Genomic DNA, 276,583 nt, shown 5'->3' with positions numbered 1-276,583 from the left:
TCCCTTCACCCACTTAGCTGGAAGTTTTCTCTTGGAGAGAATTGCATAATTGGCTTTGGATAAAGAAAGTAAATTCTGTTTTTAGCCAAATGCATTTCCTGTGTAGAGAACAGCTGCAGTGGGTGATAGCATTCTGGTAGTGCCTTGCTCAGATCCTTTGGTTTTAATTGGAGATCATGGAACTGAGTTCCTTCTCCTGGAACTGCTCAGGTCAGGGAACTGATCTGCTGGAAGAGCAGAAGGGAATCTGTCAAAGCCTTGGGGAGGAGTGTTGGAAAGCAAAACATAATCAGCAGATGGATTTCATACAAGAGATAAAGAAAGAAGTGATAATCATGCTGCATTCCCTGCATCTGTACAGGTGTTTTGGGAGGGAAAGCGTTTAACCAGGTTAAATCACGTTTATAAATTCAGATGAGTTTTTTTCCTGCTCTTCCATGGGAATAATTTCAGTTATTTCAGTTCTGCTTTCAGTTCTGCTGAGTGAGGTATTAAAGTGCCCACTGATGTCACTTGAGTTTGTCACCTCCAGTCAGGAGTGAAGGCAGTTCACTGTTTGCATGGGAGGAGTTTTATGCTCCTGAAGGATTTGCAAGATGTTCATGTTGGTTTTAAGCAGATTCTGTTTAAAAAAAGCTTTTTTCTGGTCACCCAGGTGTGTATTTTTGTCCATTTCAGTGTGAGGGGTGAGAATTATTTAGAGGAACTATTCAGATTTGGAAGATATTATGTAAACAGCCTTTTGGTGTATTGTAAATTGTCTTTTTGGTTTTTAATGCCTGAATTTCTTAAAATATAAACTTGATAAAAACTTACATAAACTATCATCCTTAGGTTCTTCAAAATTGATAATTTCTAATTAGGCAGTTCCATAAAAATGTGATTCAATCCCCAAACTTCCAGCAGGTTCATTGGTTTGCAAATCAATATTCAAAGCTCAGGTACAGAAAGGAATGATTTCAGTGTGCTGCCAGCCATCAGCTGAGCTGTGGCAGTGATTCTGCTGCTCCTGGCCACTCACCCAGGCTGAGGGAAATGTTCCTGCTCCAGCCTCATGGGGATGATCTCACACTTGCATTTTTCCCCTGCATTTTCCATGAACTAAGGAAATGCACATGGTCTGATGCCACGAGACTGCTCAGCTGTGGTAATTGCAGTCACTTGTTGGTGTGTTTTAGCCCTGGGTTTAAGCATAACCTGTTCTAACCAGCCTAATTTGACCCAGTGCTCAGCTAAAGTGTTACAGCCCCAACCTCTGGTGTTGTGCAAGGAAAAGTCTGCAGCTGCTGTATCAAAATAATTCCTCCTTGCTCAAAGTTTGCTTAATCTGCTCCAATTTGAAGAAATCCTTTGCTTTTGCTGGGATTTTCTGCTTGGTTTTGAAGTCCTGGTTTAAGAGAGTTGTTAAATGAGAGAGGTCTGTTTGTGCTGCATCCAACACTGGTGATTTGCAGAGCAGAGCTGCAGAAACCTGGGAGCAAACTCCTGTTTGTTCCACCTGTGAAATGCTGATTTTCCTCCTGTTTTGTTGGATTAGGCAGCAGCTGACTGCTCTGAGCTGTCTCATGGTAGGAGCCTCTCCTGGAAACGTCCTGGCTGCTCTTGGTTTCCATAATCTGCACCATTGCCCTCCCTGAGCTCAGTTTAAAGTAAATAAATCAGTGGAGATGGGGAATTCAAGCATTTGGGAAAGAGCTTTTGGATCACCTGTGTCTCATACCAGCTGTGTGTGTCTGCCATCCCATAATGCTCCCAAATTCATGCAGGTATCACCCAGCTCTGGCACTAAAATGGGTCAATTTTGGTGCTTTCCTGGCTCAATCCCAGGAGGTTTCATCCAGGTTTGGACACACATGGCACAGGACAAAGCAGAGCAGCCAAGCTCTGGGTGCTCTTAAATTCCCCAATTTCCTAGTCCCCACTGGGAGATTCTAAAAAAAGCTTTTAAAATACTTTAATATTTCTTCCTTGCCATGAGCTGGGTGTTGCTGGCTGGAGGGAGGGACTGGCATGAGCAAGGTGCTGTGGAATGATGTGTTCCTGTTGGAGGGAACATGTCTGCACACACAGCAGCCGTTCCTCTGGGTTGCTTCCAAACTTTTCCACAACTTTTCCCCTGGAAGCTGGTAAATGGGCAGAACTTTTTTATTTTCAAGGAAAAAAAATGATCATAAAATGCCTTCAGTTTTACCTTCCAGTTTAAGACAAATGTGTCCCATGGAGAGGAGCTGTGCTCAGTGATGCAGATCCTTCTGCTGGGTTTCAGAGCCTTGGGAGAGGGTGCAGCTCCCTGTAGGAACTTGCAGTTCCCAGCTGGCAAACCTTGGCACACTTGGAAACTCTTTGTTTCATCTGCCCAGCTCTGTGGTACTTCCAGGTGGGAATTCCAGCTGCCTTTTTGCTGACCAGTTCAGGCCCCGGAGAGAATTCCAGGCACACACAAGGGCTTGTTCTCTGTCTTGTGCCTCTGGGCAGAAGTTTTTTGGATTTCTTTTCCATGGACTTTGGTGTCTGTTGCTTCCACAGCTTCCAAGTGATTTAGAGAACCATTTGGATATAGAATTTCCACAGTATATGGTTAATGTGTAAATAAACTGGTTTGCTTCAAGGCCTAAAGAAAACCAGAATAATGTTTTAAATTCACAGTTTTACACTTGGAAAATCATATTTCAAACAAGCCTGTTGTTAAATTGCATGTAATAAAGGCTTTTTTATCTAAGCTTGAAAGTTGTTGTTTCATGTAGCATTAAGATGTTAAAATTAGCACCTTGGTTTATTCCAGAAAGTGTCACCTTCCTAACAGCTGCAAAGAAAGATATTTTATGTTTAATTCTTTTTATTATTTACTCTCTCTCTCTTTTTTTTTTTTTTGTAACAACATTTTTGCAGCTAGAAAATTCCTAATCCCTTTATTTTTTAAGCTGAAATAAGAATGAAGCACCTTAATGGCTCAGTCCTTTGAAATGCTCCATTCTCTGAACATTTGTACCAGCAGGATTGGGATTAGGACAGGAATGGGACCTTTCAGGAACTCCTGGATTTTGGTTTATGGCACTGGTCACTTAGGAAGCAGCACACAAATGCTCAGGATTCAACTCTGCTTTTCTGGCAATAACAGAAAAGCCATAAAAGAACTAAAACAACAAAGGAAAATATTTATCTAAAAGTCATGTCATGTTTGCATTCTAGAAACTGTTCTTGCCAATTTTACAGGCCTCCTAAATGAATAATTCTGAGGGCAAGCATGGCCTTAACGTGAGCATAATATTAAATAACAGCCCAAATCAAATTAATGCACTCTGGGCACTCTGAGCTTTTCTGCCCAGCTCTTCCCAGTGGAGTTTCCTTTGGGAAGAGCAGCAGGGAGCCTGGAAAAACGTGGGTGTAAGGCTGGAGGGTGGGCACAGGAATCCTGAGGGATGGGGTTTCAGGCTGGAAAACAATCCTGGAGTGCAGGGGACAATTGTGTGTGATGGCTTTCCTGGCACACTCCCAGGAACCCGATCCATGCCAGGGTGAGCCGGGGTGAAAGGCGATCACATCCCTGGGGCAGAGCTCCTGTGGCCTGCCTGGCTTGGAGCTGCTGATTCTGGGTGTTTTAGGGGTTTTGGTGTCTGGGAAATGAGGGATTCCATCCCAACCTTAGCCCTCCTCCAGGCAGAATTTTAGGAGAGTTGAGATCCCTGGCCTGAGAGATGAGTGTTAATAGTAAATTAAAAATCCTCCTGTAATCCAAGCAAAGGCTTGGAGCAGAGTGTGGGAGCCTTGTCCTGGTGTCTGGAGCTGAGCTGGAATTTTGGTGAGGTCAAATATGGAGTCTGTGACCCCATATTAAAATGTTTTCCTATTATATTAAAAATATCTCTCCAGAAAGATCTCACACTGACTTTAAATGGGAAGAACACTGCACACAGGCATGGATCAGCTTTATTCCACTCTCCAGAGAAGAAACCAAGCAGATTTCATAAACAATTAAAAAACAAGTTTATAACCCCAGACAGAAGCTGTCCCAAAGGCTGGATTTTCATTACAGTAAGTGCTGGATTTAAGATGAGAAAGTTCCTATTCCAAGAAGCTTTCCTGGGGTCACAGACCTCACCTGGGTCAAAGCCACCCTGGATCAGGCTCTGAATAATCAAAATATTTGATCCCATTTCTTGGATAAGTCATGAAGGACATTTCATGTGAGCTCTAAGTATTCAGAACATTTGAGCCCATTTCTTGGGTAACTCATAATGGACATTTTCAGACAGGCTTTCAGTATTCAGAATATTTGAGCTCATTTCTTGGGTAAATCATGAGGAACATTTTCAGGCAGGCTCTCTCAATATTCAGAATATTTGAGCCCATTTCTTGGGTAAATCATGAGGAACATTTTCAGGCTCAAGGCTGTGTTGCCCTCCTGGCTGGAAGCCAAACTTCCCACAAGATGCTGTGGCCCAATTCCCTCGGGGGCCGTTAGAAATGATTTCCAGGATTTTAATCAAAACATGGATTTAGTGGGGAACAGATGACTTATGGAGCAGGGGTGGTCCCTGCAGAGCTCAGGTTATAACTGAGCTTCTGTTAAATCTCTCCTTGCCTTAATCTTGCCCAAAGTAAAGCCAGTCCATCCTGCAGGTCTCACGTGTGGTCCTGGGGCACAAACTATTTTAGGAGTGAGATGGTACCTTCAACACCTTGTTAATTCTGTTTATTGGAAAAATTTGGGTGGGAGAGGGCAGCTTGGGTCTTATTTCCCCAGTTTTTTCCGCTTTAGAATTGCATGGGGCATATCTGGGTTTTTTAGGAATCATAATTAAGGTTGGATCTTTTTGACAAGGTTATTCCTTAGCCTGAGGTTTGGGATGGTTCTGTGGCTGTTCTTTTTAACAGCCTTTGGAGATGAGTGATGGAAAATTGAACTGACAGTGGAGTGTAAAATACTCAGAGCTTCAGTTTGTAGGAGATCTGGATTTTGAGGCATGGCAGTAACAAATAATATTCTTTATCAGAGATCATGGAGTTTTTCCCCTGCTCAGGGAAAATATAGTTGCTATACTTTTATGTATTATATAATATTTATGATACTAATTAAGGATTCTGTCAGTATAAAAAGGTTTATGTAAAGCTTTAGCTCTTTATACAATTCTGCTTTTAGTAAAGAGCAATGTTAGTGTACTTTACCTCCTGCAATAAGTGAAAATTTAGGATCAGGCTGGCAGGTTGCATAAGGCACTGAACCTGGAAATCAGGAAGTCTCTGCTGAATTTCAGACTCTCCTTCCTGGACACATTGTTCTTTCTAACTCAGGCATGCTGTATTTAAAAAAGAAAAAAATAAAGTCTCTATTTAAGTAGTAAGCTCCTTGGAATAGGAACTTTCTCATCTTAAATCCAGCACTTACTGTAATGAAAATCCAGCCTCTGGGACAGCTTCTGTCTGGGGTTATAAACTTGTTTTTCACTGTTTATATGAAATCTGTTTGGTTTCTTCTCTGGAGAGTGGAATAAAGCTGATCCATGCCTGTGTGCAGTGTTCCTCCCATCTAAAGTCAGTGTGAGATCTTTCTGGAGAGAGATTTTTAATATAATAGGAAAATACTTTAATGTGAGACAACAGGAACTCTGAAACTCACTAAATCTGTAATACTGCTACACATTTGCACAAGGGATGATCTCACAATAGATAACATGACAAAAAGATACAATTCCAATGAAAAAGGTTTTTTTTTTCAGTTTATTAAATTTTTCTTATATCTTTTATATCACCATTAAGAAATACACAACCTTTTTGTTCTTCCATGTCTTGCAGTAAATACTGACAAATTCACTGTCAGTGCCTAAAGAGAAACATGTCTATAAATTGTAGATTGTAAATTAGTGCTGACTGCTCCAAAAACCCTTGATAAAACAGGAGTGATGTGTTTGTCCAGGAAGATTCTTGTGGCCAGAACCTTTCTTCCAGATATTGCTGTGACAGTTTTGAAGTTGCTTCTCCTGTGTCATTGAAGTGGAAGTGACAGAGCTGATGGTGCCTCCTCCTGAGCTGCCTGTTGGAAATGGCTGAAGGAGGCTGAGGAATGCTGGGAGCTCTTCCCAGGGGTTTACAAAACATTTATGGAGTCATAATGGTTGGAAAAGACCTCTAAGATCCCCAACTCCAATAATTTGTCTGTAACTGCCCCCATGCCCTGGAATTACTCATTATTCCACCTGGGATCCAAACTATCAGAGGCAGTTGGGTTGGGGACAAGGGCATGGGGTGGACTCGCTGATCTTTAAGGTCTCTCCCAACCTGGTCATTGTGGGAATTCTGTGAATTTTAACATTTCCAACTGCCTGCTCTGAACCCCTGATGTTTTCCAGACTTGGGGTGGGATGATCCCATATCAGCCAGCCCTCAGGAGCAACCAGGGAGCTGCAGAGGCTTTTCCATGGAATCTGAGCTGGAATCAGTGAGCACTGAGTGCTCCTTGGGGGCTGGCTGGAATTGAGCTGGAGCAAGGGAGGCTGATACTGGAGCCTTGCAGAGCTCAGCTGGAATTTGGGCTGGACTCAAGGGAGGCTGATACTGGAGCCTTGCAGAGCTCAGCTGGAATTTGGGCTGGACTCAGGGGAGGTGATGCTGGAGCCTTGCAGAGCTCAGCTGGAATTTAGGCTGGACTCAGGGGAGGTGATGCTGGAGCCTTGCAGAGCTCAGCTGGAATTTGGGCTGGACTCAAGGGAGGTGATGCTGGAGCCTTGCAGAGCTCAGCTGGAATTTGGGCTGGACTCAAGGGAGGTGATGCTGGAGCCTTGCAGAGCTCAGCTGGAATTTGGGCTGGACTCAGGGGAGGTGATGCTGGAGCCTTGCAGAGCTCAGCTGGAATTTGGGCTGGACTCAAGGGAGGTGATGCTGGAGCCTTGCAGAGCTCAGCTGGAATTTGGGCTGGACTCAGGGGAGGTGATGCTGGAGCCTTGCAGAGCTCAGCTGGAATTTTTGCTGCAGCAGGAAGTGAGGTCAGGCCCAGCTCTGGGGACAGGAATTGTTTGCTGCAAGGGCAGTCCTGGAGATTTTCTGTTTTTCTTAGAAGCTTTTGGAGGAGTGTCCCTGGAAAATGTTGCCTTCTTTTGAATATGAGAACAAGACCATGTTACATGAGATTGTTGAATTAGTTCAGAGCACATCTCAGGGCCTGTTCTTACAATATGTATTTGGTTTATTTATTTTAAAATATGTTAAATATGTTCTATTGTGAATAATTACTGTGTTTCTGCTTTTTAGATAATCTTTGAAAACAAAATAATAAGTGAATAATCTCTGAAAACAAAAGCTATTTAACTTAACTAACTCAAGCTATTTAACCTAGAAATGTGCTTCTCACTATCACTTCTTCCAGCTTCAGGTTTGTTGCTGAGATGATTAATGCAAATTATTTTATTTTTTTGTGGCTCTGTGGGCTGAATTCATTCCTCAGCTCAGCCCAGGTTTGGGAGTGACCTTTAGCTGATGTGTAATAGAAACCACTGCAAAAAAAGTGAATCAGGCCAGAAGTGGCCTTGCAGAATGTAACCTTTCTAAAATGTAATCTGTTGAATTCCATACTGAGTCAAAAATTTTCAGGACAGGGTGACAAAGCTGTAGAGACACCTCTACAAGTTCTGCTATTGATTCATATTTAATGAGTCACTAAACTTCAGTTTATTCCTATAAATTACAAAATTTGCCTGTTCTTTAATGCTTCCAGATGGGATTTTTTTTGCTTATTTTTAGTCTAGAATGTAAGATTTAGTGTATTAGCTCATCTTTAATGGCAGTGCAGCCTGTGAATTCCCAGGACTGTACTTTTTTCCTTTTTCCTTTTTTTTTTCCCTGACCACTTGAATAGTTCCTGGGGATGATGAATCCCTCACTGCCAAGAGCAGACCACAGCAAAAGCAGTTTGAGCTGCTCTTCCTGAGATTTGCTGGAATAAAGTGGCTTTGGGGACCCAGCAGCTCTTTGATGCAGATCTCCCTGTGGGTGGGTCCATGAACAACCCCCCCAGCTGCATTTGCCTCTCCAACCTGACTTGGTTTGGGGTAAATCCAAGGGATCAGAGGAGGCCAGGAACCACTGACAGACTTTTGGGGATGATGTGAAACTTGGGAATTTTGGTGGAGGAGAGGCTGGAGCTGCCCTGGCCCCAGAACCCCCTGATTCCAGAGCTGTTCCCAGCATGGCAGGAGGAACAGGGGAATTCTGCCCTGCTCAGGTGAGACCCCACCTGCACAGCTCCTCCAGCACAGGAAGGAGCTGGAGCTGCTGCAGAGAGTCCTGAGGAGGGCACAGAGGAGCCAGGCTGGGAGAGCTGGGGGTGCTCACCTGGAGAGGAGAAGGCTCCAAAGTGACCCCAGAGCCCCTTTCAGGGCCTAAGGGAGCTCCAGGAGAGCTGGAGAGGGACTTGGGACAAGGAATGGAGGGACAGGACACAGGGAATGGCTTCCCACTGCCAGAGGGCAGGGATGAATGGGATATTGGGAGGGAATTCCTGACTCTGAGTGTGGGCAGGCCCTGGCACAGGGTGCCCAGAGCAGCTGTGGCTGCCCCTGGATCCCTGGCAGTGCCCAAGGCCAGGCTGGACAGGGCTTGGAGCAGCCTGGGACAGTGGAAGGTGTCCCTGCCCATGGCAGGGGTGGCGCTGGATGGGGTTTTAAGGTCCCTCTTAACCCAAACCATGCTGGATTCTGGGATGCCTCAGTGTGTATAGAGGTGGGTTTGGGACCTTCCAATCTCCTCTCTGCCCCTGTGCTGGTTGTCTCCACCTTTCCCTGGGAGCAGCCTTGCCCTGCAGGGAGGGCAGGACTGGATTCCCTGCTCCAGGCCAGCCCTGGGAGGGTGTTGGGAAATGGCTTTTCAAGATAGAGCTCTGTCTTTGTTTTGTTGTGCAGGAAATTGTGCTGAGCATGTAATAACTTTTCAGGAATTCTCTTCTTATTTACCCAAATACCACCTACTTCCTTGAGTGGAATGGAGACTTTGGGGAGGTGAATCCTTGGATTTATTTCCCTGGAAAAGTTTTACCTGTTGAAGTGGGGAGGGGTTGAGTCCCACATTTATTGACTGTGTTCCCTTGGAGGGCAGGGTGGTTTTGCTGCTCTTATCAGTGTTTTCAGGGAATTGAGCAGTGCTCAAAACCCAAAATAACTTCTTTTTTTCCAATTTGTCAGGATATCCCTCTTTGTCCTCAATGTTCTGCTCTTTGCAGCCACCCCAGCCCAGCTGCACAGAGAAATATCAACGTTCTGAGCAGGTGAAACTGCCCCAAAACCTCTTCAGATGGGTTTGTTCCTGTCAATACTTCTGTTTTCTCTGCCCATATGGCCATTGCTACAAAGACACAAAATTGGCTGGTTTGGAGTTTATCATTAACAGTTTAAAACCAATTATTACCTGATACTCCAAATATTAAATTCTTCCTCAGAGAAATGAAGTTCCAGCACTAAGCAAGCAGAAAGTGTTTGGAGGTGTCCATGTAAATTAAATCCTCCCTGTGTCATTAGGCAGGAGATGAAGGCTTCTAAAAACCACAGGGATGTTGGGGCTCTGCTCTCTAATTTGTCCTAAAGAGAGAATTAAATTCAGCCAAGGCAGGGAAAGAGCACAGAAACTCTGAACCTTTATTTGAAGTTGCAGAGAATGAACACAGAAACTCTGAACCTTAATTTAAAGTTGCAAAGGATGAACACAGAAACTCTGAACCTTTATTTAAAGCTGCAAAGGATGAACACAGAAACTCTGAACCTTTATTTGAAGTTGCAGAGGATGAACACAGAAACTCTGAACCTTTATTTAAAGTTGCAGGTGCCTCTGGGTCCTGTTTCAGAACATGTTTTTCTGCAGCTGTTTGTTTGGGGTAGTTGAATTTGAGTGCAGAAGGAGTTGCCCTTTGCTAAAGGCTTTTCCCCTTTATTTCAACCACTAATTTCTGTTTTCTTTGAGATTCAAGAAATTTTTATGCATGTATAAAATAAAGAATTTTCATTTTACCTGTGTACAGTGAATTCCTGTTATGGCTCTTAAGGCTTAAATCCAACCTCAAAAAATGGGAGAGGTGTAGAGGAAGAAACCTTTGCCTGAATTTTACTGTTTTTTAAGTGAAATAGTTAAAATTTGCATCCTTGGCAGAGGCAATTCCAAACCTGACAAAAAGGAGATTATTTTATTCAGGAAATAAATCCCATGCTCAGGCATTTCAGTGTATTTATTAAGTGTATTTAGGCCAAAGCTGATGCAAATTTGATCTTTGAGGTCCTGTCCAGCCCTTGCACCTTGCAGTGATGTTTGGCTCCCTAAAGCTGTTACTGGAGCAGCCCTGGAGAGGAATTTCCTTGTGGAAGGAGCTGGGTGTTGGGAAGTCTTGAGGAGTTTGTTGTGCTGCATTTTGTGGCTGTGTGATTGCAACTCTGATTTGGAGCTGCTTTTGCAAAGGAGGAGTGGGGGTTTTATCAGTGAATTCCACCAGCTCCTTTGCCTTGTCTTGATAACACAGGAAAAACCTTTGTTATCTCAGCTTTCTTACAGATTTTTCTGTACAAAATCAGTTAAAACCAGAAGAAATTATGTTAATTATGTTATATTTCTCCTGCTATTGCTAATCTGCTGGAAATACAGTCCCACAGGTACAGAATTAATCAGCTTTTGTCTTTTTTCTTCCCCAAAAATTGCACTTTCCTTGCTGTTTGTGGAGAACTGAAGGAAGATTTGACGCTTTGAAGCAGCCTGACTTGGTTCATGCACAGATTTAGGGAGGTGTTTTGTGGTTTGCTTTTTATTTTTAAGGAATTGGACCCTCCTAACCAGATTTTGCCTTCTGGTTTATGGGAGGTAATGGGAAAGGAGCAGGAAGTGTCAGCATTTCCTGTATCCTGTTATCTTGTGCTTTTTATGGATGCTGGATTAACTGTACACTGAAAACTCCCTACCATTGGGAGCTTGCAGCTTGATTTGCTCTAATTACTATAATTAATTTGTATCATGTGTATTTTGACTTGCTCTAATTACAGATTATTCCCTGGAAGCTCCCAACTCTGCAGCACTTTTCCATTCACATTTCCCCAGAGTTGTCAGTCAAAAATTTGGGGACAAAGCAGGATTTTGTGTTGTCTCAAGCTTTGCTTTCACCCTGGCAGATTTTGTATTGGAGAAATTGCATGGTTTAGGGTTTTTTTGATCATCACTAAAATGTAAATGTGGTGTGTGCATTATGTAGCCTAAAGCTTGGGGTCTGCAGTGGAAGCAGTTTAGGAATTTGAAGTGCAAATTTAAGAAAAAATTGCAGTATAAATGTAAATTCCTTTACTGTGTAATTGCTGCACTGAGGCACCAATTCCAGCACTCATGGCTGAATATTCCTGATAATTAAAGGGGAGAATTTTGGGAAAAGGACATTTATTGCTGACATGAAAGAAGTTAAAAGTGCTAACACTGAAGTGTTTGAGTGCACTTGGAATTGGCAGAGCTGTTTGTCAAACAAACAGGGAATGATTTAAGGAAGGGAGAGCTGGATCTGACCCCATCCCTGTTTTTCCTTGGAGCAGGTGGCTGAGGTGAGCAGGTGTCCATGAGTGATCCCAAGAAATGATGGCTGAGCAGCCGCCCCCCCTGGAAGCCACCCCTCTGCTGAATGAAGTGCCACTTCTACCTCACATGGTCAACGGGGACAGCATCCAGCAGGCAAGTCAGCCCTCAACTGGGAGCACTGGGAGCAACTGGGATGGTGGCTCCACAAAAACCGGCTCTGAGAGCTGGGCAAGTGTGGGAACTCAGCACATCATTCCTGATGTGCAGAGTCACCGAGACAACCCTTGGGGGCTCGGAGGTCCTGGAACGTTGCCAGAAGTGTTTGGTGGTTGGATTTTGATCCTGCACAGGAAGCAACAGCTGTATGAGGATGGGAGGATCACAGGGGGATAAATGGTGAAGGGATGGATTAATTATAGTGTGAAAACACAGGTTTTAGAATCTCGGTACAGGGAGGTTCTAGGGAGACAAGATGGAGGAATTAGGGCGTGTCCTGTCCTCCTTCTTCTTCTTCTTCTTGTCGTCCATCTTCGATGGTGATGGTGGCACTTTGAGATTGGTTCTTACTGAATGTGCACTTGTCAATAAGGGTGAAAGGTATTGGGGAGAAAAGGTAAATATCTTACACGTAGTTTTTAGTATAAAAATAAGCGACCGCCCCGAGGGCAGTCAGTGTGCTCATGGCTGGCTTGCTGTGCGGACCTCTGTCGGGCCGAGAGAAAATATTGTAGATAAGAATTAATAAACAACACTGAAGAACTGAAAAACCTGAAGACTCCTTTCGTCCTTTGGAGCGTGGGCTGCCCCAAGGCCATCCTGAGCCTTTCCAGGCCATTAGAACAGCCGAGGAACGGGACAGGCAAGGATCAGCCAGTGAGCACTGACATCAGGAGTTAAACAGAAATGGAGAGAGGAAAAAAATCATTCAGCTCCCAGGCAGTGGACAGGTGTGAAAAAAAGGCTTTAAAATGGAGCTGCAAACTCCAAAAATCAAAGGAAAAATTGGGGGGTTAATAAAGGTTTTCATACTCCTGTGAGGTGATGAATTAAGATTAGCAAGGGATTGCAGAGGAAATCTATGACAGGAAAATGAAAAAAGACCTTGGCTTCCTGGTTTTGAGTGTCTTCATTAATAATTACAGTGCAGTGGTGAAACCTGAGTGTATTTAGTTGAAACTTTAGAGCTTTATTGGGCACAACCCTTCAGAAGTCCCTGGTGGGATTAGAAATGCAGGTAAAAAGTGGCAGCAGAACAATTGTGAAGCCCAAGTCTGTGTAAATTGTCAGTAAATGTGAATTTTGTTCAGCAGAAAGAGCTGAGTGCTTTGGACTACAAATACTGGGAGTTCTTCCCATCCTTTGAGGTCTGGCAGGCCATACATGCTGAAAGTTTACATGAGATCTCTAATTTGTCATTGCTGCAGATAAGATGGAGAAACCTGTCTTGTTTCAGTTGTGTATTTGGAAAAATGGGATTTTTAAAGAAAACGTCCTTTTCCCTTTCTGCCTCAGACCCTGGGGGTGGAAGTACAATGAGTATGTCTGGAAATGAGCAAAGTCTCTGAGATATTTCTGAAGTTCTGGCAGTGGAAGGTGAAATTTCAGCCCTGCCCAGCTGGGAGGTGGCTCAGGTGGTTCAGGTTTCATGAGGAAAGGAGATCAGGTGGATTTAGTTGGCTCCTGTCCCCAGAGCTCTGTGTGTGGGACATGGAGGTGACAGTCACTGACATTTTTAGGACCTAGAGAAGGCTTTGCAATCAGATGAGATTAAAAAAAATTAGGGTTGTATTGTGGAGATGCATTTGAAGAGCAGATTTGAAGTTTGAGTAGAATCTTTTTATTAAAGAGAGTGTTGACTTGTAATCTTTATTAATGCAGAGAATTTTTAATTATTTCTCTGCCAGTGCTGTGGAGGACACTGCTAATACTTAATTATTGTAGAGAGATTTGTTTCCAGAAACCAAAGCTGTGTGTTTGGCCAGTGAATCCATTAGCTCCATTTCACTTGAAGCAGAAGTTGGGAGTTTTCTGGAAGGGTTTCTGGATCAGAAAAGGTGTGAATGGGCTAAAAGCAGAGCTGTGGGCAGAGCAGATGCCACCAGCCCTGCAGAGGAGCTCAGGACCCCTGGAGGCTTTGGCAGCTCCTGGGCTCGGCTCTGCCCTGTCTCTCCTGGCTCAGATCCACCCCTCAGCCCTGCTCCAGCTTCCTGGACATGTTCCTTGTTGGAAGGTGCCTGGGACTGCATTTTCTGTATTAATCCCAGTGAGTCAGTGCTCTGAGGCAGGGCCTGAGCATTCCTGGCATTCCAGGCTCCGCTGCTGGGATTGCAGCACTGCTGGGATCCCTCCCTCTGCTCTGAGCTGCAGCTCGTGGATCTGTGCTGAGGATGTGCCACCTCACAGCCTCTGAATCTCTCAAATATTCCCTTTCTTGCTTCTGAGTTTTGCCCTCAAAGATGAGCCTTTTCCTGAGGTCACTCCCTGCCTGTGCAATCCTGGATCCACAGCAAATCTTTTTCCTGTTTCTTGTGCTCTGGCAAATCCCCAGCCCATTATTGTCAGTTTTCTTTAAACAATTGACACCACTTCTCTCCCTTTACCCCTAGAAATGTATTAGCATTGAAGTCATGCATTTACTTACGTTCTGAAGTGACAAATTTGCATAAATTTCATTATCAATGCAAGTTATGCCATGTTTAAAGGCATTCTGTGCCATCTCTCACTCTCCTGGAACTATAATAAATATTACTGAGTGCCTAAATGGCCTTTTGAGGGATTTTGGTGGCTTCTTTACATCCAGAAACAAATCACCCACCCAAAGTAAAATTCTCCTGTACAAGGAGCATCAATTCTCCCCTACAAGGGAGGTTATGAAAAATAAAATCAAAGATTAATACACCAATATGCAGAAGCTGCAAAACCAGTGTAAAATAGCATTTATCATTTATCCTTGGAGTCTGTAGTGATGAGAGCAGTGAAATGGTCCCTGAGGAGTTCAGGGAGCTCCAGCACAGAAAAATTCATTCATTAACGGCATGTGTGGCTCATTGTACCAGGAATTAAATGGCCAGGTGATTTCTTCAGGTCCCATCTGCCTGCTACAAATGTCACTCCATGAATAGTGCCAAAATACTTTATAAAAATTGAAAGGAAGAAAATTACACTGATTTTCTCAGCTGCTTTATTTATTTCAATTTTTACATCAGTGCCAGCTGTCACCAGGGTGGAATTTGAATTGTGTACCTGCAGTTCTTACCTGGCCAAACCCCTTTTATTAAAGGATTAACTGTGGAATATTATAGGTGTTACAATAAAGTGCAGCTGCCAAAATTCCCCCAAGGCTGGGGCAGGATGAGGGGAAGGTTTGGGATCCCAGCAGTGCCTGAGGAGTGATCCTGGCCCAGCTCCAGGTGGATCTGTGTGCCAGGGGACCAGCGGGACCTGCAGGATGTCACTGGGTTCCTCCCACAGGGAGAACTCACCTGGGCTCACAGGAGCTGCAGGCAGAGCTGGTGGGAAAAGCCTGGGATGCTACGTGAATCTCAGGTCATCATTGCCTCAGAAAAAGCAGAAAAATCAGTGTGAAATGTGAAATTTAAAGCTTATTTCATGTCTATCAAGTGAGGCACTTCTGGGAGTAACCAGAGGAAAAATACAAGGATTTTATGTCAAAGTAGGAGGAATTATTTTCATTCTAGCCATCATTTTCCTGTGTTACTCCAAAGTTGCCAAAGCTCTGATGTTGTTTGTCTCTAAAGAGAAGGAGTTTTCCCCCAGAGAATGTCTAAAATTCAAAAAGCCCCCAACCCCTCTTTTTTGTTTTGTTTCCTGCAGGTGATTCTTGTGCAGGTAAACCCAGGTGAAACTTTTACAATTACAACTGAAGATGGACACATTCAGTGCATTCAAGGTAAAGGGAGCCTCAAGTGCAGAATCCAAATATTTTGGTTCTTGGGTTATTCCACTGAGTTTTTTCTGTGATGTCAGATGTGTTTTCTGCACTGGAATAAATCAGATTTTTCAGTTTGTGTCCAAGCACAAATGAGGCAGCGCTGGGAAGCTGCCAGGGTTCCCTGAATCCTGCAGATTTTCAGTCCCAAAAGATGGGTTTGCAGTGATCCTTGGCTAAGTGTCTTCCCAGGATCCTAACAAATTATTTCTGTGGTATTTATTACAATAAGTTAAAGAACTTTAAGGGGCACTGGGACCTCCCTGTGCTGTGAGGTGGGGGAGTCATTGCTCCACTCTGTGCCTGCAAATTCCTTTTTACCTTCTGGGTGAGTGACAGAAAACCCCAGTCAGGGCAAAATATCTCCTGTAAGTCAAGTTGAATTTAGCAATATTTCCATTTTTGGAGTATTTGTCACAATGTTACATGATATTATATAAAATGCGTCCATTCTGCTTTCATCAAATCCCCTACAGAAATACTTCCCTTGAGCTTCATATAAAAAATAACGTATTTAAAATTAATTTTTAAATTCCTACATCAGCTTTACCCCAATACTTGCATTTGCCTTCAGTACAACAGACTTTTAGCTGTCACGAATTAAGAGCTGAAATTATCTATACAGATTAAAATTATTTATACATATTTTTGTGCAATTAAAAAGCCACTGCTGGCCAGAGCGTGGTGGCTGGAATAAAGCCAATAATCAAACAGAGAATGGGATGCAATCCCTGGTGTTTCAGGCTCCAGGGTGGGCTCCCATCTTTGGCAAAAGGTGTCTCCAGATGGGAAAAGCCTTGTTTGTTAAGAAGTGTCCCCTTATCCTTGCCAGGTCCAGCACATGTCCCTATGATGTCACCAAACGGTTCCATGCCGCCGATTTTTGTGCCTCCCGGTTACGTATCTCAGGTACGTATTCTCCTCCTGTTGTGGGTGGTTTTTTGGGGAAATTTTAATCATATTTTTATTATTTATTGGTGGTTTTAGCTGTGAAAAAAAAAGCCATTTTTTCCATTGAACTTACCAACTGTTTCACTTTATTGTGGGCTCTGTCCCTTCTGTTACTGAGTAATGTCTGATCCAGGTTCCAGGAATTTTTTAATCCTGCTCCCAGCAGTTAAAAACACTTTTAGCAACAAGAACAGCTCTGAATTGACTGTCTGAGCTCCATGAACAGGATCCACATGTTTATTTTTCATCAGTCCTGTTTGCAGGGTGAAGCTGGGTCATGTGAACAGTCCCAACTGGCTGCAGGTTTTCTATTTAATATAAAAATTTATCCAAATTTTCAGTGCTCCTTTCTTGACCAGCCCTGATCTCCTGAAATTCCAGCAAAGCAGCACTGCTGGAGCAGAGTGTGGTGGTGATGCAAACACTGATTCCAGTGATGTGTCTGGGAAATGTGCAGGGCTCTGGGCTCTCCCAGCTTTGCTTTTCCACTCCCTTGGATTGTCCACTCCTGGGTGTTGTTCAGGTCAGACCTGCATGTTGTTACCAGAGATACTCCCAGTTTGATTTATTTCTAAATTAATGTGTTTTAAAAGGAAATAATCAAAACCAAATGTGGAAACAGAACTTGTGTTGTAGTAATGTTGAAAATCAGGAGTGTTGTGAGTAGGTTTGAAAGCTGTAACTGTGAGCTCTTGGGTTCTCCAGGCAGTTTCTTTTTGCACACAGTGGAATTTTGGGCTTCTGCTGTTCTTCAGCTCTGCAGACCTTGAGCAAAGATTCCCCCAGACAATTTCTGATCCCTGTGAAATGGATCCCTCAGTGCAAACAGTGGGCAAAGCCCTGGCAGCACTGAGCTGCTCAGCCTGAAAACCACATTTATTTCTTCTGTGTTTGCTGTCACCTGAAACCAGCAGGGTTGGGTTGTTTTCCCTTGGTTGTTGTGACAGGGGTTGACAAGTTGGAAAGCAGCTTTAAATCAGAGCTTGAGTTACCTGGGCTGCTCTTGTCAGATGAGGTGATAACTTTGTGTTCCCAGTGTCTGGAGGAGCCCAGGGCTGGTTCTCTTGGGTTCTGCCAAAGTGGAGTGAAATAATTCAGGAGTGAGCAGGTTGTGGACTCCCAGCCCTGGAAGTGTTCCAGGACAGGCTGGATGGGGCTTGGAGCAGCCTGTTCTGTGGAAGGGTCCCTGGGGTGGGATGAGATGAAGTTTGAGGTCTTTTCCTGCCTGAGCCATGCTGGGATTCTGTGACTGTTCAGACTGACTGCCTCAAACTCCACTTCATCCCAGCAGTACCTGCCTGGTTTCCACTGGAATCCATTCTGGTGTGCAAACCCTGCCTGTCAGGCTCTGGATATGAACCAGAGCAGGGCAATCAATCCCCTGTTGGCTCTACAGTATTTGATGGGATTCTCTCTGGCCTCACAGTTGCTTTCTCCCGTTTCCCCGCAGGTGGTGGAAGAAAACGGAGTTCGGCGAGTGGTGGTGGTGCCCCACTCGGGGGAATTCCATCCTTCCATGCATCCCCCCCCTCCTCCCCCTCCCCCCCACGTGCCCCATTACATGCACCACCCCCATGCCCTGCTGCCACCCCCCCCTCACCCCGTGTTCCCCGCCGTGCCCGGCACAGGAGAGCTCCCGCCTCAGTTCATGCACCAGCCCCCGCCGCCACACGTGTTCCAGGAGCAAGGTGAGAGCCCAGAGGGTCCCCAGGCCCTGGGGACAGCTGGCCCTGCCTCCCCACACATCCCCAGGGCTTGTGTTATTAACTTAGAGCACCCCTGTGGGTCAGGGACTCACCCGAGTCCCAAAGAGCGAGTCCCTGAGTGTGCAGAGTGCGGTTGTGTATCCTCTGATTCTTCTGTTTGCATCCTCTGTTTTCAAGGAATTGTGCAAATTTGTACCTGAGAAATGTTGTGTTTTCCAATCATGCATCCCTGCTTTTGCCACTGCAAATACCACAGCAGTGACTCCTAAAACTCCTTTCCCACTGACTTTTGTCACAGCCTTGGCGTGAAGTTTCTTGAAAATGAACTTCATTTGATACATGAATGATGAATGTATTTGTTTTAGTCCAAATATGACTGAAAAGTGAACAAAAACAACCCCAAAAGTGTTGTTGTCCAAAGTGGAGGGTGAATGCAGACCCACTCTAAAAACTGAGTGAAGCAATAAATTAGTGAAGGACTGGGGTTATGCTGAATTAAACCAAGCTCTAATCCTTATTTTATTATCAAGACTTAAAACAGAAATTGGACTTAGTAAGACTATTCATTGTCTCTCAAGCTTAAATTGGCAATTATGCATTTTGACTCACTCTAGGCTAAAACATTCAGGATGTGTTGGAAAAATTCAGTTTGGGTCCTAAATTTGCTTAGTTTTTTGTAAATGTATCTGTATCAGGGAAGAGAGGCAGCTGTAAAGCAGGATCTGGAGCAGCTGACAGGAGAAAGACCCAAAAAATTCAGTTTAAAAAGAGCCCAAACTCCAAAATCCCTGCACTTCCAGACTGACAAAGCACAGGGAAGTTCCAGGGGCTGGATTTTAGTGATTTTCCAGCTTGTAGATTCAGATGTCAAATGAATAATTCAGGATAATGAAGTCATTTCTCCCTTCTTTGCAGAACCTCGTTCCCATGGGAGGACAAACTTCATCCAGAGGGACGAGAGGAGTCTCAAAATGCAGGAGCACCTCAAGAAGAGGCTAAAGGACAGACAAGCCAGTGGGCACACCAACAATAAACTGAACAGCCCTCCCTCCTCACCACATAAAGTCCTTAATTCTTCCAATGCCACAATTCCCAATGGGAATGGGAAGGGCCAGCAAGGGGCAGTTGGAGCACTAAAGCAGAAGCAGATAGGAAAAACAAAGGGCAGTCCAGAGGCAGAGATGGGAGGTAGGTGCCATGGACAGGGGAAATCTCAGTTGTTTTCTATAAATTCATTGCAAAACAGGTTCTGAAAAAGCTGAATTTATAGATTTGTTTGGTTCTTCAGGATTAGAGGAAGCCTGAAATCCGTTATGGTTAGATTTTTTTTTCTCTAGGAATAATTGTAATATCAAGTTTTTTCATTTGGTATTTAGCAAATAAGGTCTTCAAAAAGATTTAATCTTAAACTTTTTTACTTCCCTGCCATTTCTGAGCCAGTGATCAATATTCCCAGTGAGGGTGACCTGTAGGTACTTCCAGAACTTCTGGTGTCACTGTTTGTGGTTCTTTGTGATAAACCAGGTTAACCTTCAAGAAATATGAAAATTTGAGCAGTTGTAGAAGCTGCTGTTTAATTAGTTCTAATTTCAGCTTTTTAATACCTTGTGGCTACTAAAAACCTTGTGCGGTGTCTTTGAGACAGTGTCAGGCTTCTTCCAAACTGGGAATGTTTTGCCATAGAAATTCCAGGAAAACAAATCAGGCAGAGATAAGATCTTACTATCATTTTTTTAACACCTCTCATTTTTGGAGGAATGTTTTTGTGTTGTCAAAGAAAACCTATTTCTGCTCCATTAGGAAAAGATCCCCTTTGTGCAGGATGTACTAAAAGGGTTTTTGTACCACTGTTGGTTTTGGATAGTTGGTGTTTCTGCCCCTCACACAGCCAAAACAAACAGGGGAAATGAACTTTGCACAATAAGAACCATTGTTCAAGTCCTAATGAGGCCAACTCCATCTCGTGGTGGCCTTTTGGTAACAGCCTGGGTTGCTCTCAGGCTTTGGGATAATCTGGTTTGTGTTTAAATTGCAGAATCTGACACAGAATCCAGGAAATGTGATACTCACTTGAGCATTGGCAAGCCAGTTGTAAGTATTAGCCTTAAAATCCCATTATTTTCTGGGCCTGTGCTTCCTAGAAAATAACTTGTGTTTTATCAATCCCTTTTCCTTTGTTCTTAATGGTTTGATTTTTATTAATAGAGAAGATAAATACAGTTTAGTTGTCAGAGTTTATAGCTGGGAAAGGGCAGCCATGCTGGAAATTCACTATTTCTCAGTTTGCCAGCCTGTAATCCCAGAATATTCCACTGTTGCAGTTTTCCAGTGTGTGTGAGGGCTTTACCTTGCAAACCAGGGGCCTGCTAAACTCTTGGAAGTTTTTCCACTCTTGGAACCATCCTTTGCTCAGCAGGGAGGATTTAGGAGTGTTAAGGATAAAATTACACAAATAGATCCTCTTTTGATGTTATATTGAGAAACTGGAGCAAATATTTGAGTATTTAGGGACTTATTTAGAAAGGTGGAGTCTGGTGAGGGTAATTAAAATGTCTGTGTTTGATATTGAGCAAGTTTAATGAGCTCTTCTCTGCATTATCCACACAGCAAACAAGGGTTGTGTTCCTTTGCACCAGCTTTTGAGGGTTGTTTTGGTCCTTTTTCCCTGCTGCTTCTGACATCTGTACTTTGAGCTGCCCCAGGGCTGTGTTGCCTTGGGCAGAGAGAATTTGGAGTGTGGGAATGAAGCAGCAAAAAAAAAAAAAAAAAATCAGACAAGAAATGTTGAGTTTTACAAACAGAGCCTGTGCTGTCCTTAGGATCAGTGGCTGAATGTTGTGTGAGGGAATGTCAGAAATGACAATGAGGTGTCTGTGCCTAAATCTGCTCTGGGGTCCTGCCCAAGTCTCCCCAGCTGAACATTTGCTCCAAGTGAGTGATGGAAACCTTGATGCAGGAATTTTCTCTTCCTGCCCCACTGTGGTGTTGGTTTGGTGTTGGAAGGGAAAGCCTTTAGAAATGAAAAGAGGAAATCAGTGCAATCCAAAGAATGCCTCTATATTCCCACTCCAAAGGGAAAGAATTCCTCCAGTGAGGAGCTTCCTAGGCCAATTAGCGACACCATGTTATTGACTAATTAACCTTTTCTTGCAGAAAGCAAACTTACTTGCATTATTTATGCTTTTAATAGGTTTCTGATATACAAGCAAGATCAGCCGTTCTGTCCTGGAATCTCCCAGTTAGTTCACAGAATGGAGAGAGCCATAGTCATAGTCCAGCAGCATTTACATTTGAAGTAGCAATATCCAACAGTGGTAAAAATGGAAAATTTAAATCTGTCTATGTGTAAGTTTAGTTTCTTCCTTTAAGCACAATGTTTAAACCATTAACCAATCAGCAATCTCTCTATCAGGAGCTGTTTGTTGACTTGCAGACCTTCCTACTTCACATGAAATAAATTTTAAGTAATGTCACTAAAGAGTTATACATGGACAGTGGGAAACTTAAATGTGCACTACGTGGTTTTGCTTTTCAATGAGCTTTGAGCCCTGAGGTTTAAGGAAGAGCTGTAACTCTGCTTTCTGTTTGTTTTTGCCTTTTCACAGTGGGGAAGAATTAACAATTACACTTCCTGATCTCAGACCAGCCACTGATTATCATGCCAGGTATGCTGCTGGGAAGGAAATAAAGCTTTGGGGGATATATGGGCATTGCAGGGTTATTGTGGCTTCATGGAAAAGGGGTGGTACAAACAGTTCAGGAATACTCTGAAATAATACCATGCTGTGAACACTGGGTTTGCTATCTAAGTTCCCATTTATCTTCTAACTTCATTAAAATACCACCTCATTTCCTTCCCTACCACCTTCTCTGTCTCCTCAGATTTCTCAGTTACAAACTTTAAATTATTCTCTGCTGATACTTTTTTAGAACAACACTCTGTAGATTGTTGTGGGCTGAAGTCAGTGGCAAAAGAAATAATTTAGCCTTGAAATTGGATCTGAAATCTGGCTTGTCAGTTTGATTTCAGAGATGCTTGTCTGACCTGCAGCAGTGCAAGCAGGGGAGTGGGAATGGGCTCAGTGGGAAGTGGGGTGGGATGATCAGGAGTAAATAAATGATCCTGACTGGAGGTGCTGGGCTGGCCAGGGAGAGAGCAGCTGCTGAACAAACCAGGGGAACCAGAGTCACACTCAGTGCTGGGCCACTGGAGCAGATGAGATTAAAGATTCCCTGCAGCAAAGTCCTGCTCTGAAACTGGAACAGTTCTGGCTGTGGGAAGTGCTGGGCACAGCTCCACCTGCACAGTGCTGTGTTTTCCACAGAAGGAGGCAGGACTGCTGAAAACATGAAACAATTCCTATGAAAATTATGATTTTATGATTTGGCCTGTTTAGTGCCCATACTCCTGCACAAGTGTTGGCTGTATTTGAATTTTAAGGTGGTTTTAGCAAAAGGCTCCTTTGCAGTCAGGTATCCTCTTGCCATTTTGGAACACTTGGCATGGTTTTAATGCCCTATCCCAAGGTATTTCAGCACTAAAATATCTCCACTGTGACAGAGGGTAATGGCAGAGTAAATGAAGGGTGAGAAATGGGGGTCTGGGGTCAGCAGGTGAACTGGGTGCCCCCCACCCTGCAGCCTCTGCTTGGGATTAAATCCCTGAAGCTGCCAGCTCTGCCCTTACATTTCCAGGTGCCAGTGCAGCAGCCACATCATTAATTACCCTTTGTTTAGAGTTTCAGCAACCAGCAGTTCCATCAAAGAAACCATTTCAGAGCTGGTGAGCTTCACCACAGAGAGCTGTGAGCCAGACTGTCCAGCTGCCCCAAAACTGATTAACAGAACCAAAAACAGCCTGAGCTTGCAGTGGAAGGTAAGAACCACACCTGGGGCTGAGGGAAGGGGAGCAGAGCTCTCTGCTGGATTCCTGGGCAGAGGATTGAAATCAGCTTTGTCAGGAATTCAGTGTGTGCTGTAGGTGGTGCCTTTTAAGTTGCTCAGTGAAGATTGATAATGAAATAATAATTACCTTTCTTTTTTTTTTCAATGTTTGCTGAGTTTCTTGCCTGCAGCTTTAGTGTGACAGAGTTGGTAGCAGGGCTCTTCCATTCTGAACTGGCAGAGAGGAAAAAATGGATTTTAATTTATTTATATCTTTGCTTGAGGTCCTAGATGATAAATAGATATGACTTAATGTTCTTTTAGTTACTCTGACTCATTCAGACTAAATTTCTTTGGATGGTTCTATAGATTCTCATTTTTGATCTGACTTTTGAATATAACCATTGTCTGTCAAGGCTTGTTGGTGGCTGTGTTTGCTTGGGTTTTGATGTTTTTCTTATGAGCATGCTGAAAAATGGTTCCAGCTAAATGACTTTAGTGAAATTATTTGTAGTATCTGTGCTTAGAAAATGGAGAAGTTCTCATTTCATGTGTCAGATGTTGCTTGTGTGAACCCTTAGATTGCACAGGCAGGTGGTGAGCACACAGTGCAAGGCACCAGGAAAAGATCTCCAAGAATGTAATTTGCTTCATTTATAAAATCAAACAGTTTATAAATTTATATTCTAAACCATCAGAACTAAAAGAAATAGCACAGCAGCCTTGTATTAAAAGGCAGTTGGAGTTTATTCAATGTGTAAAAATATTTATAAAACACATTTACAGCCACTTGATTTTAACTCTTTTTTCCATTGTTTCTTTATTTTCAGTCCTCAAATGACAATGGTTCCAAAATAACTAATTTTCTTTTAGAATGGGATGAGGTAAGAGCTTTTCTAGTACCAAAAAAAATCATAATGACATCTGTAGAGCAATTACACTTAAAAATACCCTTTGCTTAGGTACAGCAGCTATTTTGGTGCAACTGTCCTGACAGTTTTAAAGAGACAAATGATCAGTGGGAGGGGACAGTGTAAAAGTGCCTCATTTGTCATCCAGAGCATCAATCATTCCTGTGTTCTCTTTAGATGCAGGAGCATTTGGCATCTTTGGGTTGTGTCACAAATCTCCCTCAGCTCTTGAGCATCTTGCTGAGATGTAATGCAAAGGGATAAAAAACTTCCAGAATGTGTTTTGTTTTCAGCTCAATGGTTTATCACAATTTTGTCAAATCCCCAGTATCAAAAGTGATCAGATATCTCGGTCCTAATGTGGTTTATTGTCAGGACTGCTCAGGGTGAACATCTGCAGACTCAGGATGACCATGATACATTAAATTTTGCATTCTTGAGGCTCAGTAATTTCGTTTTTACTTACTGTTAAATGAGTGAAATGACATTTCTCATGGAAGGTGTCCCTGCCCATGGAACGAGATGAGCTTTAAGGTGTCTCCCGACCCAAACCAGTCTGAGATTCTGGAATTCAGGAAGATGTAGGATGAGGAGGGTAACCTTGGCAGGGATCAGGGAGTGACTCTGGATTTCCCTGTTTTCCAGGGGAAGAATGGCCCCTTCAAGGAATGTTACTACGGGCACCTGAAGCAGTACAAGCTCACCAAACTCGCTCCCTCCACAAGATACTCCCTGAGGCTGGCTGCTAAAAACGACATTGGAATGAGGTAACCAGGAGCCCAGGGATACCAAATGCTGCATTTCCCCCTGGATTCCATCAGCTGCTGCTCACCCTTGTTCAAAATCTCCTCCCCAGTGGGTTCAGTGAGACGGTGACGTTCGGCACGGCCGGGGTGGTGCCGCCGGCCCCAGCACCACCCACGCTGCTGGAGGCAGGAGTGACCTGGATGGCCCTGGGATGGAGCCCTCCTGCAGGAGGGGCCTTGGATGATGCCCTCACCTACAGCCTGGACATGGAGGAAGAAGGTTCTGTAAGTGCTGGGCTTTGTGTGGAAATTTCCTTCATAGTTCTGAAATAAAAATGAACTTTTTTTGATCTTCCGATAAATGGTCGGCAAGTATTGCATGGAATTGATGGCAGAGAGAGACAGCATTGCATGGAATTCATGGCAGAGATAAAGCATTGCGTGGAATTCATGGCAGAGATAAAGCATTGCATGGAATTGATGGCAGAGAGAGACAGCATTGTGTGGGATTTATGGCAGAGAGAGAAAGCATTGCATGGAATTGATGGCAGAGAGAGAAAGCATTGCGTGGAATTCATGGCAGAGAGAAAGCATTGTGTGCAGTTCATGGCACAAAGTATTGTGGTCAATCCATGGCACAGAAATGAAATTCAAGATTTAAAAAATGTGATTTACCCGCTCTGCGTTTTGTTTCACCCTAAAAATCAGTGACTGTGTTCATCCTTCTTTTCCCTCCTTGCCAGGGCTATGGATTCCAGCCCCAGTACAATGGAGATGAGCTCTCATGCACTTTAAGAAACCTGAGGAGGAGTACATCCTATAAGTTCAGGGTTTGTACCATAGCTTGTTCCTAATTTCATGTGCTTTCCTGGGCTTTGGCATTTTCCAGCAAGTTTTTCAGCTTTGTGTGGAGACAGCAGGAATTCACCTGTTGTCCCAACAACTACCTGTTTTTAGAGCAGGTTTTGGTGAAGTAATAATACAAACCAATTTTTTTTTCACCAGCTAATTTTGCTATAGATGGTTGCCTTTATTTTGGTTGGGTTTTTGATAGATTTTTTTTAACCACCAGCATGTTTATTCTCATGTATTATCAACATATATTGCTGTCATTAAATAAACCATTTATTCTCTATCCTGTTCCCTCCTCCTCCAACAGCTCTTTGCCTACAACAGTGAAGGAAAAAGCAGCCCCAGTGAGGTGGTGGAACACAGCACCAAACCTGACAGACCTGGAGCTCCCAGCAAACCTGCTGTAAAGGGCAAGATCCATCCCCACAGTGTGAGAGTCACGTGGGGTAGGTGCCTCGGGGTGTCCCAGTGCTGCTGGGGTGTGGGCAGCCTCCCTCTGTTTAAATGAGAGGGAACTCAGGCTGGTTATTTATCTGCAGGTATTGTTATTGCAGGAGAAATACTCAGCCTTACCCCAAAATGGTTATTTTGGGGCTGTGGGAGCACACTGGTGTTCAGTCATTTCTGAGAAGCTCTCATTGCTGTCCTAAACTCCCCTGTGGGTTTACTGTGATGTTTAAATAATTCCTATGTTCACTTAAAAAATAAGAGCTGACACCTGAAATTGGGTCTGTGTTCCCAGTTACTCTTCCTGGCATAATCATGATTAATAATAGGAGGAAAGTTGCTCAAAAAAATGTATTGTGAATAATTAAATACACTGATTTCTCTTGCTGGTTGACTTTTCTGTTTGAATGAATATGAATGTGTTCACTGGAAAAGCTGATAACAAAATGCTGCCTTGATATTAAATCTTCTGTAACTTAAGGTGTTGATTTCTTTCAGAACCCCCCAAGGATAATGGAGGATCAGACATCTCTAAATACTTTCTGGAAATCTCTGAGGCATCAGTTGGTAAGGAATCACCTCTGGGTACTGATACAGTACTCAGTCTCCATCCCTGGAGATACTTAATTCACATTTAGATGTGGGACATGATTTAGAGTTGGATTTTGGAGATGTTCTCCAAGTTAAATGATGCTTTACTCCAGCAGTCACTTCTGATTTCACATATGTGTGTGTTGTACATGTTCTCTGTATAATTAATAATTTCAAATTGATTCTCTGGCTTCATCACCTTAATAATTGCCTGAGAGAATTTCCAGGTGTGATTTTAGCAAGGTTTGGAAGGGTAAAGTGCTTTTCCTTCCCCAGGAGGGAGGTGGGAGCCCATTTACAGCGGAGCCCAGCGGGAGCACATCTGTGACCACCTCAGGCCTGGCACCTCCTACAGGCTCCGGGTGTCCTGTGCCAGCAAAGGTGGGGAGAGCCAGGTGAGCAGCACGAGGGGAAAGGTGCTTCTGTTCCATTTCTGTTCATCTTTTAGCAAAATGCTGTCTCTCTGTGCTCTGCAATGTCTGTGTCCCTGGCAGGTCTCTGATGTCACGACTGTCACCACAGCAGCCGTTCCCCCCGGGCCCTGTCCTGCCCCAGCCCTGGTGGGCAAAGCCAAGCCTAAGGAAATCACTTTGCAGTGGGGTAAGCACCAGAGTTGGAGTAAAACACTGCTCTGATTTCAATCATCCTAATCAAAAATCTATAGAACTCATCAGGGTAAACAAAAAAAGGTAAAAATGAAAATATAGAGATGCTGTCCGTGGCCTTAGGGGTTTTTTTTGGGGGGGGTTGGGGGTGGGGGTTTTTGGTTTGTTTTGTGGGATTTTAGTAAAAAAGACCAAAGATTCTGTCCACCTCTGGTAGGGTGATAGAGTGAGACTTAAGCAGACATAAATATTTTCCAGTGAGAAAGCTTCCTGTCTGCCCTGGCAGACAGTTGACACCGGCTTGGCAATTTAAAAATCAGCTCTTGTTTTCTTACTGTTATCTCGGTAAAGGAGATAAACAAAAATTAATGAAGATAAACACTGTTTAGTGAAGAAAACAGGGAAAATACATGAAAAAAACCTGATGAAGGCCATCTTAAACTAAGTATCAGTACCTGGGGAGGGAAGCAAGCTTCATGAATTATTTCTGCTCAGACACATGACAAGAGCCTGCCCTATCTTAGGGAGTTTAGAAATTAATGCAATCTGTGTTTGTTTGGCAGGCCCCCCAGCTGTGGATGGAGGCTCTGAGATCACAGAGTACCTCCTGGAGATGGCCAGCTCGGAGCAGGACGAGCGCAGGGTGCTCTACCAGGGCCCTGCAGCCGAGTTTGCAGTGACCAGCCTGCTCCCAGGGAGGAACTACAGCTTCTGGCTGAGGGCAGGGAACAGAGTCGGGGTGAGCACTGCCCTCACCACATCCCTGCCACCACCCAGGGGACACAGGGGTGCTGCTGAGGGCTCCTGCAGCCTGAGTGGTGGGAACCTCTGGGTGTTTGTGCCTTTGGAGTTGTTGGATGTGTTACCCCAACCTCAGGCTCTGCAGATGTGGTGGGAGCAGCATTGTGTGGAGGGGGGTGGGTGCCAGCCAGGCCAGGCTGGGAGAAGTGTGGGATGAATGTTGGTGGCATAAAAGTGTTTGTGAAACTGTGCCCAGCTGCTGCTGGAAGGGAGATCCTGCCTGGGGGAGGGAGGAGTTACAAAACCCTGGCAATGGGAATGGGGCCAGCTTCAAGTACCTGCAAGGAATCTGAAACTGAGCCCTGAGCTCTGCTGTTTACTTCCCTGTCAAGTTAAAAATAGTTTGTTTGCTTCACTTGCACATCAGTTCTTGCCCTGGTGCTGTTGCTGTGTTCATGCAGTGTTGTTTTCCTGCAGTTTGGCCCCCACTCTGAGAAGGCAGAGATTTGCACTGCTCCAGGACCCCCTGAGCAGTGCTGCAAACCCCTGATAACCTGCAAAAGTGCAACTTGTGCTGTGGTTTCATGGGAGGTAGGTGTTGATGGCTTCCAGTACCACCCAAATTAGTGTTTGGCTTTTAGAATTGTAGTGACACATTTATGATACACAAAAATTAGAGAAATAGCAGGTGTAGAGGAGGAATATTTTAAGCCCATTTCTTTATAGATGTCTGTGTTGGGTTTGTAAACTTTGGGAGTTATTAATTGCAGTCTTAACTGGACAAATTGGATGGCATTTAATCCTCTTCATGGTGTGGTAATTGATATATAGTGAATTCATTCTTTTAAGTGGGAAGAGATTGTGGGACAGTCAGAATTCTGGTGTGAACTGTGGTGGTGTTACAGCCACGTGTCACCTTTTCACTTAAAATCCCTTGGAACAGATCTCAGGTTCAACCCCTGTGTTTCCAGAGGTTGGATTTGATGATCTTGGAGGTGTTTTCCGACCTTTTCTGTTACTCTCACCCGGTGTCTCAGTGTGACAGAGCTCCCCCCAGGTGCTGGGGGTGTGTAAGTGCCAGGGCTGAGCAGAATTTCTCCCTCACCCACAGAGCCCGGCGTGCAACGGAGCAGAAATCACCGAGTACAGGCTGGACTGGGGCCAGGTGGAGGGCTCCATGCACATCATCTACACTGGCCCCTGCCAGAGCTATGAGGTCAAGGGGCTCACACCTGCAACCACCTATTACTGCAGAGTCCAGGTAGGAAAAGCCTTTTGGTGCCACTGGGCACTTGCAGTCTGGGGCCAAACTCCAGCTAGAGAGGAGTAAAGTCATGTGCTGTCACCTGCTCATGCAGTAGAGAAGGTAATTGGGAAAAACACTTTCCTTGTCCCCCAGCCCCTCCTCATTCCCTGAATCTGGAAGAGTTTAGATCCAGTGTGCTGTGAAATACCAGCTTTGCCCTGTTGATTATTCAGGAGATTATTCAGGAGATTTTCCACTCTCTTCCACGTTGCTTTTAAGGACACACAGAAGGCTGTGAGAGCTGTGCCTGCCTGCTTGGAGAGCAGGGATGTGGTAACTCGTGTGTGGTGTCTTTCAGGCTGTGAACGTGGCTGGGGCGGGGCTCTTTGGGGACACGGGCGTGGTCACCACGCCCCCCTCGGTGCCCGCAGCCGTGGCCGTGCTCCACTTACTTGAAGAGGATCAGGTGGAAATTTCCCCTCCTCTCTCCACGTGCCTTGCAATCCAGTGGGAAGAGCCCTGCAGCCACGGGGCAGAGATCACAGGCTACAACATCGAGTATGGGGAGAAGCAGCTGGTCACTGTGGGCAGAAACACAACCCATGTCCTTGAGAATCTGCTGCCTGACACCCTGTACAGGTAAGAGTTATTCTGAAATCACATTTGTAGGATTAAAAGTCCTTTGAGAGGGTAGTGTTTTAAATTTTTAGAGCAATATTTCCTGCAGCTTACAGACTATTTGCCTATTTCATCCTGCAGCTCCAAAAAAACTAAAATTGTCGTATCCAGAGTCCAACCATGACTGGCAGGAGTGAGGTTGTGGTTGGTGTTAAGGTTCACATTCTGTCTCAAAGCCAAGACTTTAAGGTTTCTGGGTTTAGAATTTTTCATTGGGATGCTTGGGTGTGTGGTGAGGACAAGATGGATGGAGAGGTAAGAGCGGAGCAGAGGATCCTGTGACCTCAGTCTTGGTTGAAGTGAGTTCAGATTTAATTTCTAAGTGCATCTTAATTACTTTACTGTTTAGATTTACACTCTGTACACCTTTTAACTCCTGCTTTGTTACCCAGCACTTTGTGTGACCATGTGGCTGCTCTCTCCCATCCCAGGATCAGGGTACAGGCCATCAACAGCTTGGGAGTTGGTCCTTTCAGTCATTCCATGAAAGCCAAAACCAAACCACTACCTCCTGACCCTCCCCACCTGGAATGTGTTGTCTTCAGCTACCAGAGCCTTAAACTGAAATGGGGAGAAGGGCCCAGTAGAGCTTTAATTCCCAACCCTACTCAGTTCAACCTGCAGATGGAGGACAGGTTTGGCAGGTGAGACCATTAAGGATTTTGTGGTTTTACCACTTCAAGTTTTTAAGGTGTTGTATGTTACTCTCCATTCTGTTTGCACCACTGAGTCATTTGAGTACCCCAGAGTTTGCCCTTTTGCAGTTTTACATCCCATCTTTCAACCAGAAATACGGTCAACAACTTGCATTTCTGCTGCCTGTAAACAGTAAATACTATTTAAGGAATAAATACCTTAGCACCATCCTGTGCTGGCAGGGTTATTTTTGGACATTCAAGAACAAAGTTGGGCTTGCATATAAGAAACAGGAGTTGACCAGCTATTCTTTAACTGGAAATTTCAATTTATTTTGGATATTCACGGGTTGTTCTCTTGATTCAGAGGAGTTGGGCTCTGCAGCCTCAGTGGGAAGAAAGCTGGGACACCCAGAATGCAGCATCACCTCTTTGTTCTTAACTCAAATCCGAGTGTTCAGGTCTGATACTGCTCTAAATGTTCATGATTGCTGGGTAACTATGTGTGTTGTGTCTCCCAGGTTTGTGACAGTCTACAATGGTCCCTGTCACACCTACAAGGTGCAGAGGCTCAGTGAATCCACCACGTACCATTTCCGCATCCAGGCCTACAACGACGCTGGGGAAGGAGCCTTCTCGGAGGTCTGTGCTTTCACCACCACCAAGTCTCCACCTGCACCTCTCAAAGGTGAGCTGGCACTGCCCTGGCAACTGCTGCAAGCCACTGGTGGGCAGGGTTGGATCCTACAAGCTGGCCCTCAGCCAGCCTTTGCAGGGACAGAGACACAAACTCACTCTGAGGGGCTTTGGGTGTGAAAAGGGCTCTTCTGTTGTCATCACCTCCCACCCCTGAACTGAGCATTCCTACCTTTGCTCAGCTGGAAAGGCATTTTGCAGGGTTATCCATCAAAGTTACAGCAGTGTGTAGGCAAATGAGGGCACAGTTAATTCCTCTGATCTGCATTTTTTAACATGAACATTAAAGGTCATCATTAAAGTCACTGTGAAGGTCAGAGTGCTGAGTGCCTGCAGCAAAATTGATTGACTGGATCATGGTTAGAACATAATTTCAGCTTTGCGCGTGGACAGAAATGCTGAGTTCTGTAGTGACTTGAAAGTTCCTCTTTACAAACCTGGGCTCACCCTGGCAGCTCAAAAAGACCAACAAGTATAAACTACACATAGCAATGATCATTTTTTGAGCTCGTGTCATCAAATAGAAGAAAAAGAAAGAAACAAATAAATCTTAATTGCTTTATTTTATTGGAATGAGTTGCCTCTAATCATGACAGCTGTACATTTGTAGAACATTGTTCTTTTTCTAAAACACCAACAAATCACTCTATTTTCCAGCACCCAAAGTGATTCAGCTGGAAGAAAACACTTTTGAAATCACATGGGAGCCTCTACAGCCGATGAAAGGAGATTCCATTGTTTACATCCTTCAGCTTGCTGCTGGCAGAGAGTTTGATCAGGTACCTTTTATATACAGCTTCAGGAATGTGAGGGGTTTTTCCTGGGAAAAATTCTTACCAAAGAAAGGTGTGCAAATTTCTTGTGGAGGTTTCCCTGCCCATGGCAGAGGGTGGAATGGGATGGGCTTTAAGGTCTCTTCCAACCCAAACCATTCTGTGTGATTCCATGATTTGAAGGTTGAAATTCTGTCAGGGGAGATGACAGGGAGACTTTTCATTTCAGTAAGTATGAAGTGGGTGAGCACTGGTTTATCCTGTTCTCCCAACAATTCCTTTGGCTCTTGATTGTTAATCCTGATGGTCTGTTGTACTGCTGCCTCTCTTAATCAGAGAGTCCACTTTGCTGGATGAGGTTTAAGGAGGAAAATGCGGGATGATTTTTCTTCTCCTTTCTGAGCCTCCCAGCCCAGGTGAGGCCTCAGTGTGGGGGTGTGGCAGGAAACTTCAGTGAATTGTGAATTGTCAGGAGAGGATTTTACAAAGCTGGGGAGAGGAGGGCAGCTCCAGGCTGTGCCCACACCCCTGGAGCAGCACAGGCAGTTGCAGGTGCTGGTGCTGAGTGCTCTGCTCCCCACTGAAGCAGCTCTATCTCCTGCCAGGTGTACAAGGGCCCCGAGCCGTGCTTCCGGCTGCCGGCCGCGCAGACGAACTGTGAGTACCGCGCGCGCGTCTGCGCCGGCCGCCAGTGCCACGACCTGCCGGGCTGCCCGGAGCTCTGCGGGCCCTACAGCCCCAGCACCGTGTTCAGCTGCCAGCGCCGGGAGCCGGGCCCTGCCGCCGCCCCCGCGGGCACGGAGCTGGCGCAGAGCGGGAAGCGGCTGCGCGAGGAGCGCGCCATCGCCGTCGCGCTGCTCTGCGGCTTCGCCGTGGTCGCCATCCTCTTCGCCGTGGTCATCCAGTACTTTGTGATCAAGTAGGGCAGAGCTGGCCCCGCTCAGCTGTCTGTACAGAGCTCTCTGGGGTATTTATGGGTAGTTCAGTGAGATCCTAGCCGGGAACCCCTCGCTCCGTGCGTTCCCGCTCCTGCTGCTGGCTGGAGGCTGGCTCGGCAGATCCTTTCCAAATGCTGGACACAGATTTCCTGTAGAAAGGGTGATCCCGGGGCCTCTGCAATCAGGGTGAGCTGTTGGAGAACAGCAGTCAGCTGCCTTACGGTGCACACTGGAGGGGTGTGTGCACGCTCCTCCTCTCTCCCCATCCCAGCCAGTTGGAGAGGGAAGGCATTGCTAGGACAGTCCTCTGCCAGCGCCACCAGAGCAGCGGGAGGCGATGGCTGTTCCATCGAGTTTCGCTATAGTTTGATATCCATGAAATCCAGCAGCACAAGTGCTTTGAGCTTAGAGCAGAACTGCAGAGCCTACTAGAGCATACCACATTTACTAGACTGTAGAAGGAAAGCAGAATATTGACTTAGTGATATTACTACTTTACAGTTATTTTAATACTTGGGATTCAGTAATAATCATTTCAAGTGTTGGAGTAGAGGGTGCCAGGGTTTTTTAGGGTTTTAATCCAAACCAATGCCAGCAGGACGTGGCGCTTGGCCGGGATGCCCAGGAAAGGCTCTGCCCGGAATGTTCCTGCTCTCCTGAGCAGCTTTGGCCCAATCCACATTTCACTCTCAGTGCCTGAGAGAAAAGTAATTCCCTGTGCAGCGTGCTCAGAACAGCACAGGAGTTGTCTTTAAGGAGAAAGAGTGCATTTATGATAAATGTTACACTATTTGGCTCAAACTGAGCAAATGTTTTTGTACTATTATTAACCTAAAAAATAAAAAGTTCAGCCTGCTTTGGGTGCCCTTCTAACTTAACCCCAACGAGCAAATTGTACGTGAGAGAACTCTTTTTAGATAACGTTTATACAATGTTTTAAACTTGCTATCCCAGTGGTAGCAGCTTCACATTCCATGGTTTTCCTGTTGGGAATGTTCAGCCTGCTATGAACTTGTCTGAAACTCGTCCTGGTCGGCTGGGGGATATTTTTGTGGACACTGTGCACTACATTTGACTGTTGTGTTCCATCTGCTTGTGAATCCCTGAGGAGGAGCCTGGCAGCCCCTGGCTCCGTTAGATCAAAGCTTTTGAAAGCTGGAACTCACAAATTTCCAGTGTTTCAGGATGGGTCTTGCCAACAGCATTTGGAACATGCCACAGAATGGTAGATTTTAGGGTATTTTGCAAAGTCTGTGGCTCCACTTGAGCCATCAGAACGATGCACTTGTGGGTGGGAGGGTGGATGTGACAGAGCTACAGGCGATGTGTTTCCAGTAATTAATTAATCACTTTTAAGGGTCTTTCTCCTACAGCAGTTGAGGAATAATGTTGTGTTAGAGTTTGAGGCATTGTGTTGTATTTCAGATGTGGAAAACCTAAATTATGACCTAGTATCACTTAATCCTGTTCACAGTAGATCGATGGTGCAATCTGAAATTAATCTTTTCAAAACGTACTCTTCATTTTTGTACTCTATTTATTTTGATTAAAGTCCTGGAAAGAAAAAAAAATGTATGTTTGAATGTATTGTTCTACTTGTAGCAGAACTTTAAGTTAATCATTTATTATATCATAGAAATCTCTCCCTCCAGTGTCAAGAGTTTTATACAGATATTAGTCTCTAGTTTGCAGAAGAGTTTACAATCTGTCTCTATTTTCCTCATAGTCTCCCTTTAGCAGATAAACTGCCTGCAGCAAATCTCCATTGCCAAAGGGTTCTTTAACTCCTTAGAACCAACTTGTAGAGGTTTATTTGGCAATAATAGTCCTGAAATTAGGATTGCAGAGTAAATACTAACAAGTCACCACTGCTAAAAAATGAAATCGAATCCTTTTGTGATTGCCACAAAATGCTCATATTTCCAGAAAATATCTGGGATTTCTACTGCAATATGGATTTTCCATCAGCTGTTGTCCATTCCAGAAGGATGTACCCTCGTGGCATTAATGTATTTTAGGTATCTTTGGTTTTCTTGTATTGTCATTTTTGAGGTATCTCAAACGTATGTTAAAGCTGCCATGCATTGTATTACTAAATTGTAACTATCAAATAGATAATATATTTAATACAGCCAATAAATAATACAAATGTATTCAAATTTGACTCCGAGCTCCTGTGGTTTTATGGGATTTAGTGTCACTTGTGTCTTGTGTAATTTAAGGGAAGGGAACATGCTCAGTGTCATTAAGAGCTGAATTAACTTTGGACCCTTGGAATATCACTTCCATTCCTCCTCACACTGCAGGAAGGACCTGCAGTTTCCAGGTGAGGTAGAACAGTTCTGTGATACTGGAAATTGAATTGTTTGGGGCTGATTGCCAATTTTCCATTATTTTGTGTTGACTCAGGGCTTTTCCCCCTTGAGCTCTTCTCCAGCATTTGCTGCTGATTGTGGAATTTTGTCTGACAGGGCCTTAATGATCTGATGAAGATAAGATGGGAAAGGCTTTATTTGAGCATCATTCCCAAAGAGACAGCTGGACACTCAGCCTGGGTAAACTCCCCACTTGAGGAACGATCAGGGGTGAGGAGCTGGAAAATGTGGAGGAGGCAAGGGGAGTGGGGGCCAGCGTGAGGGAATCCCAGGGAAAGGCTCTGGGGAGCTGGAAGCACAGGGCCAGAGGGAGCAGGGACACCCAGCAGCAGGATGTGTCCTCACAGTCCTCAGAATTCCTCCAGAACCTGGGAATGGGGCTCTAGCAGAAATGAGAGAGGGATCAGCTACAAAACAAAACTCTTCCTCCTTGGAGCTTGGCTCTTTGCAGCTCTTCTGCTCCCAAGCACTGCTCAAATGCCAGTTTTGTGGAGCCAAATAGTGTGGGATTAGTGCTGGAAAGGTCAGAGCTGAGCACAGGCGCTGCATTGTCCAGCAAATCCCAGATCTGACGTTAGGGAGATTCCTGCTGCCCTTTCCAAGAGGCAGAAGCTCTGGCTGGGGTTGTTCTTGCAGATTTGGACACCTCCCAACAAGTAAAGCTGTGCTTGTGCCTGGGCTCTGCATGGCTGCACCCTGAACACCTCAACAAATCCTGTCTGGGAAGAAATTCCCAGTGAAATTTCATAGAGTGATGGAATGGGTTGGGTTGGGAGCAACCTTAAAGCTCATCTTGTTCCCCTCCCAGCCAGACAGAGACACCTTCCCCGATCCCAGGTTGCTCCAAGCCCCATCCACCCTGGCCTTGAACACTTCCAAGGATTTCAAATGTATGGGATGTAACTCCTGCCCCCTGAGCAGAGCCAGGTGCCCAGGCTGTGCTCTGGTTTCTCAGCAGATGATCCCAGCTGGCTGCAGCTGCCCGGGATGAACGACCCACGGCAGAGGAGGCGCCGGCGCCGGGCCAGGACACACCGTGACCCCATTTCCTGTTTTCCAGCCCTGAAAACAGCCCCAGAGCCTGAGCAGAGGGGAAGGGTGGCTGCTCTTCATTGGGCCAGCGTGTGGTGCCCATGGAATGTGTCATTGTGTGTTTATCCTGCAGAAAAGGAGGCTCAGGAGGGACCCTGTGGCTCTGCACAGCTCCTGACAGGAGGGGGACAGCCATGAGAGGAAATGGCCTCAAGCTGTGCCAGGGGAGGGTCAGGTTGGACATCAGCAGGAATTTCTTAATGGAAAAGGTTGTTAAACATCAGAACTGCCCCAGGAGGTGGTGGAGTCCCCATCCCTGGAGGTGGCACTCAGTGCTCTGGGCTGGTGACAAGGTGAGGACCGGGCACACCTTGGACTTGATGGTCATGGAGGGCTTTTCCAGCCCCATGATTCCCAGCGTGGCTGTGCCCCACAGAGTGTCCATGGGGAGAAGCATCCATGGCCTGGAAGGTGTTTGTGGCCTGGGGACAGGTGGCTGTCCTGGGGGAACTGCCTCTCCCTGCCTTCTCCTGCTGCTTTCCCCGCAGAAATCCTGCAAGGAGCTCCTGGTTGTGCTTCCCAGCATGGAAAGTCACCTGTGGTGAGGGGAGAAGGTGGCACAGAGGGGGCAGAAGAGTCCTGCACTGGGTTTAAAGATAAATCCCAAGCTCCACAGAAGTGCAAACCATAATTTTCTTTCCTGCCTCCGGAATAAGCAGTGTGGCAGCCTCCAGCTCTATGTGCTGAGCTCCAGCCTGATCCCAGCCTGTGGAAGAGCTGCTCTCCCCCCCTCTTTCCTAAAACGAGGAAAGAAAAGTGGATTTAGTTTGTTGTCGAAGGTCAGTGTCTGGAATTCCTCCTCCCTCCCCCCTCCCAGGATGTTTTTGTGTAACACACTCTGACTCATGGAAGTCAAATGACTTGGCTTGGGAGCTGCCTCAGCACAGGATTCTGGCACAGGCATCCCGTGCCTGCCCCTCGTGCTGGGTGAGGGTTCTCCAGTTCCTCCAGGGCTGCTGGAGCTGTGGGGCTGCTCTTGCTCCCCCAGGCTGGTCCCAAACCCCGGGCAGGGCTGGGATGTGTCTCTGATCCAGGTGCTGAATGCCTGGGTGTGCATGGGGAGCACCAGAGCTGCTGCTGGAATGTTCCGCTGGGTGGATCAGAGGGACCAGCTCTTGGTTTGTCCTCTTGATTTGTCCCAGTCTCTGATAAGCTGGGATGGGAGTCCCTAGCACATCCTCCAGACCTGGCTGCAGTCCAAACATCCCGGTTATAACACATTGCAACTGCTTCTGCAACACTGCTGATCGCCTGACCAACAAAATCACAACAAAACTTTATTTTTGGTTCTGTTTTGCCCTCAGAAAGTGAGAAACTTTGACAAAACTCATATGGAATGTGCTCTAAGTGGCTTCCTAATCTAGTCAGCTGCTATGAAAACCAGCTTTAAAAAGCTTTTAAATTTGCTTCCTAAGTAGAATCTGTTATTTTCAGAACAGTGGGTACACACTGTCATTTTGAGTTAATCCTGGGATTGCTGGCACTTTAAAAAGTGACTTCAGAGCTATTAATGAAATAACAAAACATCCTCTCCTGCATCACCACAGGGCAGATGGGAGGCACTGGGCTGTCTGCAGCAGGGGAAGTGGGAAAACAGTCACTTGAATCCAGCAGATTTGGTCTGTGCATGTTTGTCCTCATGAATATTTATAGAAAAGTGAATATCTGACCTCCAAGGGCGCATTTCCACGGCAACCCCGCTAGGCCTCGTCTCCATAGCAACGCCGCTAGGCCGCGTCTCCATGGCAACCCCGCTAGGCCGCGTCTCCCTAGCAACGCCGCCCTCCCGGCCGCCGTAGCCGCGCCCCTCGTGTCACATGACCGGAAACGATGGAGGCGGCCAAGATGGCGTCTCCCAAGAGCGCCCCTAAAGACGCGCAGGTACCGCGGGGCCCGGGGGGATCCGGGCGGCACTGGGGACCATCGCGGGCTCGGGGGGCTGAGCGGTGCCTGTGTCCCCCCCGCAGGTGATGGCGCAGATCCTCAAGGACATGGGCATCACCGAGTACGAGCCGCGCGTCATCAACCAGATGCTGGAGTTCGCCTACAGTAAGCGGGGCCGGGCGGGAAGTGAGCAGGGAAGCGCTGTGTGGGCCAGGGAAGCGCTGTGTGGGCCAGGGAAGCGCTGTGTGGGCCAGGGAAGTGTTGTGTGGGTCAGGGAAGTGTTGTGTGCGGCAGGGAGTGCTCTGTGAGTCCGTGTTTCCGCGAGGGCTCCCCTGTCAGACCCGGTGACTGCAGAGATCTTTTCCAGCTGTAATTCTGTGACTCTTTAATCACAGAATCACAAACCCAGCATGGTTTGGGCAGGGGCACCTTCCTCTGTCCCAGGGTGCTCCAAGCCGTGCCCAGCCTGGCCTTGGACACTTCCAGGGATGCCGGGGCAGCCACAGCTGCTCTGGGCCCCTGTGCCAGGGAAGAATTCCTCCCGTTATCCCATCAGCGCTGCCTCGGGCGCTCTGAGCAGTACCCGCAGAGGTTCCAGTGCCATCCCCAGGATGGGGCTGGGGAGCATTCATGAATCTCAGAGCCCGTTTCCCCCAGGATACGTCACCACCATCCTGGAGGACGCCAAGATCTACTCGAGCCACGCCAAGAAGTCGAGCGTGGACGCGGACGACGTGCGGCTGGCGATCCAGTGCCGCACCGACCAGTCCTTCACATCGCCCCCGCCCCGCGACGTGAGCGCCGCTGCCGGGGGCGGGGACACGGGGACGGCATGGAGGGACATGGGGATGGCACAGGGGGACACGGGGACGGCATGGAGGGACACGGGGACGGCACAGGGGGACACGAGGACAGCACGGGGACAAGGGGCTCAGCAGGGATACCAGGGTGGCACGGGGACACAAGGAAGGAGACCAGGACATGAGAATGAGGCCAGAACATTGGGATGTCACTGGGACATGGGAATGTTGCAGGGCCACGGGGATCTGACCAGACACAGGGATGTGGCTGGGACACAGGGATGTCACCAGGACACAGGGGTTTCTCAAGGAAATGAGGATGTCACTGGGACACTGAGATGAAGCTGAGACACTGGGATGAGGCCAGGACATGGGGCTGTTAGGGGACACAGGGATAAGGCTGGGACACACTAATGTGACCAGGACACAGGGGTATCACCAGGACATGAGGATGGGGCTGGGACACGGGGATGTCATCAGGACATGGGGATGTCAGTGAGACACTGGGATCTGTCCAGGACATGGCGATGAGATCAGGACACAGGGATATCACTGGGACACAGGGATGTGGCAGGGACACAGGGATCTGACCGGACACAGGGATGTCACTGAAACACGGGGATGTGACCAGACACAGGGATACAAGTGGGACACAGGGATGTGGCCAGGACACAGGGATGAGGCTGGGACATAGGGTTGTCACTGGGGAACTGGGATGTCACCAGGACATGGGGATGTCAGTGAGACCCAGGGATGTGGCCAGAACATGGGGATGTGTCCAGGACATGGGGATGAGGCTGGGATTTTGGGATCTGACTGGACACAGGGATGTCACCGAGACACAGCGGTGTCAGTGAGACACGGGGATGTCACCAGGACACGGGGATGTCAGTGGGACACAGGAGTGTGACCAGACACGGAGATGTGGCTGGGACACTGGGGTATCACCAGGACACAGGGATGTCACCAGGACTTGAGGATGTAGGTGGGACGCTAGAATATCACCAGACATGGGGATGAGGCAGGGACACAGGGATGTGACCAGACACAGGGATGTCAGTGGGACACAGGGATGCCAGTGGGGCACAGGGGTGTCACCAGGACACAGGGCTGTGCCCAGACCCGGGGCTGAGGCCGTGTCTCTGCAGTTCCTGCTGGACATTGCCCGCCAGAAGAACCAGACGCCGCTGCCGCTGATCAAGCCGTACTCGGGCCCGCGGCTGCCGCCCGACAGGTACTGCCTGACTGCCCCCAACTACCGCCTGAAATCCCTGCAGAAGAAGGTGAGGATGGCTCAGGGACTGGGGATGCACCCCTGGGGGGGGTGGGAGTGGTGTTAAATTGCAGTTTTCCACAGCTCTGAAAGGTGGGGGTGAATATTGGCCTGTGCATGTCAGCTCGGAGGTCTCCGTGCTGGATTTGTAATTTGTTGTTGGTTGATTTTAAATGGAAATTTTGAAATGTGGGAAACTTTAAAATGTGGGAAAATTTAAAGTATGGCAGTATGGTAGTGTTAAAGAAATACTGCAGAATCCCAGAATCATTGAGGCTGGAAAAGCTCTCCAGGATCATCAAATCCAGCCTGTGCCAGAGCACTGAGTGCCACATCCAGTCATTCCCTGGGCACCTCCAGGGATGGAGGCTCCAGCACCTCCCTGGGCAGCCCCTTCCAATGCCTGCCCACCCTTTCCCTGAAGAAATTCCTCCTCATGTCCAGGAGGAACTGTCAGGTTTAATGTCAGGTTGTCAGAGGCACAAGTCAGGCTTTGGTGTAGATATTAAAGAGTATTTTTGACATCCACCTCAGTTGTTTCTGCTTTGGAAGGAAAATATTTCCTTTGCTGGGAAGCCCTGAATGCCTCACTGTGGGGGGACTTTCCTGTTTGTTCCAGGCCATTCTCTCATTCCCTGTTTCTCCCCCCACAGGTCTCCTCCACAGCAGGCAGGATCACAGTCCCTCGCCTGAGCGTGGGCGCCGTGAGCAGCAGGCCCAGCACTCCCACTCTGGGTAGGGAACAGTTCCACAGGGGACTCCCACCTTCCTTTTAGGAAGGAAAAATAAAGAGGAATAATTTAAAACACTTTTCAGCCTCTGAGGGAATGTCAGGGACTGCCTGACCTTATATTGTTTGACAGCATCAGAAAGTTAATTTCATAAATTGATCTTTATTATTACAATAATATTTAAGTGTAAATGCATTACAGATGTTCTGTGTTTGTGATAATTTCTTTATTTAAGGGACTGTTCAAGAACTTCACTAAAATTTGGGGTTATTTTTCTCAGTGTCAGTATGATGCTGAATTAAATAGCACTGGGGAAATATCCATTTTTAAAAGGATCTTAAAATTTTGAGCTGTGCCCTAAAAGTTAGTGTGTGTTTATGATCTGGATTTCTGTAGGGTTGGAGTAAATGTAGGAAAATGAGCAAATGTGCAGCTCTGCCTAGAAATCTGATCCTTAAATGTGGTGTGCTTGTGTTCCTGTGCATTCCCACTGTGTCTAATAACAGATTCCATTTGGGAGGGAGTTGTAGGAGTGTTCCTGGATTTATTTTGATTTGTTTTGGCGGTTTGTGTGGAACCCAGGTACCCCCTCAGCCCAGACTGTGTCGGTGTCAGCCAAGGTGGGCGCGCCAGTGTCGCTGGCGGGGCAGCGCTTCACGGTCCAGATCCCGTCCTCACAGCCTGCTGGGAAATCAGGTACTGCTGGGGTTCCTGGGGCTGGAACAGGGATAACCACACAGCCACAGCCTGCTTGGGCTGCCAGGGAGAAGCTCATCCATCCCACCCCCTGCCATGGGCAGAGACACCTTCCATGCTGGCCTGGAACACTTCCAGGGATGGGGCAGCCACGGCTGCTCTGGCCAAGCTGATGTGGGAATTTCTCCCCCTGTCCCTCATTGCAGGAACTTCCAGTGTTAATTCCCATTCCCAGCACAGCAGTGGCAGGCAGAACATCCCCATCCTGGGCAGCTCCTCCCACCCTGGCTTCTGTTTCCTTCTCCCCTTGTGTCCTCACCCGTCTCTCCAACATTTCCCCATCGTCCCTCTTGGGATGAGCCTGGAATAACTCAGGGATTGCTCCAAGCTTTCGGTGACCCCTTTCCATGATTCCCACAGCCACTCCCACCACTCCCACGGTGCAGAACGTCCTGATCAACCCCTCCCTGATCGGCCCCAAGAACATCCTGATCACCACCAACATGGTCCCGCCCGGCGCCGCAGACCCCAACCCGCTCAAGAGGAAGCACGAGGAGGACGACGACTACGACGCCTTGTGAGGGCCCTCAGCCCTTCCCTGGGATCCAGGGAGCCTTTCCATGGGATTCATGGAGCTTTTCCTGGGGGATTCATGGAGCCCTTCCATGGGATTCATGGAGCTTTTTCTGTGGGATTCATGGAGCCCTTCCATGGGATTCATGGAGCTTTTTCTGTGGGATTCAGGGAGCCCTTCCATGGGTTTCATGGAGCTTTTCCTGGGGAATTCATGGAGCCCTTCCATGGGATTCATGGAGCTTTTCCTGGGGGAATCATGGAGCTTTTCCTGTGGGATTCAGGGAGCCCTTCCATGGGATTCATGGAGCTTTTCCTGGGGGATTCATGGAGCCCTTCCATGGGATTCATGGAGCTTTTTCTGTGGGATTCAGGGAGCCCTTCCATGGGATTCACAGAGCTCATCCCATGGGATTCATGGAGCTTTTCCTGGGGAATTCAGGGACCCCATCCCATGGGATTCAGGGAGCCCTTCCCATGGGATTCACACAGACTCCAGGGGGTGGGAATGGGCAGGAAGGCCCCGTTTGGGCCTTGGGAGTGTAGAAATAAAGTGCAGAGTGTTTGTAACCTGGTCTTGGTGTCTTGTGCACGCCTAGGGGAGGGGGCAGGGGCTTTTATATATATTTTTCTATATGTTTTCCATATTTTTAATGTACTTTTATATTACTTTATATACACACACACATATATATATATTGTTTATATATATACATATATATATGTGTGTTTCACATATATGTGTATATATGTTATATATTTATCATATACACACACATGTAATTGCCTTGTACACTCAAAACTCTCCCAGACACTTTTTAATATATATACATTTGTCTATCCACATACATAGATATTTATATATTAATGTATATATGTATGTGTGCACACATACATAAAATATATAGAATATAGTGTAGAGCGAATACAGAGTAGTTAATTATGCATACAAACACTTCATATATAAATTGTATTTCATGAATTAAGTACACATTCTAAAATAAATGACATAATCCTGTGCTATATAATGTAAAACATATATATTTTATATAATAATATATAATATTGTTATACAAAATATATTATATATATATAATATATAATATTATTACATAATATTATTGGGACAATCTTCTGTTAGGGCTAAGCCCTCAGAACTTCCAAGTTCATTTAAATCACTTGGAAATATTTTACAGCTCTCAGGGCATTCATAGACTTGGAAAGCAGAAAGTAAGGGGGATTTTGGGAAGGAATTTTTCCCTGTGATAGTAAAGCCCCAGCAGAGAATGTCCAGAGAAGCTGGGTCTGTCCCATTCCTGGAAGTGTCCAAGGCCAGTTTGGACAGGGCTTGGAGCAGCCTGGGATGGTGGAAGTGGATGATCCTTAAGGCTTCTTCCAACCCAAACCATCCTGGGAGTCTGTAAGTTGGCAGAGCATCATCCAACAGGTAAATGAAGAGGAAACTGCTGCCCAAATCCCACATCCCTGTACATGTCTCAGGGAAGGGCTGGGTCATACCCATTGGCAAAAGAGGAAAAATAAATTTAACTAAATTTACATTTATCACCTTCTCTTCCTGCTGACACTCATAACTTGGGCTGAGGGCATGGAAAAGCAGCAAGAACTTGTTTGGGGTGTCTGGATAAAAGACCTGAGCAGGTCCCAGTGACAGCAACTCCTGGACTCGTTTTAAAACCAAATGTAAGTGCAGAGAGCCCAGGGGACGCTGGGGGGTGTTGTGCACAATAATTCCAAGTCAGGTTTATTTAGTAACTCCTTTATTGAAATCACAACCCAGAGTTAAAATTCCTACATTATTCACATACGTCAGGTTTCTAAGTTCATTGAATAAACACAGTCCAGCAGCTAAAGGGGCCAGAAAAACCAGCAGCTCTGAACTGCTCAGGCTAAGACTTCAGCCAGGGCCTTCCCACTCCATGGCTCCCCCAGGGCAGCTGCACAAGTTCCTTCAGGCTCATGGGAAGAGGCAGGAGCAGAGCTCCAATGCAGAGACAAAGCTCTCTCAGGATTGCAGGTGAAACCGTACCCAGCGTTCACAGCTCAGCAGGAGGGAGGGAGCTGGGAACACCCACCTGCAAAATCACCTCCATTCACTCCAGGAATTTCAGAGGAAAAATTCTTAACCCCCACCTGGCCCCAACACACAAATATTTACAGAGACATAACAAAGAAAGAAGTTTGGCTCCCTTGCTGAGGGCAGGAGCTGCTGCTCCAGCAGGAGAATCCAACTCCCTCAAAAATCACCAGGAATGTGGCCTAAAGGGATGGGAAAAGCTCCAGGACAGGTAAACTACTCCTTGATGGGGGTGCAGCCTGAGAAGAAGCTGATGTTGCTGCTCAGCATCCTCTTCTTCCTCCTCCCAAAGGGGTTCTGGTTCTCCTGGGACTCCTCATCCCTCCCGAGCAGGGAGGCAGCAGTGCTGGGAATCTTCAGGAGCACCTCCTGCTCTGTGAGGTCCTGCAGGACCTGGGGGAAAGCAAGGGACAATCTTTGGAGTTAGTCACAGCTGGGGTGACCCACCAGAGGCAGCAGGACACCAAGTGCCAGGCCAAATTCAAGAGTTGCTTTTTTTACTCAAGTCAGGAAAAAGACAAAATTTTTGTCAAAATACCAAGATGCAGGAGGAAGAGACAGCAGCTGGAATAGTGGGCTCCCATGGGATAAGGGAATTTGTTTAGCTGAGGTGAAATGAGATGTGCCAGGTCAGAGAGGTCACTTTGAACGTGGACAGACAGGATTTTATCCTGCAAGCTCCTCACTTCCCCTCTCTCCTTGCTGAAGGTGCTGCAGGAAAACGTGGCAAGCTCATGGCATCATTTCAGTGTGGGAACTGAGGAATTCAGCACACTCTCAGCTTCCACACGAGCTGCCTGGAGCTGTGCAGAGTTTTCCAGCAGCAGCTTCTCCTCTGGGGTGATTTTCCTCCAAGACCCTCACTCAGCAGCTCTGCTCTGCCCTGGGAATACCTTGTTGGTTGGAGTGACACACACGGGCTGGAAGAAGGTCTCTTCTGCTTTCACCTCCGTGGGGTCTTCCAGCTTCAAGGACCCCTCCGAGTCCCTTTTGTGCTCCTCACATGTTGTGGTCTCCTGAGGGGCAGCAGAGGGTGAAGCTCTTACAGAACATCCATCCCTTCCCTTCCCTTCCCACCACAGCCCCCTGCTCTCCAGCTGGGAAGTTTTCCACAGCACAGGATGCTGCAGCTCAGACTAGGCACTCACTAATAATTAGAGCACTATGGGATGTCCCTGCTCCACATCTCAAAATTCCCACTAGGAACATCAGTTTCTCATGGACCTTCCTGCTGCTACAACCCCCTCCCCCAAACCATCCCTTCCATTCTTAAAAAGAAATCTGGGAATGAGTCAGGGTTTGGTGTTGTCTGAAGCCAAAGACAAAACTTTAATTTATTTAGTCAAAAAGGAAAATGGAAACTTTTTATCCTTAGATTTGAGGAAGAGAAGTGGGAACACGAAAATCTTTGCTGTGAATCTCCAAAATTCTGTCCTGATAGGCAGAGTCTGGTCCTGCAGTGGAAAATTTTCCTCAGTTACCAGAGAGGCACTAATTAGTGACATTTGACAGAGTTTCAGCAAAGTGCACTTGCTCTGCCTGGACAAACTATGCTTGTGTGGGAATTATCCCTTCCTCCAGCTTTGCCCCTGCCCACACGCAGCCCCTGTGCCCCCCAGAGGCAGCAGCACTCACCAGGCCCCGCTCCCTGTTCCTGCACGTGGCTGCGGCGCAGCTGCAGCCGTCGGTGCATCCCAACTTCTGCCTCCTGCAGCCACACTGCCTGTTCCCACAGCGGCCCTTGCACGAGCACTGTCAGGGAGGGAAGGGGGATCCAATGGCCAGGATGCTCCTGGAATGCTCCAGGTCCTGCCAGCTGTGGCATCTCAAGGACAGGGACACTCCCAAGTTGCCCCTTGTCACATTTCGCTACATCCCAGAATAATTTTCCTCCTAATATCCAGAATAAAATCCTTCTACCTGCAGATCCATCTTCAGGATCTACAGGAGAAGTACCTTCAGTTACCTGACTTGAGGTTATGCCAGTGGATCCCAGTTTCTGGGCCACACTTCCACAAAAAGAGGGAGTCCCCACCCCAAAAGCCTCAGGAATTTTCTGAGCCACAGGCTGAAGCTCCAGACTGACACAGACAGATGGAAGCTGAGGCTCTGTCAGGACTGCAAGCTGCAGGTTCCCAAAGGAAACAGGGATCCACAACAGGCCATCCTTTTTTTTTTGGGTTTTCTTTTCCCTAAAATTGGCTCCCTGGATGGATCTGGCTGCTGTTGGGGCTGTTCCTAAAGCAGAGGCCAGCTCAGACACAGGCAGCAGGACAGAACATGGGAGAAGGTGATTTGAACAGGGAAAACCTGTCCAGAAAGGTCTTTCTGACTGCAGACAACCTTTGCTGTGTCTGTGGCAATGTCCCAAATATCCCCAGGCACCCAAATAACCCATTCCTGCCACTTAGAGAGCAGTGGGGACACCACAGCTCCATGCCCAAACCTTGCCCACACCAAGTGCTTCCCTAAAAGACACTGGATCAAGGGTAGCTGGATCTTACCCCCATGAGGTTTTTCCTGGTTCCTCTGCCTGCTTTCCCAGGAAGCCAGTCAGAATCCTCCAGCTCCCCAGGGTCAGAGAGCAGATCCTCCACATCCACCTCAGGGCTGGGCGCTCGGGGCTTGGCCGTTGTCTGCCGGCGGCACTTGGGCTGCAACACAGGAGCACCAGGGGTTAGGCCACCAAAACCCAGCTCTATTTCATGAATAATATTAATAACGATTACAGTTTAATATTGCTTTGTTAGGGTTTTCGAGGCCCTCATGGACAAGAAGGTTGTGGAGTGAGGGAGGGAAAAAAAGATCTAATCATCAGGATTGAAAATTCAATCAATTTAAACTATTGATGACAAATCGTTGGAAGTCTGAGTTATTGACACATCACATGACAAAAAACAAGTGTCACACTCCTGCCCAAAGAGTTTTTAATAATTTCTTCCTCCCAGCACTAAGATTTGGCTCCATGCAAAGCAGCAAAGTTGGCTGTGAAACAAATGCCTTGCTCCATAATTTAAAGACTGGGAATGCTACAGAAAAACAATCTGGATTGTGAAGGAGGATACAGAGTCAGAACTACAATGAGGTTTGGGGGTTTGTTTGCCTTTTTTTTTTAATCAAAAAAGGTATTTTTAATCAAACAAGGTATTTGAGTCTTCTAGAAAGGACTGAATTAAATGAGCAGAATTTCAATTAGTAGAACAAGTGCCTGGCAAAAGCAGCTTAGGAGAATGAAGACCACGTTATCAATAGCCAAGATTAACTCTGGCAAAGAATTCAGGTGCAACACAATCTGTGCAGCCTCTTACTTTGGGTGGAACATAATCAAAAGAAGAGTCTGGAGACTCAGGTGGCCTTTGCTGGATGTGCTGGATCTTCTGGCCACTGGCAACTTGGAGGAGCAGCAGTTTCTGTCAAAAGGGACAAGAATTAGCTCTGCACAATCATCAAACCCAGCTGCCACAAGGCTCCGGTGTCTGTACAAGGCTCTACCTGTTTCAGAGTGTCGTTTTCCCGGAGGAGTTCCTGGTTCTTCTCACAGATCTCCCTCATCTTTTTCAGCTCTTCCTCCTGTTTGCAGGACAAGAGGAAATTTGTTTCATTGGAGATAAAGAAGAGAAAATCCGCCAGGGTTATTCCAGCCTGCACAGCAACCACCCCATGCAGGCTTCTGCAAAGGGAACAGAGAATCTTTCTCCTAATTCCACACAATCCTTCTCCTAATCCCAAAGGATCCCAGCCTCCCCAGCCCCTGCACCTGGAACTGCAGTCGCTCCTGCAGTTGTTTCTCCTGCTCGTTCAGGGAATCTTCCAACCTCTTCTCTGCTGCTTCTTTCTGCTGGAATTGGCTGAGCAGGTACAGAATCTAAAAATAAACAGGGAATAAACAGGGGTGAATTCCTGAAAGGAGCACTTGGCATCAAAGTCCAGGCTCAGGGAAATTTCCTGCCACTTCCAGCACAGTTCCACCCTGATCTATTTGAAAAGTGATTTTGTGCTCAGGTGTAACCTCCTCATTTAAAGCAGGAGGAAAGTTACTGAATAAACCAATTTACTCAGGATAAATACAGAGATTTTGTTGGCTTTGAATGAACCATCTGCAAAAATCCAACAGAATTTGAGCTGATATTCAGCACATCCCCCTTTGCCCTTCTCTCTGAGCAGACCTGGAGATCAGACTCCAAATTTCCATGAGCTGTGATTCACCTTTTCCTGGTGTTGCTGTTCCTGCACCAAAATCTGATTTTGGAGCTCTGCCTCCACCTCTGCCATGTGGTTTCTCTCTTCCATGAGCATCTTCTGCACATCAGAGCAGCTGGCCTGGCTCTGCTGCAGGCCGCTCTGCAGTTTGCTCTCCCGCACTTTGGAGGAGACCAGCTGGAAAACAAGAGCAAGGCATGGCTTGGGACAGGGATTCCCTGCTGGGACAGGGGCTGCAGTGTGGAGGAGAAACATCCCTGTAACTTCCAGCCACTCCAGGAACTGCACCAGCCCTCAGCACCAAGGAAGCCAGGAGAGATTCAGAGGCAGACACTTCTTCCGAAGTGCAAACCAGGGAGCTGAGGGTCTTGTTCACTGTTCTGAATTCACCTCCCTTCCTGCAGCACTTGGAATATTTTCCTTTTCACCCTTCTCCTTTGATTTCCAAGCACCAGGGAACAAGAGGTTATTTTGTCCTTCAGTTGCTCTTTCCCAGATCCCACAATACTCCGATTTTTCTTTTTTCCATCTCAATGCCAATTCCACTGCTTTCCTGCTTGTTCAGGAAGTATTTTAGATACTTTTTCTTCTCTTCCACTTTTGAAATTTGCCTTTTTTCCCTTTCCTATGCAAGCATCCAGACCCTCATCTATTCCATCCCTCTATTCCCTGCTTTTCAGATTTCACTCCCCCATACAGGTTACTTTAATCCAAACTTGAGAAGGGAACAAACCTCATCCATTACAAGAAGGTTCCACTCAAACTCCTTTGGTCACTTCCTGTTATTTGTGGCTAAGCAGAGTTACAGCCTTTGTTTTCAGGGATAAAAGAGGAAAGCCCAGGGTTTACCTCTGCCAGGAGATACTTCAGAGCACACTTGGCCTCCAGGAGGGTGGCAATGCTGTCCCAGTGCTGCTTGGCCCGATCTCCATTGTCTGCATCCAGGAGTTTCTGCTGCAGATCTGCTATCTGGGCACTCCTGGGGAAGAATCCATGGATTTGGGGTTACAACACAGGAAAAAAACCAGGGCTGGTTTCTGGGCTAATGTGACTGTTTCCAGAAATTTTTATTTTTATTAAATAAAACAGTATAAATTGAGATTTTTGCTGCTCAGTGGAGCACCTGGAGCCTGCATTGCTTCCCTGGAGAGTTCTGCCTCCACTCCACATTCCCAAATAAAAGTGGAGTTTTTCCCCCAGAGGTGATCACTAACAGCTCCAAACACCCAGTCTAAGTGCCTGAGTATTTTCCCCACATTCTGGAAAAATTCCAGCCAGGAAAACCCACTGAAAGGGGTTTGGGGGTTTCACCCCCTGAAAAGCCATTTTCAACTTGTTTGGTCTGTTTGCCAGTAGATACTTGGCCAAAAACCATTCCTCCACATCTTCCACCATTTGTTATAAATCCCTCTGATGGATGGGGTGTTGGGACCAAATTTCCTTCCTGAAACATCCTTTGAACCCCAAGAACAGGAAATTCTTGGTTCTGTAAAAATGGATTTTTGCATCAAATTTGGCATTTTTGGGCTTGAACAAAACAAAGACAAAACTTCAGATGTCACTCCCTATCACCCTGTGTATAAAGATGTGGATTCTTGGTGTAATTATACCTCAGTTCTGTTTTCAGTTACAATTTACCAAGGGGGATGTTTTTCATCTGTGGAGACAGAGCTTGGCCACCCATTCCACCAAACACCAAAGGTGCTCCAGGTAGCATTGGAAGGCTTTCCTTGCTGACACCCAGTGTAAATATGATTAAAGACCACAGATGCAGAAGAAAAAGTTTTGTCCATCAGTATGAATCAGACTGTAAAGATGATCTTGAAACTTGGAGTTTTGGAAAAAGATTTTCAGCATCTGGATTTTCACCCCAATTTGATTGGCAGTGGCTCTAAAACTAATTAGATGGGTTAGGGTGCTGGTTAAGGAAGCACAGCAATGCAAGTTCTCTTGTACTGGGTGAAAAGGCTTTCCCTCATCCTTGCAGTGTCAGTGTGTGTGGATGAGCACTGGGGCAGTGCCTTACCTGAGCTCCATCTCTGTTTGCAGGCTCTCAATCTGCTTGGAGACAGAGACATCCGTGTCCAGAGCCTGCAGCTCAGCCAGGCAGTACGTGCGCCTCTGCAAGCACAGCACACAGGGATGCAGGGCAGCAACAGGGGAGGAAATCACACTTTTACAGATACTCCAGCCAGGAAAGCCTCCAGGCATCTCCCCACAGCTTCAGTTCCATTGTTCCTCCCCAAAAGCCTGTGCTAAGGGGAGTGAGCCACTCACATCCCTCAGAATCCTTGAGGTTGGAAGAGCTCTCCCAGAGCGTTGAGTCCAACCATTCACCCAACATTGATGGGTCACCCATGTGCCCAGGTGCCACATCCAGATGGTTTTTGGATACCTCCAGAGATGGTGATTCCACCATTTTCCCTGAGCAGCCTGTTCCAAAGCCTGACTGCCTTTTCAGGGAAAAAAATTTTCCCAAATTCCTTAAAGTAACAAGTTCCTTCAGCACCACTTCTGCCTGACAGGTCAGAGGATAAAAACATTAACCCTTTCTCCCAGAAAGGATGGGATCCATCCCCACCTTCTGAGGGAACAGGCCAAGTAGGAGAGAGAAGAATGAATCCAGTATTGCAGAACAGCCAGAGGAGTGGGGTGGGAGAAGAGGAATTTCCCTCTTACCCGCAGCTTTGGAGGGGGGTTTTCTCCAGCATCTTTCTTCTCCTTCAGCTGAAGGAGCTCTTTTGCAAGGATTTTCCTGTCCTCCAGCAGGTCTGCCAGGTGTCTTCGAGCTTCCTCAGTGCTGACAAGAACCTCGACTTCGTTTGCAAGCCAGCTCTGGAAAAACAACCCCCAAAAGCCAGTGGCTGAGCTCAGCTCCAGCACTGAACCCTTCTGAATAATCCCATTGCAATTCCTTGGTCCTCCTGCTGTGCTGCAGCCACCAAGGCCAGCAGCACCCACCCCAAATCCCAGTTTGCCCAGTGTAGGAATGCAAAAATGCTGTTACCCACCTTAACTCGTGTAGCAATTCCTTCCATGCCCCGATTTTGGGTCTCCTTCCGTTTATCTGCCACCTCCTTCTGCCTCTGCAGAGCATCCTTGAGGCGTTTGTTGGCAGCTGCTGCCTGGAAAAGATTCCACAAGGAGCTGAACAGGGACTGCAAATCATCTGCTACAGCTGGAAACACCAGGGATTCCCGGCCCAGGGCAAACACTGGGACAGTGACAGCACAAGGTTAATAAATCTCAAGTTATCCTGGTTTAACTCAAGGATTCCTGCTCTTAATTTATTTCCTTTGCTGCCATTCCTTCTTTAAAAGAAAAGCTCCTCCTGTGCCTGAAGATAGAAGAAAACACCCAAAATGAGAGGTTGAAGATGAATTTCTTTTACAAAGCCATCCTGAAAGGATTCTGAACTGCAACCTTGCAGATCCACCACCCAAATTAATTCCCCACTTCCAACCTTGGCCATCCATATGGATTTGCCACCTGGCCACTCAGAGCCACCTGGTCTTTAAGAAGCAAATTTAACTGGGATCCCTCCAAAGCAGAAATGGGGATTTCTCTACAGTGAGAATTTTTTTCCCCCAGTCTCTAAACTTCCTTTCAGAGGTTTCTATGTATCCTGATCCTTCCTCCAGCCCCACTTGGCAGACTTTAGGGATTGGTTGGGATGTCCAGGAGATGTTGGCTCCTCACCTCCTCTGTTTTGCGCCGGAGGACGTTGGCCTGCTTCTGGAAATCCCTCTCCAGCTTGAGGAGCTCATATTGTCTCTTACGGTCCTGCAAGGAGAAACAGCTGCCAAAGTCACATTTTCCATGACAAAGGAAAGGTTGTAGCCCCAAAATTCCAGCCTGAGCACCCCAGGGCAGTGAGGGGCAGGAACTGCTGTGACACTCCAGGTGTTTGCTGCCATTGCACTCAGCAGCTGGATTTTATTGACCTGCACTATCCATCCATATGTCTTTGGAAGTTTAAAAACCTCCCATGCTGAGGCCAAACTCCCCAACTGTAAATCCTTCAAATATTGACTAATTTTGCTTTCAGCTTTAGAGCAGAGTCACAGCTGTGGCAAGAGCTTGAAGATCTCCAGCCACAAACAAGTCAAGTGGTGAAAAGTGGCAGCCACACAAGCCAAGCTTCTCTTCAAAGCATTCCCAGCTCCCCTAAGATACTTCCCAGTTAAAGAAACCTTCAGGCATCCCTTTGGAGGGTGGAACAGAGTGAGGGGCTTGTTTGCTCACCTTTTCCTTCAGCTGGATCACCTCCTTGTCCTTCTGCTGCTTCCACTGCCTGAATTTCTCAGTGTCCTCTTTCATCTGACGCATCAGCTGTACCCTTTGCTGCTTCATTTCCTGAAAAACACCAGGGGCTGGAAGAATTATCCAGGATTTACATCCTAAAGAGCTTCAACCTCCATTCCCCCCTGTGCCTGCCAGGTGTGGGGAGTGGCAGGTGGGAAATCTTGCTGTGCTCCCACTCAGGACACTCTCAAAATGCTAAAATACAAGGTTTTTTCTGGCATAAGTATAGGTGGCCTTTGAGTCATAAGTAAAATATACGATATTGTACTTAAATATTTGTATAATTGTTAGTCCTAAGCAGAATATGTAAATATGTCTATTTAAACATGTTTCTTTAATTAAAAGGGGGAAATATAGGTGGTCTTTGAGTCATAAGTAAAAGATATGTATTGTATAGGTGGCCTTGTCCTGATAAGTCCCAGCTGTTCTAACTGGGCTGCAGCTGTGATTAATGAAGATAACTGGGATAAAAGGGGTGGGCTGGTCAGTCAGGGAAAGCCCTCTGCAAGAAGACCTTGAGGAGGGAGAGGAATCTGCAGAAGTCAGTGCTGTGAAGAGGCTGCCCACAAGAAATCACCAAGAAGGTATGGGACTTTTGAAATATGATGGCAACGCATAAGACGAAAACCAACACAGGCACAATTTAGAGAAATCAAATTATTTGACTGAGGCAATAAATTAGAAATGCCAGAAGATACTTTGGACTTATTTTCCTTCCAAATCTCAATAGCCACCTGCCTATTGTAGTCATGTGGCCACAGGAATCTTGCCAAAAACTGCTATTTTCAGTCTGACTAAACAGAAAGTGGATTCCTGTTTGAGATTCCTGTCAGGGCTTTCTGGGATTCCTGTCAGGGAGCTGCTTTGCCCACACTGGCTCAAGTCAGAGGTGCCTGTTGGTTACCCTGATCTCCTGGTTCAGTTTGGTCACTGTGTGCTCTGTGGATTCCTTCAGCTTCAAGAGCTTGGATTGCTCATTCAGCTTCTTCTTGAGCTCAGTAATTTGTGCTTCCAGCTCCTGGAGCCTTTTCCGGCGCCGCTCGCTCAGCCTGGAGAGGAACAACAACAAATCCAAAAGTCACCTCTGTCACCTCTGCTGCTGCTGAAAGCCCACAGGAGGCTTCTCTGCAGCTCCTGGCACATTAAAGGGACACTTTTACACCAAAAAAGAGCTTTTACAGATGATGGAAGTGCAAGATATTGGATTTTCAGACACATTGACAGCCCCCAGAGCTGTCTTACTTGGCCTGGTTGATGTCTTTCTTTGCCATTTGCAGAGCAAGGATCAGCTCCTCCTTTTCCTTCTGCAAGTTGCTGACCTCCAATTCCAGATCCCTGATATTGGTCTAGAAAGGACAAGAAGAATAAATCTCCAAATAAAAACCTTGGAAAGAGACCCTGAGACAAAGCTTTAAGATTGAGGAACCTTGAAAAACCCAATTCCTTCACAGCAGGCTGCTAAACCACCTCATCCCAGAGCAGTGTGAGGGTCACAGGGGCTGGCTCAGCACACTCTGGAGCTTTGGTGGGCACAAAGTCACTGGGGCCACATCCTGACTGAATAATTTCAGACATGGGAGATCCCAGCACAGCAGGTAAAACTGTCCAAGGGAGCAGGGACCCAGCTCATGGAATAAACCCAGATCAGAACAGGCTCCTGAGGACACATCTCCTCCCTTCCCTCTCCAGCAGGAATTGGGGAAAACAAACTGACCAAGGAGGATTTCAGCCTTACCTCGTACTGGGACTGAATGGGCCCCAGCTGAGTATCATTTTGAGACATCTTTTTGGCTAGGGCCTCTTTCAGAGTCAGGGCTTTGTTGAGCTCCAGCAGCTCCCTGGAGAGCTGTGCCTGGCGCAGGGCGTGTTGGGTGCTGAAGTCTGAGGGTCTCTTGGATTCCTGGGCCACTTCTGCTCCCTGCAGGAGACACAGCCATGAGGAGAGGCCAATCCAAAGCTCCTGAATTATTATTTCCACAGAGCACTTTGGATTCATTTTTATGTAAAAAAAATTAGATATTCAGAAATGAGAACAGGTTCTTGACTGTGAACACATTGAGTTTGAAAGAGCACAGACAAGGGTGATGATTTATCAAGCATTTGGGTTAGAAAATGAGCAGGAGGGAGCTATAGGTGGCCTTGCCCTGGTAAGTCCCAGTTGTTCTAATTACCAAAGAAGAACAGCCTTGCCTTTAATGGGCTGCAGCTGTGACTAATGAAGATAACTGGGATAAAAGGGGTGGGTTGGACAGCAAGGGAAAGCCTTGGGTAGAGGAGCCCTGAGAAAGAAGGAACAATCTGCAGAAGGAGTCAGTGCTGTGGAGAGCTGTCCACAAGAAATCACCAGGAAGGTAAGGGACTTTTGAAATATGATGACAACAGGGAGCACATAAAAGTGATGAGGAGATAAAACCATGCCCCAGTGAGGTGTGCACTGCTGAGCCCCTCACTTACACCTGGAGAATCCTGTTCAGAGTTTGGCAGCTCTGCAGCAGCTTCTGAGGCGGCAGCGCTTTCACTCTGGTGGACAGAGAAAGAGAAAATTTGGGTGAAAAGAGAAATATGAAATAAAATGAAGGCAATAAGAGTCTGTTGGCACATTATGGCAAAGCACAATGTGATTCTCTTCTGCCAGAACCTCTCTGGAAAAAGGAGACCATCATCCTCCTCCTCAAGGAATGTGGGGAAGCTCCTCCATGTCTAGTTGGAAAAAACATTCCTTGAAATCTTCCCTGAACTCCAGCACTGAGATAAGAGTAAGAGGAGGAGGAGAGAACAGAGGAATGTCCAGTGAGGGAGAATTGAAATTCCTCCATTAGACAAAAGCATGGAAGTGTCTATTTAGCAATCTCAGACCTCTGCAATTTACATTGTTCATAAAAATCACCAAGTTTGGAACACTCCATCTAATTTAGGGACTGTAAGTCCATGCCAAGCTCCTGTGTCAGGTTATTCCATGTAAACTCCTCCTTCCCTTCACCCTAGGAGCAGCACAAGTGGCCTTTCTGCAGCATTACAGCACAACAGGACATTCTGAAGTGGATCTCAAGAGTCATTTCACATTTTAATTGCTGGGCTCCTTGAGGGAAGCTGTTGGGAGTGGAATCCCAGATTTCCTGGGATTGTTGTCACAACTCCCTGGGTTCAGCCTTACCTGCAGCTCAGCCAGCACCTGCTGCAGGTTCCTGATCACCTCCACATTTTCCTTGAACTCTTCATCTTCCACGGTCTCCACCATCTTCTGCAGATCCAACTTGCACCTGGAAACAGGGGAACAAGTCCATGCTGAGTTTGTGCCAGGGAAGAACAACTTTCCCCACTCAACCTCTGAATTGATTCTGGATGAGCAAACTCCAGCTGGTTGGATCCAGTTTATGCCACTGAAAACACTGAATTCCCAAGGACATTATCCCAGGAGAAGGGTGTGGGGACACTTACACAGCGTGGTGCTGGAGCTGCTCTAGTTTTGCATACATCTTCTCATTTTCTTGCTCTGTCTAGAGAAATCAGAATTGTAGAAGATAAGAAGCCAGAAATCAGCTGAAAATTTTCAGTAAAAGATTGGCAGCGTGAAAATCAATGCACTGAAAGGTCTTTCATGGTCAGGGCCACCAGTCTGGGTTTCACAGCATTTTTTCTGGGATGGACACTTCAGGCAATAGGAAAAAAGCAGGGTGGGAAAGGGAGAGCACAAGTGTGCAAGTGCTATTTAAAATATTAAAACAAAATATTTTAAGTCTTAAAAATGCTGAAAGATTCAGGTCTCCTTTTTCCAAAAGGAAACTAAGGACCAACAGATTCAGGCACGTTTTTGGTTCTGACTGGTTTGGAATCAACATGAAAGGAACATTTAAGAGAGATTCTCAATATGTCATAAATACTGGAGCTGCTGTTGATTCACTCCCAGCAATTTAGAGCTCTCCTGGGATAACTGAACTTACCAGGATGATCCTCTCCAGCATCTGTGCTGTTTGCCCAGCAGCCTCACTCAGCCCCTGGCTCAGCTTCTGGATCTCCTCTTGCAGGGATTGGTTCTTCTCCATCAGGGATTGGAGGCTCTCTGAGGGGGCCAAACCACTGCAACAACAAGGGAGCAGTGGGTGTGAGTTTGGGCTTTGATACAGCATTGAAGTTACCTCCAAAATTATTATTATGATTCCCTAAATAATTTAAAAGAAATACTCCAGAATGGCTTGGGAGGGAAGGATCTTAAAGCTCATCCAGCCCCACCCCTGCCATGGGCAGGGACACCTTCCACAGACCAAGCCTTGGACACTTCCAGAATGCAGGAAAAACCTCCAGAGGTTGTGAACTCCATGTCCTTGGGTTTGGAACATGCCCAGAACACAGCACCTGCACAGCCCAACTCTGTCCCAGATTTTGTGTTTTAAGGATAATGGAGGTAGAACAGCCCCCCATTTAGGGATAGAGTGGTGAGGAGAGCAGGGATGGCTGGGTCTCAGAGACAGGAATTAATTCAGGAGGTGTTTCCTGCTTCCTCTTTCCCTTCCTGCAACAGATTTTTGCAATCATGAGGTGTTTGCTACAGAACTAAATATCCCATGGAATTCCAGTAAGGATGCCAAAAAGAGGGGGAAAAGCAACCAATTTGTTCCCCCCTCACTCCACAGCACTGCCCAGAGCTAAGAGATCCAGAGACTTCTCTGAGTGTGATAAATACACATCCAGAGGGCATTAAATAACAAGTCTTACTTGAGAGCCACAGGCAGGGTCCCTCCATGGGCCTGGAGCAGCAACACCTGGAGCTGCTGGACCTGCAAAGACAAATAATTATTGCTTGTGAATGTAACAGCTCCATGGATCCTTGGTCTTCCTGACTTCCCTGCTCCATAATTCCCCTTTTAGTACTGCCTGTGCAGAGAAGTGGTGTTACAGTACTCCAAGTTATTTATTCCCCAAAAGGTTCTTCCCTTCCCTCTGGATCACCCCAGGGAAAATCCTTCCCTTCCCCTCATGGTGGGCACAGGCAGGAGATGTCAGGAAGGCACCAAACCATCTCTGTATTTCTGACTGTGCCTGTAGCTCACCAGGCAATGGTTTATTGGGTGTACACCACTTTTCTCTGGCTGCAGAAAAACTCCAAGAAATATCCACACATCCCCTTCCCACCAGCTCCAGAGACAGAGCAATGCACGTGAGGGACGTTTTGCATTTTTTGTGAGGTTGTGCCTTCCTTTGGGGTTTGCTGAGGGGTTCCCCCAGTACCTGCTGCTTCAGCTGGTGCAGCTCAGCTGCCTGGGGGTCCACGTTGACAATGGGTTTGTTTTTGATCTTCCTGGCCCTGTCAGCATAACGCAGAGTGTTCAGGGTCTCCTCCAGGTTGGAATCAGCTGGGCTCACACAGGCAATCATCAGAGTGTGGCTGTTCCCACCCAGGGAGTCTGGGAAGGAGAAGAAACAATGTCAAAGCTGTCAGAGCAACAAGGACAGTGAAATGCCATGAGTGCACCCCCAAAATGCAGATTAAACAGCTCGATTTTGGTGCCACTCATTACTTTCTCCTCTGCACACTCAGATCTGTTTTAAAGTGGGTTTTTAAAAGCCAAAGTCGGGGTTTGAAATCAAAGGTTTCACCCCAGAAGCCCCAGTTGTTGCCCTAATAAATAATTTCTTTATGCCATTTCTGGCCTGGTTCTTTCAGGTTTGCCCCTCCCTAATAACAAGACCTCCATGAATATCCAGAATTTTCTCCAATTTAAGGAATTATTGGCTAAGAACGGATCACAAAGCTGCATGGAACTTCATCCTTTGGCTTTATACAAATTGGCTCTTAAAGCTACTGATCATTAAAAAAAGGGGCTCCACATCCAGCCTAATCCAGGTTTTAATTAGGTACTTTCAGACATGGAAAATACTGAAGAGCTTTTGCAGCAAATTATGTAATTACCATCAAAATCCCAGTAATTTCATTACTAAAGCTGTGCCCAAATTAAAGGGTAACTTAAATAAAATGCATTGAAAGACAAATCCCAGCTATAGAAAAATAAAGATCAGATATTCAGACTAAGAAAACAAATCCCAGGGAAGGCACAGACAGCTGGAGCTTCATTCTGGCTGTGACATCACCCAGGGAGTTGCTATAATTAAGGTACAATAATAAATCTCTGCTCCCAGACTTCTCTTCCTTGTCCCCTGTGGGAACTCAGTTGCAAAAGAGGTGTTTTTGGTGCAAACAGAAGGGGAAAATGTGGGAACTCAGACCATCCTCTGGATGTCCAGAGTTGCCCAGAACCCTCTCAGGGGCTTGGGGACCCTGGCATGTTGCCCAGAACACCTGGTGGCTTGATTTTGATCCTTCTAACAAAGTGTCACCTGTGTATGAGGACATGAGAGCCACACAAGTTTGCATGGTGTGAGAATGGAGTGTTCACAGGGTGAAAATATAGATTTTAGGATTTTTGGTATAGGGGTTATGAAGACAAGATGAAGGAATCAGAGTGTATCTCATCCTTCTTTCTTCTTCATGTTCTCCATTTTCTGCTGTGATGTTGGCACTTTGGGATTGGTTCAGAGTAGAAGTGCACTGTCTAACACAGGTGATGGATATTGGGAATTAAGAGTAAATATGATATATGTAGTTTGTAGTATAAAAGATGACATCACCTTGGGGGCAGGCAGAGTGCCTCAGACTGTCTTGCTGAGCTGACCTTGGCAGGGCAGGAGAAAAATTTTTTACAGATAAGATAAAATAAACAATCTTGAGACCAAGAAATGAAGAGCCCTGACTCCTTCTTCAAGTGCCAGGCTGGGAAAAGAGACTTTCCAACTCTTCTTGGGGTCACTGACAAGCTAATGATCCTGACACTCCCCACCAAAAATAAGCCCTGGTTTTGTCTTGTTTCCTCCTGTCACACAAAGTGCAGGAGAGCAGGACTTGTTATGAGCTCATCTCACTGCATTTGCAACCTAAAATAAGAGTCCAGGAAAGGCCTGGCTTCAGTGAGAAATTAAACAAACAAATCCCTTTGCAGCAGCAGCTCTGAGCTGGGGGATTTCTCCTGTTTTGTTATTTAAAAAGCACCTGTAAGTTTAGGCTTTGTCATCATTTTCTCTCACCTTGCAGCAGCCTGGTCAGCTTGGAGTCTCTGTAGGGGACAAAGCCTCCCTTTTTATTCTCCTCTCCCAGAGCACTGATGACATTCCCCAGGCACAGGAGGCCTCTGTTGATGTTGATTCCTGCAGACAAAGCTCACAGTGAGCACAGCCACCTCAACAGCTCCAAACTCCTCATTTCCTGCCCTTATTAAAAATTTAACAAGGTTAAAAAAAGCAGATTAAAGGGTTAAAGAAGTGCTTTGCTCTTTTATTAACTCCCAAGTGAGAAGAAATCCAAACTCCACCAATCCCAGCCCAGAGACCTTCTTTGAGTCTGTCTCCCTCAGCCTTGGTCTTCTTTTGTCTCTCAGAGCCAGCAAGGTCTACCAGGTGTAACTTGCAGTGAAAACTGCAATTCCTAGGGCAGAAAGAAACTGTTTTACTCTCCCAGGTGGAAAAGGAGCAGCCCAGGAGCTGAAAATTCAGGGAGCCAAAACCTCAAGTGCCTTGAGAAACACAGCTCAGGACCAGATGAGGAAAATTTGGGAAAGTAACTCTCATCAGCTGCACAGTGACACTCACTTGTCATTTTTCTTCTTCTGATCAATGAAGATGGTGAAGATGGCATGGGATCTGGAGGACTGGGAATTCATGGCCGTGGATCCCACAGTTCTGCAGTTGTTCCCCTGCTCCAGGCAGGACACAGTCTCTTGGGCACAGGTGACATTTCTTTCTGTCAACCCCACAATCTGTAGCCAGGAAGGAAATATTGTTTATCCTCTGCTTCCTCTTCATCCCACCTGGGATCAGAAAAATCTCCCTGCACCTCAGGCTGTGCCAGCCCATTCCCAGGGGGCTGGAATGGAAACTCCCAGGAAAAACTGGTTGTGAATATTTCACTTCAGGAACATGGAATCACATCCTGATGCTGTTCCTAAACACCCCCCAGGTTTCCTCTGTCTGCTCCAGATCCAGCTGGGCTCTGGGATGGAGCCAGAGCTCCTCAGGGCTCCAGGGACAAATCCATGAATATCCCAGGCCAAGCTGGGAGCTGAGAGCTGTGCCAGCCACAGGAAGGGGCTGATGGGGAGGGGATTTGTGTGAATAAAGTATTGCAGAGGCAGCTCCCAAGGGATGAGCAGGAGGGACTGGATGTGCTCCTTGGCAAGCTGTGCTTTCCCTGAGCACCCAACCCCCTGGATCTCTGTGTGCTGCTCCCACCTCATGGATGATCCCCATCCCAGTGCTTTGGGGATGGCAGAAACTCCCACATGGGCCCCTCCTTCAGCCCCAGCCCTGCAGACCTTGATGCCTTCCTTGGGGTCCTCCCGGATGCTGATGGGGGAGCGCTCTCGGGAGGGGCACAGCAGGTCCAGGATGTCCTCGTTGTAAATCTGGAGGCAGCAGAGAAGCAGATCAGAGTTAGCAGCCAAAGAAAGGAGCAGTCAGGCTGAAATTAGGGCTAATTCAGCATCACATTTTATTCATTTCACCTTCAGGGAAAGACAAAGAACTAACAAAACCTCCTGGAGTCTTAGGGGTTGATTTAATCAATATCTGTTACCGGAAGGAGGTGACCTCAAAGCTCCCTTTATTCCTGACTTGATAAAAACCAAACTTTTACCTCCAAATAAGAAACTTTGAGGACGAAGTCCCAATCGTGCCTTTGCTGTTTCTCCTCAAAGAGCAGCTTGATGACCCTGGGGATGACCCCCACGCTGGGCTCATGCTCCTGGTTGGCAGTGTAGGTGCCTCCCATGGAATAGGTTTTCCCTGACCCCGTCTGTCCATAGGCCAAGACAGTGGCATTGTACCCTGAGGGGACAAAGGACACACGGGTGAGTCATGTGGAGACTGAAAGCTGCATTTCTGAAAACCACCCTTGCAGAAAATCATCAGCTTACACCAGCTTTAAGCATACATCACAGTCAGGAATATTGAAGGGAAAAAAAGGGCAATGAAAACTTCATAAAGCACAGAGAAAATGATTATTTCAGCTCTTTTTTAAGATTGGATGTTTTATTAGAGCTAAACAGTAACACAGCACAAATTCTCTGCCATCCCAGCTCCACTGCAGCATCCTGGAACAGGATGTTTATCAATTCATTGTGTTATTCTTAAGGAGGGAGAGGGACTTTTTATAATGGCTCGGAGTCACAGGACAAGGGGAATAGCTTCCCACTGCCAGAGTAATATTGGGAAGGAATTGTTCCCTGTGAGGGGGGGAGGCCCAGAGAAGCTGTGGCTGCCCCTGGATCCCTGGAAGCATCCAAGGCCAGGCTGGACAGGGGAAGATGTCCCTGCACATGGCAGGGGTAGCACTGGATGGGCTTTAAGGTCCTTCCGACCCAAACCCCTCTGGCATTCCATGAAAACTGCCTCAGAGCAGTTCTGAGGCGAGGAACGGGTTCCAAACGGGCAAAACCCGGGACAAACCTTTGAAGATGCCACGGACCAGAGGCGACACCGCGGTGTTGAAAACCTCCTCCTGCTCCACGGACGGGTCGAACACGTAGTCGTAGGTGAAGGCTTTGTCATTGCCCACCACGACCTGCGGGCGAGAGGGACGGGGCAGCGCTGGTAGCGGCTCCCGGTAACTGCGGGACCCCCGGGATGGCCCCGCGGCTCACCTGAGGCTCGCCGGGCACGAAGGACAGGCACGTCTGGCAGCCCTCGCTGGTCTCCTTGGGCACCAGCGGCCGGCAGCGCAGCGCCACGCGCACCGGGATGCCCTTCTCGTCCTCTCGCATCATAACCAGCCTGCGGGACACGAGCGCCGTCAGCGGGCCGGGGCACGGAGCGGGGCTGGCCGCGGCCCTGCCCGGCCTGAGGGTGGAGCGGGCGGGAAGCGGCCTCAGCGGGGCTCTGGGGAGGAGGGGGCGGGGGGGTACAGCGGGCCTGCCGGGGCACTGGGATGGAGCGGAGGCCCCGGGCCGGGAGCGGGGCTGGAGCGGGGGCGGAGCGGGCCCGGCCTGGCCCTGCCCGGTGTCGCGGGGCGGCCGCGGGACTGACCTGGAACCGCCGCTGCCCGTTCCAATGGCGGCACCGCAACGGCCGCCGTTCAAACCGGGCCGCGCGCCGCCCCAGCCAATCACAGACAGGAACCACGAGAGGGGCGGCTCCGCAGCCAATCGCATGCGGGTGCGTCACCGAGGGGCGGGGATCCGGCCAATCGCAGAGCGGTGCGTCACTAAGGGGCGGAGCCAACCGAGGGTAGGGATGGGACCGCGGGAGGGGCGGGGCGGAGCCAATCGCGTGCGGGTGCGTCAGGCAGGGGGCGGGGCGGGGGGCGGGTCTCGGCCAATCGCAGCGCGGTGCGTCGCTCTCGGGGCGCGTCCCGGGCGCGGCGGAGCGGCAGCATGGAGGGCCGGGTGCCCTACGACGACTTCCCGGTGGTTTTCCTGCCGCCCTACGAGAGCCCGCCCGCCTGGGTGCCGCCGCACGAGGTCAGCCCGGGGCGGGGGGAGCGGGGACACGGCCCGGGAGGGGCAGCGGCGGCCGCGGGGCCCCGTCGGGCGGGGGAGCCCGGCCCGGCCCCGGCTGAGCCGCCGCGCGTCCCCCGCAGCGCGTTTATCACCCCGACTACAACAACGAGCTCACGCAGTTCCTGCCCCGCACCATCGTCCTCAAGAAGCCGCCCGGGGCGCAGGTGAGGCGGGCGGCGCCGGCCCGGCGTTCCTGGGCGAGGTGTCGCGTTCCCGGAGCGTTTCCCGACAAAAAAGACGCTGGGATCGCGATATTCCCGACCGGCAGCGTCCTGGCACAGGGAACTGCTGTGACAGACGTGGGTCGGGCAGGGTGGCAGATGCCAGGGTGGTGGGATAGGGGAGGGGTTGTTCCCTATGTGGTATCTTGGGATGTGGAGCTGATGGAGGATGGGAGCGGGGTCCCCTGAGGTGTTCCCGGTGGCAGGAATGAGGAGAGGACCTGGCGCTGCTGCCTGGCTGATCCAAGGCAGCACCCACGCCTTGGGTCCCTGCGGGAGGCAGGGCCGGGAGAACAGTCCTGGAGAACTGGAAGGGCCCTGGACAGGGAGAAGAGTCCTGGGGAATGGAAAGAGAACTGGGCCAAGGAAAGGGTCCTGGTGACTGCATTTCCCTGCTGGCTTTTCCCGCAGCTGGGCTTCAACATCCGGGGAGGAAAAGCCTCGCAGTTGGGAATCTTCATCTCCAAGGTGTGTCCGTCCTTGTGCCGTTCCTGCCCGGATCCTGCCTGTGCCGGTGGGAGCAGCTGAGCCCCAGGGAGGCTCTGCTGCCTCAGAACGTCCTGCACCTCTCCCTGCTCTCCTCCCAGCCCCTGGAATTGCTCCCAGGGCAGTGTGGGAGGGGAGCTGTGGGACATTCCCTGCTGCCATCCCTGCTCTCCCTTCCCAGGTGATTCCCGACTCGGATGCTCACAGGGCCGGGCTGCAGGAAGGGGACCAGGTGCTCTCAGTGAACGATGTGGATTTCCAGGACATTGAGCACAGCAAGGTGAGCGCTGGGATGGGGAATCCACCTCCCTGCAGCCTCTGAGCCCAGCACAGAACCCAGGGAATGCTCTGTGCTCGTTTTCCAGGCCGTGGAGATCCTGAAGACGGCGCGGGAGATCACGATGCGTGTCCGGTACTTCCCCTACAGTACGTGCCCAGTCCTGGGAGACTCCTTGGGAAGCAAATGCCATCAATCCCTGCCCATTCCAGCCCTCTTTAGCAGCCCAATGTCACTGATTGTTGATTTGGGATCAGGCACCACATCAGGATAATGAGGCTTGGCTTTCCATGTAGGAGAACTCGGAGAGCAGGAAGGTGGGATGGCTGGGAATGGAAAAGTTAATTTAAAGCTCATGACTTTCAGCTGATTATCCTTGAATGACACAGGAATGAGGTCTGGCACAAGTGCAAATGGTGGATATCCCTCCCTAAGGATGTTTGAATTGTGAGTGAAGTGAAGGACTGGGTTAACACCCAGATTCTGCTTCTGCACCTATAAAGTTTCAAGATTTAAGGGATAAAAAAGAGAGAAGTCAAACCAAACAAGGATTCTTCATAGAATGGAAAGCGGCCATTAAGAGGAAAAAGAAAAAGGAGTAGGGGAAGAGGGGGTTTTAAATTTCAAAAAAAGCATTTTGTTCTGAATGCCCTAAAATCACTGAAGTGACTGGTGGGGGTGCACTTTTAAAGCCAGAGGGTCTCCAACACTGCCTCCACGTGGGGATGTGTGTTTTCCTGAACATTTTGGGTGACTCCCCCTGGCCATGCTCTCCTTGTCCCTCCCTCCCAGATTACCAGCGGCAGAAGGAACGGACAGTTCACTAACAGGGAGCTCCATCCTGCCAGAACCTCTCCACTCCTTCTTCCCAACGTCTGAGATGACTCCTCACGGTTCAGCTTTCACTGGAGGCACCCCTGGCCTGCACAGGATCAGCTCTTTCCCACGTGGGGAGATGCCAAGGGGCTCATTTGGCTGGAAGGTGGCTGGGGATTGAGGCTGTGCTCCTGGGAATGGGTGTTGGGAAAAGCTGGTGGGAAGTGGGTCCTGGGGGGCAGCTGCTCCAGCAGGATCCAGATTTTAGCAAGACTTAAATTAAGTGAGTTCTGAGCTGGCTGTGGATCCCTTGATCCTGGATCCCTGGTTCTTGAGCATTCCTGAGCAGAGCACAGGCATTGTCCTCCAGGAAATTCACTTGTTTCACTCTCTTGTGCCATGGAATTCTTTCCTTCTCCTCTCTCCCAACTTTGCTCTGCGTTGCTGGGTTTGCTGGCAACTCCAGGAGTAAAATCCAGCCCCAGTTCATGCACAGCTCTGGCTGTTTGTCCCTCTTTGCTGATAAAACTCCCACAATATAGGACTGGGATGTTTGGAAATGTTAATTACCAAGGAAATTATCAGCAAATGCCTGGTGGGATCACGTTGTAATGGCTTCGGGACAGCCCTGGCTCTGACTTCTCTTCTTTGTGGTTTTCCACTTTTTCTGTAAAAACAATCAATAAATCAAGTACAGCAGCCTGAATTCAGCTTCTTCCCATTCAGGAAGTCTGTGTGGAGGTTGGGATGTACCCACCATGAGCCCCATTCCAAGGAAATGCTGGGACAAGGCTCAGCCCCAGTCACCCTTGCAGCCTGCAGGAGAACATTTGGGATCTGCAGCTGTTTCAGGGGCTTTTCCCACTGACTCTGCTGGAAATCAGCCCCTGATGAGCCTGGAGTGTGTTCCAGCACTGCTGGGAAGGAGCAGGGCAGGATTGTGGCTGTGGTGGCACCAGCACAGCTCCAGGAGCAGGGCAGGGAACAAGGAAAAGACACTGGAAAAGAGATTTTTCACTCAGAATTAAAAATCAGCTTTTCCACCAGGGGAATGAACATCCTGGAAGCCTCTGCAACAAGGGAAGGAGACCTCTTGTATCACCTCTCTGGTTTCCCACAATCTCTGTGTCCCATAGGGAAGGAGGAGCTGCAGATCCAATTTCAAGGTTGGATTTGTCCCTCCTGCTTCAGAGCATTCCCTGGCAGGAGCTCCAGGTCTCCCCTGCCCCAGGCAGCTCCTCCCAGGGAATGACTCAGGTGTTTTCCTGCTGACCTGGCTGACAGGAAAGAGTGGATTCTTTCTGAAGGCACATTCATGTTTTGGGTATGTTAATTGGCAAAGCTTCAAGGCCACCAGAGTCCATTTCATCCTCCAGAACTCGAGCAGTTGCTGATTCCTGGTGGGAAAACAACAGCTCCAGCAACACTGGAATTTTTTTTAGTGACACAAAACTGGGCTGAGAGGCACAAATTTATAAAATCATGGACTGGTTTGGGTGGGAAGGATCATCCAGTGCCTGGACAGGGAGGGCAGGGACACCTCCCACTACCCCAGGTTGCTCCAAGGCCTGTCCAGCCTGGCCTTGGACACTTGCAGGGACAAAGGGAGCACTGCCAAGGGTTCAGGCTGCAGGGAAGCAGCACTGGCAGAGTCCTGCAGGTCTTGCTGGAGCAGCAGGATCAGTCCCAGGGGTGTTGCAGGGCAGGACTCACCTGAGGGCTCCATTCAGAGTCACGCTTGCATGCACAGGGTCCTGTTATCCCAAAATTGAGAGAGATCCTTCTTCCCAAGCTTTGGTAACCTCCCCCAGGGCTGAGATCATTCAAGCTTGTCCAGCCCTAACCCTCAATGAGGCAATTCCACCCACAACAGCTTCCAACACCTGGACATCACTTCCAGCTCATTACCTGCTCAATTTCTTGGATTAAATCTCAATTTTTGCTGATCAGGCTTGAAAGTAACAAAGATCAAATATCAAAGAAGAGACCTCCTGAGAACATTGTTACATATTCCACATTTTGCAACAACATCAGAAAAATCCTTTCTCCTTCCCTCCTCTGTCCTTCCTTCTCCATTCCTCCGCCTCTGTCCCTTCTCCTCCTGTCCTTCTTCCTCATTCATCCTTCCTCCTCTATCCTTCCTTCATGCTGTCTTCTCCATCCTTCCTCCTCCTCTTCCTCCATTTCTCCTCATCTTTCTCCTTTTCCTCCATCCCAGCTCAGGACAGCAATGTCACAGCTCAGAGCAAACCCCTCTTTTCCCCCAGCCCGCCGTGGCAGCAGGAGAGCTCGGTGTTGGTGAAATAACTTTATTTATTTAGTGATACACTGTGGCTGTGTCACACAGTCCTTACTCAGAGTTACAGTCACACTTACTCGCTACAGCTACAAGACAGCGGGGCTGGACACACGGCAGGAACACATCCAGAAAAACAGTGGGAAGGGAACTATGGGATTCACTAATTACCCCCCGCCCCTAATTGGGGTCTCCCCCCTCCCGCCCCGGTCCGTGACTCGAACAACACGAAGGGACAGCAGAGCTGCCAGGGAGGGACAGGGACAGCAGAGCTGCCACTGAGGGACAGCAGAGCTGCCAGGGCAGGGACAGGGACAGCAGAGCTGCCAGGGAGGGACAGGGACAGCAGAGCTGCCAGGGCAGGGACAGGGACAGCAGAGCTGCCACTGAGGGACAGCAGAGCTGCCAGGGCAGGGACAGGGACAGCAGAGCTGCCAGGGCAGGGACAGCAACACCTGTTCTACAGACACGGACACCGACACCAGCAACTCCCACAGGGGCTATGTACAGGGAATGGGATCAGCTTCCCGAGGGGTGGGACAGGACTCGCATCCCAGCTTCCTCCTGCGGCCAGCTGGCCCAGGGGAGGGGACTCTGGGGACCTCAGTGAGCTGCTGCCAGGCCAGGGCTGCCACATCCCAGCCCAGGGCTGTCCCTTCCCCTCCTCGGGTGTCAGGAACTGAGGGACACCCTGCCAAGGGAGGGCAGGGAGTGCCACTGACCCCCCCACCGTGGTCACACTGTGCTCACTGTCCTACCACAGCTTGCTCCGTGTCACACAGGCCAGGTGGGGAAAGGACAGCAGAATTCTCCTCTCTGCCAACTTTTTGTGGACCCAAAACCCCAGGAAATCTCTGAAAAGCTCTATGAATTAATTCAAAACCAGGGGCTGAGGGAAAGGAGGCAGCTCCCAACCTCCAAGGCTGGGGAGTGACACCAGAATTCCCTTCAGCAGCATCCCATCCTCCAATCCTCCACCCACTGTGACAGGAATTCCCTGCCACTGCTCCCCTCAGCTTTGGCAAAGGTTAAAACTCCTCCAGGAGTGAACTGGCTGCTGGTCCCACCCCAGAGCTCTGCTCCAAGGGCAGAGGCAATGGGAATGATTCCATCAAGCAGCAACCTGGGAATGAGAGTGGAATGTTGCCCTTCCCTCTGCTGTGGCTCTCCTGCTCTGCACGAAGCAGCTCCCATGACAGAGAACAGGAGAATGGAGATCAGGGAAGGAGCCTGAGGAGCATCCATGACTCCCAGGGCAGGTATTGCCCCTGCAGTGATGGATTCCAGGTCACTGTTTGCTTCCAGAATCCCTGAGGATCTCTCCCCACCCAGCCTCGGGCTGCAAAGCCTCTGGTCCCTCGTGCAGCCAACACTCACCAACATCCTCTGGATGGGAGGAGATTCCAGCAGGCTCTGGGATGTCCCTGCCACACAAATGGGAGCAACAAGGCCAAAGCTCTCAGAGTCTGGGGCTTTCCAGGGCCTGTGTGACTCCAGGGGCAAAACTGGGAAGTGGTGAGCAAGAGTTAGCCAGGGTCATCCACAGAAAGGAGAAACCAGAGAGCTCATGGGCCCTGCGGGAAGCAAAGCCTGGGAACCTGCAGAGTCCAAAAAGGCAAGTCCAAGTGACTGGTTTAAGTTTAAGGAGCAGCCTTTCACCAGAGGAAGTGGGGATGCAGGACAGGGGGCTGGAGAAGGCAGGGGGAGGATGCAAGGCAGGAGGGAAGGCAGAGAACCCACCCCCCCAAAGCTTCATTTTTGTCTTCCCTAACTCGGCAGCTTTTCCATGGCATTCACAAGATACATCTGAGCAGGGAGGCTCCAGGTGGGAACAGGGGGAGAAAGGGAGGGAGGAAGAGAGAGAGAGAGAAAGAGAGAAAGTGTGAAGGGCACCGTGGTGCCAAAGTGCAACAACATAAAAAAATAAACTCAAAAGACAGGACACTCATTCTGCACTCAGGGCTCAAACCATGCAGTGAGAGGGGAGCTGGGGCTGCTCCCCACCAGTACCCAGGGGTTCATTGCTCGCTTGGGGATGGTTTGGCAGCCCCGGGGGCGATGAGCGCGATGTTCTCCAGCCCGGCCGCCGGGGCTGCCGCTGCCGCAGGGCCGTTAGCAGGAGCAGCCGCTCTCCGTCACTGGCTGCTCGGGGGGCTTCTCTAGTTTGATGTCAATCACTGCAGGCACAGTCAAGGAATCACCCAGGACAGGGTTTGGAAGGGTTGTTTGGGGTGTCTGCACAGGCAAAGCCAGGAACGTGGTGAGACGTCTCAGAGGATGGGCAAAAAGAGTAACAAAGTCTGGTGTTCTAAAATGTGGAAATTCCAGCCTCAGTTCCAGTGGAGAAGCAAAACTTGTGCTGGCCATTAGTTGTGTACATTTATATCTGGCCCACAAACAGGGTTGTACAATGCTTGGGTTGCAGGGGACCTTAAAGATCACTCAGTGCCACCCCCTGCCATGGGCAGGGACACCTTCCACTAGTCCAGCTTGCTCCAAGCCCTGGCCTTGGACACTTCCAGGGATCCGTGGCAGCCACAGCTTCTCTGGGTAACCTGGTCCACACCACCCTCACAGGGAAGGATTCCTTCCCAATATCCCATCCAACCCTGTGGCAGTGGGAAGCCATTCCCCCTTGTCCTGTCACCCCAAGCCATTGCAAATATTCCCTTTCCATTTTTCTTTTTGGCTTCTTCAGGTCCTGAAGGCCTGAATTAGGTCACCCCAAAGCTTCTCTTCTCCAGCCTGAACAATCCCAATTGTCCCAACCTTTCCTCATGGCAGAGCTGCTCCATCCCTCTGCTCACAGTCCAACAGCTCTATGCCCTGCTTCAGTCAAATCCCTGCACACCCCAGCAAGGCCCATCCCCACAATGTGCCAAAGAAAGTCAGTAAGGCAAATTTAACACCAGATAATTGCCTAATTCCAAGGAAAACAAGGATACTGTCTTCTTTGCTCTTCTCTGGTGTGCTGTCCATCCCAGGTAAGGCAGCAGCCACACGGCGGAAAAGCTGGAAAGAAGCAAGGGAGAAGCTCAAGGTTTGTCAGAAACAAGTTCCTGTTAGAAACACTGTTTTACAGCAAGACTCTGAGCTGTACAAATTCCTTAAGTGGGTCCTTTAACAGGCAGAGCAGTGATCAAAAATGCCACAAGAATTTTATGTAGGAAATTTAACAGGTTTTAAAGAACTCAAAGAACTTATTCAATGCCTACAAAAAACCAGTTTTATTTTACCTGTTCCTGCTTGAAGAGAACGTGGAATTAATTAGTAACATTCTTCCAGGGATTCATGGAACTCCCTCCTGCACTTACTGAACATCATTTACCATGCTCAGCCTCTGCTTGTGCACAAAGGGTGCACATTTGGGGATTTCTGATCACTCAGCTGGCACTGAATATTCCTCTGTGGAACAACAGAGCTTTCAGAGCCCAGCCCTTCAGATCAGCCCTGCTGCCAAAGAGCCATTCCTCAGCAGAACTGCTGGTTCCAGGGAGCTGCACTTGCACTGGGAAGGGCTCCGCTATCCCCAGAAAACCTGGAAAATGGTTTTGCAGCATTCCTCACTCAATGTTTGGAGCACAGACACTGCCAGGCTGCTGAACTCTCTGCATCAAACCCCAGAGCAATCCCTGCTGCTCTGATTTTCCTCTCAGCCACCCCTCAAAGGGTTCCTTGCAGAACCAAGGTCCCAGTGAGGTGCTGGGGTTTGCAGCTTCACATCCCAGCTCTCTTCACAAACACCAGGCAAAGAAGGCAACAGGAGTCAAAATCCACCACTAAAGATGCTTCAACCCAGAACAGCCAAAAAACTGAGCCCAAAGCCTCCCAGTCCCACTGTGGGGCTGTACCAAGCTGCTGGTGTGCAGCAAACCCCTGAGGATGTTTCGCAATCTCCTCCAGAGCCCACAGCTCCTTATTCCAAGCTCTGGGATATCCAGAACAATCCCTGAACCAGTGGAGAGGGAATCACAAGCAAGAAGCAAAGTGCACAAGCAGGAATCTGAGAAATTCTGCTTAAAATGAAAATGTAAAGGTTGTTTTGCTGTTTGGTTGATCAAACACTGGCACTGGACAGTTTCTATCCTTTGAGATATTCCAAACTCAGCTGGAGTCAGCTCTGGGCAGCCTGCTCTGAGCAGGAGGGCTGGAAGGGATAATTTCCAGGGATCCCTTCCAACCTCAATTCCCCTAAAATATTTCAAGATTCTTTGGCTGGCAAAGAGAAGGTGGAACTTCTACTCCAGTGCATCAGCAGAAACAATTCTCCCACTGATGTCAGCAGTGATTTCAGCAAGCAGTGCATTGACTGTGAACCAAACCAAACCAAATTCCAGCTGACTGGCTACACAAAACAATGATTTTCCCCCTTTCCCATCCCTCAGCACATTCTGGAGTGAGTCCTCCTTTGTTTCAAGGTTTAGCTTTGACAGGGAATCATTAACTCAACAGGAAAGGAGCTTGCACTACACAAACCAAGAAACATCTCAGGGGCTGGCATTAAACACAAGGAAATTCCTGCAGGATCCCAAATCCACCCTGGAGCAGGCCCAGAGCAGTGAATTCCTGACTGAGAACACAGCCTGCATGTTTTACCTGTTTCACATTGTAGCCAGTCTTTGCACTGGTCTCAATGAACATCACATTCAGCTCTTTGGCTCTCTGTTCCCCTTCCTCTGTGGTGATTTGCCTGCACAAAGGTGGAAAGGAGACAGAAGGAACAGAAGGAAAAGTCAGAGATGGCTGGCAGTGGGCTGCTGCTCCCCTTCCAAGAGGGTTCAGCCCACCTCAGGACCCTGGAGGCTTCATCACCCCCAAGTCTTCCAGCTGGGAGTGAAAACACCTCAGGGAAGCTCCCCAGGAACCCCTGGAGTTGTGGCAGATGAGCAGCACAGGATGAAGCCTGTGCACAACACCTGAGCCTCATCCACAGCATTCCAGGCCAGGAAAATCCCCATACTGAGCGAGTTTCCCAAATCTGACAGAGGGAATGCTGTGAGGTGACACAAAGGTTCCAGCAGCAGGGACAGTGCAGCAGCTTGGGGACAAGCACCTGGAACTGCCCCTCTGTGTCCCTTTAAGTCCTGCTTTAGCACTGCTTTCAACACACAGCACATTCAGCTCCTGGGCTTTTCTCTCTCCCTCCTCTACAGAAACCTGTCTCCAGTAATGAGAACAAATCACACAAAGCACAAAAACCAAACCAAAGCAAAAGAGTCCAAAAATGAGAGAAAAAAAACTGCAGGGAGAAAGAAAAAACAACAAAAAAACCCAGCCACCAACTGAAGCAACATTGAGTGGAATGAAAAACTTACCAGGCTGCACTGAACAGGAACAGGGCTATTTTTAGTGCTGCTTTTTGGCCTCAGAACCTGCCTCATCCCTGTTTTTTTTTATCAGAGGATGAATGGCTTCCCTGTATTCTGCCTTAAAAAAAAATATGTCACCTCTGTGACACCAAAGGTGGCTTTGCCCAGCCTTTACAGGCCCAGAATTTCAGCCTCACAAAACCCCAAGGTCCTTTGAAAAGCAAGGCAAGGCAGCTCCTGTCACTGACACCTGGATATTCCCTTCCCCATCATTCCAAATTCCAGCCCACACCAGGACTCCTGTCACATTCAGCTGCCAAAATGAGAATTTCCAGTGCTGCAGGAACTTCAGCTGTAGCAGCTTCAAACAATTTTTGTGGTATTTTTAATTCTTCCAGCAGTGCTGGGCCAGCTGTTGTGCACCATCAGGAAATACTCCAAGGCTGAAATGATCCCACTGGCCTTTCCAGCTTCACATGAAACTGGATTCTGGGAGGAATTAGAAATGCCAGGTAGTTCAGTCAGGGAGCTGCAGCCATTCCCAGCTGCCAGGAGGGCTTGGGAGAGGCTCAGTGGTCAAAATCCAGAGCTGGCTCAGGGACAACATCTTGGATTTTGCTTTTGTGAACGATTTCAGGGACAGATCATGAGTTCATCACACATGGAATCTTATGCAAAATGAATTGTACATGTTTTTATTGTATTCCTGTATTGTAAGCAGCAAGTTTTAGGAATATTTCCAAAGTGCAAGGCATGGGACAGCTCAAAATGCTTCCCAGTGAAGTGGGAAAAGTCAAATGGAATTATCCCTGCTTTTCCTGCTGGGCATGAAAACTAAAAACCTGTAGGGCAAACAGCCAGGGATGTTGGGGATGTTGGGACACAAAACCACCAGAATGACAGGAGAAAATCCACATCACAACACATGGTAAAGGGATGTGTAACTGCAGGAGTGAGCAAAGCAGGGACTAGAATTAAAAATGTGGGAATGCCCCACAATGGAACACTCACATCACTCTGCCCATCATCCCAAGAAACAGAGTAAACTGATATTCAAATAAAAGCCGAGATTTTGCTGAGAAAGCATTAATTTAATCTATAAATTGTTCTCCTCTGATCAGGAAAATCTTGTGAACAGCCAAAGCACAAGAACTTGATATTTTAAGGGTTTATTTTGCTGTGAGATCCAGGTGTTTCCCAGTTCTACCTTCCTGAGGTGATTTTCTGTGCATCAGATCAAAATCCCCCTGTGGCTTCAAGCCCTGGCACATCCCCTGACAGCCAAAGCCCACATTTCTGGGATGTTGAGGATGTTTCATTTGGAAGGACTGGAACTGCCTGGTTCACTCCACCTTCCCTTTGTCAACTGCCCCTGGCGCCACCCATTACAATAAAACCCTTCCCTTATCTACACTGCCCCTGACACTTTCCTAAGGAACAAAAATCTCTGAAAATATTCAACAAAATCCTTGTTAAATCAACAATCCAGAGAAGGATTTGAAATAGGAACACAAAGTAAAGCCTGTGCTCTTCTAAGAGCTCATTACATTGGTTGTTTTAAGTCATGTGCTGTAGAATTAAGAGTTTTAAAGGCAAATGCTTTATGGCACCTCCCAAAACATTAATCTGTGTCATTTTAGGAATCTAATCAAATTCTTGGGTCTCTCTTTTGGGGAAGTTTGGGTTTTGCTGATTTGGTTTTCCTTTCACACATCCACAAGCTCAGTTTGTGTTATGTATGACATGAAATTTATACTCAGAGAAATGAATACTTTTAGATCAATCCTACAGAAGTTTTTGCTGCTTCTTAACGAGGAGAAATTGTGCCATGAACTTCCAGCTGCATGTGCAGAGAGAGTGAGGGAAATTAGTGGAAAACAGTGAAAACCAGCTGATTTCCTTGCTTTCACAGGCAGCTTTTAGCCTTTACCTCAGTGTGAAAAGGAAAAATCAGACAAAATACCCCACTGAGATAATGGTGCAGAACCACTTCAGCAATTTTTTTCGGCGAGTTTGTTTTAAACTATTTGTTGGACAGCAAAGGGAATAACTTTTGCTGAAAGCAGAAATGAGAATTTCCTGACAAGCAAACGATGTTGTGTTTAAAACTAAGCCTTGCTTAAAGCCCAGCCTGGCCCCAGTAGTCCCTGGTGGCTCTGGGCAGGGCAGCAGGGCCCAGGGTCCCCTGTTACCTCTTGTCTGCCAGGTCGGTTTTGTTCCCCACCAACATGATGATGACGTCACTGCCTCGCTCTGTCCTGACGTCATCGATCCACTTGGAGGTTTGCTGGAAAGAATTCAAGTCTGCAGGGAAGGATGAAATAGCAAAGCTGAGGATAAAACTCCTTCATGACAGGGAAAATGCTTCACTTGTACTCAGGTGTGTTAAAAGTGGTTTTTTTTTTGAGTTAGGTCTAATAAACTTTCAGAGGTCTATAATACACTTAAGATAGCTCAGCTACTTTTGGAGGCAGGACGGCTTCTGTTGCAGTGTTGGAAACAAAAAGGTTTAATAAAAGGCAAAATAAACAGAGAAAAACTGAGCTAGGTGCAGGAGATCTTTGCTTTTGGCAAAACCCTTCACAAAAGTGATGAGTTTCTTTGTTCACTTCTTTTTCTGCTAAATTGCTTAGGTGGGACTTTTTGATAGATTAGATAATCCAATCTAATTAGCTATCATTAAGTTTGAGGTGAAGTCCTTTAGACTTATGAGGTGGCTTTTTCACCTAATCGAGGAGAGAAACCTCTGGGCTTCTTTGCTTTTTGAGGGGACCACAGAGAGTTTTGTCACTCCATCAACACGGGGCACATTCCTATACAGGTGTTTCTCCAAACCTCCCCGCCCCACATCAATTACTTCCCGCCCAGACAGAAAAACAAGGAAGGCGTGAAAACATCTCTGATTTTAATGATGCTTTTGCAGAACTTGTGGCTGGAACTTCTCAGTTCTGCTTGTGTGGGGTGTTTCTAAAGGACACAGCAGAGCTGCCAGCACTCACTTGTGATGTCATAGACCACGACGGCGATGGTGGAGTCGCGGATGTAGCTGGGGATGAGGCTGCGGAACCGCTCCTGCCCCGCCGTGTCCCAGAGCTGCAGCCGCACCTGCTGGGGCCAGCCCGGCCCACCAAGGAGGAGAGAGAGCAGGAAAACCCTTTAGGGAAAAAGACACTTCCACACCCAACCTCAGCAGCTGAGCTGAGCTTGCCATCTCGCCCCAAATCCAACCCCAGCAGAGCTGTTTCCAGGATCTGTTTGTGAAGTGCTTTAATTCCCTCCTCTGCCTGCCCAGAGATCCTGCTACTCCCAAACATCTCCAGGGTTTGGCTCCCACCTCGTTACTGGGGGTAGCCAACAGTCCAGCACTGATTTCCCAGGATTATGGATGGGATCTCCACAGGACTCATAGCCTGGAGCATCTCTGATCAAAGCTTTTGGGGCAATTCCCCCAGGACAGACACCAGGCAGGAGAACAGCATCCCACCTCCAGCATGGAGCATCCATGTGGTGGCAGTGGGGATTTTCATGGGATATTTGAAGCAATGATAACTGAAATTCCAGCAGAAATGAAAGCAGGGTTCAGGTGGTGCAAAGGGTATTGGGTTCTCCCTAGCAGAGCAGCACAGGAGTCACAAAAATGCTGGAAGAGTTTGACCCCAAACACAAACTGTTATTATTATATATTATTATATATGACAGCTCCAAGGTCTGGGACCTGCCTGGCTGAACCAGCACTGCTCAAAAACTCCCCAAACACCCCAAACAAAAAGCTTTCCACACTGGGAGTCCTTTTCCTTCACCCCACAGTGCCTGAACACAGGATTGCTCCTCCTTCCCAACAGCTTTCTGGAGGCACCCACTGGTTCCCAGTTTACAGCCACAAATAATCCCAGCAGGGAGGCAGAGCACTGGTTAATGAAGCAGCTCATCAAGGAAAAAGCAGCTTCTTCAGGACCAATCACTGCTTGTTTAGAAGAGGAAGAGAAGCTGACAGAGCACAGGCCTGCAGTCAGATTCAAAACAACACCTTATCTCCATCAGGGAATGTCGAGCTGATGCCCTGGGGCTTAAGGAAGATTAGGGTTTATAGTTAAAGCAATTAGCTCTTGCTTCATTTTGACGGCAGACTTGATTACAGGAGCAGAAGTCAGGGCTCTTCCCTATGCCAGGAACCGCAGGGTGACAAAGTGGGAGCACCTGGGCAGTGTCACAGCAGAGCTGGAAGATCAGGCTGATCCCTTCCACACCCTCCCTGGACACTGCTGCTACACTGGAATACTCCCCATGAACATTCACCCAGGTGGTGACTGAACCACCCCAAACCTTCAGACTCACAGCAAAAGGCAACCGGAGAAAGTATCACAGAGCTGGCCCAGGTAATTTATTTAATTAGTTACATTTATTTAATTTTATAAATTTGTTTAATTTGTGATTTGTGCAGGGTAAAGTTATTTGAGGGAAGGTCTCCAGTGACCAGCTACCACACAGACACCCCCCTGAAGTGACCCAGGTTTCCTGCATTTCTACAAGTCCAGGTTTGTGTGCACCCATTTTGGAAGGGAAAATACAAATAACCACTGTGGGACACCAGGAATGAGCCCAGCCTTCCTTAGGAACAACCTACAGAAGGGCCTGAGCTGAGTATGGACTCCCCTCGTGGATCTCTCCACCTGCATTTTGGGATGTCCAGCACATCAACAATAGCTAAACAATTTCCTTGTGCCCCCACAAGTACCTGGGCATGTCCCTGCTGCAACACAAGAAAACTTTAAACCTCTCAGTCACTAAGAACGGTGAAAAAATGAAATTATCTGCAAAGATCAGTCTGTTACTGAAGAATTATGAGATCAGCTGTCACCTAATTTCTTCAGACATGGCTGGGAGCTGTTAAGAACAGCCTGGACTGGCAAAATGTTTCCAGCTGCTTGGACAAACAGCATCCTGTACCTGCACAGTGGGGAAAATGATGGCAAGCTGTGCATCCTGCCCCCCTGCCTCAGCACAGGCCATCACCTGCACATTTCTGTGCTCCCCAAACAGGCCAGTCTGACACCATTTGCACCAAACCACAAATTCCCCAGGACTTCTCTGGGAGAAATACCAGGAAATTATTTGCCCTGAATACTGAGGATAAATCACAGCCTATTATTTGTTAAGCACTTCAGCCTAGCAGAGCAAAACAAACACCTCACTCTAAACTTGTTTGTAACAGAATAAAGCTCGGCCAGAGCTTTTATTTTTTCCACCTGTGCTGCTTTCTTTACTGAAATTCATATAAATCTTGATACTGTAGATTAACAAACCCCCCACCAGATCAAGTGGAATCAATAACAAGGAGTTACAATGAAATAATTCTCTTCATAACTCCCTATCTTGTATTAAAACATGCATGTCAAGAGTTACAGAGAATTTCCCTCTAAGCTTGTTTGTTCTTTAGAAATTGTGGTTGTTGCATCTCTCCTCTTTCAAAAGCTCTCTCGTGAGTCTCCAGGTCTCTTTTCCAACAAAATGGGAATCTTGAATCCTCCTAAGTCACTCCACAGCTTCTGTTTAAAAGGGTCCTGTTTTGTTTTACCTACTCTGACAATGCTCCTTTGCTTTGCACCTGAAGCTGTTACTTGTATAACCTCTCTCCTTATCCAGAAATGAAAAAAAAAAATTTTTGGAAGTTAGAAAAATTAAAAAAAGAAAAACAAAACAGAAAAACAGTAAAGCTTTGCAAAGGCTACCAACAACCAGCACAGACACAGAATTCCCAATCCCTGCCAACACCCACAGGTGGCTGATGGGCTATTTTAGCTCTTTTTGGGTACCACCACCACTTCCAGAGTAAGAAATGTGTTAAAAGCAAGGTCCCTGCAGAGCCTGGGCTCCATACCTACTTGTGATGTCAAAGACAATGAGAGCCACAGCAGTCACGGATGGAGCTGGGAATGAGGAACCTCTCCTGGCCGGCTGTGTCCCACAGCTGCAGCCTGATCTGGGAAATGGAAAAGTGCAGGGCAAGGGGAAGGGGAACAGCAGGAAAATGGAGAACAAAACCAAAACTCAAGTGAAATCAAAATAAATAAAGAAAAATAAGTTGCAAAGCAAAACTAAGGCAACAAAAGGAAAGTTCAAACGGAACAGAAATGTGAAAAGAGGCAGCGGCACTTCCCGAGGTCTGGGAACATCCCTCCCTCCACACACCCAGGAATATCTCACACATTCCAACACCAGAAACTGGGAGAGCCCTAAATCCTCCTCATGGCACCAGCTAACAAGGAAAATGCACAGCCAGGCCTCAGGGACCCTGCCAGAACAGCCCCACAAGCAGCTGGCCAGATGTGGGACTCCTGACCCTAAGGACCCCCTCAGCCCAGCCTGGATGATCCCAGTGGAAGAGCAGAGGTGGTGGAAGCCCCAAGAGCAACCACCCTGCAGGCTGGCATCTCCTGCACTGCACTCGCACAAGGCTGGGAGGACATGGACACACAGAGGAGGAGGAACTGCTCAGTCTGTCAGGAATGAGGGGAACTGGCACATGGAGGTGGCTCCTGACAGCCAGGACTGAGGATGGGGCTTCAGGTGGCTCCAGCTCACTGAATGCCTCACATCCCAATGCTGGCAATGTCACACAGCTGCCCTTCCTGGGAGATGGTTTTAGAGAACCAAATTCCACATGTATTTCATGGAATCCCAGAATGGTTTTGGGTTGGATGGGATTTTAAAGCTCATCTCATTCCACCCCTGCCATGGGCAGGGACATTTCCAGTATCCCGCTTGGTTCAAACCCTGTCCAACCCAGCCTTGGACCCTTCCAGGGATGAGGATTCCTTCTGCTGGCTTTTGCTGCAAGGCCATATCAAATTCACCAAAGCACACATCCCAGCTGGAGGCTCAGCATTGCTCATTTCCAGCCCAGAAATCAAAGCCTGTTGCAAAATCCAGCATTAACCACATCTGAGAAACTATTCCAGTGTCTGAATTTTCTCGGCTTGTTTGCTTGTATCTGTCCCTCCTCTTATCTACACTCCACACCTCTGTTATCTGAACAGGCTTTATGGGCTCTGTGAACCACTTACATAACCAGGAAAGCTCACAGCATTCCAACACTGGGAGGAAAATGGGATTTTCTGGATAGCAGAGCAGCAGGTGAACGACATCCTGACTTACACAACCATGAGGAACCCACATCACTATAACAGCACAAAGTCATCCACAGGTGTCCAGCAGCATTCCCAGGATCTTTGCCTTAAACCAACATTAAAAAGGGGCTTTTCTAAGAGGGAATCATTGTTAAAATGGCAGAGAAATTCTCAGGAAATTCAGCACACACAATGGGAAGAGACTTCTTTGGAAGCAGCAGGCCCAAAGCTCCACACAGAAGTGCTCCCTGCCCCCCACAGCTCTGTCACACTCCTCACACAGCAGGAAAATGGGAACAAGGCAAACACTGGCAAAACATGAGCAAACCCACAAATACTGAGAGGAAATCCAGGAGAAGGGAGTGAGAGGTCTCTGTGCAAACAGGAATCTTGTGCAGGCTAAATCCCAAATTGCTTTACTGCAGGTGCTCAGAGCTGTGTTACCACAAGAACTTCCTAGGAGGAGGAATGAGGTCTAATCATGAAGGACATCAAGACTTGGAACACCAACTCCTTCCTTGGCTTTTTATTGGCTTCAGGAGCTGCACTGCATGAGCCACGTGGGTCCTTTCCAGCTCAGCATATTCTGTGCTACCTGAGGTCTGCTCAGCCCTTTTCATCCTGACAATCCCAGAGGCAGAGCTGCAAATTCAGGGAGCAAACTGCACCTAAAGGAGGTGCATACAAAGGCAGCACATTCCCTGGGACGTGGCCATTATCTGGCCCAAAATTTTCCATGGAAGATTTGGACTTCCTGATAGAGGTACCAGATCTTGTACCAGTGATGGGATTCAGCCCAGGCTGGCTCTCTGGAGGCTGCTGGGGGATTGCAGCAGCTGCTGGAGGAAGGGCCAGGGGAGAGAGCCCTCCCAGCCACCCCAGCCCTGCCCCACTCACCGTGCGGTCCTCCAGGTACATTGTTTTGGACAGGAAATCAATTCCAATGGTTGCCTGGAAAGAGGAGAAGCATTAGGAGCTGTGACTTGCCTTCCAGCATCCCCTTGCTGCACAAATTCTCACAAATGTTCACAAACTTGTTATGAAGCTGGTGAAGTGATTTGCCTTCAATTGAGGTGATGAAAAAGCAATCTGAGGAACTGCACCAGCTGCTTTTCACAGCATTCCTCAACACTTCTCAGCTCCACAAGAACCTCTGAGTCTGGATTTTAACCTCAGACATTCCTGCATCTCCACACAGATTGTATCTGAGCTGGCAGCTCCTTCTGGCCTGCCCCAATTCAGTCTGGTAAGAATTATCTTGGTAGAAATACCCAAAAGGTAGAACAAACGAGGTGTATAAAATATGGGCAGCTGAAAGCTAAAAAGCCATTTTTATCCAGGCCTTTCCACTTCAGAATGTGCTTCCCTTCCAGTGACATTCAGCAGCTTCATTTCCCAGGCAGGTCTGCATCCACTCCCATTCCCACTGCTACAGCAATTCCAGCACAAAGGCATTTGAAATAAAGCACTAAGTTAGGTGCACTCCCAGGCACTTCAATCAAGGAGCTGTCCCAGCTCATCAGAACCCCAGGAAAGAGGAGAGAGCTCCTGATGTACCAGATTTGAGTGTTTTAGGCAGATTATCCCCATTCTTAACACTCACAGCTGAATGTGTACCATTGGATAATTGTAAAGAGCAACACAGTCAGTTTTGGCAGGGAGAATTTATTTCTGGGAGGTCAATTTTCCAACCAGGCCATGGTTTATAACAACTACAACAAGTAATAAATAAATCTATGAGAGCATCTTACAAGAGTCAGGAAAAGAAAGGGAGCACAGGAGAAGAAAAAACACAGGAAGCACAAGAGGATCCAGTTCCAGTGAGTGACTTGTCTTTGACTTCCCATCACCCCAATCTAACCCAGCAACTCTTCCAGGCTGAATTAAAAGATAAAACCCTAATCTCATCTGCTTTACAGGTATTTGATATTTCCATGAAATATTTCTGAGTGCCTTTGATGCAATTAATTCTTCCCCAAACCTTCAGGCCTCTTACACATCTTCTGCTTTTCATCTGCAGCCTCTTCATCCCCACCCCCCTCTTTGCCTGCCAAGACTTCCCTGGCTTTTCCTATCTTTAGTCCTTTAGTCAAAAAATAGTAATAAAAAAATTGAGAGACAAAATATACCAAGCTGACTTCTGGCAGATCCATCTACACACTCCAGACTCAACTCTTCTGAAATGGAAGCTCTAAAGATAACAGAGACTAAGAATGTCAGAAGATGTTGGATTTTTATTCATTCTCCATTTCCTGAGGCTCCCATATCCAGCACCAGAAATCCTGACCATAAAACAACATTCTCCCCATTTTCCTCAAGGCTTCTCACAGGATCTATCCCACATCCAAAGGGGATCTAAATCTTGCTTCTTTCTGGACACTGCACTTCCTGACATCACACTGGATGCTTTGATTTACCATTTCACAGCACATTTTAACCCATTATCTGATCTTGAACTGACATCTCATGGAGAAATGGGCTCCCAGGCATCCATTTGAACAGCAGGGCATGGATTCATTAATATAAATATATTAAAAAAGCAAATAAATACTATCACATACCTGGTAAGTATTGTCAAAACTGTCATACATAAACCTGGTGATCAGGGAGGTCTTCCCAACTACAAGAGAAGAGAAAAATTACTTTCAAGCAGCAGTGGGGAAAAAAAAAATAGCACTGCTTTGGGAGTGGCACTGATGTGAGAGCAGCTGCCAATCTCAGGCCATTCCAGCTACACCTCCCTGGGAAACAGCCAGCTGGAAATTTCAGCCCCAAAATGACAGAGGCAGATCAATCTCTGCAGGTCCAAACTTAATCATGGAGATAACCTGGCCCTCAAATCAGGTGTGTTGATAACAAAGAACCCGTTGTTGGCTTTGGGCAAGCAATAAATCTGCTTTGTTACCCTGTTCTGCTCCTTATGTAATCCCCAAGTCTGGGACACAAACATCAAAACAAAGCAGGTGATATCCCAGATGCTGTTCTGCTGCCTCTGGCTGCGTGGAAATGCAATATTCCACACTCCCATCTCTCCTTTGTAACAAGATTTTGAATACAGAGCAAACTCTGGTGGTTTGTTTCAAAACTTTACATTTATATCTCCCAATATCATCACAAGATAAAGTGCAGAACTGATAAGAAGTGAAAAAGAGAGATAAAGCTCCAATTCTGGTTCAGGAAGCTGGAGGAAGCCAAGAAAAATTCAAAGGACATGGATGGAAGAGGAAAGAGGAATAAATTGCCTAAAAAGGTTGTGAAATTGGAAACACTGGAGAGGGTTAAAAACAGATTAGACAAACGTCTATCAGCAGCAATGTCAATTCTGCATTGGAAAGGCTGGGAAATCAGAAAACTTCTGGAAATCCCTCCAAGACTTCCAGTTCAAGGCTCGAGGAAAAGGTGAGGAGCAATAACCCCACGATGATTTGGGTTGGAAGGGACCTCAAAGATCATCAGTCCCACCCGTGCCGTGGGCAGGGACACCTTCCACAGCCCAGGCTGCTCCCAGCCCTGTCCAACGGGCCTTGGACACTCCCAGCGAGAAAACACCACGATCCCGGGGAAAACACACAACTCATCCACCCGCTCCCGGGGAAGGGGCACAAAAGGGAGGCCCTTTGAGGCAAAACAAAACCCCGGGCTGCGAGGGAGGGAGGGAGAGAAGGAGGCCGCGGCCAGGGGGGCAGCGCAGCCGCCGGGAGCCCCCGCAGCTCTGGGGCCGCCTCCCCGCCCGGGCTGCGGGCGCACTGCGGGCCCGGGAGGGCGGAACGGAGCCCCGGGCGATGGGAAGGGCCGGGAACGCAGCCCCGAGCGATGGGAAGGGCCGGGAACGCAGCCCTGGGTGATGGGAAGGGCCGCGAACGCAGCCCCGGGCCCCGCCCGCCGAGGCCTCAGGCCGGGCCGCCCCTCCCCGGAGCGCGTCCCCCACGCCGGGCACGGCGCGGCCTCGGCCCCGGGCGCTGCCCCCGCCCCGCACGGCCCCTCCCGGTTCCGCCCGGGCCCGGCCCGGCGCTCACCGCTCTGCTCGCCCAGGAAGACGAGCTTGAACTTCCTGAGCGGGTTCCCGAAGTCGCCGCCGCTGCCGGGCGCGGACATGGCGGCGCGGGGGGGCCGAGCGGGAGCCGTGATGGGGACAAGGAGACAGCGCCGAGCGCCCCGGTACCACCGCCCCGCGCGTCACCTCCGCCGCGTCACCGCCGGCCCGCCCCGGGGAGGCGCCTCGGGAGCCACGGCCGCCGGAGGAGGGACGCGGCCATGGCAACGGCGAGGGCGGGGGCCGGGCTGCCGGGGAGGGCGGTTGCCATGGCGACAGGAGGGGGTTGCCGTGGTGATGGGGAGGGCGGTTGCCATGGCGACCGGGCGGTCTCCGGGGTGAGGATGCTGCGGCGTGGAGCGGGATGCGCCCGGGCTGTGGCGGGGGTGTTTCAGCAGAGCCGGGTGTAGCGGCACGGATCCGGCTGGAGCTGGGCTGGAGCTCTCTGGCTGTAGCAGAACGGGTCTGCCTGTACCGGCGGGGTTGTAGATCCTGCGGCTGTAGCAGGACGCATCCAGCCCTACCTTGGATGGCCCGGCTGTACCTGGGATGGGCCCGGCCGGGAGTGGCCGCACCAGGTCCTGCAGCACCTCGTCCTCCCCTCCCCTGCATGAAGGCAGCGTCTGCTCCCCCCCAGCACAACACGGAGCCTGCACCGGGCCACCGGGTGTGTTTATTGGTATCAATGTCACAGAGCTGTGCACAACATGTCACGGGCAGGTGGCAGCCACGCTGGTGAGGCGCTCGGCCGGGGCCATTGCACCCTGTCCCTGTCCTGGCACCCGTGGGAACAGGGAGCACCGTGGGGCTTTGCAGCGTGGCAGGCCCGGGAGGAGCTGCAGCAGCTCTCACCACCACTACCAGGGCTTGGAGTGGGGGAGAAGGGGGCACCTATGGGGACTGTGGGGGCCTGAGGGGGCTGTGCCAGGTGTGGCACAGTGGGGACACTACAGGTGGCTGTGTCCCAAACTGGGGCGTGGGGGACCAGCAGCTTAGCTCTCCTCTTTCTCAGCTTCCTCCTTCTCATCTTCATCATCCTTCTCCCCCTTGAGCTTCTGGCGAGCAAATTCCTCGATGACAATGTCCTCCTCGCTGGAAGGGAGAGCAGAGCACAGTGAGCCCACAGGAGGAGGGGAAATCCCTGCTGAGCCCAAACCCTGCTCCTGATGGGGACAGCACAGTGGTCACCCCAGTCCTGTCACCCCACTCAGCTCACTGTGAGGCACAGCCTGGCCCCAGCACACAAACCCAGGCCCCATCACTGCATGACCCAAGGAGCTTGGCCTGCAGCTTCTGATGGTTTTTCACACAATATTTTGCATTTCCAAGGGAAAAGAAGGAGAGGAAAACAAAGAGCTGAGTTACCTCCTGGAGAAAGGTAAGCAGCGAGTGACAGCAAGGGAGAGCACAAAGTGAAAAGTGGGGGAGAAAACAGAAAAAAAAAGAGTCAGCACAAGAAATTCCAAAAGCTTGGGAATGTGAAATGGTTTAGCAAAACCTACATGGAGCCATGGTGGATAGAGACCAAGAGATTTCCTCTTTGGAAGTTTAAATGCTCTCACTGAGCTGGGAAAGGGATAAGTGTGAAAGCCTGGAGCTGCAGCCTGGTTTCCCAGGCCCCAAATCCCAGGGCTCACATCGTGCTGCAGGGTGTAACCAGACACAAAACCTTTGGTAGGGCCACGGTGTCAGGAATGGGTTTGGCACTGCAGCTTCCCAGAGAAAAAAAGGAAAAGTCCCAGCTGTAGCTTGAGCTGGAAGAAGCTGATTTGGGAAGAGAAGAGGCCTCTGGTGCTGGGGAATGTTCAGGGGCACAGGGATGTGACTTCCAGCAGCCCAGGGAAATCTGTGTGGGGACAAAAATCATGGAGACATCTTCTCCAGTGATGACACTTGTGGCTGGAAGACACTGCCAGCTGCTTCTGAGGGACAGGGCAAGGCCTGGCCTTGCAGCAGCTGTGGCTGCAGCAAAGGGAATTGTCAAATAAGCCCTGGGAGTTTGCAGAACACATCCCAATCTCAGCATTTGGGAGAGTGGCTGCTGTGACACAGGCTCAGGGCTTTGAGACCTGGGTGGTTTAATCCAAAGGTGTGACCTCAAGCTGGGGTGTCACATCCATCTGTTGTGGATCTGTGTGGTTTGTGTGTTAGAAGGAGCATCTCTTTACCTTGGCTTAGCTGTATTCCAGTGATAAGCACAGGGAGAAAGGGATGGGGAAGAGAAAAGATGTGCAGGTTAATACAGAAAGGACATTTCAACTGACAGCTCTCCTCAATGCTTGGGTGCTTTCCTGGAAAGAGGGACAGTGGGAAGGGTGCTATGGGGAGGACATCTCCCACCCTGCTCCAGGACATCTGGACAGCTGTGCCCATCCCATGGGAAAACTGCTCCCACCCCACTCCAGGACAGCTGGACAGCTGTGCCCATCCCACAGAGGGCACAGCAGGGCCCTTGGCACTGGGGCAGCTGCACCAGAGTTGTTTTCACCAGCTCTCCCTGAAGCAGAAGTGCCTCTTCCCCTCTGATTTTTGGCAGCATCCCACACAGGACTCACAGTCATCAGGCTTTGGGTGCATGAGGATGACAGGCATCTCCACCCCAACATCACTGGAAGGAAAAGCAACTCTGTCAAGGATCCTGCCCAGCACAGCCCCACTCCCAGCCCCACAGGCAGCTCCCCTTACCTGGCAGTGAGATCCCCCAGGATGCTGTGGCAGCAGGAGAGAAGGGACAGAAATGAGCCAAGGCAGAGGACAGAGGTGTTAGGCTGTGCTTTATACTGAGGTGGAAGATGGTTGATAATGGGGGTGGTGGGTGGGGGGTCAGAGAGCAGCCCAGGGGAGCAGGGCAGGGATGAGGGGGCCCGTGGTGAGTGTCCTCTCATTTCCCCAGGGTACAAACCCCCCCAGCACAGCCCAAGCTGATGGCCCCAGACTCCCCTGCCCACAGAGCCTCACCCTCCTCGGGACACCACCAGGTTGACCTTCACTTTGTAGGACACCAGGATGCCCAGCACCTCCTTGTCCATGCCAGGTCTCAGGCTAAGAAAAAGGCAGAGGGGGCCAGTGAGAGGGCAGTGCTGCCTGCAGACCCCATCCACCCCCACCATGGCAGTGCCAGGGTTTGTGTCCTGCACCGTGTGGGGAGCACTGGGGTTTAGCAGGGGAGGAAAGCAGGAGAAGAGAGGGGAGGACACTTGGGGGAAGCCACAGAGAAGCTTCTGGAAGCCCCTTTGAGCTCTGCAGAGGGATTCAGGAGCTTTGAACAACACTGGAACTGGGAACCTACATCTCTCCTATGGGACGGAGAGGTGACAATGTCACAAAATCTCTACATTTTCCAGCTGGATGGGGAGGGCTCAGGAGCCCTTGGTGAGAGCCCAGAGCAGGGGGAAGGGGGGAAAGGCGTGGTGGGGAGCAGGGGGAGCCCATGCAGCCCTCACATGGTGGTGGAGGCCAGGTTGGTGTCCTCGTGCTTGAGTTTGCCATCGAGAGCGAGGCCTCGCTTCTGGCGGTTCGAGGAGAGCAGGGGGGTCACCGAGTACGTTTTGGAGAAGGTGGAATTGGCAGCCACAGTCTCACTGGAAGGGTGGGAGAGAAGAGCTCAGAGCCAGCCCCAGCCTGGGGGTGCTCAGCATCACTGCAGGCACCTGTGCAGGGCCAGCCCTGCCCTCCCCATGCAGCTGCTGGGCCATTTCCTCCTTTCGTTCCCTCCTCTCTTTCCCCTCTATAACCACTTCTTTTTTCTCTGCACCACCTTTGCTCCCTCCCTCCTCGTTCTCAGGGTGGCAGAGGCTGTGTCTGGCCTCAAAAATGCAAAGTGAGGAGATTAAGAAGCCTGGGAGCAGCTGTGCACCTTCCCCAGGGACCTTCCCAGCCACCACCAGCCTGTGCTGGTGGGACGTGGTCCACAGCCTTCCCTGTCCTCTGCTTCCTCTGCACCTGCTCATTTAACACAGACATTTTTGCTGCTTGGTATAAAACTGCCACATCCTCTCCCATCCTCCTCCTCTTCTTCATTTTTCTTCCTCCCTCCCAGAAATGCCACTTCACCTCCAGCCCCCATCCCTTACTTTATCTCCTCGGAGCACACAGTCTTCGTGTATTTATCCAGGGAATACAGGACCACGTCTGTGATCTGATCCACTGGGGACAGACAAGGGGGAGCCGTGTTGGTGACCCGGCAGGGGCTCACAGTCCCCATCTCTGTCAGTGATGGGTGCTGAGACATGTCCCTTCTGCCCCTCTCTCACCTGAGATCTTTATCTTTTTCACAACCTTGTTGGTGGTGTTGTTGATGTTGACGGTCACATTGATGGGATCTCCGTGGTAATAGATCTGCAAGGGGAAGAGGCTCAGTGATGTGACCAGAAATCCTGGTCCCCATCCCTGGCAGAGGGGACAGTGTCCTTACTGACCTCCCTGTCCAGGGAAGCTTCGAGGTGCAGAGGCTTGTCTGACATCATGAACTGCCGGGTGGTCTCGGCTCGCGGGGCCGGTCCTGTCTGCGCTGGGGCGAACTGCACCTTGCGGATGATGAGGCGCACCGAGTTCCTGTGGGGACACAGGTGGCACCCCCAGTGTCCCCCACAGCGTCACAGGGACTCTCTGGGGACTTCACAGTGTCTCCAGCCAAAGGGTGAACGTTTCACCTGGCTCTGACACAGGGATCACTGCCCCAGCTTCAGGCAGTGTTGCCCATCCAAGCATGACACAGGCTGACAGAAGAGCCTCAGCCTGACCCCTAAACTGATCACCCCAAAAAGATCCTGTGGTTTAGTTTTAGAGCCAAAATGGGGGGAAGGGATCCCCTGAAAATACCTCTTGTGGATTTTCTCCTCCAGATTCTCAGCACAAAATCCTTTGACCTCGAAGTCCACGCCACAGGCCTGGGGAAAGGTATGTGGTCACTGAGCAGGAGGGGCTCAGATCTGCCTGAGCTTTAGGTTCCTTGTGTTCCTGCCTTCCTCCTCTACATTCCCAGAGATCCTGGCTCTGACTCCAGCCATCCTCCCTTCCCACCCCTCACTCTATGGGCCATGAGAATCAATTCTCAGTCTTAGCACCCCATAACTCAACCCCTTCCCAGGGGGGATGGTCCAGGGGACACAGGCTGGGGACAGCAGCTCACCTTTCCCACATCATCTGGCCCAGGCTGGAGGGTGATGGAGCAGGGCAGGTTGGTGGCAATCTGGGCAGAGCAGGGAAAGAGAGAAAAAAGAGAATAAAGGGTGTGCTCAGAGCTGAGCCCTGGTGACACCACGGAGCCACATGGCAGGGAGGGGCTGAGCAGCCCTTACCTCAAAGGTGAAGGGGTAAGCGTTCTCCCCGAGCTTCTTCATCAGCTTCTCCTGCAGAGGAGTGAGGGTTTTGGGGGCCTGGTCTGGCACAGGGGGGTACAGCTGGGTGGTCAGCACGTAGATGTCCTTCCTGAAGGTCAGGCCGATCACGTCGAGGTCATCGCGGCCGTAGCGGAAGGCGCAGGTCAGCGTCACATACACTGAGCCAGGCAGGGCAGGGACAAGGGGAGGGGAGGGAAGGCACAGGGGGTGAATAAAGAGGCAAGAAAAACTGTTCAAAAACTCTTCAGCAGGAATGAGACTTCCTCAGACACTAAATATGAACAGGATCCCTCATGTCCTTTGCTGCTGTGGCCCTGATGGACAGCGAGCTGTAGGTGACAAGGAGCAGCTTTAACCCGAGTACAGCCCCAGCTTTGGGCTGGTGCCATCTCATCCCCTCCCCTCATGCTGCATTTCTGTATCCATACCTTTCCTGTCCTTCAGGTACTCCGGGTCAATCAGGCAGACACCATCTGCAAACAAGCAAAAGGAGAAGGACCAGTGAGTTCAGCTGCCAGGGAAGGTCTTTGCTAAAACACAGCTTTTTAAACCCAAATAATCACTTTGCAGCTAGAAGGTGACAAGAAGAGCTGCTGCCAAGGGGGATGGTGATGCCTCCTCCAGCAGCGTGGCTGGGTTGTTTTGCAAAGGGACTTTGTCCCCTTCCCCACTATTTTTCCTAAGGATATTTGCAGGAAGACATGGCATTTGCTCCTCCAGAGCTGCTCCTCCTGCTCTACCAGCAGCCCACAACACTGGGGCTGGCTTCCCCAGCCTCTCTTGCCTGTCCTTCCCCCTCAGTGCTGGGCACTGCCCCACTCACCTACAGATTCCACTGAATCCACGTTGTCCACATAATCTCTCTTCCCCAGGTACAGGGAGAGCTGGAAGCAGCACATGGGAAAAGGGAGGGAGAAAACAAGTTAAGGTTTGCCAGGGAATTCACCCAAATTTCAAAGTCCTGAGTTGTGTCATGGGGTTTGTCACCAGGCTGGACCAGAATCACCTTGAAGGGGTCATATCAGGGTATTTTTTAAATTTCTGTTTTGAAAAGCCAGTCCTGCAGTGGCATTGTGGCAGGTCCAGGAATTAATCAGATTTCAAAGGGAAGGCAGAGCCAGCCTGGATCCTGCGGGCAGATCCAGCCCAGGGGAATCTCAGTACAGCCCAAACCTTGGGCTGGCCACAGGAGGGGACAGGGCACAGAGACTCACCTTGCTGTTGGGGCTGGTCTTCTTGAAAACCCTGTGGAGAAAACAGAGGTGGATGTTTGGGAATGCCTTGGACAAGGCTGGATGGGACACAGGGACATGATGGGCTGCCCTACAAATGTGCTGCATCACCAAGGGTGTCCAGTCCCTGGGGAATTCCATGTCCTGCCAATTCAGGGCCAAACCCACCCTGTGTGGCTGCCCCAGGTGTGCTCCTGAGCTCAGGGTGACCATGGAGGATTCTATGGAGGGCCATGGGGGGATTCTGTGTCTTAAGGGCAAGTAGAAAAGAAAGGCTAACACAGAACTCCATGACAGCTCCATGGGAGCTCACATTCCAGCCCCTGGGAGCAGCAGCTGGGCCGAGCTGGGGTCTCTCTTTCCCCCTCTGCTCCTGCCCTGCTCCATCCCAATTCAAGATAAATAAATCAATAAAGATACTTACTTTGATCCGTCTCCCATTTTAGCTCAGTGCAGGAATGTCCACAAGGAAATCTGTGGGGAGAAACAGGGAAAGCACTGCATGAGGTGCTGGGGAAGAGGCAACTCCACAACTCCAGCCATGGCCACCATCCAGCATCCTGCACATCCCAACAGACTGCAGAGCCCTCGGGACAGGGCACTGCCACCTTTGCAGAGCTTGGGAGCTCCAGGTTTGGCTTTGGGGTGGCACATGGGAGCTGAGCCAGCTCCTTGTTCCCAGCCAAAAAGGTGAGAAAGTGAGAGAGAGTTGCTCCAGAAAAGAGGAAGCACAGGGGTGATTCCTAATGGAGCAGGTTCAAGACCAGGAAAAGCAAGAAAATGAACAAAAGGCCTCATAGAGTCTCAATTTTAATAGTTTTTTCCTGGAAATTTGCTATCATGGCTCAGTGGTAGGAATGGGCTTGTTTTGTCCTGTCACTCACAGGAAGGTGAGGAAAACCCAGGGAGAAAGTCAAGGGAAGCTGAACTGCCCATGGAAAGAGGGGTCTCAGGGCACAGGATCCCTCCTGATCCCCAACCCTCTGTGCTGGGAGTGGGGCTGGAGCTGCCCAGCCCTGCCCAAGCTCTGCTGGCTCCAGCCTGTGGCCAGGAGGAACCTGGAAAGATCCCACTGATCACCAGCTGATTCTGAGATATTAAATGGGATGAGCTCAGCCTCTTAGGGATAGGCAGCTCTGACATGAGCACAGCTTAAGCCCAGGCAGGATTTTAAGCCCCAGGGGCACGTGGACAGTGCTGCCTCTGAACACAACCTCAGGGAAGCTGGTGAGAGAGAAGAAATGGCCATGGGAGTGAGGGGATTAGTCTCTTCCCCACAGGAAGACGAGAGATTAGTCCCAAGCTCAGGATCTTTGAGGTCCTTTGGTGCTGTGGGATGTGAAGTTTGGGAATCTTCACAGGGTGAGAAGGTGCAAAGGGAGTGGGAGCAGAGTTTGGCTCCCTCCAGACCCCAGGAATTGGGGATGAGGCAATGAAAGGTGGAGGGCAGAAGAGCTGAACTCCTGCTCTGCATCTCCCAAGCCCCAAAGAGAGAACTCAGACCCTCCCTGGCTTGGCTCAGCTGTCCCACATGAGTACCCAACCCCTCCACCATGTCCTGTGGCCACACTGGAATCCTTTTTGTCCACATTTTCCCCATTTTTCAGCTGTAAACCACCCTCCTCCCAGCCACAATCCAGCATCAGCGTCCTTGCCCTGTTTTCCAAACCCTCAGAACCCCAGAGCTGTGGCAGGGCCCAGGCAGCAGAGCAGGCAGCACTCACCTGGCAGCTGGATGGACAGACAGACTCTCTCCTCTTGCTCTCCCAGCAGCTCCCAGTGCCACCCAGTCACTACAGGCTGCTCCCAGTGCTGCAGGTTCTTATATCCCCCCTGGCTGTCCCTCCCCTGGCATCTGATCTCGCCCACTCAGCCTTGGCTGGGCTGGGGGGGCTGTGTGTCTGTGAGGGCTCCAGGAGAGGGACTTGAGGGAAGAATCCTATTAGTTGATTAATTGGGGAGACGCTGCATGAGTAAGAGTGGGCTATAAATACAATCCCTTGCTGGAGCCCTGGGAAAGCAGCTTAGAGGGATTGGCAAAGAGGGCTTAGGAGCAAGGTGATGGTAATTGAGGTGGAAGCTCTGCTCCCGGTGGGAAGGAGTGTGGATTCCCACAGGGGCTCTCTGCAGCTGCTCCCATGGCAAGGGGAGGTGGGATGGGTCTGGGCATGGGCTTGGATGGAGGTGGCAGAGGAGGGACCAGCCTGGAGCTCTCCCTTCCCCTCCTGGCTGGATAACAGGAGGATGGAGGCACAAGCAGCTCCCTGCGTGGCCAAGGTGCCCATGAGGTTGCTCACCTGGAGGTGACCTGCCATGGCCCAGGGCACAGAGGGCACCCTCCCCATGGGGACACTGCTGTGCAGGAGGATGGGGTGAAGGCAGGATTCACCCTCCCTGAACCAAGAGGGAAGGACCAGCCAGCCCTGGTGGGTGGGACACAGAGCTGCCACTGCCCCCAGCACAGCCTGCCCAGCCCAGCACTATTTCATAACTCCAGGCTGGCCTTGACTGATCCAATTAGTGCATCATTAACTCCAGCTTTGCTGCAGCAAAGAGGAGACTGTCCAAGAGACAGCTCAAAGTGGCTCTGCTTTATGGCTGCCAGGCAAGCAGAATTCCCACTGCAATCCTGCCACAGTCATTGTGTGGGATACCCTCCTGTGAGAATGGCTCTAAGGATGGGGCACAAGGACAGCCCAGGGCAGCTACAAACTGCTCCAGGAATGTCCCACTCACCCTCCTCACCTCCAGCACCACTCCAGCCCTTCCTTTGGGGCTGCTCTTGGTTCTGTCTCAACCCCCAGAGCTGAGCACTGGGATCAGGATATCCCTGTAGGAACTGTGCCTCCTCCCAGGCCCCTGCATCAGCTCAACACCATTCATCACCTGGCTACCAGCTCCTCCCAAACACAGCTCACCTGTTCCCCCATGGCCACCAGGAGCCAGCATGCCATGCCATGCCATGCCATGCCATGCCATGCCATGCCATGCCATGCCCAGCAGCCCCACTGCCAGGGCTTTAGCTGCCAGCACACGTTCCCTGGGGCCGAGACTTGTGATCTCTTTAACTGCACACAGGAGAGCTGCTTAGGGTCCAGATTAACGGGCGCTATTTCTGCCACAGTCAGGGGGACACGTGAACTGTGACCTTCACACTGGCAGGTGAAAGAGGAGGAGGAGGAGGCAGCTCCACTTGGACACCCTCAGCCTCACCAGGGCCCCCAGCGCTGTGCTTGGGGCACCTAATCCTGTGCTTTGTTTGTGGCTCTTCATTACTTTCTTAATGAAAGTCCTGTGACCAGGGCCACTCACTGGCTCTGCAGGGTCTGCACGGTGTGGTGAGGTGGAGGGCAGGGCTCGCCTTGGGTCCCTCCAGCTCAGCCTAATCCCAGCTGGGTGGATTCAGCCTTGCCCAATCTGGGGAGCAGATAATTCCCCTCCCCAAAACAGCGGGGAGATGGACAGAGCCCACATCCCTTCCCACGCTCTCCTTGTGCTCCAAACCAAGCACTGGGGAAGGAAGCAGGGTTCAAAACAGGGAAATGAAAGAGACTTCTTCCTGTGCAATGAATGGCCAGAGGTTCCTCTCATCTCCTCATCCCACCTTCCCTGCAGGTACATGCCCTGTGTGAAGCACAGTTCAGCCATTTACAGAGGGCAGGACACCAGCGGGTGTGGGGCTGGTGGAGCGTGGTGACTTCATCCCTCTGTCCCAATGGAGTGTCCTACCTTCCCAGGAAAGGGCCACAGGGCCTCCTGCACCCACAGGCTCTGGAGGGAGCCTTGGTGCAGCCAGAGTCCCCCTGGTGAGCCGACATTGCCTTCCCAACCTCACCTGTGCCCAGGTGCCCCTGGCTCGGTGCCAGCTCCGCCTCTGGCACTGCACACCACGGCCACCTTACATAAACACTCACAGCAGGCACTGCTGATTTCCCAAAGCCCTTCAGAGCTCCTGGGCTTTCTCCCCTGATCCGGATTAAGTGGCGTGGATGGCATTAATCAGGAGACAGGCACCTCCACGCCTGCCAGGAATTACTGCCCTGCTGTTAAGTAACGGGATGGAGCAGCGCTGCTGGGGTTCCAGCAGGATGGGTGTGTCCAGCCCCACACAAACCTGCCACCTCTGTCCCCACGGCAGGGGCTGGGCAGAGTGACACCCGCTGCTGTGTGACCAGAACACCAGCCCAAAATAAACCCAGGGGCCCAACTTCTCACTGGCCTGGCCACAGGTTCCTCTCGAGGCTGGGTAGCCAGGAGGAAGCCTCACAGGGGGTTTTGGCACATCTGTGCTGGAGGGCTGGGGCAGGAGGTGGGGGAACAGTCCCTGAGCATGCAGGGATGTGCAGTGGTGCCAAGGGTGAGGAACAATCAGGAGCACGGCTTGGCACAGTGCTCCATCCTCATCCTTATCCTCATCCTCCTCCAGCAGGAGTCTGCTTCTCCATCTATCTCCTGAGCAGCTCTGGAGCTGCCAGCCACTTGGACAGCAGACGGTGGCTGCTGCTCATCTGTAATTAATTGCTGTTAATCACCCTGGCAGCTCGAGCCACCACACGCGCGTGGGCCCTGCTCACTCCCGGCCACAAGGAATAAAACCTCAGGGGCTGCACCCAGGACCTGCAGTGCTATCCAAACCCTGTCTGCTGGGAAAAGTCTCTCTCCTTCCCGACCCCTTCTCGGGAGCCCCTGAGCCCAAATTCCCTCCCTGCAGGCAGGGCACACCCAGGTGTGGTGACACGAGTGCCACTGTGGGTGCCCGGCGCCCGCAGCTCCGTCTCTCTCGGCCCCAAGGCGGGCGGCGTGTCTCCAGGAGTGGGCAGCTCAATCCCTGCCCGCCACCCCAAACATATTTCAGGGGCTTTGTGCCGTCCTGCACCGCTGGCAGTGCCTTGTCCCAGAGTTCTGCCATCCCTCATCCCGGGATGATGTGCAGGGAGCAGCTGGAGGGTGGCAGGGCGCGCCCGGGGCTGTCCCTGCTGTCCCCGCCGTGCCGAGCCCCCGCGGCCGCCGCCTGGCCCCGGTAGCGGGGCTGGAGGAGGAGCGAGGAGGCCGCTCCGGGGCCGGGGAGCGCGGGGCGCTCCGGAGGAGGAAGAGCGCGGCCGCGGCGGTGCCGAGCGGGGGGAGCGCCCGTGGGACGGGCACCGAGGGCATCGCGGGGGGCACTGCGGGACCCCGGGGCCGCTGTAACCGCCGGGGGAACCCAGCAGCATCACAGCCCCGCTCCCGCTCGGCTGAACCCCAAAAGCTCAGCTCGCTGCCCGCAGCACCCCGCAGGAGCCTCGGGAGCCCCGCACGGCCTGGGAGGGACGGTGAGTGCGTCGGGTGGGGTCGGAGCCCTGAGTGCCACCAGCACGGCCTGTCCTCGCCGCGCTCAGCGGCAGGATGGTGGCCCAGGGCCGTTTTTCCTGTGACCCGCCACCAGCAGAGATGCCCTCGCTGATCTGCCCCCGTGCTCCCTGCAGGCTGGAGCCCCCATGATGAGGATCACCCGGACCCCCAGCCTCCCCCAGCTGCCCCCCGGCTGCTCCTGCCACGCTGCCCGGCCCCAGGGCACCCTGTCCCCATGAGCATCACCTCGGTGGCTCCCTGTCACCGGCCGGGACCTGCAGCCAGCGCCACGCTCGGGTACCGGGTACACGGTGTCCCCACGCTGCCCCCTCCTTCACCCGCCCCAGCAGCCCCCGTGAGTGCCAGCAGCCCCTGCTGAGCTGGATGTGGCGCTGGGACGGGGACACGGCTCGGCAGGATGGCGGCAGCGCGCTGGTACCACCGCGACATCAGCCAGGTGGTGGCCGAGGAGCTGCTGGCCAAGGCTGGGCGGGACGGCTCCTTCCTGGTGCGGGACAGCGAGTCGGTGAAGGGCGCATATGCCCTGTGCCTCCTGTGAGTCCTTGCCGCGCCTTCTGTGCCTCTGTCCCCTCCCTGCCTGCCTCCCTCTGTGCCTCTCCCTGCTCCAGGCACCGCCAAAACCCCATGGAAGAGCTGCAGGGATGTGGGTGGGGTGGCAGCTCCCTGGCACGGGGGTTTGAGTGATCCCCGTGTTGGGAGCAGGATGAGGGTTGGGCCCACAGCCGTGCCCAGCACCATGGCTGCTGAATGGGTAACCCCAAATCCGGGGCACACTGAGCTGTTCTGGGCTGCCTGCTGGCCTGTGAGCATCTCCTGTGCTGGGAATTTGGGACTACAGCCCTCAAGATGGGGCCTCTTGCCACCCCCACACCTGGAACCAGGTGTGCAGCCCCTGAGAGCGCTGCTGCCTGCACCCTTCCTGCCCTACACCCTTCCTGCCCTGCACCCTTCCTGCTCTGCACCCTTCCTGTCCGCTGTCACATGTCTGTGCAGGCAGGTTTGGCAGGATGCGCCCCCTTTCCTTCACTGTCCTGGCTCTTTGTGTGGGACAAACTGCAAATTTGGGCTCTAGGGGTGCGGGGCATGAGCCAGAGATGGTGGCATGGGCAGGGATGGGCACTGGCCCCACAGGCAGCACGGCAAAGGCTCTGTGGGTAGCCCAGTGAGTGCTGGGGGAGTCACAGCTGTGCCGGGCTGTTTGGGAGCAGGGGAACACTGCACATCCTCCCGCAGACTCCGAGCTGGGGCTGATGATTTATTTCTAGAAGTGCTGGCTCAGCTCCTCTCCCTGCACAGGGGACGGGGTGTCTGTCTCAGGGCTGGGCCCCAGCGCTGCCGAGGGCAGCAGAACGGGGCCCTCACCTGCTCTCTCCAGGTTCCAGAGGCACGTCTACACCTACCGCATCCTCCCCGATGAGGAGGGGCTACTCTCCGTGCAGGTGGGTGTATCCCCCGGCCCGGGCGGTGCCTGGGAGCTGGATGTGGGCAGGATGCAGCTGTGCAGGGCCCCCGGTGCTCGTCCCCCTCCCCGGCAAGGTGGCATCAGCCTGTGGTTTGTGTTCTGCAAGAGCTGCAGGATGCGGGCGCTTTGCAGCCTCACCAGCTCGGGAGGAGCTGCCTCTGCACAGCATCCCGGCACTGTCCCTTCCTGCCACACGCCCTGTCACAGCCTGGCCACACAGAGCCACCCCCAGGGTGCCAGCCCCACGCGGGGTCTGTCCTGCGCTCGCTTCCATGTCCCCTCGGGGTTTCTCCTGGTACCCAGCTTTCTCCAGCTGCCCTTTCTGCCCCCTAAAAGAGCATCCTGGGTGTCCGCAGGGAGCATCCCTGCCTGCAGAAGGAGGCTGATGTCTCCATGCTCCTCCCCACACGGGTCCGGTGTCCAGCTGGCCCTTCCCACTCACCACGGGCACATTTTGAGGGACAGACCCACCGAACCCTGGCAGGGGAGGGGATGTGATGGTTCTTCCCCTGCTCTGCCTCCCTAGACCATCCAGGGCATCCAAGCCAAGTGCTTCCGCACCCTCCCCGAGCTGATCGGTGCCTACCAGCACCCCAACAACGGGCTGGTGACCCCGCTGCTGCACGCCGTGCCCCGGCCGCGCCCCGAGGAGGACTCGGGTGAGCCGGGAGGGGCCGGGGGCCGTGCCGGGCTGGCGGCGGGAGGGGAGGGTCCCGCTGAGCTGCTGACTTTGCCCGCAGACGGGGAGGATGCCCGGGGCTGGGGGCACGCCGTGCCGTGTCCCGGCTCTGCCCCCTCCGGCCGGAGCCCCATCCCGCAGCAGCTGCACCAGAGGCTGCAGGAGCAGCTCCACAGCAGGTAACGCTGCCCTGCCCGCCCCCGGAGATGGGATGGTGGTGCCCAGGGGGGATCTTGATGTCCACCCCTGTCCCAGCCCGGCCAGCGACTTCATGGGCTTCATGGCCGAGTACCTGACCCACCACGTGCAGGACCTGGAGGCTCTGTGCCACGGGCACCCGCAGCTGCGGCACCTCAGCACCGCCTTCGCCACCGCCTGCCGGGCTCTGCACAGGTCAGCGCGGCCTGGGGGCTGGAGCGGGGCCACCCCCCGGTCCCTGTCCCCGTTCTGGGCGTCACGGGAAACGCCCACAGCGCCCCTTCTCTCCTCCCCTGCAGTGAGATCGACTTCACGCTGGCGGGTCTGGAGACCCTGGCCAGGGTGTTCGACCCCCCTGTGTCCCCTCGCAGCCCGGCCAGGGAGCAGGTGAGTGCCCCCACAGCCCCCAGGGACCTCCACATCCCAGACCCACAGCGAGGAATCCACCACTCCAGTGCCACCGTGCTGCTCCAAAATTATCCATCCTCCCCTTCAGGGCTTCCTGAGCAGCGACCCAGACCTGGAGCTGCTCCTCAGCAAGATCTCCACTGTCAACCACCTCCTGTCTTCGCTGGAGAAGAAGGTGCCTGACCCCAGTCACGGTGCAGGAGGAGACACAGCTCCCCCTCCCCTAATCTAATCCCTCTGTCAATCCAAGCTCTGGTGGCAGCAGAGGGCTCCCAGCTGTCCCAGTGCCCCCAGCACACTGCCTGTCCCTCTGGCAGGTGCTGAAGTCGCTGCAGGAGACGGTGACAAGGCACAACCTGGCCCTGCCCAGCGTGGCTGTGTCCCCCCTGCCAGCTGCCAGGCCCCTGGCCGTGCAGAACTTCGAGGTGAGGCTAGGAACACAGAGGGACCTCGGTGTCACTGCTGAGCAGGGCGGGTGTGGGGACAGCTCCAGAGCCACATCCCCATGTGCAGGTGAAGGTGGGCAAGTCGCAGCGTGCAGGCCTGGTGGTGGACGTGGAGTCGGGGACAGTGACCGTCACCAAGCGGGGCAGTGGATCCCCGGAGGAGGTGATCCCACAGGATAAAAGTAAGGGGCTCCTGCTGGCTGCCACTGGCGTTCTTTGGGACTATTCCCTGCCATAGGCCTGATGCCACGGGGATGGGCCACACGCTCTGTCACACCCCCTGTGGTGGGCAGCGGGGGCCACCATGCCCCCCTGACCCCCATCATTCAGTCCTGCAGCTGATCAAGTACCAGAGTATGCAGAGCAAGGTGAGGCTGGTGTGTGCCCGTGAGAACCAGAAGAGCCTGAGCAGGGATTTCATCTTCCCCAACGCCCGGGTGAGTGACACCACCATGCCCACAGAGCATCCTGGGGGAATATGGGGCTCTTGGGAATGTGGGAATCAGCAAATCAGTGGTCTCAGGACTGTGACCACCTCTGCAAGCTGGCTCCTACACCTGGGGGTGATGCCCACCTGATTTGGGGTGCTGTGCCCCCCGTGTCTCTAAGACACCCTCACCACCCTGCAGAAGCGAGAGGCTTTTTGCCAGCTGCTGCAGCTGATGAGGATCCAGCACTCCAACCTGGACGAGCCTGAGATCATCTCGGTGTATGTTGGGACGTGGAACATGGGTAAGAGGCCAGGAGAAGGTGGCCTTGTCCTGGGAGGTTTTGTGGCTCTCTGTGAGCCTGGCTGGGTTTTGGGAGGTGTATGAGCTGGTGGTCAGTTTGAGGAGGAGGCTGGAGAAGAACCAATCTGGCTGCCATGGGCTTTATCTGTCCTGTGGCCATCCATTCGCTTGGAGGGTGCTGGGGAGACAGAGGAACAGGGATATCACGAGGGGTTTGGACTGTGATGCACACGGCTGATCCAGGATGGCAGGCAGCTCCTGGAGACGGGCAGGTCTGTGCTGGAGAGGAGCTCGTGGTACTGGCACGTCCCCTCTATGTGACACATGTCCCTGCCCGCAGGCAGCACGCCCCCACCCCGCTCCCTGGCCTCCTGGCTGACCTCGAGGGGCTTGGGGCGCACACAGGACGAGACCACAGCCTGCATCCCCCACGACCTGTACGTGATCGGCACCCAGGAGAACTCGCTGGGCGACCGCGAGTGGGTCGAGTTCCTCTGCGCCTCCCTCAAGAGCCTCATGGCCATCGACTACCGAGTGGTAACGGCAGGCACAGCCAGCCCTGGGGGGCTGGGTACCAGCAGCCATCACCCCACAGCTCCCACCCCAACCCCCAGGTCCTCCCCCACCCACCCCAAATCAGCCCAGGGAACATCCCGTGCCCCATAGTCCCCATGAGTGCTGTCCCCAGGGGTCAGGGCCATGCTGACCTACCTGTGTGTCCAGCCCCATCCTCCTGGCCGTGGGACAGGATGGGGGGCAGGCAGACTCACCCCCTGTCCCCCCACAGGTGGCCCTGCAGTGCCTGTGGAGCATCAAGATCGTGGTGCTGGTGAAGCCGGAGCACCAGCGGCGCATCAGCCACGTCCACACCTCCAGCGTGAAAACCGGGATTGCCAACACGCTGGGTAGGGAGGGGATGGGGCTGGGAGGTGACCCCGAGCCAGGATACAGCCTGAGGGCCGGCACAGGACCCATGAGCTCCCCCAGAGCTCAGCGGTGGCACATCCCTGCAGGGAACAAGGGAGCTGTGGGCGTCTCCTTCCTTTTCAATGGGACCTCATTTGGCTTCGTCAATTGCCACCTGGCCTCCGGCAGCGAGAAGACCCACAGGTGATGCAGGGATGGGGAGGGTGGAGCTGCCATGGGGCAGGTGGGTGTCTCAGGGGGCTGGAGGAGCCCTGAGGGGCTGTGGGGCTGCCCCTGTCCCCAGCCGGCAGGAACAGAATAAGAGTGATATGTCCCCGGGGTGGCTCATGTGGTGCTGCTGTCCCCCTGCAGACGTAACCAGAACTACAGTGACATCCTGCACTCCCTGGCCCTGGGGGACAAACGTCTGGGGGGCTTCGACCTCACTCTGCGCTTCACCCACCTCTTCTGGTTCGGGGACCTCAACTACCGCCTGGACATGGATGTGCAGGTGGGACCTGCAGTGCCAGGCTGGGGACAGCGCGGGGAGAGGAGCCCGGGGGTCACTGTCCCTTCCCTGGCACAGGACATCCTCACCCACATCGTCAAGAAGGACTTTCAAGCCCTCCTGGCTGTTGACCAGCTCAACCTGGAGCGGGAGAAGAACAAGGTGTTCCTGCGGTTCAGTGAGTGTGGGGAACAAGGGCGCTGCTCCGCCTGCTGGGATAGTGCCACCAGGGTCCCCACAGCCCTCCCCGTGTCACCCTCAAGGTCCCCTCTCCTGGCACAGCCCTGCATGAGGAGCTGAGAGCCTGGGGGATCTTGGAGTGCACCGGGCCAGGGGTGTGAGCCTGCTGTGGGGACAGTGACACCCCGTGGGGACAGGCAGGACCCCATGCCACCTGTGTGTCCTGATTGCAGGTGAGGGTGACATCTCCTTCCCTCCCACGTACCGGTACGAGCGGGGCACCCGGGACACCTACGTGTGGCAGAAGTCCAAGCCCACAGGGGTGAGTCCAGAGGCGTCCCTCCAAGCAGGACAACTCTGGGGACAGGGACAGCAGGGTGCTGAGGGGGCTGCGTGGTGATGCTGTCCCCACAGCTCCATCAGCCTGTTCCCTACCAAAACAGGGTCTGGGCAGGAGGGAACTCCCTTTTTGGGGTGCTGGGATGCTCTTCTGGGCAGGGGGACCCAGAACTGAGGGGCTGCTGGACCAGCTGCTTTCTCTGTTTGCAGATGAGGATCAATGTCCCCTCGTGGTGTGACCGCATCCTGTGGAAGTCACACCCGGAGACCCACATGGTCTGTAACTCCTACGGTGAGTGAGACCCTGGGGACACAGCAGCCAGGTGTGGCCAGTGCTGCCCAGGATCCCAGGGCTCTGGGGCCCTCCCCAAGCTGTCCCTCCTGCCATCCAGGCTGCACTGATGACATCGTGACCAGTGACCACTCGCCTGTCTTTGCCACCTTTGAGGTGGGAGTGACGTCGCAGTTTGTGCCCAAGGAGGGTAAGGGCTGGGGTCTGTCACCCCTCAGGCCGGGTTTGGGGTGAGCCCTGGCACACCCTGACCTGCCAGGACCTGCCCCCAGCTCCTGGCTCCGGCCCCGAGGCGCTGGCCTGCATCGAGTGGGAGAGCATCGAGGTGATCCTGAAAACCACGAGCCGCAGCAAGTGCTACATCGAGTTCCACTCCTACTGCCTGGAGGGTGAGGGGGTGCTGGGGTGCTGGGCGTGGCTGTGGGGGTGACCTGGCCTGGCTGGAGCTCTGTGTCCCTCTGTCCCCTCCAGAGGTGCAGCGGAGCGGGGAGAACACCTTCCAGAACTGTGACATCCCCGGGTTCCTCAAGCTGGGCTGGTCCTCCAAGCATCTGCCTGTGGTGCGCGGCCCTGGAGTGTCCTCACCCCCATCCCTGCTCTGGCTCTGTGCCCTGAGCCCCAAGGGAGCTGCACCTGTCACCACCCCCAGGACAGAGCCTCCCTGTGCCCCCCACCCTTTGGCAGCCCCCTAAGCCTCCCCTCTCTGTGCACAGCTGAACCCCATCCTGCCCGACCTGGAGTACCTGGGGGACCAGCACCTGCTCCTCAGCATCAAGGGCGTGGAGAGCTGCGAGTCCTACGGTACGTGGGGATGGTGACACTGGGGCCACCATGGTGGCAGGGGGTGCCAAGCACAGCCCTCCCAGCTCACAGCCTGCTGGGTGTGAGGTTGGGAGCTTGGCAGGAGGGACCCTGGCACCCACCCTGCCCCCGGGGGCTGACGCTGTGCCCGCAGGCGAATGCTGCCTGGCCCTGCGGTCAGCGATCGGCAGCACGGCCCAGCAGTTCGAGACGTTCCTGTTCCACCGCGGCGAGGAGACGGGCTCCGTGCGCGGCTGGATGCGGGTCCGGGTGCCCCGGGGCCGGAGCGGCACCCGCGAGAGGCTCTACGGTAACGGCGGCCGCACGCAGCCCCCTCCCAGTGCCCTGGGACATCCTGGGCCACGTTTCCCTCTGGCCCCGGCCGTGAGGTGAGGTCTGACCTCGCTGCCTTTGCAGAGTGGATCAGCTTTGAGGAGGAGGATGCTGAGCCGGCGGCAGAGCCCCCGGCGTGCCCCAAGCCGGCCCCGCAGCGCCTCAGGTACCCCGGGTGGGCTCGGCCGTGCGGCAGCCCCAGACCGGAGGGATGCTGAGCCCCTTCCCTCTGTGCGCTTCGCAGGAGCCGCCCCCGCAGCCTCCCGGAGCCGGCCACGGGCTACACCAACCCTGCCTACTTCATCTTCGAGGGGGTGCCCAACGCGTGGCTCCCGGCCCCCGGAGAAGCCCCCAGGCAGCAGGGAGAGGGCCCGGCCGGGGGGCAGCGCTGCCGCAGCCCCGCCGGACCCCGTGTCCCGTTATCCTCACAGGAGGAGCCGTGGTGTGGCCGGCCCCGCTGTGCGCCACTGAGCCCGTCCCCAGGGCACCCCCTGAGCCCCCCCAGAGCGGGACACCACAAGAGACCCAAATCAGCCGTCCTGACGCGGGACCCGCTGGGGCTGGGCGACTGCTCGCTGTGTGCGGCCACTCACCTGAGCCAGGTGTCCCCGCAGGGCAGGGGGGACAGGCAGGAGCTGCCACCGCGCCAGGCCCAGCACGGCCTGGAGCCGCCGCCGCGGCCCCACCGGGAGGCGCCGAGGCCGCTGGGGAAGCGGGGAGCGCTCGGTGCCTTGGACCTGGAGGCTCAGCCCGCTCCTCCCGCCGAGCCGCAGCCGGCCAGGATGTAGCGACAGCTGTGCCCCGTGTATCCCGGTGCCCTCGGAGCTGCCCCCTCCTCCCTCAATGTTCCCGGAGGAATTTCCCTCCAGCACAGCTCCCCAGGCCGCTGCGCCGCTTCCCTTTGCTCTCACTCTCCAGAATAAAGCGTCAGGGACTGGGTGTGTGTTTGCTCACCTGCTTCTGCGGAAGGGCAAGGAGAAAAAATGCCGAGCCAGGTGGAGAAAACACCAAAGCATTGCCCCACGGCTCTCCCCGTCCCACAGGAACCCTGCACATCCCATGGGAACCCTGAACATCCCATGGGAATCCTGCACATCCCATGGGAATCCTGCACATCCCAGGCCTCGAGGCTGCCCCTGCCCATGGCAAAGCTGACGGGTGTCACAGCCCTTGACCCTTGACCCCCTCGCTCTGCTTTGCCCTGCACAGGGAGAGAGGCATCCCCTCAAAGACGCAGGGATCCGGCCGTGTCCTGGCTGTGCCACGCGCGAGGTGGCCCCGGTTTGGGGACACGATGCCCGGGCTGGCCTCAAGGTGGCAGTGGCCGCCTTTGTCCCCAGGATCACCCCGCAGGGCCGGGGGCCCGCGAACAGCGCCGCGGGCACTGCGGGAGCCCGGGGGCAGCGGGGCTGTCCTGGGGCGGGCGAGGGGCCCCAGGGATGGGGCTGCGACCCTCGTGGCTGTGGGACTGTGATCTCCATGACAGAGGGGCCGTGGTCACCGCGGGCAGAGGGACACAGCCCATGGGAGAGGGACTATGGACCTTGTGGTTGAGTGACCACGGTCCCCATGGGCGGAGGGATGTGGTCACCACGGAGAGGGGCACACGGTGCCCATGGATGAGGGGCTGTGCTCTCGTGGTGGAGGAGCATTCTCCTTTCCTCGTAAAAGGACTGTGACAGCATAGGAGAGGCCACCATGTCCCGTGTCCGGGGGCTGCAGGTGGCCCAAAGCCTGCGAGGGCAACAGAGGGATGGGCGCGCAGTGGGGCTGAGCCCTGCGGCAGCTCCTGCCTCCGCCTCTGCCCGCCTCCAGCCCTGCCTTCCCTGGGCACTTTGCTCCCGGCCGTGGGAAGCGGAGAGGGCACACTCGGCACGGCACGGCACGGCACGGCCAGAGCCACCCACAGCCCCCGGCATGGCCCCGTCCCGCGTGGGGAACAGGCTCTCCCCGTGGGGGCCCCACTCCTGAGAGCCGCCCAGGTCTGCAGGTGAGCCGGGACAGCCCCTGTTCGGTGACAGCCGGGAGCGACAGCCCTGCCTTGTCACGAGGTCCCAGCTGGGCTCTGGGCTGAGGAACAGAGATGGGACCTGCAGGGCTGGGGGGGTGCAGGGTGGACGTCAGCCACTGCTCACCAGCCCCCCAAATCCCTCTGTACCCCCTCCTCTCTAACATGCCACCTCTTTCCTCTGTCACGGAGAGCCTTCATCCATCCCAGTGTGTCCCCCTCCTCTCCTTCATCCTCCTCTCCATCCCCCAAATCTGTCTCATCATGTGTTGGAGCTGCGCTGGTGCTGCCGTGGCTCAGCCCAACACAGTGGCTGGGGACAGGGCCAGCCCAGCAAGGCTGGAAGGGAACCCTCACCCTCACCCCTCACCCCCACCCTGCCAGGGTCAGCTCGGGCCAGGGGACGGGGTGGACAGCGAGGGAAACGCCCGACCCTGCTGGTGTCCCCAGGGACAGAGCGTGCCTTGGCTGCTCTTGCAGGCGAGGGGAAGGATTGGAATTGGGTCACATCCCCTTGTGCCGGGGCTTTGGCTGCACCAACCACGCGGCGATTAGGGACAAGGGTCCTTCTGCAGGATGTTTTGCATAATTTCTCCTTTTGCAATTTCCAAGGGCTTAGGCGAGGAGAAAAGCCCTGCTTTTCCCATGCTCCAGTAGCAGCCGGTCCAGGCTCACCCATCTCTTGGCAGCAGCTCCAAAATCCGCTCTGACCTCCCCTCTCCGAGCTCCTGCTGCTGCTCCATGGTCCCAGCACCACCATTACCATCTGGTCCCACCAGCAGGACTTTGGCTCCAGGGCAGGTTCTGCTCTGGTGTTGCCCCACTCCTCCATTTTTCTGGAGCCTTTCCAACACCTCCCTGAATCCCCAGGGCTGGGGGAGCCCTCAGATCCCACCAGGACTGGTGCTGCCAGCGGGGCCAAAGAACAGTTCTGGCTGGGAACATCTGCAGGACCAGGATTCAGGGAAAAGCTGCCAATCCTGAGGCCAAGAGCATAGTGTGCCCTCAATGTGTGTCACACAGCTGGCCCTGCCCCTTCCCACTGGCCCATGACCATTGCTGCCTTTTCCAGGACCCCCCTTGCTGCTTCCTGGGGAAAACTACTCCAAAGACACCATCCCTGGGGGATGTGCCTGCCATGGAAAAGGGGTTCTGCAGCGTTCCTTGTACATCCACAAATCAGACAGAACAAGAGCACCACCTCTTCCTGCAGCACCTTCCATCTCCCTGCAGCACCTTCCATCTCCCTGCTCCAATTCCTCTCACTGCAGCACCTTCCATCTCCCTGCTCCGATTCCTTTTCCTGCAGGACCTTCCATCTCCCAGCTCCGCATCCTTCCCCTGCAGTGCCTTCCATCTCCTGCTCCAACAATCAGTCCCAACCTCGATTTCTCCTCCAAAGCCCACAGCCAAGGATAGTTCTGCTAGGAATGTCAGCAAGAAATAGGAATGGGGCTCGTGGTGATGTGTCCTCAGGCTAGACCAATCTGATTCATTAATTTCAATCACTGATTTTGGTCGTGACTAAGATAAGGAAGCAAGAAACTTGTTAAGATATAACTTGCCAAATGTCATCTTCTTCTGCATTTCTATTTTTGGTGGTTATCCTCAAAGGAATGTGCTTGGGAATGGTTAAATCCCACTGCTGACTGCGCTCAGGCTGTGTCAGCTGGCAGAAGCCGGGTGCCTGTGCTCTCCTCTGAGCAGTCCAGCAGTCCACAGCTGCTCAGGATTTTTCCTCATGCATTTTTCACACTTGATTATTAACTTTTATGTACTGTCTTCTCCATATCTGAATTGGTTGGTGACCTGTGTCACGAACCCTGATCCTGCAGCAGCTCTGCTCTGGTCAGCCTCAAAGCTTTGTGTTCCCTTGCACCCAGAGTTTGGAAGAAGAAACAAAATCTCCTGGTCCCTCATGTCCTCAGCAGCTTGGGGACACGTGGCTGCCAGGCCAGGACCACCACTGGCACCTGCTGGCAAGCTCAGCTTTTCTACCACCTGTTTTCCTGAGAAAACAAACCAAGTTCTCCCCACTGTTAATGTTTGATCAGGACCTGCCTGTTGCTCTCTGAACTCATCCCTGCAATAAAGGCGGGAGCTGTGGCGGGCCAGGAGCCGCTGGGTGTTGGATGTGGGCCGGGAGCTCAGCCCGCAACTCAAACAGAGCCCCGGGAGCAGGGCTGGAGGGGCCCTGCTGTCCCATCTGCCTGCTGAGTCATTTATGGGCATCTCTGTCAAGCCCAGGTGTCTCTGCAGGCAGGGCGTGGCAGGGATGAGCCCACAGAGACACCCCAAAGATATTCCTGCCGGGAGGAGCCCGCACATCCTCAGGGCAAAGGGGAACAGGAGGGGATGATGAGGGAGCCAAGGGATGAAGGAACCTCAGAGGATGTGTCCTTCCACCTTGCAGCACCAGCTCCAGCTAAAGGGCATCCCTGAGCCCTGAGTCCTCCCCTGTCTTGGTGCCTGTCACCTCCTGGGTGAGTTCTGGACAAAAGGGAATTGGAGATACTCCCACATTCCCTCTATCAAACATGGTTTTGGCTACACCCTGATCTCTGCCAGCAGCGCAGCACTCCTGCTCCCAGGTTGCTCATCCAAGCATCCATCCTCTCTTGGAGGAGTCGTTTCACCAGGGATGGTGGAGGGTGTAAAGGGGCAGTCCCAGGCAGCCCTCACCAATCCTCTGCTGGACACCACGGAGGTGGCAGATCCTTCCTTTTCCCTCGAGAAGAGAGCTCTGAACTTTGACAGCTTATCCTCCTTCAGACTTCCCAGGAGTTCACAGATCCCAGCCTTTGATCCCAGCACAGCCAGGAGGATCCTGCCTGCCTTCAGCTGGGACTTGGCTCTGGCAGCTCCTCTCCACAGGGCTCAGCTCATCCTTCCCTACGGACAAACCCGGCAGCCAGCGGCTCCTCGCTGTGCAGGGACACTCTCTCCCAAAGGCTCCTTTAACAGCCCCCCCAGGATTTCCCTGGGCCACAACATTCCCCCAGACCAGCCTTTCTTCTCCTCCCGCCTTTCTTCTCCCGAGGAGCCCTCCGGGAGCAGCGGCATTGTCAGGATGGTGCCAATTAGGCTGAGGCAGCTTCCAAGAGGCTGCGCCGGCCCCGGCCGGGGGCTGCTGGTGTTCATCGGGGTCTCATTGTTCGATGGGGCCGTGGGGCTGTGCCCGGAGGGGCTCTGTCCCCGGTGCGGGGCTCTCTCCCCGGCTTGGTGCTCTCTCCCCGGTGCGGGGCTCTGTCCCCGGCGCGGGGCTTTGTCGCCTGCCCGCTCCCGGCTCCGCGCAGCTCTGCCGTCCGTGCGCCAACTCAAAGGGGTAATTAATGGGTGATTAATGGTTGATTAATGAGGGTCAGCCCAGGGGAGGCTTTGCCGAGCCCGCTCCCCCCGCGCGAGTTGAGAAAAACCAGAGAACCATCAAAGTGGCCGGAGCTCCTGGAGGGGCAGAGAATCTGGCAGCTTTGGCTCCTTTCCACGCTTTGTGCCTGACAATGGTCGGGATCAGTGACTAGCGTGCTTTGTGAACTGCTCCCTAGGTCTGGCTGGCACACCATGGCCACTCCGGTGAGGATGTTCCCGGTTCCCCCGAGGACACTGACGCCGGCTCCCTGGCCAGGGGGGAACAGCACAGCAGCACCCGAGGCTAAGTGTGTCTTCAACGAGGAGTTCAAGTTCATCCTGCTGCCCGTCTCCTACAGCATCGTCTTCGTGGTGGGGCTGCCCCTCAACTCCTGGGCCCTGTGGATGTTCATCTCCAGGATGAGGCCCTGGAATGCCACCACCACCTACATGGTCAACCTGGCCCTCTCGGACACACTCTACGTCCTGTCCCTGCCCACCCTGGTCTATTATTACGCCGACCGCAACAATTGGCCCTTTGGGACGGGGCTGTGCAAGATCGTGCGCTTCCTCTTCTACGCCAACCTCTACAGCAGCATCCTCTTCCTCACCTGCATCAGCATGCACCGCTACATGGGCATCTGCCACCCCATCCGCTCCCTCAAGTGGGTGAAGACCAAGCACGCCCGCATCATCTGCATGGCCGCCTGGCTCGTGGTCATCATCTGCCTCATCCCCAACCTCATCTTCGTCACCACCAGCTCCAAGGGCAACACCACCCTGTGCCACGACACCACCAAGCCCGAGGAGTTCGACCACTACGTGCACTACAGCTCCTCCATCATGGCCCTGCTCTTCGGGGTGCCCTTCCTGGTCATCGTGCTGTGCTACTGCCTGATGGCCAAGCGGCTCTGCAAGCCCAGCTTCTCCAGCCCCGGCCTCCGCATGCCCTCCTACAAGAGGCGCTCCATCAAGATGATCATCGTGGTGCTGGCCGTCTTCGCCATCTGCTTCGTGCCCTTCCACATCACCCGCACCCTCTACTACACCTCCCGCTACTTCCAGGCTGACTGCAGGACCCTCAACATCATCAACTTCAGCTACAAGATCACGCGGCCGCTGGCCAGCATCAACAGCTGCCTGGACCCCATCCTGTACTTCATGGCCGGGGACAAGTACCGGGGCCGGCTGCGCCGCGGGGCCGCCCAGCGCCTCCGGCCCATGCCCACGCTGGACCTGGCCCTGGTGTCACCCTTTGCAGACAGCCTCACGGACGACAGCCACGTGGCCGGTGTCACCCGAGGGACAGGGACAGCACGCAGTGGGGGTGGGTGCTGAGGGGGTTTGCAGCCTCAGCTCCGGGCTCCAGGAGCTGCAGCCCCTCAAGGCACTCACAAGTGCCCAGCTCTGAGCTGTCCCTGCCCAGTCTTGCCCTGTGAGACTGTGGGAGGAGGGTGCTGGTGCTGGACAGGGCAGGAGAGCCACCCAGCACTCATGGGAATGGGGAGGACACTGAGGAGGCTCTTTTGGGGCAGCAGGCTGGTGTTCCATCCTTGGACTCCTGGGGACACATGGGGCTGACAAATCACTACAGAGAATTGACACTGGTGCCTCCCTGGGCCGGCACAGCTCTTGCAGGTGACTCAGAGGCGACATGCAGGGACCAGACTGAACCTGGGGACAGAGCCCAGGCTGGGCGGGTTCTCAGAGATGTCTCTGTCACACTGCTGGCCGTGGCAGAGGGGAGGGACATGGCCTGGGGCACTTGCTGCCCATGACCCCCAATAAAGCCCCTTCCCCTCTCTACACTCAGGCCTGTTTCTCCCTGCAGCAGAAGGAAGAGGGACAAGACAATCATCCTCACCCCAGAGAAAATCCACTGGGGCAGCTCTGGGGGGATGAGCTGGAGCTCCCGTGGTGACAGGAAGGTTCTTGGGAATTTCCCTTTATGGGTGTTTGCTCCTCAAATGTTTACCCAGCCCTTTTGTTTGACCAAGTGCCTGCGCAGAGCAGCGCACTGAGATTGGTATCAGTGCTATTGACTCTCCCACGCCAGCCTGGCAGGAATGGGACAGGGACAGGGCTGTCCCCACTCCAAGAGCCCCAGGAATCCCTGCAAGTCCCTGTCTCCATCAGCCCCTGCAAATCCTTCCAGCACACGCCTAAGAAAGGGGTGCCCAGAGTGTCACTGGGGTGTCACACACAGCCACCACACCAGTCACACACAGCCACGTCCCACAGGAGCTGCCCAGGGGAAGGAGATGAAGGAGATGAAGGAGATGGAGGAGATGGCCCCAGGGATGGCCCATCCCAGCCCCACCCAGAGAGACCCTCACTCACCACTGAGCCAAGAGCAGAGAGAGCAGGAGACATCCCTCCTGAGCCCAGTTAAACCAGTAAGAGCTGCCCCTCACCTCCCATTATATTCAATGTGGCTCAGGTGCACCTGGGAGCTGCTTGGCTGCACCTGAGTGGTGTGAGGGCCCTGCCAAACACTGCCCCAGCTGGAGGTGGGACTGCCAGGGAGGGGACACACTGGGTGGCAAGGGCACCCAGATGGGCAGTGCAGGGTACTGCCACCATGCTGCCAATCCCAACCTCTGGAACGCACACAGACAGGCATTGGGAGGTTCAAAATCTGTATTGGGTATGGAGATGGCAGGAAAGGCTCATCTGGGGCCACATGGTCCTGGCTCAGGACACATCCACAGGTCCCCAAGTCCAGGATTGTCCCCCTTCCATCCCAGGGTGGGCTGTGCCCCAGGCTGGTCCCACTGGTTATCAGGATGCCACCCCAAAAACCCCACGTCAGTCCCTCCTCCCATGACACCCCTCCCTCAGCTTGTGGGGACCTGGTTACCCCAGGGGACCGTGCCCACGGCTGGCCCCAGCCCCTCTCCAGCCCCTTGCAGGGAGCAGCTGTGTCACCCACAGCCCCCCCAAACCCCCTGCCAGGGGGAGCCTTTCCCAGTCCTCCCCTCGCTTCCCCCTCTCCTCCCACCTCCCCCTCAGGCTGGAGGACCAGCAGGCCAGAGCGGGGACTGTCCCCCGCATGTCCCCCATGCCAGGCTGGCTGAAATTCCCCCTGCAAGAGCCCTCAGGAGCCAGGACGGGGCCGGTGCTGGCGGCGCTCAGAGGATGTGCAGCTCGTCTGACTCGGACAGCCCGTACTTGGTCTTGTTCTCGTTGAAGAGCTTGAGCAGGGCGCGTATGTAGAGCTCGTGGTACCGATCCACCAGCTCCCGGCTCGGGTTCTCCACCTTGGGCACGGCCAGCGGCTCCCCCACTGCCGGCAGGGGATGGGGTCAGCCTGGTGGCCGGCTCGCTGGGGACACAGCCCAGGAGGTGGCTCCCCTGTCCCCCCAGCCCCAGTGCTCACCCACGGTGGTGATGGGTCTGGCGTAGGGCAGGAAGCCGCGGGAGCGGCGGGAGGTGAGGCCGCGGCCGTAGAACAGGCAGGGAGCGAAGCCCATCATCTTCTGGAAGCGCCGCTGGATGCTCCTCATCCAGCTGCCCTCCTCAAAGACCACCTGGCGGAAGAGGTCGTTCTCGCCAAAGGAGAAGGAGGGGACGAGGAAAGCCCTGAGGAGGGAGGGAGGGAACACGGTGGGTGGTGACGGGCGCTGGGCACCGCCGGGACCCGCGGGGTGGCAGTGCCAGTGTCAGTGTCCCAGCCGTGACCCACCCGTGGCGCAGGGCCATGCGCACGAAGCCCTTGCGGTTCTTGAGGATGAGCGTGGTGACACCGGGCCGGCAGGACAGCGACTCGGCCGCGCCGCCGATGACGATGGCCACCGCGTTGCCCGTGCCTTGCTGGGACAGCAGGTACCCGATGGCACGGCGGGTCACCGGGAACAGCCCTGCGGCGGGACGGGACACCGGGGATGTGGCACTGCAGCGCCCGGACACCCGGCAGGCACCGCCGAGGGTCCCCCCGAGCGATGGCGCCTGGCGGGACCAGGGCAGGGACGGTACAAGGGCTCCCTCTGCTGCGGGCAGGGCTGGGAAAGGTGCGGGCAGGGAGCGGGCAGGGAGCGGGCAGGGAGCGGGCAGGGAGCGGGCAGGGAGAGGGCAGAGCTGGGAAAGGTGCGGGCAGGGAGCGGGCAGGGAGCGGGCAAGGAGAGGGCAGAGCTGGGAAAGGTGCGGGCAGGGAGCGGTGAGGGCAGCGTGGGGCAGTCAGGGCGGAGGGAACTCGCAGGGTGTGGACAAGCAGCGGGCAAGGCGGAGGAGCGGTCCCGACAGGGTGTAGCAAGGTGCGGGCAGGGTGCGAGCAGGGTGAAGGTGCAGCTCAGGCAGGGCGTGGGCAAGGTGTGGGAGAGCTGCGAGGTGAAGCCGCCGCTCAGGCACAGCGCAAGCAGAGCAGCATCCCTGCCCTGCCTCTTCCCAGGAGCGCCATCCCTCCCGCGTTTCAGGAGGGATCAGGAGCCGGGCAGGGTGGGCACCGCTCACCGCCACTCATCAGGTACTCCCGGAACAAGGGCAGGCGGAAATTCCCGGCCAGCGTGGTGAGGAAGGAGCGGATGCCCGGGAACAGCTCCTCGAAGCCCGTGGAGCCCGTGATGAAGTTGCAGAAGGCGCCGACGCAGAGGATGCCGTGGGGGTGCGAGCCGATGATGTAGTTGTGGCTGGGGGACAGGTCGTGGGTCTTCACCAGCTGCGGGGACAAAAGGAGTCACGGGAACGTGACGGTGGCATCTCCTTTTGGGTGGTCCCACCTCGTCCCAGCGCCGTACCTTCACCGGGAAATAATCCCGAAAGTGCTTCCACACGGTCCATCGCCGCAGGCACGACAGCCTCCTGCCACCTGCAAAGCCGAGAGGGGCCCCAGAAGATGTCGCCCAGCCCAGCCCAGCCCGATCCAAGAGAAACGCTCCCCCGGACCCGCTGCATCCCCCTTCCCACAGCGGTGCTGATGATGGAGGAGTGGAGGGAAGGAGCAGGGGGTTGTGGTGTTCTCCAAATTCTGGGAGACACCTGAAAGGGGAACCCCTCTCCCATCCTGCTGCAAAGCTGGAGGAAGCGGGGACACGGCCAGCACACCTTTCTCCGGCGTGTCCCAGTCGAAGATGATCCAGGCCAGGTAGAGCACGGGGATGAGCCAGAGGCTGGTGAACAGCAGGTAGATGAGGAGCAGGAGGCTGACGATTCCTGTGGGAGCCGGGCAGGGGGTGAGCGGCTGTGCGGCCCCCCGGGACCCCTGGCAGCCCCCTACTCACTCACCCAGCAGCAGGAAGCTGAGCACCCACTGCAGCACGGCCAGCAGCTGGAGCGCGGAGCCGATGTCGCGCTGCGAGGGCCAGGGCACGGCCAGCAGCGTCCTCAGGGCGGTCTGGATGCTGGCCCGGCTGCCTGCGGAGAGGGGGACACGGCCCCCGCCCGAAACAGCGCGGCTCGTAAGCGGGCGGGGCCACCGGGCTGCCGGCGGGATGGGGATGGGGATGGGGAGGATGAGCAGCTGGGGGAGGAGGGATGGGGTGTGGGGGGTGGAATGGAGGAGCATCCTCAGGAAGATCTGGACCATGCCAGGAGGTGGCCCTGGACAATCAGGGCTGTCCCCAGAGCGGGGAGCACTGGGCACCCCCAAACCCAAAAGTTCCGTGCACCAGCAGGGCTGAGAGCCATGACACATCCCACTCCATGCCCAGTTCCCAGGACCATTCCTGTGCCCTCCTTGGTGGGGAGGGGATTTGGGGATTTCTCAGCTGGCACAGCAGGGAGGCACCACCCCCAGCAAGTGCCAAGGCCAGCAACAAGGCCAAGCCAGGGCGGCTGGAGGTGGCCATCCCAGTCTGTCCCCACAGTGGCAGCGCAGCCACTCCACTCCCCCTGCCACCCCTTCCCTCCAGCTGGTCCTGGTGAACCATTAACCTCCCCGGGCTGGGAGCCAGGATCCAAACTCCAGGCCTGGCCCCATCCCTCTCCCTAAAACGGGCCTGAGGTGCCGGCACAGTTCTCCTGGTCAAAGGTCCCCAGGACAAGACCGCCCCAGAGAGCCACCCCAGCATCACAAAAGCCTTGGATTCTTGGGAAAACTACCCCAAATCTGCATGTTGGCCAGAGAGATGATCAGGGGGACACAGGAGCAGCCATGTCCCTGTGGCTTCCCAAGGCAGGGACCCCTGTGTCAGAGCAGAGCCACCAACCGCTGGTTCAGGAGGCTGGCAGAGGTTCAGTTCTTCCCAGCTCAATCCAAACCAGGAATGGGACAAGTGAAATAAATTAAACACTGGAGCCATCTCTGGCCCATGGGGGAATTTTCCAGTTGGAAATTTTTGTCCTTTTCTCCCATGCAGCACGCTGGGCTCTGGGTGATCCCTTCCACCCACCATACATCCCCAAATCCCAGCCACCTGCAGAACCCAGGGTCTTTTTCCCAGGGAAGACACAGAGCCCTTCCCAGCAAATTTGTGCCCACCAAACTGTTGCTTTTTAATTTTCATAGCTCCTATTCAGAAAACCCCATGAATGTCCACACCACAGACACAGAGAACCCCACAGGGCTCTGCTGTCAGCCCCATCCACAGCGACAGGAGCCTCTGCAAACCCAGCATTTGGAATTTCCAGGAGCATCTTGTGTGTAACACTCCCAAAGCCATCCAAAATTTCATCCCTGTTGAGCAACAGTGCGTTTTCCTGTGGAGTTATTCTCTAATTGCTCCCAACACCCCTTTTCTCCTCAGCACTCCCAAGCAAGCAGACAAGGGAGACAACCACCAGCTCCTGGCACTGCTGGAGAACCAGGAGCCATCCAAACAATTTTTGGGAATCTCTTACCACTGAGGTTCTGGGAGCAGGCTGCTATGATGGTTTTCATGGTGGCAGGAGCTCCGTAGTGCTGTGGGTGGAAAGGTGAGTTTGGCAATCAGAGGGCGCCGGGCTGTGTGTCCAGAGGCTTTAACCAGGTGACCCAAGGGACTCCGGCCCTGCTCAGGGGAGGGGACCTGCTCCAGCTGGGATTAAGAGCATGGAGAGCAACTGCTGGTGCCTGGAAGGGTCACACAGAGGGTGAGGCACTGGGGCTGTGCTGGGAAGTTGCTGTTCCTTGGAAAGTCCCGGCTGCTGGTGCTGGCAGGGGCTGAATTCCTCTGGGAATGCTGCATCCCCCTGGGAATGGTACCGTCCACGCTGGGGGAATGTCACAAACACTGCCATGTGACAGCCCCAGAGCCACCCAAAAATATCACCCTGGAGCTCCACAGCCACCAGACCACTGCTGCTGCTCCCAGCCCCAGGATGGGCACTCTGCCTCCTGCCCAGGGAGCCTGGAGCGCTGTCTAGACAGGTTTGAGGGGAAAAATGGAAAAGAAAGGGAAATAGGAGCAGCAGGGAGTCAGCACCGAGGGGGGGCTTCAGGCCAACAGCCCAAGGAACAGCGAGAACCACAGGGAATAAATCCCTGAAGCTGTCCAGAGGGGCTCCTAGGAAGTGCTGGCTAACATCAGTGTAGGAGAGGGATAAACACACCCACAGGATCATGGTGGAAAAGTAAGAAATGTTTCCTGGGAGATCTGGAACCCACAAACCCCTCCTGTGAATTGTAGGGACTCAGTACCTGGGAGAAAGGACCACAGTCCCTGCAGGCTTTCCTGGGTGTGGATCAGTGCTGAGGACAGGGATTGCTGCAAGGAAAACATCCCAACTCCAGCTGTGCCCAAATCCTGCTAACAGGAAGGAAAACCACCAGATTGCTACAGAATCCCACTGTCCCAGGGTAAGGAAGCACCGTGGAGGTGACACTGCTCCAGGTGACACAAAGTGCCAGCCATGGTTTGCTTTTCCACCCCAGTATTTTACCAGGTTTGGAACAAGTCCATCCACAGCTACCAACCCACACTGGGCATTTCCAGAACTTCCAGCTGTGATTCCTCACCTTCCTGCACACACCTGCTCTGTGCCAGCTCAGTCCTCCCTCATTCAGGAATGGTGCCAGAGGATTCAGAGAGTTTTCCCTTTTTCAGGGATTGTACTAGTGGGTTTCAAAGCACACTGACTACTTTGTCCTGGAATATGGCACCATTTGTCCCAGTTCTGTCCCTTGTGGGCTCCATGAGGGCATCCAGGGTTCATGCCCTGGAAAAGTTCAGGATGAAGAGCAAGAGAATTTCATGGCAAGAACCAGACAGCACAAAGAGAGTTTATTTTGCTTAAAATAGAGAGGAAAAAAAAAATAAATATATCCACCCACAATACAAAGAGCAGTTTCCAAATCCATGGAGCTCCCCTTGGAGGCTGCCTCCGCCTGGGAGGGCAGAGGGCGCCTGACCCTCATGGAGCTGCCCCTCAGAGCTCTGGGGCACCCCCCAACACCACGAGTGCCCCCGGTCTGACATGGAATGCACACCACAGCAAGGGGCCACATGTCCTCCTGCCATCCTGTGCCCTGTCCATCCAGGGAATTCCCAGATGCTCCACCTATGTACACTGTATTCCCTTGTCCCTCTCCAGGTTGTTCTCCCAGGATCTCCAGGCCCTGCTGGCAGCCAGAGCATCAGCCCATGTTGTGCCTGTTGCCGTAGCCCCGGGGGTGTGTGTCCTTCCAGTCGTCCCAGTCCCGAGCTTTCCGAAGAGCTTCCTCATCATCCTCCTCCTCCTCCGTCTCCTTCTGCTGCTTCTGCATCTCCTCATCACTTGTACCTGCTGGAGGGGAGGGACAAAGAGGAGATCCAAGTTCTCCAAATGCCTGCTGGGAGCCGGGCTTGCCAAGACAGCAGGAGTGAGAACCTTGGAATGGGCTGGGTTGGAAGGGAACTCAGAGCCCATCCAGTGCCACCAGGAACACCTTCCACTATCCCAGGCTGGTCCAAGCCCCATCCAACCTGGCCTTGGACAGGCCAAGCACAGTCTAACCCAACTGTTTTCCTAATAAAGCCTGGATTCTTCCATAGTCAGCCTCAAGAGGTTTCCCAAACTCCCTGTTCCCACCTCTGTTCCATACCTGGAACCCTCTGTGGGGTGGACACGATTCCCTGCTTGCGGCGTTGCTCGTACCAGTCATCCACAGTCATGGTGGGCAGCCCGGGATAGCCAGCTCCAAACACCCTGCAGTGGGACAAAAACAGCCAAAACCAGGCAGTGAAATCCCCTGGAATGAACAGGAACACAGGCAAGAGGCACAGGGCTATTCCATGATCCAATCTGTGCTCAGGATGGAAGGATGTCACAAGGCAGGCTTGAGGGGTGACCCAATTGTGACCTTCCTGTGCCTGAGAGAAAGATGGAGTGACAGGACACAGGGAATGGCTCCCACTGCCAGAGGGCAGGGATAGATGGGGTATTGGGATGGAATTCTTCCCTGTGAGGGTGGTGAGGCCCCGGCACAGGGTGCCCAGAGAAGCTGTGGCTGCCCCTGGATCCCTGCAAGTGTCCAAGGCCAGGCTGGACAGGGCTTGGAACAACCTGGGATAGGGGAAGGTGGCCCCAGGACATCCCTGGGAAGTGAAGCAGATACATGGAAAGCTCAGCATGAATCACGTCCCAAGCACGACAGGAAATCTGGTTTCTCTCCCATTTCGTGCTTTAGGTGCTGAAATTCCTGCACGGATTTCAGGGTGCCACAAACATGAAGGCACCACCCGCATTTCTGCACTTGATGGAATATTTCAGGCTTGACATTAGAGCAGTGCCCCAAAGTGTGTTTGGATCACCCCAACCCATACCTGGCCTGAGCAGCATCCCGGGTGAGGATGAAGGGTTTCACCGGAGTCCTGGCTGGCCGGGGAGGCCCACGGGGACCTGCTGGAGCCTGGGGGTGCAAACAACAGTCACCAGGGAATGGAGGGGATCAAAACTCCCCCTCTGTTTCCCATCCTGAAGTTATTAAAGGTCTTGCAGAAGAGAAACACCTCAGCTGTCAGAGCAACGCCCCAGGATGGAGAATCCAGGCCTGAATTTGGTTTAAATCAGGAATTCCAACTGTGCCTGTACAGGAATTACTTCCTGTGTCTCTGTGCCACCTGCTGGGGTCAAAGCAGAACTTTCCCAGGGCTGAGCTCAGAGGAGAGCAGGAAATGTTGTTCATTGTTCCAGTGGAACATTCTGAGCCCATCATTCCGTGGACACCTTGGAGGAGCTGAGTCCTGCAGTGCCAAAAAGGACCCCTCAAACCAGCCCTGCTGGGAGGCTGTGCCAGCACATCAGGAGCTGCTGCTCCCAGCAGACAGCCCAGGTCACAGAAACCCTGGACACAACGTTCTGCACAGGGACTGCAGGTCTGTGGGAATGTTCTGTCACTCCAAATGGGCTGGTAACGCCTGGACAGGCTGCAGACCAGGAGTGGAGGCTTGACAGAAACCACAAGAGTCTCGTTTTAATTTCCAAACCCAACTGTTCTTCAGAATTAAGGATCTGCAGAAAAGCCTTTGCACAGCCTATTTCAGCTCTGATACTCCAAGCTGCAGCATTCCACAGGCTGGACTGTGGGGGAAGTGTGGCAGCAGAGCCCAGCCCAAAACTCAGAATTGAGAATGAAGGAAACCCCATCAGCTCATGCTGTGATCGAGCTCAATTCCAGCTGGGAAGCCACTGAACAAAACTCAGCCACTGAATTCCTCTGGGACTGATCCCCTCATGCCCTGGATCCCAGGAGAGCTCCCTCACCTGCCTGGCTGCATCCCTGCTCTTCAGGATCACCAGCTCCTGCTCGATGCTCTCCATCTCCTCCAGGCTGGTGCCGATCCATTTCTGGATCTGGAGGATGTAAAATTCCCGGATCTGATCCTCGTCCGCTGTCCCGCTCTCCACGGAGCTGCTCATGGAGGCCAGTTTGTTCTCCAGCTCCTTCTTCTGCTTGTATCTGCCTCAAACACAGCAAAATCAGACCATGGAATCATTCTTCTCCAGCACAGCCCAGCCATGGGGTCTTTACCACCCTTTCTAAGAGGACCAACCACATTTCATGGAAGTTGTGCTGGTTCCTGTTGGAATTTCAGCCTCTCCTGTCTGTCAAAAGCAGCTGTAAAGTTACATTTAATTCAGAGGGATCTCAATGATTTTATTCTTCTCCTAAACATTGAGGAATCTTTAGCAATTGAAGCTTTCCTGGTAAAATAAGCAAGACTGGGAACATCAATCTCCTGAGAAAGCAGGACTGAGGAAATCAATGGAATGGCTGGTTTGGGTTGATTCCATGTCACACAAACAGAATAAAACGCTTTTCCAAGGCATTTTCTAAAATATGACTTTGGCTTTTTGGACTTTTTTACCTATTCAGGAATTAGTTATTAAAGGGGAAACTAATAAATCCTTGTGTCCTCCTTCCCTCAATTACTGTCACCTGAAGAATGAACAATAAGAGCCAAGAAACCTTTGAGGGCTGAGAGGACAAAGAGCATAAAAGAGTAATTCTAAAATAGAAACTCTTCCCATTTAGAATCTAAATCATATTTTTCTATGCTTTTCTACAATTTAAGTAAGTCCAGCCCAGTTTAGACCTTCCAGTGCTGCCACAATGAGCAACTCAGCGGCCAAAATCTCAGCTAAAGCACCAAAGGCACCCCTCACTTTTCTTTCAAGCCCTAATGAACCCACTGGAACCCTAGGAAAGTTCCAGTTTGGAAGTCTTTGTGCTGCCAGCAGTGATTAAAGAACTACTTGTAAGATTAATTACGAAAGATTAAAGAGTTAATTTCAAGTTTTTGAGCAGCTTTTCCTCAGAGACCAGAAACTGGAGTCACAAATGCCCCTCCCCATTAAACAGAGAGCTGCATCTTTTAAAACGAGCATTTTATGATCAAATTATTCCAATACCCAGGGAAGCTCTTCCATGTCCAACCCTGCGCTGTCTCAGGCTCCTGCTCCTCCCAGAGTGATTCCCAAAGCCCTTCCCAAGGCACAGAGCCCACCTTTCAATTTTGGCTGATCTGCTCATGGCCATGGCCACCAGGGTGGGCTGGCCGGGGTCCCGGGGGGCCGGGGAGCTCCTGGCTTCATCCTCGCTGGAGGGCAGCTGGAAAGAGCCCAGCCCGTAATTCCTGCAGAGCTTCAGGAAGTGCAGGAAATGCTCCCGGGCACTCTCCAGGTGTTCTCTTCTCTTGCTCAGGTCCACCTGCTTCAGCGTCAGGGCTCCCAGCAGCGCCGGCAGCAGCATGAACTTCAGGTCGGCTGAGGCGACCTCCTCCAGCTCCTCGTTCTCACTGCCAGGGAGAGAGCAGAGAACAGGAATGGAGGTGGGAAAGGGGCTGGAGTCATCCTGGGAGGGGCGGCTGAGGGAGCTGGGGGGGCTCATCCAGGAGAAAACGAGGCTCAGGAGGGACCTTGTGGCTCTGCAGAGCTCCTGACAGGAGGGGACAGCCAGGGGAGACTCTGCTCCCAGGGAACAGGGACAGGAGGAGAGGGAAAGGCCTCAAGCTGTGTCAGGGGAGGCTCAGGTTGGACATCTGCAGGAATTTCTCCATGGAAAGGGCGGCCGGGCCTTGGCAGGGGCTGCCCAGGGAGGTTTGGAGTCCCCACCCCTGGAGGTGTCCAAGCAACGCCCAGACGCGGCACTCAGAGCTCTGGGCTGAGTGACAAGGTGGGGATCGTCACAGGTTGGACTCGATGGTCTCGGAGATCTTGTCCAGCCTCGGTGATTCTGGGATCCTGTCCCGCTCCACCTCTGCCCTGCCCGGGGACCCTCCCCGTCCCCTCAGAGGCGTCCCCGGAGCTCACCTGAACAGCTCCAGCTGCGTCACCATGGCCGCCGCCCGCTTCAGCGCGTCCAGCCCCTGCCGCACCTTGTCCTGCACGGCCGGGGCTCCCGAGGAGGGCTCGGTGCTGGCCTCCAGCTCTTCCCACAGCCGCCGTCCCAACGCCAGCAGCTCCGCCAGCCGGGGGCCGTCCGCGCCCGCCTCCGCCATCATGGGCCGGGAACGGCGCCGCCGCCACTTCCGGCGCGGTCCGGCGCGACCGTACCCGCCCCGGCCGCCATCTTGGGAAGGTCACCGCCATAGGCACAGCATGGTGCGACATCTTGGGGAGGTCACGGCTGGAGCCACGGCGGGCGCCATCTTGGGGAGGGCACGGAAGCAGCCGGGGCGCGGAGCCGCCATGCTGGTGAGGGCGGGCTGAGGGGCAGCGGGCCCTGTGGGCGCCGTGATGGCCCCGCGCTCGCCCCGCAGCTCTGGAAGCCCCGGGCACCGCGGGCAGGAGCGGCTCGGAGCGGCCGGGAGGGCTCAGGGGCCTCCAGGGCCCGCGCGCTTTTCCCTGCCAGGCCCTGCCTGGTGCGCCGGCCCGCGCGGGTCCTGGCAGGGAGCGCTGGGATGGAGGCTGGGAAACTGGGAAAAATGTGGATAATTAGATAAATTGGCAGAAAACATCCGTTTTCCCTCTGCAATAAAAGGCGGACACAGTGGATATCCTCTACAGTGCAGTCAATAAATATCAATTTATTTGTGTGAGCACAGCACTTTCCTATTCACTATTTTTTCTACGGTACAAGTGGAGCATGCAACTTTTTTTTTTTTTTTTTTTTTTTTTTTTTTTTTTTTTTTTGCTTTTTTCTTAATTTATTTCACTCCTAAAATCCCTAAAATTCAACCAGGCATCAGGCAGGTTAGGGTTAAACCTGTGCTTTTAGGAGCAGGTTATTTCCCTTAGAAATACAGGTGACTGACCTGGCTGTGAGCTAAGCATGGATGTAGCAACCACTGCTACTACTCCTGAGTAATTCTAACTCAGCCTCTGAGCATGACTCAGTTTACGATTTACTCTGTTTGTTTCCTTCATGCCTGTGTCAGATTGTGCAATGAGTTGTTACTCACAGAGCCCAGGAGTGCTGTGGGTCCTCCCAACCTGTCTGGCCCCATTTTGCTGCTGGGAGGATCTCCTGGGTATTCCTGGTGGGATGGCAGCCCCAGAGGGGGGTTCACGGCCACAGCAGCGTCTGCTCTGCAGAGGAGAGAGTGCCCAGGCTCCCGTCCTGCAGAGAAATTCCTCCTGGGAGAAATCAAATCTTTCCCTGTGAGGGTGGGGATGCCCTGGAATGGATTTCCCAGAGAGGCTGTGGCTGTTCCATCCCTGGAAGTGGCCAGGTCCAGGCTGGATGGGGTTTGGAGCAACCTGGGATGAGGAAAGTGTCCACCCATGGTATAGGGTGGAATAAGATGAGCTTTGAGGTCCCTTCTACCAAACCATCCTAGAATTCCATGATTCCAAGGGTTGGAGAGCTGCTTCCCCTCCAAACCCCCCACAGCCCCTGGCAGAACTGACCTTCCAGCTGCACCCAAAATTCCTCAGGCTGCAGCTGGTTCCCCCTCAGACCTTATGGCTCTTACTCACCCCTGATTGTCCCTGTCCCTCAGCTGAAGATCCCCACACGGACAATCCCTGCTCTGGTTTGTCACCCTTAGGGCACCACGGTGCTGCTGAACGGCCCAGGAGCAAAGGAGAACAGAGAGGGAAGGGTTTTTCCTTAAATACAGGCGTTTACTCATGTCTGTGCCTTGTGGTGTGATGGTGCATGGACCAACCATCCCAAAGGTCACAGCAACATCCCCCAAATATTCCCAGCAGTGCAGGCTGGACAGGGCTCGGAGCACCCTGGGGTAGGAGAAGGCTCCCTGCTCATACCAGGAGGTGGAACTGGCTGAGCTTTAAGGTCCCTTCAACCCAAACCATTCCAGGATTCCCTGATTCTGTGAGATGTCACAGCTGAGCCCACCCTGGGCTTTGTCCTGCTCGCGGCTCAATGTGAGCAGCACAAGGAAATGCAAGTGCAGGTCCCCATCCACACCCCAGGGCTGTGCAGAAGAAATGGCCCAACACATCCTTGAACTTTTGGAGCCATCCTTCCTCCAAAACGCTTAATTACCAATGGTTTGTTGCCCATATTACCCTCCTGCAATGAGTTATGCAGCATCCCTCAATGAATAAGGAAATAAAAGGGAAAATAAATATAAATCAGCGTTTTAACAGCAAAATCAAAAGAACCCATGAAAATCACTCGCCTTCCTCCCGACTTTATTGTTTGCACAAGTCTGACCAGCAGTAAATAACCACGTTCACACCAGCGCTACTCCCTTAACCCCCCTGGGGACAAACACAGGGCTCATTCCCACCGCATCCATCCTCTGGCTCCTGGGGGATGCTGCCATCCCTGCAGGTCTCACATCCCTGCCAATTCCAGGCGCGGGCCCGGGTTCCAGCAGCCCCACCGAGAGCTGTCACAGAGCTGTCACCCCCTGCCAGCCTGACCCTTTGCACTCCCCAGCCAATTCCGGCTCCTTCCCATCTCCCGCAGGATTCCGGCAGCACAGGGACCCCTCCGGCCTTTCCCCAGCTCTCCCCTGTCGCGTTTGGAGTCGGGGGGGAGAGGAGGAGTGGATTCTGCATATTCAGCACTTGACCCTGCCTTTTCCCAGGCAGAAATTCCAACGGGACCTCTCTAGGAGGGACCCCGACGGCTCCCCTGGGCATTCCTTGCCATTGTGGCTCCTCTCCTCTCCCCCGGGCGATGTGTGTTTGTAGTTACCAAATGCAAATCACATTTCCCACCCTCCTGGCTGGAGTTCCTGGTGGGTTTTTTCTCCTCTCAGCACGGTTTTGCAATGCTCGGCGGAGTTCGCAGCCCGTCCCGTTGTCACCTCCCTGTGATCTGGGATGCGCGGGGAGTTGGATGGAGGGAAGGCATTGAGGCAATCCTGATTTAGTACCTGCATCTCTCCAGAAACTGCGGCTGTTGTGCTGCCTGGCAGCTGAAACTCCTTTTTCTGGGGAATGCTGGGTATTGATCCCCTAATTGCATTCAAAAAGGAAAACTCGAGATCGCTTTTGGCCTTGGGCAGCTGCGGTTTTCCAGGCACTCTCGGAAGGGAGATGGCAGCAGGCAGAGCCTCTCAATGGCACATTTACAACTGATAAGGAGGGTTAACTCGCTCCTGGCACTTCCCAAGCTCGGGCTCAACTTCCAGCCCCTGCATCCTGAACTCCCAGCCCCTGCATCCTCAATTTCCAGCCCCTGCATCCTCAGCTCCCAGCCCCTGCATTCTCTCCAGCCACCTCTGATTCCTTCCCTGCTCTCGCAGAAAGCTGGAGCACATTAAGGGGAGGGGGTGTTTTACAAGAAAAGCTCGTGCATTGATTCCGTGACCCAGCAGAGACCATTAAAAGTGATGGAATGGATATGGAAATGAGTAATCGTCCAGCTGGGCTGGGGCTGATCGCGGCCAACTCCGCTCAATGGGAACCAAAAATAGAGCGGAGCTGCTGGAGCCTCCAGGCAGTGCTGGGAGCTGCAGGAATCCACCCGAGGGTTCCCATCCCCTTTACCTGTGCTCCTGGTTCTGTGCAGTCCCTGCAGCACCTGTTTGGACTCATCCTTTCTCTCCAAGGGCTGCACCAGCAGGAATCTCATCCCATCCAAGTGCTTGGCCAGATTCCATGCTATGGGAAATCTGGGAGCCCCCATCGCTGGCTCTCAACCCCTTGCTGTTCACACACACACACTTGGCTCATCCAGCCCACATTCCCAAGGATCAGAAAATAACCCTGGACTGCCACAGCTTCCAGCAGCAGCCCTGAATCCCAGGCAGGCAGAGAGCTGAGGAAGCAGAGGGTAAAACAGGAGCAGAGGAAGCCAGGGATCTGTAATTAAAGGCAAATCCAGGCCAGTGAGAAGCAGAAAGAGTTAAAAGCGAGCTGGTCCTCAGAAAAGGAAAGGAAAAGTATGGACATGGGGCTTTATGGATACAAGGCTCTCCTTACAGCCTCTTTCTCCAGGACCAGCTTGGAAGGACATGCAGGAAAGATTGTCCTAGAAAACAAGGCACAGAGAGTTATAACATTTATTTAAAAACACACACCAGAATCCCACTTACAGGAAGTACAAAAAATAAAGGTTATTTCTTGCTTCCCCAAGACCCTGGAGTTGTGTCCCCTCTCCAGGCCAGAATTCCAACACACCTCATCCTGAAGGGTGGAAGGAGTGGGCTGAAGACCTCAGTGGGGTGGAAGGAGGGGCAGGAAGGACAAGCCATGAGAATTTAATGTGTTGAGTGTGCTCCCACCTCTGATGTGGGGACAGAAGCTACAGTGATGCCATGGCTGGGTTGTTAACATGTGGTCAGGCGTGGGTTTGCCAGGCTGCCCAGGTAACACACTCCTGGTAGACGTGGGTTTGCCAGGCTGCCCAGTTTTGGCAGCCCCCAGGAGCTCTCCTGTCCCTGATGTCTCTGCCATCAACAAGAGCAGCACCATCTCCATGCATGCACTGGGGTGCTGCAGAGGGCCCTGGAGCAGGGTCCTCCCCTGGATGAGCCAACAGCAGAGTCCTGTTCCCAGGGGAGCTGCCCATGACACCCTCACCCAAAGCAGCAGCGTTCCATCCCTGCAGCTTCTCCCAGCGGATAACTCTACCCCCTTCCATCTATCACTCCTGGCTTTCAGGAGCTGTCAGAATCCTCCTGCAAAGGGACAATGGCAGCCCAGGGTCCCTGTTTCCCCCAGAGAAAGGGGTTTGTGGAATGATCAATGGCTTTTCCCAGCTGGAGACAAAGGGCTGGCCACTGACCAACTGCAGGAGGGCAGCTCTTTGTCCTGCCCCGAGGTCTGGGTTGGAAGGCACCAAAAATTCCCAAAATCTCTCAGTGTTAGGCTTTCCACGAGCGACCAGGATTCGTGCACAGCCTCCTCCTTGCTGGGGCACCCCTTGGGACGGGCTCCTGGTGTCCAGCCGTGCCTGGTGGGTGCCAGAGGGGGTTCTCTGCTCACTTGCAGACGTGTCTGTCCAGGCTGCGGCGGCAGCGCCGGCACACCACGGAGCAGCACCAGCGGTAGCGGCAGTGGCAGCGCTCCTGCACCTCCTCCGTGTAGGTGTTGTAGCCACGGCCACAGCACAGCAGGTCACAGCTGTCACTGCCCACTGAGCTCCTGTTGCACGGCCTGCAGAGAGATGTGGGACATGGGGACCTGCCCTCCCCAGCCCTGGCAGTCCCCAGAGTTGGTGTGCTCAGAGCAGGAGGCAGCAGGATCATGGAATCATGGAATGGTTGGGGTGGAAGGGATCTTAAAGATCATCCAGTGCCACCCCTGCCATGGGCAGGGACACCTTCCACTGTCCCAGGTGCTCCAAGCCCTGTCCAGCCTGGCCTTGGACACTGCCAGGGATCCAGGGGCAGACACAGCTTCTCTGGGCACCCTGTGCCAGGGCCTCCCCACCCTCACAGCCAGGAATTCCTTCCCAATATCCCAACTAACCCGGGCAGTGGGAAGCCATTCCCCCTTGTCCTATCCCTCCATCCCTTGTCCCAAGTCCCTCTCCAGCTTTCCTGGACCCCCTTTAGGCACTGGAAGGGGCTCTGAGATCTCCCTGGAACCTTCTCTTCTGCAGGTGAGCACCCCCAGCTCTCCCAGCCTGGTTCCAGCCCTGGGAGCATCTCCCTGGGCACACACAGACTCATTGAACAAGTCCCGGCCAGTCTTGTATTGGGGTCCCAGACCTGGACACAGCAGTGCAGGAGGGGTCTCACAGGACAGGGATTCAGGGATCTGCTGCAGGCTCACCCCAGCCCAGCCACATCAGCTGCCCAGGACACCCAAACCCATCAGAACAGGCACTCCTGGAATCAGAGACTGAGTTCTTCCTACCTGTCCTGTGTCCCCAGAGAACCCAGCTGGGGGTTTGGGGTGCAGTAGTCAGGAGAGCTGATGAGATAAACCAGATCCATCTCTGTCACTGGCCTGGCATCCCCTTCCTTGGGGATCAGCTGCTTCCTGGGCCCCACGAGCCGATGGGTCACCTTGAGGGCTGCCAGGTACCTGGATTTGAGGTCAGAGGCGATTTCACCCAGGTCTGGCAGCCCTTTCCAGCAGGTCTTCACTGAGCAGGAGCCTGAAACCCCGTGGCATTTACACCTGGTATCCAGGGAGTCACTGAGCACCTGCAGGGAAACAGGTGAGTTTGCTCTCTCCTGGTGCTGCCCCAGGGATTGACCCCCAGGGGCACCCACGGGAGTTTCAAGGAATGAAAGAGCTCAGAGCTGAATATAATGGGGCAATCAGGGGCTCAGGCCTGCTTCAATCCCTTCTGATAAGAACCTGATCCTTGGGGAACTTCCAGGGGAGCTGGCAATGGGGCTGGAGGCTTCCCAAGCCTCACCTGGGGAACAGGAGTGGATGGAAGCACACAGATGGGATGGGCTGGGGAGTGGGGCAGGACAAGCTCTGTTTCCAGTGAGAAGGGTGGAAAGAAGATCTCTCCTGTCTCCCAGAGCACAGGGAGTACTGATGTGAAATATCAGCTAACTGGGACTACTGGTGTGAAGTGTCAGATGTGCTGGTTTTGGAAAGGGTGTGGGATGTCTGGGGGTGGGTAGCAGTGTGTGTGTGGGTGTCTGCTAACACACTTTTTAACCATTTTGTTGCCTTCTGACGTTCAGGACACCCCAAAAGCCCGTCTGGCTTAAATTAGTGACCTCTGCTCCTGCTGCTGAGCTCCATCTATCCCAGGGGGCTCAGACCCACTGTGTCACGCCCGGGCAGTCCTGGAGGGGCTCACACACCCCATCCCAGACCGCAGCACTCCCAGTTGGCTCCGTACCCTCCATCCCAACCCGCATCCCCGGGGCTGCCTCACCCACCGCCCGTCCCACGGCTCCGTTGTGCCGGTTCATGGCGCGGAGCCCGGGCGCGGTGGCGGCGCCGGCTCTGGCGGAGCCGTCGGTGAAGGCGGCGCCGAGCTGCAGCCCGTGGCTCAGGTTGTCGCCGCAGCCGCCCCAGCGGGAGGCGGGCGCGGGGGGCTCGGCGGGCGCGGGGCCGCAGGAGCAGCGCGGGAGCTCCCCGGAGGCGCAGGAGCGGGCGATGCTCTGCGCCACGGCCGCCGCTGCCAGGGCGTGCACGAAGGCGGCTTCCCGCGTTCCTGCGGAGAAATCAAGGGTGTTTGGATGTTTTCTTCCTCGCTGCACAGCCAGGCTTCCCCCTCACACGTCTCTCCGTTTCTTTATTTCGTCTTGCGGCAGGATAAACGCAAGGACTCTCAAATTTTGTGTTTTAACCTGTGGCCCCTGGGTTACACTGACAGCATCCCCACCTCTTCCCCCGCGTTTTTTTGGGCGCCTCTGGCAGCTGTTTGAAATGGATTTTACTGTCTGTCACCTCCCCCAGACGCAACTTGCACAGGATTAACACCACGTAAAGGCAGCATATTTACCCCAAAACAGAAATCCACGCGCTGCCAGCCCGGGATGCTCCTGGGGCAGAGCAGGCTGGGCGGGAGGAGCATCCCTTACCTGTGAGCAGGTCCGGCCCGAAGCTGGGGGCACGCTGGATGGAGGAGCAGTTCCAGCGCATGTCGGCAAAGCTCTGCTGGCACAGCTGCTGCGTCCGGCGGGCGGCCCGGACAACGCTGGGCATCGCCTCCAGGTGCCGGCGGCACAGCTGCAGCTGCTCGGGCACCAGCAGCCGGCAGTGCTGGCTCTCGTTCCAGGCCACCCCGCTGCCCGCCAGCCCGCTGTGGGGAGAGCTGGGGGTCACCGGGGGGGCCGCAGCGCCCCCAGGGACCGCCAAGAGGGGCTCTGGAAGGAGAGATCCCCATCCCTACTCACAGCCACTGGATGGCTGCGGAGAGCCCCAGCTGGCACAGCAGCGCGGTGGCAGCGGCGGCGGGGCGGCCCATGGCCGGGAATGGGGCTGGGATGGGGACTGGGACAGGGACAGAGCTGGGAGTGGGGCTGGGGTGCGTACAGGGAGCTGGGATGGGGCTGGGATGGAGACTGGGAGCTGGAATGGGGATTGGGAGCTGGGATGGGGATTGGGAGCTGGGGCTGGGATGGCGATTGGGAGCTGGGATGGGGCTGGGATGGGGATTGGGAGCTGGGATGGAGCTGGGAGTGGGGCTGGAATGGGAACTGGGAGCTGGGATGGGGATCGGGAGCTGGGATAGGGTTTGCGAGCAAGGCTGGGGCCACTCGGCCCCACGGCCCCTTTTATAGCCGCGGGTCCTGCCCCCCGGGGAGGGGAACAAAGGCGGTTTCGGTGCCATTCACACACAGGGTTAGGGACAAGGAGGGGCTGGAGGGAGGCCAGCTGTCACCAGCAGTGACCGTCCCCAAGCAGCACCTGGAGGGGGTGAGGGATGAGCCACTGCAGGATGTTCCCCCAGCAGTGCCAAGGCCAATGCTGACCGTGTCCCCAAAGTGCCACATCCACGTGGATTTAAAAATCACTGCTGGGCTGTGACTCCACCACTGACCGTGTCCCCAAAGTGCCACATCCACGTGGATTTTAAACCACTGTAGGGCTGTGATTCCACTGCTGCCCTGGGTGCCCTTTCCATGAGGAATTTTCCCTAATATCCTGGAAAATCTCCCCTGCACATCTGGAAGCTGTGTCCTCCTGTCCTGTCCCCTGGGAACAGAGCCCAACCCCGCTGGCTGCACCTCCTGTAGGGTCAGCACAGGCTCACAATTTCTGCTTCTTTCTCTGCCCTGGCAGGGCAGCAGGGCTGGCTCGTGCCTGTCACAAGGCGCATTTCTCGGGATCTCTCTCCCCTAAAAGTACAAAACCAAAAGTGCTGCCTGGAGCCCTTGAGGAACCAGGTAGGACGGGATTTCCCCACAGTGGGAGGTGACATTTGACACAAGCCCAGCTGACCCCAGGTTTTGGAAGGCATGACAGGTTGAAATCACTTTTTAGGCTTTCACTTTCTCCCTGGCTGTGCTACTTCCTCTCTTTCTGGAAGGTGCTTTTCCTTGACAGACCCAAACTGGGGCTTGCCATGCCCCCGTGACCTCTCACCTTGACAGGACATGCCTGGATGGTTGATTGTTGTCCCCTTGTGACCTTCCTTTGACTTGGGATCACTGCACTGAAACCAGAACACAAGGCTTGAGTCATTGTCCTTCCCAAACGATTCCCTTGGGATGCAGAGGCCACAGCCCATTGTGCTGGAGCAATGGCCCTTGAGAAGGGTCCCAGGTCACTCCCAAATCCCCCACCAAATTACAGGGGCATTGGTTAAAGAGCAGAGATAAAAGGAACACAGGGGTGACACCTAAACACCAAACCTGACGTTTGGGATTCTGTCCCTTGTGGCTTCCAGCTCAGCTCCTCCTCAGGGTGTGGATGGTGTCTTGTTTTGGGCCCTGGAGGATCTCCAGGGGGTTGCCAGGACAGCACTGGGGTTGGATGGCAGCTGGGAAGGCACCTGAGTTCCCAAGGTGTTCCAAAACCGTGAGAGTGGTCAGGAAAAGCTGCTGGAGAGCTGGAATGCAGAGAGGAACCACTCCAGGATGGAGGGAATTCCCTTCACAGGCGATGGGAGCTGTGATCAGCACCAGGACAGGGGGCTTGGTCCCACCCCATCCCTTCCTTTGGGATGGGAGCTCACCCTGGGAATGGGCAATGGAAGCAGGGTCAGCACAGGGAACTGTCACAGGCTGCCACCTCCCACCAGAGGTATTTTTACCAATCCCTTTTCACAGGAAAGTTTTGCAATGACGGAGTAGTAGGAAAAACACAAACCCTTCCTTTTAAAGCAAAGCCAGCCCTCCTTTGAACGTCAATTCCTCTTTTTAGCTCAATCCTTGGAACAAGAGGAGGGTGAGTGCTAAAAATACCCCTTCCTTCCCCTTCCACACTGAGCTGGGGGGTGGCAGGAGGGGATTCCCAGCCCAGGAGAGGCTTCCCTTCCCCAGCTGGGGCTTCACTGCTGGGGGAGACCAAAGGAGCCGGGAAAACTTTGGGAAAGGTCCTGTCCCATCCCATCCCCCTGCCTGGTGCTGGCCACCCTGGGGACACGGGGAGGGGACAGCTCCAGGAGGGGCTAAAGCGGCAGAGCTGGTGCTGGGGTGAGGCTTTAGCGCAGGAACAGCAAAGAGTTGTCCTGGAGGGCCAAAGGTTGCTGTCCCTCGCTCCAGGGAGGCAGGGGCCAAAGCAAACACCCGTGAGTGGATTGTGACCCCTGTGAGCACGCAGGGTCCCCATGCACTGTCCCAGCTCCCAGTGTCCCTGATCCCAGGCACAGCAGGGGCAGATCCAGGGACCCTCCAGGGGTTTCCCTGTCACCAAAGTGTCCCCCAGGCCCCGGTGACCTCCCCACCCCAGCCTCACCTCCCGGCCGAGCCTGTGAGGAGCCACATCCTGTGCCAGAGCGGTGACAGTGACGCAGGGGGAGGTGGCACATGGTCACGGGGCACTGACGCTCCAGCTCCTGCCACGGCTCGGGATGGGGATGAGATTCCTGCTGCTGGTGGGCACTGGCAGCACCCTGTCCCCTGTGGGATGGTCACCCTGGGTGGCAGGAGCCCCTCCTGACACGGAGCTCAGCTTTTCTTCAGGGAAACCATCCCCTTCCTCTTTCCAGAGAGCACGGGACAGGCTGGGGACAGTGGCAGGGACCTGACCCTGCAGAGCCACCTCCCAGTGCCACCTGTCCCTCCCTACAGCATCCCAAACCTGGCAGCAGGGACAGCGGCTCTGCATGAGGACACACACAGGGGGTGACACTTCCCTGTGTGCCCACAGCAGTGTCCCCGTGCAGGCAGCCCAGCACAGCTGGCAGGGAGGATCCAGCTGCAGAACATGTGGCACATCTGTCCCCAAACCCCCAGCAGAAGCAGGAGGGACCCGGGGGGACACGTTCCACATCTGCCACACCCCGGGGCACCTCGGGATGGAGGGCCCAGCCCGGCCAGAGCCCCTGGAGAGGAGGAAAAGTGTCATGAACGACACGTCCGGCCTCCCCCGGGCTGGGCAGGGCTGCCAGGGGAGCTGTGCCAGGCTGGGATAATGGGAAGCAGCCCTACGGATGGGAGGGACACAGGGACGTGTCCTGGAGGTGCCACCAGCCTCTTGTGCCATCCCAAAGCCACAGAGAAAGCGCCACATTCACCAGGAGAACATCCCAGGCAGCACCAGGATGGGCTGGATGAGATAAAACAGATTTGGGAATGGGATCTGCAACAATATCAGGGAAAATTAAATAAACTGTACCTCCAGCAGCCCTCTGGAAAGGGAGGTACATTCAGCTGGGTGAAAGGACTCCTTATCTTCCTTATCTTATCAGGACTGGGGAGATTTAGGTTAATTTGGGCTCTGTCTGAACACAGAACAAGAGAAATGCTCTCCTCTCTGCCCAGCTGGGATGGCCTGAGGAGAGAGATCTCCCAGGCGCTTCCCAGGATATCCTTCAGCTCCTGCAGCAGATGAAGCTCTGGATCATGAAAAAAAGACCAAAAAAAAAAGAGGGAAAAGGGAAAAATAAAAAAACCAAGCAAAAAGGGAAAAGCAAAGCTGCTGTAATTGAAGGGAGTTGAGGGAAGGTAATTTCCGCCTGGGTTAGTGAAACAGCTCGGTGGAAATTCTTGATAAAAATCTATTCTTCTTTGAAAATGCAGATCCAGGGAAATGTGAAGGCTTTCCACTGGAAAGAATGAGTTTTGCTGGATTTCTCAACCAGTTCTCTAGAAAATTTGTCAATGGTCACAACATTTTAATCACTGCTGCTTTTTTTGTCAGACCAAAATTTACACTCCTGCCTCCTTCCAGCCTGACATGAAAACACAACATTTTTGGCATCGCCGCTTTATTTGTTCAAAATTTAATATTCTACAGATCTTTTGCCCTTCTTCTGGATCAAGAAAACACTGGAGATGCCAAGGCATGCCTGGGATAGGGAAACCATTTCCCCTAAAGCACAGGAAGCTCCGGATGAGCAGCAGAGCAGAGCTCAGCACAGACCCCGCGTTTCTCTTGGCCTCGTGCTGGTTCTGGGGACACAAACATGGTTTGGTGCCACCTCATTGTCCCACCCTGGGCCAGCACAGGCTCACCTCATGTCCTGCTCCTGGCCAAGCTGCTCCTGGGGCTGGAAGAGGGATTAAATTCTTGGTAAATCCATGAGAGCAGAACCTGGAATCCCGTTTTTCTTTGAGGCAGGAAAGCACACAGACATCAATAATGGTGATAACCCAACAGCATTGCCCTGGCTCATTTTCCACACCTTCACAGCTCCTCCTCAGCCTGGGGAGTTCCCCCTCTTCCCCCCTTACCCTGGGCTGCACAGAACCCTTAGGGCTCAAAAAATCCTCTGAGATCAAGTCCAGTTATTTGGGAGCTTTTTTTCTACGGGGTAAAACCAGTCCCAGGATTCTCCCCCTCTATTTTTAGTGCACTTTCCAGCAGATGCTTCAATCCCCAGAGAAACTCCAGCATCAGCAGCCGCTGTCCCCAAGTGCCACTGCCCTGAAGGGGTCAACCCCCGCCAGCTGCTGCTCCGCGGGGACACAAACACGGCTGGGGACACTCAGGGTGCCCGAGGCAGCGCCTGGCACCGAGTGCCGGCAGCGCATGGTGTCCCTGAGCACCCGGTGGTACGCGGTGTCCCCGCCCGTCCCCAGTGTCCCCGCCCGTCCCCAGCTCCGGGATTAACGCTGGTGGCAGCAGCACAAAGCCAGGACATCTCCTGTGATACAGCCTGGGAAGGGCTGAAACGAGGAGCAGAGGCCACAAAAATGCACCAGAAACACCCAGGGAAGGCACTTTGGGCACTGAAGTGTCCCTGTAATGTCACCGAGCGCTGGGGCAGGAGGATGGCACAGGGTGGGCTGAGCTCCCCCAGCTGCTGTCCCAGCATTGGAAAAGCAAATCCTGCCCCAGGGACAGTCTGCACTCACCTGGGGACACTGGGGGAGCAGGTCCCTGCCCCAGGGACAGTCTGCGCTCACCTGGGGACACTGGGGGAGCAGGTCCCTGCCCCAGGGACAGTCTGCGCTCACCTGGGGACACTGGGGAAACGGGTCCCTGCCCCTGGAGCTCAGGTGTCACTCAGGGACAGGGGACAGTGCTGGGGAGAAGCCCCAGGTGGGCACAGCAGCTCCTGGGACACTCAGAGCCCAGCTGGCTGTGGCTGCCCAGGGACATCAGCTGGGGACAGCACTGGGGATGGAACCAGGGAGCACCAGGATGGGAGCAGACAAGGGTTGTGGTGGCTGTGACACAAGGACCTGTCACCCTTTGTGACTTGAAAGGGACATGGGAACAGGAGTTCAGGGGAAGGGGTGTGGGAGCAGGAGATCCAGCAAACAGCAGCCCTGGAGCAGGAGGCTGGGTTCCCTCCTGTCCCCAGGGTCCTGCAGGGTGGTGACACACAGTGACAGGTTCCCCTGCCATAGCTATTCACTGTGACAGGGCAGAGAGCTCTGCATCAGAGGGAAACTGAGGCAGGGCTGGGAATGTGGGGGCCACCAAAGTCACCTGGGGACCTGGAGCTGTGTGCCCAGCAAGGACAGGAAGCTGAAGCCCTGATATATTTTACACCAAAAATGCCCTTTCTGCTTCCCAGTAAAACCATGATAAACTTGAAGAAAAAAAAAAGGAAGAAAATGAAGCAATTGGGATTTTAAGTAACTTCCAAGCCCTTTTGCCCCCACAGCTCTAACCCACCAGGTGTGTGGAGGTGACTGGGCCCTGCTGGGGACTTCCCAGGTGGAACCAAATGGATGTGAAACGTTAAAGGTTTCACTGCAACCTCAGTTTTGTATTTCCTGGAGCTGGCCCAGCCCTTCAGGTGCTCCCACTCTGCCTAGGGAAGCTGGACAGGTCACTCAAGGGAGAGATGGAAACCAGCACACAGTGACAATCCCACTCAACACCTCCTCCTGCTGCCTTGCTGAGCCCCTGGATCATCCCTGGCTTTGGGGGGTGCTCAGAGCGTGCCAAATCCACTCAGGACCACAATCTGGGCAGCACTTACCTCGTGCTGGGACCAGCTGTCTCTGCCACCATCACCTCGGGGGTCCTTGCACTGACAATGGGACATCTTGTGCCAGCAGGGACAGCACAGAGCCCCATTTCTCCCATTCCCACCATCCCAGGGGTGAGGACAGGGTGGAATTCCTCCCAGCATCCACAGCAAGGAAAGGCAGCAGAAAGGTGGGCACAGAAACCCCCTCTCCACCCCAGCGCCATGAGCCACCACCAGGCACCATTCCCATTTCCTCCTGCTCCTTCCCGAATTAGGGAATGCTTCAGGAGCAGCAGCAGGGTGTTAGCAGAGCTATTAAACCTTTTTAAAGGGGCTGCTGGGCTAGCTGGGAAACAGCCAGGTGATCCCAATGGAGACAATTCCCATCCAGCTGAGTGTGATGTGGAGGAAGGGGGGTGCCCTGGCAGCCAGGTCATGGTTCTTTTCCTGTGCTGAGAGATGGGAATGTGTGATGGCACCCCAAATGCCATGTTTAATTTCTGGCAGGAATCACAGAGGATGGGGAATGTCCCTTCTGGAGAAGAGGAGGTGGCTCAGAGCCCAGCACCCACCACGCTCCTGTCACTGGGTTCACAAATCACGCAGGTACCAGCGAGACTTCAACCACAATAATATTATTAATATTAATATTATTAATAATAATAATTAGAGTTCTGACCGATGGCTGCAGCTCTGGGCTACACTTTGGTGATGCTGTCAGGTGGCCACTCCTCGGCTGGCCCCTGTCCTTTGGGGTCTGGCTGGGACACTCCCACCCTGTTGCTGTCCAGTCCCGCACATCCCGCAGCCTTCCCTTTCCTCAGGAGGCAGAACACCCAGGCACCGAGGAGGAAAAGGCCCACCAGGACCACCAACAGAACCAGGGAGGCAGTGCCCTCGGGCTGGGGACAGTTCCACCGGGGAGTGCCGGTGATCCTGGCCGAGATATTCCGGCCGTGCTCCTGGAAGAGGCAGCGGGCCTGGCGCAGGTCGGGCACGGCCACGCCGGCCGCACGCAGCGTGTCCAGCCAGCCCAGAGAGCAGCAGCTCCAGGGGTTCCCAGCCACAGACACGGCCCTCAGGCTGTGGGACCAGCTCCTCACCGCTCCCAAGGCCTGCAGGTTGTTATTCCGAACGTCCAGGCTCTGCAGAGGGGAGCAGGAAAGCCCCGGGGGCAGCAGGCTCAGGCGGTTGCCCGACAGGTCCAGCACTCGGAGCGTGCCCAGGCAGGGCAGCGCTGCCTCGTCCATCTGGTTGTCCCTCAGAGAGAGCTCCTGCAGGGACAGCTCCAGGCCTGCCAGCACTCCCGTGGGCATGGACAAGTCCCTGTTTCCTGACAGGTCCAGGGACACCAGTGGGGTCCCACTGAAGGCATGGGGCTGCAGCCTGGAGATGTTGTTCTTGGACAGGCTCAGGTGCTTCAAGCGAGGCACGTTGTAGAAGGGGGTGCAGGTGTCTCCGGGGGCTGACGTGTGAGAATCCCCTTGGAAATCCCTTCCCTGGTCACTCCCCTGGCTCTCACAAGGCTGGAGGCTGTTGGAGCCTAGATCCATGGATTCCAGGTGAGGCAGGGAATCGAAGAACCAGCGTGGCAGCACACGGAGGGCGTTGCTGTGGAGGTCCAGTGAGCGCACGGACAGCTCCGTGCCATTGGTGACAGACTCCCTGGCCACATCCTGAAGGCAGTTCCTTGCCAGGCTGAGGCTGTGCAGGGAGCCCAGGCTGTGGAAGAAGGAAAATGGGAACAGCTCCAGGCGGTTATTGCTGAGATCCAGGTCAGCCACGTGTGTCAGAGCGGCCACAGGACGCACAGTCCTGTTGAACCTCTGCATCTCCTTGTAGGGCAGGACAAACTCCCAGGGATGGGGTGAGCCTGGGAGCAGGGAAGCAATGAGGTTGTTGGAGAGGTTTAAGTGTGTGAGATCATGGGCACTGGGGAGCTCTGGGAAAGAGAGGAGTCTGTTATGGCTCAAGTCGAGCACTCGGAGCAGGTAGGGCTCCGCTCCCTCCTCCTCGGAGAAGAGCTCCAGCACGTTGTGGCTGAGGTTTAAAACTTGTAGCTGTGTGAGGCTGAAGCCAGAGATACAGTGGAGGGAATTCAAAGCCAAGTTCAGCACCTCCAGCTCTTCCAGAGGCTCAAAAGTTCCCTCCTGGATCTCCCTGATGTAGTTGTGGCTGAGGTCGAGCTGGCGCAGCCGCGGTGAGCTCCGGAAGGTCCCTGCCTGCAGCTTGGTCATCATGTTCCCAGAGAGATCCAGCACCCTCAGGCTGGTGAGGTTGCTGATGTACCAGCTGGCCATGTGGCTCTCCAGGTTATTCACAGAGAGGTCCAGGACCTCTATATTCCTGAGCAGATGGAAAGCTTCCCCGTTAGCCAAGTAATTCCGGTCCAGGTGGTTTGAGCCCAGGAGCAGCGAGCGCAGCTGAGGCAGCTCAGCCAGGGCGGTGGCTGACACGGATTCCAGCTGGTTGAAGCACACATCCAGGTACTCCAGCTGCCCAAATCCTGGCATGTTGCTGCCTGACAGGTTTTGGATGAAGTTGTTGGAGAGTTCAAGGTACTTAATTCCTTTGCCAAGCTCCTTGGGAAATTTCTGCAGGCCGACTCCTTTGCAAGACACCTTCGTGGGGCTCTGTGGAGAGACAGGAGAGGTGTGAATGAGGAGGGGCTACAAACCACGGCTCCAGGCAAGCCAGCTGCTGTCCAAGATGGGCATGAGAAGTGGGAATGAGCACTGCTCCCCCTTCCCAAGCCCAGCTGGTCCAGAGCATCCCTGTCTAGGCAGAGGAAGGGTACTTTGTAGGCTCCACCTTTCCTCTCACTCTGCTTTCCTCTGGAGCTGGGAACCTGGATGGGAGCAGCTGATGTTTTTCCGGGGAGACAGAAACCTGCTGATTCCCATCCAGGCTCTCAGCTGCCTCACTGGAATCCCTGCACTCCATCCTCTGAGCACCTCAGGCATGGCAGGGACGTGGGAGCAGCTGGATGCCAGGGACCACCTCACAGGAAACTAGCTCCAAGGCAGGAAAACAGAGGAAAAGCTGGGAAAGTTAAAGAGAAGGGGGCTGGAGGGAGGTGAGAGCCACAGGGACGAGACCCAGGGCGATGCTGGCAGCCCCAGCCACGCTGCTGGAGCCATCCCAGCCCAGGTGCTCCTTGGAAAACAGCCTTACCTGCTGGCAGAGGGGGGAGCTGGGCCTGGTCTCGGGGTTAGCCCGGGCTCTGAGGATGGACGGGAGCAGGCAGAGCAGGAAACATCCCCGTGCAGCCCAGAGCATGTTGGGCTGCGGGCGCTGCCAGCCCCGTCCCGCTCCTGCGGTGTCGCTGGCAGGCTGGGCAGGAGCCAGGCTTTGTATAAATAGGCTTCAGGATGGGATGGGGGAAGGAGATAAGGCATGTGGGTGTTCGTAGCTACGGAAGTGGGAAAAGAAAGACATCAGCTCGCAGAGGGGGAAAAACGGCACAAAGCCACAGGGAAGGGAAAGAGAAACGGCAGGATGGGGAGGAGGGAGCTCAGGTGACCGGCTGGACCCGCTGTGACATCAAATGCCAGGGGGCAGAGGTGGCACTGGAAAGCTGAGAGGGTTTGGGGGAGTTTCCCTGTGCCAGGGGGACGATGTGCCAGCTCCCGGGACAGCAGGGGCAGCTGGCGAGGGCTCTGCAGCCATCCTGAGCCAGGGACAGCTCCTGGCTGTGGGATCACCCGCCTGTCACACCCAGGCAGTGACAGTCCCTCCCCATCCCAGCGCAGCCCAGCCGAGGGAACTCTGCCTCTCTCGGGAAACAACAGCTTCCCACGGCTCTTCCCCAGGGATGTGCAGAGCTGGAATCCCCCTCCTCCTCCTCCTCCTCCTCCTCCTCCTGCTGTCACACCCCGTGTCCCCACCTGGGCTGCCGGGTCATCTCCTCGCCCAGGGCAGGAACAGAAGGGAACTGTCCCTGCGGCAGCTCCAGGTGGTGCGCCCGGAGCTGTGCCCCACCCACAGGGACACTTTTTTGGTGATGGTATCTCCGTGTCCTTGTGCCACCTAGTGCTGACACACTCCCTGGGGACACGCCCCCCTGCTTCACGGGGCGCTCTCCAAAATGCACCGTTTGGGGTTTTTTTTTTTGCTCAATGTGGCTAATTGCATGTGAAGGAGCAACTCAGGCTACTGAAAGGATTTCAGCCGCAGAGCTCATGCTCTAATCCTGGAAGTGTCTGGCAGGAAAAAAATAGCATATAGACATAAAATACATAAATAAATAAATATAGATTATTTATATATATATATATATATATATATACACACACAGAGTTACACAACTGAGTTACCCCTCTGATAGTCAGCATGGTGGGGGACACTTTGTCACCTCAGGATGTGACTCAGCCTTGAGCTGGCAGTGTGTCCCCAGCATCCAGGCCAGGCAGAACAGTGGGGACAGGCCAGGGACGGCGTTTTGGGCTGCTGCCCCGTGGTGTACACGGCACATCTGTGCAGATGTGAGCTCCTGCCAGGGAAACACCGACCTCTGGGTGACCCCCAAAGCAGAACCAGCACACCCGGCCCTGCCACGCCCGGGGAAGCCCGGCCTGTGCCCCTGCACACCCCGACTGCTGGACGTGGCTCTGCACGGTGACACAGCCCCTGTCAGCAGCTGAAAAGTCCCTGATGTGGAGCAGGGACTTCTGCAGAGAATCCCTGGGCATTTGCATCCCAGGGCTGTGAACTCCCTTGGCGGGAGCGCTGGGTGTGGATCAGAGCCGGCAAACACCGAGGTTGCTCTTGGATCGTGATAAAGGCAGAGTGAACCACACGGCCTGAGCAGGGAGAAACCAGCTCCCTTGTGCTTCTTGGCCTTCCTGCCCTCCACGCTGGCTCCAGGGCTCCAGCAGGATCGGTTGGAGAAGTTCCCTGCTCCCACTGAGGCTTTTGTGGGAGAAATCTCCAAAGGATGTGAGGAACGAGCAGCAGGACTGAGGTGTGGAGGAAGCAGGGACAGAACCACCTGTCCCTGCTGTGAGTGATGGGCTCCAGCCTGGCTGTTTGGGAGCAGGATACCTGGTTATCCAAGTCCATAGGATCTGCCCTTCCTTCCCTGCATTCCCAGGGCATTGGGCTCCCGAGCAGCTCTGATCGCAGTGAGGGGACCATGGCTCTACCACCCCTGAAGGACGAGCTGTCCCCTCACAAAGCACAGCCAACCCTCTGCTGTGGCCATACAGACCTTCCTTGGGAGCTCCTGGTGTGGCTGGGGAGGGACATCCCACCAGGAACACCAAGACAAGGAAAGAGCTGTGTTTGCCAAGGCCACCTGAAGCCAGACCCAAGTCCACGTCTTCAACTCACACTTTGGATAGTGTGAGCACCAGAAAAAGCCTGTTAACACATTCCATGAAGGAGTTGCTCCCTCCTGCACCCCAAGCATGCACCAGGAAGAACTTCCATGCAGGAACTGCTGTCTCCTGCTCTCATCCAACATCCCGAGTACACACCACAGGGAACAGCAACACTCTGGCCTTTTACAGAGCAAAGGGATTCTCCCTCTGCCTCCCCCTGCCCACAGCCATGGAGCACATCCCAGATCCTGCCAGTGGGGGACAAGGAATGCAAACTCCATCCCTGGCTCTCCCAACCCCCTGTTATTTATGGCTGCCCCCAGCCTTGCTGCTCAGGCCTGTTCTAAAGCAATCCTGTTAACGATTTGCTTCATGTTCTCACTGTACACAGTTGTCCCGCTTCATTCTTGTCACAGGAACATGTCCCTCTTAATCCATTTGAAAGGAAAGAAAACCACAAAGCCCAGTGAAGAGCCCCCAAGGCTCTTGCTCGTCCCACATGTCGAGGCTGAAGGGAGGAGAAGCCACTAAAAAGGCAGAGCAGCCCATTTGTCATGCAGTTGTTTCCCGAAGTGCACGGCTTCTGTGAATAGCGAGGCCGCGGCCAACGCCGCTGCCCCGAGGAATTTTTGTCTCCCAATAACTGCAACACTTGGCAAGGGACATCACTCGCTAGGGCTGGAGCCAGGAATGCTCCAGGCAGGGCGGACCCTCTGTGGCCACGGCACAGCGCTGGGACACGTCCCTCCCACCCCTGCAGGTGACCACGAGCCACCTCTGCATGGAGACAGCACCAGGAGCATGGAATCACAGGATTGGGCTGGGAGATCTTATGGATCACACAGTTCCACACCCTGCCATGGGCAGGTACAGCTCCCACTAGCCCAGGCTGCTCCAAGCCCAGTCCAACCTGGCCTTGGACACTTCCATGGATCCAGGAGCATCTTTCCCTGTGCCAGGACTTCAGCAGCCTCACAGGGAAGGATTCCTTCCCAATATCCCATCTATCCCTGCCCTCTGGCAGTGGGAAGCCATTTCCCATTCTCCTGTCACTCCAGGCCCTTGTGCAAAGTCCCTCTCCAGCTCTCCTGGAGCCCCTTGAGGCACTGAGGTCCCCAAAACCTTCCCTGCTCCAGGCTGAAGATGTCACTGGGATTTGTCCCATTTCTACACAAGCTGCAACTTCACTCCCCTCTTGAAAGCACAAACAGGCTCTGGAAAGAAACACAGGGAAACAAAACCCCAACCAAGCTGAGCAAGTGTGAGCCAAGGGCTGAGACAACAGAGCAATTTGTGCCTCTTATGGCTCAGAGCATCTTATGGCTTTAGGTCTCCCCAGCTGAGGGGAGGTAACGGGACAGAGTTGCTCAAGAAGCCAAAAGAAACAATAGTGTCCCAGCTCCTCTATTAGTCACCAGAAATCAAGTTATGACTAGACTCAGCAGGGCTCAGAGAAAAGAAAAAGTGGTGACTTCATGCTGGACCAGATTTTAAAATCCCATTTTTTTTCCTTTGCTAAAGTCTCCATCACCACTTATTTTAGGTAGAAGGGTGCCAAAAGGAAAGGGGTGGGGAGAGGAAGGCTAAAAACCACATCTAAAAGCAGGACAGTTGCTATGAAAACAGAAAAAAAAATCTCCTGTTTGAATATTTTATTCTTAAACATAACAAACTTCCTCCGAGTGTTGTCACAAGTACTTGTGGCTGCTCTACGTGGCTCGGTGAAGCCTGTAGAAATGTGTTCTGGTTTGCAAAATATTAATTAAAAAGAACAAAACAAAACTCCCCCCCCAAACAAAACAAAACAAAACAAAAAAAAAAAAACAAAACCAAAATACCCCCAACCCAACTCAACTTGCTGTAACAGCAGCAGTACTTGAAGGCAGCCCCCGCTGGGGCAAGGTTACCTCTGGGGTAAGGGCAGGAGCTGAAAGGAGCAGAGGCCTGGACCCGGGAATCGGCGTTTTCTTTGGGATTTGGTGGTTTCTGGAATGTGGAGGCAGTTTCCTATCTGCTAAGCCTGCTCTAGTTACTCCTCTTCCTCTCGCACTTCCTGCTTTTGCTTCCAAGCTCTAGGTCGAGGCACTTTTCCTCCTCCTCCTCCTGAGGATGAATGTAAACACCACTGACCCTGTCTCACGCACCTCCCCTCGCCCTCCAGCTCCCCCTGGGAAGGCAGGGAGCCAGAACTCCCTTCCTGGCTGTGGTTAGCATGCACATGCAGGAGCCTGGCTGGGATTTGGGGACAGGAGTCCGTGTCCTCCCGCTCCCTCCTGCCCGGGACACTCCTGCCAGCGCCAACATCCGAGCAGAGCCCCCAGCTCTCCCAGCAAGCCTCGTGTGAAGGTCACAGAGCAGAGTATCAGTGCAGTAATACTTGAAATACTGAGACAAGGCACACCCAACAGCCTTTCCTCCTCACAACGCTCTCCCCACCAGCTTTTTGGTTTGATCCGAGTCTCCCCGCAAGTCACAGAGGACAATTGTGCTTCCTGCATTCACATATAGGAATAAATAGCTCTGGATCAGTTTCCTTTATGGCCGGATTACAGAACCCCTGAAATACTGATAGGCTTTATGAACAGCAGCACTGGGCAGTTCCGTGGGCGTCCCTGGCCATGCCAAGTTCCTCTCTAGGACGCGGGTGCATCTCCCAGGCGGATGGCCCCAAAGAAAGTCGTGTGCTTGCTCATGTTGATGGAGATGTCAGCGTGGACCATCTTCACAGCAATCTTCTGCCTGGCCTTGAGCAGGCACACGCCAGCCGTGTAGCAGGTGTTGAAGTTGGTCTTGCCGGTCTCGATGCTGCGAGTGCATTGCAGAAAGGGCTTCTCGTCCACCACCACCTCGTAGCTGGCGAAATCGGTGAAGTTGATGTAGTAGACCTGGTGTGAAGCAGGGGGGAGAAAGGTGTCAGGGAGGGGGGTTGGGGTGTGGGGAGCAAGTGCAGCGTCCTGGGGGTGTGTGCAGCCCCTGCTGGCCCCAACACCTGCACTCACAGGCGACTTGTCCCAAACCAACCAGGAGCCTCTTTTATTCCGCTTCAGACTGACCCAAGCATGCAAACGCCCCTGAATCCATGTGCCTAAGGCTGAGCTACCATCCTGCTTATTCCAGGGAAGTGACAGACCTGCACAGAGCCATGCAGGACCCCCTGCGTGCTACAGCAGCTTTTCACCCCACACACAGACACACACATTCCACTGAAGGCCTCTTGCACTTACCTGGCCAGTCCTGCTTCCTGGTGCCAGGAGCCTCCTTTAGTGGTGACATCAGAACTGCCCTAAGGTGGCCTGGGAGCTGCCTCCTGGGTAAATGGACTCGGCGCTTGCACAGGCACGAGCTATTACAGGGAAAAGGCTCTCCCAACCTCCACAGCTTGGAAGGAAATCACCTCACAGTGTTGCTACTGATTGAACTCCCTGACTTCTTCCAAGGCCCTGTGACTCTACTTGCCCTCACTTAACCCTCTCCCACACTCTGATTCCAAAGAGCTGCAGGAGGAAGACCTGTCCAAGGAGAAGTCAGTCTCAGGGAGCTGCTTCTTCCTGAGAAAGGAAATCCAGCCCTTTTGGAGGCAGGAGCTGCCTGAACACTGAATCCCTTTTTGCTCCTTGATGGACCACAAATGATGAGGCTTCCCTGGTCCAACACTGTGGCCAGCAATCAGCATCTTGTGAAACAATTATGCTTTGGCACATGTGGAGTTGTATTTTCTGTCCCCATCCAAACTGGACACGTGTCACCAATTCCATGGAAGAGCACCTGACATCTGTGGCCCGGTTCATCCCAGAGCTGGTTCTGGGGAGGAGCTACAGAGATCTGGGGAGGCAAACGGAGTCACCCGGGCTGGAATCTGGCCAAACCACCTGGCCTGGGAGTCCTGTGCTTCCAGAGTGACACAGCTCCAAAATAACCACAAACGACCAGAGTTTGGGTCTTGTAAAGCACTCAGCGTCCTGCCTGCAGGGATGTTTGGAAGGGCCAGGACATGGATAAACGGAGGGATAACCCGGGATTGGCTGGTGTGGGGTGTGCTTTCAGTGACTAATCCCTGGCGGGCGGTGTCCTGGCGGTGACAGGGGTGTGACACTCCTCCCCACACCCCTCCTGAGCCGAACACAAGCTGCTGGCATTTGTCTGTTGTCTGGAGCCCTCTCGTGGTTCATGCAAGGCTTCCACCGGAACACAAGAATAGGAGGAGTTAGCCTAGGACCGTACTCACTTCTACCTGACTATAGATGAAGTATGTGCCGTCCACCAGTACCTCCAGCTCCCCACTGCGGGCATGCAGCTTAAACACCTTGGGGTTCAGAGTGATGCGAGACCAGTCATTGAGGACTCCACCTGAAAGATCTCAGTATGAGAAAACGGCGGTCACTCAGTACCCGTCAGGAGGAAAAGCGCAGGAGCAACACAAACACAAACACAGTCACAGCACCACGGGGAGCAGGGGGAATCCCAGGATTACACACTAGGGAATGGGAGCAGGGACTCTTCTCTAGCTCTAAACACACACCATGGTTTGTGAGATCACCTGTCCTCCCAGCCCTCTGTGTTCTCCATCTCAAAACCCAGCACAGAGCCTGTTGTGCTCTGCTCATCCCAGGGCTGGACACGGACCTGCCTCCTCCTGACCCTGCAGCTGAGCTTGTTTGATCCTTATTCCCTACTGTGTCCATGGGAATGGTCACCAGAGAACCATCATGGAATGGTTTGGGTGGGAAGGGATCTTAAAACTCATCCCATTCCATCCCCTTCCATGGGCAGAGACACCTTACACTATCCCAGGTTGCTCCAAGCCCAGTCTAGCCTGGCCTTGGACACTTCCAGGGATGAGGCAGCCACAGCTTCTCTGAGCACCCTGTGCCAGGGCCTCTCCACCCTCACAGAGAAGGATTTCTTCCCAATCTCCCAACTAAATCTACCTTTCTTCAGCTAAAAGCCATTCTTTCTTGTCCTGTCAGTCCAGGCCCTTGTCCAAAATCCTTCTCCAGCTCTCCTGGAGTCCCTTTAGGCACTGGAAGGGTTTCCCTGGAGCTTTTTCTTCTCCAGGCAAATGGAGGCCAGCTAAGGGTCACACAATTGATTTTAATTCTGGGGTTCCTTGACTTCACCATTCTCAACTTTGTAATTGGGATAATTATAACAAAACCTTTGCCTTTACAACTCCTAAGGTTTTTAAAAGCCAGAATAACAAGCAAGTAGGAAATTGCATCATATCTCACAACACAATAATCCCTCAATATAGGGATTTATGGATCCACCACCCAGTACTTTGGGATTTACTGGGATAATCTAGGGACAGATTTTGCTATGAGCCCCAAACTGAGCCAATTTCTGTAGGTACCTCAGTTTGTCAAATCTCACTCTTTTCCTCCCAGTCTCTATCTGCCTCTCCTCTCCCTGCTGGATGGGCCTTTTACTTAAGAGTTGGACTCCATGATCCTTGTGAGTCGCTTCCAACTCAGATTATTCTGTGCATCAGCTGGAGCTCTCCAGGCTGGCAGCTGGACAGCATTCCTGGCTCCCAGCTCTGGATTGTTCCTGAGCAGCAGGGAAGGACACTCACAGGGCATTCCCGCTCTTAGAGAGCAGTGTTATCCCTCTGGAAACCCTCAGCATCCCCAGTCATGAAGGGAAAATTGTTTTCTGAACGTAAGCAAACAGCAGCTTTTCCCTCACATTGTTCCTGGGAATGGGCGGTTTCCTCTTAATTCTGGGGAGCTGCAAGCACAAATCCCTGTCCATGAGAAATTCCAGCTGCCACTGCTCACAGGGAAAGCTGCCTTCCCACAGGAGCAGTGGCCAGCCCTCCCCATCCCACATGTGAGGCAGGAATTCATGGACAGGGATCCTGCAGCCCCTTCCTGCTGCCCCCACCCTCAGGAGTCCCTCCCAGTCTGGCACTGGGGTGAGGATGGATGGATGGATGGATGGATGGATGGATGGATGGATGGATGGATGGATGTGGTCCCTGGGGAGCCGCACGTGGGGACTCAGGGAGGGGACAAGCCAGCTCCTGTCCAGCACAGCCAGAGCAGGGAGGCAGGAGGTGATGAATGAGCCCCAGCTGTTGGCAGGGAGAGCAGGAACTTGAGGAGAATTTGGATGGGGGTCTGGGAAAGAGGAGGAGGAGAGTGAGGAGCTGCCTGTGGATGGGAAATGGCTTGGCAGGATCTGGGATTAAAGGCTGTTGGTGGGGACAGAGGTGCTCAGGGGACCTAAGGAAGAGCTGGACAACACCTCGGTGTCCTCTCACCACTGGGTCTTCCCTGCTTTAAATTCCTGGGAAACTGGAGGAAAATGGGCAAATGAGGAAGAGATAGGATGAGGATCCACTGAGGGCTTAAAATAGAATGGGGGGGAAAAAGGCCTGGTCATGGAGCGGCTGGGGAGGCACGAGATGTACCTGGAGGTCAGGGAGAGGGAAATTCAGTGGGACAGAATTACTGGGGTGGGCAGGGCAGGGATACTCTGGGAGATACACAGGAGCTATGGGGAAATGGAGGGGGAAACTCCACACAAGACTCTTCTGGGGCAGTCTGGGCAGGGGTATTGGAGGGCAGGGATGGGCAGGGATCATCTTGGAGCTGTGTCATGGGATGGACATAATTATCAAGAGATCCTTACCATTCTTCACTTGGATTGCTGAGCCTTGGCCTTGGAGATGGACCACAGCTGGCTGCAAGGGAGAGCACAGGGATTGAGGATTAATGGGAAGCACCATGCCAGTCCACAAAAATGCCCCCCAAAGCTGGGTTTTTCCATGGAAAGATCAACCCACCTGGATGTCTCTGGAGCTGGCCTTGTCTGTGGCACCTGCAAAAGGCAATTCCACATCATTGACGAGGGTTGAATGAAAAATCCCATAAATAAAACTTATTTTATCCCAAAAGAACCCTTAAACCCCTTCATAAATAACCTTTTTTTTTAACCCAAAATAACCCTGAAGCTTCGCATAAATCACTTTTCTTACTCTGTAATAACCACTAAACCTCTGTTTGAACAGAAGGGGTGCAGGTAATATTAAAATATATAAAACAGAAATATTAAATATTAAAAATATTAAAAACATAGAAGAAAGAAAAATATTCATCCCATATTTCCCTAGTTTATTCCTGGCATTTCTGTCTAGCAATTTCTGAATTTTCTGTCAAAATTCTTTATTATTCAACAGGTTTTCACTAGAAGGACAAACTGCACAACCCACTCCCTGATCCACAGCAGGAATAAAACCTCTTGGCTGCTGAGATACCAAGCGTCCCTCTGCAGGTCATCCACTCCATCTCCCTTCCCTGGGAGCCAAACCCTAATTAGGGAGGAGATGCCCGTGGCAGCACAGCACGGAGCTGAGGGGCTCCTGCTGCTCCCAGCCATTCAGAGCCACAGAATCCCAGAAATCCAGCATGGTTTGGGTTGGAAGGAACCTTAAAGCCCATCCTGTTGCCATGGCAGGTACTCCTTCCATAGGTTGCTCCCAGGACACGGCCCAGCACACCCCATTGCTGCTCCAGGCCCTGGTGCCATCATACTGGGACACTCTGGTGACATCTTCAGCATTCCCACTGGCCAGCCCGGAGCAGAGGGCACGGATGGATCCTTACCTGAGGGGCCCTGCAGGCCGGGGGGTCCCTGAGGGCCCGGGGGGCCAGGGGGGCCGGGCGGGCCCATGACGGTGGTGCCTGGAATGCCGGGGATGCCGGGAATGCCGGGGGGACCCTGCGGCCCGGGAGGCCCCGGTGGCCCTTGGGGACCGTTGGGCCCTGGAGGACCAGCCTTTTTACCTGGAAAACACAAGGACAGGCCTCACTGGGGCTGCAGGGAATGGGAGGCTGGGGATGGATCACTCCTGGCTCAGCACAGCCAGGGTGGGGGCCTGACAGCTCCACGCCATGAGGACAACACTGCCAGCAGGGCAGGAGCAGGCCCCCACCCTGCAGGCTCCTTCCTGGGGAGAATTACACAGAAACGAGGCATGGGGGCTCTCCAGGGCCTCTCAAGGGATGGAGGCTCTGGGTCACTCCACACAGCATGGGGTCACTCCTCAAGTCCCATGCCCTGGGGCTGGTCACATCCCTACGGACCTGGGATCATCTCTGGATGCAGTCAGGATGCTCCCACAGCACATTCCAACGCACCCAGCCATGGCTGGGCTGTTCTGGACCACACAAACCACTCTGCAGTTGATGTATTTGCTGGGCTTTGATGGAAAACAGGGATAATCTTTCCTACCTGTTGCACATGATTAGGACCGGGAGATGATCCCCATGGCTTGGTCTCCTCCAGAGGGCAGTTCAGAGCTGAGCTCCAGCTCTTCCCCAGCGTTGCTGGAGGAGCCCCTATGCTGCTTGTGCCTCAAAATAATTCAATATTTTGGGCTTGGGAAGGACTAACCCCATCCAGGGGATGGAAACACAGGGGAATTGTTACAATCACAGATGCCAGACTGGTTTGGGTTGGAAAGGACCTTAAAGCCCATCCAGTCCCACCTTCCACTAGCCCAGGGTGCTCCAAGCCCTGTCCAGCCTGGCCTTGGACACTTCCAGGGATCCAGGGGCAGTCACAGCTTCCCTGGGCAACCTGCCCCAGTATTTTACCAGCCTAGTGGTAAAAGTCCTCTTCCCTACCATGATCCTCAAACACCTCACATGTCCCAAGGAAGAGAAATTACACAACAACATCAGGAATGACTCCTACATACAGAGTGGGATGAAAGAAACTCTGCAGGGAAAGCCTGGTCCCCACTCTCCTGATTTTCCTGACAAATTGATGTTCTTTTGATGTAGTTTTTAAAATGCCACTTTGGAACAGCTTTTCTGCCAAGGAACATAAACAGAGCAAAATCTCTTCAATTGCTGCCACAAGGTCCCCAGTAGGACAGAATTAAACTCATATTTAGATGACAGCAGCAGTTGGGGTATGAAATTATAGTTGTTGGAATAGTTTCTGAGCACATTTATGTACTTGTTTCTCTACTAATATCCATCCTTGTAATGGACAGAAGTGTGCGGACAAATCCATCTGTTTTAGCACAGGACTGGGAATCTCTGGATGGCCACTAGCCAGGAGCAAGGACATCAGGGTGGGACAACTGTGGACATAATTTAGATGTGCAGAAAATGAAGTTAAAGTAAGCAGGGGTGAGTAAAGCCACACTGGTATCCTAGAAAAAGTGGGAAAAGGCTTCAGGGAACAAATCTCCACAGCAGTATTTCTCTCCAGATCAGGAGCCATGACTTCCTACCTGAGCTGGCCACAATCCAGACCTCCTCTAATCCAGTACCTCTCTTCAGGATGATGCCCTGCTTTGGAAATGATCACCTTGAACCTTTTTCCCAACACCAAACTCCTCTCACTGACATCTCTACAATCCAGGCCATCCCAAGGGAGGATGCAGCCAGGGAGTTGGGAATGCTGCTGCTGTCACTCCAGGCTTCCCTTCCCAAGAGGGATGCACATCACAGCTGGTTTAATTCATCTGCCTCCAAAATCTGCTCTGCTACTCAGGGAGCTGCTGCTTGAGCAGTGACACAAACGCTCATCCCAGCCACACATTTCTGTGCCTTTCCCTCCTTTGAGGCACTTCAACCATTTCTCTGCATTAACAAACCTCACAAGACATAAGATATTCTGTTTATTATCTGATAGCTCCCTTATCAGGTCTCCAAGGAGGGTCCCAGCACCCAAATCCCAGCCTGCCAAATCTCCCATGTCCATACCCACGGGCTCTGAAACTCAGAGCAGGCAGAAGCACGGAGTTCTCCATAATCCTCACTCATCAAACAATGAACTGGAACTCTAAAGGAATTAAATATGACAATACCATAAAATTAAGCTATTTTATACAGCTGTATGCAATCCAGCTCCACAAGATCCCTCTTCCCCCCTGGAATTGCTCTGGAGGCTGCAGCCATCAGTTGTTATTTGTGGGGCTGACTGAACGTGGGCTGAGCTTTGTTAAGACAAACTTGTCCAACATAAAATTTTACGCTGCTTCTTGGGGTAAATACAAACAAAGTTGCTAAGTGTGGCCTGTTCCCACCTCTCAGCTGTGGCTCTGGAGTTTGCATCCAAAGATTAAACCCATTTGATGTGCAACTGCAGTAGTACAGACATTGAAAACGCAACTGCTCGGATCCTTGGACTTGCTCAAACTCCTGGAATTAAATGTAGGACCCTGTGTGTGGGACCTAAGTGTGGGATTCTAAGTGTTCCCAGCAGTCCTACAGAAACAAGGATGGCATCAGGAACCCCCCAAAACAGGGCTGCCTGAATAACCCAAATCCCAACAATCCACTGCAAACTGCCTGAGGAACATCACAAAATCCACAAAACCTTGAGGGCTGAGCAACACTCAAAAGGGGCTCATAAAATGATAATTTGGAGGTTAAAACAAGGAAAAGCAGAATGCAAAATGTGTTCATGCTGAGTTTGGTGGGTCTGAAGGAGAATCCAAGCTGCAAGTTGGCAGGACTGGGATGAAAGCCAAGGCTGGGAAACAGCAACAGCTCCTGGTATTTGGTACCGACTCAACTCAACTCTTCAACTGGAGAATCTTCAGGATTACTTCTGTACAATGTAATTAACTTCTTTCAGTGTTTAAGGAAGTTTTAAGGGGTGCTTGTGGGTGTTATTCCAGCCTTTCCTCGAGAAGGAACGTGCCATTGGTTTCTCCTTTGTATTGGCTGAAGAGAATTCACAAAGAACAGAGAGGAAAATCCAGTTAAAAGTCAAACTTACCCTTTTTCTTGTTTTTCACTGAACTTGGACCTACAAAGGGGAAAAGAAGAAAGAAAATTAGTGAAATTCAGTGATCATTTCATCAGAGAAAATCCCTATTGCCATTTTATTTTCCAAGTGGACAATGGATGTATTTGTGGCCCATGCAGCAGCACAGGAATGGTCTCAGCTGAGAGCAGTAACCCAAATTTCAGAGCATCACAGAGTGGTTGGGGTTTGAAGGGACCTTTAAAGATCATCTGGTCCAACCCCCTGCTGACTCCTTGTGAGCCAAGTTGTTTAAAAATAAGAATAAAACACTAAAAAACCACAAAAGCAAAGAATTATTCTGAACTGGCTGTTTGAAACAATGGGAACCCAAATCTCCCAAGCATGGAGAGAAAATATTTACAGTGGATCTGAGAAATGACAGGACTTTGTGAGCTGAGGCTGAAGTGTGAAACATGTTCCACTGCTTCCCCAAGAATTCATCATGTATGGAAATTAACTCCAAAAATCCCCAAATACTCCCTTGCTATTCATCAGGGAAATCCCTCTAAAACCTGGGGTTTAGCACAGCAATGACTGAAATCACCTTTAGCTGAGATAAAATTATAACCAATTGAAAGTAATGAGGCTGCTTTGAGTCTGAGGGGGTGGGGAAAGGTAAATTCCCAACAGAAAAGCCACTTCCCCACAGATAGGTAGAGGAAAGACAGGAAAAGGACCAGAGAAATCACCCATCAACTTTACTGATGCCTTTCCAACAGGAATATTGATTTTCCCACATTGAGCTGTTGGGTCATGGGAAAATGATGGTATTATCTATAAAAGGCATTACCTGTAAAAGACATTACCTATAAATGGGAGATTATATAATTTATATAATTTAAGGGAGTAATTCCTCCCTGTGAGGGTCTGGCAAAGGTTGCTCAGAGAAGCGTGGCTGCCCCATCCTTGGAAGTATCAAAGGCCAGGCTGGACAGGTCTTGGAGCAACCTGCAATAGTGGAAGATGTCCCTGCCCATGGGGATGAATAAGATTTAAGATCCACCTAAATGATAATTTCTGCTAATTCACTATTTTAAATAATATTTTTATACTATTTTTTATAATATTCACAGGTTGGACAACACAAGGATTCCTAACAATGCCACTTCAGTATACCACTAGGGAGCCACACCAAATTGCAAAACCTTTTAGGCTGGACAACCAGGCTCCTGATTCTGCACTTCTGAGCCCCACCACTCCTCATTGTAGCCACCAGCCACTGAACAACATTAGAAGAGTGGAAAAAAAATCCCATTTGAAGATCCCAGCCCATCCCAGCCCAGCGAGACGCAAGCGGCTGTGCCTCGGCAGCCCTCGGAGTCACGAGAGTTTATTTCATGTTCCATAGATCCCACCATTAGCACCAGAACCAGAGTGAAAGTACAAATAGCTGTGGCCAGCCAGACACATTTGGGCTGGCTGGATCCAATTAGCTTCAAAGATGACTGGGAGGAATGAGAACCACATGGGATGTCAATGTTCGCAGTCTATATTACAACACACGCATCTGTTCCAGGCACGACAGAGAGAGATGTTATGGATCTGCAAGTGGAGCTTTCGACAGACACAAAAGTATTCCTGACACGAGGGGGGAAAAAAACCCAGGATTATTAAGCTTGGGAGCTTCTGAGTCTCTCTGGGGTTTGCATCTGTTCGCCTCCCGAGAGCAGGGGGGGATCGTTTAATTGGAGCGCAGAGCTGAAGCTTCTGATACAGCAGAATTTCCCTTCGTTCTGCTCAAAATGGGAAGTTCATGAGCTACTGCTCCATTTAGGTGAAAATGGTAATAAATTACTGGGTCTAAGCTGAGGGCCACCAAAATTTCAGATCAATATTCCTCTCAGGTGCTGAGGTGTTGAGGCATAAGGCTTGAAAACTTGCCTAGATGTGCAGAGGAGAAAAATGGTAATTAAAAAATCCTTTCTGCCAGGGTTTTCAGAAGCCACAACCCAATATTTAAACATTAAACTTGTTATAATATTTTAAAATACTTTTCAAAATATTTAAGTTAGTTAAATGCAGTGGTTGAACACACAGATAATATCATTATAATATAATGGATACCCCATTCCCTGGAAGTGTCCAAGGCCAGGCTGGATGGGTCTTGGAGCAACCTGGGATAGGGGAAGGTGTTCCTGCCCATGGCAGGGCAATGAGGTGAGTGTTAAGGTCCTTCCCACCCAAACCAGTCTGGGATTCCATGATATATCTGACCCACTGGTTACCTCTTAATTGATGGTTAAATACCTACAAGTTATGCAAACCATTTATTTACTGTGGCTTTGTGCGGCCCTTGATTCCAAGGTTGGCCTAACACAAAACTCTGTTTTTTCCACTCCAAGATGTGGATCAAAGGTGTATCCACTCTGTTCCTTCACCCTCCAGGAGCATAAAAACCAAATTACAGGATATCTTCTGCTGCTCCAGAGTCTACAGACCTGCCGCCTTCATGGAGAAGGAAACTCAATTGATTTGAAGAACATCTGACTGATAAATATCTCCCACACCTGATTTCAGGGACTTCGCCACGCTGCAGTTGAGGATTTATTCCAGTCCCAATGGGATCTGAGAGCAACCCAACCTCTCAGCTGTTCCCTGGCACCTCTTTTCCCTTTTTTATAATGTGCACCTTTCTGCTCCTCATGAATCCCCTTTCATATCCATCAGGAATGTCCCAGAGATCCAGGTGGTCCCAGCTGCCAGGAGTGAATGTGACAGCCACCCAAGCACAGTTATTCTTCCTGACTTCTGTCCTTCTCCCCACTAATCCCACCTCTCCCTTTCCACATGCTGCCTGTTCTCCTTTGAGGCCGAACCAGGCCCAGACCTTGGGAAGTCCATCCCCCTTCTGCTTTTCCCATCTTTCAACTGGAATTAAATATATGTTTAAACTCTGATCCCTCCTTGAAGGAGGTGTCAGCTCTGTTCACCCCCTTGTTTAGGGGGAGGGAAGTTGGCCAGAGTTGTTAATACAGAAATGGACTGGGAAAGCAGGACAGGCTGGATGGCTTTGAAGGATAATAAGCATGGAATGAGATTCAGTCATACAAAATATACAGTCCCATAAAAAAAAATATATATAAATATATGGGAAATAATAAAGTGTTCTGGTGCATGCTGGAGGACACCTGCACGTGCTCAGCTGCTGCTGCTCAGCCAGGCAAGGCAGAAACACAATCCTAAAATGGGAATAACTCTGGAAAACATGGGGAAATCCTGATGCCACTTAGGGAAGGGTTGAGGCTGAGGAAATCCTGGGAACAGTGAAGTCAATCTGAATCATCTGATACAGAAAGATGAATTGAAATAAGAGGAATTCCACAGAAAAGGTCCTGGAAGGAATAAGAAGTGGGTTCAGATGCAAACACCTCACTTGAAGCCGAGGGAAACCCTTGCAAGAGATGAGTTTTTGGTGTGCAAACCCCCAGCTGTGGCCCAGCCAGCAGCAGAAGACATCTCCCCAGGCTGCAGGGAGCAGGTTCCAGCCCCTGCTCCTGCAGCCATACCATCTGCTGGAGCCATTCCAAGGCCTTCAGAAAAATCCCAGATGGTGATGCAACTCAAGGATATTACATGTGACATGTTTGCTCTCAGCAAGATTAATAGAGTTGACTTTGCCCCCCCTCCAATCTCTCTTTCTGCACGCTACACACTGCTATGATTTACTCTAAATACAGAAATATCCCAAACTTCTTTAGGACATCTGCTGATATAAATAGGATATTAAAACACCCCTGCATTCCCTTATTAGCTGTGTGTGTGGATTAACAAGAAATAGTTTAAATTCCTGCCAAACAGTTCCAACTGGTTTTATGGACGAGAACAGATCTTTGTAATTATGCTGATTTTATATCAAACCTATAAAAGGCTGACCATTATAGGAATCAGCCAAACAAAGGATACACCTAAAGAGGTGCTGAACATGCTGGAATTCCCAGTTGCCAAGAGCAGAAAAAAGCCATGGAATGCCACAAACATGTTTTAGCAGCATGATTTCATTGAGGACACAACACCAAGTGATGTCTTTAAGTTCATCCAGTTTGGGAAAGGTATATGGCAGCAGCCACCAGTTTTGGGTATCCATCCATCCATCCATCCATCCATCCATCCATCCATCCATCCATCGCAGACTGTGCCAACCTGTTTTCAGCATTCATTTGGAATTATTGATCCTTCTCCTATTTCCTAGCACTGAGTTACTATGGAACATCCTCAACCTTCTTCCCTAAGTGTGACACTGGTCTGGGGACATGTAAGACCAGGTAATTCAACTGAGGCACCTCTGTGTTTCCATCTCCTCTCCACCTGGGAGAGGAGAGGATGGAGGTACTGAGGAATTATCCTCATCCCAGGTTACAGACTAGAGACAAAATCGTGGTGATTAATGAGATGTTGGTGCAATCCAGAAACACCACATCACTTCTCACTCCTTCATAAAATAAACATTAAATCACTAAGCCACAGAATCATGGAATGGTTTGGGTTGGAAGGACCTTAATGCTCATCCAGTCCCACCCCTGCCATGGGCAGGGACACCTCCCCATCCAAACCCTGTCCCACCTGGCCTTGGACACTTCCCAGGATGGGGCAGCCACAGCTTCACTGAAATCAATTCCAGCCCCTCACCAACCACACAGGGAAGAATTTCTTCCACATGTCCAAAAACTGCCCCTCTTTCAGTTTGCACCCATTTCTCACTGTCCTCACTGACCATTCCTGATGAGGAGTCCCTCTCTGGCCTCCTTGTACATCCTTTCAAACACTGGAAGTGGTGGAGTCTCCATCCCTGGAGGTGTCCAAGGAAGGTCTGGATGTGGCACTCAGTGCCCTGGGCTGGTGACAACGTGGGGATCAGTCACAGCTTGGACTGAATGATCCTGGAGAGCTTTTCCAACCTCAAGGACTCTGGGTGAAGTCCTACCCATCAACCAACCCCTCTATCCCCATTTTACCAATACCAAAGGTGGGAAGAGCAGCTTGGGTGTTCCTGGAGATTCCAGGTGATGATGAATCTCCTGCCATCTGGGATGTCAGCTTTCCCAATGAACAAGAAACCTCCAGAACTCAGCACTTGCCTTTCCAGCGCTGGTGCAGTGACATTCATTTCATTCTCATGAGCAGAAGAAATGTAAAGCTTTTCAAATATTTTTAAGTGTGGGGTTATTAATGCCAGATTCCAGTGGATTGGGGAAAGCTCCCAACACATGCCTAATCTAGAACATGTGGTTTCGGGGGAGGTTTGGAACCAATATGTTTTCAACATTTTCAGGAAATTTGGTCTATCCAGATGAAAGCTTCTTGGACCCTACTGAACTATCAGTCAGTGATACAAACACTGAAACAAGAGGAATATTTTCCCTTTTTCCTGAAAAAGAAAGTGCTTCGTTACCAACTCCAAAGAAAGCAATGGGTCTGCTGAAAAGCAGCTTTGGGATTATTGCTGCAGAATATTTAGAGAATATGATAAATGATAAATCTAGGAAAACGTCCCAGAAGTAAATCACATCCTGTGCTATGAATTCTGGCACATCTTCCCAGGGTGGCTTTTTGAGAAGGAAGGGAGATCCTCGGCTGAGAGTGGAGGAAAAGTGCTGCCCACACTTTGAGGAACCCAAGCCAGGGTGTGAACTAGAACTAACTTCAACAAATCTGAATACAGAGAATATGTTTGGTAAGGGAATGGGGAGGGAATTAATGACACAAAGTAGGGAAAGAATGAAACAGCACTGTGGGATTTGTGAGTCCATAGCACGGAGCCCAGGGCATTCCAGCTTTCCTCAACCATCACTTTTCCTTCTCTCCCTGCTTTTGTTTCAATCTTGTTTTAAAACTCCTGAAAATTCACGTGTGAACACAGCCACCCTTAATGGTCTTTGCCTGGTTACACCTTAAATTGATATACTCCACAACAGCCCCCACAAGCAAGAGCTCCCTCCCTGCCCTTCATCCAGTGGGATCTCGGTCCCATGCCATTCCCAGAGGCACCAGAGGGCCATCCCAGCCTGCTCCACCAGCACAACACTGAATTCCAGGAGTCTTTGCTTTGTGTTGCCCTGTCCCACTGTGGAGTGAGAGCTGCTGAGTCCCCAGAAATGGCTTGGGGACAGTGACATTCATGATCCTCTAGCCCTGTGCTGGACTGCCCCAGCCCAAAGCCAGTCTCCACCAGCCTGGGAGATCAAGGACAGTTTGCAGCTCATTTTGGACTCTTCTGAGGCACTCCCTTGGCTCTGTGCAATTTTTGAGGCAATTCTTCATCTCTTTGATGGACTTTCCATGTGCCTCCAGGGGAAGCGTCCTGCACTGAGGTCACTCCTGGGGCTGCTTGGCCACAGGGTGTGAGAGGAGCTCCTGCCCCGGCACCAAGGGCTGGGATTCATCTCTCATGTGGTGGCTTAGGGCTGAGAGTGGCCTTTGCTGCCTCCCTGCTCCTCTTCTCACATTCCACCAAAGGACAAACCTCCATGCATGTGTCATCCAGATGAGCAGATGCTGCTCCAGGAGCTCCATGGATCAGTAGCCTGCTCCCTCCCCATTCCTCTGATCCCAAACACCAGCCCCCAGCTCAAGCTCATCGGGATGAAAACAAACGCAGGGAAGTCACAGCTCATCCCTGGAATCCCTGGAGAGACACGAGATGCCAGAGAGCCACAATCTCTCTTCTCAAACAGCTTCAGACCACGTAAGATCTCATCAGAAACAGGGGGTTTTTTGCTGTTGAGAAAGTTTTTTTTTTCTCCTGCCAGTACTCAGAGATTTTTGCTTGGCTTGACAAAACCCAGGACTCCTTGGGGAATCATTTGGTGAAGCTCCTAAGGGCAGCTAAACTCAAATTTACAGATAACGCCAATAGTGGCAGTAGGCTGGGATGTAGTTTACTCTGGTCTTTAATAATATTCAAGGGAAAAGAGTGTGATTAATGCAGATGATCAAAACCAATGTGTGAACAGGAGACAGACCTAAGGGACAACCACTCATCAACCTGATTTTTGCTCCAGGTAAAGGTCAAAAGGAAAGGACAAAAGGAGCAGGATGAATTAGTTGTGCTCATGCATTACACAGGTTTTTCCACCTTCAGGAGGACGATGGGACTCAAAGGGCACCAGGTGCTGTCTGAAGAGAGGTGCTGGAGCAGGTAGAACTCCACCAGCCCTGTGTATCTCCTTCCTAAGGGCTTTTTGGCATGAGGAAAAATACAGGTGCAGGATTGTAGGAGAACCAGGATGGAACAGCTCCTGTCCTTTAGAGGTCTGTCACCTCTGCTGTTGTCACCTCTGTCACAGTGCTGGTCCCATTTAGGAGAGGCTGGATCCAGTCACCTCCTGGGGTTCTTTCTCTTCATCCTACAACCTCAGCTCTGCTCTCCAAGAGCCAGAGCTCTGCTGAAAATGCCTCCTCACTTCCTTGAGCAAGGCAGATGTGCTCACTGAAACGGGAATTTCCAAGGCTTTACAGGACACAAGGAACAACCAAGGTGACTTACCCCCTCCATCCCCTCCAGATCCACTGTAGGATCAATGGCAAGGCACCAGGACAGGCTGCTGGTGCCAGAAGGCTCTAAAAAAACAGCTCCAGCCTCTGAGTAGGTGCAAGAACAACACAGCACAAATGTGGTCACGAGCAAAGACAAAATCCTGCTCCCAATTAACTACAGAGCCACTGTTGCTGGCAAAATCCTCCTGCACTGCCTCCTCAGAAACACAAAAAGCCAATCAAACAGAGATCTCCGCCCTCCTCAGCTCTGCTCCCACATCACCAGTCCCAGCCAAGTTCCTGGGGTTCACACCAGAACCTGTGGCCATCATATTTCATTTTCCACCCTCTGGCTGGCTCTGGAAGGAGGATGTGATGTGCCTTTTGTTTCCCTTCAGGCATTTCGGTTGGATTCCAAGTGCAGAGCTGACAAAGAACATTCCCAGTTCTAATTCGAGGATCCCAAGGCTTTTTTTGGCTCCTGGCTGGAGTCACCAGGCTGATTTTCTATCCACCACTGCACCCTCTTGCTTCCTTTATCAATCCCACATATTTAAATCCAACAATTTGAAGCGTAGCGTTACAGCTGTGTTTTTATTTTGTTTGTTTTATTCGGTTGTTGCCTAACACAAAACACTCTGACATTTTCAGTCACATCCCACTAAGATAAACAACGAACATATGTCATGAATTCCAGCAGAAATGATTCCCAAGTGGGGCAGCAGCAAGGTTTAAAGTGGGAGTGCGAGAGGCTCTCCCAAATTGTTTGCTGGATGTTTGAAATGAGCTCTTCCCGTGGTTATCCATAAGGAACCGAGGGCAGGTGGGAGGAAATCTCTCTGACAGTCTCAGCCCTGCAGAACTTGATGTGTTTTTCCTCCTCCCATCCATAATCCTGCCTAATTGGATGGAAAACCTCCATGGCATTGAGCAGCTGCCTGAGAACTGATGGATTAATGACATGGAAAAATGCAGGATCTATATCCAAGGACCTGCCCGTATGCATCCACACGTACTTACAGCTGGATGAATATAAAAACAGGGAAAAAGGAGGGAAAAAAAGGGGGAAGAAGGGGGAAAGGAAGGAAACCCAAGAGGGACTCCATCGCTCTTGTGAGGATTGGATGAATTTAATAAGAGGGAAAAATAAGGGAACAAAATGGGAGGAAAGGAATCCCAGGAGAGACTCTGCCACTCTTGGGAAGCTCAATGAAGTCCCTGCAGCAGCTGGGACACAGGGAATGCTGCTTGGCTCAGCCAACCCTTGCATTTATCCATTGAAAGCAATTAAGGCACTTCCGCAAATCCTGCTGGAATTAGTGGGATCAGATATGACTCCAACAATGTCTCCATACATCACGGCCAACAAAGCCCTCATGAAAACATCCAACCCCAGCCTCATTCACAGCTTTTTCCCCAAGGAATTCCTCACTGGAGAGCTCTGCAGCTCTGGGCTGGTGCAGCTGCTCTGTGACAGCCAAGAGGGTTCCAGTGAGTGCCCACAGAGGGCACAGGGAGGACAATCACAACTGCCACCACCAGAGCAGCAGCTCCAGGTTTGGCTGTTCACAGAATCCCAGAATAGTTGGAAGGAACCTCTGGAGATTATCCAGTCACCCTTTGGAGCAGGTAACACAGGAACATGTCCATGTGGGTTTGGGAGGTCTCCAGAGATGGAGACTCCACACCCTCCCTGGGAAGCTGTTCCAGGGCTGTGCCCCCTCCATGGAAAGAAGTTCTTCCTCGTGTTGAGGTGGGACTCCTTGTGTTGTAGTTTATGGGCATTGCTCCTTGTCCTGGAGCCTGGCACTACCCTCTGACACCCTCTGGAGATATTTGTATGGATTATGAGATCCCCAGACAGAAAAACAAGCTTATTCATCCCAAAATCTGCAGGAGGAGGATCCTTGTGGCAAGGGCAGGACCTGATGGGGGGCTCAGGTGGATCTGATTCAGTTCCACAACAATTCCTCCACTTGGAGCGACCAGATGGGCCTGGAGCACGTGCTGAGCCTGCAGAACCTCCCTGGCTGAGGGTTTACCCACTGAAATCAAAGCTGAGCTGCAAATCCGCCAGCAGGGAGACAATGGAGCCTCTCATGCTGCGAGGAGGGAGCAGCAGCTTCCAGAGGAGCCCGGCATTTCCAGCGCTCGGTGCAGCTCAGCTGCACTCACAGCTCAGCTGCAGCCACATTCCTGTCCCTCTGGAACATCTGTTCTCCTCTCATTAGTGCTGGCCCTGTTTTGTAACACAAGCAACTCTGTGAGATTCCTGAAGCTCAGTGTGTGACCCGGGGCGTTCCGAAAAGCCCCGGCTCTCAGGAGTGGAATTCAGATGGAATCACCAGCCACTTCCAATAACGGCCCTGGCTGCTCAAAGTGCAGCTGGAAAAGGAGCTGAGCTCTGGTCAAGTTTGAGCACAGCCCCTGGGAGCTCAGAACCCACCAACAAGTGCAGTCAGGGCAAGTGTCTGAAAGTGCCACCGAGGTGACAATGACCAGAGAATTCCTTCTCATCCTCAGCAACTCCAGATCTCCCAGTGGCCACCCCATGGCCTCATCCCAACCAGGGAAGGAAAAACACCCCCAGAGCAGCTCCAGGGATGGACCAGATCAGCAGCACCTCATCACAGCTTTGTAAACTTCCAAATAATGAAGCAGAGTTCCTGCTGGAACAATCCGGATCCCAGCTGGAAGGGCTGCTGAAGAAGCCAGGGGGCAAAGGGAGGTTGTGGATGGGTCAGGGCACACCAACCATTATTCCACTGTGATCCCTGTGAGCCAGGGTAATTCCTCACCCTGGACACCACACAACTGGGCTTGGGCCTCTCCCAGCTTTTCCTATTTAACAACCAACAGGGACAGCAACATAGCAGAGCTCAGGGAGGAATTCTGGGCTTCAGCACAATCACAGAATCAAACTGGTTTTGGTTGGAAGAGATCTTAAAGGTCTTCCCATTCTACCCCCTGGCATGGGCAGGGCCAACTTCCACTATCTCAGGTTGTTCCAAGCTCTGTCCCCTCTGGCCCTGGACACTTCCAGGAGCATCCACAGCTTCTCTGCACAAACCTGTGCCAGGGCTGAAACAGAGCTGGAACCAGCACCTAGACACCACTCTGGGTTTTTAGGGACAAGACCAATACAGATTGCTGTTATCACAAGCCTAGGAATAACACAGAGATAAGGATATGTAAATAAGCTGCAGCCCTAATTTTATCACAGTAATAACAAACACTGACAGCAACATCCCAGGAAAGGGATGAGTTTATCCCCAAATATTAAAACACCACATTATTCCCAATTTCTCCCATTAGATGGAAAACACAGAGAAATTCTGAGGGAAATCAGTAAGAACAAACACTTTGTGGTGAGCCTTTCCTTCTGGGACAGTCTCCTGTGCTCCAGGATCCAGGAAATGTCCAGTATTTACTGCGTGCTCATCACCATGGTTTCGGAGCACAATAAGGCTCTATCGCCCTGCATCCATCTGTGTTTCTGGGAATGCCGGGGCTTTGGGAATTGCACAGGGCTAACACAAAGGCACCCATTGTTCTGGAGGCAGAGGGACGAACCTGCCCTTTCCACAGGAGAGGAAGCCAGCAGGAAAAGTTGCTATTGTGAGCTGGATATTAAAAAAAATGTGGAAAAAAAGTCCAATTGCATCGTCAGTGCTGCTGGGTCAGGAAAGGGGCATGGCTGGGACAGGGCACCTGTGGGACTGGGGGCTGCTCGGGGGGAGCCAGGCACTCCCACACAGACTGGCATCAGCTACCTGCTAAACCATCCCAAAAACATCCAAAATCCATCCTAAACCACACCCCAAAAGCCAGATTGGCATCAGCTACCTGCTAAACCATCCCAAAAACATCCAAAATCCATCCTAAATGCACCCTAAAAGCCAGGCTGGCATCACCTACTTGCTAAACCACCCAGAAGCCATCCAAAATCCATCCTAAAAGCCAGGCTGGCATCAGCTACTTGTTAAACCACCCAGAAACCATCCTAAATCCATCCTAAAAGCCAGGCTGGCATCAGCTACTTGCTAAACCATCCAGAAAGCATCCAAATTCTACCCTAAACCCACCTTAAAATCATTCTAAAAGCCAGGCTCTGGCATCAGCTACCTGCTAAACCATCCAAAACCCACCCTAAAACCACTGTAAGACCATTCTAACCTTTTCAAAGCCAACTCTAAAACCATCTTAAAACCACAGTGAAATCGCCCTAAAACCACCAAGCAAATCTTAAGAGGGTGAAACTGGACCCAGGTAGCTGGAGCATCACTTCCAAAGCTCCAGGTAGGAGGAGGGATGGGGAAGAGCTTTAAATCCCCCAGAATTTAATTTTCCTTGCAACCCAAAGCCATTTGCAGTGCTGGAATTCTCCTCCAGGACTTTCCCCGGCAGGAAGAACTGCCAAAGTAGTAGAAACCAAATTGTTGTCAGCTTAAGGCCAGCCATCTGCTCAGCCTCTTCCCAGCTGCCATGCTCCCAATCAAAGCCTGGAGAACAATCCTTGATGTTTCTCACCAAGCTCAATATGAAAAAAATCTAGGAAGGAAAAAAAAACCCAAAAAAACAACAAACCAACAACCCTAAACCCAAAATGCAAAAAACCCCAGAAACCAGGAAAGCAGCCCGGCAGGGATCTAACTGGGAACAGAGATGAAAGTAGGAGAAAAAGAAACTATTTTATTTGTTTAAAACAATGTTTTTTAAAGAGTCCTATTGACATCTGCTTTGTAAATGCTCTGTCATTATTTATAACCTCCAGAGCACGGAATTGTCTCTGGAGTTACAACCATGCTACTCCCAGATTTTGGCTTTGTTAGCAAAGAGCCAGCAGCATTTTTACTGGCACTCTGGGAATAGAGATCTAACATTTCATACCCAGTTTATTTAAAAGTGGACTAATTTAACATCCTTGATGGTTCCTTTTAGCACAACTGTTGCTAATTAGCAGCTCCAGAATGATTTGTTCATCTGGGAGCAGCAGCAGTTCCACAGCAGCATAAATACACCAGGGCAAAAGGGAAGGAGGGGGGAAAGGAGAAAACAGGGAAGAGGCATTGGAGAAGGGCAGGTTTTGGAGAATTAAAGGAAAAGAAGTAACAGGTGGAGATGGGAACAGTGAGGAGAAAAGAGGCAGAAAAAACAGAGTGCAAAGGGATAATCCTGGGCCTTGAGAAGCTGGGAAAATTGGTGGCAGTTTTCAAAGCTGTGCAAAAGTTGGTTCTGGTGGCATGGACTGGAAAGTGGCTTCAGGATGATGATCCCAGGACTGGTTCAGGCACCAGCCCCCAGTGATCCCATGGGATGCCCCAGGGCTGAAGGGATTCAGGAACAAGGAGAGGGACCTTGGCCAGGACACGACCTCGGCTGCTTTAAGTGGCCCCAGGGCACGTGGGTGCAGGGCCACAACCCAAAATTAAGCAAACCCAACCATAAAACATGTCAGGGGTCAGAAGGCTGAAACCAGAGTCTTTCAAGGAGGAACCCCTGAAATTCCAGAGTCCTGTTGGAGAGTGACAGGATCCCACTGATGGCTTTGCACACAATTTTCCTTGGATTTTTGAACAAAGAGGCACCAAAGCAGCTTTGCTGCTCCCATGTCCCATCCCTGTAACTCCATGCCCTGGGCACAGCCAGGACCATCACCCTCCCCTGGCTGCACAGAGCGAGCTCTGCCCTGTCCCAAAATCACCTCTTTCACAGCAAAAGGCTTGAAAGCAAATCCTCCAAAAAGAAAAAGCTTTTGGGAAAGGAACCACATTCTCCCTGATGTTTAGAAATCATCAAAGCCAGCCTGTTGCTGGTACCAGGATGAGCAGGACTGGAAGAGCTGGGAAGGGTCGGAGCAGCCTCCCTCCAGCCCCAGCCTCCATGCTCAGATCACTTTGGTCTTTCCTTGCATGTGTAAAAGCACTTGAAAGTTCATAAAATTAATTCCAGACAAATATTAGCGAGGCACATCTCCTGCCTTCTGGGAATTTATAGTTCAGCCACTTTTATCTTCGGGAGGCTCTTTGGAGATCAAAGATTTGATCAACTTTCCTTTTGCAAAACTCAAGAAGAAAATGGTGTTATCAGGACCATGACATGATTTTATTTATTAGTTTAATGATTCATTGCCCTGCTCTGACAGCAAGATTCCTTCACAAAGGTCTAAAACAAACAGCCTGAGCTCCCCAAGGCCGTGGCTCTGTTTGTTTCTCGATTTTATGGTTGTTACAAGGTCAAGCCCTGCCCTGACAGCTCCCACTTGTTAAGTGCAGCTCTAAAACCACCACAGCCAAATGTGGGGCAACCACTTGCCAAAGCCAGAGGGACACAACCTGTCACTCTGGCAGTTTTTCCCATCTCCACCACATGTAGGGTCAAAATCCCTAATTTTCAAAAAGAGACAGGTAAGAACCACAGGATCAGTGGAGCTGGAAAAGGTCTCTGAGACCACTGAGTCCAACCTGTGACTGATCCCAGCCCAGAGTGCCATGTCTGGGTGGTTTTTGGACAACTCCAGGGATGGGCACTCCAGCACTTCCCTGGGCAGCCCCTTCCAATGCCTCATCACCCTTTTCAGGAAGAAATTCCTCCTGATGTCCAACCTGACCCTCCCCTGCCACAGCTTGGAGCCAGTCCCTCTTGCCCTGTCCCTGACAGGAGCCCCGCATGTCCCAGCTGCTCCCTCCTGTCAGGGAGTTCTGCAGAGCCAGAAGATCCCCCTGAGCCTCCTTTTCTCCAGGCTGAGTCCCCACCAGCTGTTCTAGACCCTTCCCCAGCCCCACTCTCCTCCCAGGACTGGATAAGGGTGGAAGTGCTCTGCATTTCTGGAGTGACTCAACTCTGAGCATCCAGGGAACACCAGGGAAATCAGGGAAAGGAATGCCAGTCAGGAAAGGACAACACTGGGCACAAGGGTGATGGGTAAAACCCTCCTCAGACACCAACCCTATCTCTCCTCAGCAGCTCTCTGCACATCTGGCAAGGCAGAGGCAGCCTGAGGGATGAAGTTAATCCCTCCCAACATCTGCCAGCAGCACTCCATCAACTCCGCTCGCCTCCAGTGGGAACTTGCTACTACACAAGCAACTGGTGAAGACACTGGGATAGATTTCAAGGAGACTGGGAAAAGGACTGGGATGCTGCCTGAGCCATCTGAGCACCAGAGCGACACCAGCTCCAAAACTGAGAGCCCACACGGGGCTGGAATCACTCAGGGAGTCTGCACCAAATGCATCAGACTTGTCAGCATTCTGGGCAAGAGGAATCCAGGGAGTTTCACCAAGCTCCTTCTTGGAGCAGAGCCACAGGGAAATGCTTCTCCACTGTGAAACTGCAAAGGTTTCAGAGGAGATGGGAGCTGAACTGGAAAACTGATGGTGATAACGGAGTAAGGACTTGGGCACAGAACTTTTCCAGAATCCAGTCCTTTCTCTGCTCCTACAAAAGGGAATCTGTTCTTTCCTGCAATATGAAAGCATGAGAGCTCTTGCTCCTGTCTTTGTGTCATGACAATCATGGAAAAGCAGGACTGGAAATCAAATTCCTCACAAACAAATCAGGAACCTTTCTGCTCTTCTAATCCAAGCTTTGTACAGCTTTGCCTTCCCTTCACACGAGCTTTGGCCCCACCTGAGACTCCACAGCAACTCAAAACCCCCTTAAAGCAGTCACCAGTTTGGGATGCAGATGTTTCCAGCTGTTTGCTGGATTGTGAAAAGCTCCTTGATGATTTTAAGCAAAGCTGGGTGTGCAGGACAACACATAAGGGCAAACAAGTACAAATTAAAGCCTTAAACAACAACAGTTCTAGGAGTCAAGGATGGAATTCCTAAGCAGCATTAATTCACACAAGACCTACAGCTGCAGAAATCAGAACTCCTGGAATTCCTCATCTGGGAAGGGACCAAAACCAGTGAAACTGAGCAGGACTCACCGTCGGGCCCTTCACTGCCTTTACTCCTTTTATTCCGACGGACGCGTCTCCCTTCTTCTCCAACGTGCAGCTTCTCCTCGGGGTGGAAGAAGTTCAGCAAGGCCAGCTGTAAGGAGAGGGACAAGTTTAAGCATCTCTGCACAGCTGGTTCAGCCAAGCTGAGAGATTGGAGCCTAAATGCCAAATCCTTTCCAGCAGGGATGAGTGGGAGAGACAAGGAGACGGCTGCTCACAGATCTCAGCTCATCCAAGTGCCCTTGGAAGTGGTCTAGGACTTGGGAAAACTCCACCTGAGGGGTTTCAGCATGGAGAATCCTTCCCCCAGAGATGGGGGACTGCAGGCTGCAGGGAGACCTATGGCTGGAAATAATCAAACAACTCAAAGGCCGATGCGATAACTCCTAATTTTTCTCTGCAAAACTTGCTCAATCCTGGATCTCCTTCTGCAGCATTACTCACTGCCAGTAAGTTTTGCCTCTCTCAACCTCTTCTCTGCAAGCCTCATTAGCTACTAAGATTCAAAGGTCTTCAGGGACCTTTAAATCCAACCCAATATACCACATAAATTAACACTTTAAACCTGCAGCAACATTTGTAACACGAGATTTGCCAGGAGGCAAAAATTTTATGTAGCGACCTCTTACTCAGAAAAAAATTACTGCTGCCTTAAAAGTCTTTTAAAAGGATGAACATCCCGACCCAGAAATTAGAATTTGGGGTTAGAAATCAGAATCCCAGCTACCCCCGGGTGTGGCAGCACATCCCCAGCGGCATTTTCCTGTTATTTCCACTTCATAAAAAAGGGAAGTCAAAGATCAATTAGGGACCAAACACCTTCTGTGTGTTACTGTATCCAACAGCCAGGGCTGCTCGACCAGGATGGGGTTTTCTTGCTCAAGAAACCCGATCTGCTTATTTCAGCTGTAAATACACAGCAAAACAAAAACACAGCCCAAGACGAGAACCAGGGGGCTTCAAAAAGCAGCCCCAGAGGTTATCGAACCCATCATTGTTCTGAGAACAAAACCTGGGGCATCAAAAGCATCTTTGAAGGAGCAGAGAAGAACAAACACCTCCACTGAATTGCCGGGCTCGTTAAGCTCCAGCCCATAAAAGTCCCTATCGAGAGCAATAATCGCAAAAGGCCCTTGGCTTTTCACAAGCCCCAGGGCTATCACCTCCCCTCTCCCTCCCATTCCGGAGGTATTTCCCAAGCACAGCTCCCCTCCCAGCCTCAGCATCCCAGTCCTTCACTCAGATTTTACATCTGCATTCTGCTTCACTTCAACAAGCTCGGCTGCAGTCTCACAAATTGAAATGTTTGGAAACCCTTTGGTTTCCAAAGAAGAACCCCCAAAGCGTTTCTCAAATTCCCAATCTGTTGCTATTTCCTTCTGCCCCTGGGCAGGCAGGTCTGCAAAATTCCTGGGTGTTTGTCATTGCAATGATGTCGTGGCTGAAAGGACCCAGAAACGCTGTGGGATGATCTGGGATCAGCTTCCCAAACTCTCACTACTGGGCTTTTAAACATCCCTAAATGGCAATGATGAGTAAAGCTTACCTGCCTGAGGAAGGCCACTTACAGGGTTGGATGGACAACTGAAGGCTCTCATTTACAACAAGGAATAAAGAATGAGAACAATTCCCAAAGCACCACATTCCCAAAGCTCCCACATCCCACTGCACTGCCCCAGGTGTGGAACACCGGAGCAGGATGCTCCTGCAGGCACCACCAGCACCTTTCCTGACACACCATAGCACAGCCAGGGATGAGGAAAAAGTGAATTTCTCTTTAAACCCCTCCTTTAGCTCGCGTTGAGACACTGCAGAACTAATTGAAGGAACAAATTGCATTATAATTTGGGTTAAAGTGTCAATGAAATCCTCAGCGTGGCTTTGGAATGCTGTTATTGCCTGGATCATCACTGGATTTCACAGAACAGGGTAATAGAGGCTGTTCCTCCAGGCTGAACAACCCCAGCTCCACTGCTCTGCTCCAGGTTTTAACCTGATGTCACTTGTCACTGACCACTCAGAAAAACACTAAACTTTGGCTAAAAGTAATCTGTCCATTAAACTCTGCATTTCTAGTCAGGAAGAGAAATGACAGTGAGGGTGACTGACTAAATCACACCTTTTACTTAAAAAACAAACCCACAAAACCATGCTTTCCAGGAGCAGTGACACACCCCACCTGGGAATGGTCACAACCCCTGTGAGCAGAGAGGGGCCATCCCCAGGGTGGACCTTCCACAGAGCTGTGAGTTATGCAAACACCAGCACTGACCCTCCTGTGACTGGCACGGAGGGCTCGGGGGTCCTGCTCGGGATGGAGGGAATGCTCAGATCCCCGGGAAGGTCAGGGGCAGGGAAAGGGTGACCAAGGCTCTTGCAGCCACCCAAGCTGCCAAAGGCCAAGTGGCTCTCAGGGGACTCAAGGGCCCCGTTGTTCCAGGGCTGCAGCTGCCCAAGCTCGAGGATGCTCGGCCATGAAGGGCCCGTCTGTGTCCGGCTGGGAGTCACTTTTTCCATTCACCACCCCCCAGACAGCATTGATAAATTGGAGAGAAACTCCTCCCTGTCAGGCCCTGGCACAGGTTGCCCAGAGAAGCTGTGGCTGCCCCTGGAACTCTGGAAGTGTCCAAGGCCAGGTTGGGTGGGGCTTGGAACAACCTGGGATAGTGGAAGGTGTCCCTGCCCATGGAAAAGGGGTGGAATGAGATGAGCATTGAGGTCTCTTCCAGGCCAAACCATCCTAGGATGTCATTATTCTATGATAAAGTTTTAAAAACATTTTTCCTTGCTCCATAACAAACCCAAGACTTCCTGTCTGAGTGCATTTTTTCCCTTTTCAGCACTAGGGCTTTAAAATCCTCTTTTCTCAATCTGAATGTTAAATTTGGCCTTTGGTGGGGATTAATTTTTATGACATTTAAAGTTTCTTCCTTCCTCTGCATCAGCCCTGGGCTCATGGGGCACCCTGGCTGTGCCACCCTCTGGGAAATTCTAAAAGGAATTCTTACCTAGTCCATGATTCCACTGAAACTCCTCATCCTCAAAGTCATAGAGAGCTGATCCTCTCAGCTCACTTTAAGAGCCACAGAATTTTTCAGGAGTCAAGCACACACAGCTTCTTTTTTGGGAGCAGGTATTTTCCCTGCACAGTCTAAACAATCCCCATTTCCCTCCTCCTCCAAGCTAAAGCCCTCAAATCACCCTTAATTTTAGAAACACCATGGGTTTAATCAAGAGAATCACTATAGGATGCAAAAAGGTCAAAAAGCCAACACAGGAAAAATCCCAGGGGAAGGAATTCCTCAAAATAACCTGGGAAACAATAGCACAGGCACTGCTCGCCAGAGGGAATCGGATCTGCCTCGGTTTCTCTGGGCAAAATAAAGCAAAACAAAGGCACACAGAGCTGGTTTTCCCTGCAGAACCTGCCTGGGAACATTGGACAAAGCTGCTGGAGGATGGATGTCAAGGGAGCACAGTAGGAACTGCCAAAATAACAGGGCCTCTCAAACTCATTTGTTTGTTCCACACTCCATGCAAGTAAAGGAAAAAGAAAGGTATTATCATTTTTCATAAAATAAAATATTTGCCTTGTCATTCCAGGCCCTTGTCAAAAGTCTCTTGAAGAGCCACTGGACACTAAGCGAATGTATTTCCAATGGTCAAACAGCCTCAAAGGAAGAAAAGTGAAAAATATAGCCCACCCCATGCAATTATACACAAAGCATGGACTTTTCCTTAGGCTAAGTTGGTAGGAAGAACAAGTATATTCTTCCTGCAGAAGGGAAAAACACCCAAACCTTCAGGTGTACAAGGCCTTGCGGGTGAAAAGTGAAAAAAACCCAAAGATTTTCTGCCTCTAACAGCTTCCAATTCCTCCTGACAAAGCAAGTCCAGCCAAAGATCTCATCCAGAAACCACAGCTCAATGTCTTAAAGCATCTCAGAAAATAAGCATGAACTCACCCTCTTGCACAAGTGTTTAACAGGATTGTTAAAGTCAAATTCCCTCTTCCTCTGCAGTTTGGGAGATCAGCAGTGTGAGGAGCCTAAGAACCAGCCCAGGCTCTGCAGCAGCATTCTCTGCAAGCAATATTGTTGTTTTTCTGGTGCTCTCAAGTTCAGTCTGTGGTTCATAGGAGCAGCTACTTGAATATCAGCCCCATTGTCCTCCAGAGCTTTGCCTCTGGTCACACGTGGTGCACAAAATAAAAAGATCAAGCAGATAATTTATATTCCACCAGTTCGGAAAGAAGCTCGAGGAGTAGCCTTGCTTTATTGAAAAGAAACCCCATCCCACATATTTTAAGAATTGTTTTTGTCATCGTTTCTTGCTCCTCATAAAAATGCAAGGAGCAAACGAGGGAACAATTCCCATTTCAACGTGACAGAACTTTGACACCGTGTCTTGTCTGCAGGACAAGCCACAGCCCTGCCTGCCAAACTCGTGGGATGTCACCAATACCATGAGGGGAGGACCAGAGATGGAGAGAGCAGAGATGGCACAACCTCCACTGCTCACCTTCCTCCCCAAACCTGGCACTCCCAGTGGGGACCCTTGCCAGGGCTCTGGAGCAGCTTCCACACCACAACAAATCCCTGCCCTCAGCTTTTCCTGTGTGAAGCTCCAGTTTGGTCCTCACCTTCAAGATGCCCAGAACTCCTCTGGTCCCTGTTGCTTCATCTATTCCCTCCAAACTCCTGCCACATTCCTGCTCTTTCCAGCTGTTCATCCTGAAGCCCAAGATCCCAGAGGCACAATCCTTCACCCTGGAGGTGACACAAAATCCCAACTCTCCCTCATTCCAATCTGCACTTAAGGATCCTCACTGGTTTTCAGACACAACAGGGAACTTCAAAAGCATTTTCCACCCAAAGCTGTTCTATAATCCCAAAACACCAGCGATGCAGGGAATGGGTTGGACTTGATGATCTTGAAGGTCTCTTCCAACCTTGTGATTCTGTGCTAAGGAGCAGAGTATCACAGGGTTGGAAGAGACCTTCCTTGTGAGGCAGGAAGTTTGGCTGGGAGGAGGGATTGAGCTCTGGCCCAGGCAGGAGCTGTAACAGCAGAGCCAACACTCGTGAGGAGCTTCACAAAAATGACAGCCAAGGAGTCAAGGGAGTATTTGACCACTACAACACAGAAATGACCTTGGACTTGGAGATGGACCATGGAATGCCATGGCCTGGGGGCACAGCACCTGCCAGCAGGCAGGAACTCCCATCCCAGCACATCTACACCCTGAATATGCCACCAGTGCTTTTGGAACAGGATTTGAGATGCTGCCAACGTGCTGAGCACTGGGTCAAAATCCTCTCCCAAGGACTGTGCAATACCAGTTTGAAGAAGGCCAGGGAATGACAGTCTGGATCTTCCAAGCACTCCAGTAACAGACACTGATTGGAGACCAATGGAAGAGGAGGGCGTAGGTTTTCCCAGGAGTTATTGGTATTTTACATTCAGTACCCAGGAAAGTCACAGTGTTTTGCAGGACAGAACCCTAAATCCAACTGCCAGTTCTCAACCCAAGCCAAAGTGATGGACAGGGAATTAACTGCCATTGGTACAATTAAAACACCTCATAAACTTCCCTTCAGATCCAAACCCTTCCCAAAACCTTCCCTCTCCCTTCCTCCTTTCCACTGAGCTTCAAGCAGACCTATGACAGCAGGATCACATCCTGCAACTCCAAGTCCGAACAAGAATTTCCTCCTTTCCTCTAATCCAAACCTTCCTTAGCAAAAACTCAGCTTAGTTCAGTAAGCAACATCCCAAATTCTTACATTTCCACCACTGACCCAATTGAACACAGCACTTCATTTTTAGTTTCAATCAGCTCAGGGAACCTGGAGCACATGCAGGTAAACATGGCAGGTAAGGACACGGCAGAGGGGCAGGCAGGTGGATTTGCTCCTTGTGGGAGGAGTGAAGTGTAACTTTGGAAAAGGAAGATTCCAGCATTCCTTCAGACAGAGAAAATAACCTATGGAACCCTCAGAAATACTTTCTGTCCTAAACCTCCACAGAAAACTGGTTTCAGCACAAAATGGAACCAGGCGCACAGTCCAAATCCCTGGATTTGACATACCCCACAACTTTCCCTGACTCCATCACCAAAATCACCAAATTTCACCCCAAACCAGCACCACCTCAAGCCTAGAAGGCCACAATTTGTTAAACAAGGCTGTTTATCCATGCACTTGTCTAAGACACCTTTCCCTGGAGCTGCCCTGTGCTGGAGGGGAGCTGGTGGCTCCCACAAGGACTTTGATGGGGGGACAATGCCACGGAGGTGGACACGGCTCCGGCTGAGCAACAGCTCAAGCTTCCCATTCCTTACACCTGCTGGCACTGAAGGGAAAGCTCAAACACAACCCAGATGTGAGCAGAACAAGGTCAAAGCTGAGTTTAACACTGCACATGAAGACACCTGCAGTGAATTTTTTACTGGTAGCAGGAGTAAGAGATTCCTGCTGCAGGCTCCGGGTCCGGCACAGCAGAGCCAGGGGAAGTTCCTCGCTGGGAACAGGCTGGTTAAATGCTGAGAGGGATCAATGTCAGCAAGGTAAGGAACTTAAATCAGTTCCTTTTGCCTCCCAAGGAAATCAAATTTAGCTGTGAAGCAGCGCCAGGCAGGGATCTGCTGTCTATTAGCAGGAATTCTCAGTTTTTCACATTTTAATTAGCTTTCGTAGCCCTTTGCAGGCCAATTTTCAGCCAGCTGGGCTACGCCCCCCCTCCAGATGGAGGTCATGGGTTCTTCTCCTTCATTCCAGCAGCAATTCCTTCCTTATTTGAGCAGTTATATTCCCAAAATATTCATGCATTTTATAAAACACAGCACACACTTGATCTGGGGGAACTCAACCCTCAGCACTTCCATACCAGCCATAGTTCCTCTTCCTTCCTCCAGATGCACCATTGCTCTTGCTCCTCATGACCTGAAGCTTCTCCAGCACATTCAGGACAACATGAGGCCAACAGCACAATCCTCCTCAAGCCAAAATACCTCTTAAAAATATTCCCCAAACCAGGAGCTGCTCCAGCAAAAAGCTTCATGCCCCTGCTGCTTCCCTTGCAGCACCTCTGTTCCTTGCAAAATGAAGAACTGGGCTCTCTCCAGCCTGAAATCACCCTTGGGGCTCCTCCTTAGGAGAAAAACTCCTTTTGCCAGGTCTGAAAACACTTTCAGGAATGCCTGGAAGGTCCTGCTAGTCATGGCAGGAACAAGGACCTCAGCTGCTTCCACCACCAACATAACAGGGACCATTCCCAGAGGATGCTCTGGATCACCTCCACTGAAGGTGCTTCTTTGCCACCCAACTCCTTCAACTCCCACCAATTCCAGACATTTCTCAAGAGACAGGAGCACTGACATCCCAATATCTGGGAAGAGCTGATTCAATGAACAGTCCCCCTGTTTGAACCCATCTCCAAAGCAGATAAACACTCCAGGTGGCCAAGCCACCTCTTCCTGCAGAAGGTGACCAACCAGATCCTGCTCTGGAGTTTTCCACTGGGAATGCGGCTGCAGGATCCAAATGTATGTCATTTTTCAGTTACTTGGTGTTTGGCCTTTTATCTCCATTCTACATAACCCCACTGCCTGGAGTGGGACCAGCTGCAGCAAAGAATTGGTATGGATTCACTCATGGATATGGATACATATGGGAGAAAGTTACAGGAGAACATCTGTCAGACACTGGAGCTGATGCACTTCATTCTGTCTTTGCTCTTAGACAAACCCTCCTATTGGGTTTTGGGGGGAAATCTTTGAAAATCTTCATAATTTTTAAATCTTTCTGCTGTTCAGATAATTAAGCTGCTTAAGGAAGTGTCCAAGGCCAGGTTGGATGGGGCTTGGAACATCCTGGTCTAGTGGAAGGTGTCCCTGCCCATGGAAAAGGGGTGGAATGAGATGAGATTTGAGGTCCCTTCCAGGCCAAACCATCCTAGGATGTCATTATTCTATGATAAAGTTTTAAAAACATTTTTCCTTGCTCCATAACAAACCCAAGACTTCCTGTCCGAGTGCATTTTTTCCCTTTTCAGCACAAGACTTTTAAAATCCTCTTTTCTCAATCTGAATGTTAAATTTGGCCTTCGGTGAGGATTAATTTTTATGACGTTTTATTGGAAGAAGAAGAACGGAAGGGAAAGAAACAGGAGGAGGGAATCAAGTAGTCCAAACTGAATTGAATTAAAATGAAAACAAGTCTGCTGAAAATGTAACACCCACAAAATAATGCTTCCATGAAATAGCGTGGATAAACAGCCCACTGCAGCAACTGGGAAATAATCCAGGCATTACCCAGCCATCCACATCAAGGGTGAAGGTTTTAATGGCAATTCCCACACCTGCAGGGATGCCTGGAATTGTGGTGGGAGACAGTGACTGCCTGGTTAATTCTATACAATAATCTGCTCAAATAAATTACGCTCTGTTGCCTAATTAATCAGATCCCCTGCAATTAACGTCAAGGAGCCAATGACCTCATGCAGACAGGATTAAGGGCTCTGCAAGGCTCCGTTCCGGGCACAGCCACGGGAACAAGTCCCCGCAAGGCAGGGCTGGGTGCAGTGCCAGAGATGCTCCTTCATGCAGGAATTGCAAAACTCCACATCCTACAGGGGCTCCCCAGAAGCCAACTGGACATGGCATGGGAATGGGGGGAATAGGGAATGTCCCTCGTGCTCTGGGTCCAGGGAGAACCAAGGGGATTCTCAGCACGTGGCACTGCCTCCAGATAAACGTCCTGCTTCCCAAAAATTGGATTATAGAAACATGGAATGGTTGGGCTTGAAGGGACCTTCAAGAACATTTGGCCCACTCCTCTGCCATGGACAGGGACACCTTTCACTAGTCTAGGTTGCTCCAAGCCTCATCCAACCAAGTCTTGAATATTTGTAGGATTGAGGTATCCACCTCCACTCCAGGCAACCTGTGCCAGTGGTGGTAAAAATCACTCTTATTGTAAAAAACCTCAAATTCTACTGTTGTTTAGTCCCCTCCTGGCCTGGCTTCCCCTGCCTGTGTGAGCTCAGCAGCAGGAATTGCCTCCTCTGGAAGTGAGGACACGTGGAGCAGCTCCCACAGCCATGATACCCATCAAAACCACCAGCATGAGGGGAAAAGAACACCCAGCACTTCTGGCATGGATCCTTCCAGAAGCAAACCTGTGGCACCCTGACCCACCTGCCAGCTGCATCATCTCCTCACCCTTGGAATGTGCTCTGGAATATGTGAGCAGCTGAGGGAGTCAGAGGAGGCACATGGGATCCCTGGTGGCTCCATGGAGCGCCTGGAGCGGTGCCATGGGATTGACCAGGCTGGCCCTACCCCACCATGGCCTGTGCACTGGGACAGCACAGCCCTGAGCTATGAGGGATGAGCTGAATCAGAAATGCCACGATGTGCTGTGGAAACTCTGGGAAAAGGAGCTGGGAGGAGCTCAGGAATGTGAGCTTTGCAAGCCGCTATCTCACAGCCGGTCCCAGCACCGTGCGCACCCCCGGCCGCCTCCAGGCCCAGCTCTGGGGCCACCAAACCCAGCTCCACTTGTTGCTGCGAGCACCAGACAGTTCCTAATCACAAAAACATTCCCTACTCGCTCTCCACATGGCAGCAGCTCCGTTTTCCATCCAAACAGCCCATCCCAAGCCCCCACGGCCCGGCCAGCGAGCGCAAGCAGCTGGCACGGCACGAGCGAGCAGATCGCGAAGCCACGCGCAGGAATTCCATCACCTTCCCAGCAAACAAACCTCAACCACGGCATTCCCGGCGCTCTGGCTGCGGGTGGGAGCCACGGCAGCCCCAGAGCAGAGGCAGAGGTGTGAGTTTGTGCAAGCCAAGCCTTTCTGAGCCGGGCTTTGAAGTGCGGAGCCCGACGCACGTCTTCAAACAGTGCCCGAGGCTGCACAGCAGCATCGGCTCGGCGGCTCCCGCCATGCGCCGCAGCCCATCCAGATGTTTCCAGCCAGGCAGCCAGGCCAGCTGCTGCACAGCTGCCTCGTGTCGGGCTGGGGCAGCTCTTGGGAGGGAGCAGAGCTAGCTCAACATCCCCTATGACATGTTCTGACTCCGTGAGGATGAAAGAAAAAGGTTTTGTGCTGGCTGAGTTGTTTGTCGAAAGGAGTTTAAGTAAGGAAAGTAGTAAAGGTTTTAATATTTCAGCTCCTGGATGGTGCTCATGCCTCTGCAGCAGATGGTTCTCCATCCTATGGTAAAACTGAGGCACTGGGAGGTTAAAAGAACCCAGAAGGTTAAAAAAAATGGAGCAAGAAAAAGAATTTCATGGACAGTTCTGTTCATACCCAGCAGCTAAAATGAGGCTCAACTGGCTTGGACTATTTGGAGCTGGCCAGCAGCTTCTGATCCCTGAAAAGAGACAATTCCACTAGCAAAGGGTGGGGAATTCAAAACCATAGGATCTCAGACTGGTTTGGGTTGGAGGGACCTTAAAGCCTATCATGTTCTACCGCTTGCCATGGGGACACCAGACCAGGCTGCTCCAAGCCCTGTCCAAGCTGGCCTTGGACACTCCCAGGGCTGGGGTGGCCACAGATTCTTTGGGTAACCTGTGCCAGGGCCCCACCACCCTCACAGCCAGGAATTCCTTCCCAATATCCCATCCATCCCTGCCCTCTGGCAGTGGGAAGCCATTCCTTGTCCTGGCACTCCAAAGTCACTCCAGTGTCCCACAAAACCAACACACAATGTGGGGTGACACATGAGCTGGGGATGGGGGGTCCTCATCCAGGCACTCCACACACTCACCAGTAACAGGAAATGCTGCTGTGGTGAAGGAAAATTAGGAAAACAACCCCCTCCTGCAGCCAGGGACTGTTTTCCTACTTCTCTGTGCAAGACAAGCAGTAACATCGCTTGGGGCTCAGCATAAGAAAAAAAAAAATACTGTTTACAGAGAGAATTTTGCAACCTCTCCAAATGTCATTCTGGGTCATATTTTGCCCATGATGGGGACACAAAACCTGAGGGAAACTCCAAAGGCTGTGGAGCCCCAGGGTGCTCCCTGCAGCTCCTGCCTGGACATGGAGAGGCATCACCACGTGCTGGAGAAGGACCCACAAACCTTCTGAAGGCTTGAAATTGAAGAAGGATGGAAAATGTTTAACTTTTGCCAGGAAAAAGTATCAAATATATCCTCCTAGGATTTTTCAGACAGCTTGGTTTGGGTTTGTTTGTTGTATTATTTTGTTTTTTTTTTTTTTCCTAAAGTTGAAACTGGTTTCCTAAATCATCCTGGACAGACAAACAACCAGGGACATCACACAATTCAAAACCCAAACAAAGATGAGTCCACTGGTCAACTTTTGCTACAAATTGAGTGGATTAAACGCTTTATTTTTCAATAATGACCAGCCATGCTGCCCGCAGAGCACCGAAAGGTCAAGGGCAGGATCTGGCTAAAATCCCATTCCCAAGGAGCAACAACACCAGGGACCAGCTGGAACCACCACTGTGGGATTCCCCGGGGGTGATCAAGTTCAGGATTTTTATTCCCCTGACCCCTGGGATCAGCCAAGCTGGGAAAAGCTCCCACAAAACAGCTCCAAATGAGAGGGATATTTTACCATAACTTTAAATAAACAAAAGCAGAGGAGAGAGAGGAGATGCTGCTGGGAACTACAAAGGGGAACTGTAAACACAACAGCAGATAAAGCAGATGGATGTTTGAAACAACCATTTGCACTGAGGAAAACACATGGGATCCGTCCCCAAGCCCGCAGGGAATGAATTTACTGCAGCCAGAAACCACGTGCTGCAGTCAAATTTCCATTTATAACCATTACCTGCTAAGCCTGAAAAACCCACAAATAAAATCCAGGGCAGCAGAAATTTGTAACGTTGCAACAGGAAAAACCAAAGAACTGAGGATCCCATGTGGAGAGAAGGATACTGGGAATGCTGCTGCTGGCAGCTCGGGGTGCCCAAGGGCAGAAATGCATCTGGTGGGTTTAATTCCCAGAGAACTTGGACATCCAGCACCCAAAGGAGAGGGAAATGCTTGGTCTGGATCACATCAGCCTCAGTTCTGACTCTCCTTTTCTTTCTCCAGCAGAGAAAACAATTTGATTTTTATTATTAGCCTGGAGAGGTGCAGGGTGGAGGTGGGAAGTGAGTGAGCAGAGCAGGAACCAGCCTCTGGTGAGAGATCTTCTGAAAGTAGCAAAGCACACAAACTACCAATAAAACAGCCTTATAAAGTGAATTATTTGGGAATGACACCACCTTTTAACAATGGTATTTTGGTAGCAGCTCCCACTCCCCCAGCAGCACCTTCACCTATAGCTTGTGGCTGAATTTTAAAGTTTAATTAATTTAACCATGGCCAGGGAGGCAGGAAGAGAATAGATTGCTTTGGACCACAGTCAAATAACAGATGCAGACAGTGGACTAACTGAGACACACTTGGCACTACTGGAATACGCCAGACTCCCAAAAAAGCCCATTCCCCACTTCTCTTTGCTCTGCCTACACATGGCAGCTCCTCACACAGGGCTGGGATTAAAGGGGGAACATTTCACCAGTGTGGGGAAGGGATCCTGAGGTACATGTGTGATCCTAGAGAAATTCAGGGAATTAATGAGCAGCCTCCCCTCCTTCCCAGATGCTCCCATATATCACTGGGCACGGACAGCACAGAGTCAGACAACTTTATGCAGCAAGGTCACCTTTCAAAAGGAGAAGCCACCCAAGGCCTCTTTCAACTTTTAGAGTGGAAGAAAAAAAAAAGAGAAAAGGAGAAAGAACATCTGAAAGGGATGAAACTCCCCAAAATTCATCTCACTGCTAAAAAACAGCTCCCCATGGCCTGAGCGTGCAGAGCCGCCCTGAACCCGCTTCCTTGTGGGATGCCAAAAGCACTGTCAGTCTTGCATTCCCAGAGGAGAGGAGGGATTCCTGAACCAGCTGTCTGTGTGCAGACAGCTCCAGCAGCAAGTCCCAACACCTTCCCCTGCGGCCCTGCTTTCTGGCCTCACCCACAGCCGTCAGGGGCTCTTTGAGTGTTGACAAATCCTGTTCTGCACAGCTCCCCACCACGGGAAGCAACAAAAGGCTGGGCTGTGCTGCTGTGGATTAGCTGCTCTCATCTCTCTAGCCAGGAGCTGTGCCTGTTCCCTGCATTCACCAGGAGAATTCCTCAGCCAGGAATGAGACAGAGAACCCAGGGAAAGCCAACAAACAGGGCTGCTCATCCCACCCCATGCTCCACCAGAGGCACCAGGAGAACAAAAGTGGTCTTCACTTCAAGCACAGCCTAAAGCTGTGCCAGGGGAGGTGCAGGTTGGACTGCAGGAGGAATTTCTGCATGGAAAGGGTGGCCAGGCATTGAAGGGGCTGCCCAGGGAGGTTTGGAGTGCCCATCCATCCCTGGAGGTGTCCAAGAACAGCTGGATGTGGCACTCTGAAAATGTGGTCCCAGGTTGGACTGGCTGATCTCGGAGGGCTTTTCCAAGCTCCGTGGTACTGTGTGATAAGTGAAAAACCAGCACTTACTGCAAGCAGAACACTCTGGGCAGGGAGTGTGTGAGCTTCTCTCAAGCTGCTCCTCCACCTTTTTCCTTGTTCAGCACCTCCAGCACCTTTCCTGACCCTGAGCTCTGCTGCAGCTGAAGCTCCATCCCTGTTCCAGCATCTCCTCTTGACACCAATGCCAGCTCATGTCTTTTAGCAGCAGTTATTCAATGACAAGCAGATTTTGAGATACATCTCACGTGGCACTGGAGTCTCTCCACCAGCAGCCAGCTCTTCCCATCACAACCAGATCAGGAAAACTCTGACCCAGGATAAAGGAAAATGCACTGGCACAACCTGGCCACAAACACTCAGAGCCCAGAGCACAAGACCATGCTCCCAGGAGGACTATGAAGAATCCCAGACTGGTTTAGACTGGGAGGGAAATTAAAGCTCATCCAGTTCCACCCCTGCCATGGGCAGAGACACTTTCCACTAGCCCAGGTTGCTCCAAATCTCATCCAACCTGGCCTTGGGACACTTCCGGGGATGGGGCAGCCACAGCCTCTGAGGCTCTGTGTCCATGGAGATGTCCATGGGCTAAGGATGGACAGTGCCCCTACCCCAAAAACACAAAAGTATGTACACAATATATAAACGTAAATAAAAACAGCAGCCTCTTTACCAACACTGGTACAAAACCAATATAAAACCAGAACAAGGCTCCACTTTCCCATCAGCAACACACACAACCCCCCAACACAAACACAAGCAGGTCTGAGGCATCACTCAAGCCTGGCTGATGAATAATGTTGAGAATAATCCATTTAACACAGCTCTGCTCCCCACTTCCCTCCTGGCCCTGCCCAGACACGCTCCCAGGCTGAGCTGCTCACCCAGGCTCTGATGTGGAGACACAGAATCCCACACTCACAGGATGGCTTGGGGTGAAAGGGACCCATTTGGGGTCACCTTTGTCACGGGGCACATCACTGACCAGGCACAGCAAGCCAAAATGTCAGTGTCCATTGCCTGAACCAGAAATCCTCACTCCAACCCCCCCAAATTCCAACAACATCACTCACAGTGTGTCATTTCCAAAGAAAAAGAGAGGCTAGAGGAACTGACAATAAAGACAATGAGAATCTGTTCTTAAAAAACACTGCTAGAAAAAACAAATTTCAAATTCAAGTTCTGTGCCTCCAACACACAAAAGCAGCTTATCATGTTATGAAAACCCTCTAATTTGAAGTGAAAAAACCCTAAACCACACAATTATCAAACTGCAGGCATTAAATCCTGTGTCTTCCTTAATTTCACAACTTTCCTTTTGTTAATCACTGATTAACACTGCAAACCCCAGCAGAGGGCCCTACCTGGCCCTTTACACTACAAAGCAACTGAGAAAAGAGGAAAAAAGCTTTTTCCTTTCTTAAGGATCTCTAGTTTGGGTATAATAAATCCCTCCTAAACCAGCAAAGTGTGCTCTTAGCAGGTGCTGCCACAGCAAGATGCTCCTCCTTCCCAGTTTATCCCAAAGTCAAATAACTCCTGCTAAATTAATTCTTATTTTCTATACAGCCAATGCTCAGAACGTGCAGTACCCAGGGCTGGATTTCTCCTGACAAACCAATCTAAATAATCATATAGAGAATAAAAATAGACATAAACAAGACACAAACCTCATGGTTTCTCAAACTTTTAGAAGTTTAGTTGGGCAAGAGTGAGAAGCAACCAGTGGAGCAATAGGAGCCAGAGGTAAAAATAAAAATGCTTAAAAAGGGAGAATAAACCAACATGGAAAACTCCCTGCTGCAGCAACAGACATTAATTAATTACTCTTAGTTTGTGCATGACCTGGCCATGAAAATGTGATTTCCAGCACTGCTCCTTGAGGTGTCGATGCACGCCAACTTTATTTCTTTTAAAAAGAAAATGATAAGTGATGACTTTTATTTCAGTTATCTCAGTGTTTCTGTGTCCTCTACAGACACAGGTTCTTGGTGGTGATTTTCACCCTGATCCAGGAGGATCTCAGGAGGAAATCAAGAAGGGAAAGCCGCTATAAGTTTATCAAACTACCCAGGAGCGGGCAAAGACCTGAAGCTTTCAATCTGCTCCATCATCACCCCAATTTCCATGCTACAAACCTTTGGGACAGACCTTTTTAAGCTTCAAAACCCAACCTGCTGGGGAACATCCTCTACAGCAACATCTCACTGAAGAAATTCCGGATAGAAATGAATCTGAGGATGATCTTGAAACCCCAACCTGGCACCTCAAAGACGCAGGGAGAGGCACAGATGTGCAGAACTCTGCCTGTTTGTTTTCTGACCATCAGAATTCCTGCTGGATCAGCTCCCAGGGACCCACAGGCTGTAAATCCTGGCAGCCCTGGCCCCAGGGAACACGTGCTGCCCCCCACTAATGCCTCCAGCAGCTCGGCCCCAGCTCCTGCACCACGCCAAGCCTCGGCCCCAGACGCTACAAATTAGTTCTGACTATAGAAATCCCAGCCATAAGGCTAAACCCAGAATTCCAAACAATAGAAGGGAATCTAAACCTCACCCAGAGACCATTTGCTCACAATATAGTTTTTTTATAATGTTTGCCACATAAATCACAGCAGAAGTGGCCTGGGTTTGATGATTTCATTTGGGGGTGGACATGCAGACGCCTCTTTTAGGGCCATAAAAGAATTTTCCAGAGCCACCTTGAGTGCTCTGCAGCAGGAGGGGATGCACTGCCACAGGAGCCTCTGGAAAATGCCTCCAGCCCCTCAGGAATGTCTGGGACACAGCACAATTCCCAACTCCTTCATCCACGGATCAGCCCCAGATTGAATTTCCAAACTATCACAGAATAATCCTGGAATGGGTTGTGTTGGAAGGGACCTTAAAGCTCATCTCATTCCACTCCTTTCCCACCTTCCACTATCCCAAAAACCTTGTCCAACCCACCCCTGGACAATTCCAGGGAACACTCCCATCAATCTGCCTCCACCCCAACCCCTCAGTGCCTCCAAAAAAGTTGCCAGAGCATGGAAAAATGGAACAGATGGACAGCAAAGGCACCATCCTGCCTGCACATGTGCTGCCAGCAGTGCAGGATTTTGCTGCCTTCTGATGCAGGATTTTGGGACACCTCTCCCACCCAAAACAGTTGAGTTTCCCTTCAGCAGCCTTGTCCCAGTGAAATCCCAGCTTTCCCCCGAGCTGCTCTGGCAGATTGGGATGCCTTTTTTTCATTAAATCCCTCCTTCCAAGTTGAGAGCTTTTCCTAAATTTAATTTGAGTGAATCACTTTCTTGCCAAAGGAAAAAAACAAATCAAAGGTTTATTCTGATGCTATTGAATTCAATGCCTGTAAATTTAATTTCTATCTGTACTTTTGTTTAAACATTTTATGGTGTTAATTACAACAAACCATGCAAATTAGGCTGCCAGTGGAATAAAAGGCCTGTTCTAGCAGATAATAAATAGCTCTCAACCATAAGCTCATTAAGATGCTGTTCAAGTGCGTGCTCCGACTCCCAGGTTGAGATCAAAATCTGCATCCTAAAAACAAGAGGATCTTTGGGGCAGCACAAGCTGCTGGCATGGAATATTGCATTCTTTCCAAAGGAAGATCCTGGAGCAAGAGGATGGTCTGAAATCCAAACCCTCAGTGTCTGGTTTTGGGCTCCACCAGAGCTATTTTAAACAGGTACCATGAATCCTACACACTATTCCTGCTTATCCATGATAATTTAAATGTCAAGCTTGGTGCAAATAAATTACTTTGGTTGAATCATTGCTACTCTCCAAGCCCTGCTGCCCTGAACCCCTTCCTTAAATCCACAGGGAAAACCAGCTGAAGTGTCAGACACATTCCCTGCAGTCCCTGCAGGAGAAGCTCAGGACTTTTCTGGTTTTCCACAAGGTTCCATTTTTACCTCCCCAAAAGAGGCTGGAGACCAACACAGACCAAGGAGAGGCAGGAGGGATGGAGAGATCTGAAGCGGCTCTGTCTTCACAAAACCTGGGAGAGATTCCATGGACACAGAGTGAAGTTCTCCTTGCCAGCTGCAGGTCAGCCTCAGGACACGCAGGGTTTTGAGAACATCTGGTTGATCCTCCCCTCGTGATCCAAGGGCCTGGGAGAGAGGAAGGTTTCCTGCCTGTCTTGTGGGCCTGATGCACTGCTGACACTGAGACAGAGAGGAATTACCACTGGGAGCAGGTGATCCATTGACAGGAATTCCAGCAGCCAATATCCCAGGTAAAAAATGTCCATGTGTGGCACATGGACACCTGCACATCCCACAGGGATATGGGAATGTCCTCCCACCCCAGGGGCAGCCCTGAGCCTCATCCTGCAGGGGGAGGGCTGCAGCCACAACCAGGGAGGGATGGGGAGATCTGGAAAGGAGTGGAAGTGTGGACAGGGAGCCAAGCAAAGCTTTTCCTCACAGGGAATGTGAACGACATGGTCTGTTCTCTGGACCTCACCATCCTTAACTGGGATCTGTCACCAAACTGGCCAAGCACCAAGATCCTGCCAGTGCTCCTTCCCTCCTGCCTTTTGGAAGGACACCAGCCCCAGTGTCAGATGCAATTGTCCCCTGATCCTCGTGGGATGCAGCCTCAGCCTGAGGAATGTCCCTTTCCTCTGGGCTCATCCAGAGATGAGGATGTGGAACATCTCCACACTGACAGCTCCCAACATCACAGTCCCCATCCCACTTTCTGCTGGAGACAGGCTGTGCCTGGAGCCCAGCTCAGCAAGGACACACAGCTTTGATGCTCAGATTGCTCGTACAGAGAATCATCCCCCCCTCACCAACTGGGAATTGAAGTAGTTAAAAACACCAACCATGAATCCAACGAGTTTATCCTCAGCACCACCCCTGGCTGTTCTAGGGATTTGAGCCATGTCCTGCCCAAGGAAAAAGATGGATTTACCACAGAGAGGAGACCACCGGCCACAGCCCCTTCAGGCACCACCTCCCTGCTTTCCTCAGCACAGCAACCCTGGGCAGAGCACCTCCAGCCAGCCACAGATGTTCCAACCACACATCTGGCACATCAATGGCTTTCCTCCATTCCCTCTGCATGGACAGCGACTCCTTGATCTCCTGATTTAATATGGATTTCAAAACAAAGCACAGGCAGGTGTTTCCCTCCACAGTTGGGCTTTTGGCTCTGTTTGAAAGGCCAGAAGAGCTCAGAGAGCTTCAGGCAGAGCTCTGGCTGGAGGTGGTGGCTCAGGGGATCCAAATGGAAAATGTTGGCTCAGCCAACTCTGCCTGGCACAGAGGCTCCTCAGCACCAACATCTCCCTGTTTATGAATGGGGTGAAACTCCCCAACCCAACCATCTCCTCCTGCTCTTCAGGGCCTTTCCTGTGTCCAGAGGAGGGAACAGAGCTGGGAGAGAATCTGGAGCACCAGGAGCAGCTGAGAGGGCTCAGCCTGGAGAAAAGGAGGCTCAAGGGGGGACCTTCTGGCTCAGCACAACTCCTGACTGCCAGAGGAATCAGGCTCTGCTCCCAGGGAACAGGGACAGGAGGAGAGACAACAGACTCAGGCTGTGCCAAGGCAGGTTAAGCTGGATATTAGGGAAAATTTCTTATGGAAAGGGTTGTCCAGCCCTGGCACAGGGCTGAGTCTCCATCCCCACAGGGGTTTAAAAGCCACGTGGATGTGGCACTTGGGGATGTGGGCCAGTGGTGGCCTTGGCAGTGCTGGGGAAAGGTTGGACTCAATGATTCCAGAGGGCTTCTCCAACCTGAATGATCCTGGGATTGTCTGGAACAGAAAATGAGGCCAAATCCAAGGAAAAATGGGTTTTTGAAGGTGAGATGGGAGCACTGAGCAGCATTGGGCCCTTTTAGGAGCACTCAGGGGTCTGGAAAAGGTTGGGTCAGATCAAGCCAAGGGTGCATGGAGGGGTGAGATGCCTCCAGCTCCCATTCTGGAAACATAAGCCTCATTTATCCTTCCTGGAAAAGAATGGGCAGCCCGAGAGAGGTCTGGTAGGTTGGAGCTATAAAAGAGAATAGCAAAACATAGTCAAGAAGGAATTTTCCATTCAGCATTAATTAGTTTCCATTAACACCCAATTCCACGGCTCACTTTTAGAAGAAAAGCTCTTTTGTTCCAACTCCAGGGGCCGAAAAGGGCAACGAAGGGCTGAAAATGCTCTTCCTAGCGAAAGAAGAAGCATCAGGGCTTGTATTCCTGATATTCCTGGGGTTTGAAGATGTCAGGAAGTCACTTAAATGCAGAGCTGGGTCTCCTCCTGCCAAGTAATTTTGTCATGAATGTAGGAAATTCCAGAGAAAAGCAGCAGCTGCATGAGCATCTTCAGTACTAAACTCTTTCCATACTTTAGGATAATTATTTGGAAAGAAACCTGGAATGGTTTGGGTTGGAAGGGGACCTTAAAGCCCATCCAGTTCCACCTCTTATCATGGGCAGGGACACCTTCCACCAGACCAGGCTGCTCCAAGCCCTGTCCAACCTGGCCTTCGACACTTCCAGGGATGTAAAAGGAACATTCCACGCTTGGAACAGGGAAGGAAATCCAGTAGGATCAGATTAATAAGGAAATAAACAGAAAAGTGACTCTGCCCATCTTCCCTAAAGACAAACACTCCAAAAAATTAAATTAAACAAATGCTGAGGTTTTCCTCCCCTCATTTCAAACCCCCTTTCGTGCTGGATTTGAGAGTTTTTCAGGGATTTCCAGCTACGTGCAGCACAGCGGATGGGAATCTCCGTTTCCAAGTGGCAGCAGCCAGGACTGGGCAGGAATAGAGAGGAGCAGGGAATGCTCAATCCCAATTCCCAGGCAGCTCACATGGAACAGTGCAGCAACACAGAGCTCAGAGCTCCTCGTGTGCCCTCCGAGAGCCTGCAGACACTGTGGGGCTGCAAGAGGCAAATCCTCAACCCCTGGGTGCCCCCATCCCTCCTTGGGAAGGCAGCGCAGGAAGGGCTGGGACACATCAGGAAAGTTTCCACATCTGCTCCCACAGCCCAGGCACATCCAGCAGCTCCCACTCCCTCCAAACCCTGCCATGGGGGGCACCCCAATCCCTGGGCACCCCTGAAAAGCCACCATGCACCACATTCCCTGCTCTGCTCTCTCCAGCTCGGCAGGTCCCACATATCCATGCTCCACTACACAGCCCAAAATCTGCTTTGCTAGGGGTTTTAGGTTGGGGTTTTTTTGGTTTGGTTTTTTTTTTTTTTTAATTTTAATACTATGTTTAAAGTTGTGTATTGTTCCAAAGTTTCCTTGTTTCATGTCATTGTTTGTTACTGTGCTTGAAAGTTGGCACATATTTGTTCAATTAAAGATTTATTTGCACTATTTGTTGAATAAAGATTATTCTTGCTAAAAGCTAAATAAAGTTTCATAAAAACTCACACGTCCCATAAACAAAATACAATGTCCTTTCCAAAAAAGCGTTGCACAAAACATTTCAAAATCACTCAATTCATTAGACAATAAATCCACACACAAAATAACCAGGCCTTGCCAGAATACATCATAAAATCTCATTACAACACTTTCAGGCCGGGGCTTCAAAGCAGGAACACAAAGGCTCCACCAACCCCTCAGCCTTGAAAAATCGCTGCTGGCGTGGCCAGAGCGAGTCCCTGGCACCCTCCAAAAGCCCTGGCAGCTCCAGCAGCACCCATGGGTGCCAATTTCGTGCCCTCAGGCCACTCGGGTGGCTCCAGGCCAGCGGGGCCATTGTGGTCAGAGTGGGGATCCCGGGCATCACATCCCAGCTCTCCCAAAGCACGGGAGCAGATGGAGAGCAGGGCTTCCCAAATCAGCACCACACGAGCCCCTCTGGGCACTGCAGCAACAGGAGGAGCTTCCAAAGTCACGGATCCATCCAGATCCCAGCACAGTATCCAGGCTGGGGATGGGACAGTTGTGAGGTGAGGAATAAGTCCTTGAAGGCTGAGCTGAGGTTTGGGGCAGAAAGTGATGCTACAATGCACTTAGGGAATCCCAGCCATGGAAAAGCATCCCCAGACTCAGAAATTCTTCCAAAGGAAAATGCCAGCCCCAGTGGTTTGGTTGGACCTGGCCAAATGCCAGCTCTGACCATGGCAAAGGCACTGGCAGCACCAGCCTTTGTCACCCCGAGGGCATCTCAGCCTGGCACGCAAGGGGACAGTGGCACTGCCACCACCACCAAAATTAGCATCATGGAATATCCTGAGCTGGAAGGGACCCCCATGGATCATCAGTCACCCCAACAATCCCACCCTGTGCGTCCCTGGGAACATTGTCCAAACCCTCCTGGATCTCTGGCAGCCTTGGGGAGCCTGTTCAGTGCCAAAACACCCTCTGGGGAAAAAACTTTTTCCTAAAATCCAGCCTAAAGGAGTTTCAGGTAAACCTTCTCTGCCCCCAAAACAAACTTGTGCCATCACACACGATCCCTGTGACCACGAGCAATCCCAGCCTGTGAAAAACTGGCATTTTCATTTACAACTGCACAACACCTTGACTCTTCCATCAACCAGAATCTGTAAGTTGGAGAGGTTTTGGGGTTTGTTTCCCTGGCTTTCAGTGCTGAGGGTTCTCAGAGAGCAATGGCAGTGCACTGGCTGTGCTCCCTCCAGCACAAATCCCAAACTTTATGGATGCACTTACCCACTCCCCTCTGAGCAACAGCTGTCCATGTGGATTTGGTTAGTTGGGAGCAGCTACTCCACAGCAGCACTGGAAGAAGCCCCCTGTGCCCAGGAGCCCTCAGCAAATCCCAAAAGAAAGGGATGATGGAGCCTGGAGGGGATGGCAGTGCCCCAGCTGGGTGTGACAGAGCACCCAGGCTCTGCTGAGCAAGGGAAACTCTGGAATAACCCTAGGAAGAACCTGCTGAGAGAGGAATGAGGCTGTGGAATTGCTTTCCAAGAAAAATGGATGCAGAGCTAGCTCTGCTGCCTGAGCAGCACAGGGAATTAAGGAAAGGAGCAGAAAAGGGGGTGGAATGAGATGATCATCAAGGCCCCTTTTGACCCAAACCATTCTGTGGCTCCACAATAACAGAGAACACAGCACAGATGCCCCATCTCCTGAAAAGCCAGGACACGTTTTCCACCTGGAAAAGCTCCCTGACTTCATTAGAATCAGCTGCTAAAGCTCAGGACACAGGAGGAAGGATGGCGACAAAGGCCCCTGAAATGGGTCTTGGTGAGGAGATCTGAGGTACACAAAGGTTCACAGGGTTAAAACTCTGCTTTTTCCTGTCTCTTCAAGCACATAATCACTTGCTTTAGTTGCTAGAGACGCCTCCCTCCCAGTTCTTGGGGATTATATTGTCTCAGCAGGCAGAGGGGGATGAACTCATCGTGGTTTCCCAATCCTGACCAGGGGCTCTGTGAGCTACTGGCAATACATATAATAAGTTATTATGCAAATAAAAACTGGACCCGGCCAAGGGAAATATGCTGGCTCTTCAAGTCCCATCTGCATCCCAGCAAGGATCTCAATGAACTTTAAAATCCTTATTGTCACCACAATGGGCAATATTATATTCTAGTCTGGATCTGTTCCTTCGGAGCATTAGCTCTCATTTGGAGATATTTTTAGATTTTCCTATCCCACTCCTCATTATGAAACACTGAGCTGCAGATTGATTTATTTCTTAAAAGCAAGTTGCTGTTTTCCCAATAACAGATTTAACAAATTTGTTCCACCTGTTCAGCTATGCTTCCAATGTCTTTTTTGTGGTTTCATTGAAGTTTTTTTTAATCCAAACCTCAAAGCCTCTAAACTCAGCATTAAAAGACAAGCTCAGCATCATCACTACCACTCACAATTCAAATGCTGCTCCAAATTACTGCAAGCTTTCATTTGTAAGTCGATACAGACACCAAGATTATGGAGCTTAATGGCTGTGGGCACAAACACACACTCTTCCAAGGGCATTCTCCTACTGGAAATCCTGCCTTGCTGGAGCAGGGACTCACTGCCTCATCCTCTCCATCCTCCTCCCTCACCCCAGCTGACCCCAGCCCCCAATGGCAAACAGAGCTACTGAAACAGAAATTAAATCATCCTCTATATTAAATAATTCTATATTCACCAGAGCCCCTTCAGCCTAGTGTTTTCCATCATTTTATGGAAGAGGCTGTGGTTGCCTCATCTCTGGAAAGGTCCAAGACCAGGCTGGAGTAACCTGGGATAATGGAAAGTGTTCCTACCCATAGGAAGGGGGGGTGGTCCCATCTTGACCCACTCCACTGCTTCTAAGAACAGTTCATTTGCTTGAACAACCTCTTTTTGTGCAGCCTTAATTCATAACTGACCATGTGAGAAGTCCCAAAAGAATAACTTTTAGCTTTCCCAAACCATCTCTCAGCAAATATTTTAGGAGCAGCATTTCAGGGCAGCAATTTCCTGGTGGGTGATGGGAGTGCACAGGTGTGCACAAGAGCTGGCCAAAAATTCTGCTTTATTTATGTGCAAATGGTTCTGTTGTGGAGATTTCAGAGGGAAAGGAGAAAACAAGGATTCTGTATGAAATAACCCAAGTTCTTCCAATCCGAGCATGTCAGCACTGAGCAATGACAGTGGAAGTCTGAGAAAAATCATGGAATCATCGAGGTTGGAAAAGCCCTCTGAGATCAGAGCCCAACCACTCCCCCAGCACTGCCAAAGCCACCACTGACCATGTCCCCAAGTGCCACATGCAGCTACAGGGATGGTGACTCCACCACTGCTGTGCCAGGGCTGGAAAACTCTTTCCATGCAAGGTGTCCCTTAACACCTCTTGGCCAACAAAGCCCAATCCTGCTGATCTTCTGCAGATGCAGCAATCAGCTCCTCCTGAGCAGCCCAACAGGCTCCTCTTCCCCATAGACACCAACCCTGGGAGAACTTGGTGGAAAACTCCACGAGGAGCCCAAACTCAGCCCAGCCCAACGAGAAATTCCCGATCTTCAAAACAAGCTGCACAATGCATTGGATGTAAAGACAAACTGAGTGACTGCTCATCTTCCTGCAGCTCCAGCTGCCACACACATCTCCACTAGCTCTCCAACAGAGCTCCCTAAATCACTCACCCTGTGGGGTGAAGCCCTGGCTACACCAAGCCCAGCTGAACCAACCAACCTAAAAGCCACCACAACAGAAGCTGCTGGGGACACAGGACCAACAGGGCATCACAGAGAACATGGCCAATCTCTTCCATCTCTAAACCGCCATAAATTTTGCCCACAGAAGTTCAAGATCTTCAAACCCAGAGAAGTGGCCTTAAAAAAACCCCAAACATCCAAGCAATGGCCCTGGGTTTTGTTCCATCTCAGGCGCCCGTCAGGCTGACACGTCCCGACACGAGAGCCCCGGGGCCAAAAGGGACACGGGGACATCCAGCTCAGCCACGGCTCCTCCTGCTCTCAGACCTCTCCCTGGAGCACAATTCCCTCCACAACCAACCTCTTTATCAGCAGGAACATTTCAGTCGGGCTAAGAGCAGAAGTAAAATCCAGGGAAGGCAGATTTCTGGAGCAGCAGTAACTGCAGCTCTGTTCTGAGGACGTCAGGCATATTTCATGGGAAGATGTCATCTCCTCACATTTAATGCTGACACTGTCATTTGCCCTTCAGCGAGAAGAAAGGCATGTAAGCAACACAAACCAAACTGAAATTTCCCCATTGCAAAGCATTCCTGCCAGGAATCACAATCCCAGTGTCATGTTTCTTATGCCCTTCCTTCCACAATAGCCCTCGAAGGCCGCACTTCCAAAGTTTTATTGCTCAGAATTCCTCATGCCGGAGTTCACAGAGCATCCTGGACACCCTCTGGACCAGTTTCAGGCCAGTGCCTTTCTATATCAGAGTGAAATCAAAGGGAGCAGCTGGATCAGGACCAACTTTACAGCTTTATTCCAAATTTTTTGTGTCAAAGTCCCTCTGTTTCTCACAAATGCAGTTTTGCTTCATTCTGCAAATACACACAACCAGGACAGAGGGATTGGTGGATGAACACGTGACACAACACCCTCACAGAAACATTTATTCCCATTTAATAATAGTTCAGAACTATTGAATAGAATCCAGCCCCAGCACATGGGGAGCCCAGCTGGGCTGAGGGTTGAGATGACTTTTGGGGTCTCAGGAAGGGCTGCCCCTTCCAAAGTCATTTGTTACTGCCCAACCCAAACATTTTCCTTCAGTTGTTTCTAACCCCCCTCTTCACCAGCCTCTAAGAGCCTCACAGAAGTTAGAAGTTAAAACCTTTCCAATCCCAGTGTTTTTAAAACTCTGATTCAGGCACTATCTCACCACATTTGGCCTCGCTCCAATTAACCCCTAAATGCCAAGGAGTCAAACAAAAAGCAAAACTCATTTGTTATCTCTAAGCTGACAAACCCTGCAGTGGGTTTTTTGTTGCTATTGTTCTCCAGGTTTGGGCTTTTTGAGCACTTCATGATAAGAAAATTGTTCGGTAAATATGTCAGGAGCCCTTCCCTGTCAGCCATCATCGCCTCGGGGTGTGATTGCTGCTCACAGACATCAAAATTTTTGCTATTTGCCAGATTTCAGAAAGCAAACTTGGATCCCCTGGGAGATACCTGGCTCTGCTCGTGTGCACCAGCAGCAGGAATTTTTAACTCCTTCAGTACCTGATCCAGCTTGAAGCCACACGGGATCTTCAGAGGGATCTGACTAAAGGGTAGCTGTCCCAAACACCCCATGAACCCTTGTTAGCAGAATTATAATTTATAAATTGGGGTTTCTGCATCTTCAGAGATGGGCAAAAAAGAATTTTGAGTCAAAACAACACAACAGAGAAGCCCATGGTCAGAGAGTGGGGGGTACACCAGCCCAGGGGTCTCTGGGGTTCTTCTCCTGAACCCATCTGCACAAAACCGGGCTCAGAAAGCCTCTTTTAGGAACAAGTTCTTTAATGCTCCAGCCAAAATCCCCCTGGGTCCAACATTTTAGGTACCAGAGGAGAAACACTTGAGTTAATCTCAGCTTAATGTGACCCTCAGCAATGGGATTGCAGAGGGACCCCACAGCCATCATGTGAGGTGCTGCTGCCTGGAGTGGGGTGAGGATGGAGGGAAACTCCATATCACTTCCCAACAGCCCAGTTATTGCAGAGAGCAGGAGAAAAGCTGCCTGGGAGCATAGGGAGGAAAGAGTTGACAGCTCTTTGCTGCATCCAGCGTCATTTTCCTTGGCAAATCCAGGCTGTTGTTGGAACCGCGCGCCAGACGGGATCGGAGCTGAGCCGGCAGGAGCAGCGCTTGGGATTTAACACTTGAAGGCCTCAAGAGCTTCCCAGAGCTCCTCCTGCAGCTCCATCCCAGCCAGGACAGGGACACAGCACATCTGGAATTATCCAAGCACTGCAGCCAGGCAGGGGAGTGTGAATGACCTGCCCAGCACCTGTGCCTGAAGTCAAATCCTGCCTTTATTGGGAATGTGCTGGCTCCCAACATCCCTGGCAGTGGCACAGAGATCCTCCTGCCCCTCTGCTGCTGAGCCTGAAATAAGGAGCAGCCCCTGGGGACACGGGGGAGATGCCCTGGACTGAGCCCAGAGTGCTGGATTCCATCCAGGGGATGCAGGGATTACACCAGGCAGCATTCTGGCAGGTGCTGAGCACGGAGGCTCTCCCACCTCCTAAGCAAAATCCACACTGCCAGCAAAAGGTCAAGTTCTTATCTTGGTTTCAGCATCTCACCAGACACAGAGGCCAAGCTCAGGATTAGTGCTGAGCTCCCAAGGCTCAGCTGATGCCTTCAGTTCAAGGACTTTTCCTGCACACATTCCCTTTCCAGTGAATGAAAACAGAATGGTTTGGGTGGGAAGGGGCCTTAAAGCCCATCCAGTGCCACCCTGCCATGGACAGGGACATCTTCCACTGTCCCAGATTGCTCCAAGCCCCATCCAACCTGGCCTTGGACACTTCCAGGGATAGAACAGCCACAGAATCTGTGCCAGGGTCTCACCACCCTCACAGGGAAGAATTCCTTCCCAATATCCAAGCTAAATCAATCCTCTTAGTTTAAACCCATCACCCCTTGTCCTTTCACCATCAAGTCCTGCACAGTCCAGGAATCTCTGCAGGAATCATGCTCTGAGCCAAAACAACTCCTGTCAACAACAGGAGAAAACTCCAAGTTGGCAATAAAGATATTGTTCAGAAGAAGATTCAATATTCCTTTAAAAAGGACAATTACCAGCTTTAAATTTTGCCTTCCTGCCCCACTAGGGGAAAAAAATCCCCTTTTGACCTTAGAACTCTGCCAGAATTTACTCAGAGGGCACGTGGAGGTGATTCCTGATGGGCTTCCCTCCCCTTTGGGTGGGATCTCCCCCCTTCCCAGCAAGAGTTAACACCCCAGACAGACAGAGCAAGCACCAACAAGCCCATCCACAGCCCCAAGGCAGCCAGCTACTCCTTGAGTTCATTATCACTCAAAAGATACAAACAGCTGCAGTAGAAAACCCAGCTCCTCTCTTCAACCTGCTCTCCAAATGCACCTCATCAGCTGCACACCCAGCGATTCCCTGTCTGATCCCATTTTTCTCTCAGAGGTTATGTTTTATGGGAAAACGTGAGAATTCAAGTTTCCCAAGCAGAGCCTTCCTGCAGCCCCAGGAACAGCAGCAACTGCAGTAAAAACTTAAAATAACCCCCTGATTTTTCAGTCTAAGCTGTTCCATCCTCTTGGGTTGGCAACAGTTCCAGCTGCCAGCTTTAAATGCCTTATCCTATTTTCCTATCCCATGGGAAAATTAGAATAAAGCGCTGGTTAAGGGAACCAGTAGCTCAGCAACTTGTTTGCAAAGTTGAAGGAAATAATTGCTCTGAAATGATTTCCTGGATGCATTTTACTGAGCCTGGCACATGGGGAAGACTGGAAAGATCACTAAGGTCTGTTTAGGCCATTTAGTGCCTGCCCCACACTTTCCTGGGAAACCCAGTGAAAGCTGCTGCTGCCTCATAGATCAGAAAACATAAGGAAGAATTCAAAGATTTAGTCATTATTAGAAAATATAAATAATATTATCAAATAAGAATGAGATTCAAAGATCTGATTTTTTTTTTTTCTGGACAAGGCACTCCAATCTTCTCAACTCTCTGGGACGGAATGCCAGAATTATCCAGTTAAAACAAGAACTGGAAAAGGAAGAAGAGACAACTGGGAAGATGCCCTGAGAAGCTGCCCCATCCCTGGAAGTGTCCAAGACCAGGCTGGAGCAGTTTGGGGCAGTGGAAGGAGTCCCTGCCCATAGAAGGGGATGAGCTTTAAGGTCCCTTCCCACCCAGACCATGCTGGGATTGTGGGATTAAGCAGCACAATGGGGTCTGTCTGACACAGCAGCTCCCCAAGCCTCTCACCTGCAGATAATTTACAACCAGAGCCTGTATCTGCTCCCAGGTGGGTTTGACTCCCAGCCCAGCTCAGGGAACACCTTCCCTGTCTCCCCCCCTCCCTTTGTGCCTCGGCAGAGGCTGAAAGCCCAGAGGTGACAGGAATTGCAAAGAGGGATTAAAGGACAAAGGCAGCACTCAGGGACAGCACCCCGCTGGCCTGGCACACGGGATTTAACCCTGTTGTCACACAGTGATGGGATTTAACCCCTGGGGCACCGGCAATGCCCGGGAGGGGAGCCACGAGGGCTCTGAGCTCCCAAGGGCCGTGCAAGAGGCAGCTCTTGCCTGGTCCTCTCCTCCTCCATCCTGGGAGCATCCAGCAGCTTCCAGCCATTGTGGCCGCTGTCCTGCCACACCACGCAGTGACCACAGCCTCATACAGCAGAAGAAACCCCTGTCCTGTCCACCATGGCAAAGCCACGTCACACAACAGCCACTGCCACAAAGCCACCAAGCCACCATGGCAAAGCCACAGAACGTGGACCCTCCACATGGACATAAACCTGCACACCATGGACATGGGCCCTCACACCATGGAACACAGGCCATCCCCATGGACATGGGCCCTCACACCATGGAACAGAGACCCTCCCCATGGACATGGGCCCTCACATCATGGAACACAGGCCCTCCCTATGGACATGAACTCTCCCACCATGGAACACAGGCCATCCCCATGGACATGGGCCCTCACATGATAGACATGGACCATCCCCATGGACATGGGCCCTCACACCATGGAACAGAGACCCTCCTCATGGACATGGGCCCTCACACCATGGAACCCAGACCATCCCCACACCACACAAATCCTCCCCATGGACACAGACCCTCACCACATGGTGCTACCTCGTGTCATGCACTGTCCACAGCTGCAAAGCCACACAACTCAACCCCACACCACGCAGTGAACCTCAATCCTCACGGGATCCTCCCAGTTCAGCAGACTCTGGGATTCCACTGCAAGAGCCACCCCCAAGGAGTGCATCTCAGCTCCATGCCCAGAGTTGAGGTGCAGCCAGGCAGGAGGATGCTGACAATCCCATTTGGAAGGTGTTACAGGGCTGGCACTCCATCAATAGGGTCCTGCATCATTAGGACTTTGCACTTATAACAGCGTTTCACTGGGGCTTAGGGAAGGAGCTCGTTTCCATCCACACCCATCTGGGAGTGATTATTCCTGCTGTAGTAGCATCCAGGCCCGACTGGCATCGGCACCATTAGCACACAAACCCAGAGTTTAACGAGAGAGCACTTACCACTGAAACCGCCCCATAAAGGCACTTAGCCACGTTCAAATTGCAGCCAAATCTCCCACTTAACCACGGTAAAACTGCAGCCAAATCTCCCACTACACCACGGTAAAAATCACATCAAACCTCCCTGGGACTCCCTGCTCGTGCACAATGGATCCCGACAGATTACTCCTCTTCAGGGACACGCTTCCCACTTACTGCACGGAGTTTACTCAGGGCTTCACATCCCCCAAACCCCTCACGGACCCGTACCTTCTGCAGCCAGACACCTCTAAAAATAACATCCTCCCCAAGTGTTGAAAGACATTAAAATATAAAGCCATTAACATATAATAAGAGTGGAATGAGAGCTCCGCATGCTCTGAAGCTCTCAGGGTTTGGCTTCCAGTCAAGAAAAATATATTGGATTAGTCTGAGAGCAAAATTAGGCTGGTGTGCAGTTTAATTAGCATTACAAGACACTACATGTGTATGGGAGAGCAGGGAAGATTTATGTTATTATGTGGTAAGAAAAATAATGTTAAAAGGTTAAAATAATATGGGGTCGATATGGCACTATTTACTCTGGGGTTAAGGGGAAGATAACTTTGGAATGCCACTGAATGTTGTTAAAACCCCAAATTCAAGGATTTGCCAGAGAACTCATCAAAAAATTGTGGAAAAACCCTGCAATTTGGTCACGGGTCAGTCAAACACTTACTCTGGCAACAATATTCTCCATCAAGGAACTCAGTTAATGCTGATAAAACATCCTGGTCCTCACACAAAGCCACAGATTTTCTCCTTCATGGAATGAGCAGAAAATAGAAAATGAAACCACAGATCAGCAGAGGAGGAGGATGGAGGGGCAGAAGAAAAGCACCATAAATCTGGGAATAAGGACTTTGGGAAGGTCCTGATGGAGCTGGAGGTGTCCCTGCCTTTGGCAGAGAGACTGAACTCGATGGCCTTGAGAGGTCCCTTCACCCCAAATCCCTCTGTGATTCCACAATTCCCAAGGACCAGCCAGGCTCTTCCCACTCAGCCAAAGGTTTCTCCTCACACAGGAATTCACCCCACAGCACCTGCAGGGATACACCTCCAGCCCTTGGGGAAAGCTCACACTGTATTTAATTTCCCAAAGGATGCAACACATCCCACAGGCACTGCCAGGCTCCTGCCACTCTGCAGCATCTCAACAGGAGCAGTTCTGGATTCAGGCCAGATTGTGCATGGAATATTCACAGGCAGAGCAGCAGGGATGGAGAATTTGAGTCGTGAATGAAGGTAACCAGAGCCTGACATTTGCCACAGAGCTCCACAGGCTCCCTTTATTGCCCTCTGAGAGCTTCTTCCAGTTACAAGCAGCACCACAAAGTGGAATTTGAGGGAAAATCCACTGTGAGGGCACATCCCTAATCAGCATCTTCCCTCTGCACACACCCAGCCTGTCACTAACCTGGGAGCAGAGCCATGATATCCCAACACACAGGCCCTGAAAGGTCAGAGCCCACAGGAGCCGTGCTGAGGCTGCTGCCAGAGGAGGCTGGAGAAGCATTTCCAACACGAGCTCTACTCAAAGCTTTCAGCACGTTGGGCAGGTTTCAGCTGGGATGCAGGAGGCAGACACGGAGATGAAGATGCATGGATGAGCCACAGGTATGCTCAGGGAGGGAGAAGCCTCTGGAGCAGCTTCCACACCTTTAGAGCCTTTGTGCCAGCCACACCAAGAGCTGCCTCTTACTCCAGAGCCAGAATTAACAAAAAAGGGAAAAATAACTGCAATTTCACACTGGTGAGGGAAAAGCAAGGAAGAAATTCTTCCCTGTGAGGGTGGTGAGGCCCTGTGAAAAGCTGTGGCTGCCCCTGGATCCCTGGAAGTGTCCAAGGACAGGCTGGACAGGGCTTGGAGCAACCTGGGCTAGCGGAAGGTGTCCCTGCCCATGGCAGGGGTGGCACTAAATTAGCATTAAGGTCCCTTCCAGCCCAACTACTCCATGAAATCAAGGATCAGGAACACCGATGTGGGCACTGCTCCAAAGTGGGAACATCCCTTGTTAAAAAGGTGAGAAGTGGAGACTGAGATCAGACACCTTGGCACCGGGAAGGTGAAATGCCAGTCAGCAAATTGCTGCTCAGCACATTTTTTTGGATGACTCAGCACCTCCCCTCCCTCCCCCCACCAGCTGCAAGCGCCTCTACAATTAGTTTGACAAAACCGATGGCTTTTGATCCCATTCCCAGGCTTTGGAAGTTTTTATCCCCGTCTTGGGACACTCTCAGGGCACACATTTCACCCAGCATTGGCCAAAGAACAAGTTTTGGCAGAAATGTGGCAGCACACGGAGTTGGTTGGAGAAAAAGCACGAGAATGATGCTCTGCACAACTCAAATATTGCAAGGATGATTTTTTGACAGCAAAATACGATTTCATTTAGGCACAAAATCCTCCAAAGGGACACAGTGCCCTGATGTGGATCTCCACAAGCAGAGCCTGAATCCCTCTCCCATCCCACAGCACACCCATCCAGAGGGATTATTTGCATTTTATTGGTGGAGCCAAGGCTCCACCACTCCCCAAACCCTCTCTCACACCTCCGAGCCACTGAAGAGTCAATGAATTAAAGCAGCTCTAACAAACTCCTCATCTCGCAGCCAGCGCGGTGATGCAACACCCAGCGGGTTCTGGGACAAAGATGTGGAACTACAATGTCTCAACCTCTGCCATGAAAATCTGCCCTTCCATCCCAAATGAGTTACATATTTGGATACCCTGTGAGATAGGGAAGCGGGGCGTTATCGAGCTGCCAAATCTCACTCCTGTCATGAGGTCATTTCTGGCACGGGGCCAGGTGAGGTTTGGGCCAAAATCTCGGCGCTGACCATCGCTCCCCGTCCTTCCCCCCACGCTCCTCTTCCTCCTGCCTCAGGTCAGGAAGGGGAGGGGGAATAAAATAATTTAAAAATAAAGAAAAAAGGGTCAGGAAGGGGAATATATTTTGAGTTTAAATGAGATTGTACAATCACAACACACACAGCACTCGGCCTCTTCACTGAGAGACCTCAGCAGCTGAAGGACATTTGAGGGCTCACAGCACTGTGCTCATTGGTTCCCCCACAATGAACTCTGACCATGGTCCTCAGGAGAGAAATGTCATTGATCACATTGCTTGAATTAATTATTTAGTAATTTCAGCCCAATTTATGCAAGCATCACATGTATGGGATCACACTTTGGGTTTATCAGCAGCACAGCTCGGAAGCGCTGCTGGGAACCCCTCACGTACCCCAAAGCTGGACAATAACTTTCTAAATAAAGCTGTTTGCAATCCCTCATTTCACTGCTTTAATCACAGAAGGGATGCACTCACAGCACCCCAGGACACTCAAAGTGCTTGTTTTTAGCTGCAAGGCAGAAAAATCAGCAAGAAACGGGTGAGCAGCACCACTACAAATCCCATTAATCACATGTTTTCACAGCAGCGTTCCCAACCGGAGCAGCTCGGGACGCTCAGCCTTCATTCCCTACTACCAGCAACCCTTCTCTCCAACCCAACTGCTTCAATGTGCCCCAAAGAGTATTTCATCTCAAGCCTGACAGGCCAGATGTAGAATAAAGAAATAAATAATTAGCGTTACCTTATCTGGAGTCCGTCAGCTGCAGCGAGCGACGCTCGGAGCTCCGTCCGCATCCAGAGACAAATTATCTAACGCTGTAATTTATGAATGCCTCAAGTATTTGCCCTGGTATTTCATTATACGCTCGCTGGAAAGAAGAGCTCGAAAGACTAAACAGATCCAGCACGATAACACGAAAGGCACTCCAGCCGCGCGCTATTCCAAGGCAACCCAGGAATCCCAGCACGACATCAAACCGCTCGGGCTCGCTCTGTGTTGACACTGCTGGAGGGGCAGCGAGGGCAGAGCGATGACCCGGGAGCTCGGCTTCCCTCCGCTCCAACGCTGGGCTCGGATTTATTATGGGAAGCTGCGGGACCCGGGCAGCGAAGGAAGCGCAAGCCCGGCTCTCCCGGGGGCAGCCGAGGCCGGCGCGGCGGAACGGCTCCCGCTGCCAAGTGGGAGGAAGAGTTCCAAACTCGCCGCTTTATCAAAGCTATTTTTGTCCTTCCCCCCACGCACTGATAAGCAGCAAGGCGAGGACCGCCGGGGTGCCGAGGCAGGGCTTGGCATCTCCCCCGAAACCCCGCTGCGACTCCGCGGCAAAGCCACCCGGCACCTTGGGGGAGCGGGCCATCCGCTCCGGAGGCTCGGAGGGGAGGAAACTCCTTCCTCCAGCTTATCCTGCTCGCAGCGAGGTTTCGTGCCTGGAAAAAATGAGCTAAGTTTGCGAGCGGAGGCCCCAGCTCCGCTCCGGCTCTCCCAGAAGCTCCCGGGACAGGCGACCCCCCCAAGGGCTGGGGACAGCGGCGGGGACAACCGGGAGGCTGCTGCCCACCTGTCCTGCACAGGCTGAGCAGCTGCTGCGGGGGGCATCACCCAAAGGATGATGCACCTGGGCTGGGAGAGGAGCGCAATCAGGAACACAGCGCAGGAGGAAGGAGGGGAGCGAGCGGAGGCCGTGCGGGACCGGGACCCAGCGCGCACGGGGTGCGGGGCCGAACCGTGCCGGGGTCCCCGGCAGCAGCACCCCACAACTGGGGGCACCCCGCAAAGGCCAGGGCACAGCCGCTGCCCCCGGCCAATTCTGCGCTGTCGGGACACACGGCGGGTCTGTCGCGACAGGGAAACTGCGAGCAGCAGGTGGAACACAGGCGGTCCCGCAGCCCGTCACCCCCAGCTCAGACGAGCTTCCCCGGTACTTCACCCCCGCACCGCGACTTGGGGCTTTCCCCCCTTTTTCCACCAAACTCCCCCGAGGGGCCGCTCCGAAGCGCCCCGGGGCGCGGCCCCCGAGCGCGGGGATAGAGCCGGGGGATGGCCCCGAGCAGCGCGGAGCCCCCGCCGTCCCCCCGCCCCCGGCCGGACCCACCTGCTGGCGCCGCTCCGCGCCCTCGGCCGCGCGCTGCGGGCGGCCCCCGGCCGGGGCTCCGGGCGCTGCCGCCGTCCCGTCCCGGCGCGGCGGGGCCGCGGGCTGCGGGCCGCGGTCGCGGCGGAGCTCGGAGCGCAGCTCCAGGTAACAGCCCAGGGTCAGGACGTGCAGCGCCAGCGACAGCGCGAAGAAGCCGAGGAAGAGCCGCCAGCTGCCGCCGCTGCCGCCGCAGGCGCAGCCGCGGGGAGCCGGCGCCGCCGCCCTGCGCTCCGCGCCCATGGTGCGCTCGGGCGGAGCGGCGCGGAGCGGCCCCAGCGCTGCTGCTCCCGGGGCGCGCCGGGCACCGCGGGCTGCGCGGCCGGGCCGCCAGCGCCCCGCCAGGGGGCGGGGCCACCCCGGCGGGCGGGGCCGGGCCGCCGGCGGGGCGGGGAGGGGCGGGGCTCGACCCCGGCAGCACCGCCTCAGCGTCCGGCCGGGGGGCGGGGCCTGGGCAGGGGCGGTGACATCGAGGGGCGGGGTTATGCAAATTAGAGGGCGGGTCAGATCGGGCTGGAGCCGCGCCCCGCTGCCATCACGATCCCTTATCCCTAATTTCTATCCCAATCGCTTATCCCTAATTCTTATCCCGTATCCCTAATTTCTATCCCCTATCCCTAATTTCTATCCCTGTCCCGGAACGGACAGGCGCGGTGAAGGGTGGGCCCGTTTCCAGTTCGGTTCAGTCGCGCTTCCCATCCCAGTTCCAATCCCGGTCCCGATCAGAGTCCCAGTCCCTGCTGACATCCCCATCCCGATGCCCATCCCGGTACGATGGAGCCGATCCCGGCCCGGTGCCCGCAGTCCCGCCAGTCGCTGTCCCCGCAGCCGGCGGAGCATTCCTGGGAGCAGACACCAAACGCCACCGATCCCCGGGCAGGGACAGCGTTGTCACCGCTCTGCCGGGGGACACCGCCGAGCACGGAGTGCCCAGGGCTATGTGAATGTTCTCCAGCTTCTCCAGCTTTTAAAAGGTTGATTGGCACTGCTGGAAAGTAATGAAAGCTGGAAAACAGCCTGGGAAAGAGTGAACCGGGGAGAGGAGTGGATTTGGAGAGGGAAGCATGGTATCGAATCCCACCTGGTTCACTTTGGAAGGACCTTAAAGCTCACCAAAAGGAGTTGGCAATGCCTGTGCTGGCTCTATTTCCAATCAGGGGGTTTAATTGATAACGAGAGGGATAATGACATGATTAAGGTGCTGTGTGATGCTCACAGGCTGCCAGGAAATTCGAATTGAGAAATTAGAGATGTTCCGAACAAACTCGAGAGGTGGCCTGGAGAGAATAGGATGTGATTTGGAAAAGTAAAAGGAAACATGGGATTAAATAGGAGGTGGTAATGGCTGCAGAGGAGGTGGAACTGCAGAGGAGGGTTCCAGCTGGTTTTGGAGGATCACATGAAGCAGAACAGGTCAGCAGTGCTGGGGGATGTCAGAGCCATCCCCAGGAAGGGCCAGCACCAAGGATTGTCACTGCTGGGGGATGTCAGAGCCATCCCCAGATCCCCAGGAAGGGCCAGCACACAAAGATTGGCACTGCTGGGGGATGTCAGAGCCATCCCCAGATCCCCAGGAAGGGCCAGCACCAGGGACTGTCACTGCTGGGAGGTGTCACAGCCATCCCCGGGAAGGGCCAGCACCGGGGACTGTCACCAGCACATCCCTGGGCTGGGTCCTGTGAGCCCCCTGGGTGGGCTCCCAGAGCTGGGTGGTCCCTGCCAGGTCTGTGCTGCCAGACCTGGGGGCAGGGTGAGTTTCCCACCAGACTGTCCCTTCCATGAGAAACCCTTCCAAGCCCTGGGACACAACGTCTGAGAGTTTGTGGGGTCTTCATGCCACGGATCCCAGCCAGAAAGGATCCCACGGTGGCCTTGTCCTGCCTTTGGGGAGGAGGACGACCTTTTCCAGCCCTTCCTGGCCTTGTTTTCCTGCAGTAGGGTTTTTTTTTCCTACAAGTCCTGTGTCATAGACATGAAATTCCATGAGAGCCTCTCTTTTCATTTAAGAAAGAAACGTTTCCCTAATATTTGGGAAGATCAAAACTGGAAGCATCAAGCGCTGCCAACCCCAACAACTGAGGAGCAAAAACCAAATAAACACAAATGAACCCTCTGTTCAAAACCCTGCAATTACTTCAGGAACATTTATAATTATTTGAGTGCTTGGTGTTGTTACTGGTTTTCATAGAATGACAGAATACCCTGAGCTGGAAGGGACCCACAAGGATCATCAAGACCAACTCCTGCACCACCAAAATCCTGTTTTCCAAGATGAAAATCCCAACCCCAATCCTACATGGACCTACTCACACTTGCAGCAGCCTCATCCCCTTTTCCAGAGTCATTCAGGTAAATTTGAAAGTGAATTTTAGAGGTCAGGTCAGCCTGGGGCTGGGTCAGTGGGAAGATGTGAGCTCTCCATTCCTGCCTTGATCTCATCAGGGATTTAGGCCAAATCCTCACCTGAGGGATTTCTGCCTCCTAGAGCTGACCAGCACCCCACTAATTAAAAAGGAATCCCATGTAATGATGGAATTAAAACATAATTAATAAGTGGGATCCTCACACCTGGACCAGTCGAGCCCCACAGCCCATGGTTCCAGTTTCTGCAGGATTTTGTTTTAATTCCTCTTGTTCTGAGCATTTCCTCCTCTTCCTCTGTCATCCCTGAGAAACTTCATTACATGGATGAAGAACTCACAGGTTTGTTTTTTGTCTCCTGCCTATCCTCCAAGAGTCCTGGCCCAGGAGAAGCAGGAGCCAGAGGGTGGGGAGGCTGCAGAAGGAACAGGGCATCCCTGATGCTCTGGATGGGAAATTAAAGAGCAGTGGAGAGGGTCCTGGGGAGGGTGGGCAGAGGCTGAGAGGAGGAGAACGTGTCTGGAATGGACACGGGCATCCTCTCCCTGGGCAGAGGGGAGAGGAGGGGACGTGTCTGGAATGACTTCTTCTCTTGATTCCCAAACTTGCTGGGGTTTTTCCAGCATTGCCTTCCCATCCCAGCAGGATTTAACCACAGGTGGGAGGAAGCTGCTGCAGCGTAGGAGCTCTCCCTTCCCTCCCTTTGGAAGGGGTACAGCTCTGCACAGCACAGGTGGCAGGTCTGAGTGCCCCTCTCCATGTGAATTCCACAGATCAGGGAATCTCTGAGTGATGTAAAGCAGCTTTGAGCCCATTTCCCATTTACATTTTGGCAGCAGCTGCAATTCCTGCAGCAGGCTGCAGACTCAGTTTAACATGTGTGACCTAAAAGCTTTGGAATTCCTGACTTTCTTTTGAGGAAAGCCATCCCTTGCTCTCTCAGTGATGTTCTCAACAGCAAGAGTACAATAAAGTCTCCTAAAACCTGAAATCCTGGCACTCCAACTGCACATCCATCGGTGTTTACAAGCCCTTAGGAAAGAGAATCTTGATTTTATGGAGCCTGCATCCAGCATTGCAGTCCCAATTCCTTTTCCTCAGTGAGATCTAAGATGTTCCATACAATCTGCTTTGCTTAAGAATGTTTTTTTTTTCAGTAACTGTGAGCTCTGTCCATGCAGGAAAGATAATTGTGTCCAACTGCTTCCATAGGGGCAGGGATTGAGCAATCTGTTCATCTTAGAAGAGCAAGATGTACAAAGGAATCACATTCATGCCTTTTTTCCTAGCTCTGCCAGGGACTCTTCCAAGATTTTCCCTCTCAGGGCATTGCAGTGTCTCTGATCATTGATCTCTCCTTCTCACCTTCCTCCATGAATTCTCACAATGAACACTGAGTTGCCCAGAGCAGCTGTGGCTGCCCCATCCCTGGAAGTGCCCAAGGCCAGGATGGAGGGAGCTTGGAACAACCTGGGATAGAGGAAGCTGTCCCTGCCCATGGCAGGGGATGGGATGGGCTTTTACAACAAGAGAAAAAACAAAACAGCTATATTGACTCTTGCTGGGTTTATTTTCACATTTCCCCCTGCACTGCTGACTTTTGAGGAGCAGCAGCACATTGACACCTCATTTTCCTGCCTGGATCAGGCTTTGCTGTGTTTTGAAGGAAGAACAATTCCATCCCAGAGCACACAGGAGGAGGTTTGGCCAAGGAGGCCGACTTCAGCCTAAACACAACTCCTTGCAGAGGGGGCGAGGAAGATGCTGCTCTTGGTTCTGTTGTATGTTTATTTATATGTTATTTGGTGATAATGAGAACCAAATGTCCGGGATCTATTCAGTTCTTAAACTTTTATAGACTCATTGTCTCGATTTTCAACTGTGCAGCCGTCGCCGAGCCCCTGCCTCCCCCGGAATGGTGGCAGTGCCGTCGGTGACCAGGCTCAGCTGTGCTCTTACTCATCCTGGCTGGAACAATGATATTCCACACCACGTTATTCAACCTCCCCGGTGCCTCCTGGCCCCCTCACCCCCATCCCCACAGGCCGGGTCAGCGCCGGAGCCGGCCAAGGCATTGTCCTGGGGGTGCCACTCTGGGGCTGTGCTGGTGCCAGGGAAAGAGGATACGATCTGTGCCTGGAGGAGCAGACGTGATCCATGGGAGATGCTCTGCCAGGGAGCCCAGAGCCCGCTCTGCCCCTCACCAAAAGGCAGGGAAAGGAGGAGCAAGGAAAAGGAGGGAGCTGCGCCCATAACGCTGAGCCTGACCACAGCGAGGGGGATGGGATCTCTCTCTGCCCCTTGGTGAGGGTTTCTCCAGCCTTCCTGGTGCCATGGTCTTGCTGGGTCCTAGGTTGGACTCTGTGATCTCTGAGGTCTTCTCCAACTTCATGGATTCTGTGCTTTTCCAGGCCTGTTTGCCCAGGAGCACAGCTCTGGATTTGGGGCTCCTTGGGGAAAAGGTTCCACACCACAGAGCCCTGTCCAGGTGGGAAATCCCTCAAACAGAGCCCTCCCCACCCCAACCATGACTGCTCTCACAGCACAAGCGCTTGCAGCAGCTTTGCCACACCCTGAGAGCCCCTTCCAGTGCCTAAAGGGGATCCAGGAGAGCTGGAAAGGGACTTTGGACAAGGGATGGAGGCACAGGACACAGGGAACAGCTTCCCGCTGCCAGAATACCATGTTGTGGGTTTCCTATACCCACAGTGCCACCACTGGTGTCTTCTCCAGGCAGGGGGAATTCTGAGGAGAGCTCCTGGAAATCTCCTGCCACCGATTTGTGGCCCACATGCCCATTTCAGCTTCTTTGGCTTTTGCTTCTCTCTCTTTAGAGATGTAAGTAAATTCCATGGATAATGATTTGAGCCTAAAGATGCAATTTCTGCATTAAGAGAGACAAATGTTAAGTGGCTAAAATCCCTTGGAGATGGAGCAGGGCCACAGTTCCAGCCCCAGTATAGAATCCTAGGATGGTTTGGGAGGGAAGGGACCTTAAAACTGATCCCATCCCACCCCCTGTCACGGGCAGGGACAACTTCCACCAGCCCAGGCTGCTCCAAGCCCCATCCAACCTGGCCTTGGGCACTTCCAGGGATCCAGGAGCAGCCACAGCTTCTCTGGGCACCCTGTGCCAGGGGAGAATTTCTTCCCAAGATCATATCTAACTCTGCCCTCTGTCAGGTTGAAGCCATTCCCCCTTTTTCTGCCACTCCAGACCCTTTTCCAAAGCTAATTTCTGGCCTGAACTCAAACTTTCAAGCACTTTGGGTAAAGCAGGGCGAGTCCAGCATTAAGAACTGAAGCCCTGGCTTTAAAAAGGGTAAATCCAAGGAATTCATATCAAAGCAGGAACAGTCATAAGGAGAACATATGGAAGTGTCTTTTTCTGCTCACGGTGATTGGAAACTGCATGGCCAGGCCCTGATCCAGCTACAGGACCCCACATCCGGGGCTTAGTTTCCAGGTGACCTGGGATTTCAGCGATTTCCAGCCTTGGGATTGTTAATGTGAGATGACAGCAATAACCAGGGAAGGAAAACCCCACGTGTTTGTTCTTCCCAGCATGCCAGCACTTGTGGATTTAAGTGAGGAGAAAGATCACAAGGCTCAGACAGAATATCCTCCAGAACACAGCCCTAAAGCAGCAATTTCCTCTGCGGAGCCCGTGTGAGATCAAGGCAGGATAAAGCACTCCATGTGAGCCTGGCTGAGGGGATTTGGGAAGGGGCAGGAGCCATTTGTTGGGGATGGAATAGTAAAGATTAAATTGGGTGTTACAGAGGGACCGTTCCAGAGGGAACAGCTCCAGCTCCATTTGCCTTCACCTCTCCTCCATGAGAAGACTCCTGGCTTTGGGAATGCAGCATTCCTAAGCTAAACCTGCTGATAGGAACATGTGCATTTCATCTCAGAATGAATAAAAAAATGATTGAAAAATAGCAAACCCTGTAATTTTGGTGAGGAATAATTCCCGGGCGATCGGAGGCAACGCGCTCTGGGATGGAAGGGCCCATTCCTCTGGATCAATGGGATGGAAACATCTGCTTTATCTCACTGAGATCTGAAGAGGTAAGAGCTGACAGCTCTTTGTGGGAATCTTTGCTATCTCATTGTATATCTAAATTACATTAATTGATGTCCAACGTTGATGTTTCGGGTAATTCTCGTGGATCTCACAACCTTCTGTTTCAAATTCACAGTCTTCCACCACTCAAACTATTATTATTTTTACCAGTCCCAAGGGTGTGCTGGAGTCTCTTTGGTACAAATTAGAAAGGCTTTTATGAAAAACTCACAGTTTATGGAACAGAGGTTCCCGTTGGCTTCCTGACCCCGAGGTAGTGACAGCTCCCACCGGAGCCTCACCCACAGCAGGGGTTTTAGCACCGATCCCAACGCGGCCTGGGAGCTGACACGGGCTGAGGAACAGCAGTAATTTCCCCCAAGAGGGACAAAAAAAGCCAAATGCTGACAAGGTTATGAGTGCAAACACGCCAGGGGATCTCCTGGCAGCGAGGCTTTGCTCCAAGCCTGTGCTGGGTTCACCTGGGGCTGGTTGTTCACCTGGGCTGGGCTCTGAGCCTAGGGAAGGGATTTAGGGGAGACAGAACCCATTCTGCAAGGTACAAGTGTGGGGTAGAAATGGCCCAAAGATCCCAACCTAAATAATTATATTAAAAAAAAACCCCTAAACTCAACGAGTTTTGGAGAAAAGATCAAGCAACACAGCTGAGGGAGAGAAGAGGATGGTAGGAAGATGCTGAGACTGGAGGAAGAAGAGTCACAGAATCCCAGGATTTCCTGAGCTGGAAGGGACCCACAGGATCATCCAGCCCAAGCCCTGGCCCTGCACAGACACCCCAACAATCTCTCCCTGTGCCTGGGAGAATTGTCCAAACTCAGCTCTGGAGTGCCCATTGTCTGGGGAGCCCTTCCAATGCCTGACACCCTCTGGGGGAAGAGCCTTTCCCTAAAATCCAACCTGAACCTGCCCTGACAGCTCCAGCGATTCCCTGGGTGCTGTCCCTGGTCACTGAGAGCAGAGATCAGAGCTGTGAGCCCTTGGAAAGGTGACACTGAGAGTGAAGGGTGAACAAGAAACCAGGGGGAAGTGGAGGCAGCAAACCCTTCCTCTTGCCCATCAAGGGCTTCTCATCACTGCAATTAAAGCTGAATTAATAACAGCATGGATTTTTCAGTGGGGAAAACACAACAGCGAAACCTTGATCTTCCTCAGGTACCAAAACAGATCCAAGGCCTTGATCCAAAGGAGAAACCAGGGAAAGCAGAACAAGAGAAAGAAAAATTACCAGTGAAACCCATCTGGCTCACAGCATCCACGGAAATCCATGCAAACCCACCTTCCACAGCCCCTCCAGGCTCTGCTGGGGCAAAGGGGGCTGGAATGAAAAATTAATTGTAAGCTGTTACTTAACACAGATTTTGAGACAAAAAGAAGAGAACAAAGGAGTCCTTCAGGCAAAAAATGTGGAAAATGACAATCATTAATAACGTCAACTCCTCACTCCAGGATTTTCATCAGTTGGCTGAGGTGGCATCACATTGTCAAGTCACAAAAGCCATAAACACACCCAAAAAAACCTGATTGATGCCAGAAAAATAAATGCAGAACTCACCAACATCAGGAGCTCTAGTTGGGGTGTATCCAGAATGCCCAGACTTGGAAAGGCCTGAAACCATCCTGGAGTTTCCTGGTTGGTGGAAAAAACTCTGAAAATGCATTCCTGAGAGGAGGAATCCTCTCTTCAGAATTCCTAATCTCCCATGATGAAGTGTTGGTGTAAAAAACAAGGATCGCAAGCACATTTTTAGAACACTGTTTCTGGATTTCCATGAAGCCCAAGTTCTCCTCTTCTCAGGGAGGATGGAGAAGATGCAGGAGGTCTGAAATAGTTCAGAAACACACATTTGAAAGTGGTCTTTTTCCCTTTTTGATAATCCAGATAGCAGGAGCTGGTGTGCCATCTATTAAACTATAAACAAAGACATAAAAGAAGAATTCCTAATCCACATCCAAGAAGGGCTGGAGGTTCAAAACCCAGACCCCACCCAGGACTTCAGCATCTGGAGTGTCCCATCTCACACCTCAAAACATTCCCAGGCCTGGACTTTGATTTGGGTCTGCAGCCCTTTGTGTTGTTTTCTCGGGGGTGCAGCATTTTCCAGGCTCTTTCCAGCAGAATTCTTTCCATGCTGCCCATCACAATTTTTATGGAGTCACGAGGCAAATTTACAGCTGAGAAACTTCTCCCTGGCCCCACGCTGCCTCCCAGCTTTGATGTGCACAGCCCTATAGCCATGAAAATTCACATCCACTTAACTCAAATCCCTGCTAATCAAATCCTTGGGAGTCAGCACGTTCCTGGGTGGATTTGCAGCTGCTGCAGCAGTTTGGGCACCACGTGGCCACCAAAACCCTTCCCTGGGAGCTCAGGAGTGGCACAAATGCTCCCCAAGTACCCAGGAGAATGAGAGATAGCAGCAGGATTGCCAGGACACATCTTGCAAGCAGCATTCCCAAAGGAAAATACCCCAAACACCCTCCTGAAAAGTCTGATGCTGCATCCCAACAATGTTCACCAGCCCAGGCCCTTGCAGGACCCTTTTATGCAGTTCCTAAAGCCCAGCTGGGGCCCAGAGCTCTCAGTCTGGGGCAGTTTAGGGCACACCCAGGAGGAACCACTCTGGAACTGGGAATCACCTGAGGCTTCCTGGGGACAGCCTCCAGTGGGTGCTTTCCTGTCTGGGGGGACAAACACCTCTTCCATCCTCTCTGGGCTCCCTGTGCCAGGGCCACACAACCCTCACAGCCAGGAATCCCTTCCCAAAATCCCATCTGTCCCTGCCCTCTGGCAGTGGGAAGCCATTCCCTGTGTCCTGTCTCTCCATCCCTTGTCCCCAGTCCCTCTCCACCTCTCCTGGAGCTCCTTTAGGCTCTGGAAGAGGTTCTGGGGTTGCCCTGGAGCCTTCTCCTCTCCAGGTGAGCACCCCAGCTCTCCCAGCCTGGTCCCAGAGGGGTTCCAGCTCTTGTGATCTCCTCTGGATTCACTCCAGCAGTTCCATGTCCTTCTGATTTTGGGGTTCCAGCGTTTGAGGCCCTGAGTTTGGGGTTCCGGAGTGTGGTCTCAACAGGGCAGAGGGACAGAACCCCTCCTCCTGCTGCCCACACTGGGGAAGTGCAGGCCCCTCATTGTTACCCCCAGCCCCTCTCACTGTGGCCCACCAGCCCCCTAAATTCCCCCTCCTGCACCCCAACTCTGTGCCCTGGTTCTCCAGCACAGCTGGTGCCTCCCCACTTTGCCTCCTGCACCAATCTGGTTTTTTAAAAATCCTTTATTTCCATCCCCATCCAATTTCTTCCCCTTTCCTGGTTTTCTTTCCAAGCAGAGGGTTTCCAGCTTGGGATGGGGATGGCCACAGTGTAACTCCAGAGCTTTGTCCCGTGGCCTTTCCCAGCCTGGCACGCAGCGCTCAATTTGGAGCGCAGTGTCCTCGCTCTGTTCCATGCCGAGCTCTGTTGTCCGGAGGAATTAATTCCAGATTATTTGTGGGTGTGGACTTCAGCTGGGCAAAATTTGGATACCCTGGTTGAGTCATTATTGTCTGATGAATCTCTTGGTGACAGCCTTCGCCCCTATTGTTCTGAGGTGAGCCCCGTGGCAAGAAATGTGAAAGCAAGAAACAAAAGAATATAAAGAAAGGTTACGAAATCAAATTCAGTTAAGGCAGGGTTATTGTCCCTCCATCCCGCCTCTCTGGCCTCCATTTGGGATTGGATTTGGCAGGAAAACAACCCCCATGGGACAGGGGCTGGGGTTTAGAGCAGGTTCTGGGGGGAGCCCGTCCCCATGGGACCCTGGTGGCCCCAGTGACACAGCAGAGACAGGGAGGAGGAGTTATCATCAATTCTTAACATTTTATTTCTTTACTGGGTTAAACAAGGAGCAGAGAAAACCTCGGCCCCAAAATACAACAGAACTGAAAGCATTACAGGTACAGAGACTATTGAACACAGAGAGTAGTAGGATAATATTTTAATACAACTGAATTATAGCATGGGATTGTGTTTTTGTTGGGTTTTTTTTGTTTGTTTTTTGTCAAACCAGTTTGGAAAATAAATGTAATAGGAACTAGTGCAAAAAAGTTCTAAACATGAAGCACAGTGTATAAAATGGCATAAGAAAACTGTCCCCTCGAGGACACAGTCACTTTCTTATGACAGAAGGGAGAAAGAGAAACAGAAGGGGGGTGGGAACAGAGGGAGGGTCCAGGAGGTGGAGGAGGAAAAGCTGGAAAGAAAGAGAAACCGGGCCGGGGGATTAGAAAGGATACTTTGACTTCAGCAATGTTGGTTTGTGTTTCACCACCACGCACTGTTAAAGGACCTCGTTGGGGCCGGGCCGAGCTCTGTCACCACCCACATGGCACAAGCACTTGGGAAGGGTTCGGGCAGCAGCAGCCGGGGCACTGCAGGGGTCGGGGCCCACAGGTGCCCCCAAGGTCCCCAGAGGTGCCCCCAAGGCCCTGGGACACCCACGCAAGGCAGGGAGCCCCAGCTCAGACACGCTCCAGAGGGAGAAGGGCACGAGGGGCTGGGCTCTCCTCCTGCTCTCCCTTCCCACATCCCTCAAGGACCAGCACTTGGAATTTGTTCCCAATTTCCACCCCCGGGCTCAGATGGCAGCGTCTCCCTTTTGAAGGCATCCTGAGGCTGTGTCCCAAGGGGAGGCTCGGAGGAGCTGGATTCAGTTTGGGTTGGAACAGAAAACCAAACCAAACCTCCCTCAGAGCGATGGCTGGGGATCCCCAGGAATTCCTGCCCGGCATCAGCATCCCTGATCCCCACGGGGAAGGTGTCCCTGCATTCCCAAGGTGTTATCCCGGCCTGCTCAGCCAGGATTTGCTCCAGCCTGTTCCCACCATGGAGCCACCCAGCCTCCTGCCCTGGAGAAACTGGCTGGATGCTATTTTAAGGAGAGCTGGTTGGAATTCCTTGCAAATTGCTATTCTCTCCCAATCCGCTGCTGCCCGTTCCAACTCTGGGAGCAGAAAAAGTGTGATTGATTTTTTTTTTTTTTTTTGCCTCGTTTTCTTTTTGGAAAATGAAAGGTTTTGTGGGAAAGGACTGTTCTGGATGCATTTCTCAATTTGCAAAAAAAAAAAAAAAAAAGAAAAAAAGAAAAAAACTGGTCATAATGATCAATCTGGCTTGTTTTGACAAGTTTCAAAATCAAAAAAAATCACTGTCTGGCTTTTTTGTCTTTTTGTTTTGCAACTTAAGCATGTCCAGTTCCCAAATACATTTAAAAATGGTAAAACCAACCCCAAATTTCATAAGCCAAACCTAATTCTTGGGGTTTTCTTGTTGAGTTTCAGTTCACAACAAGCAGAGTTGTCGACTTTCTGGGCTGAAGAAAGATCATCCTGAAGTGCTAAAAAGGCTGGAGGGACTGGGCTCAGGAACTCACCCATCTCCTGCCCAGGCCTTTGAGAGGGGCTGAGAGCTTTGATAAAACCCCAACCACTTTTAAAATTTATTATTCCTTTTTTTTTTTATGATCCTCAATTAAAAATGGTCCATCCCCCACCACTTTGCTCCCTTCCTCCTTCCTCACAGAGACATGCAAGGCTGGGAGGTTACCCAAAGAGCCACCTGGACCAAGAACACCCAAAAAGAGCTGCTAAAGTCCTTCCATTCCTGGGGTAAAATGGACTCATGGTGGGAGCTGTGCAGCTCCAGGGCTGCTGTGATGCAGGAGCTCCGAGCAGGCTCCCTTTGTGGCAGAAGGGATGATTTTGTGCTGGTGTGATGGTGGTGCCCCCAGCTGGGATGCCAATGAGCTAACTTTTGAGCTGAAGGAGATCCTTAACATCCAACCTGAACACCTGACATGGCCCTTCCAAACTTTTCCAGCCTAGTTTAAGAAAGATTCAACCCCCAGGGATGGGAAGCATGAAAAGCTGATTCACAGAATTCCCTGCCTGTCTTGGGTTACAATGTAAGATGTACCAAAAGATAGGTGGGGCAGTGTTCTTTATCTTCTCCATGATAACTCCCTCCAGGGAAGAGCCAGCCACTCTGTGGGGAGCCATCTCCACTAATGGGTCATCAGCGTTCCACTCATAGAATCACCTCATCCCATTGTAGATGCTCCACCCAGGGGGAGGAACCAAACATTCCTAGCTGGATAGAATCTGAGGCCTGGAGCACCACAGGAGCACTACCACTGCATTCCCAGAGGACAAGAGCTCCATAACCACCATGGGACCTCCAGAGAAGGACCAGATCTTTCTAGAGGATCACTGCTTTGACAGAACCACATCCATCACTCCAACAGCCCCCATCTAATCAGACTGCTCCCACCACCCTGACCAACAGGCTCTCAGGTCATACTCTGACTCTGTCAGTCTAAGCCAGTGCTTCTGTACTACTGCCTTTACTTGAATTTTCCTAATTAATTGTAGTTGTGGCTTGGAATCTCCTGCTGCTTTGCTCTCAAGCTGGAACATTTCTGGTGCCCAGAGTGGGGCACCCCTGGAGGATGGTGGCAGTGAAGCACAGTGCTCTCTCCTTGCTGAGGCTCATGGTGAGGACTCGGACCCGCAGCGGGATGGAGAGGCCGGCACAGAGGGGAGCGATGGGGGAAAGCCCACGGGGAGAAGGGAGGCCTGGTGTCAGCTGGGCATGGAGAAGGGGAATTCACCCACCTGGATGGGGATGAGGAGGGTACAAAGAGGAGGATGATGGGAACAGCAGGCAGCCAGAAGATGATGATTTACAGACTGAAAAACCTGAGGCAGGTGACCTAAAGGAATTCCAAGAAGTGGAGGAAAGAGATCCTCAGGAACTGGTTGCTTCTGTTGCAGAGAGAGTGTGGAACATGTCTTCAGATAAGATCAAAATCCCTCCTGAGCCTCTTGGCAGATGTCTTAACCAATTGCAGGATGAAATTAAAAAGCCGTACGAGAGGAAAATGAAAGAGAGCATGGATATGAACTACATCATCCAGAACAAAAAGGAATTTCACAACCCCAGCGTCTATGAAAAGCTGATCCAGTTTTGTTCCATTGATGAAATTGGTACAAATTGCCCAAAGGCCATGTTTGATCCTCATAGCTGGTCAGAGGATTCATATTGCGAGGCACTAGCTAAAGCCCAGAAGACTGAGATGGACAAATTGAAGAAGGCCAAGAAAGAAGGTACAAAGATTGAATTTGTGACTGGCACAAAAAAGGGTACAGCAAGAAGCGCTGGTTCCACAACCACCACAACATCCAGCACCACTGTGGGAGATGCCCAGAAGAAGAGGAGGAGGAGCAAGTGACACATGTTGAGGAAGGGTCTCAAAGAATGACTCATAAAATCATATAATCTCATTGTGAGCTCCCCCACCTTGAGAGGAGGAACCAAACATTCCTAGCTGGATAGAATCTGAGGCCTGGAACACCACAGGAGCACTACCACTGCATTCCCAGAGGACAAGAGCTCCATAACCACCACTGGACCGACAGAGAAGGACCAGACCTTTCTAGAGGATCACTGCTTTGACAGAACCACATCCATCTCTCCAACAGCCCCCATTTAATCAGACTGCTCCCACCACCCTGACCAACAGGCTGTCAGGTTGTACTCTGACTCTATCAGTCTAAGCCAGTGCTTCTGTACTACTGCCTTTACTTTAATTTTCCTATTAAATTGTAGTTCTGACTTGGAATCTCCTGCTGGGTTGCCTTCAAACACTGCCCCATCACTTTCTGGAGTGTGTCTGTCCTGACATTGTCTCCACCAAGCCCTACAGGCATTCCTTTCCCAGACAGCAGCAGGAATGGGATTAGGATGAATCACAAGCTGAGGGTAACCTGGGCTATGGGACTTCACCCCCTTTGGCTCTGTGAAAATCATGGAATCCCAGAGTGGTTTGGGTTGGAAGGGACCTTCAAGATCATGCAGTTGCACCTCCTGCCATGGAGGGACACTTTTCAGTATGCCAGGTTGCTCCAAGCCCCATCCAACCTGGCCTTGGACACCCCAGGGACGGGGCATCCACAGCGTTTCCAGGCAACCTCAAAAAACCATCCCAAACCACCACGCTCGGTGCCACCAGAGACCAGGAGGCACCTGCAGAGCTCAGCACAGGGACACTCCATGGCCTGGCCTCCCAGTGTCCTGCCCAGGAGCAGCAGATATCTGGGATTTTGGGATTTTCCTTTATTCCCTTCCTCCAGGCGGCAGCCGAGTGTCTCCCGGCCCCGCCCGCGGCCCTGAGTGGCAGTGAATGAACTGCCCTGACATCTCCTCTTGAAGCAAAGTAAAATGTGTTGAAGATAAACCAGTTCCAGATGTTTTCCCAGTGTTGCCAAGTTACTCAACATGTTCTGCTTTAGTTGTCAGATGATTTCAAAGCGATTTCCCTAACTCTGAGCACGAATGGTGAGGGCTCTCCCTGGGAATCTTCTGCCTGGGGCTACCATGGATCTGTATTTTCATAAGAAAAAGACTCAGCTAATGATTAATGTTCCCCAGAGGAAGCGGGGCCTTTCTTTGGGATTTTTCTTCAGTTATTTTTAATTAATTTGTACAACTGGCAGCTACATGAAAGTGCAAAACCCGGGAATAACGCTGGACCCGACTCCTTTTGCTCCTTCTCTCTGCCCACACCTGGAGCTTGTGGAGACATCATCATCCCTCACTTCCCTGGGGATGAGAAACCCCCTAACCAGGGAGGAATCACTGCTTCCCACTGGGAATTTTCTCTGAGCAAAGAGAAGTTTGTCTACTGAAGGAAAAGTTGAGTTTTACTTATAAATCCCAACATGGGGCATCTTCTTTAGGGAGAAGAAATAAGATCATTGGATGAAAAGGACAAAGCCTCTTGGGTTTAAGTTCCTGGTAGGATAAATCATTTAGAGCTCATGTTTTCCAAGGTGGCTTTGGGAATGTGGAAAGCATTTGGGATTGCAAAGGGCAATGGTGGACACAGGACTTGGGGTGAAGCATTCTTGGACACACACACAGGGTAAGGAAGCCCTTCCCCTCCTTGTCCAGGCACATTCCTTCTTTATCCAAGCACACTCGCTCCTTTTCCAGGCCCATTCCCTCCACTTTGTAATAAAAATAATGGCAGTGGTGTTAAGTGAGACAATGTCACCGTCTGCTTCTCAAGCTGTTCTTTCAGAGAGCAAAGACAGAGTACTCAGGGATGGAGGATTAGGAGGTTGTAATGTCAGACCAAAAGCAGGAATTTTATCCAATGGGCTCCTGATGATGGACTGCTCCATACACCACTTCCAGCTGCTCCTGCTCTGGGAACAGCCTCGTCTGGATCCATTTAAACAGATTGGCAAAGTGTTGAATGCAGCATATGGTGCCCTAAAACCACAGAACTTATTGACAGCAGCCCAGACTCACTAAAGAAAAGATCTTCTACAGCCTTGCTCTGGGAAGACCCAGCACTTTCCTCCTACTTGCAGCAGGTAAAGTCCACCCCACGCTCCCAGAGAGGATCCACATCCTCTGTGCTCTCTCTGGCATCTTGTCCTCTTGGGAACATCCCTCAGGAGCTGTGGCCGGGAAAACACATGGATCTCCTGTCCTGGGGGCCTCCTCACTCCTGGCGGATGGGGCTCAAACCTCCCCAGTAGCCACCCAAACCAGCCCAATTCTGAATTGGCTCCACTTCCCGATTCACTGGGATGCAACACCTCCTGAGGGAAGGCTCCAGCAGGTGTTAGGGAAGGTGGAACTGCTTCTCACAGCTCCCAGGTTATCCCAGCAAATCCCTGCCAGCACCCCCTGAAGATGACTTGGGTTGTTGGATCTCACTCCTGCAGTTCTGTGAAAATAATGGAATCATGGAATGGTTTAGGTTGAAGGGATCTTAAAGCCCATTCTGTTCCACCCTCTGCCATGAGCAGGGACACTTCCTACTGGTTGCTCCAAGGCCTGTCCAACCTGGCCTTGGACACTTCTACAGCTTCTCCGGGAATCCCACATCACCCATCACCACCCCCAGGCCTGGCCTGATGCTCCATCACCAGCAGGACACAAGGGCTTCAGGGCAGGGAGAAGGCCACACATCCCTCAGGGAGGTGCTGGATCTGGATGTGTGCAGGGACCGAGGCCACCCCGTGCCCGCCAGCGCTGCTCAGTGTCACACATGACACAATGCACAGGGCCAGTGACTCAGGGCCACTTGCTGACGCACCACACTGGGCTATTCTTCTCTCTCCTGATGAGTCGCTCCAAGATTGGACACAGTCTATCTCCGAGAGAGGCGCCTGCAATTAGCTTAACTCTTGGCAGTGCAGGAGAAATCTAATTTCCTTCGGGATCCGGCTGTCTGGAGGCAGGGACAGGGCTGTGCTCCCTCCCCTGGCCTGCCTGGGAGCTTTTGCTCCTTGTCAGAGCAGCTCCACAACCCCCTGCTCACAGAAAACCCAGGGATTGGATCCTGGCTTGCAGAACTGCTCCATGTCCAGCTGTTCTGATTGGTGTAAACTATATGGATGTCATGAGGAATAGTCAAATGAGAGACACCCCACTTTTTGGGTGGTAGCAGCAAGGGAATCTGCTCGGGAAGCACTCTCCATCTTCCATGTGCACCACCTCTCCCACCCCAAAAACCATGGGACAATGGGATCACAGGCCTCGTCTCTGCAGGACTTTGGGAACAGGCAACTGGTAGTGTGTAAACATCACCCCAAAGCTCTGAGATTCAAGTCAAAGCAGGAATCAAACATTCAGCTGCTTCTCAGAGCCTCTTTGGTCTGGAAATGGGCTGGAAATGTCAGGAAACCTGTGCTTCCCACGAGATGCCTGGTACTTCCTTCTTCCAGCCAGGCAGGAAGTAGCTTTGCTCATGGGGCTCTGCTCATGGGGCTCTGCTCACGGGGCTCTCCTTGGTTTTGCTTCACCTCAACAGACCAGAAACCATAAAACTCCTACAGATTATCAACTCTGGGACTTCTTGCACCCTCACAGGGATCTGGGATCACTTTGGGATGCAGGACATTCTTCTTGCTCCATCCCTGTCTCCTGCAGTGACCCACACAGGGCTCTGCTGTAGGTTCCTGTCAAGAGCCAGCCTGGAAACAGAGGGACCATCCCAGCCCCTCTGGGAGCAGGGAGTGGGCTCACACCCAGCTCGTGATCTCGTGCTAAAACACCCTCTCTTCCTTCCCTGCCCACACCCAGGACAAATTACAGCCCCTGGTGCCCAGCCTGGAGGCACCACCTCAGTGTCCATGCTGGGAACAGTTCTGGTGGCTGGGTGGAGAATTGGGAGTTTCCTAGGAAATGACCTGGGGATCAGATCCTAGGGATCTGATGTTTGTGTGGGGCTGAATCCCTGGATAAGCTGAGCTCAGGTTAAAAATCCACCCCAAGTAAGCCAAATGAGGCTACACCAGCCAGCACCTTGCCCAGCCAAGTCCAGCTGGGCTCCCAGAAATTTCCGGATCTGGGGGCATCCATGGATTGAAACTATTCACAAAAATGCTCCTCCCTAGCTGGGCCTTATTAGTGCCTCTTTGTGTGGGAGACTCTCCCTCCAAGCCAGATTTCTCCAGCCCGTTTGCCCAGTCCTCCTGCCATCCAGTCAATGATTTGTAGCTGGGAAGCATGGAAGGATGCCTTTGGGATTCCCTGCATCCAACTGCTGCCACGTGGGATCCTCTCCCTCACAGCCTGTGTGCTGCTGGAGTCACATCTCCCAACTCCTCACTGAGACCAGTCCCACCAGCCGGGGAGGACAACAAAAAAGGTTATACCAAATCATCAGGACACTTTGCAAAGTGGGATGTGGGAATGCTGGGGACATCCCTCCTGCTCCATGCCTCCTCCCTCTCCTCCTCCTCGAATAGAGCAGCAGGAAAGGCCAGCTGGAGGAGCAGGCTGGGATGCAGTGAGACCAACCCCGAGTGGTACCACAGTGCAGTGTCACAGCGTCCCACTCCTGTCACCAAACGCCATCAGCGAGGCAGCGCCGCGCTGAGGACACTGCGCCCCACCAAGGCGGCTCTGCCCCGAGCCCCAGCGGCTTTTCCCTGGGACAGGACTGGGCCAGGCTGTGCCGGGAGGTGCTGCCCCTCTGCCTGCTCCCTCGGCATTCACACCCAGGAGAAAAGGAACCAGGGCTGGGCTGACCGTCCAACCTCGGCACGGCGCGGGCGGGGGAGGCGCGGGCACTCAAGGCACTCGCGGCAGCGGCCGGGGGACGCCCGGCAGTCCCATGGGGACACCCTTCGATTCCCAGGGACCCCTCCCCTCGGTCCCCCCGCCTCCGTGCCGTTCCTGCCCTCCCGGCGCCTGCGGGGCCGGGAATGCTGGCCCTGCCCGAACCCTTCTGGCGCCGGGTCCCGCAGCCCTGTGCGCGTTAGAGACTCTTCACCACGGGGATGCCCCGCGCGAGCAGCTCTTGGGGGATGTGCGGGGGTGCGTGAGCGCCACCCCCAACCCCGTGCCTCCCATTGGAGGAATAGCATGTGCCCCCCTTATGGGAAAAGATCTGGCGTTCTCCTTGGAGGTCGGCTCTGCCCTCTGTGTCACTCGTCCCGGGCCACGCTCTCCTCCAGGGCGGGCGGGGCCTCCAGGCCGAGCCCCCCGGCGCCGCCGTGCACGCTCGAGAAGGACACCATGGTGTGGAGGAGCATCAGGACCAGCACGCACAGTCTGATCCTGCTGCTGCCGAGGCGAGACCCTGCGGAGACCGGCAGCAAGGACGGGGAGCGAGGCTGGTGGTACTGGTGGTACTGGTGGTGGTGGTGGTGGTAGAGGTGGTAGTGGTTCTGCCTCTGGTGATGGAGGTGGGGGTCGTGGCGGTGGAAATGGAGCGACTCTGACGCCGTGGATTTGCGGGATGTGTCCTCGTTGCTGTCTGAGGGGTGCTCGCAGGAGTCCCATTGCACCTCGCAGCACTTGGCCTCCTCGTCGGGCAGCTGGTTCTCCAGCAGCCCTGCAGGGAGGAAGGGAGCAGAGGAGGGGTCAGCGGAACACTGAGGAGGAAGCAAGCCCTGGTGCCCACCAGCCGTGGGATGGGCACACCTGAGAACCAGGACATCCAGACACCCCCTGGCACTGGCCCCAGCATGTGTGAGCCTGCACACACCAGCAAGGCGAGCTCAGGGCTCCCCAAATCCTGCGCACAGTGGTTCAATATCCCCACCCTGCTTTAATCCATCACCTGCAGCTCCCTCTACGCTTTAGCTTTCAGTCAGAGGTAGGACTTTCACCTCCTGGGCTGAGATGTTGCTGTGTCCCCATTAACCCCTTACCCCCGTACCCTTGGCATGGCCACGTTTTGGCATGAGGCAATGTTTCCACACTGCCCCTCCTCCCACTCCATCCCGGCAAACCTTCCAAACGCGGGGAGTGGCTTGGAAATTCTCCAGGGCTCACCATCACCCCCCTGTGCCCGGTGTGAGCCCGGCCCTCCTTACCCGTACAGATGAAGCCAGGCAAACCTCCATAGATCAGCTCATCATTGTCCGGTAACACGAAGGGGCACCTGGTCTGCACCTCCAGGCAGTATTGCTTGCATGGGATCCGCTGCCGGCACTGCTGCTGGGTCACGTTGAAGTACTCGGAGCACAGCCACGCCTTGTAGACAGCCTGGGGGACATCATGGACACGGACACGTCACTTCCCAAGCACCGGGACAGCTGGAGCACCGCAGGGTGGAAGGGGATGGGAGAGCTCCCAGCTCTTGTGGGAAATGTGTGTTGGGGTCATTTGTTGGATTCAAACAATCCACTGGAGTGTAACAATGGTGGAATTCGTCTATCCAGCTAAATCCACCATGAAAATAAAGCTAATTACCACATGGACTAATGTCCCCTACAGACAGGCATCGTGACAGATTCTGCCAGCATCAGCGACCCAAGAGCTCAGTTTGTCACACAAAAATACAAACACTGCTTATCACCTGTCCCAGAGTGTCCTCCTCATCCCCAAGACATCCCACTGCTCTCCTGGGGAAGATTCTCACCTCCTCTAAAGTGCCTTGGCCACTATCAGCTCTGGACATGGGACAGCAGAAAACATCATGGGCTGTTCTTTACTGGAAATTTCCTGCTGGAAAAGCTGCTGGACAGAAGCAGCTGGGATGCAGCACATGCAGCCACTGCACCTCAGGCTTGTCCCTCTCTGCCACCAAATAACACCTTCCTCACCTTCTCCACCAGGTCCTGGGAGAGGTTCCCGATTCCCTGACACCTGGAACTTCTGCTGTGCCATTTCTTTGGCTGAAGCAGGAAACTTGTTCATTTTCCATGGATGTTCTGGCACTGAGATATACCAGGTAGTCCATGTACTCTGTTCACCTTCCTTCAAGCTGTGCTTGGCAACATTTCCAGAAGGAAGAGCACCCTGGGGGTTCAGCTGTGACTGCAAGGCTGTGCTACATTCCCTGCCTGTCCATTACTGGGTTCCCCTCTTCCCTTCCAGCCTCTGTGAGCTTGTGCCCACAGCAGACAGCCGGGCATAGCCCAGTTGGCTCAGTTACGCTGCAAGAGACCCGTGGCACTTCCAGCTCATGCATGAACTCATGAGGGCATGAGTGACAGCACCATGGTCATTCCATGGCCACATCCAACTTCCTTTGAAACCAGCTAGAAAGGGCTCCCTGTGATTCAAAGGGAATGAGTTTCCCTCCTCTGCATGCTCAGAGAAACCCCCTGCTCTGCCTTCCAGCTGCATTTTCATTTTCTCGAGGCTTTAAACCCATCACTTCTTTGTCTCCCCATGTTTTTCATAGATCCTTATCATTGTTTCTTTGGCCTACGGTGGTGTCAGGATTAAAGCTGGTTGGGAAATTCTTGGCAAGTTATTTTAGTTTGTTTTTTTTTGTCTTGTAAAATGCCAAATCATGAAAGCCAGAATTTTCACAGAATTGTGACAGCTTTGGTGAAACTTTCATCTCAAAAAGTTTAATGGGCACCAGGACACAATTTATGGAGTGAACATTTTGGAGCAGTCCCCAGCACTGTGGGCAGGGCTGGCCCCTGGGATGTGGGAATGCAGGTGCTTGTTCTCCTTGTCCTGTAACACACATGCTCCAGACACACTCCAGCGTAATGTGGAGCAAAACAGACAGAGGCCTTATTAATTACCTTAATTATTTGGGGTGCCTTTAGAGCAACAAGGAGAGGGTGTCCTGAGAATACCCTGACCCTCAGAGCATCCGGCAGTGAGTAGCTGGATGAGCTCCTCCTTCCCCTGATGACCATCCAGGATTTTGGACAGCTGGTGTGGATGACCTGCTTGAATTTGAACTGGCTGATGTCAGGTGGGTGAATTCCCCCCAAAGCCATGAAGTTTTCAGGATTAAAATCTGGATGGATTAACTGAACCACAACCAGGCTGTAGGTTAAAGGGGAATTATGAACACACAAGGAGCTGCATGGACATCACTGTTGCACCCAGCCCCATCTGGGATGGACACCCTAAATCCATCCCTCCAGCTCAGCCTCTTTTCCAGCCCTCATCTGCCTTAGGATAAGCATCTCCATCAGTGGGACTTCCTCGTGTTTCCCAAGGAGGTTGTTTTACAGCACTTATCTCGCTGCCTACAAGTTTTCCTTCATACTTGACCTACATTTTTCCATCCAAAAGTTCACTCCCTTCAATCATTCCCTCCACCATTCCCTCTCCCTGCTCCGTGTTTACACATCTCTAATATTTGCAGATGTCTCACGCTCCCCCTTTAGTCACAACTCAGGCGAGCTGGGCTGATTTACTCACTCCCATTTCCTGCCAGTCTCCTTCCCAGCTCCGACTCTCCCACGCTGCTTCCCAGATCCAGTCACATCCCAGCTCCCACCTGGGCTCACATGCAGCCAGGCATGGAGGCTACACTGAGTGCTCCAGCAGAGGATTGTGGGCGTCACCTGAGCTGTCCCAGCTCCAGATTTGGGTGGAAAAGGCAGCTGGAGGAGATTTCCCAAACTACTTTGGGTTCATCCTGCTCTCATGTGGAAACAGCACAAGCAGGCTCTGCATGGATCCATAAATATCCCCCCTAAAATTTTTGTGATGATTCCCATCAGGGAAGACCCCATCAGGGTCACACACAGGGACATTCGATGAATTTAATGAAAATATGGAAGGAGGCACTGCAAGGAGGTGGTGATACCACCAGGGAGGGCAGAGCTGGAGCACTCATGCAGAACCTGAACCAGGATTCCCTGGCTGCCTTCCATTCTTCCTTCCCTTTCCCCTTGAGGGAAGCACTGACCCCAGGCAGCCCTTGCCATTCCCTTGTGGCAGATCCTCCAGGTGCTGCAGCAGGAATTCCTGCAGCTCTGTAGGATGGAAACTGCCTGTATGTACTCAAAAACAGACACACCCAAGACCCGCTGGTCCAACAGGGCTCTCCCACTCCACTGGGATCAGGCTGAGACACAGGTGAGATCCCAGTGTCCTCCCATCACTCATCCAGAGAGATCCATGTCACAGACAAGGAGCAAATTCCCTGGGATGCTCAAGGTTTTGGTATCCCCAAGCTTACCCCACACAGCCTCCTTAATTTTGCTGTTAAAAAGGACATGTGAGAAGAAATTTATTCCCTGGTTAGATCAAGTAGGAAAGCTCCCTGGTTTCCATCCTCGCCCTCTCTGGATTCTTCAGGAAGCGAGTTGGGTTGCAATCAGTGTTCCTGCCATTCTGGTTTGGCTTTTGGCAGATCTCCAGCCTGGCCAAGTAAATTAAAGTGACCTCAACTCCAAAATAGCTCCAATTTGGTGCCCTCTTCCTGCATTTTTAGCTCTGGAGGACTGGCTGCATGACTCTGAGGAAGCACACAGAATTTGGGTGCCTAGGAAAGGAGCCAGCTCCACAGACCCGATTTATACAGAAGGAAGAGGACAGGCTATCTGTCCACATTGGAATTTTGGAGGTGGGATGAAAAACCTCATCCTAAAAGACATTAAAAAACCCAAAATGAATTGGATTTCTAATAGTGAATTAGGCTGTCTGCTCATGCAGCAGCAGTCAGAGGGATGGAGCTTTCACAGGGAATTCTGTGCCAAATGAGAGTTCTTCCCTGCCTGCACTATTCCCTCTGTCTCCTGGCAGCACCAGGACAGCATTCCCCACCAAACAGCTTTTCCAAAGTCTTTCTGTGTCCTTAGGATTTCTGCACAAATGTGGGCACTTCAAGGCCAGTCCAGTTGCTGCCAGTTTGTTGGAAACACTGGCACTGCTGTGGAACCATCCCAGCCACATTTTGGGAGAACTGAGGAGCAGGAATGGAGCAGCATTCTCAGGACACACCAGCACTGCAGAGGATGCAGTGTTTGGGATAGCTTGGATGCCCACTGGGAATGCCAGCTGTAATTAACAAAACAAACTGTTGTTTTCCCATCTGAACAGGAATCAATGCTTGGGAAGTTTCCCCAAGGAAAATCCTGCTAATGGCACAAACATAATAAACCCTTCTCATTAATTAGTGGCAGGGATTGGGGCAGCATCCCCAGCCCAAAATCTACTTCTCTGCAAGGGGGAGATGCAGCCTGGAAGGCAGAGAGGGAAATAGGGAGATTTTCCCTACAAAATAACCTCAGAAGGAGACCTGGGAATGTGCTTGGCCCAGAGGTGAGGATCACTCTGGAAGTTGGGCTTTGCCATCATGACTCTCCTCCTTTCCCTCTTCTCACTGGGTGCACCCAGCTCCCAGCAGGGATGGGATGAAAAATCCCTGCCAGACCCCCAGCCTGCAGCAGCCCCCTCCCCTCCCAGAGCAGTTCCTGGGACTCACATTTCCATCCTGGTCTGAGAGGAGCATCTGGAGTGGCTGTGCCTCATTAATCTTGGACACAGGGAAATGAGCACTGCTAATGAGCCGCTCGGGCAGCTCTCCAAGCTCTGGCACATGAGGATGCAGCACGGGAAGCAGGACAGGCTGGGGGGGAGAGAAGAGCCCCCCTGGATGGCAGAGGATTAAGGGAATACTGAGGTCCAGGGCCAGCCAGGAGGAGTCACAAACACATCTGCAATGTCCAATTACCACTGTATTCAATTAACTCAGACAGTAACAATGTGGAGCTTTAAACCAGCTTCTTTTAGGCTTTTTTAAAATTCTCCTTGCTATGGGCTGTTCCAACATCATCTCTGGAACAGCTGATTTCTGGTTTCTTTGATAGTTCTGGAGTTGTTATCCCTGCCTTGACACATTCACATGCTCTGGGTTAGGAGAGAGGGGACAAAAAACACCAACCCAACCCTAAACCTCAACAACTGGACAGGATTATGGGATTTGTATTGTTTTTCCTTCATTTTTAATATAAAGTTGCCTTTTGCCTGGCGATGACAGCCCTGGAGCCGCAGCTCCTCCGTTTCCCAACCAGGGGAGCCTCTGCCCATTGTGCCCAGCTCCAGAGGGCACAGAGCAGCAGGCACGGGGATGGAGCTGCCAGCAGGAATGCCTGGGACATGGATTGGATGGGATGGGGGAATGGAGATGGATGCACACAGGCTGCAGGGAATGGCACTGGTGGGAATCCCAACAGGAGTGGGTGTTCCTCAAACACCATTGGAAACTCCACACAGAGCTGCTGGGCTGGCTGGCATGTGCCCATTCCAGGCTCTGCATTACCCTACAGTCTACTCCTCTCCAGGGTTGGTTTGCCCAGATTTCTCCCCCAGCCATCCCACCCATGACACCAGTTTGCATCCTGATGTTGTGTGTCGTTCTGGGCACAGATGGGTCCAGGTCTGGCACTGACCAGGCTCATCCTCCAGAAAGGTCCTGGGCAATGGAATGTCATCCCCTGTGCTCCCAAACTGTGCCTTCCCACCTACATCCCACAGGACCACACCATATCCTTTGACCTCAGTGATGAAGTCACTTCCAAATTACTTGGAAGCAAATTGTCAGAGCTATCCACTCACCATTCATTCACCTGATGAAGCAGCTGATACTTTTAAAGTTTAAAACTTCCAGTTTTCATTTTAAAAAGAAAGCATTTTAGCTTTAATTCCCAATTCTTAGATTAAAGAGACTGTGTGAATGCTCCTTCTTTTAGAGGGAAAAGCCCCAAATTTCCGCCCCCCCAAGCCACTCAAACCCAGTCTGAGACATACAATGCCCCAGGTGCTCATTGGTCAAAACTAAGAAAATAGCTTTAAAGTGTGATCCTCACACACCTGACAGACTCAAGGCTCAGGTAACAACTGTCACACAATGTCACAATATTAACACATGCCCTAGGAAGGACTGGAGTGGGCAAGGATGGGAGAACCAGCACTCCAACCTGTCTCTGCAAGCACACACACACCCCCAGCACCCACAGGTGATGGGCTGGGGGTGGCAGTGCCAGCTCCCAGCCCTGGGAATGCTCTCAGGGGACAGACACCACAGGCACAGCCTCCTGGCTTTGCTCACCTGCTCATGGCACTGAGAGCTGCTGTGTGCAGAGCCCAGGGAAAGCCTGGTCTCGTCCCAGCAGATGCCACACTGCCCTTGGAACATGCCCAGGAGGAAGAGCTTGTGCTCGTGGTTGCACCAAAGCAGGAAGCATTCCCTGGAAGAGCAGAGCTTGTGGACTTGCTTTGGACACCTCTGACAGCTCCTGTGCTGAGGGGACAGAGCACATGGCATCCCAACATGGCCATGTGCCTGTGCCTGTTGATTAATCACAGTAATTAATGGCACAGCTGGATGGACAGGAAGGCAGTGACCACTGCCAGGCCCTCCTGCCTCCCACAGCCAGTGCCTGTCTCCATGCATGTCACAGTTGCTCCATGCCCCTGCCCAGCAGTGTCTGCAGCCCTTTCCCTCCCACCACAGCTCCCACTGTTCCCAGAGCAGGCTGGGATCTGCCTGGAGGTTACCCCTGTCCAGCCACCCAGCCCTGACCCCTCCTACAGCCCCCAGCCCACTGCAGGAGGCTCTTGATCCCAGACCACTGCTACAAACATCCCAATTCCCACGGAACATTTCCATTTCATTAGCAGACTCCACCTCGGGGTAGATGCACCCTCTCCCCAAGGGGGGTGAGCAGGGGGTGACAGTGCTCTGCTCACAGATTGGAGCTCTCATCCCAGCATTCCTGATGCTGTTCAGTCCCCCCTCCTCACATCCTGGGTGTGAGCCCTGACATTGTGAATTCCCTGGCAGTGTCTGGGACAGGGTGGCCCAGCCATGGTGGGCTGCCCGTGGGCACTGCTGCCAGACCCCAGGCACAGCCAGTTCCTGTCCCAGGATCCCAGCCCAGGAGCATGGGCAGGACACAGGGACCAGCATTCCCAGGCTGCAGTTAATCCAGGCTGCTGCTCTGTGCTCCCCTTTCAAAAAGGGTCTTGGCTGGGCTTGAGAAGAGAAGAGCAGCTTGTCAGGAAGGCGAGGCCACCTGGAGTGTGGAGGTTTGTGTGGGAAGGGGGTGGGCACCAGGAGACAGGGACAAACAGCTGGTGGCCAGGGAGAGAGCAGCTCTCCCTGGCATCTGGAGGGCTCTGTCCTTGTGACACCACATGGCCATGCCCCAAGGTGGAAGAGGGGAGGCCAGGCCTCCAGTTCCAGGATGTCACCACACTCTGAGGGAAATTCTTCCCAATACCCCATTCATCCCTGCCCTCTGGCAGTGGGAAGCCATTGCCTGTGTCCTGTCTCTCCATCCCTTGTCCCCAGTCCCTCTCCAGCTCTCCTGGAGTCCCTTTAGGCTCTGGAAGGGGCTCTAAGGTCCCTCTGGAGTCTCCTCCTCTCCAGGTGAGCACCCCCAACTCTCCCAGCCTGGCTCCAGAGGGGCTCCAGCCCTTGGAGCAGCTCTGTGGCCTCCTCAGGACTCGCTCCAGCAGCTCCATCCCATAGAATCCTCACCTGCCAGCCCCCAGTGGGTCAGATACCAGCCCATCCTACCAGCCCAAGGACTTAAAAAGTAATTAAAGACCTCTGCAAAACTGAAGCTGAACACGATGGAGTTGGGGACAGAGGGAAAGTGAGGTCCCTGCAATCCATTAGGATGGCTTGAGGAATTCACTCCCATTAGGTCCTGCTGCAGCCAGGGGCTTAACAGGATTCAAAAGTGGATTAAACATTTATACAGCTAATGAGAACATCCTGTTACATTAGATAGGATATAAAAAAATAAAGGCGAGACACTTCAGTGCCACAAGCCATAAATTACCCACCAGTGATGGGGGCAAGGGAGAAGTTTCTTTGCTCATCCCCCTTCCAAGGAAGCTGGAAAATTGTTCTCAGGATGGTGTGAGTGTCCAGGCCAGCAAGGGCTGTCTTGTATCCAATGCCTATGGAACAGCCCAATCCTGCACTCTGCCAGGAGCCCCCTGCACAGCATCCTGTGAGGTGCCACTTGGCTTCAGTGGGAATGGGACAGGGTATAAGGCAGCAGGAGGAACCTGGTCCCTCATGTCATCCTTGTGCACCCCACAGAGATAGGCAAGCAGCAGGATCAGGCCATCTCCACTCCCTCATGGAGCAAACAGCAGGGAGACAGGAGCATCCCAGCTCCTGGGCACCCTCCATGGTCACAGGGAAGTGCAGTTTTCCATGCACATGCTGGGTCTTGTATCCACCTCAACTTGTGCCCACAGGTCCCTTAAATGCAAGCAAAGATGATTTTGAGATGCTTATCAGCACTCCTGGCAGCTCCTACTGCTGGAGACACACAACAGGCCACAGCTCATGTCAGCCCTGAGAGCTGCAGCCTCTGCTTTTCTCTCCCTGGCTGAACAGCACTTGCAGAAATCTCCTGCTCCCTTGCAGGGAGGAAAGCCCCAGGATAACTCTCAGTCTCTGTGGTGAGCAGCAGGCAGGAGCTCCCAGCTGGCATCGCTGCTCAGCCAGAGAATCCCAAGGGAAGCACTGCTGCAGGGAAACCCATCCCTGCTGCTCTGCCCTGGAGTGAGCCAGCCCAGGCTGGGGCTGTCCCTGTCCCTGTCCCTGTCCCTGTCCCTGTCCCTGATGTTCCACAGAGTGGAAGTGCTTCCCCTGCATTCCCAAGAGCAAGGGGTGTCTGGAGAGTGGTCCCAGGACCACACTCTGAGCCAGGCTGCCACCCCAGAGCTCCTGGTGCTTCCTGGCAGTCTCATTTGAACAGGAAAAAAAGGAATGATGACAAGCAACACAGCATGGCAGGAAAACACAGCTCCCTGCACACTCAGGTAGAGACCCCTGTGGATTCCTCCTCTCCACAACCAGCTCCAAGGAATATGACACTAAAGACCAAGAGCAGGTCAGGGAGATGCCCAGGTCTGAAGGGAGTTGAACTCATTACAATAAAGACACAATCACAGCTCCTGCTCAGCCAGCATTGGTCAGTCCTTCCCAAACTGTGGGTGTTCAGAAAATTCCAAGAAAATTCCACTTGCCTCCTCTCCCTCTGTAGCCACCAGCAGTGGGGAATGATTGGGACTGGTACCTGTGGGCTCAGGGTGTTCCAGGCTCCCTGATCTGTGCAAACCCAGGAGCAGGCACACCTCTCACCAGGAAAACCCCCAATCCAGCCACTTCCAGCCCCCCTCTCCAGCTCTACCTTCACTCTCCTGTCCATCCACAGCCTCCACCCATCAGCAGTGCTGCAGAGCTGCCATGCAGGGATAAGATTCCAGCCAAACACGTGTATCTGTTACTCCCAAGAGGATGAGCAGGGCAGGTGGCACTTCCTTCTCCAGCCAGGACCAGGAACAGCAGGATGCTGGCACAGGCAGGGCTCTGGAAGAGCAAATCCTTGCCAGGTGAGGCCATTTCATGCTGCTTTTTGAACAGAGTGGCCACGTTGGCAGCATCTGGGGGTGCCAATGCTGCCAGCACTGCTCTTCCTGTGACACCCCAGGAGCATGGCTGGGAGAGAGGCCCCAAGGAAAAGCCAGGAGCTGGGAAGAGGAGCGAGGCTGAAGCAGGCAAGCCATTCCAGGCAGGCAGCTGCTGGCTCTGCCCACGGGAATGGGGCTGGAGCAGCGTGGACAGATGGCTACTTCTTGCCCAGGCAGCCTCTGTGTCTCATTCACAGATTTGCTGTCCCTGAGTCATTGCCCTTCAAAGGACAGCAGAGCTGAGCTCCTGCGTGGAGCCAGGCATGAGTCGCATCCTAATGGCATCCCAGTGACAGCAGGAATAGCCCCTGGCAGCCAAGCACACCCTGCCTCTGCCACCTGCCTGCCTCCCACCCTGCAGGGCAGCTCTGGAGCCCACAGCAGAGGAAAAGCCTGTGGGGCATCCCTAGGACAGGCCTGGGGCTGTGGGATGTTTTGACAAACCCTCTCTGTGCGGGATCCTTGGCACTGCCCAGCGCCGGGGTCAGGCCAGGCCATGTGTGATCCCTGCTGGGCAGAACAGCTCCTTCCTTGCTGGAAAAGAATCCTGTCCTCAGGCAGGGACCAGGTGAAGCCCCCTGTGAGGGCAGGTCCAGCTGGGCTCAAGCAGACACCCAGTGTCCCTCTCCCAGTGCTGGTGTAGGAGGTGCTGCCTCCTCTCCCTGGGATGTGTGTGGGGCTGGAAGCCAGCGTGGCACCAGCACATCCCTCTGTCCATGAGCAGCAGGGATCACTGCCTGGTAGGAAAAGCTGCATAGCAAGACAGCCTGATCTGGATGGCCACAGGCAGCCTGTGCCAGTGGATGTGCACAGCAAGGGGACTGGGGGTTGTGCTGTTTTCCCAGCTCTCACACTTTGCTGGCATCACTGTATGCACTGCTGAGCTCCTGGCCCCCAGAGCCTTCCTGCACCACACAGAGCAGCCGGATGCTTTCCATCTCCAGCTGCTGAGGTGGCATCTCTGAGGAGCTCATCCCACCCTGCTGGTGAAGCCCCTGTGCCCACTGTGCTCCCAGGGATGGGCACACATGGAGAAGAACATAGGCCTGCATGCACAGCTGGGAGCACAGGGAGCAGGAACCGGAGCCTGTGGCACTTGGAGCTACTGGTGACAGTTTGATGGACAGAGATGTCACCCTCCCTCGCTGTCCCTGCACCATTTGCCAACCTGCCTGTTGCTCTATGGAGCTGCTGCTGCTGCCTTGGGAAACTTGTGGGTTGTCCCTGCAGCACCACTGACAGACACAGACAAGGACAGGCAGACAACAAGGACTGACAGACAACCAGAGCAAAGGAGGCAGCCAAAAACCACCCAATATCCCCCATAAATCCCTCCCATTCATACCCTTACCCCATCCCAGGCTGATTTACCCCACAGCACTGGTGTAGGTTCAGCCTCCAGCCCACCACACACTCCCAGGCAGCTTGAGCTGTCTCCAGCCCAAGCAAAACTCAGGGCTGTCCAAGCACCATCTGAGCACCCCCACTCCCAGCTCGCTTGCAGCCCTCCCAGGTCCCAGGTACCACTGGCACATTCCTGACACCTCTTTATCTTTTATTCCAGGGGACAAACTCCTTCCATCAGTTCAGCTTTTGTTTCTCCTGCTTTCCAAGCCTTGATCTCAGTTTTCAAGCATCAAGGAGGTACCAGACACAAGGCACTGGAATGGGCTGTGCCAGAGGCTGCAGCCACAGCACCTGGAGACCAAACCCACCATGGTCCTTTGGCCCAAATTCTTTATACAACTGAACCACATCTTTGTGCAAGGCTGCAAAAAATTCCCTTTGTTCCCATGGAATGGGTGGGGAACATGGAGCTGCACACTTGGCTAAGCTCATGCATGTGCTCCTGCTCAAGCTGCCAAATGACTGCACTGACCTGCTGGAATTACTTTCGAATTCACTCTGGAACCTTTTTACACCTCATGAAACACCTCACTGGCCAGGCTGGTTGTGGAGACCTGGAGCTGCCACAGGTGTGTGGGAGCAGCCTCTCCCCTCCTGCTGCTCCTGGTGCACCAAATGCTCCAAAGGTCCAGGGTGCAACTTTGCAGTCACCCATCCATAGATTTTCTGGAAGCCTCACTTCTAAAGTAACTTAGCAACCTTAAAAAAACTAAAGTAACTTAGTAACCTTAAAAAAAAAAACCTCAAGGCTTTGGTGAAACCACTTTTGTGGTGGTTCTCAAGGGACGTTCCCTCCGTGCAAGGAGCCATCTAGGCCCAGAGCAGGAGTGCACCAGATTTAAAACCCAGCCCAAAAAACCCTCAACTTGAGCTACTTTTGTGAAGGTAAAATGCTGCTTTGGTTCCCCCAAGAAGTGTCCCTGGCACTGGGATAACCCCAAGACATGGTGTTCCCAAAGCTCCTGGCACCAGCAGGCTTAGGTTTGCAGAGGATGTTCCACAGGGAGGGATGCTCTGTAGGGATGCTGATTGCTGATGCTATTCCTGGTTAAACAAGAGCCAGAAAACAGGACCCCAGAGGGTGCTGAGCCTGGGCACTGGGGATTTGCTCCCTGCTCTGTGTGGGATGTGCCAGGGATGATGCCAGAGCAGGAACAGCCTCCATTTCTCACCACATCACTGCACACCAGCGGCACAGAAACACCAGCAAAGCCTCGGGAGTGAAATCCTGCCCTGCCAGGGGTACTGGGGAAACCAGAGGTGCAGAACCAGATCCCACAGCCACGGGCCCGTGTGCAGAGAAACCTGATAATCTAATCACATCTGAGATGCTACAGGTCCTGTCCAGCCCAGCTCTGCTGCCAGCCCCCTCCTGCCTGTCAGCCCTTCTCTCTCCACAGCTTTATTTCTTGCAGCCTAATGACTCCTTAATGGGCTTTGTCCCATAGATCTTGATTTGCCCCAGGACGGTGGGAGGGGGCACTTTGGAGCTGTTGGGGTGGGAGCCAGCATGCAGAGCTCAGCCTTGGCACGAGTAAAGCTCTCATCTGGTGTCTGAGGTGGAGCAACACTGCTCTTTTCCTGTTTGGAAAGATGGGAAAAGGCACAAAAGAGCCCTAAGCATCCCTCAGGGCATTGCTTTGGAGGGACAGTGATTTCCTCCTGCACTAAGCCCTGCAAGGCCTGGGCTGACAGTTTGAGTGCTGCTGCTGCCCCACATTTCCTGATGGATATTCCAGTACAATATTCACATCCCCAGACCATGACCTTCTCAAGCCCCTTTGGAGGATGCTCCAAAGTGTCCCCACAACTGCTCAGTGCACTGAGTTCACTGTGTCTTGCAGTGACAAAGGGTACAAATTACACAGCAACAGGCGAGATGGAGGCGGCCAGCAGCTGCTCCTGACTCAATTAATGACTTTTCCCTCTCGTGTTCAGGAAAACACAGGCATGTGCCACCTTTTATCCACATCATCCCTACCTAGCACCATCAGCCAGCAGCTGGCAGGCAGATCCTCACAGCATGAGGTGAAATGTGTTGGAGAAGATGGATGGACCTTGTGAATCCACTTCCATCTCTTCCTCCTGTCACAGGATGCCAGTGCCCCTGTCCATGAGTGTCCCTGTGGGAGCCAGACCTCCAAAATCCCACCAAATGGGAAATGCAAACAATAAACTCCAGAAGTGCATCTTCATGGTTTAATGTCTCTCAGCCACAGGGATTTCTGGTGTTAGTTGGAAGAGCAACAAATAAAACATTTCCAGGGAGTGATTTGAAAGTTGACGGTGCTGCACAGGAATAACAACACATGGAAAAAGTGGGATCTGCCCAGGAATGACCCCCAAGCAGAAAATAAAAAGGGAGAGTATGACACTCTGCACTGAGTAATCTCAGCAGCTGAATTACACACAGACCCCACCATTTCATGGGATTCCCATCTCCAGGGGGACTTTGGTCCAGTCTTCCCCAACCTCTGGGCACAGACTGCTGTTGCAGACAGGCAGAGAAATTATAAAAGAAAGGCTTCATAAATTCAGGCCTGCTCTGTTAAATCAATAGCTAGCCTGTCATTTCTTCTAAGTGCAGCTAGTACTTTGCAAGTTCCCATGTGAAACTAATCTGGGTATGAACAGTTTGTTAATGTAAAAACCTTTTTTGGGTGGAAAATAAGTGCACCGGCACTTATTAGATCTGTTCCCTGAGAACCCACAAAAGAAAAATGTAAATAACTTGAACCTTAGCACATACACACAAATCACCTTTTGACCAACAAATGAAGTAGTAAGGAAACTACCAGGTAATAGAGGTTGCACAGGAGGTCTGTGAAAACTATAAAATAAGTTATATGAATAAAAATTTGGTTTTTCCTGTGTGAAGAAAATGGAGCTCAAGTGATTTATTCCAATAGACAGATCTGGGGTTGGGATGTCCAGGATGCTGTTTCCCCTCCTGGCAGGACTTGGTTCTTCTTCCCAAACCTGAGGGCAGCTCTCAAGATGATTATAATAATTATAATGCTCTCAGGGCATTATGTGTCTCCTGAAACCAATATACAACATTTACATACTTCCAAATTTTTAGCTCGGGGTGAAACCTGCTGCCACAGGAAGGAACTGGCAGCTCCAGTTGGGATTTGGTGTTGCTGTTGTTTGAAATCAGGTGGAAAAAAGAGCCCAAATCACCAGAGTGGTGTGGCTGCCATAGAGCTCCCTGTGAGCTGTCTATTGAGCCACACTTCTTAGGCACCAAATTCCAGAGGGATCCGTGCCTCAGCAGAGGGAGGCTGTGTGCAGGTGAGCTGAGCTGCTGTGCCTCCTCATCTTCAATTTCCCAGCTGCTGTTACAGAATGGCAGGGATGTGAATGGGATGCAGCACAAACCCTCCACACTCAGCCCTGCTCCCACAGTCCCATGTCCCAGAATTATCATTTAAATCCTGTTTCTCCAGCTCCAGAGCTCCTGAAGCCAGAATCCTGCTGTGAGGGCTCTGCAGGAGCTCTCACACTGGCCAAGCTGCACATTCCACTGTTTTCCTCCACTCCTCTGCTGTTTTCCTGTTATTTGCTCTCAGATGTTATCACCATCAAGCAATAGCTTTGCCATCCCTCACAAACAGGTATTATCCAGCATCTGGATGGGAATCACAAATTCAAACTGCTTCAAAAATCCTGTCAGCCACATTTTTCCAAGGCAATGAGTAACTGTAGTCCCTGCTCGAGTCCAGAGGACTCGAAATCAGACCAAAACTCGCTTGTCACCACAGTGCTGGAGGGGTCTGGTATCAGCCTCAATTCACAGATGGGAACAGCCACTGAGAGGGAAAAGCTGAGTCTCATGGATGTGAAAGGCTGGAGTAAGGCACATAAATATGGAGTGAATGGCTTAAACAAAGCAGCCTGATTTTTCAGGATAGGAGCTGTGAGGGCTCCAGAGGGAGTGTGCAGGCTCGGGCACTCCCATGGGAATTTCCCAGTGGGTGGCTCAGGGAAGTGTGCACAGGTTGTCCCTGCTGCTCCTGCCTCCTGTTGCTTCCCAAGTGCTGCCTGAGGAATGCAAGCCTGGAGCTCACAGATGCTCTAAGGATGCGCTGACGTGACAAAGAACCAGCTCACAGGAACAAGTCCTGCCACTACCTCCAGCTCTGCATCTCCCCAGCACATTTCCTGCTCTCCCATCGAGGATGTTAAACCCAGGGACAATTTATGGAGACTCATCAAAGCACAGCTCTGTTTTTACACAGTTTGGAGTCCCAACATAATTATTTTCTCACCTCTTTTGCTTCTCTCTCTGGGACTCCCAGCAGAGATGGAAGCTAAGCCTGAAGTTGGAACGTTTATGCTCCACCAGACATGGCACAGAGAGATCCTGATCCTGCTGGGCCCCTGGAAGCAGGAGCAGTACAATGGACAGCACCCTGTGGAAGTGGAGCAGCAGGACCAAACCACACAGAGCAGTCTGAACGCCACATCCCTTGGAAACCACAGGGGGAATCTGGGAAACAGACTGTAATTACCTGCCTTGGTCCATGCCAGAACACAAGCACAAGCTCCTGGTCAAACCCAGCTTCCCACAAAAGCGACCCTTGGAGTGGTGGCCAGGATCTCACCAAAGTGCCCTTGCTGAAAGACACCACCTCAGTGTCCCAGTCCTGCTCCTGGTGCTGCTCCTGCACTTTCACAGGGCATGAACATCACTTCAAGAACTGCTCTGCAAATCCAAGTGTCCCTCAAAACTCCTGTCCCAGAAGAGGAGCAGCCAACCCTGTCACACTGCCAGGGAGGGAGCTCAGCCACCATCCCTGTGGGGACAGTGCTGTCACACACCCCAAGACACAGCTCTGAGAAAGGGAAGCAGATTTAATTATGGAGACCATTGCACTTCCCAGAGGTGATGTCTGGAAGGAGAATGCACAGGTGAGCCAGGCAGCTTGGAGCTGATGGAAGCTGGAGGCACCACAGGCTTGTAAGAATGAGCATCCAGCAGAGCCACACTGGGGGTTTGATGGAGATCCAACCATAACTCTCATCTGGGAGAGGAGATGGCTCCATACTGAGACTTGATACCACTGATGCTGGGAGACACAACCAACCCATCAGCTTTCAGAGCAGGGACTGTGCCCCGGGGCTGGGGACAGTCAGTGACACTGGGGGAACACCAAGGTGGGAGGCACAGTCCAGCACCCCTGGGCAGAAAGGGTGTCAGAGCTGGAAAACAGCTGCTGCGTACAGGGCACCATGGTTCATCTCAGGTCACCGCTGGTCTAATGACAGCCAGGCAGAACCGTGGGCTGTCCCAGGAGCAGCAGCAGGTCTGAGGCAAAGGTGAGGGGCCTCACATGTGCCGCAGCTCAGCCTCTGTGTGCACAGGGGTGTACAATGAAAGAGGTGTGGGTAAGGCAAGCAGGGATTGGGGTGTCAGGAATGAAGTACTTGGATTGAGGTGCCATGTGGGGATTGGGGTGTCAGGAGAGGTGTCAGGATTGGGGTGCTGGCAGTGGAGTGTCATGAGCTCGGTGCTCAGACTGTGTTGGGAGCAGGGTGTTGGGAATGGCAGTGGGATGACAGTAGCTGCCTGTGTGTGCACAGGTGTGAAGGGATGTGTGAGCACTCATTCAGGCCAAGTCCTGCTTTGCCTTTTCTGTCCCATCACCCTGTCCCAGCTTTCCCAAGGGCTCCAGACCTGTCCCATCACCACTGCCAGCAGAGGTTTGGGGAGCAGAGGGAGATTCCAGCCTGCAGGCAGGTGTGAGAGCAGGGGGACCACGGTACCCCCACACCACATCAAGCCCGCTGTGGCCCGGCCCGGCTCACCCCGGACGCCCCTCGTACCTTGCAGTCCGTCAGGCAGGATCTGACCGAGTACTCTTCCGATTGCAAGTACTTCTCCAGCAAGAGGTCGAACTCCTCATATTTTTCCTGAGCGTGTTGGTCCAGCCGCTGGTACGCCTGGACACAGCTGCTACAGGCCTCCCCGTCCAGCGCCCCGGCCGCCGCCACCACCAGGTCCACCATCAGGTTGTCCAGGCTGCAGTCCAGGCCGTCGGGGCCGGCCATCTCCCGCAGCAGGTCCCAGATCGTGTAAGTATCACAAAAGGAGAGGTTGAAGTTCCTGAAGTAAGCCTGCAGGAAGGTCCTTTTGGAGGAGGGCGAGGCGAAGAAGGGCGCGGCGGCGGCGGCGGCGGCGGCGGCGGCGGCGGGGGGCGAGCGCAGGGGCGCGCCGGGGGCCCGCGGGCGCTGCGGGGCGAGCAGCCGGGCGCACGCCGAGTCCAGGTCCCCGCGGGCGGCGGGGCAGGGCCCGCCGGGGCCGCGGCTCAGGTTGCCCAGCAGGGCCTCGCAGCTGCCGCCGCCGCCGCCGCCCGCCGGCTCGGCCGCCAGCAGCGCCCGCGGCCCGCGGCCCCGCGGCCGCTCCCGCGCCCGCAGCTTGGCCCCGGCGCAGAGCCACAGATGGTCGGAGAGGAGCACGGTGAAAAAGAGGAGCGAGGCGAGCGACAGGCGCCATTTCTGCGCCCGCTCGGGGTCGGCCACCGGCTTGTCGCTGCGGCGCGGCGCGCAGCACACGGCCCCGCCGGCGGCGCCCCCGCGGGGGGACATCCAGGCGCCGCGGATCATGCCGGGGGCGCGCGGGCGGCGGGCGGGCAGCGCCGCGCTGCCGCCGCTGTCACCTGCCCCGCACCGCCGCCATGCCCGCGCCGCCCCCGCCGCGCCCCGCCGCCGCCGCCCGCCCCGGCCCCGGCCCCGGTCCCGGCCCCGGGCATGCCCCGGCCGCCCTCACTCGGCTTTCCGCTTGCCCCGGCGCGGTGCCGGGACCGCGCCGCGCCCGCCGCCGCCGCCGCCCGGCCCCATCGCCCTCAGTCTGTCGCCATCTTCGGCCGCGCCGCCAACACCTTGAGGAGCCGCGAGCGCTGCGCCTGCGCGCTGCCTCCGCTCCGCCGGCACCGGCACGGCCGCGGCCCGGCCCGGCCGGCGCTGCCGAGGTGCTGAAGGACAGCTCCGCTCCGATCCGCTCCGATCCGCTCCGCCCGGCCCGGCCCGGCCGGGACACCCCGCGCCCGCACACCCGCCACACCCCGCGGCAGCTTCGCGCTCAGCCCCGTCCTCACCCCCACCCTGACCGTCACCTCATCCGCACCTCATCTGCACCCTCAGCCTCCTCCTCATCCCTTCCCTCATCCTCGCCGTCACTACACCCCCACCGTCATCCTCACCTCACCTTTGCCACCATCTTCACACGCATACTCATCCTCATCCTAACCCTCACTTGAATCCTCATCGTCATCCTCACTCACCCTCACGGACTGGTCCCGTCCCCATCCCCGGTGTCAACAGGTCCCAGTGGAGAGCGGCCCTGGGGGCTCCGGCAGCAGCCACACACACGGTGCTGTCCCCCAAGAGCAGAGCCTGGTGTCCCCTCACTGCCCACACACCCTCAGCCCCACAAAGAGCCCCCAGTGATTCCATTTCTGGGAGACTGGGAGACACATATCACCAGACAGCAAAAGCAGCTCTCAGGGACATCCCTTATTCATGTCCCTAAATCCCTGTTAGGGGGTTCTTGGCATGGCCAAACCCTGAGAGACAATCAGCTCCCTGGGAGTGGAAAATAAAGAGCAACTGAGGGAGCTGGGGGGACTCAGCCTGGAGAAAAAGAGGCTCAGGGGGGATCTTCTGGCTCTGTACATCTCCCTGACAGGAGGGGACAGCCAGGGGGATCGAGCTCTGCTCCCAAGAAACAGGGACAGGACAATAGGAAATGGCCACAAGCTGCACCAGTGGAGGTTTAGGTGGGATATTAGGGAAAATTTCTTCACTAAAAACATGGTCAGGCATTGAAACAGATACCAAGGGAAACAGTGAAGTCACTGGAAGTGGTCAAAATCACGGGTATGTGGCACTTGGGCATATGGATTCATGATGGCCTTGGTAGTGCTGGGGGTGATGGTTGGACTCAACGGTCTCTGAGAGCCACTCTGACTTAAATGATTCCATAATTTTATGGACATGAAACCCCAGTGTACACAGAACAGAGGGCAGAGCCTGCTTGGAGGCTCCTGCTCCATTCACAAAACCATCCTCTGCCTCAGGCACTGCCCCAGCTGTGGGAATTGCTTTCTGGGGTTTTCCTCAAGCTCTGTCCCAAAGTGAACCAGCTCCTTTGAGGCCATGGGGTGCTGGAGCTGGTTACCCAAGCTCCCTCAGGAGAGTGGGATCCTGCAGGCACAGGGCTTTATCCTCCTGTTCATCATCCTAACCTGTGAGGAGAGCACGCCCCATGGGAAAGGGGCTGTCATGGAGGGGCTGTCACCTCAGCTGGTGCCATTAGTCACAAAGGCCACGGTGTGTGAGCTGCTCACGCTCCAGCAGCTCAGCCCTGGCTGAGGCACTGAGGGAGGGAAATACCTGGTGCAGAGCCAGGAGAGGTTTTACAGCCGGAACGAACAAATGTTGAACATCACCGGGAGTGATGTAAGGATCTGCAAGCCAGGCTGGAGGCTCAGCTCCTCTGAGCCGTGGCACAGACACCTGTGACTCCCTCAGGGGCTGTTCTCTCTGGCTCTTCCACCCCATCCCTTCCTGCTCCTCCAGTGTGTCCATGGCCCTGCTGGGAGGAGATGCTGGAATAGCTGAGAGTGCTGTTCCTGCAGGTCTGGGGTTCCTGGGGTGGGTTTCTTTCCCAGCACTGTCTGTGCCTGCTCTGTGCACACAGGGTCAGACTGGCATTTGAGGAATCACTGGATGGTTTGGGTTGAAGGGACTGTTAAACATCACCTTGCCCATTCCCCTGCCATGGACAGGGACACCTTCCACTAGCCCAGATTGCTCCACTCCCCAGGTTGCTCCAAGGCCCATCCAACTTGCCCTTGGACACTTCCAGAGATCCAGGGGCAGCCCCAGTTTCTCTGAGCAACCTGTGCCAGGGCCTCCCCACCTCACCACCCTCACAGGGTATAATTTCTTCCCAATTTGCCATCTAAAGTTCCCTTCTCTTTAGTTTAAAGCCATTCCCCCTTGTCCCATCACTCCATGTCTCAGGGGGAGTGGTGCAGGCAGGAGACCAGCACTGCCCTATTCTGCTTACATCCAGGAAGAGCTGAGACAGCAACAGAGCCCCTCCAAGCCTTGTGCACACCGTTAATTATGGGACACCAAGCCCCGCTGTCCTTTCTTTCTTATTTCCTGTCTGTCTCCATTTGTTCCCACCCTTTTTCAGCTTTCTCCCAGCCTGAGGACTCAGCTTTCTTCCTGCCCCACCACACTCCTGGTGTGAATAAAACCAGGAGGGAGGCCATGGAGAGGGTGTCCCAGGGAGCCACCATGCAGGAGCACTCTGCCCATCCCTGACCTCAGCTTCCCTGAGCTCCCACAGGGCTGTGACAGGAGCCCATCACTCCCATTCCCATCAGGAGAGGTCCATCCAGCTTGGAGTCTGTGCCCAGCTCAGCATGACCTGCTGAGAGGAGGCTGCACCAGCCCTGTTTGCTGACAGCTCCGTTTCCAGGGCACAGCGCTATTTCCACCCAGGAGTTTCCTCTGCCTGGGAAAGCATTATCTGCTCCTCCCACTCGCTGCCAAACCAGCGGCTCACACATGACCCTTCAGGAGAGAACAGCTTTGCTCAGCCCTCCTCTGGCTTCTCTCCGTCTACTGCTGCTGCTGCTGTGCTGAGGGCAATGTTGTGTGGATGTTTTACTGCCAGTATTCCAAGGGAAATGTGATTTATGGATGTTTTTCTTACTCTAAGCAGATATGGACAGGCTGGCACTCGAGTCCTGATTCCTCAGGTGGGAGATGCAGCTCTGCCAGCCTCTGCCTTGGTGCTTGGGGAGATTCCCTGGGGAATTTGGAGTTTCTGTGATTACCTGTGAGGCAGATCCTTGGTGGGGATAACTAGGAAGGAAATCGCCATCAGCACAAGGTGTTTTCTCACTTCCCACTGCTCCAGCCAAGGCTTGGCCTGGCCTTGGCAAAGGCCTTCAATGATGTGTTTTTATGTGTTATCACACCCCTTGTTTTTCATGGGGTGACATTCCTGGCAAGCCCTGCTGCCCCCCAGCTCCCAGGCAGGAGTTGAGAGGGGGTTTTGAGGGTTTTGGGTTTTACCCCCAGCTGAGGAGGGCACTGGGGTTTTGGGGACTCTCCCAAGGGATGTCCCCAGGGTGGGATATTTTGCTGCAGCCAGAATGCAGCTGAGGCTGCTTTGTACAGAGGGAGAGGCCCTGAGAGCTCCCCAGGGAGTGAGTAAATCAAGGATAAGCAGATCTAATGGCCAAAATGTGGGCAAGGAGTGGACATACTGGACATTCCTGGAATGAGGCTGGGAAAGGCGGGGAAGCGCTTGGTGCCATGTCAGACATCTGTGCTGCCCAAGGGACTCCCTTGTCCCCTCCTGCCACCAGGCTGTGAGGGCACAGCCGCCTTCAGGTGGGGGCTCAGGGACCCCCTCTCCCCACGGTTTTGTCCCACCAGCCGTGCCCGTCCCGCTCCCATTCACAAATCCCAATCCCGGCTGGCTCCGTGCCCTCCCTGCCGACCTCGGTGGCCTCGTGTGGCGCCGCTCGGCGTCCGGAGGCATCCGCGGAATGATGACAGCCGCGTCCAGCCCTGCTGCTATACGGCCCTCCCGGGACAGCCCGCCCGGCCCGCCAGGCTCCTCGGCAAAGGGCTCCGATTGCTTCAGCTCCCGAACAATGGGTGCTGGCGGGGGCTCTCAGCCGGCCTCCAGGGCATGGGCTGGTTTTCATAGAATCATGGGATCATTGAGGTTGGAAAAGCCTTCCAAGGTCATCAAGCCCAACCTTTGACCGATCTCCATCTGGTCAACAAGCCCAGAAGACTGAGTGCTACATCCAGTCCTCCCTTAGACACTTCCAGGGATGAGGAATCCACCACCTCCCTGGGCAGCTCCTTCCGATGCCTGACCACCCTTTCCATAAAGAAATTCCTGCTGATGTCCAACCTGAACCTCCCCTGGCACATCTTGAAGCTGTTTCCTCTCATCCTGTCCCTGTTCCCTGGAAGCAGAGCCTGAGCCCCCAGCTGCTCCCTCCTGTCAGGGAGTTGTGGAGAAAGTCCCCTCTGAGCCTCCTTTCTCCAGGCTGAGCGCTCCCAGCCACTCCAGGTTCTCCAGATCCTTGCCTCTGTTTGGTGCCTGACCATCCTTTAGGGGAAGAACCTTTTCCCAATATCCAACCTAACCCTCCCTGACACAGCTCCAGCCATTCCCTGGTTACTGAGAGAACAGCTCACTCCTTGTCCCTCGCACTCAGCTGCCATCAGGGGTCTGGAGAGTGGTGGCAGAGGTGGCACAGTGGCAGAGGTGGCACAGCAAGCTATGACAGCTGTGGGCCAGGGGCACAGCTCCCCTGGCTGGGCTGGCTGCAGCCCCATGCTGCTCCCAGCTGTGAGCGCTCGGAGCAAGGGAGGGGAGCAGAGAGGGTTTTACAGCCCACAAGAGCAGATGTTGCTAATTGAGCCTTTGAGATCCATGCCAAGCCATGGCATGGAGGCTCTGCCCGGCTTTCAGAACCACTGCCAGGTCCCTGGCTTTGAAGACGGTGGGGGTGGGAGAGGGGGCTGGTGAGGGGGGTCATGCTTGGATATTGGAATGGGCACAGAGCCCGAGGCCAGGCTGATAGGCTCCAGTCTGCACCAGCAGCAACTGCTGGGAAGCTCATCCTGCTGGAGCAAAGGAGCCCTGGAGTGATGATCCTCAAACCTGCTCCTCAGCCAGGGCTGGGACAGATTAATGACTCAGAGTGCAGGGAAAGGTAGCACCCACAGACACAGGTGGCTCCTCAGTTCCCTTTTATTTGGTGGTTGAAGATGAAGAAGCCCTTGTGAGCAATGCCAGGTCCTGGAGCTGCCTGAGTAGGAGAGAGGAGCGGACACCAGGCTCCATCAGAGCATCCCGGGAGAGCTGGCACAGGGTGGCCGGAGAAAGTGTGGCTGCCCCTGGATGCCTGGAAGTGTCCAAGGCCCGGTTGGACATTGGCGCTGGGAACAAGCTGCTCTGGCCGCAGTGTCGCTTCCCAGGGCAGGGTGGGTCGGGCGGTGATTCGGGTCCCTGTCCCCGGCGGCTCCGGAGCTCCGGTCCCGCTCCCGCTCGGGGTCGCTGCTCCCGCCGCCCGTGCCTGGCGCTCTGCTGCCCTCGCGCGGCCACCGCCGGCACCGCAGCACCGGGACAGCGAGGCGACAACGGGGACAGCGCTGGAACAGAGCCGGGACAGTGACGGGACAGCGGAGAGACAGCACAGGGACAGCGCGGGGACAGAGCCGGGACAGCGGGGCGACAACGGGGACAGAGTTGGGACAGAGCCGGGACAGCGCTGGGACAGCGGAGGGACAGCACGGGGACAGCGCGGGGATAGAGCCAGGACGGCGGGGACAGCGTGAAGAAACCACGGAGACAGCGCCGGGACAGCGCAACCCTTGTCCCCAAAGGACCTCAAAAGAGCCCCAAAACACCCAGCCCATGGAGGGAACAGGGAGGATCGAGGGCAAGTAGAGACCAGGAAAAACTGGGAGCTGAAAAAGAGGGGGATGCCAAAGAGAGGTGGGAGGACGATTAAAATGTAGTGGGAAATAGGGACCAAGAGGCTGATGAAGAGTGGAGGCTGCTGAAAAACGGGAGATTGAGAAAGGACAGGAGTCTAAGGAATAACTGGATACCATTAAATTAAATGGAGGCTTAATATAAAACTGTGATTGGAAGGCCAAGGGGGATTGGGACGTGAGAAAAAAACGAGGAACAAAGGGATGCTGAATAAATAGTGGAGTCCCTGAAAATGAGAAGGTTGGAAGGGAGTGGGAGGTGGGGCTTGGTGGCGCACCCTGCCTGCCCCGCCTGCTTTTCCCTGCCTTTCCCAGCCCTTCCCTGCCCTTCCCAGCCCCACGGCTCCGTGTCATGGAGCCGGCCGTGCACTAGAGGACAGCCGAGCTCCACGCGAGCGGCCCGGGAGGAGCCCCCGCAGCCCCGGCACCTCCAGCCTGTCCATGGTCACCCCCAGAGCCTAGCATCCACATCCCGGAGCATCCCCACAGCCCGGAGCACAGCCCGGAGCATCCTCACAGCCCAGAGCATCCCTGCCGGTCCTGAGTCCCTTGCCAATCCCGAATATCCCTGCCAGCCTCCAGCACTCCTCCAGCCCCAGGCACACCTGCAGTCCAGAGAGCCTCTGGCAGCCCTGGGAGTCCCTGGCAGCATCCCTGCAGTCCCCAACACCTCTGGCAGAATCCTTGGAAACATCCCTGCGGCCTCGGGCATCCCTGACAGCATTGCTGCAAACTGCCTGGATCATCCCCCAGCCTGGAGCACAGCCCAGCCTCACCCAGGACTCTCAGGGCCTCCTGGACCTGGAGACTGAGACGTTTTGGGCTGCCAAGGGTGAAGCTGGGTGATATTTGGTACTTCTGCTTGTCCATGGGATTTGTAGATTCTTGTACTTTATTTAAATCCAGAGCAGGGAGCAGCCGCCTGTGCAGGAGCTGTTGTGGTTCACAGTAAATATGGGAAATGTTCCCTTTTTCCCCAGGTTCATGGGGTGGGGGCCCTGCACACTGAGGGGCTGCAGCAGGCATTAAAATCCAGGAGGAATGAAGGGATACAGGACATCCCAGCCATGTGACGGACACACAGCCCTCACTGGGGGTCCCCTCCTGTCCCCACACGGGGGGCTCCCAGCTGGGAGCTGGCTCTGCCTCCCAGCTCCCATCTAGAGCCAGAAAGTGTTTCCTGATGTGTAACCTCCGCTTCACCCCGTGCTGCACATGGACAGGGCAGTGGTGGCCTCACAGCCTGTCCTGTCCCCACACAGCTGTGGTGTCCCCATGGTGTCCCCACTCCTCTGCTGCTCCAGCTGGGTGGGGATGGTCCCTTTCCTCACTCCCACCCCCTCAGGAGGTTCTCTTTCCAGGGAATCAGCTCATCCACCCTGCCAGCAGGACTGGCACCACCTTGGGACGGCTCCTTGGGGTGGGCAATCCCTTTTCTCATGGCCTGCCCAGGGCTGGCAGTGCCACCTCAGCTCCCACACCCCTCATGCAGCATCAGAGGCACACTGTCACCCCCTGGGTGTCCAGGATTGCTGTGGGATCAATCCCAGGGGCATTTGGCTGCCTGGGCAGGGTGTCCTGGCCTGGGGTGTGCAGAGGAGCAGCTGTGTTTATTTTCCATCTGCTGCAGGGAACAACAGGGGGAATTTTATTTCTTTTTTTTGTTATTAGTTTTATTTTTTCGAGGCTTTGTGTGTTCTTCACCAGCCAGAATCCATCATGTAAACATCCTGCTGTGTCTTTAGGAGGGGGAGGTGTCCGGCCTCCCACTCTGCAGGGCTGTCCCTCTTGTCCACCCCCCACCACTACAGGGGACACAGGAGAGTGCCACCATCCCTCCCGCTCAGCATGGCTCCTGTGACCTGGCTGGTCACCCCAAGGATCCCCAGGAATCCCCAGGAATGCAGGAGACATCCTGGCTGCAGAGTGCTGCCAGTGCCAGCCCCGAGTACAGTACAGCATCCAACAGGCAAATATCTGCCAAAAATGTCTCAAATGCTGTCCTTTCAGAGGGGGACGAGGTGGTGCCTGCTGAGGGGAGGAGAGAAGGGCATGTCCTGGGTTGGGATGCCCCAGGAAAGCTCCCAGCCTGCGTCCATGGGCAGTGGAGTCTCAGCCAGGGAGTGCACAGGAGGCAGAGAGGGCGGGAGGCTGAAAGGAGGAGACAGGAGAAACACCAGGATTTGGGACCACAATGAACCTTAGGGCTTCCTCTGAGCATCCCATAGAGCTTTCCTGTCCCCTTCTCAGCACAGCCATCTCCTGCTGGGGTATGTGGCTGGATGAACCAGCAGAGTGTCCCAGGCAGGGTCAGAGTGCTGTGCCTGGAATCCCAACGAGCAGGGACTCCCTGACCCCTTCACCCCCTCTGCAGCCACAGCCCCACCTCCCCTGCCTGCCCAGCTCCTGGAGTGACCCTGGGGGACACGGGTGACACAGGGACATGGAGCAGGAGGCACCGTGCTGGTGGCAGAGGGCTCTGGAAGAATGTGGCCAATCACCCCGTTGAGATTCCCGGTCCCTGGGGCTGTGTGGGAGCAGGAGGGAGGGGCAGCCCTGCCAAGGCTTCATCAGCAGGTTTGTTCCGAGTCGTGGCCAGCCTGATTAATCCAGGCTGCCTCCGCTGGGCTGCTGATTCCTGAGCCTGCCAGAGAGCACATTTGGGACTATTATGCACAGAAAATTGTGCAGGTTCTGGCTGAATTACCGGTGTCCAGGGAAACGGAGCATTCCCTCGGTGCCACCGATGCTAATGGGGCTGCTGCAGGGCCGGCGCCTCTCTGTGGGTGTCAGACACAGGCAGGGGACAAACCCCGAGGCTCCAGGGGACACCAGTTCTGCTCTGAATGGCAGAGGGAAGATGAACTGCTGGCTCAGAGCATCATCATCTTCGCTGGGGGGAGAGGAAGAATCTGAATTTGAAGGGACCAGCAGCCTCAGGCTGAGGGGCAGCTCTGTGGCTGGGGGCTGGGGTGAGGGCTGTGGGACATCCAGGCTTCAAAAGGGCCATCCAGCCTCCAATGGGGCCATCCAGCCTCCAATAGGGCCATCCAGCCTCCAATGGGGCCATCCAGCCTCCTTTGGGACCAGAAACACAGCCCCAGCACCCAGGAGAGTTTGGCAACTGCAGCTTGGCTTTGTTTACCCTGCAACTTTCTGTGGCTGTGGCTGGAGTTTGTTAAGGGGTCAGGGGGTTTGGGTTGTTTTCCTGTACTTTACAATTTCCTATGTGGGACTTTATGAGACGAGAGGGCGCCTCCAGCCACAGAGACACTTTGGTTTGGGTTAGAAGTGGAAGGAAGGGAAGGAATAAATGCACCCAGGCATCACCTCCCCCTCCCTGCTGCCTCTCTCTCCCTCGCTATCTCTCCTCAGTCCCTCACCGGCTTCCTCTGGCTTGGGGGAGCCTTGTTTAAAGCAAACACAATATATTTTTAATGAGGCCTGTTAATTAGCCCTGGCCCCAGCCCGCTGCACATGGCTTCCTTGGAGCTGGGCCGGGGCTCTCCGGAGCTGCCTCCGGCTCTTGCAGAGAATCACGGAATTGCTGAGGCTGGAAAAGCCTCTGAGATCAGTGAGCGCCACTGTCCCCAGCACTGCCAAGGCCGTGACTGACCATGTCCCCAGGTACCACATCCACACAGCTTTTAAACCCCTCCAGGAATGGGGATTCCACTGGACAGCCTTTCCATGAAGAAATGATCCCTGATATCCAACCTAAATCTCTCCTGGGGCATCATGAGGCTGTTTCCTCTTGGCCTGTCCCTTGTTCCTTGGGAGCAGAGCCAGACATTCACCACCTCATCTGTGGTGTTACCTCTGCTGCCCCATGTGCAGGTCCCCATTGTGCAGAGGTGACATTCCCCCTTGTCACAGCAGGTTCCTGCTGGCATCCTGCTCCAGGCACGGGCAGCTGCTGCCCCAGGACCTGCCCCTGGCACTTGTTTTTGCACAAACACAGGGGCTGCTGCATTGATAAGGTGCCAGCAGTGCCTTTCCCTGCTCTCCCAGGCCCTGAGGGCAAACATTCCTGGCATATTTGTCATGTTCAGCTCAATACAGCATCCTTCAGAATAGAAAAAAAAAAAATCAAATAAAAGAAAATCCGGTTCTTCCACTGCTCCCTTCAGTGTTCTTTCTCACTTCAGCCTTTTCGTTGTTCCAGCCCTGAAGAACAGTCTGGATGGGGAGGTCTGGAGAGCTGCAGCCCTAACCTGGCTGGGGCAGGGCTGGGGGGGCTCAGCCGGGGGTGGGGACACTGGAGGAGCCCCCACTGTGTCCCTGATCCCCACGGGGACCTGGGAGAAGGGAGCTGGAGGTGCAGTGGGACAGGGGCCCATGAGGCTTGGGGGTGGCAGGGACATGGGGAGGGTGGCACAGGGTGGCCTCAAATGAGACCTCAATAGCAGGGAAAGGGTTTCTTATTGTGTATTTTTATTAAGTTAAACAGAGCTCAAGGATTCCCTGCCACCCTGGAGTCCAGGGGCTCTGTCCACTGTCACCCACGGCTGGCCCCAGCACCACCACCTCACCTCATCCCATTCCTCTCCCTCCTCAGCAACCACCCTCCTTTTGTGCCCTTTGTTCTTCCACCAGAGCTCTCAACCCAGCCTCCTGCAGGTTCACAAACGCTTGGTTTGAGGCTGGCAGGTCACTTCCATCCCCAAACTCCATCGGGAACGGGAACGGCCCTTCCCGGGAATGCCACTCCCAGCACCGCCCATGCCCCGGGAGCTGCTCCCGTTCAAAGCCCACCTGGCTCCGGGGGCGAGAGCCTCAGAGAGCTCGCCCAGCTTGGGAAAAAGACCCCAGGCTCTGCTTTCCCAGCTGTTTTTGCCTCCTGAGCCCGGTGGATGAGGCTGTGCTGCTGGCACGCTGCTCCCCCGCCAGGATCCTGCCACCTCTGCCAGGAACACAGCCCCAGGGGTGGGATGGGGTGGGATGGGATGGGATAGGGGCTGGCTGCCCCCAGGATGTGGTCTGGGGGAGTCCAAGGAGCTGGGGGAATGGGGAAGCAGCAGGAAGGGGTTTGAGCAAATCCCTGCTCCTGTGGGCAGCTGCCCATCCTGCCCTGCCAGGACCCAGCAATGCTCACGGCTTTCCCACTCCCATCCCCAAATCCACCCCCAGGAAAGTGATGTTTTTGGAGTGGAATGAAAGGAAAGCCAGGGAACTCTTGCTGTGCTAATTCTGTCAGGGAGCCAAGGAATATGAAGCACCCCTTTGTTTTTTGGAGCAATTATCCTCCACGATTTGGCTTTTGGTATCTCCATGTGTGTGAAATAAGGAATTACATCCCCCTTATCCATGGGGGGATCACTGCCTCCTCTCCTCACTGCCCTGTGCTCCCACCTTCTCTCCCCCATTCCTGGGTTGTGTACCCAGTCCAGCTCCCCCTGCCCTGCTCAACAAGCCTGAAAGATGCAGAGCATCCCTAAAAACACAGAATCCCAGAATCACTGAGGTTGGAAAAGCCCTCCAAGACTGAGTCCCACCTGTGACTGATCCCAGCCCAGAGCACTGAGTGCTATGTCCAGTTGTTCCTTGCACACCTCCAGGGATAGGGACTCCAAACCTCCCTGGGCAGCCCCTTCCAAGGCCTGACCCTTTCCATGAAAAAAATTGGTTCTGATAATGAATCCTGGTCATGGATGTTTGCTACAACAGAGAGTTCTGGCTGTTTCCCCAAGCCATCACCTGCAGCACCACAACATCTCCCCGGGATGGATCCTCCTCACCACAATTCCCACCCAAGCAGATCCATGGCTCGTGGATCCAGCTGTGAAGCAGCTGCTGTACCACTCCAGGGAGTCTCTGATGCTCTGGAACTCCCAGATCCTGCGTGGCCACAGCCCCACCCTGAGCTGTGTGATGGGGAGGCAGGAGCTGTGTGCTCCCTGTGCTGGCCTAGATCCCACCATGCACATTTCCAAGCTCCAGGGATGGGATTGGGGCTGGTAAATGCTCTGCAGTGGCCCCAGAGCCTCCTCCTGCTCTGGCTGCCCCCACGCTTGGCTCTCCATCACAGCAGCTCCTTCCAGATCCCACTCTGAGCCAAAGGCTCCCTGACACCCCCCTTATCTCTCCTCAGGGCCGCCAGGTTTTACAAGGGGCTTTACTTTAAAGCACAGAGCAAATCTGAGGAGTGTAAAAGCAGAGCCTGGAATGCTGCAGGGCCAGTGGATGCTGCAGGGCCAGCCCTGCCTGGGGACACAGCTCTGGGGTCCCCTCGTGATGCTGCCAGCCTCAAACGTGACACTGGAAACAGCTGCCAGAGAAAACATTCCTGGGTTGGCTGGATGAAGGATTTGAGCAAAGTTCCTGCCTTTCCTCTGCTCTAAAGGGAGCTGATGGAAAAGATGGAGAGCGGTTTTTTACATGGACAGTCAGTGACAGGAAAAGGGGAAATAGTTTTAAATTAAAAGATGGGAGATTTACATTGGCTATTAGGGGAAATTCTTCCCTGTAAGGGTGGAGAGGCCCTGTGAGAAGTTGTGGCTGCTCCTGGATCCCTGAAAGAGTCCCAGGCCAGGCTGGACAGGGCTTGGAGCAACCTGGGCTGGTGGAAGGTGTCCCTGCCCATGGCAGGGGGTGGCACTGGATGAGCTTTAAGGTCTCTTCCAACCCAAGCCATTCCATGATTCTAAGATTTAGCAGCCCTCCCATCTGTCCTTCTCCCACGGAAGGCACTGGAGACCTCACATGCACAGAGGCTGTGGCAGGAGAAAGCTGGAATGCTCCGTGTGTCCCTGTAGGAACACACGTATGTTCCCTGCAGGGAAACCACAGCAGGATAAACAAGGCTGAGCTCCTTGGGCTGTTCCAATCCAGCTCTGGGGAGCAACTCAGACCCCCCTCTCCCATCCCTCCTGCAGCTGCAGCTGCCTCCGGTTTGCAGAGGGTCCGGCGGGCTGGGAAACCTGGAATGAGCCTGGGCTGGACAGGACGTGAGCAGGAGCATCTGTCCAGCAGTGCTGGGCATGGACACGGCGCTCCTGGGGCCAGGGGAGGGCTGGGGCCCAGCTGTGCAGGGGGATTGCGTCAGGAGCATCCTGATCCTGCAATTCCCAGTGCCCCCTGCACAGTGTGACAGGCTGGGAGAGCTGGGGGGCTCATCTGGAGAAGAGAAGGTTCCAGGCAGAGCGTAGAGCCCTTCCAGTGCCTAAAGGGGGTCCAGGACAGCTGCAGAGGGACTTGGGACAAGGAATGGAGAGACAGGACACAGGGAATGGCTTCCACTGCCATGGGGCAGGGTTAGATGGGATATTGGGAAGGGATTCTTCCCTGTGAGGGTGAGGAGGCCCTGGCACAGGGTGCCCAGAGAAGCTGTGGCTGCCCCTGAGTCCCTGGAAGTGTCCAAGGCCAGGTTGGACAGGGCTTGGAGCAGCCTGGGATAGGGGAAGGTGTCCCTGCCCATGGCAGGGGTGGAAGGACACTCTGGTCTGTACAGCCCTTTCCAACCCAGAGCAGTCTGTGATTCCATGGTTCCCTGGGCAGAGACCCCATGCTCACTCCCCATGCAGCTGGGGTGCTTTGCCTCCCTTCCCTCATGGTTCCAAAGTCAGGTTTGGAAGCAGCAGCTGCAAAAGTGAGGGTGAAAACCAAGAACCTGTGACTTAAATTTGGAGGATTTTATCTGTGTGAAGGTTCTTTGTGCAGTCTTGGAGCTGGTGATCCTGATGGGAGCTGCTGTGATTCCAGGAGGATTCAATGGCAGTTCTGCAGGAGGTTTAGTCCCAACAAAAGAGAGGAAGAACAAAACCACCTGGAGGAAGCAGTGGAACCCATTTCCTATTGGAATGGCTGGGAAGAGCAGGAATCTCTGCCCAAAGCAACTCTGGGCTCATGCAATGTCTGGCCAAAAATTAGCCTGATTGCTGAATGAGCTTCCCACAGGATGAAGATCTGAGCAGAAGAATTCCAGCCCATGGAAGGGGACACAGCAGCACTGGTGGGTGCAGGGGATCCGGGTGCTCCCCAACACCCACATCCCCACCAAGCAATGGATTTCCTTATCAGAAGCACCTGGCAGAGACCCAGCTGCTCCAGCCCCAATGAAGGAGCTGTCGGCTCCATGGGATGGGGGTCTCCTGGCGCAGGGAGGCGAGGGACGAGCCAGCCCCTCTGCTCCTGGCCGTTCCTCGGGAACATCTCTGCCTGGAGGCTTTAATGACAAAGCCAAATGTGTGTGAGGAGGTGTAAGCCAAGGAGCCCGTGCCAGGTCCTGCTACCTACTTAATACCTGGGGCCTGTGCCGTGCTGACGATTCCCGCCTGGATAATGAATATTTTTAGCACTCTGCTAGAGTGCTTTGAGTGCCCGGAGAGGCCCTTCCTGGCCGGCTCCAAAGGCGGTGCTGGGGCTGCTGATGTTATTCCAAGGATGTCTTCCCCTATACAGATCCCAAAGGACTTGCAGAATATCCTGATCTCTTTCTCTTTTATGATGGTTTTTTTTTATTTCAACTTTCTCTGATGTAAGCGGAAATAAATCCTCTGCTTTGGAAACAGGGAAAGCTGCCGGGCCCTTCCCGGCTCCAGCACTGGGCACGGAGCAGGGACAAAGGGCAGATCTGTCCCTGTCACCCCCTCCGGATCCTGGGGCTGAAGGAAAGGTCCGTGCTGGGAGCAGAGAGGGGAGGTTGGCCCCTACGCTTTGGTGGGAGCGAGGGGCTCCATCTGGAAGCACTAAGGATGGGGGGAAAGCCGAGTTTCCAGTATTGTGTTTGGCTGGGATCTTGTTGTAGCGACTGCTGTTAATGCAAATCCCGGGGTGATTTGCTCCAGCTCACTTAGCGCGAGGCAAAGAGGCAGGATTTCTCCAGCTGGAGCCAGCAGCCAGGGCAGAGGAGGAGGAGGTGGAGGAGAAAGAGAAGGAGGAGGAAGAGGGCACTGGGATGCCCAGCTCCATGAGCTGCCCTGGGCACAGCAGGGAGGAGCCCACCTGGGGTCTCCTCATGACGCCTGGACATCCCTCTGGGGTGTTTTCTGGGCTTTTGGGATTATATTCCTGAAATTTTTGGCATTTGCTGTGGTTGTTGTTTATATCCATCACACCAGGGGATGAACACTCACCCTGATTCCCTGGAAAGAGCCCTCACTGCCTGCGCTCTGGGGGCTTTGTGTCCCATCCAGGGGCACCCACTGCCTGCACTCCTCTGCTCTGTTCATCCCTCTCAGAAGAGGAATTTCCTTGCAGGTTTAAGTAGGGATATGGGATGGTTGGTGATTCCCGAAGGGAAGCACTGGGGGTTGGCATGGGCAGCTCATCACAAGCACCCACAGCCACTGGAGGCAGGATCTGCTTTCCCAAACAGATGAATTCCTCGGCCCTGGAGCACTCCCTCCCTCTCAGGTTACTCTGCTAATCCCAGCAGGAGAGGCATTGCTGATAACTGGGAGATGCTCCGGGTGGGAGGTGTCAGGATCCTCCATCCCGTGCTGGAGGACACACGTGGCAGCCCCAGGGTCACTTCCCACCTTGGGCAGAGCTCTGGAGAGCATCACCCAGGAATGAGAAAATTCCCTGTGACATGGGGAGCGAGCCCTGACACCTCTCCGTGGCTGTGGATTGCTGGAGAGGGTGTTCCTGCCCTCCCAGGGATCCCTGTCCTGCCCCTTCCCACACCCAGGGCACAGGCAGGGCAGCAGGTGACAATCTGAGCAAACACTGATCCCATTCCAGGTTCCTGAAGTCACTGTGCCTTTGCAATGTGCTAATTCCTGGGCCGCCACAATAATTGATTCCAGATCCCGGAGCAGTTTCGCAGGAGGGCGATGGATCTTGGCAGCCCTTCCCACCTCCAGCACGGGAACCTGCAGCTGCAGAGGGACCGGGGCACAGCCCCTGCTGTGGGAGGGATGCTGGGAAGGGCATCAGCTCCCCGGGATGCTGCAGGGCTCAGATCCAAGCTGGAACTGCCGTGGGTGGCCATTGCATGCATCCCACCTCCTGATCCAGCTCATCCTCCCCGGCTGCTGCACGTGTCCCCCACCGCAGGGACATCTGCTCCTGCTCTTCCCTCCCCCCTGCAATCCGGGCCGGAGGTGCAGCTTCAATCTTTCCAAGGGTTCAGGAAGGTCAAAGACTTTTTCCGATGGTTCTCGCCGGGCTGTGCCTTCCCCGGATTGCATCAGGGCAGGAGAGAGCTGCTGTGTTATCCCCCACATCCGACCCCACGGTGAGCTCATTCCTTGGCCGGGCTGCTCCCGTCCCAGATGGATTTATTCACCCCTCTGCCTGTCCCACAGCACCTGGGTCCCAGAGAGTTTTTCCTAAGGGTCTGCCCTCCAGGACATCTCTTTCTGGAACATCCACAGAGTGTGGGTGAGGGGTGAAGCCTCCCCGACCCCCTGCCCATGTACCAGAGCAGGGGGGTTCCAACAATTCCCAAATCCAGGCTCTTCCCGGCCATCCAGGGCAGCTCGGAGCACAAACAGAGTCCCTGTGGCTGGGGAAGGTTGTGCTGGGGCAGAAGCGGCTCTAGCTTGTTTTTCCCTCTAATAAAAAACTAATAAAGGAGAAAATGAAAAAATAATTTTCTGGAATTTGGCTGTGTCTGCCTGATTTCCTCTGTCCGATCCGCAGGGATGCGGATGTGCTGGCATGTGAGATGTGGGACACTGCGGCATGGATGTCTCAGGGCAGGGATCTGCTTCCCTTTTTCCCTTTTTCCCCTTTTCCCCTTTTCCCTTTTTCCCTTTTTTTTTTCCTTTTTCCCTTTTCCCCTTTCTCTTTTCCCCTTTCTCTTTTCCTTTTCCTTTTCCTTTTCCTTTTCCTTTTCCTTTTCCTTTTCCTTTTCTTTTTCCCTTTTCCTTTTCCTTTTCCTTTCCCTTTCCCTTTCCCTTTCTCTTTTCCCTCCCCATTTGTCTTCCCCTGCCCTTTTCCCCTTTCTCTTTTCCTTTTTCCCTTTTTCCTGCTACTTCCTCTTGCTCTTCTCCTTCCTCTTCCCCTTCCACTTTTCCATTTCCCTCCCCCTATTCCCTTCCCTTTCTCCTCCCTCTTTTCCTCTTTTCCTTTTCTCTTTTCCTATTTCCCTCCCCTTTTCCCCTCCCTCCTGCATCACACCACGCCTGTTCCATCCCTCCTGCATCCCATCTTTTCCCTGCTTCCCACTCAGTGCCTCCTGCCCTTTCCACCCTCTCCACAGCCACCATAACCCCTTGGCAGGGCCCAGCCCCCTGATCCCCCCTCGTTGTTGCGTTGGGCTCGGAGCATTCCCGGGTGTAAATCCCTGCTCAGGGCCCATCCCGCGTTATTTATGCTCCCGCCGAGACCCCAGGCTCTTTCATCCTCCTCTTTAATCCGAACCAGAGAGGAGTTTGGCTTAACCCAGTCTGCAGCATTCCCACTCTGGCCCCTGCCAGCCCTGCTCCTTGGAAATTCAGATAAGGGGAAGATTTATTCTGGCAAGGGGGGGGGTTAAGGGAGAGCCACTTTTGGGGGTTCTTTGAAGATAAATTTAACTTGTTCTTATCTGCTGCACTTAACCAAAAGTTAACGCTGGGGGGGCTCTTGGAGAGGGTGGTTTTAATCTTTGGCCTCTTCCATTTTGGGTTCATTCCAGGGACATCCATCTCTCTGGCCAGGTAAAGAATTCCGGTCCCTGCCAGCACTGGGAGAGCTGGAGATGCTGTGGATAACTGTGGGATCCAGCCTCCCCTGCAGCACTGATTTACCACCTCTTTGGGATGGGGGTGGCAAGGGGGCGTCCAGGCCCTGTGGGGATCTAATCCCCCCCAAAATCATTGACAGCCCCACCCCCATACCTGAGTTAATGAGCACAGGGCTAATTAGTGCCCCACGTGCTCAGGGCTCAGCGCTTGGCACCAGGGGTTATTAAGGTGCTCCCAGCTGGGGTGACACGGAGGGTATGGGGGGGTCTCCATGCTGGGAAGGGGGTTCACAGACCCTATCCAGGAGCTGTGCCCTTGCCTTATCCCAATCCATGAGGATTCCTTTGACAGATGTGTCTCTGCCTGGATCTGGGGGCAGAAGTGCCCCAATCCCTTCAGGCAAGCAGCATTTTTGGGGTGACCTGAGCAGCTGCAGGTGACATCCCTGGCGTACCTGTGCTGGGCAGAGCACATAAATACTTTTTTAGTATTTGGACTTTTGGAAGTGTTTTTTTGTTTGTTTGGGATTTTTGTTTTTGTTTTTGTTTTGTTTTGGTTTTGTTTTTATTTTTTTGGTTTTTCCCCCACAGTTTTATGTGGTAGGAAATTTTGGCCAGAATGTTAAAAAAAAATCTCCTTGCCCTATGTGAGCAAGGAGAGGATGAGGAATAGAAAGTGTGGAGGAAATCTTTGCCTCCTGCCTGCTCTCTGTGCAAAGCCAGCCATGGGTTTGCTGTTCCCACATCCCCTTGCTGGAGCCTGCCTGGCACCCAGGGCCCCCATCCCAGGAACGGTGACGATGCCTGGAGCAGCCACGTGTCACTGCAAAGGCCACTTCCCGTGGCTCACTGGGATGGTTGTCCCTGACCTGTGACCTCAAGGTCAGCAGGTATCAACAACCCCCCCCATTCCTGGAGAAAAGGAGCCCCCAGCCAGCCCAGGAATTCACGGCTTTGTGGAGTCAGAGCATCCCGGGATGGGCACTGCAGCTCTGCATCCCTCAGCTCCAGGCCCCTCCGGGCCAAGGGCTGGCTCCTATCACTGATTCCCATCACTAATTTATGTCCCAGGGCTGGGGCTGCCTTAATTCACCCGAGGAGGGAGGGCAGGTCCTGGCAGCAGCCGTATTTCTGCCAGAGGTTATCTGGGAATTCCGCCGGGCTCTGCTGGGGGTTATCTGGGAATCCTGCCTGGTTGTCGTGACCCTGCATGGGCTGAGCTGTGCCCTCCCCTGCCAGGGTCCCACTCATCACCCCAGAGCACTCCAGCACTGTCACCTTCCCCCCCGGGGTCACTGGATGTTGACCTGGCACAGATTGTGGGGCAGCTTTGGGGCAGGAGAATGTGGGAAAGCAGGGAGGAAAAGAGTTCTGGATGGGGATCCCCGTGGTTCTGCTTCCCAACAGGGATTTCCTACAATGTCTCCCTTGGAAAAAGGGCTATTTAAGATGCTCCAGCAGGAAATAGTTAAAAGCAGCCACAAGTGTCCAAAATTTAAATAGAAAGGACAAATGGTGGAGAGAAGAGCTGAGGAAGGGATGAAATCCATGACTTTCCTCAGGATGCACCAGCAGCTCCAGAGGCTGAATCTGTTCCTATCCGTGGAGCAATGATGTTTTCCATGTGCTTTGTGCTCTCTCCATGCACTGGGCTGGGTGGGAAGTGTACAGGAACCATTTCCTCTCCCTCCCACCCCCCTGCAAGGTGGATGCTGGTGGGGCAGCAGCGATCCATCAGGCTGAGGACATTATTTGTGTTTCAATCAACTGGAAACGAGGGAGTACCTGCGGAACAGGAGCAGGAGGGGGCTGTATGTGGCTGTTGAAAGGTCGGGAGCCCTGGGGATCTCTTGCCTTCTCCTGATAAATTGAGGCTGTGTGTTCCAACCCCATCCGGTGTCAGCTCTTCTCCACCAGGGGATGGGATGGGGGCACCCTCCTGGATCTCACTGGGGCATCCTCCACGACTGGTTAAGGGTAAATAAAGGTGTCCCCCTGCTCTAGCTCCTTGTGCCCCCCTCATCAGGCACAGTGAGTCCTTAGGGATTGAATTCCCAGCAGGCAGGAAAAGCTCCATCAGCAGTGACCTCGTTTTCCAAATCCTTTGCTGGAGGAGCTGCCCCTCCTGAGCCCCTGGAGATGGGATGTGGGTCCTGTCCCCACAGTGCTGAAGTTCACAAGGGTTCCCCCTGGGAACCCTTTTCCACTCGCCAGCATCCTGCAGGTATGGCCTGGATGAGCTGTGAGAATCCCAGTGAGCAGGAATGGCCCAGACAGGACCTCAGCAGTGGCTTTTGGTGGTGGCAGTGCCAGGGCAGGGAGCAGGCAGGGAATGGGCAGAGAACGGGCAGGGAACAGGCAAGGAACAGGCAGGAATCAGGCAGGGATCAGGCAGGGAACAGGCAGAGAACAGGCAGGGAATGGGCAGGGGACAGACAGGAATCAGGCAATGATCAGGCAGGGAAGAGGCAGGGATCAGGCAGGGATCAGGCAGGGAACAGGCAAGGAATCAGGCAGGGATGCCATGAGCCACAACATTTTGGGAAATCCAGAGTCCTTCCTTTGTGGGGGACAAGGGAAGCCCCAGCCCTGCCAGAAAGCAGCAGGGACAGCCCTGGAACTTTTCCAGCAGAGAAGAGATCCTGGAAAGGCGAGGCCGAGGGCAGGAGCCTGTGGAATGGATGCTGCAAAGGTTCTTTCAGCCCTGAGGAGCAGAACTTGCCTGGAGGCAGGAGAAAGGACAGGAAATAGAGTAGGCTGAGGCAAGGGTAGGGAACAAAGTCCTCCAGCACTTCAGAGGGAGAAGCTCTGCCAGGGAATTTGTGCCTCCACGAGAAAGCCACAGGCAAGGAAAGGGAAGTGAAGGTGGGAAGGACACTGCAGAGGAGAGGGAGGATTTTCTGTGACAGATTCCTTCAGAGCCAGCGTCCCTGTGAAGGAAATGCCAGGGGTGAGGGGCTGCCACTGCCAAGGAGAATCCCAAAATCATCAGCCCCAAGGCCCACCAGCCCCTCCAGGAGTGCAGGAGGATGGAGCAGCTCTGCTGTCAGAGCAAAGGGATCGGGCTGGGAAGTGGCCAGGGAAAAACACAATTGTTAAAAATGCCGATTCATCAACTTTGTCAGGAGCAGATCAGCACTATTTGCCTTTTTCACTGCAAAAAAAGAGAGAGAAAACCTTCCCAAATTATTGAACACGTTTTTCTGTTTCGAAAACCCTGAAATTAAACTTAATGACAGGAAAACATATTAAAAATAAATGACCATCGTGACTGAAACAAAAGCTTGGGAAAATACAGGGGGAGCACATTTGGGTTGTCCTGAGCTCCTCTTTGCAGATATTTTCCCTTCCCCCACATCATCTTTTAGCTGCTTTTTTTGAGATATCACATCCCCAGTGCCCAGTATGGCAGCTGGGGATGAATTTGGATGGAGAGGAGCCCATCCGAGAGGATGATGAGGACAAGATGGGGTGGCAGGAATCCACAAAGGATCCTGGATGGAGCTGTGAGCTGGGAATTTAACCTGCACCTCTTGCCTCACTTCAAGCCAACATTGAACCCATTTTGTATCCTGCTCCCAGGCTTCCCAGAGAGGGATTGCAAAGTCCTTGAGGCACAACGAGGTGCTAAAGTTATAATAAATAAGGTTTTAATTAAGCTTGTGGTCCCCAAAAAAGACCTTGGTGAAAGATGGGAGCAAATCCCACCGAGGGAATCTCAGCCCTACAAAGAGTGAGGCTGTGTGAGACCTGTAATGGCTCTACCAGAAGGGCTCTCCCTTGGACAGAAAGTGAGAAAAGATGCCTTAATTGCTAATCCAGAGGAATTCGGAGCCATAGGCACAATGTCCCCTCCCTGGTGCAGGGAGGATCAGCAGGGAATTCCTGGAATGATTAATCATGGGACAAACTCATTACAAACACAGAGAGGTGAACCCAAAGACCGGAGGCTCCTCTGGAAAAGGGATTTTAGCAGGGGAGAGGAAAGGGCTGCAGCAGCTCCCAGCAGTGGCTGCTCTGGGTGACCACGGTTGCCACAAGGAAGGGCAGGGGTGGCATTTCCTGGCTGCTGTGGGGATGTGATGCTCTTGAGGGAAGATCCCCACTGGAACTCACCATCCCAGGGGCTGGAGCAGTGAGTTCAGGATCTGGGGAGCTGGTGGATGCTCCACTGGCTGTGCAGGGTGACCACAGGGCTGTGGGACATCCCTGACGGTGGGACATGAGTCCCTCATCCTTCTGAACCATGCAAGGGAGGGCACATCCCTGCAGGACTCAGGGAAGGGATGTGCTGGGGGATGAGGGCAGGGAGAGGGGCAGGAAACTCCACTGGGAAATCCTAGAGTTGTTTAGGTTAGAAAGCATCTCCAGGACCACCGAGTACAACCATAAACCCTGCACTGCCAAATCAGCCTCTTTGGGGAGCTGAGAATGTCTGGAGATCTGGGAGCAGAATGAGGACCCCTGAATGCCACGGGCCTGCAGCTGGGAAGTGGCCAGGGCTGGAAGGGATGGCAGGGATGGCAGGAATGGCAGGGATGGCAGGGATGGCAGGGCAAGTAGGGCTGGCAGGACAAGCAGGACAGGTAGGTCTGGCAAGGTTGGCAGGGCTGGTAGAACAATGGGCAGCATCCTGGCCCCCAACCCACTTGCTCAGCAGCATCAGTGCAGCCCCAGGTCACGTTTTTATGTTTTCCCGTCTCCACAGCGCAGCTGGTGGCCCAGGGAAGCTCCCAAAGCCCCGGGCCATGTCTGGAAGCACTTGCTCAGCCTGAGCCCGAGGATGGGGAGGGACCGGCGATGAGTGGAGCCGTTTGTGTGCTGGGGCCGCCCTTCCTGACAGGACTCACCCCGTGCAGGGCTCCTGTGGCTCTGGGGGTGTTCTGGTGCAGAGCTGGGGGATGCTCTTGTGGCTGGATTTTCTCCTGAGCTGCTGGGAGCAACTGGTGAAGCTGTGGCCGCTCCTGCCCCGCTGCTCCTGAGTCCTGGAAATGCCTGTGGGGTGTCCCAGGAGAGGGGACCTGAGGGGAGGAGGGATGGGATGTCTTGCATTTAGTGAGGGGTGGGATGTCCCCACATTGAGGTGACTTTGGGGCTGGGAAGTCCCCACAACGCGGTGCCTTTGGGGGTGGGATTTCCACACATCGAGGAGCCTTTGGGAGGCTGGGATGTCCCCACATTGAGGTGGCTTTGGCGGTGCCATGTCCCGGCATTGAGATATTTTGGGGGGTGGGATGTCCCGACGTTGATATGATTTGGGGGTGGGATGTCCCGACATCGAGATGGTTTGGGAATGGGATGTCCCCACACCGAGGTGCCTTTGGGAGCTGGGATTTCCCCCCATTTCCCCGGATCAGGACAGTCGTGCCCCCGTGCGCTGACCCGGGGAGGCTCCGAGCGGGGCTGGAGGGACAGCAAAGGTTCCGATCAAAGCCGGGTCCCTCCCGCCGAGCCCCCAGCGCTGCCCCGGCCCCGGCCCTGCCCGGTAATGGCTTTCAGGTGTCCCCCCGGGAACCGGGCAGGTTCAAAGGGAGAGGTTCAAAGGGAGAGCGGGGGCTCCTGAGGCAGCCCAGGGTGCGGCGGGGCCGGGGGCTGCGGGGGACAGGGACAAGGGGGTGTGACACCGGTCTGCCCTCCCTCCTTGTGGCAGCCAGAGGCTGATGATGAAACCTTTTTGCCGTGGAAGAGCTTGGGTGGGGAAAAATTCAAACATGAACATTTCAGAGTTTTTATTTTCCCCAATTTCAGTCAAAAAATAATATATCCTATTCCCCGCCCTCCCGATTTCTATGAAAAACTCTGCAAACACGATTTCCCTCATCTCTTTTATGTGTAGGGGAAGTGTTGGCCATTTTCTGACCAGTCTCACTCCCTGTTTTCCCTCCTCCCGTTTTTCCTTATCGCGGCTGAGCCTGTTCCCCACGTGCCAGGGCTGTGACATTGGCCCGAGGTGGCAGAACCCACACCAGGAGTGAGAAAAAGAGGACATGAAAGTGGTTTTATTTCCCGGGATGGATGTTAACACCCTCCACCCCACCTAATGATGGTACAGAGAGGGGAAACACAAGGGAAGAGCCCAGGAAAGGGGGATCCAGAGCTGCCAGGGGGAGGATGGGGATACCCAGGATGGATTTGGGCGCTGCTGGATGGCGCTGGTCCCCTTGCTGGCGGAGACTTTGGCATCCAGGGGCGATGGAGCAGCTTTGGCAACCAACACCTGCGGGGCAGGGCCAGGGAAAACAAAGGTGAGGCGTGGGATGGAGGGCGAGGGCTTCGCGGGGTCGGCCGGCTCCTTATCTCCCGCTCTGTTTGCTCCAAGATTAACCCGAGCCTGCGAGATGCGAAAGTCCAAGGAAAAGCGAGGCCGGGCTGGGAGGATCGGGGGCCTCTCCCCCTTCCTTCCCCCGGCGGGATGGCCGCGCTCCCCAGGAGGGCTGGGGTTTAAAGTCCGGGCCATTGCAGGGTGATTTACGACTCATTATTCTCTGGTGCAAGAGCTGGTTAATGAGCAATCAGGGGCTGGGCAGGCTCGGGGGAAGGGGGGATTGCGGGGCATTCCCCTGGGGAAGGGGCCTCGCTCCCAGGGGCTTCTCTCCCTGGGCTTCTCTCCCTGGGCTTCTCTCCCAGGGCTTCTCTCCCAGCTCATCCAGGGACAGGAGCAGGGAACAGCGCTGGCAAGGCCGGGGAAAATCATTCCCAGCCCCCTCCTCTCAAGGACAGGGCAAAGAATTCCTGGATCTTTTCCATGTTTTGCACACCCCCTGCCACCGCGTTTAGCTGTTTCCCCATTACTTTCCAATCATGCCAGTTATCAGGAGCCCATTTATCTGATAATCTGGGACTTGGAATTATTCCATGTTTTTGTAGTAGGTGATAACACTTCCCCATCATGCTGACTCCATCAATTTGCCTGAAATGGTGTGGATGGGAGCAGGAAGCATTCCTGGAGGAAAGTCTCTCAAAGCGGGCCAGAACCAGCTGGATTATGGTAAAACCTGGAAGAGAGGGAGGCAGCTCTGCTTCCCTCCTTGCTCACAGCCAGCCGGCGAGGGGATCTCACTCCCAGCGGGGCCTTGGGAGAGTTAGGGTGGAACAAGAGCATTCCCTGCACCCCGTGTGCCCTCGGGGCTCTGCCTTCCCCTCCCTTCCCCACAGAGTGCGGCACAAACACCAGCAGATAACAAATCCCCGGGGCAGGGAGGGAGGGGAATGGGAAGCAGAGCCAGACCGGCAGTGCCTTGGGAAGGAGCCACAGGGAATGGCTGTGCCTGGAGCATCCCAAATCCCTGGAGCATCCCAAACCCCTGGAGCATCCCAAATCCCTGCCAGAGCCAGGGCAGGAGCGGGGCAGGGCAGCCCCTGGCTGACCCCAGCCTCCTGCAGGATGGCGCATCCCGCCTCACTGGGAGGTTCTGGAGCTCCCATGAGCATTCCCAAAGCTTTGATTCCCATCTGGAGTGGTCCCACGGGCCAGCCTGTCCCGGCAGGGCAGGGACAGCCGGTCTGTGGCTCTGGGGACAGGGACATCAATCACTGCCCTGAAGGGCTCGGACGATGTGCTGCCCACGGGTCACTGCCCGCGGCCAAAGGGCACTGCCCGAGGCTCTGGCTTTGCTCTGGGAAGGGGCTCTGGAATAACAACAGCCCCTGCTGGCTCATCCCAGCTGCAGGGAGCCTGTCCGTGGGGCTGGGACTGCCCCGGGTGATCCAGGCTGGAACGGGGCTCAGATCTGTGCCAGGAGGGATTCCTACAGCTCAGAGCCACTGGGCAGCCATGGGAGGATTCCCTGCCTGGGGTGCCTGCAGAGGATGCTCTGCTGGAGGTGTGGGATACTCTCCTGTCAGGAGTGCTCCCCTGTTCTTGTGGGATGCTCTTCCATCACGAGTTTCCACCCATCCATGTGGGATGCTCTCCCATCAGGAGTTTCCCCCCCGTTCACATGGGATGCTCTCCCATCAGGAATGTTCCCTGCTCATGTGGGATGCTCTCCAGCCTGTCAGACACACCTGGTGGGGCACATCTCTTGAAGATGCTGAGCAACTTCTCCCATCTTTCCCTTGCATCCCTGACTCCATTAAAGCAGTTTTCAGCTCCAAGATCTGCACAAACCCTCCTCTACTCTGTGTCTCAGCTGCAGCATCCCCAGCCCTGCAGGGACCAAAGGGTCTGTCCCAGCCCCTGGGGTGACAGTGGGGACACCAGAGCTGCAGCCACCACAGCAGCAATAGGCTGCTCCTCCTATGGGAGAGGCAGGAAAAGCAGAGCCCAAATCCGGGATCCAGGAGTGCTGGGGGAGTCCCAGCTCCTCCCTCTGATGCCTCCTGTTCTGTCTGGGCCGCAGCTGTGGGGAGCCAGCAGAAAGTGTCAGAGCAGGGACAGAGGGCCCAAATCTGATTTAAGTCGGTGCATTAGGGCAGGGATTATTTGGCTCAGGGGCTGCTGGCTGTGAGCAGGATCCCAGGGACAAGCTCGGTTTGGGATGTCGGGAAGAGCTGCCACTCCCCAGGCCTGGGTCGGATACTCTGTAATTAATATCAGCCAGGAATTAGTAGGGATTTGGAGGCAGAATGGCCTGAGATTAAGCTAAACAGCAACGTGATCTCAGCTTTGTTACAAATCCCCTTCCTAAAGGCCCAGTGCTTCCTCACAGCCGCAGGGCTGGGAGGCTGCAGCTGTCCCCCTGTCCCTGTCACCCAGGGACCCTGGACAGCCCTGGGATCCCCCTGATCCTGCATCACCCACAGCCCTGGGGTCGCCCTGATCCTGCACCCACAGCCCCAGGCATCACCCACAGTGTCAGGAAGGGCTCAGAGCCCTCACATGCTGCTTCAGAAGCTTTTCTCAGTGGTCTCTCCTAAGTCCCCTCTGAGGAGGGCAGGAGAGTCCTCTTCCTCCCCAGGGATCAGGTATCAGGGAGTTAAGCAAGAAACAGGATCCAAATCCTCCAGTTCCTCTCTAAGCTGCCTCTTATACAATTGGTGCCACCAGGAGGGTCCCTCTGCCTGACCCTGTCCCTCTGTCACCCCTCACCCTGTCCCTGTGTCCTGTGACAGCTGGAGCATGGCAGGGTGGTGGCTCTGCTGTGGGATCAGAGAGCTGGGGCTACTTTTGGGAACTTTTCGGCTACTTTGCATCCGGGACACTGCAGAGAGCCCAGGCTGCAGGTCCAGAGGCAGGAGAGGAAAAGGAGGAGGAGGAGGAAGGTGGGCACTGGAGCTGCTTTATCCAGAGGAATCCTCATGTTTGATCCACCCATACTTTTGGGATCACTGTGACCCTGTTGGTCACAGAATTACACAGAACAGGAGGAGAGGCCCTGCCTGCTCCCCCAGCCCTTGGCCCTGCTGGTGCTCCAGGGGCATCACACCCCAAATTCCTGCAAGATGGAGCTGCAGGACCAAGTTCCAGCATTGATTTCCACAACCTGCTCTCCCTGCACGTGCCCAGGTGCTCTCCCCAGAGCCCAGCAGCCCCAGCTCTCCCTGCCCTGGATTCTCCCAGTCCTTCCTCTCCACACACCAGGCCCAGGCTCTCCTTCCCTGTGCCAAAATCAACACGGCCACGGCCACAGCCCGGTGGGGACAGTCCCCAGCAGCCCATGGACAGGTAGGAAATAAATAATGTCAGGAGATAAACAGAGCAAACACGGCCTGGGCTGCTGCGTTTCAGGCAGTGTTTGCACACCAGGTGTGTCCACCCCACCCTCCTGAGTCACCCTGAGCAGGGTGTGGCGGGGGGGCGGTGCCCTGGGGGCTCCCCAAAGCTCTGATGGGGCTGCAGCCCCTGCTTTGCCCAGCTCCTCTCCTCTGTGCCTTTGAAGGGGCACCCAGAGCACCCCAGGGCTGTTCAGGGTCCGTTGGCCCCTCAGCAGACCCCTCTGGTGCTTCCCATGGATCACCCACACCAGGGTGGATGTCAGGAGAACTGGGGGCTCCACAGCACTCTGAGGATTCCCTGGGAGATCATGGAATCATAGAATGGTCTGGGGTGTTAGGAGCCCTAAAGATGATCTTGTTCCAAAACCTTGCCATGGGCAGGGACAGCTTCCACCAGCCCAGGTTGCTCCAAGCCCCATCCAGCCCGGCCTTGGACACGTCTGATGCTCCTGCTATTGTCCCCAGTGCAAGGTGATGCTTGGTTCAAAGGAACTTTGAGTTCTTTGAACCAATAAATGAGTTTCCAGAGCAGCCAAGAGGTTGAGGAGCATTGAGGGACCTCAGCTGACCCTGGTGAACCCAGAGCCGGCAGCAGGAGCAGCAGGAACTCCTGGTGTGTCCAGGAGTTATCCCAAAGCAATCTGGGTTTATCCTGCCTTGCTCCCAGCTTTGCCTTTTCCTTCTCTCCTCACATCTGGCCAGATGTGGCTGTGCCACTGCCACACCCTGAGCCTGCAGACCCTGTGTTCCCTGCTCGATGAGGGAAGGGCCTGAAGTGTGGCTCACATCCCAAATCCAGCTCTTGGTGTGGCAGTGACAGATCCCTGCATCCAACAGGGAGCTCGGAACGGGCTGGTCACTCTGGCACAGCCTCCAGAGAGATCCCAGGAGATCCCAAGCTGCCCCATGGTCCTGCTGGGCTGGTGAGGGATGGCTCCTCCCTTCCAGGAGAGGTTTGGATGTGGCAGAGATGCTTCTCCTGCTCCTTCCCAGCTCTGTCATGGCACAATTCCCATAGAGCTTGTGGGGCTGCCCTGACATCCATGGAGAGACTCTGCTCCACCACAGCCACATCCTGGGATGCTGCACCTCCACTCTCCATCGTGGTGGCTCCAGGGTGTGGCACAGCAAAGGGACACTTCCCTTCCTCCATCCTGCTTTGAGCTGCCTGGAGAGGCCGGTATTTCATGGATGCACTGTAAAAATCAGAGCACTTGGGAAACCTCACAAAACAGGGCTGAATTCCTAAAAAAAAAATTTAAAATAAAATAAAAAAATCATTTGGGAAATTCCTTGAAGCATCATGAAGTGCAAAGGAAAAAAGTCCCGCAAAGCACAATGAAAATTATTAAAATTATTTTAAATAACCAGGAAAATTTCTAGAATTCCTCATTTGAGGAATTTCTAGAAAAAGGCGGAAGAATCTGAGAAAAGTCCTTGACTGAGGTTTCCTGGATGGAGAAGTTTCTCAAAAGTATTTGGAGAATTTCATACCGATATCCTAGACTGAAGAATTTCTTGAGAGCCCTTGTGGGAGTCTTGGAATTCATTGGGATGCTCCTAGACAGGTTGCAGATAAGGAAATGCCAGAAAACTTCCGGGAGAGAGAAAACTCACGGGAAAAATGGAAGATTCTGGGGATGTTTCTAGGTGGAAAAAAGTCAGGGAAGCTCTAGGGCGTTCCTTGAAATATTTCAGATTGGAGAAGGCTTATGAAGCCCTTGAACATTCCTGGAGATGTTCTAGATACAAGTAATGGGAAATTCCTAGGAAGCCTTGGGTTGCAAGAAAGGAACGTGCCCTCCCCAAATTCACAGGACAAAACCCTGTAGGAGCTGTTGTGCCATGGATCCAAGAAAGCTCCAGGAATTTCCCAGGACATTCCTGGTGAAGGACTCAAGCATTGTGCCCACCCTGGTTCTCCTGACTTTCCATCCCAGCTCTGGCAGGATTTGTTTGGAGCTGATCCTGTTTTTCTCATGGATGCAGAGCTGACCCTGCAGATCTGATCTCAGGGTGGTGAGAAGTCTCCACTGGTGACAATTCCCACAGCTCCATGAAGCCACTTGGAAAACCATCAAATCCATTATCCAAGGATCCTGTTGTCAATTTTCCCCTTCCAAACCTCTATACCTTTAAGTTATTTGTCTCTTAACCCCCTTTTTTCGTGGCTCATTTTAACTCTCTCCACACAGGTGTTATCCCAAACCCTGGATCAATGTGATGCTTTCCCCCACCATAGATCAGTCAGAGAGGGAACAGATGAAGGAAAAAAAGAACATTTCCCCTTTTGTTCTCTTTCCTCGCTCCAAGAATTCTTAATATTCCACTTGCCTTTTTTGACTCTTGCTAATCATGGCAAGGAGGCCTTCAAAGGGGCTCGGCAGCGTCTCGGAGATCTCGTTAAATCCCAATAATTGCTGATACGGAGCCGCTGCGCGTGGCCGGGTGGGGGAAAAGCTTTTCATGTTCATTACTCTGCAATTATGAGCAGGGAAGTTCATCTGCCATTTTATTGCTCTGCTCCATACGATCATTCCATTCCCCTGCAACTCCTCGGTGCCAGGAGTAATTTGGAGCTGCTCCAAAGCGCTTGGCTCTGCTCTTCCCTCTCCTGCACCATTTTGGGGGGCACCAGAGGACGTTTCTGGCCAAATTCCTGTGGGACCTTGTTGAAAGTCTTCTCTCCTGCACAAACAGGCTGCTCCCCAAATCCTGCCATCCTCAACCAGGGATTAACATTCCCATTTATCCCTGGGCTGCTCTTGCCTCACCAGACTCGGCTGAGTGACCTTGCAGAGACCTTTCAGAAACCCCAAATATTGCAACTTCTTTGCTCCAAGCCTTGACCAAGAGCTCAATTAGTCTAATTAAGGTCATGTTACAGCATGGCTGGTGTGGACACACCAGCCCCAGGACTGCCAGGGCTTGGTGCTCATCCCACTTTTCTCCCGGAGGCTGGAGACTTGGCAGGTCTCTATCCTGAGCAGTGCATGAGCTGAGTGACCTGGAAATTCATGGACACCTTCACCTGCTGGGGCTGGATGATCCTTACAACCACAGAAACCCTCTGGGACTGTGCAGTCCAACCATGCCCCGGCACTGCCAGGGCCACCACTGACCATGTCCCCAAGTGCCACATCCACATGGCTTTGAAATCCCTCCAGGGATGGGGGCTGTGCCAGGGCTGGACAACCCTTTCCATGAGGAATTTTCCCTGATATCAAAGTAAACATCCCCTGGCAAGACTTTGAGGCTGTTACATCCCTTATTCCCTGGGAGCAGAGCCTGACCCCTCTGACTGCTCCTTCCTGTTGTGCAGAGCCACTTAAGCCTCCTTTTCTGAAAACTGAGCCCCCCCAGCTCCTTCTGATGCTCCAGCCCCTTCCCCAGCTCCATTCCCTTCCCTGGACATCCTCCAGCCCCTCCATGCAGCAGCACAAGAGCAGCAGAAGGTGGAGAGGGACTGGGAAAAGCTCTTTGGACTTGACAAAAGCTCTCGAGGTGCTGCTGATGGCCCTGGCTCCTTTGGCCAACACCTGCCAAGGTCGGACAACTGGAAGGAAGGGGGCGGCCAAAGGGCCTCTTTTGATCCAGTTTTTCCCCTTGTTGAGCGAGGCGTTTGATGGGAATTGGTTTAAAGTAAACAGAGGAGTCCCTGCAGGGCTGGCAGGATCCGCTGGGTTGGCGCTGCCCCGGACAGGAGGACGAGGCGTGGGATAATTCCCAGCATCCATGGGATGTTAGTGTTCAGACTTCATCAATAAGGCTCTTCTCCTGCGGCTCCCCAAAATGTTTATGGAAGAGATACAGGAAGGGAGGAAGATCAAACCTGCTCTGGCGAGGCCTTGCTGGCTTTATCTGTGGTTTATGAGGTGACCAGACCTTGGCGGCTCTGTTTTAACTTGTTTTGATCTGGCCGTGCTTTATGACGATTATTCTGAAATGTTTTGACAGGCACGAGCCTCACCCGTCTGGGCTGCTCTGCTGGGAGTCCCGGGGCAGAGCTCCCACAGCTTTTCCATAAAATCCCAAAAATTCCCAGGGGGAGATGATGCCCACATTGAGGATGTGGCACCCGTGTCCACCTGGGAAGGCTTGACTCACTCACAGCCCTTCCCTCTGCTTGGGGTTTGCTGGTAGCGCCTTTCTGAGCTTTGGGAATGGTTTTCCAACAGATGTTTGGGCTCTCGTGTTGCGTTTTTGGTTTTTCCCCCAAAAGTCTCTCTCGTTTGCACACATTTAGTACTTTTAGTTAAAGAATTCCCAGCTGCAAACCACATTTCTTGGAGGATCGTTCCTTTGTGTTTCCAGCGAAAATGGGAACATTTCAATAAATCATTCTTGGGTTCTTTTTAAGTTTTTTTTATGGCCAATGGTTGGAGCTGCTGGCTGGATTTGAGGACAAGTCAGATGTGCCCGTCTGGAGGATGGTGGGGCGAGCTGAGCTGGGCTCCCAAGGCCAAGGGAGATGTGGGAAGATGCTGGTGGTTCCCAGGGATCAGCAGGATTGCATCAGAGGCAGCATCTTCCCACCTCCTGTTTACAGTCCTTCCAGCCTGGTCTCCATCTCAGAGACCTCAGGAGCTGGAGCCTGGAAATAATCATGGAATCACAGGAAATAATAATGGAATCTCAGCATGGTCTGGCTTGGAAGTCACCTTAAATTCCATTGTGTCCCACCCCTGGCTGTGGACAGGGACACCTTCCACTAGCCCAGGGTGCTCCAAGCCCTGTCCAACCTGGCCTTGGACACTTCCAGGGATCCAGGGGCAGCCACAGCTGCTCTGGGCAACTGCAAGGGGCTCTGAGATCTCCCTGGGAACTTCTCCTCTCCAGATGAGCATCTCCAGCTCTCCCAGCCTGGCTCCAGCCCTTGGAGCAGCTCTGTGGTCTCCTCTGGATGCTCTCCAGCAACTCCAGGTCCTTTTTGTTTTGGGAGGCAGCTCTGCAGGTGGGGTCTCACCTGATCAGGGCAGAATTCTCCCCTCCCTACTTCCCACACAGGAGATCAGCCCAGGCCTCAGAGGGTTCTGGGGTCCCTGGGGTCTCCAGCCTTGAGCTGGTCCTGCTGGGTGTGCCCACCTGGCTGCTGGAAGCTTGGCATTGGCTTATCCCTATCCAGGATCCTGATTCCTACTGGGAATTAGTGACGTGCTGCCCTCAGCGTGGCCTCTCCTCTGTTCTCACCTCTGATGGACTGAACCTGCCCCTCTTTGCCATTCACCTCTCAGGGCAGGTGTGAGGGATTAGAAGATGAGGGTAAAATTACCTCCTGCTAATTTATGCAGGATGGGCCCAGGTGGAAGGAGGATGAACCCAGGTGGAAGGGGCTCAGGTGAAAGGAGAATAAACCCAGGTGGAAGGAGGATGGGCCCAGGTGGAAGGGGCTCAGGTGAAAGGAGAATAAACCCAGGTGGAAGGAGGATGGGCCCAGGTGGAAGGAGGATGGGCCCAGGTGGAGCACAGGTGGAAGGAGGATAATCTCAGGTGGAAGGAGGATGGGCCCAGGTGGAAGGAGGACAAGCCCAGGTGGAAGGAGGATGGGCAGGCAGCGAGCTGAGGCCGTGTTTGCATCTCTGTGGGTGTTTTCTTCATTAAAATGCTGTGGGAAGAGGTTGCCTCGCCTGCCTCTGTGTTTGCTGCTCCTGAGCTGGAAGCAGGAGCCCTTTGTCAGGGAAGGGGTTTGGCAGGAAGGGCTTTCTGTGGACTGCCCTTCCAGGGTGTGTGGGCACTGGCCATGGGTACCAAGGCTTTGGCAGGGCACTTTTGGACAGTGGGGTTTGATTTGGGCCACCCCAATGGTAAAGCTCAATGTCCCTTTTAATGGCCAAAGCCCTCTCTGTGCCTGTCACCTGCATTTCTGAGCCCATCTCTCTGAGGATCCCTCCATCCCCCTTATCTGCTGTGGGTGGTTACTGCCAGGAATTATCATCTGCCTCAGAATTGCTTTGATCTGTTGCTCCCGGAAAAGGAAAACACGCGTTTTCTCTCTTTATTTTATTTTAAGCATCGTTTATCAGCCTAGCAACACCTTTAGGTGAAGGGGCGTGTGGGCAGGGCCCCCAAACCTCTGAGGAAAAGGCTTGGGAGCCCCTGGAAGGATGGGATGGCTCGGGATGGGGGCAGAAGGGACCCTTGTGCCCCTCAGGGCCGGAGGTTTCACACAGCCGGGCATCCTTGGGCTCCTGATGCTCTCCTGATGCTCTCAGTGCCTCCAGGCAGGATTTGTGCCCTGGACGTGCCTTGGAGGCAGCGCTGAAATGGATGCTGCTCACTGAGCTCCTTAATTGCTTTTAGTTGTAGACTTATTAAAGAACAAGATTTAAATAACGTCAGGGGGAGGAAGGCAAAACACCTCAATAAAAACAAGCTGAAAGAGCGAGAGGAGAAGCTTCCCGCGGTGCCGAGTGGGAGCTGCCCGGGAGGAGTCATCAGCAAAGGCTTCCAGGTTTCCTATTTTTCCTCCAAATCTGCTTTGAGTTTAGGCAAATCCCCGAAGATTGCCCATGAATAGTCATGCGGGAGCTGCCCTTGCCTGCGCTCCAGTCGCTATCCCCCAAAAAAACCCAGATTCCTGGCAAAAAGGAGATGAGAAAAAGCACCCAGGTTTTCCTTGAATATTCCTCATTATTCGGGCAAGGCTTGCAGACACTTGTGCTGAGATCTGATAGGAAAAGATTTGCCCAATTATGGAATGGAAACGGTGCCGGGGGTCGCAGCCAAGGGGGAGGGAGCGGCTGCCGAGGCCCAGCCCGGGCACGACGCCCCTGCCAGGCAGGGAGAGCTGCCCCTGCCCCTCCTGGCACAGCCCCGCGCGTGTGGGTGTCAAACTGAGAGGGAAAAAACCCATCCCGAGCACCTGGGGGAAATCCAGCAGCGAAAAGGAGCCAAAACACGGCGGGAAAGCTTCCCTTGATCACCCCTTGGTGCGCTCAGGGGTCGGGGAATGGGAGATGAACCCCAGGTTTGCCCTGAGTGATGGAGGCAGATCAGAGGATTCATCCCAAGAAAACACCCTGGGAAGGGCGTTGGGAGAGGGACTTGTGTGTCCTTGGGATGTTGGGATCATGGCAGGAGGTGGGATGAGGATGCTCAGGAACCCTGCATCAACCGGTGGCTCTTGGCCCGTCCTGGGGCTCAGTGGGGTGAAGGATTCACTCAGGGCTTGGAATTCACCCCAAATTGCCTCATCTTTGCTTGGTAGGAAAGACCTTTCCCCCAAGGAATTTTCCAGAAGCTACTCTGGATGTTGGGATTTCAAATATCAAAGGAACAAAGAGCCCTGAGTCACGCGCTTCTTTCCGCTGCATCCGGTAATTCCACCATCCATCCCCTTTCTCTGGAATTCAGTTTTTTCAGTGAAAAAGCAGGGGGGAAATGGGTCAGAGAGGAGGAAGATGAGAAAAAAAGGGGTGAAGAATGAGATGGTGAATGAGAAGGAAATGGGAGAATGGGATGCTGGCAGGGCAGGAGCTCCTGCACCTCTGGGTTTGGGGTCTCTTTCCTCTGTGCTGAACCCAAAACTGCCTGGTCTGATCCCAGAAATTCTTTTACCCATGTCTGAAGTGTGGGGAAAAAAGGAGAACAGGGATATCCCTTGACTCTCAGAGATGTCCCTTGGCCCACAGAGGGTCCCTTGGATGGCCAGGGTGTCCCTGAGGAGCCGGGAACAGCAGCCGGAGCCGGGGATGGAGCGGGAGCAGGCGGGGAAGGGGCTCGGCCGCACGGGGCCCGTCCCTGCCGTAGCTGCAGCTCGTTAAAGTCTGGCTGGAGGCGAGAGAGATCCCTCGATAAAGATGTGAAGCGAAATCGAGGGTAAGTACAGTAATCTCCCAACTTCCCACCGGGGTGTGAGCGCCCAGGTTGTAAATAGGCTGGAATCAAAGACTCATAAACCATGCAAATTGCTCCGTGTGTGTTTGTCTGTCTCCTTCCCATGTCTTTGCCCCTCACCTCCTTCCTCCGAGTCTCTATCTCTCTATCTCTCCTCTTTCCATGAGCTCTGCTCTGCTCCCGACGAGCCTGTTCGGGCGAGGGAGGGACGCTTTAAAAGGCATTTTTGTGGTTCTGGGCAGCAAGTCAAAAAAAAATCTGCTTTTTTTTTCCCCCCTGCCACCCTGCCCCCCCACCTCCCCATTCCAGACTCAGGGACACGTCACCCCAAACCTCCACAGCCATCAAAATAAACATTAATTAAGATATTTTCAGCGATCTTCACTGTCACAAATTACCAGCCCCACAAAAGCAGTGCTACAACTGCTCAGGATGTTCAGTTTATCCCTTTTTTGTGATTGCTGGGAGATAAAAGTGAATTTCTCCACTTTCCTCTTCTGCCTTTCAGCCCATCCTGCTCTGCACAGGAGCCTTCAGCGGCACCACGGGGCTGAAAACATCCCCAAAACCTGCACGGAGTCCGAGTGGGAATCACGGAGCCACGATCTACCTAAATGAGAGGATTACAGATCTTTGTGCTCTGTGGGAAGCTGGGATCCCCTCCTGGGTGCTGGGGGTCAGGATGGGGTGTGGGAATGTGAGGATGCAGGGATGTGGTGGTGTTGGGATGTCGGGATTAGGGGAGAAGGATGGCAGGGAATGCTGGAGGGTAGGGTGAGGGGATTCGGGGGATTGCAGGATCCAGGGAGGCAGGGGCACAGGATCCAGGGGCACAGGATGTAGGGGATTTCAGGATCCAGGGAGGCAGTGGCACAGGATCCAGGGGCACAAGGATGCAGAGAGGCAGGGATGCAGGAAATTACAGGATTCAGGGGCACAGGATCCAGGGGATTACAGGATCCAGGGAGGCAAGGATGGAGGGGCACAGGATCCAGGGAGGCAGGGATGCAGGGGCACAGGATGCAGGGGATTACAGGATCCAGGGATGCAGGGGCACAGGGATGATGGGAAGCACAAGTGCAGGGGTGCAGATGTGCAGGTGTGGGGATGCAGGGGATTAGAGGGGAAACAGGATGCAGGGATGCAGGGGCACAGAGATGTAGGGATTTAGGATACAGGGATGCAGGGGCACAAAAAGGGATTTAGGGGCACACAGATACAGGGATGCAGTGAAGCCATGACAGGATTGCAGGGATGCAGGGGCTGCAAGAGTGTAGGGGTGTGTGGGTGCAGGACTGAGCATGCAGGGATGCAGAGCGGATTCAGGACACGGGGATACAGGAGCGCAGGGCTATGGGATTGCAGGAGTGCAGGGCAGCAGTGAGGGGTCCAGGGGGGCTGGATCTCCCCGTCCCGGCTCCCGCAGCCGCCCGGGAAGCAGCGTGGGCCGCCCGGAGCAGGCGGGCTGCCAGGAGCCCGGGCTGGCAGGGCAGGGTGGGGAAGCAGGAAAGGGAGCCCCGCTCCTCCTCCCCTCGGGGAGAGCTGTGGCTCTCGGCGGGAGGCTTGTGAGTACACACAGACTCTCTGGAGCCTCCCATGTAAATCCTGGCAGGACGCAGCCAGCTCTGAGCTCATTCACGTGAGATCACCGGCTGGTTCGGGGCACGGGGTGGGGACGAGCCGGGAGCTCTGGGACCCTGCCCCGGGGCTGCCCGCTGCTTGCGAGCTGCAAGGAGAGCTCAGCACATCCAGCCCCTCTCCCTGCGGGTCCCTCTTACAGCAGCACCGTGCCCGTGTGGCCACAGACAGCACTCCCCAAGCTCTGCAGTCAGCTGGCAGGAGCCTGCTGTCACAGCCGGGTGCTGGCTCTGATCCTGGCATGGGACACTGGGGATGGCAGGTGTGACACTGGGGATCAGCCCTGGCACTGGGGATGGAAGGTTTGATGCTGGGCATCAGGTGTGACCCTTGGGATGGGAGATGGGACACTGGAGGAGGCAGGTGTGACACTGGGAATGGCAGGTCTGACCCTAAGGATGGCAGGGCCGGCACTGGGAATGACAGCTCTGACCTTGGATGTGGAAAATGATTCTAGGGATGCAGAACTGGCACTGGGAATGGAAACTCTGGGACTCGGGAACAGGTCTGACATTTGGGATGGGAGTCGTGACCTTGGCAATGGCAGGTCTGACCCTGAGGATGGTGAGTTTGACCCTGGGGATGGAAGCTGTGACACTGAGGATGGAAATTGCGACACTGGAAGTGGATGGTCTCATCGTAGGGATGGCAGGGGTGGCCCTGGGGATGGAAGATCCAGCTTTGGGAATAGCGGGTCTGACGCTGGGGACAGCAGATCTGATCCTGGGGACAGCAGCACTCGGATTTTGCCCCCCGGCAGAGGAGCAGAGTGATGGAGCAGCGCTGGGAGCGACGATGCCTCGGGTGCATCCCTGGGCACATCCCTGGGCAGCCGCGTGT

General features: G+C 52.6%; 14 protein-coding genes and 1 pseudogene across 17 annotated transcripts in view; 6 read left to right on the top strand and 9 right to left on the bottom strand.

Annotated features, from left to right (window-relative positions):
* LOC128945800 (fibronectin type-III domain-containing protein 3a-like) overlaps positions 1-35,000 on the top strand; it is a 40,002-nt gene extending 5,002 nt beyond the window's left edge. Inside the window, exons 3-27 of one of the 2 annotated variants that reach the window (XM_054289665.1) lie at positions 11,541-11,676; positions 15,358-15,433; positions 16,305-16,381; positions 17,874-18,111; positions 19,045-19,317; positions 20,165-20,220; positions 21,320-21,474; positions 21,735-21,794; positions 22,867-23,005; positions 23,844-23,897; positions 24,570-24,691; positions 24,781-24,955; positions 25,414-25,500; positions 25,830-25,968; positions 26,468-26,536; positions 26,837-26,955; positions 27,055-27,160; positions 27,729-27,904; positions 28,384-28,497; positions 29,018-29,167; positions 29,511-29,791; positions 30,262-30,474; positions 30,987-31,153; positions 31,819-31,940; positions 32,540-35,000. In XM_054289665.1, coding sequence (XP_054145640.1) covers positions 11,581-11,676; positions 15,358-15,433; positions 16,305-16,381; positions 17,874-18,111; positions 19,045-19,317; positions 20,165-20,220; positions 21,320-21,474; positions 21,735-21,794; positions 22,867-23,005; positions 23,844-23,897; positions 24,570-24,691; positions 24,781-24,955; positions 25,414-25,500; positions 25,830-25,968; positions 26,468-26,536; positions 26,837-26,955; positions 27,055-27,160; positions 27,729-27,904; positions 28,384-28,497; positions 29,018-29,167; positions 29,511-29,791; positions 30,262-30,474; positions 30,987-31,153; positions 31,819-31,940; positions 32,540-32,857 — 3,582 coding nt within the window. In that variant the 5' untranslated portion in view covers positions 11,541-11,580 and the 3' untranslated portion in view covers positions 32,858-35,000. The remainder of the gene's footprint in view (positions 1-11,540; positions 11,677-15,357; positions 15,434-16,304; positions 16,382-17,873; positions 18,112-19,044; positions 19,318-20,164; positions 20,221-21,319; positions 21,475-21,734; positions 21,795-22,866; positions 23,006-23,843; positions 23,898-24,569; positions 24,692-24,780; positions 24,956-25,413; positions 25,501-25,829; positions 25,969-26,467; positions 26,537-26,836; positions 26,956-27,054; positions 27,161-27,728; positions 27,905-28,383; positions 28,498-29,017; positions 29,168-29,510; positions 29,792-30,261; positions 30,475-30,986; positions 31,154-31,818; positions 31,941-32,539) is intronic. The other variant, XM_054289666.1, reaches the window with a different exon arrangement.
* Positions 35,001-38,141: 3,141 nt separating this feature from the next.
* TAF9B (TATA-box binding protein associated factor 9b) lies at positions 38,142-42,437 on the top strand. Its single transcript, XM_054289751.1, has 7 exons — positions 38,142-38,220; positions 38,307-38,388; positions 38,881-39,017; positions 40,172-40,306; positions 40,950-41,031; positions 41,610-41,723; positions 42,144-42,437. The coding sequence occupies exons 1-7, from the start codon at positions 38,170-38,172 to the stop codon at positions 42,302-42,304; spliced, it is 762 nt and encodes a 253-aa protein (XP_054145726.1). The 5' UTR covers positions 38,142-38,169; the 3' UTR covers positions 42,305-42,437.
* A 1,742-nt stretch (positions 42,438-44,179) lies between these two features.
* Positions 44,180-62,705, bottom strand: KIF4A (kinesin family member 4A). The gene is made up of 30 exons (XM_054289660.1): positions 62,583-62,705; positions 62,389-62,503; positions 61,577-61,767; positions 61,257-61,346; positions 60,535-60,701; positions 60,276-60,370; positions 59,974-60,093; positions 58,123-58,298; positions 57,610-57,671; positions 56,838-56,973; positions 56,335-56,393; positions 56,051-56,156; positions 55,351-55,416; positions 54,632-54,814; positions 54,139-54,242; positions 53,801-53,945; positions 52,837-52,947; positions 52,291-52,374; positions 51,603-51,716; positions 51,271-51,426; positions 50,618-50,712; positions 49,441-49,570; positions 48,598-48,768; positions 48,149-48,256; positions 47,884-47,961; positions 47,700-47,801; positions 46,896-47,045; positions 46,027-46,143; positions 45,285-45,407; positions 44,180-44,784 (listed from the first exon to the last, which is right to left on the bottom strand). The coding sequence occupies exons 1-30, from the start codon at positions 62,703-62,705 to the stop codon at positions 44,608-44,610; spliced, it is 3,654 nt and encodes a 1,217-aa protein (XP_054145635.1). The 3' UTR covers positions 44,180-44,607.
* A 558-nt stretch (positions 62,706-63,263) lies between these two features.
* PDZD11 (PDZ domain containing 11) lies at positions 63,264-65,930 on the top strand. The gene is made up of 6 exons (XM_054289743.1): positions 63,264-63,398; positions 63,518-63,601; positions 64,070-64,126; positions 64,326-64,424; positions 64,510-64,570; positions 65,214-65,930. Exons 1-6 carry the CDS (start codon positions 63,312-63,314, stop codon positions 65,246-65,248), a joined length of 423 nt encoding a protein of 140 aa, XP_054145718.1. The 5' UTR covers positions 63,264-63,311; the 3' UTR covers positions 65,249-65,930.
* A 1,600-nt stretch (positions 65,931-67,530) lies between these two features.
* LOC128945768 (ras-related protein Rab-6A-like) lies at positions 67,531-84,164 on the bottom strand. Its single transcript, XM_054289623.1, has 8 exons — positions 83,986-84,164; positions 82,531-82,589; positions 80,867-80,920; positions 75,842-75,947; positions 75,035-75,146; positions 72,130-72,223; positions 70,479-70,545; positions 67,531-69,710 (listed from the first exon to the last, which is right to left on the bottom strand). Exons 1-8 carry the CDS (start codon positions 84,062-84,064, stop codon positions 69,646-69,648), a joined length of 636 nt encoding a protein of 211 aa, XP_054145598.1. The 5' UTR covers positions 84,065-84,164; the 3' UTR covers positions 67,531-69,645.
* Positions 84,165-84,688: 524 nt separating this feature from the next.
* On the bottom strand, positions 84,689-92,356 carry ARR3 (arrestin 3). The gene is made up of 17 exons (XM_054289679.1): positions 92,301-92,356; positions 91,001-91,050; positions 90,559-90,589; positions 90,168-90,228; positions 89,773-89,817; positions 89,303-89,502; positions 89,134-89,193; positions 88,824-88,891; positions 88,421-88,556; positions 88,256-88,340; positions 88,076-88,148; positions 87,446-87,583; positions 86,961-87,044; positions 86,688-86,711; positions 86,558-86,610; positions 86,171-86,180; positions 84,689-85,094 (listed from the first exon to the last, which is right to left on the bottom strand). The coding sequence occupies exons 2-17, from the start codon at positions 91,015-91,017 to the stop codon at positions 84,995-84,997; spliced, it is 1,185 nt and encodes a 394-aa protein (XP_054145654.1). The 5' UTR covers positions 91,018-91,050; positions 92,301-92,356; the 3' UTR covers positions 84,689-84,994.
* Positions 92,357-96,303: 3,947 nt separating this feature from the next.
* LOC128945860 (phosphatidylinositol 3,4,5-trisphosphate 5-phosphatase 2-like) lies at positions 96,304-104,106 on the top strand. Its single transcript, XM_054289752.1, is given in 27 exon segments — positions 96,304-96,459; positions 97,301-97,364; positions 97,914-98,046; positions 98,128-98,245; positions 98,322-98,459; positions 98,564-98,651; positions 98,761-98,847; positions 98,990-99,097; positions 99,186-99,300; positions 99,449-99,555; positions 99,748-99,850; positions 100,190-100,409; positions 100,411-100,474; positions 100,476-100,578; positions 100,581-100,754; positions 100,863-100,959; positions 101,128-101,266; positions 101,342-101,441; positions 101,677-101,765; positions 101,993-102,074; positions 102,175-102,264; positions 102,347-102,463; positions 102,546-102,634; positions 102,788-102,875; positions 103,030-103,185; positions 103,293-103,374; positions 103,453-104,106. Coding segments are annotated over 27 exon segments (3,432 nt in total). The 5' UTR covers positions 96,304-96,322; the 3' UTR covers positions 103,997-104,106.
* Positions 104,107-108,777: 4,671 nt separating this feature from the next.
* On the top strand, positions 108,778-109,902 carry P2RY4 (pyrimidinergic receptor P2Y4). Its single transcript, XM_054289700.1, has one exon. The coding sequence runs from the start codon at positions 108,778-108,780 to the stop codon at positions 109,900-109,902; it is 1,125 nt and encodes a 374-aa protein (XP_054145675.1).
* Positions 109,903-111,695: 1,793 nt separating this feature from the next.
* On the bottom strand, positions 111,696-115,378 carry LOC128945824 (diacylglycerol O-acyltransferase 2-like). 2 transcript variants are annotated; one of them, XM_054289698.1, is made up of 8 exons: positions 115,339-115,378; positions 113,785-113,979; positions 113,605-113,712; positions 113,298-113,368; positions 113,014-113,218; positions 112,250-112,424; positions 111,944-112,146; positions 111,696-111,850 (listed from the first exon to the last, which is right to left on the bottom strand). In XM_054289698.1, exons 1-8 carry the CDS (start codon positions 115,376-115,378, stop codon positions 111,696-111,698), a joined length of 1,152 nt encoding a protein of 383 aa, XP_054145673.1. The 2 variants fall into 2 exon arrangements, with proteins under 2 accessions (XP_054145673.1, XP_054145674.1); XM_054289699.1 differs by having other exon boundaries at positions 113,785-113,913.
* Positions 115,379-116,680: 1,302 nt separating this feature from the next.
* IGBP1 (immunoglobulin binding protein 1) lies at positions 116,681-121,403 on the bottom strand. The gene is made up of 6 exons (XM_054289731.1): positions 121,210-121,403; positions 120,405-120,695; positions 119,161-119,356; positions 118,221-118,306; positions 117,500-117,603; positions 116,681-117,201 (listed from the first exon to the last, which is right to left on the bottom strand). The coding sequence occupies exons 1-6, from the start codon at positions 121,398-121,400 to the stop codon at positions 117,053-117,055; spliced, it is 1,017 nt and encodes a 338-aa protein (XP_054145706.1). The 5' UTR covers positions 121,401-121,403; the 3' UTR covers positions 116,681-117,052.
* Positions 121,404-126,242: 4,839 nt separating this feature from the next.
* On the bottom strand, positions 126,243-129,148 carry LOC128945906 (protein Wnt-11b-like). The gene is made up of 5 exons (XM_054289811.1): positions 129,078-129,148; positions 128,763-128,983; positions 128,115-128,392; positions 127,123-127,415; positions 126,243-126,417 (listed from the first exon to the last, which is right to left on the bottom strand). The coding sequence occupies exons 1-5, from the start codon at positions 129,146-129,148 to the stop codon at positions 126,243-126,245; spliced, it is 1,038 nt and encodes a 345-aa protein (XP_054145786.1).
* A 6,767-nt stretch (positions 129,149-135,915) lies between these two features.
* Positions 135,916-138,886, bottom strand: LOC128945975 (transforming growth factor beta activator LRRC32-like; annotated as a pseudogene).
* A 3,333-nt stretch (positions 138,887-142,219) lies between these two features.
* EDA (ectodysplasin A) lies at positions 142,220-202,133 on the bottom strand. 2 transcript variants are annotated; one of them, XM_054289753.1, is made up of 8 exons: positions 201,855-202,133; positions 166,721-166,826; positions 151,282-151,311; positions 148,146-148,325; positions 147,326-147,360; positions 147,172-147,223; positions 144,764-144,894; positions 142,220-143,423 (listed from the first exon to the last, which is right to left on the bottom strand). In XM_054289753.1, the coding sequence occupies exons 1-8, from the start codon at positions 202,131-202,133 to the stop codon at positions 143,172-143,174; spliced, it is 1,065 nt and encodes a 354-aa protein (XP_054145728.1). In that variant the 3' UTR covers positions 142,220-143,171. The 2 variants fall into 2 exon arrangements, with proteins under 2 accessions (XP_054145728.1, XP_054145729.1); XM_054289754.1 differs by having other exon boundaries at positions 144,770-144,894.
* Positions 202,134-214,353: 12,220 nt separating this feature from the next.
* LOC128945842 (SAP30-binding protein-like) lies at positions 214,354-216,007 on the top strand. The gene is given in 4 exon segments (XM_054289733.1): positions 214,354-214,850; positions 214,853-214,924; positions 214,927-214,995; positions 214,998-216,007. Coding segments are annotated over 4 exon segments (777 nt in total). The 5' UTR covers positions 214,354-214,816; the 3' UTR covers positions 215,600-216,007.
* Positions 216,008-219,443: 3,436 nt separating this feature from the next.
* Positions 219,444-239,058, bottom strand: NALF2 (NALCN channel auxiliary factor 2). Its single transcript, XM_054289409.1, has 3 exons — positions 238,279-239,058; positions 221,712-221,883; positions 219,444-221,227 (listed from the first exon to the last, which is right to left on the bottom strand). The coding sequence occupies exons 1-3, from the start codon at positions 239,056-239,058 to the stop codon at positions 220,818-220,820; spliced, it is 1,362 nt and encodes a 453-aa protein (XP_054145384.1). The 3' UTR covers positions 219,444-220,817.
* Between the last annotated feature and the right edge of the window lie 37,525 nt (positions 239,059-276,583).

The sequence above is a fragment of the Melozone crissalis genome, unplaced genomic scaffold, assembly GCF_028551555.1.
Source record: "Melozone crissalis strain CALT ecotype California unplaced genomic scaffold, PUWL_Pcris_2 ptg000068l_1, whole genome shotgun sequence".
NCBI classification, from domain to species: domain Eukaryota; kingdom Metazoa; phylum Chordata; class Aves; order Passeriformes; family Passerellidae; genus Melozone; species Melozone crissalis.
Note: the sequence above shows the minus strand (reverse complement) of the source record. Positions and strands in the feature narration are given on the sequence as shown.

What these genes read in the sequence shown, in the direction of transcription:
- TAF9B (XM_054289751.1), top strand. Translation starts at nt 38,170, where the DNA reads ATGGAGGCGGCCAAGATGGCGTCTCCCAAGAGCGCCCCTAAAGACGCG. An exon ending in TGAAATCCCTGCAGAAGAAG is followed by an intron (nt 40,307 to 40,949) that starts GTGAGGATGGCT and finishes CTCCCCCCACAG; the next exon opens with GTCTCCTCCACAGCAGGCAG. An exon ending in ACAGCCTGCTGGGAAATCAG is followed by an intron (nt 41,724 to 42,143) that starts GTACTGCTGGGG and finishes TGATTCCCACAG; the next exon opens with CCACTCCCACCACTCCCACG.
- KIF4A (XM_054289660.1), bottom strand. Translation starts at nt 62,705, where the DNA reads ATGATGCGAGAGGACGAGAAGGGCATCCCGGTGCGCGTGGCGCTGCGC. An exon ending in TGAAGTATCTCCTGGCAGAG is followed by an intron (nt 48,769 to 49,440) that starts GTAAACCCTGGG and finishes CTTGTTTTCCAG; the next exon opens with CTGGTCTCCTCCAAAGTGCG. An exon ending in AGGAGCGACTGCAGTTCCAG is followed by an intron (nt 47,962 to 48,148) that starts GTGCAGGGGCTG and finishes TCCTGCAAACAG; the next exon opens with GAGGAAGAGCTGAAAAAGAT.
- PDZD11 (XM_054289743.1), top strand. Translation starts at nt 63,312, where the DNA reads ATGGAGGGCCGGGTGCCCTACGACGACTTCCCGGTGGTTTTCCTGCCG. An exon ending in TGGGAATCTTCATCTCCAAG is followed by an intron (nt 64,127 to 64,325) that starts GTGTGTCCGTCC and finishes CTCCCTTCCCAG; the next exon opens with GTGATTCCCGACTCGGATGC. An exon ending in AGGACATTGAGCACAGCAAG is followed by an intron (nt 64,425 to 64,509) that starts GTGAGCGCTGGG and finishes CTCGTTTTCCAG; the next exon opens with GCCGTGGAGATCCTGAAGAC.
- LOC128945768 (XM_054289623.1), bottom strand. Translation starts at nt 84,064, where the DNA reads ATGTCCGCGCCCGGCAGCGGCGGCGACTTCGGGAACCCGCTCAGGAAG. An exon ending in GTTTTGACAATACTTACCAG is followed by an intron (nt 80,921 to 82,530) that starts GTATGTGATAGT and finishes TCCTCTTTCCAG; the next exon opens with GCAACCATTGGAATTGATTT. An exon ending in CGTGGTCTATGACATCACAA is followed by an intron (nt 75,147 to 75,841) that starts GTGAGTGCTGGC and finishes CCTTCCCTGCAG; the next exon opens with ACTTGAATTCTTTCCAGCAA.
- ARR3 (XM_054289679.1), bottom strand. An exon ending in AACCTGGCCTCCACCACCAT is followed by an intron (nt 87,045 to 87,445) that starts GTGAGGGCTGCA and finishes CCTTTTTCTTAG; the next exon opens with CCTGAGACCTGGCATGGACA. An exon ending in CTGGGGGATCTCACTGCCAG is followed by an intron (nt 86,611 to 86,687) that starts GTAAGGGGAGCT and finishes TTTTCCTTCCAG; the next exon opens with TGATGTTGGGGTGGAGATGC.
- P2RY4 (XM_054289700.1), top strand. Translation starts at nt 108,778, where the DNA reads ATGGCCACTCCGGTGAGGATGTTCCCGGTTCCCCCGAGGACACTGACG.
- LOC128945824 (XM_054289698.1), bottom strand. Translation starts at nt 115,378, where the DNA reads ATGAAAACCATCATAGCAGCCTGCTCCCAGAACCTCAGTG. An exon ending in GGGATTATTTCCCGGTGAAG is followed by an intron (nt 113,219 to 113,297) that starts GTACGGCGCTGG and finishes TTGTCCCCGCAG; the next exon opens with CTGGTGAAGACCCACGACCT. An exon ending in GGAGTACCTGATGAGTGGCG is followed by an intron (nt 112,425 to 113,013) that starts GTGAGCGGTGCC and finishes GTCCCGCCGCAG; the next exon opens with GGCTGTTCCCGGTGACCCGC.
- IGBP1 (XM_054289731.1), bottom strand. Translation starts at nt 121,400, where the DNA reads ATGATGGCGGAGGCGGGCGCGGACGGCCCCCGGCTGGCGGAGCTGCTG. An exon ending in ACGCAGCTGGAGCTGTTCAG is followed by an intron (nt 120,696 to 121,209) that starts GTGAGCTCCGGG and finishes TCTCCCTGGCAG; the next exon opens with TGAGAACGAGGAGCTGGAGG. An exon ending in CGGGATGCTGCTCAGGCCAG is followed by an intron (nt 117,604 to 118,220) that starts GTATGGGTTGGG and finishes GTCCCACTGCAG; the next exon opens with GGTGTTTGGAGCTGGCTATC.
- LOC128945906 (XM_054289811.1), bottom strand. Translation starts at nt 129,148, where the DNA reads ATGGGCCGCCCCGCCGCCGCTGCCACCGCGCTGCTGTGCCAGCTGGGG. An exon ending in CGGGCCGGACCTGCTCACAG is followed by an intron (nt 128,393 to 128,762) that starts GTAAGGGATGCT and finishes ATTTCTCCGCAG; the next exon opens with GAACGCGGGAAGCCGCCTTC. An exon ending in ACGGAGCCGTGGGACGGGCG is followed by an intron (nt 127,416 to 128,114) that starts GTGGGTGAGGCA and finishes GTTTCCCTGCAG; the next exon opens with GTGCTCAGTGACTCCCTGGA.
- EDA (XM_054289753.1), bottom strand. Translation starts at nt 202,133, where the DNA reads ATGGGCGCGGAGCGCAGGGCGGCGGCGCCGGCTCCCCGCGGCTGCGCC. An exon ending in AGTGAAAAACAAGAAAAAGG is followed by an intron (nt 148,326 to 151,281) that starts GTAAGTTTGACT and finishes TGTGTTTTCCAG; the next exon opens with GTAAAAAGGCTGGTCCTCCA. An exon ending in CCAGCTCCAGAGACATCCAG is followed by an intron (nt 147,224 to 147,325) that starts GTGGGTTGATCT and finishes TCTCCCTTGCAG; the next exon opens with CCAGCTGTGGTCCATCTCCA.
- NALF2 (XM_054289409.1), bottom strand. Translation starts at nt 239,058, where the DNA reads ATGATCCGCGGCGCCTGGATGTCCCCCCGCGGGGGCGCCGCCGGCGGG. An exon ending in CCTGCCTGACGGACTGCAAG is followed by an intron (nt 221,884 to 238,278) that starts GTACGAGGGGCG and finishes GATGTCCCCCAG; the next exon opens with GCTGTCTACAAGGCGTGGCT. An exon ending in GCCTGGCTTCATCTGTACGG is followed by an intron (nt 221,228 to 221,711) that starts GTAAGGAGGGCC and finishes TCCTCCCTGCAG; the next exon opens with GGCTGCTGGAGAACCAGCTG.